Raw genomic sequence first — 216,246 nt, 5'->3', positions numbered from 1 at the left:
GCGGGCTCACAGTCTATTCATTAATAATAATAATGTTGGAGTGCTTTGCACATAGTAAGCACTTAACAAATACCAACATTATTATTAATAATAATAATAATGGCATTTATTAAGCACTTACTAGGTGCAAAGCACTGCTAAGCTCTTGGGAAGTCCAAGTTGGCAACAGCGGGCTCACAGTCTATTCATTAATAATAATAATGATGATGGCATTTCTTAAGCGCTAACTATGTGCAAAGCTCTGCTAAGCACTTGGGAAGTACAAGCTAGCAACAGATAGAGACGGTCCCTACCCAACAGCGGGCTCACAGTCTATTCATTAATAATAATAATAATAATAATAATGATGGCATTTATTAACCGTTTACTATGCGCAAAGCACCGTTCTAAGCGCTGGGGAGGTTACAAGGTGATCAGGTTGTCCCACGGGGGGCTCACAGTCTTCATCCCCATTTGACAAATGAGGGAACTAAGCAAATCGGGTTGGACGCCGTCCCTGTCCCATGTGGGGCTCACGGTCTCAATCTCCATTTATGTCACACTGCTTCTTTAGGATGGAGGATGGAGGGATGAAGAAGCCTGGAACCTGAGGTAAGAGGACTGTGGACGCTTGGAGACCTAAGGGGACGTGGATACCAGAGGCAAGATAATAATAATAATAATAATAATAGTAATAATAGTAATAATAATGATGATGATGATGCAAGTAGTATTGGTTAAGCGCTTACTATGTGCCAAGGTAAGCAGATCACATTCCTCTCCTGGAATGACATATTCACGGTGACTTGCTCTCCTCCCTCGTGCCATCAACCCCTTGCTCAGACCCTCCCTCCTGCCTGGAATTCCCCTCCCCTTTCATATATATAACAGACCACACCTCTCCCCATCTTCAGAGCCCTACTAAAATGATATCTCAATCAATCAGTCAATCAATCGTATTTATTGAGCACTTACTATGTGCAGAGCACTGGACTAAGCGCTTGGGAAGTACAAATTGGCAACATATAGAGACAGTCCCTACCCAACAGTGGCCTCACAGTCTAAAAGGGGGAGACAGAGAACAAAACCAAACATACTAACAAAATAAAATAAATAGGATAGATATGCACAAGTAAAATAAATAAATAGAGTAATAAATATGTACAAATATATATACATATATACAGGTGCTGTGGGGAAGGGAAGGAGGTAAGATGGGGGGATGGAGAGGGAGACGAGGGGGAGAGGAAGGAAGGGGCTCAGTCTGGGAAGGCCTCCTGGAGGAGGTGAGCTCTCAGCAGGGCCTTGAAGGGAGGAAGAGAGCTAGCTTGGCGGATCTCCTCCAGGAAGCCTTCCTGGACCAGCTTCTCATCTCCCCATCCTACTTTCCCTTCCTTCTGCGTCGCCTCTGCCTGTACCTGCCTTCGTCCTCGTTTACTTCCCCTACCTGTAATTTATTATTATAATTAATAATAACAATAATAATATTATAATTGTGGTATTTGATGAGCACAGACTAGGTGCCAAGCATTGTACTAAGCATTGGGGTAGATACAAAGCCCTACTGAGAGCTCACCTCCTCCAGGAGGCCTTCCCAGACTGAGCCCCCTCCTTCAATCAATCAATCAATCAATCGTATTTATTGAGCCCTTACTGTGTGCAAAGCACTGTACTAAGCGCTTGAGAAGTACAAGTTGGCAACATATAGACACGGTCCCTACCCAACAGATTTCTAAGAGTAACAACAAAAAATTGTTCTCTACATACAACTAGAGTGTGAGCCCTGGGTGAGGACGGGTCCCCCCCACCTTACCTCCTTCCCTTCCCCACAGCACCTGTATATATGTATATATGTTTGTACTATTTATTACTCTATTTATTTATTTTATTTGTACATATTTATTCTATTTATTTTATTTTGTTAATATGTTTTGTTTTGTTGTCTGCCTCCTCCTTCTAGACTGTGAGCCCGCTGTTGGGTAGGTACCGTCTCTATATGTTGCTAACTTGGACTTCCCAAGCGCTTAGTACAGTGCTCTGCAGACAGTAAGCGCTCAATAAATACGATTGAATGAATGAATGAAAGAAGACAATCCGGCCAAACACAGACCTTATCCCACCCCGGGCGGGGCTGGGGTGTCAGTCTCTAAGGGGGAGGGAGAATAGGTATTAAATCCTCATTTTTCAGATGAGGAAACTGGGGCATCGAGAAATTAAATGACTTACCCAAGACCACACAGCAAGCAAGTGGTGGAATTAGGATTAGAACCCAGGTCTCTTGACTCAATAAATACGATTGAATGAATGAATGAATACAGATATTTTACTCTATTCTACTTGTACATATTTATTATTCTATTTGTTTTATTTAATATGTTTTGTTTTGTTGTCTGTCTCCCCCTTCTAGACTGTGAGCTTGCAGTTGGGTAGGGACCATCTATATGTTGCCAACTTGTACTTCCCAAGCACTTAGTACAGTGCTCTGCACGCAGTAAGTGCTCAATAAATACGATTGAATGAATGAATACAGATATTTTACTCTATTCTCCTTGTACATATTTACTATTCTATTTATTTTATTTAATGTGTTTTGTTTTGTTGTCTGTCTCCCCCTTCTAGACTGTGAACTTGCTGTTGGATAGGGACCGTCTCTATATGTTGCCAACTTGTACTTCCCAAGCGCTTAGTACAGAGCTCCGCACACAGTAAGCGCTCAATAAATACGATTGAATGAATAAATACAGATATTTTACCCTATTCTACTTGTACATATTTACTATTCTATTTATTTTATTTAATATGTTTTGTTGTCTGTCTCCCCCTTCTAGACTGTGAGCCCGCTGTTGGGTGGGGACCGTCTCTATATGTTGCCAACTTGGACTTCCCAAGCGCTTAGTATAGTGCTCTGCACACAGTAAGCGCTCAATAAATACGATTGAATGAATGAATGACTCCCAAACCCGTGCTCTTTCCTCTGGGCCATGCTGCTCCACTTTATTTTACTATCTGTCTCCCTGGCTGGGTTGTACACTTGAGGGCCGGAAATGTGCCTATTTATTGTCCTCTCCCAAGCGCTTAGTACAGTGCTCCACATGCAGTAAGCACTCGCTTAGAACAGTGCTTTGCACATAGTAAGCGCTTAATAAGTGCCATCATCATCATCATCATCACTCAATAAATGGATCAGACACAGAAGGGGCATCTGCCTCAACCAAAACTTCTCTGTCAGCTGCCCTTCCTCTTCTTTCCACGCTCCCCCCACCCCCCACGCAATGTTAGTACCTTAGAACCTCATATCTGTGGATCGGAGCCCAATCCGGAGGAACTGATCCAATTTCAGGGATTTACACACCCACGCAGAGATCCAAGTACTGGGCAGAGGCAAAAAAATAAGCAACCAGCTCATCACTCACCCATAATAGTGCCCTGGACAGGGACTGGTGTTGGGAGAGGGCTCATTTGCCAGAGCAGCTTCCCAGGGCCCTAGAGATCTGGGGACATTCCCCCTCACTCCAAAAAAAAAGGGAGGGAAGTCCATCCCCATCAAGGGAAGTTCCAGGGATTTGAGCCACTTCTCCTAGACCCTCAGCCGTTCTCCGAGTTGGCATAGGCAGAGGAAGGTGCTGGGTCAAAAGGGGCAAGTCTTGGCACAAATTAGTCCACATCTTTTAGACTGTGAGCCCACTGTTGGGTAGGGACTGTCTCTATATGTTGCCAACTTGTACTTCCCAAGCGCTTAGTACAGTGCTCTGCACACAGTAAGCACTCGATAAATAGGTAAGTGTCTGATTTGATGAAATGTCTTGCTCAGAAAGGTCAGTTGGTGATTTCAGGTGATTCCCGAGATTTTAGGTTTTTGTGACTTGATTCTTCAGTGATTAGTCTCCCCCTCCTCCCCGTCTCCATCCCCCCCGCCTTACCTCCTTCCCTTCCCCACAGCACCTGTATATATGTATATGTACGTATTTATTACTCTATTTATTTTACTTGTACATATTTATTCTATTTATTTTATTCTGTTAATATGTTTTGTACTCTGTCTCTGTCTCTGTCTCCCCCTTCTAGACTGTGCGCCCACTGTTGGATAGGGACCGTCTCTATATGTTGCCAACTTGGACTTCCCAAGCGCTTAGTACAGTGCTCAGCACACAGTAAGTGCTCAATAAATACGATTGATTGTACTTCCCAAGCACTTAGTACAGTGCTCTGCACACAGTAAGCGCTCAGTAAATACGATTGAATGACTGAATGAATGAATACGATTGATTGATTGATTGATCCCACTGCCCGAGAGCTCCGGAGATCCAGAAGTTGCATTATCCCTCCCTCCACTCCACCTGTACCCCTTAATAATAATAACAGTGGTGGTATTTGTTAATCACGCTCAATAAATCCGACTGATTGATTAGACCTGCCCTCAATCAATCAATTGTATTTATTGAGCGCTTACTGTGTGCAGAGCACTGTACTAAGCGCTTGGGAAGTCCAAGTTGGCAACATCTAGAGACGGTCCCTATCCAACAGTGGGCTCACAGTCTAGAAGGGGGAGTCGGAGAACAAAACAGAACATATTAGTACAGTGCCCTGCATGCAGTAAGCGCTCAAGAAATACGATTGAATGAATGAATGAATGAATATTAACAAAATAAAATAAATAAATAAAGGACCTTCCGTCTACCCAAGGAGCTTTCAGAATACAGAGCCTGCTCCCTATGTTTCCGCCCCAACACCTTGGCTTAGAGACGGGTCAGAGGTTAAGAACCTCGGTAAAAACTCAGAAGCGAGAAGAGGCAGGGGACCAGTTGGCCAGCTCCCTCTGCCCATCCGCCAAGCTCGCTCTCTTCCTCCCTTCAAGGCCCTACTGAGAGCTCACCTCCTCCAGGAGGCCTTCCCACACTGAGCCCCTTCCTTCCTCTCCCCTTCATCCCCCTCTCCCTCCCCCCATCTTACCTCCTTCCCTTCCCCACAGCACCTGTATAGATGTATATATGTTTGTACATATTTGTTACTCTATTTATTTATGTATTTATTTATTTTACTTGTACATATCTATTCTATTTATTTTATTTTGTTAGCATGTTTGGTTTTGTCTCCTCCTTTTAGACTGTGAGCCCACTGTTGGGTAGGGACTGTATATGTTGGCAATTTGTACTTCCCAAGCACTTAGTACAGTGCTCTGCACACAGTAAGCGCTCAATAAATACGATTGATGATGATGATCTTGGCCTGGGGTCTTCCCAGGAAGAAAGAGCTGGGTTTCTCCCCCTTCCAGTCCCCTGGGCTGCTCCGAGGGAAAATATTTCCGGAACAGGCTTCAAGTTTATGTCTTCCCGCCCCTGTCTCCCACTCCCCAATAAATTATCCAGCACTCTCTCCCTCTTAGGAGTCCGGTGACAGCCTGGGACAATAGCTCCAGGAATTCCATCTGTTCCTTGCTGCTGCCCCACCCCGGCACTCATCAAACTTTCAGAGGTGTCTCATTTCTCCCTCCTGGCTGACAACATTCCCCCTCCTCCCATTCCCCAGCCCATTCCCCCTGCTTTCCCAGCCCCTCACCCCCTGGGCTCTCTGACTATCAATCAATCAATCAATCGTATTTATTGAGCGCTTACTGTGTGCAGAGCACTGTACTAAGCGCTTGGGAAGTCCAAGTTGGCAACATATAGAGACGGTCCCTACCCAACAGTGGGCTCACAGTCTAGAAGGCGGGGGCAGAGAACAAAACAAAACACATTAACAAAATAAAATAGAATAGATATGCACAAGTAAAATAAATATGTACAATCAATCAATTGTATTTATTGAGCGCTTACTGTGTGCAGAGCACTGTACTAAGCGCTTGGGAAGTCCAAGTTGGCAACATATATAGACGGTCCCTACCCAACAGTGGGCTCACAGTCTAGAAGGGGGAGGCAGAGAACAAAACAAAACACATTAACAAAATAAAATAGAATAGATATGCACGAGTAAAATAAATATGTACAATCAATCAATCGTATTTATTGAGCGCTTACTGTGTGCAGAGCACTGTACTAAGCGCTTGGGAAGTCCAAGTTGGCAACATATATAGACGGTCCCTACCCAACAGTGGGCTCACAGTCTAGAAGGGGGAGGCAGAGAACAAAACAAAACACATTAACAAAATAAAATAGAATAGATATGCACGAGTAAAATAAATATGTACAATCAATCAATCGTATTTATTGAGCGCTTACTGTGTGCAGAGCACTGTACTAAGCGCTTGGGAAGTACACGTTGGCAACATATAGAGACGGTCCCTACCCAACAGTGGGCTCACAGTCTAGAAGGGGGAGGCAGAGAACAAAACAAAACATATTAACAAAATAGAATAGATATGCACAAGTAAAATAAATATGTACAATCAATCGATCGTATTTATTGAGCGCTTACTGTGTGCAGAGCACTGTACTAAGCGCTTGGGAAGTCCAAGTTGGCAACATATAGAGACGGTCCCTACCCAACAGCGGGCTCAGCTTCAGTGGGTCTGGATCAACAGGAATTGCTGTAGTATAAGGGTGTCTGTGTGTGTCTGGGTGTGTGTGTGTACACCCTCTGGAAGGCTTGGGACCTGAGCATCCACCTGAAGCCCTGGGGCAAAGTGACTCTTCACCCAGACACAAAATAGCAACAACAATAATAGCAATAATAATGACGGTAATAGGACCGGTTACCCGTTGTGAACGCACAGATCCCGGACACGCGTGTTCGGATATTCCAGACAGCCAGCGCAGAAGCAGGCGGGAAGTGAGAAGCAGCGTGGTTCAGTGGAAAGAGCCCGGGCTTCGGAGTCAGAGGTCATGGGTTCGCTTGTCAGCTGGGTGATTTTGGACTAGTCGCTTAACTTCTCTGTGCCTCATTTACCTCATCTGTAAAATGGGGATTAAGACTGTAAAATGGGGATTAAGCTAGCTCTCTTCCTCCCTTCAAGGCCCTGCTGAGAGCTCACCTCCTCCAGGAGGCCTTCCCAGACTGAGCCCCTTCCTTCCTCTCCATCCCCCCATCTTACCTCCTTCCCTTCCCCACAGCACCTGTATATATGTGTATATGGTTGTACATATTTATTACTCTATTTATTTATTTATTCTACTTGTACATTTCTATCCTATTTATTTTATTTTGTTGGTATGTTTGGTTCTGTTCTCTGTCTCCCCCTTTTAGACTGTGAGCCCACTGTTGGGTAGGGACTGTCTCTATGTGTTGCCAATTTGTACTTCCCAAGCGCTTAGTACAGTGCTCTGCACATAGTAAGTGCTCAATAAATATGATTGATTGATTGATTGATTGATTGACTGTGAGCCCCATGTGGGACAACCTGATTACCTTGTGTCCCCCAGTGCGTAGAAAAGTGCTTTGCACATAGTAAGCACTTAACAAATACCATCATCATTATTATTATTAATAATATTATTATTATCATTATTATAATGCCCAAGGGCATTGGAGAAGCAGCGTGGCTCGGTGGAAATAATAATAATAATAATAATAATAATAATAATGACATTTGTTAAGTGCTTACTATGTGCAAAGCACTGTTCTAAGGGCTGGGGTAGTTACAAGATGATCAGATATACAAGATGATCAGATTGACCCCCCGTAGGGCTCACAGTCTTAACCCCCATTTTACAGATGAGGTAACCGAGACCCAGAGAAGTTGTGACTTGCCCAAATAATAATAATAATGATGATGGCATTTGTTAAGAGCCCGGGCTTTGGAGTCCGAGGTCATGGGTTCAAATCCCGGCTCCACCGCTTATCAGCTGTGTGACTTTGGGCAAGCCACTTCACTTCTCTGGGCCTCAGTTACCTCATCTGTAAAATGGGGATGAAGACTGTGAGCCCCCCACGGAACAACCTGATCACCTTGTTAACCTCCCCAGCGCTTAGAACAGTGCTTTGCACGTAGTAAGTGCTTAATAAATGCTATCATTATTATTATTAATTCTCTACCCCTTTGCACGTTAAGGCTCGGTAGGTCACCCGCTCACGGGCAGGCCCAGGAGAGTTACGGGCGCACGCCAGGTCTTTCTCCGGCGCTTAGAACAGTGCTTTGCACATAGTAAGCGCTTAACAAATGCCATCATTATTATTATTATTATTTTTGAGGCGTCCAAAGAGGGTTCGTTAGGCACACGTACAAGCAGCCCAGGGCAATACACATGCCCAGTTCTGCTAGAATATCCCGCCTCGATGACTACATCAATCAATCATCAATCAATCGATCGTATTTGCTGAGCGCTTACTGTGTGCAGAGCACTGTACTAAGCGCTTGGGAAGTCCAAGTTGGCAACATCTAGAGACGGTCCCTACCCAACAGTGGGCTCACGGTCTAGAAGGGGGAAATATCCGCTGACCTCCCTGCCTCCCGTCTCTCCCCGCTCCAGTCCGGGTCATTTTCCCCCCAAATCTTCCAGGCCGTGTTCCCCCATTCCTCAGGAAACTCTAATGGTTGCATCTGGGAAGAACGACGCATCTTCAGCAGCCTGCATCCCTTCAAGGCCCTGCTGAGAGCTCACCTCCTCCAGGAGGCCTTCCCAGACTGAGCCCCTTCCTTCCTCTCCCCCCGTCCCCTCTCCATCCCCCATCTTACCTCCTTCCCTTCCCCACAGCACCTGTATATATGTTTGTACATATTTATTACTCTATTTATTTGACTTGTCCATATCTATTCTATTTATTTGATTTTGTTAGTATGTTTGGTTTTGTTCTCCGTCTCCCCCTTCTAGACTGTGAGCCCACTGTCGGGTAGGGACCGTCTCTAGATGTTGCCAACTTGGACTTCCCAAGCGCTTAGTCCAGTGCTCTGCACATAGTAAGCGCTCAATAAATACGATTGATGATGATGACGATGATGATGCATCAGGCACTGATTGCTCTTCGCCGGGTTTTTCGCTCATTCTACCGCCTCGCTCGCTCTCTGTCATCATCTTTCAGAAGGTCTCGCATTCCCCCCTGCCTCCCTTCGGCCCAATCTGCCTTTTTAGCGTCTCCCAACGGGTCCGGCCGGGTTGTGTTTCATGGGGGGTCTTCAAATGAGGTGTAGGCGTGTTTCATGGGGGTCTTTAAATGAGGTGTAGGCGAGGGAGGGTGAGAGGAAGGGGACGGAGAGGTCTTTCTCCCTGCCGGGGACTCCTCCTCCTTTCCCCTCCCCGCTCCTGAGGAGGTGTCAAATGATTTCCAGGCTACATGCAGGAGAAGAACCGTACTGCTGGCTATCTTAAGAGGCAGATTTATGTAAGTACTTTGATTCCTAGAGGAGCAGGAGGCTGTCTCTTTGCTCCCCCCGGCCCCCCACACCTCCAAGTCCATGGCCGTGAGATGGGTGGGTGGGTCCGAGGGGGGTGGGACCCAGGTGCCACCCGAATCCCCCTCCCCCCGAAAGGCCGGACGAAGCATCCCCGGCCTCAAACGGCTGGCTACCGAGGTTAGGGCCCAGCAGTCGTCTTGGCAACCGAAAATCCGGTGACTTGGGATGCTAGATGGAGGCGAGGGGAGAAATGGATTTATTTGGTGAGGGGGGGGGGGGAGTGGGGGGGGTGGGGATGAGGGGATGGGGGGGGATGCGGGGGAGGGCCACTAGGGAAAGTAGCTGTGGGGAGAGGTGGGGAGAGGGGGGCAGGAGGGAGAGCTGTTTTTTGGGGGGTGAACACTGTAGGGGGGTAGGGGGCCTGAGGAAGGGCATCTGGCAGTGGGCAGTGATGAGGGAGGGGCGGTGAAGCGTTTGGGGAGGGGGGCAGCGGCCGGGGGGAGCCGAGGTGGGAGGGGGGGCACTTGGGAAGAAAAGGGGGCGACGCTCGTGGTGGAAGGGGGAGACTGGGCTGCGGGGTACGGCCGACGGGGGGCGCCCTGCCGGGTTGGGGGGGCCGGCAGGGGGCGCGCCGCCGAGGTGCGGGGGGAGGGAGGGTCCGCCAGGGGGCGCGCTGACGGGATTGGGCGGGGGGGGTCCGGCAGGGGGCGCAATGCCGGGAGGGGGCCGAAAGGGGGCGCGCTGCAGAGGTGTGGTGGGGGGATCCGGCAGGGGGCGCAATGCCGGAGTGGGGGGGTCCGGCAGGGGGGGCAGTGCCGGGGTTGGGTGGGGGGGTCCGGCAGGGGGCGCTGCCGAGGTGGGGGGGGGGTCCGGCAGGGAGAGCCCTGACGAGGTTGGGGGGATCCGAAAGGGGGCGCGCTGCCGGGGGGGGGCGGGAGGGGGCGCGCCGCCGAGGTGGGAGGGGATCCGGCAGGGGGCGCGCTGCTGGGAGGGGTCCGAAAGGGGGCGCGCTGCCGAGGTTGGGGGGGGGTCCGAAAGGGGGCGCGCTGCCGAGGTTGGGGGGGGTCCGAAAGGGGGCGCGCTGCCGGGAGGGGTCCGAAACGGGGCGCGCTGCCGGGGTGGTGTGTGTGGGGGGGGGGTCCGGCAGGGGGCGCTGCCGAGGTGGGGGGGCGGGTCCGGCAGGAGGCGCGCTACCGGGAGGGATCCGAAAGGGGGCGCGCTGCCGGGGTGGTGGGGGGGTCCGAAAGGGGGCGCGCTGCCGAGGTGGGGGGGGGGGTCCGGCAGGGGGCGCGCTGCCGAGGTGGGGGGGGGGGGTCCTGCGGCAGGGGGCGAGGCGGGGGTGTCGGTGCGGGGTCCGTCCGGAAGGGGGCGCTGCGGACCTCCCCGCCCCCCGTCCGTCCGGCCCGTCCCGTCCCGTCCCGTCGGGGCTCAGGTGAAGGCGGGGTGCCGGAGGAGGGGTTGGGGGGATGGGGGAGACCCCCCCCCTGTCCGGCCTTCCGTCGGTCCTTCCGTCCGTCCGTCGGTCCGTCCGTCCTTCCGTCCTTCCTTCCTTCCGTCCCGCAGGTGCCGTCGGGTGCCGGGCGGTGGGCGCCGGCGCTGACCGACGATGTCCGCAGCCCCCCCCCGCCGCCGCCGCCGCCGCCGCCTCCCCGTCCTGGCCCTGCTCTGGATCCTGGCGGCCCAGGGACAGCCCGAACGAGGTCAGTCATCATCATCATCATCATCATCATCATAATGACATTCGTTAAGCACTTACTATGTGCCAAGCACCGTTCTAAGCGCTGGGGAGGTGATCAGGTTGTCCCACGGCGGGCTAGCGGTTTTCATCCCCATTTTCCAGACGAGGGAACTGAGGCCCAGAGAAGTGAAGTGACTTGCCCAAAGTCGCCCAGCTGACAGTTGGCGGAGCCGGGGTTTGAACCCATGACCTCTGACTCCAAAGCCCGGGCTCTTTCCACTGAGCCACGCTGCCTCTCCGCCCTCCCCGACACACAGACAGACTCCCCCCGGCAGACTACAGACCCCCGACAGACGGATGAATTTGAACCCATGACCTCTGACTCCAAAGCCCGAGCTCTTTCCACTGAGCCACGCTGCCTCTCCGCCCTCCCCGACACACAGACAGACTCCCCCCGGCAGACTACAGACCCCCAACAGACGGATGAATTTGAACCCATGACTTCTGACTCCAAAGCCCGAGCTCTTTCCACTGAGCCACACTGCCTCTCCGCCCTCCCCGACACACAGACATACTCCCCCCGACAGACGACAGACCCCCGACAGACAGATGACAGAACCCCCTCGACAGACGACAGACCCCCGACAGACGGGCACACCCCCGACAGACCCCAACGGACGACAGACCGCGACAGACGACATGCGGCGACAGGCGTCACCGTCTAGAGGGCACCGAGTCATCCTTTCAATCCTATTTGTTGAGCACTAGCTGTGTGCAGGGCGCTGTGCTAAGCGCTTGGGAGAGGGCAATATCACAATAAACGGACACGTTCCCTTCCCACGACGGGAGTCTGGCGCAGCCAGGGGTGGGCCAGGGGTTGGACGTCCCCCCCATCCCATCAAGGGGTCCTGGGAAGGGGCGAGCCCTCCGTTTGGCCCCGGGCATCCTTGACCTTGCCCACTTGTCTCACAGCAGATGACTGCAGCGCCCACTGTGACCTGGCCCACGGCTGCTGCGGGCCCGACGGCCAGTGCAAGTAAGTCCGGCCCGGCCCCCCACCCGATTCCAAATCTTATTTTGGGTTGGAAAACCCACTCGGCCCCCACCGGCTCCCCAAGCCCTAGCCCTTCCACCCCGAATTACCACAGTACACCTCCTCCTCGCTCCCTGCCCGACGTCCCGCCGCCTTGCGCTGTTTAGAGAGAAACCTCTTTCCCCTAGGTCTTCCCGAGAAGACTCCGGGAAAGGGAGAGGGCTGGAGAAGCAGATCAGTCAGGAAGAGGAAAAGGATCACTGGGAAGCAGCACGGCCTAGTGGACCTGGGTTCGAATCCCCGACTCTGCCACTCGCCTGCTGCGTGACTTGGGGCAGAGCACTGAACTTCCCCAAGCCTCAGGCTCCTCGATCGCAAAATGGGGATCAAATGCCTGTTCTCCCTCCTGCTTTGACTGTGAGTCCCACGTGGGATAAGGACTGTGTAACTGTGGGATAGTTCAAACTTGAACTATCAGATGGGTTCAAATTTGAACCCAACTATCAAATTTGAACTGTGGGATAAGGACTGTGTAAGGCCTGAGTAACTTCACATCAGACACAGTCCCCGTCCCACACGGGGCTCACAGATTAAGTTGGGAGAGAGAACAGGTTGCTGGAAGAGTCTTTCAGCTCCCTGGGATAATAATAATAATAATAATGGCATTTATTAAGCGCTTACTATGTGCAAAGCACTGTTCTAAACTCTGGGGAGGTTACAAGGTGATCAGGTTGTCCCACGGGGGCTCACAGTCTTCATCCCTATTTTACAGATGAGGGAACTGAGGCTCAGAGAAGTTGTCACTTGCCCAAGGTTACACAGCAGACATGGGATTTGAACCCATGACCTCTGACTCCAAAGCCCGGGCTCTTTCTACTGAGATGTGTTATGTCAGTGCAGTTTGGAGGCAGAGGAACGGATAAGATGACCTCTCATCGTTACTCTCTCGAGATTGGGAGAAATAAGCCAGAACCGGGTCTGCGAAGATAATAATAATAATTTTGGTATTTGTTAAGCGCTTACTATGTGCAAAGCACTGTTCTAAGCACTGGGGAGGATACAAGGTGATCAGGTTGTCCCATGTGGGGCTCACAATCTCACCTCCTCCAGGAGGCCTTCCCAGACCGAGCCCCCTCCTTTCTCTCCCCCTCCTCATCCCCCCAACCTTACCTCCTTCCCCTCCCCACAGCACCTATATATATGTATATATGTTTGCACGTATTTATTACTCTATTTATTTGTACATATTTATTCCGTTTATTTTATCTTGTTAATATGTTTTGCTTTGTTGTCTGTCTCCCCCTTCTAGACTGTGAGCCCGCTGTTGGGTAGGGACCGTCCCTATATGTTGCCAACTTGGACTTCCCAAGCGTTCAGTACAGTGCTCTGCACAGAGTAAGCGCTCAGTAAATGTGAATGAATGAATGAACCCCCATTTTACAGATGAGATAACTGAGGTCCAGAGAATCAATCAATCGTATTTATTGAGCACTTACTGTGTGCAGAGCACTGTACTAAGCGCAGAGAAGTTAAGTGACTTGCCCAAAGTCACCCAGCTGACAAGCGGCGGAGCGGGGATTTGAACCCACGACCTCTGACTCCCAAGCCCGGGCTCTTTCCACTGAACCACGCTGCTTCTCGGAAGATGCGAGGGGTTGTGGTATTTGTTAAGCACTTACTATGTGCCAAGCACTTGGGTAGATCCAGGGTGATCAGACACAGTCCCCGCCCCACATGGGGCTCGCAGATTAAGGGGGAGGGGAGGGAGGATAGGTAGTGAGTCCCCATTTTACAGATGAGGATGGCGAGGCCCGGAGAAATGGAGTGACTTGCCCAAGGTCACCCAGCAGGCAAGTGACAGAGCTGGGATGAGAATCAATCAATCAATCAATCAATCATATTTATTGAGCACTTACTATGTGCAGAGCACTGTACTAAGCGCTTGGGAAGTACAAATTGGCAACATATAGAGACAGTCCCTATCTGAAGATGGTTGAAGATGAGAACCCGGGTCTCCCCCCGCCCCGTCCGGTGCTCTTTCCGCCGGGCCCCGCTACTTCTCAGCACATCCACCGATAGCCCGTGGGGCTCAGCGGGAAGAGCCCGGGCTTTGGCGTCAGAGGTCATGGGTTCAAATCCCGGCTCCTCCCATTGTCAGCTGGGTGACCTTGGGCAAGTCACTTCACTTCTCTGGGCCTTCAGGTACTTCATCTGTAAAATGGGGACTGAGACTGTCCGCCGTGGGACAACCTGATCACCTTGTAACCTTCCCAGCGCTTGGCACGTAGTAAGCGCTTAATAAATGCCATTATTATTATTGTTATTATTATTAATCCGGTCCCCTCCGCAGGTGCGACCCCGGCTGGGAGGGGCAGCATTGCGAACGCTGCGTCCGGATGCCCGGCTGCTTGCACGGCACTTGCCACCAGCCCTGGCAGTGCATCTGTCGCAGCGGGTGGGCTGGCAAGTTCTGCGACAAAGGTGAGGGGCCCCGGGGGCCGGGCAACTGTCGGATGAGGGTGGAGCCAGGGGGAAGCGGGACCCCCGAAAGATGGGGTCGGGGAGGAGGGAGGGCCGCACGGGGATCCCGCGCTGAGCCCGGGCCCTCCCTCCCGCCCCCAAGACGAGCACGTCTGCGCAGAGCGGCCCCCGTGCCAAAACGGAGCCCAGTGCGTGTACCAAGGGGACGGAGGGTACCGATGCCTCTGCCCACCCGGCTTCCACGGCCACGACTGCGAGCTCAAGGCGGGGCCCTGTGAACGTGCCAGGTGAGGGGGAGCCGGGCAGCTCGGGCCTAAGGTGAGGCGGGAGAGGGACCAGACTTCGTTCATTCGTTCAGTCAGTCGTATTTATTGAGCGCTTACTGTGTGCAGAGCACTGGACTACTCAGACTGTGAGCCCACTGGTGGGTAGGGACTGTCTCTATATGTTGCCAATTTGTACTTCCCAAGCGCTTCGTACAGTGCTCAATAAATACGATTGATGACGATGATGGACGAAACGCTTGGGAAATCCAAGTTGGCAACACATAGAGCCGGTCCCTACCCAACAGCGGGCTCACAGGCTAGGAGGGGGAGACAGACAACAAAACAAAACAGATTAACAAAATAAAATTCATTCACTCATTCAGTCATATTTATTGAGCGCTTACTGCGTGCAGAGCAGTGGACTAAGCGCTTAGGAAGTCCAAGTTGGCAACATATAGAGACGGTCCCTACCCAACAGCGGGCTCACAGTCTAGGAGGGGGAGACAGACAACAAAACAAAACATTAACAAAATAAGAGTAATAAATATGTACAAACATATATACATATTCATTCATTCAATCGTATTTATTGAGCGCTTACTGTGTGCAGAGCACTGGACTAAGCGCTTGGGAAGTCCAAGTTGGCAACAGATAGAGACGGTCCGTACCCAACAGCGGGCTCACAGTGTAGAATGGGGAGGCAGACAACAAAACAAAACATATTAACAAAATAAAATAAATAAATGGAGTAATAACTATGTACAAACATATATGCAAATTCATTCATTCAGTCGTATTTATTGAGCACTTACTGTGTGCAGAGCACTGGACTAAGCGCTTGGGAAGTCCAAGTTGGCAACAGATAGAGACGGTCCCTACCCAACAGCGGGCTCACAGTCTAGGAGGGGGAGACGGACAACAAAACAAAACATATTAACAAAAGATAAATAGAATAAATATGTACAAATAAAATAGAGTAATAAATACGTACAAACATATATACATATATACAGGTGCTGTGGGGAGGGGAAGGAGGTAAGGCGGCGGGGATGGGGAAGGGGAGAGGGAGAGAGAAGACTTGAGAAGAAGGCAGAGGCAGTGAAGAAGCAGTGAAGCTAGGGGAGAGGGACATTCATTCATTCATTCATTCAATCGTATTTATTGAGCGCTTACTGTGTGCAGAGCACTGGACTAAGCGCTTGGGAAGTCCAAGTTGGCAACATCTAGAGACGGTCCCTACCCAACAGTGGGCTCACAGTCTAGAAGGGGGAGAAAACATATTAGGGACAGTGAGAAACAGACCAGCGGGAGGAGGAAAGAGGGGAAATGGAGGGCGTCGGGGGCCAAAGTGGAGGGACGTGGAGGTCCGGGGAGGGGAACCTGGCTCAGAACGTCCCCCCGAATCCATCCGCCCATCCATCGGTCGATCCTCCCCGTCCTGGCAGAGCTCCCTGTCGGAACGGAGGCCGGTGCCAGGACGACCGCGGCTACGCCCGGAACTTCACTTGCCGTTGCCTGGCGGGCTTCGTGGGCCCACGCTGCGAGGTGGACGTGGACGACTGCCTGATGCGCCCGTGCGCCAATGGGGCCACCTGCCGGGATGGCATCAACCGCTTCTCCTGCCTCTGCCCCACGGGCTTCGCGGGCCGCTTCTGCACCGTCAACCTGGACGACTGCGCCAGCCACCCCTGCCAAAACGGGGCCCGCTGCCGGGACCGCGTGCGGGACTTCGACTGCGTCTGCCCCGACGGCTTCGGGGGCAAAACGTGCCAGCTGCCCGTGCGGGCGGCGGTGCCCCCGGCCCCGTCCCACCCCCCTCCGGGTCCTCCCCGCCCTTCTCCGGCCCTCCGGCCCCCGCCGCCCGCCCCGGCCACGGCCTCGGCCCCCCAGAGCGTGGGAGCGGGGCTGCTGCGCATCTCCGTGAAGGAGGTGGTGAGGCGGCGGGAAGGCCCGGGCCTGAGGGAACCCCGCTTGGTGGCCGTCCTGGTCTTCGGGGCGCTCACGGCCGCGCTGGTGCTGGCTACCGCGCTGCTGACCCGGCGGGCCTGGCGCCGGGGCCCCCGTGCCCACCGCCCCCCGGGCTCCTGCTGCTGCCCGCCCCGGCCTCCCGGCCCCGAGCGCCACGACCGGGAGTGCCAGGTCAGCATGCTGCCCGCCGAGCCCCCCCGGTCCCCTCCCGGGCCCGCTGAGCCGGGCAAGACCACGGCGCTGTGACCGGCGGGAGGGAGGACGACGGCGACCGGGGCTCCGCCCTCGCCCGCACCAGAGACCGATGGGGCCCTGAGCCGGGCTCCCGCCCACTGAGACGGACGTGGCCTCATCAGAAATATTATTTTTTTATTAACGTGGACCGTGCGACAGGAGTTCCCTCCAATAAAGTTCGAAAATGGCAGAAGCCGGCTGTAGTGTCTGGACCCAGAGACCGCCGGTCGGTCAGGTCAGGCCTGGAGCTCCTTTGCCAGGCAGCAGCCCAACGATCTCATTGGGGTGCCGGTGATGTCAGTTTTGGGGGGAGGACTGGGGCCTGGGGTAGCATTTTGGGGTTTTTTTTGTTGTTTTCAGATGGTATTTGTTAAGCATTTACTCTGTGCCTGACAGCGTAACTGGGAGACAGTCCATGTTCCACGTGCCGACGATGGTATTTGTGAAGCGCTTTCTACGTGCCAAGCACTGGAGCAGATACAAGATAATCGGGTTATCCCACGTGGGGCTCACCGTCTTAATCCTCATTTTACAGATGCGGTAACTGAGGCCCGGAGAAGTTCGGTGACCTGTCCAAAGTCACACGGCTGCTAAGCGGCGGAGCCGGGATTAGAGCCCACAACCTCCGACTCCCGAGCCCAGGCCCACAGTCTTAAATCCCCGTTTTACAGATGAGGAAACTGAGGCCCAGAGGAGTGAATGACTCACCCAAGGTCTCTCACAGCAGGCAGCGGCCGAGCCGGGATCGGGACGCGGGTCCTCTTGAGTCCCAGGCTCTGTCCACTAGGCCTCACTGCTTCTCCACCCTCGGGGAGAGAGAGAAGGCTGCCCCGACCCTAGGGAGGGAGGAAGGGGGTAGCTGCCCCTTGAAAGCAGAAAGGAGCGTGGCCTAGTGGAAAGAGCAGGGGCCCAGGGATGAGAGTCCCCGGGCTATATTCCCAGCTCCACCACTTGCTGCTGCGAGACCCCGGGCGAGTCATTTCACTTCTCCGGGCCTCAGTTTTCTCATCTGAAAAAGGAGAATGACATACCGGTTCCGCCTCACCCTGAGACCCAGAGCCCCATGTACCACGGGGACCGTGTTCAACCGGATTATCTTGCATCTCCTCCAGCGCTTGATCCACAGCAGGTGCTGAACAAATACCACAGTTGTTGTTGTTACGAGGAAGGTTCGGTGGCGGCGAGGCCGGTCCCAGGGCCTAGCTGTACGGGGGCCCCGAGCTACGTCCGTGTCCGTCTGCCCTGTGCGGTCGGGGGCTGGCCCGTCACCTTTGGCTGTTCTGGAGCAGCTGGTAGAAGATGGAGTCGGGGCGGCTGCACAGGGCGGCGGGCGTGTCCATTTCCGCCACCTTGCCCGCCTGCAGCACGAGCACCCGGTCCGAGTCCAGGATGGTGTTGAGCCTGTGGAGAGACGGCCGGGAGACAGAGAACGGGGGTCACGGGGGCCCACAAACCCACGGAGGGCAGCGTCCTCGACCCCCGTGCCACCGGTAGAGCCGACTGGGCCCGGCTGCCCGCCGACCGGCAGGGCGTCCCGTCTCGAGGACCGGAGAGCCTTGGAATGGGCAAAAAGATTTCTCCACGACTGGGTCGTGGCGGCGTGCCCGCCGGAGAGGGCTTTAACCCAGCAACTTCGGCAGGGTGGGTTGCGTGCATCGGCTCCCGCTGGCTTCCCTCCCCCTCAGGGAGGAGGGCGCCTCGGCCTGGCCCACCTGTGGGCGATGGTCAGCACGGTCTTGTCAGCAAAGCGCTGACGGATGGTCTGCTGGATCAGCCGGTCCGTCTGTTGGTCCACGCTGGCCGTGGCCTCGTCGATGCAGAGGATCTAGGGGAGAGAGATGTGTGTGAGCCCCGAAGGAGGCCGCCGGCAGCCCAGCCTGCCTCTGGCCCGCTGCCCTGCTTCTCCCGCCCAAGAAGCCCCTCCTCCCGCGGGCCACCCGGGGTTCACCTTGGCGTCGGTGAGAAGGGCTCTCGCCAGGCACAGCAGCTGCCTCTGGCCCAGGGACAGGAGGCGGCCCCCTTCCCCGAGCTCCGCATCCAGGCCACCTGAGGGAGCAGGGCCGAGTCAGTCGGCTCGGGGGCCCGGCCTCTCCTCCTGCCACCTCCCCCAGGGCCCCCGGCCCGCCCGCCCTGCCCTCACCCAGGGACGCGATGACTTGGAGCAGGTGACACTGGCCCAGGGCTTCGCAAAGGGTGGCGTCCTCGTGCCGGCCCCGGGGGTCCAGGTTGTCCCGCACCGTCCCGCTGAACAGGAAGGGCTCCTGAGGGATGATGGCCAGGCTGGTCCTTTGGGGAGAAGACGGAGGGGACCGGAAGAGCTGGGGCGCCCCTTCTCCCTGCCCTGCCGCCGATCCCACTCCTCTTCCCTCTAGACTGCGAGCCCACTGTTGGGTAGGGACCGTCTCTATATGTTGCCAACTTGGACTTCCCAAGCGCTTGGTACAGTGCTCTGCATACAGTAAGCGCTCGATAAATACAATCGATTGATCCCCACGGGGAGCAGGGCGGCCTGACCCCTCCCACCTGAGCTGCCGCAGGTCCAGCCGAGCAGTGTCGGTGCCATCCAGCAGCACGCGGCCGGCGCTGGGTTCCAGCAGGCGGAAGAGCACTAGCAGGAGGGAGGACTTGCCGGAGCCGGTGCGGCCCACGATGCCCAGCTTCTCTCCGGGAAACACCGTGAAGCTGACGCCGGCCAGAGCCGGGGGCAGCCCCGCTCGGTACCGCAGGGACACGTCCTGGAATTCCACCCGGCCCCGGGTCAGCCAGTCGGGGAATCCCTGGTGGGCATGGAGAGGGTGACGGATGGGAAGAGAGGGAGGAGACGAAGCACTGTAGCCCAGTGGATAGAACATGGGCTTGGGAGCCTGGGTTCCCACTTCCCCACTGTGTGACTCGAGGCAAGTCGCTTCACTTCTCTGAACCTCAGTTTCCTCAACTGCACAATGGGGATTCAATACCCGTTCTCCCTCCTACTTAGACTGCGAGCCCCAGGGGGGACAGGGGTTGTATCAGGCCCGATTAACTAGTATCTATCCCAGCGCTTAGAATGGCGCTTGGCACGTAGTAAGCACTTAAATTCCCCCCAAAATAATAATAATTAAAAAGAGGGAAATGTGGGGTGGTTTGGGAGAGGAGGAGGGAGAGTTGCCCAGAGCCCCTCCGGCCCGTGGATTCTGGACCACCCAAGCTGAGGGGACCGATGGGGGCTGGGCTCCGACAGCCCCTGCTCAAGGCCGGACTGTTCGGACGCTCTCTGCCCGAAGGGGAGGGAGGAAGGGGCGAGATCCAGATGGAAATTTGTTTTGTTTTTTGGATTGAAGAGAAACTGGGATGGACCTCCCCCTTGCTGCTGGGATCCCTGGGCTGCAGGGAGAGGCGGAACCTGGAGCAGCCGTTGAAAGGCAACGGTCGGAGGGGAGTGGAAGAAGCGGGTGCGAGGGCCCCGAGGCCCTTACCTTGAGCGACTGGCCCTGAGGTTCACTAGGCAGGGTGCTGGCGTACTCCTCCACCCTCTCCACGCTCACCATCATGGTTTCGGTCTGCGTCATGGTGCTCACCAACCCCGAGAGCAGGCCCGTCAGGGACAGGGCGTAGGACAGGGCCAGTCCCACGAGCCCTGGGTGGGGAGGAAGGAGAGACCTTGGCGAGGGAGGGGGCATGCCCATGGGCGCTTGTGTGCAGGGGGGTGCTCGTAGGCAGGGGGCATGCCCACGAAACGTCAGTCTGTGTGAGGGGAGGGCTACAGCTGGTGGGGGCAGCCTGAGAGCCGGAGGAAACTCAGAGACCGGGGTGGGGATTAGAACAATGCTTGGCACATAGTAAGCGCTTAACAAATACCATTAAAAAAAAAGAAAAGATTGGGGATGACTAGGTCCAAGCCTACTGAGGAGGCGCACTGAGTAGGAAGGACAGCAGGCTGGCGGAGGAGAGAGCGGGACGGGGCTGGAGGGTGAGGGAGAGAGGTGAACAGGGAAAGTAACCTCCTTCTGGGCAGGGAATGTGCCTGTTTATTGTTACATTGTACTTTCCCAAGCGCCTAATAGGGTTCTTTGCACACGGTAAGTGCTCAATAAATACAACTGAATGAGTGAATGAGAAAGGGAAAGGAGGGGAAGGGATTAGGATGGGGAGAAGGGAAAGAAGGGGAAGGGATTAGGATGGGGAGTTGGGAGGGAAGAGAGTTAAGAGGAGTTGTGGGGGAGGGATCTGGGGTGTTGGTTGGGGGAGGAAAGATGGGGAAGGGGCTGCAGTGCAGAGGAAGAGGAGAAGGGTGGCCAGAGAAGGGGAAAGAAAGAGGGAAGGGATCAGGAGGAGTTACGGGGGTGGAGGAGGGCAAAGCAGTTGGGAAAGGGATGTGGGATGTTGGCTGGGCATCTTGGGAAGAGGAGAGACGGGAGGGAGGGGGACAGAGTGACAGGTGTGGGTGCAGGAGGAGGGATCGGAGCCGAAGAGGGGGCAAGTGGGGGGGGGGAGAAACAAAAGAGCTAGGGACCAGGCGGGCCGAGACAAGGCACGTGGAGGGTGTGAGGAGGCTGACTGAGCCTGCCCGGGTCATACCTGGGTTGGCGAGTCGCTGGCTGTGTTGGGCCAGGGCTATGCCCGCAATGGCGCTGACCACAGCAGCGCCCATCAGCTGCAGGCGGATATCCAGCCACTGCAGGGTGGCCTTGGCGGCAAACTGGCAGCGCTGACTGTCCTCCAGCAGCCGCTCAAAGTCATCCGTGAACCTGAGCCAGGAGGGGAGAGGCGTGAGGCGGGCCCTGCCTCCCTGCCCCTCCGCTTCTTCCCCGCCAAGGCCACCCATGCCGCCCTCCTGGAACACGGGCGCCAACATCCGCCAAAACGCTGCTGAGAAGCGGCGGAGCCTAATGGGTAGAGCACGGGCCTGGGATTCGGAAGGACCGGGGTTGGTTCTAATCCCGGCTCTGCCACTTGTCTGCTGTCTGGTCTTGGGCAAATCGCTTCACTTCTCTGGGCCTCGGTTCCCTCATCTCGAAAATGGGGATGAAGACTGGGAGCCCCCGAGGGACGTGGACCGATCGCTTTATACCTCTCCCAGCGTTTCTAACGGTGCGCGGCACATAACAAGCGCTTAACGAATACCGTAAAAGAACAACAAACACGACAAGCACCCCATCTCGCACCGGGGCGGAGAGGGGATGGGATGGGGAGACGGCTCCAGGACGGGCGCTCACCGGGGGATGGCCCGGGTGGCCCGGAGGACCCCGAGTCCAGCCAGGCTCTCGGCCAGGTGGGTGTAGAGGGGGGACAGGGTGAGGCTGCAGAGACGCCGCAGCTCGCGGGCCGAGGCCCGGTAGCGCCGTTGCACGGAGAGGTAGAGGACCCCCAGGGCCGGCAGCAGCAGCAGCAGCCAGGGCAGCCCGGCCGCCAGGACCGTCACGAGGCCCAGCAGCCCGAACGCGTTGGCCAGCAGGATGTTCAAGATGAAGGGGAGGCTGTCGTCCACGCAGGCGACGTCCGACGAGAAGCGGTTCACGATGCGGCCCGCTGGCGTGGCCTGGAAGAACGCGACCGGCGCCTGGCGCGGGGAGTGAAGAGAGGGGATGGGAGACCGAAGGGCTGAGGGCACGGGGGGCAGGGGGATTCCAAGGCTGGGGTGGGCGTGGGCTGGAGGGGAAATTATCACCATCATCATCAATCGTATTTATCGAGCGCTTACTGGGTGCAGAGCACTGGACTAAGCGCTTGGGAAGTCCAAGTTGGCAACATAGAGAGACGGTCCCTACCCGACAGTGGGCTCCCAGTCTAAAAGGGGCAGACGGAGAACAAAACCAAACATACTAACAAAATAAAATAAATAGAATAGATATGCACAAGTTAAATAGAGTAACAAATATGTACAAACATGTATACATATATACAGGTGCTGTGGGGAAGGGAAGGAGGTCTGATGGGGGGTGGAGAGGGGGACGAGGGGGAGAGGAAGGAAGGGGCTCAGTCTCGGAAGGCCTCCTTGGAGGAGGTGAGCTCTCAGTAGGGCCTTGAAGGGAAGGGAAGGGAAATTCATTCAGTCGTATTTATTGAGCGCTTACTGGGTGCAGAGCACTGTACTAAGCGCTTGGGAAGTACAAGAGTACAAGTTGGCAACATACAGAGACGGTCCCTACCCAACAACGACCACCTAATCCCGGCTCCGCCAATTGTCAGCTGTGTGACTTTGGGCAAGTCACTTCATTTCTCTGGGCCTCAGTTCCCTCATCTGTAAAATGGGGATTAAGACTGTGAGCCCCCCGTGGGACAACCTCATCACCTTGTAGCCTCCCCAGCGCTTAGAACAGTGCTTTGCACATAGTAAGCGCTTAATAAATGCCATCATTATTATTATTATTAACAACGGACTCACAGTCTAGAACAATGAGCCCCTCTACATCGTGAGCTCGTTGTGGGCAGGGAATATGTCTGATGTTATACAGTATTCTCCCAAGCGCGTAGTACAGTGCTCTGTACACAGTAAGCGCTCAATAAATACGGTTGAATGAATGAATGAAAGAATGAATACAGTGCTCTGTACACAGTAAGCGCTCAATAAATAATAATAATAATAATAATAATGATGGCATTTATTAAGCGCTTACTATGTGCAAAGCACTGTTCTAAGCGCTGGGGAATTTATATATATATATATATATAAAAATATATAAATACGATTGAATGAATGAATACAGTGCTCTGTACACAGTAAGCGCTCAATAAATAATAATAATAATAATAATAATGATGATGGCATTTATTAAGCGCTTACTATGTGCAAAGCACTGTTCTAAGCGCTGGGGAATTTATATAAATATGTATATAAATATATAAATACGATTGAATGAACGAATGCAGTGCTCTGTACACAGTAAGCGCTCAATAAAGAATAATAATAATAATGATGGCATTTATTAAGCGCTTACTATGTGCAAAGCACTGTTCTAAGCGCTGGGGAATTTATATAAATATATATATATGAATATATAAATACGATTGAATGAATGCAGTGCTCTGCACATAGTAAGCGCTCGGTAAATACGAATGAAGGACTGAGTCCCCACCCCCCGGCCCTCCAACACCCAGACCCACCCATTCCCTAGCCTGTGCCCTCGCTGGGAACCGGGAGACCCGACTGGGGCTGGCGCGGTGTCGGGATGCCCGGAAGACAGGCTCTTCATCATCATCATCAATCGTATTTATTGAGCGCTTACTATCATCATCATCAATCGTATTTATTGAGCGCTTACTATGTGCAGAGCGCTGTACTAAGCGCTTGGGAAGTACAAATTGGCAACATATAGAGACAGTCCCTACCCAACAGTGGGCTCACAGTCTAAAAGGGGGAGACAGAGAACAAAACCAAACATACTAACAAAATAAAATAAATAGAATAGATAGGTACAAGTAAAATAAATAAATAGAATAATAAATATGTACAAACATATATACAGGTGCTGTGGAGAAGGGAAGGAGGTAAGAAGGGGGGGATGGAGGGGGGCGAGGGGGAGAGGAAGGAAGGGGCTCAGTCTGGGAAGGCCTCCTGGAGGAGGTGAGCTCTCAATAGGGCCTTGAAGGGAGGAAGAGAGCTAGCTACTATGTGCAGAGCACTGTACTAAGCACTTGGGAAGTACAAATTGGCAACATCTAGAGACGGTCCCGACCCAACAGTGGGCTCACAGTCTAAAAGGGGAAGACAGAGAACAAAACCAAACATACTAACAAAATCAAATAGAATAGATATGTACAAGTAAAATAAATAGAGCAATAAATATGTGCAAACATATATACATATATACAGGTGCTGTGGAGAAGGGAAGGAGGTAAGAAGGGGGGATGGAGGAGAGGAAGGAAGGGGCTCAGTCTGGGAAGGCCTCCTGGAGGAGGTGAGCTCTCAATAGGGCCTTGAAGGGAGGAAGAGAGGTAGCTACTATGTGCAGAGCACTGTACTAAGCGCTTGGGAAGTACAAATTGGCAACATATAGAGATAGTCCCGACCCAACAGTGGGCTCACAGTCTAAAAGGGGAAGACAGAGAACAAAACCAAACATACTAACAAAATAAAATAAATAGAATAGATATGTACAAGTAAAATAGAGTAATAAATATGTACAAACATATATACATATATACAGGTGCTGTGGAGAAGGGAAGGAGGTAAGAAGGGGGGATGGAGGAGAGGAAGGAAGGGGCTCAGTCTGGGAAGGCCTCCTGGAGGAGGTGAGCTCTCAATAGGGCCTTGAAGGGAGGAAGAGAGCTAGCTACTATGTGCAGAGCACTGTACTAAGCGCTTGGGAAGTACGAATTGGCAACATCTAGAGACAGTCCCGACCCAACAGTGGGCTCACAGTCTAAAAGGGGAAGACAGAGAACAAAACCAAACATACTAACAAAATCAAATAAATAGAATAGATATGTACAAGTAAAATAGCTCACTCTCCCCTCACCATGAGCACACGGCGCAGCAGGCGGCGGTGGAGGGTGGCGGCCGCCCTCAGGGTGCCCGCCGCGAACAGCAGGGCACGCAGGAGGGTGCAGAGGGAGTTGGCCCCGGCGATGGAGCCGTACACCGTCAGGTAGAAGCGCACGTCCAGGGAGCTGTTCGTGGAGGAGCTGCTGCCCATCGGGGGCACCGGGAGGCTGGGGGGCGGGGGCAAGATCGTCAACCCGCCTCTCCTCTGGGCCGCCCAGACGACCATTCAGTGCCGCTGCTTCCATGTCCCTCTTCCTCCCGCCCCGTCGCCCTGCCCGGGCTCACTCACGAGAGGTCTCCGGCGGAGAAGAGGAGCAGCCGAGGGGAGAGGAGCGTGGCGGCGGCGGCCTCTTGGGTGCCGTTCTCACTGGCCTTCAGCCGGGAGATCCAGTGAGAGAGCCACCAGTCGGCTGCGTTCCGGGTGCCTGGCGGGAGAAGAGGAGGAGCCGGGCTACTGCCTGCCGGCTTCGAGGACTTCATTCGTTCACTCCGATTTATCAATCAATCGTATTTACTGAGCGCTTACTGTGTGCAGAGCACTGTACTAAGCGCTTGGGAAGTCCAAGTTGGCAACATATAGCGACGGTCCCTACCCAACAGTGGGCTCACAGCTCTTACTGCCTGCAGGGCACTGAAGTACGATACAACACTAAACATGTTTGTACGGATTGCTCTATTTATTTGACTTGTCCATATTTACTATTCTATTTATTTTGTTAATGATCAATCAATCAATCGTATTTATTGAGCGCTTACTGTGTGCAGGGCACTGTATTAAGCGCTTGGGAAGTACAAGCTGGCAACATATAGCGACGGTCCCTACCCAACAGTGGGCTCACAGCTCTTACTGCCTGCAGGGCACTGAAGTACGATACAATACTAAACATGTTTGTACGGATTGCACTATTTATTTGACTTGCCCATATTTACTATTCTATTTATTTTGTTAATGATCAATCAATCAATCGTATTTATTGAGCGCTTACTGTGTGCAGAGCACTGTACTAAGCGTTTGGGAAGTCCAAGTTGGCAACATATAGCGACGGTCCCTACCCAACAGTGGGCTCACAGCTCTTACTGACTGCAGGGCACTGTACTAAGCGCTTGGGGAAGTACAATACAACACTAAACGTGTTTGTACGGATTACACTATTTACTTGTACATATTTACTATTCTCTTTATTTTGTTAATGATGTGCATCTAGCTTTATTTCTATTTATTCTGATGACTTGACACCTGTCCACATGTTTTGTTTTGTCATCTGTCTCCCCCTTCTAGACTGTGAGCCTGTTGCTGGTTAGGGACCGCCTCTATATGCTGCCAACTTGGACTTCCCAAGCGCTTGGTACAGTGCTCTGCACACCGTAAGCGCTCAATAAATACGATTGAGTGAGAGTGAACAGACACATTCCCGGCCCACAACGAGCTTACAGTCTAGCGGGCCCAGGTTCCCAACCCCTGCCTCAAAGCCCCCCTGCATCCTCACCCCCACACCTCTTCCAGATTCCCAGTTGTTCCCAAGGCCTCTTACCTTGCATGAGGAGCAGGGAGAGGAGGATGGCCAAGGCCATCCCTCCGCCCACGGCCGCCCAGTAAGCTTGATACACCTGGAAGGCCACCGCGCCCTCCTTCTTCTCCTCCTCTTGCAGGAGGCAGCTGGGGGCTTCGGTCCCTTCTCCTGGTCCCGGCCCGGCCTCCCGGGGGCTCGGGGCTGCCGGACTGGCTGCTGCAGTGGGGAAGAGACACGGAGGCTGGGGAGGAGCCACCGGCGGGCCAAGGGAATCCCGCTTCCTCCTCGGTCTCCTCCCCACCCACGACCGGGGCATTCAAAACCAGCCTAGCCACCAGCCCTGGCCAGAGCTTAGGTGCTCTCCCCGCCCTCCGCCCCCTAAATGCCCAGCCTCAGCCAGCAGCCTCCCTCCGCCTGATTTGGGAAAAGCGAAAGAACCGAGAGCAGCATCCGGAAGGCTCAGCTTTTCCCAGAGGAGTTTTCCAGGGAGGCTTGGGGAGCCGAAGGTTTGGACGGGAAGTGGACAGTGGGGGAAGGGGTGAGGAGCAGGAGAGTGTGGGCACACCTGGCTCTGGCTCCTGTCCATTCTCAGTCCGGGCCAGAGGGGTGACCTGTACCAGGGGGAGTATCTCCGCAGGGGGTCCTGGGAGACAGAAGAAGGGAGGAGGAAGAAGCAGCAGTCCCCGGATTCCCTCCTTGTCCTCTCCACAGGCCTCTTGGCCCCAGACCTCCAAATACTCAACATCCTAGATACCTTATCAGAGCTCCCCAAAGGTCATCTGGTCCATCCCCCACCTCTAACCTAGACCAGCCTGAAAACAGTGTATTCTATGTCTTCGTGTCCACGAAGGAGATTCCACAACCTTCGCTGCCGACCTGTTTCAGCGGCTCCTACCCATCTCCATCCGATTTCAACTCACTTCCTGAGCTCGCTGTGGGTAGGAATGTGTCTGTTTGCTGTTATATTGCACTCTCCCAAGTGCTTAGAACAGTGCCTTGCACCCAGTAACTGCTCAATAAATGCAATTAAATGAATGAACTTCCTCTTGCCTTCTTCCTAGTAGAGCTGGAGAACTGCCAGGCCCCCACCTCTAAAAAAATGAATTGCTTTCCAGGAAGTTAATATTCTCAACTATTGAAGATCCATGGCCCCAGCAGTCCTTCCCTTTAACCTTCCCCTCTCTGTGGGTCCGAAGTCCACAATGGCCCCGGGCCTGATTTTCCCTTCAGGGTCTCTCTCTCTCTCTCCGGTATCGGAAGAGACAGAGGGAAGAGCTTGAAGTCTCACATGCTCCTAGGACTCTGAGACTCAGAGATAACCTACCTGGTTCTAGGGTGTCTCAGAATCTGAGCCTGTGGGTCTGAATCAGACCACAGCTAAACTCTGGTGGGTTTGAATAGATCGGCCTCTTCCCCCCCACCCGACTCCTGCTGTCTGTCCATCCAATTCGGACCAGGGACTGCGGACGAGGGGTGGTAAAGCTTACGTGTTTTTTATTCTCTCCTGAGCTCCCTAAACAGCCTCTTCCCTAGGAGCCCAGACCTCAACACTGCTCAGGGAGCAGGAGCCCGAAAGGGATCACTGACAGTAGCTGTGTCCTCTTTAACATGGTGGCCCTCTGCCCAGGGATAATGTCTGAGCTGGCCAAACTCGGATTGCCCCACAGCCGGGCGGACTTACGCTCGTGGGCCTGGTCCGGGAAAGGTCAAGGGTTGGATCGGGTCCTGCAAACCTGGCCCATCCAGGGACTCACTGGGAGGGACCCAAGTTCTCACTGTCCCTGCTCCAAAGCCCAGACCTCGCCCTGCTTGAATTCTCAGGGTCACCCTAGTCATATCCTCCATGGGAGAGGGCTCATCTTCCGGCCTTCAGAGACATGGACCTGTAAAAGGTCCCTCCGCTTGCCCAAGGTCACACGGCAGACAAGTGGCAGAGCGGGATTAGAACCCAGCTCCTTCCAACTCTCAGGCCCATGCTCTAGCCTCTAGGCCACGCTGCTTCTCCTTGTGGGAAGGGATCATGTATACCAACTCCATTGCACTGTACTTTCCCAAGCGCTTAGTACAGTGCTCTGAACACAGTTAACTGCTCAATAAACACCACTGATTGATTGATTACTAATTCACAACTTCCTGTGGAAAAAAACTCCATATATTTACTCTCTGCTGGATGAAAAAAATTGTTTCCTTTTGTCCTGAACCTAGCAACTATAACCTTCAAAAAGGACACCCCCACCCCCCGCCCAGCCAATCCTGATGATATAAAGTTTAGCCAACTGACTCCCTATGCCATCCAAACAGGGCTTGCATCACTGCCTCTATCCCCCCTGCTTTCATTCACAGCTCTAGATGCCCTAGGTGCCAACCCTATTTTGTGTCATTTGGAGTTTGGCAGAATCGACACCACTTCTCCCCTAAGTGGGGGAAAAAAACAGGATGGAATGGACTCTTAATTCCTTCAAATTCCCCTCCAAGGTCCGATTTTCCAGCTCTTTCACAGCCTCAGGTGCTCCCTTTTCCTATCCTCCCCCCTGCCGCTCCTGGTCCGCCCCTCCTGCTACCGACGGCTACCTGCCTGCACCAGGCGTCCTCCTTCCAGTAAAAGCACCAGGCTGGCTTGCTCCAAGAACTCGGTGCGGTGGGTGCACAGGAGCCGGGTGGTATGGCCCAGGATTCCCAGGATACATTTGTGCAGAAGGTGATTGGCCACATTCGCATCCACGGCGGCTAACGGGTCATCTAGCAGGTAGAGCTCCTTCTCCTGTAAGGGGCCGAGGCGGGTAAAGGAAGAGAAGGTGGCATGGGGGGCCTACAGCTCTGGGAACCCACGGATCAGGGGGTGGGCGACCACTGGCTCCTCTCCCACTCTCCGGCTGGGAGATTCCAACCCCTACCCCCTGCTCACCTGGTAGACAGCTCTGGCAAGGGCGATGCGGGCCCGCTGTCCTCCGCTGAGGGTGACGCCCTTCTCCCCCACCTCCGTTTGGTCCCCGGCAGGTAGAATCTGACAGAACATGCCGCCCGACACTGATGGGAACCAAGATTCCACCTAATGCTTCCCCAAGGCGGGTAGGGAGGCTCCCTGCAAAGTCCTCAAACGCAACAGGGATCCTCCTGGCTCCTGAGGGGAACTGGAGCCCTGCCGAGGAGAGGGGTGCGACCCTGGGGAGGAACACAGGTGGTCCACGGAGACAGAGGCGGCTCTGTGACTGAGCATCTGACCCTACTCAACTGAACCTAACGGGGACTGAGGAAGAGGGCCCCGGAGTGAGCTACGACTGTGGAAAAGGGAGGTGAGAATCGGGGCCCGGGGAAGTTAAGCCGGGGGTCTGGGCACTCACCTTCAGGTCATCCCAGAGGGCACAGGCGTCCAAGACCTCCTGGTAGAGGCGAGTATCCATGGCCTTCCCAAAGAGGATGTTGTCCCGCACGGTGGCAAACTGGATCCAGGGCTCCTGGGTGGCCAGGCCGAAGCCCCGGGATAGGTCTCGCACTGCCACCCGTCCGCCCAGCCTAGGGTTGGGGGAAACAGAAGGAAGGAGGAGAAGCAGCGTGGCTCAGTGGAAAGAGCACGGGCTTTGGAGTCAGAGGTCATGGGTTCAAATCCCGGCTCTGCCGATTGCCAGCGGTGTGACTTTGGGCAAGTCACTTAACTTCTCTGGGCCTCAGTTGCCTCTTCTGTAAAATGGGGATTAAGACTGTGAGCCCCCCCATGGGACAACCTGATCACCTTGTAACCTCCCCAGTGCTTAGAAGAGTGCTTTGCACATAGTAAGTGTTTAATAAATGCTATCATTATTATTAAGGAGGAGCCCAAGGTAGAGCCTCTGGCTTCCCCACTCACCCTCCCTTAAGTGTACCTCAGAGCAAACCTCTTTCCAAAGCCTTCCTGTCCTCTCACTAGGCTTCCCCTGCCTGCAAACGCCTGCACTGATCATCTTGTTTCTAGCTGTCACAGTGGATGGTCCGAAGGACCCGGGTTCTAATCCTAGCTCCGCCGCTTTTCTGCTGTGTGACCTTGGGCAACTCAACTCTATGCCTCCGTTACCTCATCTGTAAAATGGGGAGTAAGATACGTAGGACAGAGACTGGGTCCAACCTGATCAGCCTGTACCAACCCCAGAGCTTCGAACAGCGCTCGACACATAGTAAGTAGACACATAGTAAGTCCTTAACAAATACTATCATTATTATTATTATTATCATTACATAACTATCGCCTGCTAACTGCCTGTTCTTCCTGCTCCAACTAGGACCAGAGCCCAGAGTTGGCCAAGATTGGCCAGCGTGTCAGTGAAAGGGAGGGTGACCAAGAGTTACCTGTTGAGTTCCCCAGTGATGGCAGCCAGCAGAGAGCTCTTTCCACAGCCTACTTTGCCCACGATGCCCACCAATGTCCCCTGTTGGGGACACAAAACCCACCTTTGTCAACTCTGCCCTCCCTCCCAAATGACCTCCCTCTGGCCCTTCCGCCGCCCCCCGGCCCGTCCACCAGTCCCTACGTTCCCTGTTCCACAGAGGACAGGCCCCCAGGATGGATGGTCCATTTTCACAGTGGAAAGGCTCCGGTCATCTCACCCATCCCCCTGCCTTCAGGTAGAGCCACCTAACCTAGCTGAGATGAAACTTTTCCTTAAAAGCTCTCTGAGGAAAGAGATTCACGGTGTCCCTCTCCCACTAGATTCAATCTCTGGCAGATCCTGCCAGACTCTGCCTGGAATCCTGGTCCTTGCCCTCGACTCTGCAACTGAGAGGAGTAGGTGGGCCTTGGGAAAGACACGGAGATGAGGAAAGGGCTGGGGGATCCGGGAGGACAAGAGGAACCATCCCCACTGGAGAAGCAGCATGACGTAGTGGGTCCGGGAATCGGAAGGTCGTGGGTTCTAATCCTGGCTCTGCTATTTGTCTGCTGTGTGACCTTGGGCAAGCCACTTCACTTCTCTGTGCCTCAGTTACCTCATCGGTAAAATGGGGATTGAGACTGTGAGCCCCGGGTGGGATAGGGACTGTGGATTTGCTCGCATCCATCCCAGCATTTAGTACAGTACTTGGCACATAGTAAGCACTTTAACAATTACAATTGCTATTATTATTATCATTGTTAGTATTCCTAGTATTCATCATCATTATTAGAAACAGAAAAATAGAAAATGGGCTGAAATTCCAACAGGAGGGATTTAAGTGCCCTGGTAGGAAGGGCCTTCAAACACCAGAAAAGACAGCCAAGAGATGAAGGGAAGTCCCTTTCCCTGGAGGTGTTTAAATGCAGCAGAGCTGGCTGAGGTAGATTACATGCCCTGCAGCCTGGAGGCAGAGGGACTGGGGCCTCCTTCCATCCCCGAGTTTTCCTGCTGACCTTGGGCACCTTGAGGTGGGGAATGAAGATGTCCAGGCCATTCCCAGCCAAGGCCCAGGAGACTGAGGCTTCATGCAACTCCAGCTCAACTGATGGATCAGAGGGAGGCTCTGCGGACACAGGATAGGAAGGGTGGGTGGACCTCACAGCCCCAGGCCGGCCACACCAGCAGCCTCGCCTGGACCTCAGAGGACGGTTGACGGAGGAGGAAGTGGCACGGGCAGAGAAGCAGCGTGACTTAGGGGCTACAGTACAGTCCTGGGAGTCATAAGGACCTGGGTTCTAATTCCGGCTCTGCCACATGTCTGCGGTGTGACCTTGGGCTAGTCACTTCACTTATCTGGGCCTCAGTTGCCCCATTTGTAAAATGGGGATTAAGAGCGTGAGCCCCATGTGAGGCAGGGATTGTGTCCAATCTGATTAACTTGTATCTACCCCAGTGCTCAGAACAGTGCTTGGCACATAGTAAGCTTTTAACAAGTCCTAACATTAACATTGTTATTATTATTACTATTGGACTCTGAGATGGTTTGGGGGAATTTTGGTTGGGTCAGGCCTAGCCTGCGGGTGATGAGCGCCCAGGCCAGGCTGGCCAAGTCCAAAGCTGGCCCTCTCCCTGAAATCCTTGAGCCTAGGGGTCTGTGGCTGGGAGTACCGGGGGCCTCCAGCATTATAGACCCAAATCTCCAGGGCGGCCTAGAACCAATCCAGGCCTGAGGCCGCACGGAGCTCCCTGCACAATAAATCCCTGTGTGGTCCATTTCCTGGGGGTCAGCTTCCTGCCCCATGGATGCCCTCCAGGCCAAGGGCTCCGCCTTCCTCCCCAGGCAGCTCCTCCTCTGGGCCCTCTCCCCGGGCCCCTCGCTCCCCATCGTACCTGGGTGGTAGTAGGACTTTGAGTCGTGCTCTGGAAGATCGAGGAAACACTGGATCCGGCCCAGAGACACCTTGGCCTCCAGGAGGGCATTGAGGACCCAAGGGAAGCTGTTGAGCGGCATAATCAGCATGCCCACGAGGGCCAAAGCTGTGAACACCTTGGGGAGGGCAAGGTTGGGTGAAATCAGGGGAGTTTGGAGAAGTCGAGGGGGACCTGCACAGGGGGAGAGGGGTAAGGGGTAGCACTGGGACAAGATTATACGGCTGGGGTGGGGAGGAGCAGTTGGGTAGAGGAGGGAGAGGGGAAGGTGTGGTGGGAGGAGAGGATTGGGATGGGCTGACTGGAGAGTGGGGACTGAAGGGACACGGTGGGATAGGTGAAGTTTAAACCGACTGAACGGGGTTTGGGAACTGTGTTTGAGGTGGTGGGTAGTGGGGAACCCCCAGGTGAACCGGAGGGCCTGGGAGATCAATCAATCAATCGTATTTATTGAGCACTGATGGTGTGCAGAGCACTGTACTAAGTGCTTCAACACAACAATATAACAGACACATCCCCTGCCCACTGCAAGCTGGAAGATCGGAGGAGCAAGACCCAGGGAACCTCCCCTGAGGGGGCAGGGATACCCAGGGGGGTGTCAGATGAGTGGGCGGCTCTGGGGAGAACAGGTCCAACATGCCGGACCCTCCCCCATTCTGCCTCAAGTATATGCCACTCCCTGCACCTAAAGGGCCTCTTCTATTCTCTTGGCCAAATCGTAACCCACCCCTCCTTCCACGCTCTCCCAGGAGCCCCCGACTTTTAGGAAGCCTGCCCGGACTGGGTTTACCTGTCTTCGATCACCCGAGCCACATCCCCCAGCATTTAGGCGTCTCTTTGCAATTTCGTGCAGGTGTCTCTCTCATTTCGGGATTTCTGACTCTCTTAGCTGTCCACGTGTTTGGGTACTCTAGACTACAAGCTCTAGAATGTATCTGCTAACTCTGCTGCGCTGTACTCTCCCAAGCGCTTAGTAGCAGCGTGGCCTTGTGGATAGAGCATGGGCCCGGGAGTCGAAAGGATGTGGGTTCTAATCCAGGCTCCGCCGCTTGCCTGCTGGGTGACTCTGGGGAAGTCAAGTCACTTCTCTGTGCCTCATCTGTAAAATGGGGATTAGGACTGTGAGCCCCATGTGGGACAGGGACTGCGTCTAACCCAATTTGCTTGTATCCAACCCAGTGCTCAGTACAGTGCCTGGCACATAGTAAGTGCTTAACAAATCTTACAATTATTATTAGTATAGTGCTCTGCGCATAGTAAGCACTCAATAAATCCGACTGATTGCTACCTGCCGGCTACTTCAACGGGGTTGTGTCTCTGGGTCCGCCTGTCCGGCCTCTCGGCCGTCTGTTCCTTCAAACACGAGACTCGACGTCTCGGTCTTCGTGTCGCGACTCCCTCCACCCCATTTGGGGCTCTGCCTCCCAGAGACTGACCTTGGTGGCGGTGAGCTGGTTGCCCGTGAGGACGTAGGTGACGAAGATGAGGATGGAGATGACCACGGGCAGGGCTGCCCACAGGTACACGCAGGCGGCATCCAGGAACTTGGTGGCCCGGAGGCTCTGCAGCTCCCGGGCTCGGCAGTCCTCCACGCGGGCCCCCAGGGCTTGCTCCCAAGCGCAGAACTTGATGACCCGCATGCCTCCGAGCAGCTCTGTCATCAGCTGGGGAACACAAGTGGAGGTTGACTGGATCCCGCCGGAGAGAGCCAGCTCAGTGCCAAATGGGCTGGGAGGGGATCCAGTCCCAACTGACTCCCCTGGCGTCACGACTGAGCTGGTCCAGCCCGAGATAATAACAATAATAATGACATTTATTAAGCGCTTACTATGTGCAAAGCACCGTTCGAAGCGCTGGGGAGGTTACAAGGTGATCAGGTAGCCCCACGTGGGGCTCACCGTCTTAATCCCCATTTTGCAGATGAGGCCCAGAGAAGTGAAGTGACTTGCTCAAAGTCACAAAGCTGACAACTGGCGGAGCTGGGATTTGAACCCATGACCTCCGACTCCAAAGCCCGGGCTCTTTCCACTGAGACACGCTGCTTCTCCGCAAGATGCCACCGTGGTCAGCAAGGTGGATGTTCAGAGCCTGCGCCGTGACTGAGGTTTGGCCCATCCCTGCCGGGGAGCCCGGCACAACGGGGCCAGACCGAGCCGCCCCAGGGGAGGTGGGGTCTCCGTTCTACAGGCCAGAGGGGCCTGGGCTGAATTCCAGAAATCCGGGCTCCCGGGCCTAGTGGATAGAGCACGGGCCTGGCTGTCAGAAGGACCTGGGTTCTAATCCCGGCTCTGCCGCATGCCTGCTGTGTGACTTTGGGTAAGCCACTTCACTTCTCTGAGCCTCGGTTACCTCATCTGTAAAACGGGGATTAAGAGCCGTGAGCCCATGTGGGACAGCGAAAGGGTCCAACCTGCTTAACTTGGATCCACCCCAGAGCTTAGTCCAGTGCCTGGCACATAGTAAGCGCTTAACAAATGCCATAAAAATAAAAAAATAGTGGACCAAGTTCCCGGGCACGCGCTGGGGCATTCCCTCCCGGGAACAGATCGTCCAGTGGGGGCTTCAATCAATCAATCAATCGTATTTATTGAGCGCTTACTGTGTGCAGAGCACTGTACTAAGTGCTTGGGAAGTACCAGTTGGCAACGTTGGCAAGTTGGCAACATCAACTGCTCAGCCCGATCCCAGTCCAAGCCCAAAGGTCCTTGGGGGAGGGAAAGAGCGGGCCGGCACTTCTGGAGTGACCCAAAGGGGCTCGGGGAGCAAAACCGTTCAGAAATGCCCACCCCACCCCTGGCTCCTCACCTTGACTCGGGCATCTTTATGCCGCAGCATCTCCTGGTTGTTGACCATGATGCGGGTGGCCAGCACCTTGTTGACGGGCACCAGCAACAGCGCCAGGCCCAGCCCCCCGAGGAAGGCCAGGCCCACTTGCTGGTAGAGGAGGTAGAGGGTGACGGCCAGCTGCAGGGGCAGGCCCCAGGCCTCGTGGAAGCTCGGGGCCAGGTTGAGCAGCCGCTCGGCGTCGGTGCCCAGGAGGTTGAGCACCTCGCCGGTGGAGGGCCTGGTGGGCCCCAAGCGCAAGGCCTTCCGGTAAAGGGCCCCAAGCACGGCCGCCCGCGCCCGCAGAGCCACTTTCTGCACCCGGTAGCCGTACTGGTTCCGCAGGAGGGCCCCGGCCGTGGCCCCCGCCGCCAGCCCCAGGGCGTACAGCAGCCCCCAGCTGAGCTCTTGGTGGCCCTGCTCCAAGAAGCCCACCAGGAGGGACAGAAGCAGGGGCCCGGAGAACCCCAGCGCCGTCCCCGCCAGTTTCAGCAGCCCCAGGGCCAGATAACGGCGCCCGAAGGCAGAGAGCAGCACCTGCCACAGACGCGGGGGCCCCGCCCCGGCCCGCTCCCGCCAGCGCGCCCTGAAGAGGCGGCCCACGGGGGCCGTGCGCAGCCCCGCGGGCAAAACGCAGGTGTCCCGGGGCTGGCGGAGCTGCCCTCGGCTTCCCCGGTCCAACAGGGGGGCCAGCCAGGCGTAGGACAGGCACGACAGCCAGCTCTCTCCGTCCTCGGTGCCCTCGGGCTCCTCCGGCAGGAGTGGCTCGTGGTCCCCGGATGCCGGGCGGCGCCCCCCGGGCAGTGCCCAGCCCAACCCGTAGGCCAGGAGGGTGGCCAGCTGCAGGGCGAGGAGGCAGAAGCGGGCCAGGGGTCCCAGGCGCGGCGGGGGCAGGAGCGTGCCTTGATGGCAGTGCCAGAATAGGGTCAGCACCAGGGCGGGGGCGGACAGGAGGGCAATCAGAGCCAGGGCCGGAGGCCCGCGGGAGCGGCCGTGCGGTGACCGGGCCAGTGCCCATAGCGTCAGGCCATGCGTGAGCCAGGCCACCGCTGCCGTGCCCCCCGACAAAACCTCCAGCCCCAGGGGCCCGGGACCCGCCCGCGGGGGCCCGGCTGCGGGAAGCAGGTCCAGCAGAGGGAGGGCTGAGAGGAGGAAGGAGGCGGTGACCCTCAGCCTCCAGCCAGGGCTGCTGTGGGCGATGGAGCCCAGACACCTGTGTGGAGGGGAAAGGAAGACGTGGAGGGAAGGAGGAAAGTCACGGAAGTGTCTGTTGACCTCACCACCCTGCCAAACATCCCTCTTTCCTTCCTGCCTGGGGTCTCTTCTCCCCTCAGATCACCTCCATTTCCTCACTGCCTTTATCGTCATTCGTTCATTCCATCGTATTTATTGAACAATTAATGTGTGCAAAGCACTGCACTAAGCTCTTGGGAGAGTACAATACAATGATAAACTGACACATTCCCTGCCCACAGTGAGTTTACAGTCTAGAGGGCTGTAACCAAGTTGTGACACATTACCTCAGGCACTAAGCCAGACTCAACCCCCTTCACCCCATCTCCTTTTCTCCTTATTGGACCTCATCATCATAACAACAATGGTACCTGTTAAATGCTTACTATACGCCAAGCACTGTTCTAAGCACTGGGGTAGGTCCAAATCAGTCAGGCTGGACACAGTCCGAGTCCCACATGGGGCTTACGGTCTGAATCCCCATTTTACAGATGAGGTAGCTGAGGCCCAGAGAAGTGAAGTGACTTGTCCACGGTCACACAGCAGACATATGATGGAGCTGAGATTAGAACCCAGGTCCTCCTGGCTCTACGCCCATGCTCTATCCACTAAACTTTTCCCCTACATCTCCCGCCTTCTGTCCAACCCCAGACACGTCTCCTTCCCACCCCAAATTTCTAACCACCCCCTACACCTTTCTCCTCTCTGTCAAATTCCTATGACCTCCCCACCCCCCCCACCCGGCCCCGAGGAAAAGCCTTTCCGGAAAGCCAGAAAGGAGCAAGGCCATCCCCGTCCTAACCCCCTGAAGTCAGGACCCAGTGGTTTAGTCCAGGACTAGACGCAGAGCTACCAAACCAGAAAGGTCCAGGAACTTGCTTTCACGTAAAAATCAAGGCAGATTCATGGGAGCCTGGGGGTGCACCCCCATTGCCTCCTGTAAGGTGGGGTTGTAAGAGGTGGGAAGGAGGTTCTGAAATGGAGGGTCATAAGAGGCAGAGGGGAGCTTGCCAATCTGGGCTGGGTTCAGCATCGTGGGACCACTAGGCTTTCCCGAGTCTGGAAAGGGGCAACCCTCCAGACTCCTGCCCAGATCCCTCCTAAACTAGATCCTTCTTTCTCCCACCCCCTTTCTCCTCCCTCTTTCTCTCTAGACACCTGAATTGTGAATCCTCACACACCAGGCTGGAGCAGCACAAGTTCTGGCCCTCCCCCAACATCTCCCTCCTCTCCTTCTCCAGCCCACCCTGTACCCTCCGCTCCTCTGCCGCTAATCTCCTCACCGTGCCTCGTTCTCACCCGTCCCGCCATCGACTCCCAGCCCACATCATCCCCCGGGCCTGGAATGCCCTCCCTCTGCCCATCCGCCAAGTTCGCTCTCTTCCTCCCTTCAAGGCCCTACTGAGAGCTCACCTCTTCCAGGTGGCCTTCCCAGACTGAGCCCCTTCCTTCCTCTCCCCCTCGTCCCCCTCCCCATCCCCCCATCTTACCTCCTTCCCTTCCCCACAGCACCTGTTTATATGTATATATGTTTGTACATATTTATTACTCTATTTATTTATTTTACTTGTATTCTATTCTATTCTATATATTAGATATAGATATTAGATTAGATAATAGATATATTCTATATCTATTCTATTTATTTTATTTTGTTAGTATGTTTGGTCTTGTTCTCTGTCTCCCCCTTTTAGACTGTGAGCCCACTGTTGGATAGGGACTGCCTCTATATGTTGCCAACTTGTGCTTCCCAAGCGCTTAGTACAGTGCTCTGCACACAGTAAGTGCTCAATAAATACGATTGATTGACTGATTAATAATCAAGATAGGGCTGCTGCTGCCCTGTTAGCAGGTGGGGAGGCCAGTTTGCCATCCACCTAGGATTATTTTGAGCAGAGCAGCAGGCTAAGAGTAGAGGAGAAGAGGAGGGTGTACTAATCAGTGATCCACTGCACTACACAAAAACGATATGGGTATATTTTGCTGCCCTACGCTTGGGGAGAAGATGAGAGTGCGTTCAGGGACAGCCCCATGCGGGACAGGGACTATGTCCAACCTGATAACCTTGTATCTACCCCAGTGCTTGGCACATTGGAAGCGCTTAACCAATACCGTTATTATTTATTTATTCGCTACCCACCTTGGAGTGCCCAGATAGCAGGCGCTGAGCAGAGCAAGGAGCGCATGGGGAAGGGTATTCAAGATCAGCTGGGTGAAGCAGTGCCCTGTGGTGCCTTCCACCCAGAGTGGGAGCGGTTGGGCTGGGCTAGTGCCACACAGTTTTGCCAGGAACTCCTCCATCGTGATGGCATCTGCAGGGAAACAGGGGGTCAGGAAAGTGCATGGACAGTTGGGCCTTAGACATGGGGTGGGGAAGAGGAAATCAATGATTGGTATTTATTCAGCATCAATTGGGCACAGAGCACTGTGAGCGTGTCTACCAACTCTGTTATATTGTACTCCCCCAGGCGCTTAGTACAGTGTCCTGGCCCCAGTAAGCGCTCAATAAATACGACTGACTGATGGGGAGAGTACAATAGAACAGAATTAGTAGACACGCTCCCTGCCCACGGCGAGCTTGCACTGAGCCGGGCTGTGGGAACCTGAGTCAGGCAGGTTTTAGGCAGAGAAGCCGCGTGACTCAGTGGAAAGAGCTCGGGCTTGGGAGTCAGAGGTCATGGGTTCTAATCCCGGCTCCGCCAAAGCTGTGTGACTTTGGGCAAGTCACTTCACTTCTCTGGGCCTCAGTTCCCTCATCTATAAAATGGGGATGAAGACTGTGAGCCCCCCGTGGGACAACCTGATCGTCTTGTAACCTCCCCAGCGCTTAGAACAGTGCTTTGCACAGAGTAAGCACTTAATAAATCCCGTTATAAAAAAACCCAAATATCACCATTATTATTATTCTCTGGGCCTCATTTATTCATTCATTCAATCAATCGTAGTTATTGAGTGCTTACTGTGTGCAGAGCACTGTACTAAGCGCTTGGGAAGGCTTCAGTTACCTCATCTGTAAAATGGGATCCTGGCTCTGCCACTTGTCAGCTGTGTGACTTTGGGCAAATCACTTAACTTCTCTGGGCCTCAGCTACCTCATCTGTAAAATGGGGATGAAGACTGTGAGCCCCCTGTGGGACAACCTGATCATCTTGTATACCCCCAGCGCTTAGAACAGTGCCTTGCACATAGTAAGCGCTTAATAAATGCCATTATAAAAAAAAAAGCACCACCATTATTATTATTCTCTGGGCCTCATTCATTCATTCATTCACATTTATTGAGCGCTTACTGTGTGCAGAGCACTGTACTAAGCGCTTGGGAAGGCCTCAATCAATCAATCATGTTTACTGAGAGCTTAGAGCACTGTGCTAAGTGCTTGGGAAGTACAAGTTGGCAACATATAGAGATGGTCCCTACCCAACAGTGGGCTCAGTTACCTGTATATATGTATATATGTTTGTACATATTTATTACTCTATTTATTTATTATTTATTTTCCTTGTACATATCTATTTATTTTATTAGTATGTTTGGTTTTGTTTTCTGTCTCCCCCTTTTAGACCGTGAGCTCACTGTTGGGTAGGGACTGTCTCTATATGTTGCCAACTTGTACTTCCCAAGCGCTTAGTACAGTGCTCTGCACACAGTAAGCGCTCAATAAATATGATCGATCATCTGTAAAAGGGGATTAAGACGTGGGATAACCTGATTATCACCCCCCCCCCCAGCGCTTAGAACAGTGCTTGGCTCATAGAAAGCGCTTAACAGATCATCGTCAATCGTATTTATTGAGCGCTTACTGTGTGCAGAGCACTGTACTAAGCGCTTGGGAAGTACAAATTGGCAACATCCAGAGACGGTCCCTACTCAACAGTGGGCTCACAGTCTAAAAGGGGGAGACAAAACCAAATATACTAACAAAATAAAATAAATATGTACAAACATATATACATATAGATCCCATCATCATTATTACTATGATTTAGGGGGTCCGAAAGTTAGGCCCAATTCCAGCCCTCCCGGAAGTGAGCTCTTCCCTGGCTTCCCCAAACCGGAAGTGGGGCCATCCCGGGGTTGTGTTGGTCAAGCCGTCGACAGAACCCCCCCCCCCGAGGGGCAGAAGAGCCAAATCCCGCTCCTAACCGCCTCTCCCCTCCGGGTCCCCCCATCTTTTCCAGAGCCCGACCCCCCAAAAGGCCGCGCCTTCACCTGCGGAACTCCTGATCTGAGGCGGCTGCTTCCGGCCGGACCCAATGCGTGCAGCACCGGAAGGCCGCGCCCCCTTTCTGGCGCCGCCGCGCGCCAGACCACACCCACTTCCGGTTATCGGCGGCCACGCCCCTTCTATAGGACGCCCCGCGCACCAGACCACGCCCATTTCAGGCTATTGGAGGCCACGCCCCCTTATGACGTTATCGCACGCCCGGCCACGCCCCCTCTACGGGCCCTCTAGGGAACCCGACCAAAATCAATCGTATTTATTGAGCGCTTCCTGTGTGCAGAGCACTGTACTAAGCGCTTGGGAAGTACAAGTGGGCAACATATAGAGACAGTCCCTACCCAACAGTGGGCTCGCAGTCTCTATATGTTGCCAATTTGTACTTCCCAAGCGCTTAGTACAGTGCTCTGCACATAGAATCATCATCATCAATCGTATTTATTGAGCGCTTACTATGTGCAGAGCACTGTACTAAGCGTTTGGGAAGTCCAAGTTGGCAACATATAGAGACAGTCCCTACCCAACAGTGGGCTCACAGTCTACAAGGGGGAGACAGAGAACAAAACCAAACATACTAACAAAATAAAATAAATAGGATAGATAGGTAAGCGCTCAATAAATACGATTGATGATGATGATGATAGAGAAGCAGTGTGGCTCAGTGGAAAGAGCCCGGGCTTTGGAGTCAGAGGCCGTGGGTTCAAATCCCGGCTCCGCCGACTGTCAGCTGTGCGGCTTTGGGCCAGTCACTTCACTTCTCTGGGCCTCAGTTCCCTCATCTGGAAAATGAGGAAGAAGACTATGAGCCCCCCCCGTGGGACAACCTCATCACCTTGTAACCTCCCCGGCGCTTAGAACAGTGCTTTACTACTTTACTTTACTATTTGCAAAGCACTGTTCTAAGCGCTGGGGCGGTTATTTATTTATTTTACTTGTACATATCTATTCTATTTATTTTATTTTGTTAATATGTTTTGTTTTGTTGTCTGTCTCCCCCTTCTAGACTGTGAGCCCACTGTTGGGTAGGGACCGTCTCTATATGTTGCCAACTTGGACTTCCCAAGCGCTTAGTACAGTGCTCTGCACACAGGAAGTGCTCAATAAATACGATTGATTGATTACAAGGGGATCAGGTTGTCCCACGGGGGGGCTCACAGTCTTAATCCCCATTTTACAGGTGAGGGAACTGAAGACCAGAGAAGTGAAGTGACTTGCCCAAAGTCACCCAGCTGACAATTGGCGGGAGCCGGGATTTGAATCCATGACCTCTGACTCCGGAGCCCGTGCTCTTTCCACTGAGCCACGCTGCTGTACTAAACGCTTGGAAAGTACAATTCAGCAACAGAGAGACAATCCCCGTTCTAATCCCGGCTCCCGCCGCTTGTCAGCTGTGTGACTTGACTTCTCAGTGCCTCAGTTTCCTCATCTGTAAAATGGGGATGAAGACTGTGAGTCCCACGTGGGAGAACCTGATCATCAATCATTCCCAAAACTAGCAGTCACATTCCCATCCTCCCTCTTCTCCATTGCACCATAATAATAATACTAATAATGGCATTTATTAAGCGCTTACCATGTGCAAAGCCCTGTTCTAAGCGCTGGGGAGGTTACAAGGTGATCAGTTTGTCCCATGGGGGGCTCACAGTCTTAATCCCCATTTTACAGATGAGGCACAGAGAAGTGAAGCGACTTGCCCAAAGTCACACAGCTGACAAGGGGTGGAGCGGGGATTTGAACCCATGACCTCTGACTCTAAAGCCCATGCTCTTTCCACTCTCATAAAGCCTGTGTGCTTTGTTCCTCTCAAGCCAACCTACTTACTGTACCTCATTCGCTGCTATCCTCTGCCATCTCTGCCAGCGCTTAGAACAGTGCTTTGCACAGAGTAAGCGCTTAATAAATGCCATTATTATTATTATTATCCTCTTGCCCTCCCTTCTGTCTATCTCCTGCTTCATATCTTGCAGTTCACTGCTCTCTCCATCTTTAAAACCCTTCTGAAATCATCTCCTCCCTAAGGCCTTCCCCAGCTAATCCTCCATCTCACCACCTTATATATCCCCCAAATTGCCACTTTCATCAATCAATCAATCAATCAATCGTATTTATTGAGCGCTTCCTATGTGCAGAGCACTGTACTAAGCGCTTGGGAAGTACAAATTGGCAACACACAGAGACAGTCCCTACCCAACAGTGGGCTCACAGTCTAAAAGGGGGAGACAGAGAACAGAACCAAACATACCAACAAAATAAAATAAATAGGATAGAAATGTACAAGTAAAATAAATAAATAAATAAATAAATAAATAAATAAATAAATAAATAAATAAATAAATAGAGTAATAAATATGGCACCCAAACCCACCCCCAATATTCACGTGCATCTCTCGATAGGCCATTTCTTCCTCCTAATTGTGATTTATTTTAGGGCTGTCGCTCTGCTGAATGGCCAATTCTTTGGGGCGAGGATCACGCCCATCTCAAGAGCTGCGTACTTGTCCTCTGTATATAGTAGGTTCTCAAAAAAATGCAACTGATTTGCCTATCGGGGTGGATGGAAGGGACAAAAGGCTTGAGGTAGCCCAAAGTGGTTTGGTATAGGCCTGTGAAACTGAGAGTGGTTTTGAAGGTTCAAGATTGTACCAACTTAACCAGATTTATGGCTAATTGAAATAAAATTGGACTTTTGAACTGACTCACTGAGATATTTACCTCAGTTCTTCTTTTGATGTCGCGGAAAGTTCATCGGTGCTCGGCGGGGAGATTGGCAAAATTGAGGCAGGTCTTGAGGAGTTATCTTTCGTTCATTCAATCGTACTTACTGAGCGCTTACCGTGAGCAGAGCACTGTGCTCTGCACAGTGAAGCAGCGTGGCTTAGAGGCACAGAGAAGCATAGAGAAGCAGCGTGGCTCGGTGGAAAGAGCCCGGGCTTTGGAGTCAGAGGTCATGGGTTCGAATCCCAGCCCCGCCACATGTCTGCTGTGTGACCTTGGGCAAGTCACTTAACTTCTCTGAGCCTCAGTTACCTCATCTGTAAAATGGGGATTGACTGTAGCCCCCGGTGGGACAAGTTGATCACCTTGTATCCCCCCCAGAGCTTAGAACGGTGCTTTGCACATAGTAAGTGCTTAACAAATGCCATTATTATTATTATTATTGGGAAGTACAAATCGGCAACATATAGAGATGGTCCCTACCCAACAACAGGCTCATAGTCTAGAAGCAGACTGCTGGTGTGATGAGCAATGAACTTAGCTTTATATAGTAAAGGCTTTACATAGTACGTTCAGGACATGTCACCCCCTCCTCCTCTAAAAACTGCAGAGGTTACCCATCCACCTCCACATTCATTCATTCATTCAATCATATTTATTGAGCGCTTACTGTGTGCAGAGCACTGTACTAAGCGCTTAGGAACTACAAAAACTTCTCACCATTGGCTTCAAAGCCTTCCATCACCTTGCCGGCTTCTACCTCACCGCCCTATTCTACTACAACCCAGCCTGGGTTGCCAAACTTTTCACTGTGCCTCAATAATAATACTAATACTAATACTAATAATAATAATAATAATAATAATAATAATAATAATGTTGGTATTTGTTAAGCACTTACTATGGGCAAAGCACTGTTCTAAGCGCTGGGGGGATACAAGGTGATCAGGTTGTCCCACGTGAGACTCACAATCTTAATCCCCATTTTACAGATGAGGAAACTGAGGCACAGAGAAGTTAGGCGACTTGCCCATAGTCACACAGCTGACAAGTGGCAGAGCCAGGATAATCTCATCTAGCTCGCCGCCGACTCTTTGGCCACATTCTGTCTCTCACCTGGAATGCCCTTTCCTCCTCAAATGTGGCGGACAGTTACTCCCCCCGTCTTTCAAAGGCACATCTCCTCCAAGAAGCCTTAGTAAGCACATAGTAAGCGCCTAATAAATGCCATCATTATTATCGTTATACAGAAGCAGCGTGGCTCAGTGGAAAGAGCCCGGGCTTTGGAGTCAGAGGTCACGGGTTCAAATCCCGGCTCCGGCAATTGTCATCATCAATCGTATTTATTGAGCGCTTACTGTGTGCAGAGCACTGTACTAAGCGCTTGGGAAGTACAAGTTGGCAACATATAGAGACAGTCCCTACCCAACAGTGGGCTCACAGTCTAAATTGTCAGCTGGGTGACTTTGGGCAAGTCACTTCACTTCTCTGGGCCTCAGTTCCCTCATCTGTAAAATGGGGATGAAGACTGTGAGCGCCCCGTGGGACAACCTGATCACCTTGTAACCTCCCCAGCGCTTAGAACAGCGCTTTGCACAGAGTAAGCGCTTAATAAATGCCATCATCATTATGATTATTATTCTCTGTGCCTCAGTTACCTCACCTGTAAAATGGGGATGAAGACTGTGAGCCCCCCGGGGGACAACCTGATCACCTTGTAACCTCCCCAGCGCTTAGAATGGTGCTTTGCACATAGTAAGCGCTTAATAAATGCCATCATCATTATCATTATTATTTTCTGTGCCTCAGTTACCTCACCTGTAAAATGGGGATGAAGACTGTGAGGCCCCCGTGGTACAACCTGATCACCTTGTAACCTCCCCAGCGCTTAGAACGGCGCTTTGCACAGAGTAGGCGCTTAATAAATGCCATCATCATTATCATTATTATTCTCTGTGCCTCAGTGACCTCACCTATAAAATGGGAATGAAGACTTTGAGCCCCCTGGGGGGCAACCTGATCAACTTGTAACCTCCCCTGCGCTTAGAACGGCGCTTGGCACAGAGTGAGCGTTTAATAAACGCCAACATTATTAGTATGATGATGAATGAGTGACTGAGGCCCCGGGTCACGTGGGCATCGCGCGAGCCTCGCACTTGGGTGGTGGGGAGGGTCACGTGGGCGCCGCGCGAGCCTCGAAGGGGGGGTCACGTGGGCGCCGCGCGAGCCTCTAATTTGGGTGGGGGGCGGGTCACGTGGGCGCCGCGCTAGCCTCCAACTTGGGTGGGGGCGGGTCACGTGGGCGCCGCTTGGGCCTCGAAGCGGGGGAGGTCGGGTCACGTGGGAGCCGCGCAAAGCCGCGAAGGAGGGGCGGGTCACGTGGGCGCCGCGCGAGCCTCGAAAGGGGGAGTCACGTGGGCGTCGCGCGAAGCCTCGAAGGGGGGTCACGTGGGCGCCGCGCGAAGCCTCGAAGCGGGTAGGGGGTCACGTGGGCGCCGCGCGAGCCTCGAAAAGTGGGGGCCGGCGCGAGCCTCGAAGCGGGGGGATCACGTGGGCGCCAAGCGAGCCTCTAAGGGGGCGGGTCACGTGGGCGTCATGCGAGCCTCGAACGGGGGGGGCTGCCAGAGCCTCGAAGGGGGGGTCACGTGGGCAACGCGAGCCTCGAATTTGGGTGGGCGGCGGGTCACGCGGGCGCCGCGCGAGCCTCGAAATTGGGGCGGGGCGGGTCATGCGGGCGCTGCGCGAGCCTCGAATTGGGGGTCACGTGGGCGCCAAGCGAGCCTCGACCCGGGGTGGGGGGTCGGGGCGAGCCTCGAAGGGGGGGTCACGTGGGCGCCGCGCGACGCCGCGAAGGAGGGGCGGGTCACGCGGGCGCCGCGCGAGCCTCGAATTGGGGGTCACGCGGGCGCCGCGCGAGCCTCGAGTTTGGGTGGGGGGCGGGTCACGTGGGCGCCGCGCGAGCCTCGAATTGGGGGTCACGCGGGCGCCGCGCGAGCCTCGAGTTTGGGTGGGGGGCGGGTCACGTGGGCGCCGCGCGAAGCCGCGAAGGAGGGGCGGGTCACGCGGGCGCCGCGCGAAGCCTCGAAATTGGGGGGGGGGGGTCGGGTCACGTGGGCGCCAAGCGAGCCAAGAATTGGGGGTCACGCGGGCGCCGCGCGAGCCTCGAGTTTGGGTGGGGGGCGGGTCACGTGGGCGCCGCGCGACGCCGCGAAGGAGGGGCGGGTCACGCGGGCGCCGCGCGAGCCTCGAATTGGGGGTCACGCGGGCGCCGCGCGAGCCTCGAATTGGGGATCACGTGGGCACCGCGCGAGCCTCGAGTTTGGGTGGGGGCGGGTCACGTGGGCGCCGCGCGAAGCCGCGAAGGAGGGGCGGGTCACGCGGGCGCCGCGCGAAGCCTCGAAATCGGGGGGGGGGGTCGGGTCACGTGGGCGCCGCGCGAGGCGGCCAACGGCCGTCTCCCGGGGGGCCGAAGTGCGGCTGCGCGGCGCCTTCTCCGCGCGTGCGCGGGGGAGCGCGCGCCCGCGTCCCCCCCCCCCCCCCGCCGGCGCTCCCGTCAGGTTCTCCTCAGGTTCTCCTCAGACTCCCGCGAGCGGCGGCGGCGCCGGCGCCATGTACCGCAGCCGCGGCCGCTCTCCCGGCTCGACGCACCGGGCCAAGGAGGGCGGGGGCGGCTCCCGCAGCAGCAGCGGCGGCCGGCCCTCCTCCTCCTCGTCGTCGTCCTCCTCCGGCCTCGGACGTCGTTTCCCCGCCGGCGCCGCCGTCTCCCCGCCGCCGCCACCCCGGCACCGGTCCCGCCGGGGCTCCCCCGGGCCGGCCCGCGCACGGCCCCGGCACGGCCCCGGCCCCGGCCCCGGCCCGCCCCCGGCCCCGCGGCCACGCGCCGACTACGGCCGACAGGACCACCGCGACGGGGACGGCCTCAGCGCCAGGGTAAGACGGACGGACGGACACACACACACACACACACAGACAGACAGACCTCTGTCCAGCCCGGGAGCAACACTGTACTAACCGCTGGGGACAGTCAGTCAGTCAGTCAGTCCTGTTTAGGGAGCACTTCCTGTGTGAAGAGCTTTGCACTAAGCGCTGGGGACACCCATCCATCCAGCCATTCAGTCAGTCAGTCCTACTTATGGAGCACTTCCTGTGTGAAGAGCTTTGCGCTAAGCGCTGGGGACACCCATCCGTCCAGCCATTCAGTCAGTCAGTCTTATTTATGGAGCACTTCCTGTGCACAGAGCTTTGCACTAAGCGCTGGGGACACCCATCCATCCAGCCAGTCCTATTTATGGAGCACTTCCTGTGTGGAGAGCTTTGCACTAAGCGCTGGAGACATTCATTCATCCAGCCATTCTGTCAGTTAGTCGTATTTCTGGAGCACTTCCTGTGTGAAGAGCTTTTAACTAAGCGCTGGAGACATTTATTCACCCAGCCATTCAGTCAGTCAGTCGTATTTACGGAGCACTTCCTGTGTGAAGAGCTTTGCGCTAAGCGCTGGAGACATTCATTCGTCCAGCCATTCAGTCAGTCAGTCCTTTTTATGGAGCACTTACTGTGTGAAGAGCTTTGCGCTAAAAGCAGGAGACATTCATTCGTCCAGCCATTCAGTCAGTCAGTCCTTTTTATGGAGCACTTCCAGTGTGAAGAGCTTTGCGCTAAGCGCTGGAGACATTCATCCATCCAGCCATTCAGTCAGTCAGTCCTATTTCTGGAGCCCTTCCTGTGCGTACAGCACCGCACTAAGCGCTGGAGACGTTCATCCAGTCAGTCAGTCGTATTTCTGGAGCACTTCCTGTGTGAAGAGCTTTGCGCTAAGCGCTGGAGACATTTATTCATCCAGCCATTCAGTCAGTCAGTCCTATTTATGGAGCACTTCTTGTGTGAACAGCTTTGCACTAAGTGCTGAAGACATTTATTCATCCAGCCATTCAGTCAGTCAGACCTATTTATGGAGCACTTCCTGTGTGAAGAGCTTTGCGCTAAACGCTGGAGACATTCATTCATCCAGCCATTCAGTCAGTCAGTCCTATTTATGGAGCAATTCCTGTGCGCAGAGCACCGCACTAAGCGCTGGGGACACCCATCCATCCAGCCAGTCCTATTTCTGGAGCACTTCCTGTGTGAAGAGCTTTGCACTAAGCGCTGGGGCCACCCATCCATCCAGCCATTCTGTCAGTTAGTCGTATTTATGGAGCACTTCCTGTGTGGAGAGCTTTGCACTAAGCGCTGGAGACATTCATTCACCCAGCCATTCAGTCAGTCAGTCGTATTTATGGAGCACTTCCTGTGCGAAGAGCTTTGCACTAAGCGCTGGGGACACCCATCCAGCCAGCCATTCAGTCAGTCAGTCCTACTTATGGAGCACTTCCTGTGCGAAGAGCACTGCACTAAGCGCTGGGGACATTCGTTCGTCCAGCCATTCAGTCAGTCAGTCGTATTTCTGGAGCACTTCCTGTGCGCAGAGCACCGCACTAAGCGCTGGTGACACCCATCCAGCCAGCCAGCCAGTCAGTCGTATTTCTGGAGCGCTTCCTGTGCGCAGAGCACTGCACTAAGCGCTGGGGACACCCATCCAGCCAGCCAGTCAGTCGTATTTATGGAGCACTTCCTGTGTGCAGAGCACTGCACTAAGCGCTGGGGACACCCAGCCAGCCAGCCAGTCAGTCAGTCGTATTTCTGGAGCGCTTCCTGTGTGCAGAGCACTGCACTAAGCGCTGGGGACACCCAGTCAGTCAGTCGTATTTCTGGAGCACTTCCTGTGCGCAGAGCACCGCACTAAGCGCTGGTGACACCCATCCAGCCAGCCAGCCAGTCAGTCGTATTTCTGGAGCACTTCCTGTGCGCAGAGCACTGCACTAAGCGCTGGGGACACCCAGCCAGCCAGTCAGTCAGTCGTATTTATGGAGCACTTCCTGTGTGCAGAGCACTGCACTAAGCACTGGGGACATTCATTCGTCCAGCCATTCAGTCAGTCAGTCCTATTTATGGAGCCCTTCCTGTGCGTACAGCACCGCACTAAGCGCTGGAGACGTTCATCCAGTCAGTCAGTCGTATTTCTGGAGCACTTCCTGTGTGAAGAGCACTGCGCTAAGCGCTGGAGACATTCATTCATCCAGCCATTCAGTCAGTCAGTCCTATTTATGGAGCACTTCCTGTGCGCAGAGCTTTGCACTAAGCGCTGGGGACACCCATCCAGCCAGCCATTCTGTCAGTCAGTCCTATTTCTGGAGCACTTCCTGTGTGAAGAGCTTTGCGCTAAGCGCTGGAGACATTCATTCATCCAGCCATTCAGTCAGTCAGTCCTATTTATGGAGCCCTTCCTGTGCGTACAGCACTGCACTAAGCGCTGGAGACGTTCATCCAGTCAGTCGTATTTCTGGAGCACTTCCTGTGTGAAGAGCTTTGCGCTAAGCGCTGGAGACATTCATTCATCCAGCCATTCAGTCAGTCAGTCCTATTTATGGAGCACTTCCTGTGCGCAGAGCACCGCACTAAGCGCTGGGGACACCCATCCACCCATCCAGCCAGCCATTCAGTCAGTCAGTCCTATTTCTGGAGCACTTCCTGTGTGAAGAGCTTTGCGCTAAGCGCTGGAGACATTCATTCATCCAGCCATTCAGTCAGTCAGTCCTATTTATGGAGCCCTTCCTGTGCGTACAGCACTGCACTAAGCGCTGGAGACGTTCATCCAGTCAGTCAGTCGTATTTCTGGAGCACTTCCTGTGTGAAGAGCTTTGCGCTAAGCGCTGGAGACATTCATTCATCCAGCCATTCAGTCAGTCAGTCCTATTTATGGAGCACTTCCTGTGCATAGAGCACTGCACTAAGCGCTGGAGACATTCATTCATTCATCCAGTCAGTCAGTCATATTTATGGAGCACTTCCTGTGTGAAGAGCTTTGCACTAAGCACTGGGGACACCCATCCAGCCAGCCATACTGTCAGTCAGTCCTATTTATGGAGCACTTCCTGTGTGAAGAGCACTGCACTAAGTGCTGGGGACACCCATCCATCCAGCCATTCAGTCAGTCAGTCCTATTTATGGAGCACTTCCTGTGCGCAGAGCACTGCACTAAGCGCTGGGGACATTCATTCATCCAGCCATTCTGTCAGTCAGTCATATTCATGGAGCACTTCCTGTGCGCAGAGCTTTGCGCTAAGCGCTGGAGACATTTATTCATCCAGCCATTCTGTCAGTCAGTCATATTCATGGAGCACTTCCTGTGCGCAGAGCTTTGCACTAAACGCTGGAGACATTCATTCATTCAGTCATATTTATGGAGCACTTACTGTGTGCAGAGCACTGCACTAAGCGCTGGAGACATTCATCCAGCCATTCAGTCAGTCGTATCTATGGAGCACTTCCTGTGTGCAGAGCATTGCACTAAGTGCTGGAGACATTCGTTTATTCAATCGTATTTACTGAGCGCTTACTGTGTGCAGAGCACTGTACTAAGCACTGGAGACACCCATCCATCCAGCCATTCAGTCAGTCAGTCATATTTATGGAGCACTTCCCGTGCGCAGAGCACTGCACTAAGCGCTGGAGACATTCATTCATTCATTCAATCGTATTTATTGAGCGCTGACTGTTTGCAGAGCACTGCACTAAGCGCTTGGGAGTAGACAAGTGGGCACCTGATAGAGATGGTCCCTACCCAACCACGGGCTCAAGCTAGAAGGGGGAGTCATTCATTCATATTTAGTGCTTCCTTTCATTCATTCATTCAGTCGTGTTTGTTGAGCGCCTACTGTGTGCAGAGCACTGTACTAAGCGCTTGGGAAGTACAGTTGTATTTATACAGTGCTCTGCACACAGTAGGCGCTCAATAACATATTTATTACTCTATTTTATTTATACGTATTTACTACTCTATTTATTTTATCCATGACGTGTATATAGCTATAATTCCATTTATTCTGATGGAATTGACACCTGTCTACTTGTTTGGTTGTCTATCCCCCCCCCCTCTAGCCTGTGAGCCCGTTGGTGGGTAGGGACCGTCTCTACCTGTTGCCGATTTGTACTCTCCCAAGCGCTTAGTACAGTGCTCTGCACACAGTATGTGTTCAGTAACATATCTGTTACTCTAACATATTTATTGCTCTATTTTATTTGTACATATTTACTACTCTATTCATGATGTGTTTATAGCTATAATTCTCTTTATTCCGATGGAATTGACACCTGTTTGCTTGTTTTGTTGTCTGTCTCCTCCCTTCTAAGAATAATAATGGCATTTGTTAAGCACTTACTATATGCAAAGCACTGTTCAAAGCGCCGGGGAAGATACAAGGTGATCAGATTGTCCCACTTGGGGCTCACAGTCTTCATCCCCATTGTACAGATGAGGTAACTGAGGCTCAGAGAAGTGAAGTGACTTGCCCAGGGTCACACAGCAGACATGTGGCGGAGTCGGGATTAGAACCCAGGACTTCTGACTCCCAAGCCCAGGCTCTTGCCATTGAGCCACGCTGCTTCTAGACAGTGAGCCCGTTGTTGGGTAGGGACCGTCTCTATCTGTTGCCGATTTGTACTTCCCAAGCGCTTAGTACAGTGCTCTGCACACAGTATGCACTCAGTAACATATTCATTACTCTAGTTCATTTGTATATATTTATTATTCTATTAATAATATGTATGCAGCTATATATCTATTTGTTCTGACGGAATTGACACCTGTCTACTTGTTTTGTTTTCTTATCTGTCTCCCCCTTCCAAACTCTGAGACGGTTGTTGGGTAGGGACCGTCTCTATTTGTTGCCCGTTGGTACTTTCCAAGCGCTTCGTCCAGTGCTCTGCACCACAGTCAGCGCTCAATAAATATGATTGATTAAATGAGTGAATGAATGACCACCCGGCCTGCCCCCTGCCTAGGAAGGCACCCCCCCAGGACTGCTCCTTGGCCCACTCATTCAGGGGCATTGCCCTCTCCCAACCATTTAGACTCATAATGATGATATTCCTTATTAATAAGAAGAATGATGGTGTTTAAGCATTAATTATGTGCCAAGCACCGTTCTAAGTACTGAGGTAATAATAATAATGATGGCATTTGTTAAGTGCTTACTATGTGCCAAGCACCATTCTAAGCGTTGGAATAATAATAATAATAATAACAATAATAATAATGGCATTTAAGTGCTTACTGTATGCCAAGCACCATTCTAAATGCTGGGGTAATAATAATAATGACGATAAGTGCTTACTGTGTGCCAAGTACCGCTCTAAGCTTTGGTGTAATAATAATAATAATGAAGGTGTTTGTTAAGCACTTACTTTGTGCCAAGCACTGTTCTAAGCCCTGGGCGGGATACAAGGGAATCAGGTTGTCCCACTTGGGGCTCACAATCTTCATCCCCATTTTACAGTTGAGGGAACTGAGGCCCAGAGAAGTGAAGTGACTTGCCAAAGTCACAAAGCTGACAAGTGGCAGAGCTGGGATACGGCGCTTAGAACAGTGCTTGGCACATAGTAAGCGCTTAACAAATACAATCATTATTATTAGAACTCACGACCTCTGACTCCCATGCCTGGGCTCTTTCCAGTAAGCGCTTAACTCTGTGCCAGGCACTGTACTAAGCGCTGAACAATGCCAGGCTCATAATAAGCACTTAACAAATATCGTTGTCATTATTATTATTAGCACGGCACTCTGCACATAGCACAGGGTTAGGAGTCAGAATGTCACAGGTTCTTATCACGGCTCCACCGCTTGTCTGCCGTGGGACCTTGGACAAATCACTTCTCTGGGTCTCAGTTCCCTCATCTGTAAAATGGGGATTGAGACCATGAGCCCCATGGGGGACAGGGACTGTGTCCACCCCAATGCTTAGAACAGTGCCTGGCACGTAGTAAGCGCTTAACAAATGCCATAATTGTTATTATAGAAAGCGCTCAATGTGGTGACTGATTGCTACCCCAGTGGCTTCACAACCTCCGTGACCCTGTTATTCTGTGGTGCCCCTTTTTAGGTTATATGTATATTTAATGTTATATTTATTTTGAGGAGCTGCCTGGACCCATGGTAAAGGGGACGAGGCTGGAAGGCAGCAGACCCGGCTACTAGTCCCAGCTCTGACCCTCCTCTGCTGGGTGATCTTGGGCAAGTCACTTAACTTCTCGGTGCCTCAGTTTCCCCAACAGTAAAACGTAGGTTCCACCGGTGGTGTTTATAAAATAATAATAATTGTGATATTAAGTGCTTACTATGTGCCAAGCACTGTTCTAAGCACTGGGGTAGTTACAAGGTCATCAGGTTGCCCCACGTGGAGCTCACAGTCTTAATCCCCGTTTTAGAGATGAGGTAACAGGCACAGAGAAGTTTAAGTGGCTTGCCCAAGGTCACACAGCAGTCAGGTGGCGGAGCCAGGATTAGAACCCACGTCCTCCGACTCCCAAGCCCGGGTTCTTGAGTGTTTACGGGCAAGGCACTGAACCGAACAGTTGGGAGACACGTTCCCTACCCACATGAACCCGGTTTCCCTTCTACGTAGGCTGTGACTCTCCTGTCTAGGAAAAGGGTGTGTGTCCCACATGATTATCTCGCATCTGCCCCAGGGTTTAGTACAATGTTTGGCACGTAGGAGGTGCTTAACCCGTATCTGTATTGTTGTTATGTTTATGATGATTATCGTTTTCAGTTTTATCCGAGGGAGGGCATAATTCTAGGCACAGAGGGGAATTGGGAAGAAAAAATAAATGGCCCTGGCTCCGTCAGGAATTTACCATTCAATCAGTTAGCGATATATATGTGTCACGTGGTGTGCAGAGCACTGTGCTAAGTGCTTGGGAGAGGCAAATACGATAGTTGGTAGTCCCAATCAAGCCCGTAAGGAGCTTACAGTCTGAAGAGGGATTCAGACACTAAAATACATTACAGATAGGGGGAATGGCCGGGTATAAGGATATGTCTGAAAGTGCTGAGGGTGGGTGGACAAAAAGGGCTTAAAGGCTACGGCTCCAAGCGCATGGGTGATGAAGAAGGGAGAGTAAGAAGGGGAAAAGTGGGTTTAGTCGGGGAAGGCCTTTTGAAGGAGATGTGATTTTTAGCAAGGCTCTGAAGGTGGGCAAAGTCTGTCGAATACCCCTACTACCGTTTTGTGGTCAAGGGATTGGCGGGACAGTGTAGGTTGGGTTGGATTAGGAGATCAGCGAGATAAAGTAGGAGAGGGAGACCTGTTTGAGTGCTTTAAAGCCCCTGGTAAGAAGTTTATGTTTGATACGGAGGTGGACGGGCCACCACTGGAGGATCTTGAGTGAGGAGACATGGGTTGAACGTTCTTTTAGAAAAATGATCCAGGCAGCAGAGTGAAGTGTGGCCTGGAGAGGAACGAGAAGGGAGGCAGGGAGGTCAACAAGGAAGCTGGTGCAGTGGTCAAGGCGGGATATAAGTGCCTGGATCTGCGCTGTGGCTGTTTGGCTGGTTTGAGAGGAAAGGGCTGATTCCAGCAATGTCTTAAAAAAAGAGGACCACACTGCTGCTGAGAAGGGACGAGATCATTTGCCCTGCAGACTTTCTCCAGCTCCAGTCCTAGATAGGGCTTGCCTGGTTTGGGTTCATCCTGCTGCCTTATTACTACGTGCATCGGTCTCTGCTTGAACTTTGACCATTGACTGACCAGGGTGACGCGGACATTCGTGTTGCAGGAGGGGTGGGGGAGAATTGGAGCAGAAGACTCCCTTTCAGTCTTTTCCAGTTCTTGAATTGTTTGCTTCTACTGTACACCAACTTAACCACTTTAAACAGAACACATAAGAGGGTTTCAAAAACCAAACCTCTGAAATGTTTAAGATTCTATCATGTGAGCAAGTCTTGCGAGGTAGGGTATTTAATTGGGCGGGTTTGCTATTGCCATGAATAACCTTCAGGCCAGTTGTATTCAGATTGTAGAAATCAAGAAGCAAGGTAGGTTTGTTTTGGGGTTTTTTTGGTGTGGTTTTGTTATTTAATGGTACTTGTTAAGTGCTTACTATGTGCCTGGCACTGTACTAAGCGCTGAGGAAAGGAAGCGAAGTCAAAGAGAGAATAAGGCACTTCATCCTGATTTTGAAGGGGCTTCCCGAGCAGTTGAAGTTGCAGGCTGCTACTTCTCACTTTTAGGATGGAGATGAATAGACTGTGTTGAGATAAATTTGTGTCTCGGGTCACATCTGGTTCTCATTTTCAAGCTCCACTTTATCCCTGGCAGAAAGCACAGCTTCTTCATCTCCTTAGGAGTCTCTCTTCTCCCCACCCTATATCTTCAGCCCTCTTGCACCCAAGCGCTTTGAAACTCACAAACCCCTGTAGTATTTCCCTACTTATATTTGCACTCTAATGCTTCCTCCTACCTGTAATTTATTTTGGAGTCCGATCCCCGTCCCCCACCCCCAGGGATTGCAAACTTCTTGAGGGCGGCACACCTGTCTCCTAATTCTGTTGTCCTCTGCCAAGTGCTTAGTCCAGTGCTCTGCATACGGTGAGCATTGTCGGTCTCGATAGGTTGATTCGACTCTCCTCACTTTGCAGAGACGCTCTCCGGGACTCCACTCCAACTCTCCGTTGGACCAGAGCCTGCGAATCACTGTCGGCAATGAACGGTTCAGTGCCAGCACATCCAAGCGTCGGCGGCTGAATGATTTGGAGAACCTGGGGGATCTGGACAGGTAGGTCCCCTCTATCGGAGTCCCTCGGGAAGAGGTTTCGGGTTCGGAACAAGCCGGAACCTCTCCCCCGGTCACGAGCACTCAGTCGGAAAGCGAGCTGGGGAAAATTGCACCCCGGCCCCGTGTTGAGGACAGAGTGTGGCTTGGAGGAGGTCGTCGTGACAATGAAGCCATCAGAGGGAAAGGGTTCTGACGAGGTCCCCTTTTGGCTAGTGGTCTGCATCCTCTAGACCGTAAGCTCGTTATGGGCAGGGAATCTGTCTGCTAACTCAGTCGTATTACACTCTCCCAAGCATTTGGTAAAATGCTCTGCACATAAGGTAGCGCTCAAAATATACCATTGAGGTTGATGATCCACCCTTGGAGGTTGTCAAGGAGGAAAAAAAACCCTTCAAAATCTAGGCGGTTGATTCCCAAGTTAAAAGGACTTGGGAGAGGAACATGCATTCGGAGCTCTTAACCTGTCCAAAAATGTATCAAATTCTGCCAGCTGGGATAACATCCAGCCGGACGCCGTCTTTTAACAAAATGACCAGTTACCCGAACCAACACTAGCTCCGCTGACTAGAGCTACGAAAGTCTGTACTGGCCGAGCAAAACCGGGCACCCGGTCGGGTTCAGTGGTCTGAATTTTTAACCTTGATTCCTCCTGGTGCGAATAGTCAGCTTTTCTACCTGGCCAGGTTTGGCCCTCACGCTCCAGAAGCCGGGCTCTGCCTCCTCCCATCCGTCTAGAGCGTCCTCCGCCTGCCACCGGTCAGGCTCCGGATGGATCCCAAACCCTCTGAGGACCGAGATGAGGCGTGTTATGTACCCAGTGGGGGGCGGGGGGGGCGGGGGGGGGGTCTCTGCAAATGTTTGACCACAGCGAGCAGCCTGAGAGGATGTGCTCGCTGACTGAGCCCATGCCTGTGCAGTGGAGCCCGGAACGTGGGTGGGTGGGTGGGCAGGTGGGGAAGATGGGCAGGAAACCTGCAAAGTGCCAAAGCAAGCTTAAAGGGGTAGGGGGAGGCAGCCGGTAACCGGGTCCCATTAAGGTCTTCGGCAAGTTTGACACGGCTGAGTTCACCCACTCTCACTGGCCACCCACGGTGGGGGGGCCCCGCTGGTTCTGGGTGTGACTCTTTGCCTTCCTTCCCTCCCCGCCGGACCAAGACAAAAGCACCCCAGAACTTCCTCCTGCTTTCCAGAGCGTGAAAAGCCCTACTGTAGTTGTCTGTCCTTATATGCCATGTTAGCCCCTATGCCTATTTTTAACGGAAAAGTGAAAAGACCTCTGAAGTTGGTAACTCAGCCACCTGCGCCTCCAGAAACAATCTGCTCTGGGCTGAGATGAGAATTAAGCCCAAGATATGACTCATGGCTCCCGGGAACCTCTCCTCATTCGTAGCAAGGTGGATTTTTTTTTTTTAATTTTTTATTTTACTTTAGACGGTACTTAAGGCGCTTACTGTGTGCCACCGGAGTAGATACGAGACATTCAGGTTAGATATAGGCAATGTCCCACAAGGGACTCACAGTCTAAGTAGAAGGGAGAACGGGTGTTGGATTCCCATTTTCCCGATGAGGTGATGAGGCACAGAGAAGTGAAGTGATTTTCCCAGGGTCATACAGCAGACAGGCGGCGGAGCCGGAATCAGTACCCAGATCTTCTGATTCCCAGGCCCGGGCTCTTTCTACTAGGCCACGCTGCTTCTCAGCTGTTAGTTTTGGTCTTGGTTGTCACTTTCTCCTGAGTTCAGGCAGCTGGGCCAGCAGTGATTGGGGAACGATGTTCAGCCAGTGACACAAACTGCCACTGGCCTGGGGGTGTAGGCGGCTCCTAATTTCTGCTAGGACTTGCCAGTAGCCATCTGATATTTCTTTCCCTCATGGCAAGCCTGTTGGCTCTCTCCCAGGCCAGAATGGGCAGTGGCTGTCAAGGTGGTTCCTATGGTGTGTGTCAGCCTTGGCCATCAGATTGGCTGAGGAGGAAAGTGTGTGAAATTCTTTATTTATGAAGCCTGGGAATGTAGGGGTGAAAGGGTAACTGGGAGTTAATTCGTAATGATCCATCGTCTCAAACTTGCGTGGGGCATTTTGCCTCCAAAATGTTTTTGGCATTTTCTAAGTTCAGTCCCACCAGCCTTTCATTCTGACTTGGGTTGAAGGTGAAAAACTCATATTTGTGTGTGTGTGTATTTGGTTGTGTTTTTTTTTTATTGCTTTGTGTTTTTCTGGAAAAAAGGAAGCATTTAGGGGACAGGGCTTGTCAGAGTCTCACAGTCCTCTGGGCCATTTTGAATTCAAACTGAATTGGTGATGCAGATTTACAGAGCCTTGAGGTTTGGTGCTTCAGTTGCAGTAATCATCAAAGTCAGGAGATTCCTGTGGGGAGATGCCAAAAGACTCGTCTGAGAGGCAGATCCCTGCTTCCAAGAACCCATAGGCCCAGGCAGTCCCCAGAGCCAGTGTCCAGCACAATGTACGTCTCTCATCTTCCTCATGTTGTTGGGGATCGAACTCGGTTATCTGGACTGTCCGGGCATTTAAACTGGATTTTCTCGTGTAGTCCATTAATTAAGCTTTTACAGTTAACGGCCCCAGTCCTGGGTCAGAGAGCAGGAGCTGGGGGACCGTTAGGATTTGTGTGACTACTATACTCCAACTCTGCTCCATCAGAGCACCTGACCGCTCATCCCCTGGAGCCCCCCCCCCCCCCCCCCCCCCAACCATTGCTGGGGAAGCGGGATCGTTGAGCCTTTGAGAAATGGGATTCATTCCAATATTTCTTCACATCACTCCTCTGTAGTGAGTGGAAACAACTGTCCGGCTGATTTGGCCCTGGTGAAAGCCAAGCGCCACCCCCCCCCCCCGGTATGGTCCCTTAGCAGTCAGTGCCAACAGCGGTTTCTTCAATCGAGGTGGTGAGTTGAAGTGATGGGTCTCCTGAGGACTCTCTAGTTGGAACTTGTTACTGCTGCTCATCGCTCAGCTGGAAATCAATCAATCAATCAGTCGTATTTATTGAGCGCTTACTTTGTGCAGAGCACTGTTCTAAGCACTTGGGAAGTACAAGTCGGCAACATAATCCCACACAGGAGCTCCTGGGAGGAGGTAGAGTTTGGAGCAGTATGGCCTACTGGAAAGTCAGAATTCCTGGGACCTAATCCCGGCTCTACCACTTGTCTTCTGTGTGACCCTGGGCAAGTCACTTTACTTCTCCGGGCCTCAGTTACCCCATCTGTAAAATGAGGATTAAAGCTTTGAGCCCCATGTGGGGCACGGACTGTGTCCAACCTGATGATCCTCTACCTCAGCGCTTTATCACAGTGCCTGGCACATACGGAGCGCTTGACAAATACCATTTTTTTAAAAAAAGTCCAGTTTTATTGTACTGGTTGGAATGCAACTGGGGCTAGAGTTCCTCAGTCAAATTCTCCAAACTTGGTGGCTTATGGATTGTACGAATGTTGGCTTTACGAATCGAGGCTAGCTTGAAAAGATAAACAGCTTGGCTAATGGAACAGAATTGGCCCCACACTTGTCAGAGGTAATCGAAATGCATTTGCTCCATGATTGCACGTTCTGATTATTTGCTGCAGCTTTGCCACTGATTCATTGGGATCACCGTAACCCCAAGTGCCAACATTTGTCCAGCGTCAGTGACCTTCCGTTTTATTTTTATCGTGCTTAGCTTCTACCTCCACCTGACCCATCTCTGCTCCCTGACGGTGTGCTCCCCGACCAAGCAAGGTTTAGAGATTGTTATTTTCATTACTGTTGTGATTATTTGATGATGGAGTCGCCTGTCGAGAAGGGTCGGGTGAGGCTCGGTCCAGAGAGATTTCAGAACCGGGAACCTGCGCCGAGGAGTTGATTATGGCGAGCGCGGTTTTGCCCAGAGTCACTCCCGTTCTCTCGTCCCAGCCAGTGGTGCTCTTGCTGGGGCCCAGTGGGCAGTAAGTGGGTTGGTGGACAGGGGTGCAGCCCGTCACGCAGGGCACGCACGGGTTTACGGAGCCCATTTACAAAAGTGACCACAGCCTAGCGCCGACACTGGATTGGCTTGGTGGCTACCTGTGCTCTTCTTCCCCACTCAAGCGGATTCCCGCTGGAGTCATCCTTCTCGCAGAATGCCCCGATGATTCTTCAGCCAGAAACCTTTCCCGCTGATGGCCCAGCCCCCAGAGGCATCCACCCTCTTGCAGAGCTGGGATTAGAACCCAGGCCTCACAATTCCTAGAGCAGCGCTCTCTCCCCTAGACCCACAGCAGGGCCGGCCAGTGCTAGGTTTGCACAAAGCACGGGAAGAGGTGTTCAAGGATGATCATCGAAGCGCTGTTCCCTGTCCACGGTGGGGGCAAGAAGGGGAAAGGATGAAAGTCCAACTGTCATAAAGAAGAATATCTCGATTAAAAAAAAAACCCTGCTAAATAAATGAAACAGTAATAAAAGTTGTGGTACATTAGTTAAAGGAAGTCTTCAGGGGCCTCTCCATTCTAGTAGGGCCACCCCTAGATCAGCAGCCCCAACCTCCCCAGCGCGATCCCGGGTAGGAAAGTAGCTTTAGCTCCGGCTTCTTCCTAGTTGTTCCGCTGCTTCCAGAAGGCAGGCCTCCCCCTAACCTTGGGACTGTGGTGATGGTGGAGGAGCCCGGGGCAGTGGAGGGGCTGGCTGCTCCAGCTTCTCCCTCAAAAGGTGAGATGTGGTTTACATACACCAAGTAGTGTTCACTCCTAGGTCACAATGTATCTTTTAGCTCTGATTTTGAATAATGTGATTTGTGTGTGTGTATATATACAGAGAGAGAGTTGCTTATAAATATGTAGATGTGTCACTCACATTCACCCACTCACTCGCACTTTATATAGCCCATCTCTAGGGCTGCCCTGATTCCTCCTTTCCACCCAGATTGTAGTACAAGGCTCCGTGACAGCAAGTAACGGGTTTGTCCAGAACATCCCCGGGGTGTTTTCAGGCACTTGCTGAGCTCTTCCACTGACTCGAGTCAAGGATTTTCCTGTCCAGCCGTGATATGACTGTTTCCCACCCTCCCCACCCGCTCAGAGTTTTTCCCCAGAGACCCCCAGCCGAACTGTAATGGCAGTCTGTTGGGCACTTGAGAGTGGACTCTTCCGTAAAAGGCCCTGTTGCTTTTGGGAGGTGTTTTTACTGTTTCCTTCCCAGACTCAGTTCCTCTCTACAGAGAGAAGGATACATTTTCTCCTTGAAGTTCATTCTCTCTAGAGTGGTCTGGAACTGGGAACTAATCTGCTTGGGTTGAACTAGTTGAAGAGAGGTGGAATAAATGACTAATCAAAAACCTAAGCTCCACTAATTATGTCCTTCCTCCCTGGGATTTGAGGGAGAACTAAGCATTTTTGTGAGCCGAGACTTTGAAATACATGGGTGGGGAGGGTCCCTAAAGGTTCCTACCCCACTCTCCCACCTCTCCTGCAGGAGGACACGGTAGAGCTCTGCATGGGCCTGAATTTGGGAGCCCTGTTTGTCTGTCGGTTTCCCCGACGGCGCTGCTGTATGACCGGACTCTCGGCCCTATTGAGGCTGTACTGCCAGGGGAATAGTCGTCGGTGAACCATTGTGCCCTGCGGGTGGGCAAAGATCCAGTGCCGAGCTCCCAGGAGGGCATCTGAGATGGGAGCAGAGCACAGGCCACCTCCCGGGCTGTGGCCTGGGCGGCCTTTCCTTTCTGGCCCGCAGGTAGCGGCCCAGTCCCCAGACACCGTCCAGCCCGGGCTCTGCCTGACCCTTGCCGTTGGGCCGCTTTTAGAACCCCGTGGAACTGTTAGTCCTCCTCCCTGCGCTCCGCAGAGCCTCCTGGGATAATACTGACCATCCGAGGAATGATCCCGGGTGTGGAATTAAGGCTTCGGATCTGTGCCATCGCCTCACGGGGGATTTCCACCCAGGCCCCGATGGTCACCTGGTGTCAGCGGGGTAGCAGGGGCAAAGCAGAAGGCTCCGGGTTCCAGTTTCAGCCAGAAGGTGAGAGGCTGCAGGCTCCGTAGTTTACGGTCAACTCAACAGGGAGGGTGCAGGTGTATGTGGATGTACCCCCTCTTTTCACCCCATCCTCAGCCCCGCAGCACTTACATCCATATCCATAATATATGAATTTATATTAATATCCGTCTCTCCCTCTAGACCGTAAGCTTGTTGTGGGCAGGGAACAATGTCTACCAACTCGTTTATATCGAACTCTCCCAAGCACCTGGTACAGTGCTCTGCACACAGTAAGCGCTTAATAAATACCCTTGATTCATTGGTTGATTGGTGAAAGTGGTAGTACCCGGCACTCTCTGGGACTGGTGTCTCCGTCAGATGTGCACTCTTGGGGGGTGCCAAAACTTGGAGACCCGGCTGCCGTCTCGTCGACGTTCCTTTCCGCATTCTCTCTCTCTCCCCCGACCCCAGAGGGGTTGACCAATCTGGCGTGTCCCGGGGATTGGTTCCGCTTCTGCAGCCAAAGTGCGGCCGAGCGCCTGTGGTCCAAAATGCCGATTTGCATACCCTCCCCGCAAACCCCAGGGGCAGCTTCCCAGCTCTCTCGTCTCGGCAGAGGGGGAAAAGCCGGCACCAAAACCGAGGCCGTAGAGATGCTGGCCGTGCTCCGCTGGGCACCGGGAGGGGCTGAGGCTGCCTGCCGGGGTCCCTGGGGGAGGGAGGAAGGAGCGTAGATGTCCACGGGCCCACGGTCTGCCGGCGATTTACCAGCGGGACTCCCGCCGTGCTCTTTCTACGCTACCTTCTGTCCCCAACGCTCCTCCCCGGCCCCGGGTCCCAGGAGCTTCCGGCGACAGCCAGTTCCGGCCCCGTCACCGCGGAGTCCGACGTGGCCGGTGACACCCGTATCTCTTTCCTCAGGGATGTCCTGACCGATGGCCCCATCTACACCCGGGGCCTTGAGCGCTACCCCTCCCGCGAGGAGCGGCCCCTCAGTCCCTACCCGGGGCGGCACAATGAGGACTACCGCGTGGCGGATCCCTACCCGCCCCGGTCCGACTATTTCGGCCGCAGCGAGGAGTTGTCCCGGGGCTCCGATCGGGACGGGGACAAGTTCAAAAAAGGCTCCTATCCTCCGCGGGCCGAGGACCGGGGCCGGGAGGTCAAACGGCCCCGTTACGACGATGGCGAGAAGCTCCCCGGCCTCGGGGGGGACCTCCCCGGCTTCGGCTCGGGCACACGGAACTATCGGCGCCGCAGCCGCAGCCCCAGCCCCCGCTTCCTGGACCCCGAGTTCCGGGAGCTCGACCTCGCCAGGAGAAAGCGGGAGGAAGAAGAGCGGACCCGGAACCTGGGCCCCCCCGAGCTGGTGGGGGTGGACAGCAGCGGCAGCAGCTGTGCCATCCCGGGGCTGACGGGGGTGCCGCCGGGCTCGGAGGCAGGCTACCCGCTGCATCGGCCCGATGAGGCCCCCGCGATGCCCAAGAAGTCGATCCTGAAGAAGAGGTTGGAGGTGGACGCGGAGCCGCCCCTGCAGGTCTGAGCCAAATTTCTCTTCCCCCTTCTTCTCGGGCCCTGCCGTCCCCCGGGCTCTGAGGGCCCCTCTCTGAGGCCGGTACCCCAGGGCGTAGGCCCCTAGGAGCCGAAGCCGTGCCTGGCTAGTCTCCTCCACTCCCACGGGACTCCAGCCGGAGAGAGCTCCTCCCCAGTCCGCTGGGGACCCACGCGGTCCGTGGAGCCGGGAGGCCCACCTAACGAAGGGCTGGACCCCGGGGCTCGGTAGGTCTTCAGGGCCCCTGACCACTTAGTACATCGCTGTGGGAATGGTAGCCACGGGTAAAAGCTCAAAAGATCCTGCTGCCTTCACCGACCTTGCCGGATTTTTAAAAAATCAAAAAACAACTCATTAAAAATTTAATTCTTGATAAATTTTTTTAGGTACTTAGTAACCACAATACCTTGAGCTTAAGCCCATTCATCAGGATTAGCCTTATCGTGGTAAACGGTATTTCCATAGAGATGGGATGATAGAGAAGCAGCGTGGCTCAGTGGAAGGAGCACGGGCTTTGGAGTCAGAGGTCATGGGTTCGAATCCTGGCCCCGCCACATGTCTGCTGTGTAACCTTGGGCAAGTCACTTAACTTCTCTGGGCCTCAGTTACCTCATCTGTAAAATGGGGATTAAGACTGTGAGCCCCACGTGGGACAACCTGATCACTTTGTATCCCCCAAGCGCTTAGAACAGTGCTTTGCACATAGTAAGCGCTTAACAAATGCCAACATTATTATTATTATGTCCCCAAAAGAGACCACTTAGGTTAAATCTGTGAACCCCAGCAGCCAAAGGCTCAGAGCTGACTCAGACTATATTTGCCGGATAGCAAATACAACAGCTGTTATTTTAAAGCGCTTACTGCATGCTAAGAACCGTGCCAAGCACTTGGGTAATGGCAGTCCAGTGAGGTAGAACGCAGTCCCTGTCCCATACGGGGCTCCCGGGCTAAGGGGGAGGGAGAATGGGTATTGAGTCCCCATTTTCTGAGGAGGAAGCAGACCCAGAGAAGTAAAGTGATGTACCCAAGGCCACCCAACAGGCAGGTGGCGGGGCCGGGATTAGAGCCCGGGTCTCCAGGCCGGTCGCTCGCTCCCCTAGTCCATTCTGCTCCACTAACCTCGAAAAGGCGCTGCCCCCAAAATGTGGCGGCGTCCCCAGTAGTGACGGCTTAGTGAAACCTCAGAACTTCAACGGACAGAACTGTCTCGGACCAGGAAGTGAAGCTGAAGGGTCATTATTTAGGAGTAATCGACCAACCTCCCACTTGGTTCAGAGCCTTATTAGGTGCCATAAGGGAGGCCACGAGTTGCCGAGGGCCCAAGGCTTGCTGCTCTCAGAGGCCCTTCTCAGGACGGTCCACCCATCTTCCCATGGGCTGGAAGCTGAAAGGGAACTCTGTGAGGAGCCCCAGGTAACCCAATCAAGGTGGACCCCTTAGCAGAGACTCAGTCCAGACCTCGCCCGAGAACGGCCTTTGACCTGTCGGTGAGGACAGGTGCAGGTCTGGAAGCTGAGAGGGCGACCCCCCCACCCACCCATCAGCAGTCAGTCAGTACTGAGCGCCTACTGTACCGGAGGTGGGAGGCGAGGCAAGAGGGGCCACAGCAGGCACCACGGTGGTCAGTGGGGTCCGAGCCCCGGCGTGGTGAGGTCAGGGGACGGCTGGGACCGTAAGCCCCATGTAGGCGGGGATTGAGTCCGCCCTGGTTCCCTTCTCAGTACGGTGCTTGGCACATAGTGAGGGCTTCAGAAGTACCCCCGTCACCCTTCTTCTGGGTTGGGGAGAAGGCGCGGAGGGGTGAAGAGGAGTCGGGCGGGTGGCCCAAGGCTCAACGGCGTGGTGTCTGTTTTGCAGCTCGAGAGCTTTCGGGGCGGCAGCACCGCTTCCTCCAGCCAGGACCTCCCTCTCCTCTCGGGCCACTCGTCCCTGCCCCCGAGCAGCGCTAGGACCTTCACCACCCCTTTCACCGCGGAGGTGGAGAACTTCCTGAAACGATTCAACAAGGGGGCCCTGGCCGAGACCGCGCCCAAGGAGCCCCCCGCCAGCCTCTACAAGCGGGGCCCCTTCCCGGGGCTGCCGAAGGACGGCGGCCCCCTCGATGGGAAGTCGGAGAGCTTCCTGACTCCCAAGGAGAAGGCCGAAGTGAAGTCGGAGCCGGCCGAGCGAGGCACGGACTTCCTGTTGCCTCACGAGCGGGCCAGCCAGGATGGCAGCGGCTTCTCCCGCATCCTGGGCATGTTGGCGGACTCGGCCGGCGCCCAGGAAAAGAGGCGCCGCAGCTTTCCCAACATCGAGGACGAGGAGAAGTTCCTCTACGGGGACGAGGAGGAAGACGACCCGAAGCTGGAATCCGCTCCGGGCTCCAAGGCCTCGGGGGACCCCGGGGGTGAAGCCCTCCGGAGGAAAGCCACTCCCCCTCCCCCGTCGACCCCGGCGGCAAAGGTCGAGACCCCGGACGAGACCACCATGGAGTACGCCAAGATCCACGATCTGCTCAAGACCATCGGGCTGGACATCGGGGTGGCGGAGATCGGCAAGCTGGCGGTGCGCACCCAGGAGCGGCTGCATGGCAAGAAACCGTTATCCCGCTCCCCGGACAGGCGCTCCTCCACAGACTCCCGCGGGCTCGAGAGCAGGGAGGCGCGCCGGGCCGACCCCCGCTCCCCCGAGGCCGTCCACCCACGCCCCACCTCCCCCGCCGACCCGTTCCTGCTGGCCCAGGACAGTCCCCCGTACCTCCAGCCTGACCGCTGCAAGAGCCAGGGGCTCGGGCCGGACGTGGCCGGCAGCGGCGCCCACCAGCCTGCCGGAGCCCCGTGCCTGGTGCCCACGGTCCCCACTGCCCCTGTGAGGCTGCCCCCTGCCACCTCGGCAGTCGCCCAGTTCCAGCTTCCCGCCTACTCCCAATTCTCCACGGGGCAGATCGCCCCCGCTTACCAGGCCCCGGCCATAGTCCCCTCCACCTTCGACGCCTACAGACACTACATGGCCTACGCCACGACGGGCTGGTCCGTCTACCCCTCTGCTCAGCAGCCGAGCCACAGCCTGCCCAACCCCCACCGGCTCCTCCCCATCGCCATGCCGGGCACCTCCAGCCGCCCCAACCTTCGAATGATCCCCACCGTGGCCTCCAGTGAGCCCAAGCGGGACGAGTCCCTGCTGATGCCAATCCCCACGCTTCCGGCCGTACCCAAGGTGCCCATCCCTCCGCTCATGAAGTTCAACCAACCTTCAGGGAAGTTCAGCACAGAGAAGCTCTCCGAAGAGAAGAACCGGGCCGCTCAGAAGCAAAAGGTGAGTGGCCACCTGGCTCCGGCCACCACCGGGCCGGGGACCAAGAGGTTCTCCTTCTGGGCTCGTCTTTCAGGGGACGGGGAAAAGCGCGGAGGGGACAGGGGGTGGGGACTGCGGTCCCTCCACAGGAGGGCTGCTGACCCCGGACCACCTGTCACTTCTCCTCCCCCGCCTCCTGATGCCCTGGGTTCAACTTGCCCCCTCTCCTCTCCCCTATTCTATCTGTCCTTCAGGGCAGGGCCCCCGAATGAGTCACTTCTCCCAGCTATAGGGCCTTCAGACAGACTGACTTTTTGTTCCCAAGGAAGTCTTTTTGGAGAACAGAGGGAGAGAGACAGAAAAAGAAACACAGACACATTGTGTGTGTATGTGTGTGTGTCGGGGGGGAGACAGACAGACATGTGGGGACGTGTGATGTTCCCTGAGCAGCTGGAACACCTGAAGTGAGGCCCAGGCCTTTCTGCTGCTCCCTGGGGAGTAACCGGCCTTGGACAATTTGCGCCAAACAGGAAAGGGACCCTGCCCTTTGGGTATCCTTGCCCAGAGCACTGGGCCAGAAATAGCTCAGAAGTGGGACCAGTGGGTCAGCCATCTCCTCCAGGGCCCCAGAGCACCTCCCAAGGTAGCAGTAGCTGAGAGGCTTGTCTGGAGGCCCAGGATGGCCAGAAGGCAGGAACAGTGGCAACGTGAGCCCGTCTTGCCGAGCACTCCCCTCAGATGAAAAAAACCAAGCTGGAGGCCCCGTAAGGCGGGCTCGGCCGTCTCTGCCCTCAGAGCATACCGGACCAGGGCAGGCAGGGACACATTGTCCAAGGGCCTGGGGCTGATCGCTGAAGAGAGCATCATGCTCTTCTCGGCCTTTCAGGTCATAGAAGAGCGGGAGAAGCTGAAGACTGAGCGGGAAGCCAGGCAGAAGAAGATGCACTATCTTAGAACGGAACTGGACCGACTTCGGAAGCAGCAAGGTATGTCGCGCTCCCCCCCCCCCGCCTTTTTTTTGTACGGTATTTGTTAGGCGCTTACTGTGGGCCAGGTACTGTTCTAAATGCTGGGGTAGTTACAAGCTGGTTGGATGCAGTCCAGGTCCCACAAGGGGCTTGCAGTCTTAATCCCCATTTTATAGATGAGGTAACCGAGGCATGGAGAAGTGAAGTAACTTGCCCAGGGTCACACGGCAGACAAGTGGCGGAGTCAGGATTAGAACCCAGGTCTTTCTGACTTTCAGTCCCGTGCACAATCCACTAGGCCACGCTGCTTCCCTGCATGCCTTTCCTGCACTCTCCCTCCCCGTTATTCCTTGGGAGAGATCTAGCAAGCGGACCCTTTTCTGCCCATCTGCGAGCCAGTTTCGTGCTTAGCCCCACTCCCTCCCATGATGGGAAAGAGGGCAGTGCCCCAAAGACTGTAGCTGAGGCGGGAGGCCACAGCCCGCCACTACCCTGGCCGAGACCTGACCCTATGTTGGGACGTCTGAAGGCTGGCCTTGCCAGTATCTCTAATAATAATAGTAGTAATAATTATGGTACTTGTTAAGCACTTACTATATGCCTAGCACTGGGGTAGATACAAGTCGGTCAGGTTGGACACAGTCTGAGTCCAACATGGGGCTTAAAGTCTTAATCCGCATTTTACAGATGAGGTAGCTGAGGCCCAGAGAAGTTAAGTGTCTTGCCCAAGGTTACACAGCAGATGTGTGGCAGAGCCTGGATTAGAGCCCAGGTCCTTCTGACTCTCAGGACCGGGCTCTACCCGCTAAGCCAGGCTGCTGCGGGCAAGCAGCTGGAGCGCATAAAGAGCGGTGGGTTCGGAGTAGACAGGCGAGGGTGTGGGTGGAGGAGAGCGAGGATCCGGGGAGAGCATTAGCCTCTCAGACCTCCCCCGCCTCCAGGCCAGTTGGTCGTTGCTCGGGAGGACCTCCCGAAGACCCCACTGGGCCATCGGGCAGATGTATGTTCACTTGGCTCCAACAGCCTACCACGGTCTTGACTTTCCTCCTTCCTCCCCGCTCCCCCTCCGCCCCGTCCTTCGCCGCCGGCCGGCCCTTCAGGCGAGATGCTTCGCAAGAAACGCCGCGAGAAGGACGGCCATAAAGACCCTCTGCTGGTGGAGGTGAACCGGCTGCAGGACAACATCCAGAAGGACATCTCGGAGCTGCGGCGCGAGGCCGAGGCGGCGGAGAAGAAGCAGTCGGAGCTGGACAAAGTGGCCCAGATCCTGGGCATCAATATCTTCGACAAACCCCGCAGGGCCTCCTCGGACAGCAAAGAGGCAGCCGAGAAATCCGGCAAAGTGAAGAATCCCGAACCCCTGCCCTCTGCCAACAAGGTAAAGTCCGGGCCTCGGCCGCCGCCCGGGAGCGAAAGGCCTGGCCGGGGTTCGGCCCGGCGTACCCTCCTCGGGGCCGGCTGGACAAGGCTGGCCCGCTCCCCTGTCTGTTTCCAGAAGCCGGGAGCTACCTCTGAGCCGTCCGCGGAGAGAGGGGCGGCCACGCTGAAACGAGGTCCCGCCTGTTAGGGAAAATTGCTGTCCTGCCCTGTGATGGTCTTCCGTGCCTGAGTTGTAATTTCCTGAGATGTGGTCCTGGGGGGGATATGAGGAGCTGTTGAACCAATGTGCTTGGCTGTGGGGGCTGGGGGAGGGGTGGTGGAGAGTTCGAGTTCTGCCCCGGTTAGGGGTGGGGTGCTAAGTGTTCCCGGTGGACCCCAGGGGCCAACTGGTCTTCTAGAGTTGGGCTTCCTCCTCTCCCAAGTTGTCTTCAAGGTTGTTGTCTTCACCCCGGAGTGGGGGCTGCTCTTGAAGGTCAAGGTGGAGTTGGGCAGCCCAGGCCAGTTGCTGGCCCAGAGTCGTCTGGCCCGGGCGTGGAAGCCCCGGCCACCTCCTGGGGGCCGTTCTGGAGTTGCTGGCTATCCCCGGTTCTTGGGTCAGGGTGAGAGAGAAACCACGGTGCTTTGTAGCGGCGGTCTTAACCAGACTGGCCTGCTGCCAGCTTGTTTGGGACTGGTACCTTAGAGACACCTCTGGCCACTGGAGGTGGGAGGGCCAGAGCCACCCTTGGCACGGCCACCTCTCTACCCCAGAAGAAGGAGATTCTCCAAGCGCTGTGGCCTCCTCCACCTGACCTCTGTCGCTCTTCTTTGTCCACCCAACTTCCTTCTCCAGATGAACATTCACCCTCAAGCTCTCACTCCATCTGTCGGATGCCCTTCAGGCTCTTCCGATTCCTCAGTTTCTCCAGTTAGTAGGTTGATCTTAAATAGAATACAGCCGTGGCTTGGGTCTTAGGTCTGATTTTAATCCACACCAGCTGCTGCATATTGGGTACTTCATTTGATTTCTACCAGTTGCTGGCACTGTGCCATTCTCCTCCACCCCTTAAGAGCCCCTTCATGTTCCTCTCTCGGCCGTATTCACCACAGGCATTCAGTGCCCAAGGGGAGAGGATGCGATATCAATAGTAGCATCAAGCTCCTGCTTCTTTGGAGAGTGCTGTACTGAGCTCTTCAGGAAAATTAAGAAATAAAAGATGCCCTCTTAACCCTCATTTCCCCTACTCTCTCTCCCTCCTCCGTCACCCTCGCGTTTGGATGTGTACTTTTTATTCACCCCATTCTCCGCCCTTCAGCTTTTACATACATATCCTTAATTTACGTCCGTCTCCCTCTCTAGATTGTAAGCTCCTTGTGGTCAGGGAACATGTCGACCAACTCTGTTGTCCTCTCCCATACATTTATACAGTGCTCCGCACACGGTGAGCGCTCAGTAAATACGATTGACTGATGTATCGATCAAGGAGCCGACAGGCTAATGGATTCTATGGGATCTCGTTCCCGGGATAGGGACGGTGTCCCTGGATTCTCTGGGCTTTCCAGGTGTCCGGTGAGGAGGCGTGACCCCCTCCCCCTTCTGTTCTCCTGTAGGAGCCAAAGGCCAATAATGAAAAGCCCCGGCCGAAGAGCCCCAAGCCCCCGGAGCCTCCCGCCCAGCCCAGCCCCAAGCCTCCTGTTCAGTCAGCCACCATCTACGAGTATTATGATGCTGGGAATCACTGGTGTAAAGATTGCAACACCATCTGTGGCACCATGTTTGACTTCTTCACTCACATGCACAACAAAAAGCACAGACAGGTAGGTGTCCCAGCCTCCCCTCTCCAGCTTCCCCGGCTCCCACAGCCCCCTTCCGGGGCACAGAAACCATCTCGAAAGCGAGCAAAGTGTTCTCCTGGGGGCAGGAGCCCCCGAGAGCCTCAAGCTGAAGAACCAAGCCATTCCATCCGAGGAGAGGCCGGATCCCCGTGACCAGTGTAAGTGGGGCTTTTGTCTTTTTTGTTGTTGTTGTCTTTCTTTTTTAACATCAAGAACCGGTTTTGAGTTGAATTCTGTTGCCCTGCTTGTCACCTTTACTAATGTAATGTTTTACCTTTTTCACAGGTGGTTTCCATTTAAACATTTGGCGGGGGAGGCAGGGGGGACGGGGTGGGAGGGTTGGTGGGTGCCCTGGCCTCACGTCTGAACATGCGGGGGAGACAGAGACAGAGAGAGGAAAGAGGAGCGATGTGTCCTTGAGTTGTCAGTGTGTGAGCGCCTCTGCCTCTTGCAAATAGACCCTGGACCCCTACAGCAGACCTTGGGCTTCGAAGATGCAAAACGAGGCCAAACAAGACCCCGAAAAACGGGCCGATAAGATAACCGTCCCTGCCAAAGGTAAGGGCCCTCTCGGCCGCCTGCTGTAATGCGTCCCCTTGGGGTGGGGAGGCCTCGCTTAGACTCCAGCAGGTTGGGTGAGCACTCTTTCCTGAAAAATTTACAGCCGCCTGAGGGAGGTTGGGAGGAGGAGGAAGACCTAGCCTTGAGACCCCAGGAAAGCAGGGCCCGGGCATCTGGGTAGTTGCCATCTGAAGTTAGACCAGCTAGTGGAAAATCCTAGGGTTTTGCCACTCAGGGCATGTTGTTTTGCTCTCCAGAGCTCCTCTCTGGGCGCAGCGGCCCCCAACCACCCACAGCTAGCCGAGGGGGGCCGGGTGAGCACCTGTTCCACAGTCAGGAAGACTGTAGGGGTGCCCCAAGAGGCTGGCATTAGGGACAGGCTTAGAAGATGTGCTCCAGCAACCTCAGGTGCTTTTCTGTCTAACCTCCCTTAGTCCTCCAGGGGAATGGGTGGTTTCCGCCCTCTCTCCTCACCCCCAACCGGAGTTCCCCACTGGGTCGTGAAGAGCCCAAACTGGCTAAAGTCAGTCCCTCCCCTAATGTTGACCTGAACCTACCCGAGGCATTTCTAAACTCTCCCGTGTCCTTAGGGAATAGGCTTGATCTGGGTGGACAGCAGGGTCCCGGACCCAGAGACCTGTTGGGATTTGTGGGGTGAAGAGCGGAGGTGGACTAATTCCCCTTCTAGCATTTCCTAACACCAAGGGCTGGCTGCTCCTTGGAGGTCCGATGGATGTGGGATCCTAGAGAAAAGCCCTGCAGGCTCCGTGGCCTGGTGGAAAAAGCAGGGAATACTTAGTTGCTAGAGCCACCTTTGACCCTACTCCTGAGCCGGAGGACCTCAGCCTGGCCCATCCTTCCAGGCCTCATTTTCTGTAATTCAAATGGGATTGGGTTACACCTGCTCTTCTCTGCCCTCCCCCTTTCTCCCCCCCCACAAGAGTGTTCGAAGAATAAACGAGATCACTGATGTGAAACTGCTCTGAATTCTTCAGGGAGGGCTGGAGATGATTGTCATGTGCTGACCTTTGAGCCGAAGGGCTTGTCCAGGGTGAATGATCTGATGTTGTCCAGTAGAAGTTTTGTTGCATTTAGCTCAGGGACACCTGTGCCTGCTGCTTAGTCTGTGTTTTGTGTGAGAAGAGATTGTGGAGAAAGTGGCAGCAGAAAACATGGGTGTAGCCCAGGCCAAATACAGCTAATTTCTGAGAACTTGGGAGGAGCCACATAGCTGAGCAAATAACATTTGAGCCAGTTGTCACAGAAGCAACTGCTAGAGGGAAGGCGTTTGGGGCCGGGGTGAGGTGGTCGGGGGGAGGCGCTTAGAAAGGCGTGGGAATGGGCAGGATAGGCAGAGTTTGGGCAAGAGATTCAGCAAGGAATAGAGTTGCTTTGCCGGCCACTCTCTAGCGAAGCCTAGGCTTGAAGGCAACAATCTCTTCCATTGCTGTGGGCCCAGAGACGCTACAAGGTAGCCTTTGCCGTACTTTGACAGGTCGAGACCGAGGAGAGGTCGTGGTCTGTGGTCTTCTGGCGATTGGAAAGTAGGCAAGAGGGTTAACCGTTGGGCTGGTGTTCCAGAGAACCGGGATAGGACAGAGCAGAAGGGTGAGGTGCCAACTTTGTGGTGAAGGAAGGGAGGAATGGACCATTGAGGAAAACTGCGTCCCCAGCACAATTAGTCCATCACTTGGTGGCATTTATTGAGTGCTTACTGTGTGCAGAGCACCGTTCTTAACACTTGGGAGAGTAGAAAACTTGGTAGACCCGGTCCCTGCCCTTAAGGACCTGATAAAGGGGCGTTTTAGTGACTGCTGCTCGTGGGCACGTGGGCTTGTCTTTCTGACCTTGGTCTTCTGGCCATTTCAGGCTCGGAGTTTCTGGTTCCCATCACTGGATATTACTGTCAGCTCTGTGAGGAGTTTTTTGGGGATCAGATTTCAGGAGAGCAACATGTCAAGTGCCACCAGCACAATGAGAAGTACAAGGTGGGTTCACGCAGTAACTTGTTGTGGTGCCCTCTCCTCAGCTCTGCCCCGTGTTACGGGACGTTTCCAGGGACAGCCGACCTCTTCCCTCAATCATTTTATCCTACCCACAGTTCCTGCAGAGTGAAGAGGGCTGCCAACCCTCCTCCATCCAAATCCTTCTTCTAGGATTCTAAGGCCGCTTGGATTTATTTTAGTGGAAAAAATAAGGTCCTTGGGAGGGTCTCCTCAACTCTAGAGAGGCTGGATGTAGTTTATGCTTTCCCTGGGGAAGATCTTTAATTTCTGCTTATTTCCAACTCTGCCCTCTCCTGCCCCACCAAGAAAATAATAATGATGATCATCTGCCTAGTTACAGGGCCAGGTTTTTTTTAAAAAATTTTTGTTGCCCCCCCCAATTGAATTTTTAACCCCAAGCCCGTGCCGCTTCTCTCCCCAGAAATACGTGGATGAAAACCCGCTGTATGAAGCGCGGCGAAACCTAGATCGCCAGGCGGGGCTGGCCGTGGTCTTGGAGACGGAGCGCCGGAGGCAGAACGAGCTGAAGCGCAAACTGAGCGAGAAGCCGCAGCAGCAGGAAGAGAGGAAGGAAGAGAAGGAGCCAAATGAAGCTAACGCCCCGCACGAGATGGAGACGAAGGAGACCACTGAAGCCAAGGAGGACCTAAAGGGCCTCGAGGAGCTGGGAGAGCAGGCCTTCGAACCCAAGAGCTCGCCAGAGAAGGTGGAGATCCGGAGGAAGATGGGCCTCAAACTCCGGGATGGGAAAAAGGAGCTATCTTCCATCTTTGGGAAGTTCACGTGGAAGAAGCAGCAGGAGAGGGGGGAGGAGGAGAAGGCCCCGGGAGCCGCCCCGAGCCCCACCAAGGAGGAGGTAGGTGACGGCGGCAAGGATAAGGAGGATGGCAAAATCCAGGCTGGGAAGGTCAAGCCCATTGAGATCAAGTTGTCCGGGAAAACCGTCATCCCTCACACCAGTCCGTGGACGCCCGTCACGGCCTCCTCCACCCAGGCCAAGATCCGCCCCAACCTGCCCATCCCCACCATGGTGCTGCGCAAATCCGGCTTGGCGACCGTCAGCAAGCCGGCCCCGCTCAACACCTTCCTCTCGATCAAGTCCTCTGGGACCACGGCCAAGCCCCTGCCGGTGGTGAAAGAGTCCACTGCCGACGTCCTCCTGCCTCCAGACATCATCTCCAAAGCGTTTGGAGGCGAAGAGGTGATCCTGAAGGGGTCCCCTGAGGAGGCCAAGAAGGCCGAGAAGAGCGAGCCCACCCCTTTCTCGGAACAGCTGCCGCCGCCTCCACCCCCACCTCCCCCGCCCCTGCCCTTCGGCACTGCTCAGCCGGTCGCCATCCAGTCCCCTCCACGGCCAACCTCCACCTTGGTGCTCAGCAAGCCCACTCCTTGCCTGCCCCCCACGCCCAGCGCCCAGGGACCTGATGCGACACCCCCACAGAGCTTGCCAGCTACCGTTCTGCCTCCTTTGCAGCCGGCCCCCATCCCGTCCGACGACGTGGCCCCAGGGGTGAGCGAGAGTGACCGGGACCAGTCCCTATTGTCGTTACTGGTGCGGCCTCCGCCGCCCCTCTCGAGGGTGTTCGGCGACCAGGCTAAGAAGGTGGAAAAACGGAACTCGTGCTTGGCCGCCGCCAACGCCAAGGATCTCTATGATATCTTCTATAGCAGCAGTGGGAAAGGGGCTCCCGAGAGCAAGCTGGGCCCCGTGACCCTGGCCAACGGGGACGGTGCCTTCCCCGGCAAAGCGGAGAGCCCTGAGGCGCTCCCAAGTTCCACTCCAAGTGGTGGCTTCCTGGCCCAGGGGTCCCCCTCAGCTACCCCGTCCTCAGAGAGCGACCCCGACTTTAAGCCAGAGTCTGGCACGGCGATTGGCGGGCCTCTGAGAAAGGGGATAGGCTTCGGGCACCGGCCTGGGCGGAGGAAGATGGGTGGGGACAGTGGCTGCCCGTCGGCCCACACCGGGACCGACTTCCTGGCCGCTTCCGCCTTGGCGGAGACGATAGCCCCGGAGGCAGCCGCTTGGGCCTTGGGGCCTCTTGAGTGGGAAGCCCACCAAGAGGGAGGTCCCAAGGAGGATACGGGCCTCAGCTCAGGGGAGCCTCGCCTTCCTGGCACAGAGGGGCCAGGTCCTCAGCCGGCGGCCGCCCCCAGCCCGACCCCCGAGCACCAGGGACGGGGAGAACCGCCGGTGCTCGCCTTAGACGAGGGCCGGGCCGGGGGGAGCCAAGGACCTCAGTTAGCCGAGAGGCAGGGCCAGAGGAAGGAAGGGGCGACCTCTGAACTGCTGCCCGGGGGAGAAGGCGAGATCCAGGAGGGAATGGAGGTGGAGGCTCCCGGAACTCCATTATCCCTAGCCCGGAACGGCCTCCCTAGGGTGGAGGGATCTAACTGGAGCCATAGGGACATTCAGGCAGGGGAGGGAACCGTGGATCCAAGGGAGCTGCGCACAGAAGACCCAGCCAGGGAGCAGACCGAGCCATCGGCCAACCCCGGCCCCAAGAAGGAAGCTCCAGGGAAGGTCGAGACCGAGGCCCATTCTGTGGGCGCGTGCATCCCCGAGGAAAGAACAGACAACCCACCTCCTTCAGCAGCCGGCCGGGGGCCTCAGCGTCCTCAAGGAGCTGGTGGCCAGGCCAGAGCCCCGGAGTCAGCTGTCCAGCGCCTGCTGGGCCCAGGCACAGGCCCGGCATCCAACGGCCCTAAGGAGCAGGCCGTGTCAGAGGGGAGAGAGTTTTTATCTCTTGAACCGGGCCTGCCGAGAGTCCCTAAGCGAAGAGGCCCCAAGCCTAAGAGAGGAAGGGGCAGGTGGGGTAGGACTGCAGGGGCCCGTAGGTCAGAGGCCCCGGGGAACTCCAGCAGGGAGCAGGAGGACTGGGAGGTCTCAGAAAGACGAGAGCCAGAAGCCTCGGGGTTGTCCGATCACCCGAGGTTAGAGTCCCCTCCTGGTGTGAAAGTGGAGCCCTCAGAGGGGCTGCTGGGGATGGGTCCGAAGCTCCCTAATGCAAATTTGGGAGCCCCCAACAAGCGCCCGACCGGGCTGCCGGGTGAGACGGGGCAGCCTCCCACGGGATGGGATCCTCCCACGGCGGATGATACGGACACTCCCGCTGCCTCTTTGGACTTTGCATTTGAATCGCCTCACACCCTGACGCCGGATTTAGGGCCAGCGGCCGGCCAGGGCTCCCCAAAGCTCAAAGCCGGGCAGACGACCACCCCCGGGGTCTTGAAGACCAAGCTGGAGTTGGAACGCGTGCACTTAGGTCTAGGGGACTTGGAGCCGGGGCGTAAAGACTTAGGCCTCCCGGCAGGAGGAATACCAGCTACGGCAACAAAAGGCACCGCCAGATCGGGGACTGTGGAGTTGCGGGGAGTGGAGTCCAGCGCGCCAAGCTCCCCAGCACTGGCACCATCCGTCAGCCAGCCTGAGCCCATCAGCTCGGTCCAGCGGACCTCCAAGGTCCAAGAAGAGAAGCCGCGTCCCTTCCTGGCTCAGCCAGAGAACTCACCCGAAGGCGGCCGGCTGGAGCCCAGAGCTCCGTCCTCCTTCGGAGAGGCCGCCCTGCGCCTGGACGAGGTCAAAGAAAGCACAGCGAGCCCTGCCAGCCTCCCGACGGCGAGCCTCCCGGGAGAGGAGAGGAGGAAGGGAGATGAAGCTGGCCAGGGCTCTGGGGAAATGTCGGGGCAGGCGGGGTGCCCAGGCGACACCACCCGAAGCCAAATAAAGCTCAGTGATCGTGATTGAAGGGAAATGGGGCCCGGGGCTATTTATAGATGAGTCATATTGGCTTCTGCAGCCCTGGGCCACAGAGGTTCCCCCAGCTTGGGGCTGTCCTTCGGGGTGCGCTGGGCATCCGACTGTGAATACCGGCCAAGTCCCACAAACCCCCACCCCCACCCCTTGTGTGTGTGCGCCTGTTGTAAGCAAGTTGTTTCCCCTCCTCCCTCCCGTGAACTTTTTTTTTTTTTTTTTTTGCCAATTTCTTTTCTCAAACTTTGCCATTAAAATCAGATATCTCTCTGGTTCATCCCCGGCGTGTCTGGTTGTATTTTGGTTTGGACTCCCAGGCTCGGGGGACAGAGGCCGGATGGAGACGAGGGTCGGGCTTCTCGGCCCTCCCCCGGTCACGTCGGAGGCCACGGTGGTCTGGTCAGTGGCCCCGGCTGCATCACTGGGGTTAGCTTCCACGTGGGGTCATCTCCCACAGACAAATCGAAGCGGTTGTTGATTGAACACTCTGCATGAACGAAAGGGACTTTTACCGTGTTGGCATTGTTTTGAAATGCATTGTGATTCTTTGCCGTTCCCCGTCTTGATTTGTAATGTCCCTCCTCCTTCCCTGCCTTTCCCCCCCGCCCCTCCGCAACAATCCCCTCGTGTGAACTGGCCTGTGTGGTGCGGCGAGGCGGACAGACGGATGGGTGGAAGGAAACCCAGCCAGATCCCTTTTGGAAGAGACAAGCAATCGGTAAGGCTGAGGCCCCGCACCCGGCCCAGACACTTTTGAGGTCACTTACATGATTTTAAACGGCCTTTCGGTTCATCGTATTGCGATCCAGTAACTCTCTGTGTTAAATCGTTTAGCAGCTGCCCCCCGCACCGAAGGAGCCGAAGAACTGAACCTGGTCTTCAGAGAGGACCCGGGCACGGTTCCACGGACCCCTCCCTCTTCCGCCCCCCACCCCCCGACTCCCTGTCCCCCTAACTGGCCCCACCTCTCCCCCTCCCCCCTGCCTGCAAGTAACCACTGCCGGGGCCCTCGGATGCCCCCACTGTAGTGTGCTGTTTTCGGTTGTTCATTTTGTTCAGAAATTAAAGCATTCTTGTCTTGCTTGAATGAGTCCCCCTTTTTTTTAAAAAAAATGTAACATCGCATCAAATAAAGATGTTGATTTCGTGTTTCCTTCCGGACTGTTGCTGCTTTGAACCCAACTCATTTCTGAGCCCAAAGGAAGGGAAACGCCGTGGGACCCCAGAGGTGCCAAGTGCGTCATCCCTCCCTTTGCCCTCCCTGGGGAATGGGTGCAGCCCCGGTCTCGTGCCAAGCTTCCGGCTGCCCGGCTACTGCTGCGGGGACGGTCTGAGGGGTTATACTCCAGATGTCAGGTTTTAGCAGCTGTACTGCCCCTGGATCCCTGCCCACCTGACTCCAGGGGAACTGTGCCAACTCTGAGCTCAGGGAAAAGGTCAGGGGCCCTCCTGGAGCCGTGAAGCAGTGCACTAGGATGGGCAGAGGAAGGGTTCTTCACGGGATCTTCATCTTTCCCCTGCTCTGCGCGGGGCAGTAGTTCCACCTCCCTGTTCCCTGAGGGGCTGGAGCGGGGCCAGAAATCTGGCTGAGGTCTGGAATTGAACCCAGGTCCCCAGGGGGGGGACCTTTGTTCTTCCCAAAGCCGGTATCCCTTACCTTGGCCAAATATCGCCAACAGACTGTCTTGCTGCAGAGCGTTGGAATATGGTTTAGGCCCCAGAGCCTTCCATAGCCCACCTCTGCTGCAAAATAAATAGCCTTGTCTCCGATGGCTAGTATGACTTCTGCAGAAAACCGAGATGAGTCTTTGCCACCAGCCGGAGAGTGCCACCGCTAAGCTCGGTCCTGTGCCTTTTGGGTTAGAAACAGTCCCCGCGAACTGAATTCCCCACACTGTCCCAAAGTAGTAGTAGCGGAGTGTCGATACTGTTCACGAACCTCGGAGTTGAGCAGGAATAGGGGTCCCTGTTTTCTCAGATGTAGCCCTTTTTCCTCTCCCACCGAGGCCCCTGTCGGGAAAGCTGAATTCAGGATCCTCAGATCGGATCGGAGCCTGATTTGGAAGGGAAAGACTGACTTAGGGCCTGCCTTCCTGTGAGCCCCAAGCAGCCCAGGGCTGTATCTCCCTGATCCCGGGGACTCGGTCACTGTTCTGTGGGAAGCCCAGAAATTCCCAAGGAGGATCTTTCCCACCGAACAGGCTGGCCTTGGGAAGGCTCTGCCCTTCTGTCCTCACGCCCCGGGGGGACAGCGACTGCCCAGGGTGAGTCCTGGATATGTTTCGGGTAAAGCGGGCCTTCCGGCTTCCCATTTTCTTTCCTGCAGGGATCTCAGGACTGTGGGGAAGCAGGCCGTGGGGTTGGAAGGCAGGGAAGGAAGGAGGGGGTGCCCTGGGGTGGGCTGCTCGCCAGTCACCAAGGCTGAGCTCTCCATTTAGCATGGGGCTACGGGGGAACCCCAACTCCAGACCCGCCCGTTCTCCCTGTACCTCTCCTGCCTCCCCGCCAGTTGAAATGGCTTTTTGGTTCCCTGTCTTGCTATCCAACAGTGGCAGGGCTGAGTTCAAGCGCACAGTACAGTGCTGTGCACGCAGCAAGTGCTCAGTAAGTACCGTCGATCGATCGATGGGGGCAAGTCTCTTGCTGCAGAGTGACGGAGACACAGTGGCCGGGGCTGGAGAGCTCGTGTTACCGTGTCCTCTCTGAGCTGTTATTCTTTAACAGATGTGAGCAAGGGCCGAGGACAGTGACTGTTGGGGCACTGCACGCAGGCAGTGTCAACAAAGAGGAAGTACTAGGGTGGGGTTGGGGCCTTTGGGGCCGGGGGAGGCTGTTATCCAGGAAGTAGCGAACGCTTGCTTATCCCCCTGGGCAGCAACCACATTAGTTCTGTGTCTGAGTAGCCTCTCGTGGTGGTAAACAACTAATAACTTCCCTTGAACACTGCCTTGCAAGTAATATTTTTTTCCAAACTTTTCCCAGCTCATACTGTTTCACCAGTCCTGCATCTCTGAAGAGCAAAGAGCAGACCCATTGGGTGCCTTTTGGATACAGGTGCCCCAAATCCGCCGACATCCGTTCTGTGAGGTCGTATTTATATAGTACAAATCGTTTATATTAATGCCCGTCTTCCCTTCTAGGCTGTGAACTCATGGGCAGGGATCGTGTCTACGACTCTGTTGTGTCTTCCGAAGTGTTTAGTGCTCAGCACCTAGAAAGCGCTCAGTAAATACCATTGCCGATGGTCCTCAGGGGCGGGTCACACCTCTGTAACTGCTAAACCTGAAGTATAACAGGACCTGAACCTCCTTGTAAACGTGCGGCGGTACTTGGCGGTGGTAAAATAAAATGTTTTCATTGCCCAGCATTGGCTGCCTTTTTAGTAATCTGGTGGCTAGTCTTTGTGGCCGAGAAGGGACTCACAGGTGGGGGTTGTGCTGTTTTGGTTGTCTGGGATTGTGGAGAGACAGGGAGGGAGAGGAGGGGCCCCGGAAGTTCAAGAGGAAATAGGCTTCATCCGTAGAGGTGACGGCAGAATAAGGATTGGAAAGTGGGACACTGAAGGAAAAGGCTGAGTGGCAGGGGAAGGATCAGGCCATGAAGTAAAACAGCTTTTGAACTAAAAGTTTGGTGGGTTCTTGGGATGGGAAAAATCAAAGATGGAAAGGCCCTGGATGACTTGCACTGAGGAGTGAGGGGTGATCCAGGATGGGAATGGTAGGGTACCCACCGGGACCCATTTGCTCTGGATGGAAGGTACCCAGTGCAAGTTGGGGAAACGGAGTGGACTAGCGGAAAGAGCGTGGGCTTCGGAGTCAGAGGGCTTGGGTTCTAATCCTGCATCCACCACTTGTCTGTTCTGTGCCCCTGGGCAAGTCATTTTATTTCATATTGTGTCTCAGTTACCTCATTTGTAAAACGGGGATTAAGTCCTCCCTCTGATTTAGACTGTGAGCCCCATGTGGGACAGGAACTGTGTCCAACCTTATATCTAGCCCAGTGCTTAGTACAATGTCTGGCACATAGTAAGCATTTGAGGTACCATTTTTTTAAAGCATCTCAAGTGCTCAATAAATACGACTCATTGATTGATTAATTGAACAAGGTCACTCCCGCTCCCTCCTGCATCACCCTTGCACTTGGATTTGCCCCCTTTACTCACCCCTCCCTCAGCCCCACAGCACTTATGTACATAACCATAATTTATGTATTTATATTAATGTCTGCCTCCCCCTCTAGATTGTAAGCTTATCGTGGGCAGAGAACATGCCTACCGCTCTGTTATATTGTACTCTCCCAAGCGCTTAGTATAATGCCCTGCACATAATAAGCACTCGATAAATGCAGTTGATTGGCAAGGGCAGCCTGGATGTCAGTGCTGTCGTGTGTGTGCGGAAGAGAGGGTGAGCTCGCGGTTCCAGGGGCTGGCTGTCATTTGGGAGCCCCAATCATGATCATTTCCCGCTAAATTTACTCCAGTCAAGGAGCCCTTCTGGACCTCAGAGGGTGAGAATTTTACTGAGGTGAACTCCAAAGGAATTTTTTCTCTCAGTAGGCCTGGTAGGAGTGGAGGGAAGGAAGCACCAGTTGCTGACCGGCTCAGATGCTGGTTGGATTTGCCAGGGGGGCCAATAGGCAGGGCCTTCCCCTAGGAATCGATTAGCACTGTAGGAAACCCCGGACATGATCTCAAATCCTGTTTATTTCTCTCCAGGGACGAGGCCATCAGGGAGACCCCCCCCCTCCGCAGAATCCAGGATGCCCTGTGGTGAGCTGACCCTCTCCTTTCTTTCTGCCAGCGTTAGGTGAGTGAGGCTGGTGGGTCGCGACGCCTTCCCCTCCGCTCTGGGGTTCTCCTGGGTCAGTCCGGAGGTAAGTAGATCTGTGGGCTATGTTCATGTTGGCGCATGTTGGCATGTTGGAAGGAGAGGCCGGGAACAGGGCTGAGGGCCGTTTGGGTGCGTTTCACAGCTTCTCAGTTGACGGAGAGGGAAAGCGCTACCCCGGGGCCTTGTCTCCTGCAAAATAAAAAAGCTCTTCTCATCCAAGCCTGTGTCCTCGCTTCCTTGTTCGCTGGGGTCCACGGGGCAGCCAGCCCAGATGATATTTCAGCAGCAGAGAAGCAGCGTGGCTCAGTGGAAAGAGCCCGGGCTTTGGAGTCAGAGTTCTGCCAATTGTCAGCTGTGTGACTTTGGGCAAGTCACTTCACTTCTCTGTACCTTAGATACCTCATCTGTAAAATGGGGATTAAGACTGTGAGCTCCCGTGGGACAACCTGATCACCTCGTAACCTCCCCAGCGCTCAGAACAGTGCTTTGCACATAGTAAGCACTTAATAAATGCTATTATTATTAATATTATTTCAGGCCTTGCAGTTTGTGCCACTTTTTTTTTTTCAATGGCATTTGTTAAGTGCTTACTATGTCCCGGGCACTGTGCTAAACTTTGGGGTACATACAAGCTAATCAGGTAGGACACCTGTACATATGTTTGTTCATATTTATTACTCTATTTTACTTGTACACATTTATTCAATTTATTTGATTTTGTTAATATGTTTTGTTTTGTTGTCTGTCTCCCCCTTCTAGACTGTGAGCCCGCTGTTGGGTAGGGACCGTCTCTATATGCTGCCAACTTGGACTTCCCAAGCGCTTAGTCCAGTGCTCTGCACACAGTAAGCGCTCAATAAGTACGATTGAATGAATGAATGACAGACGCAGTTGACAGTCTTAATCCGTATTTTACAGATGAGGTAATTGAGGCACAGAGAAGTGACTTCTCCAGGGCCACACAGCAGACCAGTGGCAGTGGCAGGATTAGAACCCAGGTCCTTTTGATTCCTACACCAGTGCTTTATCCGCTAAATCACATACCTGTCAGCCCATTCTGCCCGTCCTTGCAGGGGTCTGGTCTGCTTTCCTGGAGCCCCATTCCTAGCAGAGGATGTTGTCCTTGGGGGTTGGGAATGGGAGAAGAGCCAGGAGTTTGGGTCAGCTAGGAGAGTGGGAGAACCATCATCTTGCCTCCCTGCCCTGCCCACTGTTGGGTAGGGACTGTCTCTATATGTTGCCAATTTGTACTTCCCAAGCGCTTAGCACAGTGCTCTGCACACAGTAAGCGCTCACTAAATACAATTGATGATGATGATCTCCCTGCCAAATCCAAATCCCTGTACCAATACCCAAAATCCCAATCCTCTCCATCTTCACCTGTGAGCCCCCATGGGACAACCTGATCACCTTATAACCCCCCTCCCCAGCGCTTAGAAGAGTGCTTTGCACGTCGTAAGAGCTTAATAAACGCCATTATCATTATTATTAGTATTATTTGGACGACAGACCAGAAGGGGAGGGGGCCAGACGGACGTGTCAGGCGACCAATAGGAAGCGAGGGGGAGCGGCTTCTGGCCAATGGGGAGGGGGAGCGCCGAAGGGGCGGGGCCTGCAGAGCCCAGACCTGGAGCGCCAGTCGAGGGTCCGGGAGCTGGGAACCGGGAATCGGGAACCGGGAGCTGGGAATCGGGAACCGAGCCATGAGCTGGACCTGTCCACGCTGCCAGCAGCCCGTCTACTTCGGTGCGGACCGGGATTGGGATGGGAGGGACCCGGGAAATGGGGAGAGGAATCAATCAATCAGTCAATCAATTAATCGTATTTATTGAGCGCTTACTGTGTGCAGAGCACTGGACTGGAAGGAGCAGCCCCATCGCTCCCCGGGAGCTCTGAGGGTGATCCTAATCAGGATGGTATTTGGTAAGCGCCTCCTAGAGAAGCAGCGTGGCTCAGTGGAAAGAGCCCGGGTTTTGGAGTCAGAGGTCGTGGGTTCAAGTCCCGGCTCTGCCAATTGTCAGCTGGGTGACTTTGGGCAAGTCACTTCTCTGGGCCTCAGTTCCCTCATCTGTAAAATGAGGACTGAGCCCCACGTGGGACAACCTGATCACCTTGTATCTCCCCAGTGCTTAGAACAGTGCTATTTATTTTATTTTGTTAGTATGTTTGGTTTTGTTCTCTGTCTCCCCCTTTTAGACTGTGAGCCCACTGTTGGGTAGGGACTGTCTCTATGTGTTGCCAACTTGGACTTCCCAAGCGCTTAGTACAGTGCTCTGCACACAGCGCTCAATAAATACGATTGATGATGATGATGACTGTGCACCCCTCCGTGGGACAACCTGATCACCTTGGAACCTCCCCAGCGCTTAGAACAGTGCTTTGCACATAGTAAGCGCTTAATAAATGCCATTATTATTATTACTAGAGAAGCAGCGTGGCTCAGTGGACGGAGCACGGGCTTTGGAGTCAGAGGTCGTGGGTTCGAATTCTGCCTCCGCCACATAATAATAATGATGATGGTATTTGTTAAGCGCTTACTATGTGCAAAGCTCTGTTCTAAGCGCTGGGTCTGCTGTGTGACCTTAGGCAAGTCACTTAACTTCTTGGAGTCTCAGTGACCTCGTCTGTAAAATGGGGACGATGACTGTGAGCCCCACGCGGGACAACCTGATCACCTTGTATCCCCCCAGCGCTTAGAACACCATTATTAACAAATACCATTGTTTTATTTTTATTTGTTTTTTTTACTATGTGATGATGGTGATGGCATTTGTTAAGCGCTTCCTAGGTGCAAAGCACTGTTTTAAGCGCTGGGGTAGAGACAAGGTAATCAAGTTGCCCCACGGGGGCTCACAGATTTAATCCCCATTTTCCAGATGAGGGAACTGAGGCGCAGAGAACTGAAGTGACTCGCCCAAAGTCGCCCGGCTGACAAGTGGCGGAGCCGGGATTAGAACCCACGACCTCTGACTCCCAAGCCCCGACTCTTTCCACTAATGGTATTTGTTAAACGCTTAATATGGGCCAGCCAAGCACTGTTCTCAGCGCTGGGCACTAGCCCCAGGGTGAGGAAGAAGAGGGGGACCCTGGAGTCTTCGGTCCGGGATGGATTGGGAAGTGTGGGGTGGACCCCCTCACTAATAATAATAATAGTAATATTATTACTATTATTAGTAATAATAGCAGTAATTGTCAGCTGTGTGACTTTGGGCAAGTCGCTTAACTTCTCTGTGCCTCAGTTCCCTGTTTCCCATGTGGGACAACCCGATTACCTTGTAACCTCCCCAGCGCTTAGAACAGAGCCCCACGTGGGACAACTTGATCACCTTGATCACCTTGAACAGTGCTCTGCACATAGTAAGCACTTAACAAATGCCATCATTATTATTATTAACAACTTCATCACCTTGTATCCCCCCAGCGCTTAGAACAGTGCTGTGCACATAGTAAGCGCTTAACAAATGCCATCATTATTATTATCAACAGTGCTCTGCACATAGTAAGAGCTTAATAAATGCCATTATTAGTAGTAATAGTAGTAGTATTTGTTAAGCATTTACTATGTGCCAAGCACTGTTCTAAGCACTGGGGTAGATGCAAGTTAATCCGGTTGAACACAGTCCTTATCCGACATGGGTTTCGCACTCTTAAATCCCCATTTTACAGGGATTGCAGGTGTTGGACCCCAGGGTGGCTACTGGCTCCCCAAGCTATTAGCCCTGGGCAGGTGGCCACTCTCTGCTTTCGCCCAGGGGCCCTTTCCACCAAGCCTGTTCTGATTCCCAAAGCCCAGGCTCTTCCCTCCTTCCCCTCTTCCCTCCAACCCCTTCAAAGGATTGAGTCATTCCCTTATTGGGTGGGTGGATGGGGGGGTCTCCTGGGAAGAGGAGAAGCAGCGTGGTCTAGTGGCTAGAGCACGGGCCCGGGAATCGGAAAGACCTGGATTCGAATCCCGGCTCCGCCGCTGGTCTGCTGTGGGGAGCTGAGCAAGTCATTTAACTTCTCAGGGCCTCAGTGACCTCATCTGTAAAATGGGGGTTACCACTGTGAGCCCCGGGTGGGACACGGACTGTGTCCAACCTGATTGGCTTGTAACTACCCCATCGTTTAGAACAGTGCCCAGCACGTTGAAAGCGTTTAACAACTATCATTAAGAACTTTCAAAAAAATAAAAAATACAATTGATTGATTGATTGGCCAGTCCTCAGAGAGAAAGGAGGTGGTGGTTCAGTGTGGACCACCGGAGTTGTAGGGGAGGGGAGGATCCCCATGTCCCAGCTATGCCCAGGGCCTGAGGCGTGAGATTGGGGAGCAAGGGATGGAGTGACCTTCTTCGGTGAGGCAGGAGGGAGTTGGGGGTGGGATGGGGGACCTGAGCCTGGGGAGTGAGGTGCTTTGCAAATTCAGCCTTTTTGCACTTCCCTGCCAAGCCCCCGGTCTCTTCCCTCACAGCTGAGAAGGTGAGTTCCCTGGGCAAGAACTGGCATCGTTTCTGCCTGAAATGTGAGCACTGCCACAGTGTGTTGTCGGCTGGGGGCCATGCCGAGGTGAGGGGGCCGTGCCTGGCGGGGATGGGGGCGGGGGGGCAGTGGCCCGGGGAGGGGGCCCGCTCGGGCCACTGAACTCTTGCTAAAATTTTTCCTCTCACCGATCCCTGAACACACGTTGGTGTGTTCCTTGTTGGTTACCTGTGCCCATTATAACACAATAATAATAATAATAATATTTGTTAAGCATTTACTATGTGCCAAGCACTGTTCTAAGCACTGGGGTAGATACGAGTTAGGTTGAACACAGTCCTTGTCCGACATGGGTTTCACGGTCTTAATCCCCGTTTTACAGATGAGGAAACTGAGGCCCAGGGGAGTTAAGGGGCTTGCCTAATGTCACACAGCAGATATGTGGCAGAGCCAGGATTAGAACCCAGGGCCTTCTGATTCCCTGGCCCACGCTATATCCACTCAGCCACACTGCTTCTCCCAAATTCAGACTCCCACACGTCTCCTGAAGCCACCTCTCACTTGTGCTGTCGAGTCATCCCCGACCCATAACAACACCATGGCCACGTCTCTCCTTCCCCTCCCCACAGCACCTGTATATATGTATATATGTTTGTACATATTTATTACTCTATTTATGTATTTATTTTACTTGTACATATTTATTCTATTTATTTTATTTTGTTAATACGTTTTGTTTTGTTGTCTGCCTCCCCCTTCTAGACTGTGAGCCCGCTGTTGGGTAGGGACCGTCTCTATATGTTGCCAACCTGGACTTCCCAAGCACTCAGTACAGTGCTCGGCACACAGTGAGCGCTCAATAAAGACGATTGAATGAAAGAATGAATGAATCTCTCCCAGAATGCCCCACCTCCACCTGCCATCCTTCCAGTAGTGTATCTATAGAGTTTTCGTGGTAAAAATACAGAAGTGGTTTACCGTCGTCTCTTTCCCTGCAGTTAACTTGAGTCTCCTCCCTCAATCAATCATATTTATTGAGCGCTTACTGTGTGCAGAGCACTGTACTAAGCGCTTGGGAAGTACAAGCTGGCAACATATAGAGACAGTCCCTACCCAACAGTGGGCTCCCTAGACTCTCCCATGCCGCTGCTGCCCAGCACAGGGGAGTTTTGAATTTTAACAGCTTGTCTTCCACTTTAGCCACTGCCCAAGCTAGAAACGGAATGGGTAATGCCTCTGCTTGACTCTTCCTCCTGTAAGTTGAGACTGTTAAAGTACCGGAAACTTTCCAGGTGCAACCCTGAGAGGATCATCACCTCTCACTACTACCCTTTTCTTACCCACCCTCCCCTCCCATGGTCTCAGGACACCCAGTGGGAATGTGGTAGGGGGATTTCTGGAAGCCCCTAGTCGGGGGATGCCCCCCTGGAGATACCTGAATCTCTCTGTGTCATGCTGGCTCCGCTCCAGTTCCCCCCAAGGCCTTTTCACGTTGATTGGAGCTTTGGAAGTAGGTCTCTGGTCTAGGGAGAGGGAGAGAACAGTCCCAAGAGCAGCGTGGCATAGTAGATAGAGCTCGGGCCTGGGAATCAGAAGGTCATGGGTTCTCATTCCGGATCTGCCACTTGTCTGCTGTGTGACCCTGGGCTAGTCACTTCGCTGGGTCTCAGTTACCTCGTCTGTAAAATGGGGATTGTGACACATCATTTGTGCATATAGCTATAATTCTATTTATGTACACTGATGCCTGTTGCCTTCTAGACTGTGAGCCCGTTGTTGGGTAGGGACCGTCTCTATATGTTGCCAACTCGGACTTCCCAAGCGCTTAGTACAGTGCTCTGCACACAGTAAGCGCTCAATAAATACGATTGAATGAATGAATGAATGATTGTGAGCCCCATTTGGGACAGGGACTGTGTCCAACCTGATTACCTTGTATCTACCCCAGCTCTTAGAACAGTGCCTGGCACAAAGTGCTTAACAAATACCATTATTATTATTATTATTATCAGGGGCTACTCCCCACCCCAGGTCCCCAGGCTGTGAGATGCCAGCCACGGCCCATGGCGGTGTCCAGTCTGCCCTCCCCGGAGTGCTTCCTGTGTCTTTGGGCCTGGGCCCCTGTTGTAATGATGCCCCCAGGGCTATCCGTAAGCAGCTCTTAGCTTTTAGTGCCAGGGGCAAAGAGTGGTAGGCCTCCTCAGGGGTTCCCTTCTCGGTGGGAAGGGATTTTGGGGTGCCAAGGTAGAGCGGGGGAAGTTGGGTTGTCGTTATGCCCGACTCTTTCCGATGCTCTGTGGTGATGCCTGCCCCTTCTGTCCAGCACGACGGGAAGCCGTACTGCCACAAGCCCTGCTACGCCGCTCTGTTTGGGCCTCGAGGTGAGTCCTCAGCCTTCCCAAGAGAGAACAGGGGAGACCCAGGGCTGGGGATCTGGCTGGACAGGAGCCTGCCCCCATGGTGATGATGTTGCTGTCTGTTAAGCGCTTATTGTGTGCCAAGCACTGTACTAAGCACTGGGGTAGATCCAAGAGGATCAGGTCGGACACAGTCCCGTCCCACGTGAGGCTCAATCTAACTCCTCTCCTCTCCACAGGGGTGAACTGCGGTGGCATTGGCTCTTACCCCTATGATGCCCCCGCCCCAAGCCCCATCAGCACAACCCCCCCGAGTTCTGGCAGTTTCAGGCCCCCTGGCGTCAGGGCCTGGTCCCCTCTGGGCAAGATGGCACCAAGAAGTAAGTGACGTTGGGTAGGTCTAACCCTCTTCCTGTACCCTACCCCCTCTCGCAATCTAGCTCTAATCTCCCCCAGGACCCTCTCCTCTTGAGTCACTGGCAGGTCTTAGTTGGGGCTGCCCTCTGACCTTCCTCAGCTCCCCGTCACCCATTCCCTCTAAATCCTTCCTCCTTGCCCACCTTCTCCTTCCTGGCTCCACCCCCACCCATATCCCTATACCTCCCTAACTCTCCATCTCCAGCTTGCTCCACTCCTCTCCCTTCCCCCCTTCCTTTTAGATCCCCCCTCTCTACCCTCTTGGTCCTTCTTCCTTCCTTCACTAGATCCCTTCCCTGATTCTCCGTAACCTCTTTTCCAGGCACTCCCTCTTCCCAACCCCTTCTCTCCTTCCGTTCCCACAAACTGCCTTTGGCTCTTTTCCCCCTCCACTCCCAGCTCCTTGCCTTCTTTCCCAAAGCTTTCCTGGACCCTCAGGTTTCCCTTGCCAGACAGGTTGTGGATTATGTACCTCAGGTTACCCAGCCCTCACAGCCCTTCCTCTGCCCTGCCCCAGCCGGTTCCCTGGGCATGAGGGGGATACCAAGAGGGGCCCAGCCAGCTCTGGGCCACAGCCTCCTATAGGCTAGGCAGGAAGGACAGACGCTCTTGTCCTCAGCTAGCCTAGGGGATGGCATTGAGGCTCTGGGGGCAGATGGGCTAGAGGGAGCCTTAGGTTGGCACGGGGAAGGGGACAGGGGACCGAGCTTGGGCCCACCCAGAGATTCCCCTGCTATGGACTACTTGCCCAGTGAGGGCTACCCCCTGGAAGCTGGCATTCAGTGCCCCTCACCCCCAGCCCCACAGGCGCTGACCCAGAACTGGAATATCTGACACCACCTGCTCCACCCTTTATGCGGCGCCACAGCCAGCTAGGATTTCCTAGGGATTGAATTGCCTGGCAGGAGGCTGGGGGCAGGGAGGGTACCATCTTGGCACCGAGGCGGTCTTGCACTACCGTGGGAGAGGCAGCGAGGGCCCTCCTGAGACCTGGTGAATAGAGCGGAGGGTGGACTATGGAGAGGATCTCCAGATAACCTTGGGAGTGGCGGGGGGCACCTACCCCCAGGAAAACTAGGTCAGCCAGGGCACAGACTGGGAATGCTGTAGAAAGGGGGTCAGGGGCTGGGGACCACAGGAGGAAAGGGTCTAGGAGGTGCATAAGAGAGTCTGGGGTGAGTTAGGGCTTGGCCCTGGGATCCTGGCACTAGCCATGCCCTGAGCAGCCTCATGCTTCTGGCCTCAGACAACACCCTACCCTGGCCATGGCTGGGCCTTCTCCAGCCCCAGGTTCCCCGTGACCGTGCCCTGTGCATCCCAAAGCCGCCTTCCCTTGGCCTCTCCCTGCTCCCAGCCAACCCCTGGGCTCACTTTCCCCAGACCTGGCCTACGTGAAGACGTTCGCTGGGGAGACTTCCATGTGCCCGGGCTGTGGGAAACCCGTCTACTTTGGTGAGTGAGCGTGGAGGGGAAGGTGGGCGTCAAATGGAGCAGGGCATGGAGCCCTGGGCTAGGGTGGCTCCGTCTCTTGAGGCCCCAACCACCTGTGGACAACCTCCTGTCTAAGGGCTTGGGCGTTTAGGGTGAGGGGTGTGGTGGGGGTCTGTCCTTCTGGCCCGGCTGGTTCAGGATCTGTCAACGGGCCCCTGGAGCCAGCTGTTGAGACCCCAAGGTGGCACTGGGGACATTTGGCTAAGGGGCAGTGCGGGGCTGGGAGGGGTGGGGGGGCGGTGCGTGTCTGCCATGACCTCCCCTGTGGCTTTCCCTCCTTCCACCCCAGCCGAAAAGGTGATGTCCCTAGGCCAAAACTGGCATCGGCCCTGTCTGCGCTGCCAGCGCTGTCGCAAGACGTTGACGGTCGGAGGCCACGCGGAGGTGAGTCGGAAAGACGGGCGGGCAGGGGGCTGGGCCTCTGCTGCGTGGTCAGTGGGCAAGAGGCCTTCCTAGGCCTGTGAGAGGTGAGGGGGCGCGGGAACCAAGCACCAAGCCGAGGGAAGCTTGAGGACTGGGAGATGCCAGGGCGGGGAAGGTGGCAGCCTGGGAGAGGATCCCAGCCTGGATTCTCTGCCCCTCCAGCATGATGGAATGCCCTATTGCCACATTCCCTGCTACGGATACCTGTTCGGGCCCAAAGGTGAGTGTCCATGGGGCAATGGGCGAATCCTCTCTCCCAGCCCCCAAGCCAATCAAAATTTGACTCTCATTTCAGTATCCTGGGCCCGCAATTCCTTTTCTCTCAAAATGCCCAGAAATGACTCGTGGTGTCCCCCTCCCACCTGATATGGTCGGACTCTGAGCAGGCCCCCTGGTTGGACTGTACTAAAACCACCCTCTGGTCGGGCTGGGCTGAGTCCCTGGGGGAGGGTTTTCTCACCCTGGCTCTTCTCAACCACGCAGGTGTAAACATCGGCGAGGTGGGGTGCTACATCTATGATTTGGCAGAGGTGAAGACGGAGTGAAAGCTGAGAGAGCCCCCCAGCCACCACCTCCCCCCAACCCCTACCCCTCAGAACCACTCCAGACCCTCAGCTTGCCCCGGGCTTTGAGCAACACAGAGCCTCTCCTCCCCAAACGATTCCCAGGGCCTCAGTTGCCCACACTGCCCACCAGCAGCAATGGCTTGGAGTGCCAGGCCCCCAGCTGCACTCATCCAGCCCAAATTGAGGGCAGAAGGGTCCGGGGAGCAGGTGGAAGTCCGGGCTCCCACCCTTCCTCCCGGGCACCATCCCCACCAAGTTCGACTGACTCAGTAATGGGTTTGGGTTGAGGTCAGCAGTCACATGGGGTGTCGTCCCTCTCACTCTAACTGGCCAATCTGTAGATTGCTTGCTGTCCCCCGTCTGCCCCCGATCCCCCCAAACATTGCATTCTGACCACCTGCTCGCATGCAGCACTGTGGGGAGAGGAAAGGAGCGTTGGTGCTGGAGACAGGTAAACCAAGGACTCAAGCTGGTATTGTTACCCCCGGTGCCCCCAGCCGCTCCCCAAGCTCCTCCTCCTGCCACCGCCCCACCCAGTGCCCTGACCCGTGTTTCTGCTTCTCTGGTCCAAATAAATGCTCCTCCAGCCTCAGCTGTCCAGCTTTCCTGGGGGCGCTGGCTGGGAGGGAGCTGGGAAAGGGTTGGGATCTCGGGGTCAGGAAGTGGTGGATTGAGGAAGCCAGGAGGCATCGGACGTGGGCTGGGTTTGGAGCAAAGAATGGGGTTGGGAGGGGGAAGGAGGACAGGTCCAGAGGGACAGGGGAAAAGGGTCTGCCTGCAAAGAAGGGGAGGAAAGGTCACCTCTTCTGGTCCAACCGAGGGATTCCAGGTCTTGGAAGTCCAAGGTCCCCTCTATGTGTCTCTGGTGGCAGTTGGCTCTAGGCAGATGGGGCAAGACCCTCCCCCCCAGCCCATTCCCCTCCTGTACCGGAGGGCCTGGATCTGGAGTCAGAGAGGGGGCAAGGCAGACACCCACATCTCCTGAGAACCCCCTTCCCCCAGCCCCCTGACCCGTGGGCACACATCCCACACACTGAGGACCTGAGGTCTCCTTTATTCCCGGGAGGTGGTCGGCAAGGGTAGGGAGGACAGCCAGGGCCCAGCTCGGTGACCCTATCTGGGGGCCGGGGGAGGGATGCTGTGGTCCGGGGGGAGGGCGGTACCGCCTCCCTTCCCTCAGTCTTGAAGTGGCTTCATCTGCACCATCTCCTCCTGGGAAGTAGGGGCTGGCCTGGGGAGAGGGAAGGAGTCAGGCTGGGAGCTAGGGGCTAAGGCAGGGTCCTAGGCGTTTAGGGCCTCGCTTGGGGCTGTAGGAGGGCCAAACTCTGGGGGTGAGGGAACTAAGACCAGGGGGCAATGGAGGGGATGGGGGCACTGGTGCCAAGGAGGCCAGTGACAACTGCGATCAGGAAACTCATTGCCCGGGGCTATCCCTCCTGCCCCAGGCAGCCATACTCACCCCTTCCTCTCTATGTCCTGGATGGTCTCGGGCAGTGGGGCCTGACGCGTCTCTGGCAGCAGCAGGGCCATGCCAGTGCCCAGCAGGGCAGCCAAGCCGTAGGCCACCTTGGGCAGTGGAGCCCACACCTCGGCTAGCAGCATGGCCAGCGGGGCCAGTGAGCCCCCCAGCCGGCCAACCAGGGACACCAGCCCCATCCCCATCTGCCTGGGCAGAGGGAGCAGGGGAGAGGGGGGGTCAGGGGGCGAGGAACCAAGGACACACCCTCCCTCAACAGAAGGATAGACGACCACCCCGTCACACATATGGGCCCCCCTGGCAGCCGAGGCTCTATACCTGGGGGCTCCTTAGCAGGGCAGTGTGGGGCAAGGAGCCTCACCTTAGCACGGTGGGGTAGAGTTCAGAGGTGAATAAGAAGGCGGTGGTGAACGCAGCTTCTGAAAACCCCTTCCCCACCACGGCCACCGCCGAGCGCCAAGTCCCTTTCCCTGTGGGTGGGGGCAGAGGGGAAAGGGGGTTGGGGGAGCCACGGGGCCTAGGGCTCCACTGTGTGTTTGAGGCCAGAGGGAGGTTGGGGACCACCCCGTGGGAGGAGAGGAGGGGCTGACCAGGGGGTAGCAGCAGGCTGGTGCCCAAGCTGATGGCTGTGCCCAACAGGGCTCCAGCCTGGGTGGGGCGGCGTCCGGCGTGCCGCACTGCCAGGTAGACCAGCAGCTTGGATGGCAGCTCCACGGCCCCAAACAACAGTTGGACCTGGTAGATATCCAGCCCCAGGCCGTCCACGTCCAAGCTCAGCCCGTAGTAGGAAAAGTTCACCCCGAACCTGCAGGGAGGGGGCTCAGGGACCCAGGTCAGACAAAGACCACCCCCCAAAAAAACCCTTAGGACTCAGGGCCTGCTGGCCCCTGCCCCCAGCAGCTAGGGAAACCCAACCTGTAAGGCCAGAGTCTACGGAAATGAGAGAAAGAAGCGTCCCTGGGAACACGGGGGATAGTGGCTCATTGTGGGCAGGGAATGCATCTGTTTATTGCTCTATTATAGTCTCCCAAGAGCTTGGTACAGTGCTCTGCACACAGTAAGTGCTGAATAAATACTATTGAATGAATGAATGAATGAATGAATGGTAGATCGGGGAAATGAGTCTAGACAGAGGGATGGGGATTTGCAGGTGTGTGGAATCAGGGCAAATTACACCTCTGGTTTGAATAATAATAATAATAATGGCACTTGTTAAGCGCTTACAATGTGCCAAGCACTGTTCTAAGCTTCAGGGGGGATACAAGGTAATCAGGTTGTCTCAACTGGGGCTCACAGTCTTAATCCCCATTTTACAGATGAGGTAACTGAGGCCCAGTGAAGTGACTTACCCAAAGTCACCCACCTGACAAGCGGCGGAGCCGGGATTAGAACCCATGACCTCTGACTCCCAAGCCCGGGCTCTTTCCACTGAGCCATGCTGCTTCTCAGGTTTAGACATTAGGTACCATCAACTGGCCACTCTCTTGCCCTCCCTACAATCCTAATAATCACTGGGGTATTTATTAAGTGCTTACTATGTGCCAAGCACTGGAGTAGCTACAAGATAATCGGATTAGACCCCATCCCTGTCCCACATGGGGCTGAGTCTAAGTGGGGAGGGAGAACAGACATTTTATTCCTATCTGTACAGATGAAGAAACTGCGGCCCAGAGAAGTTAAGGGAGTTGTCCAAGGTGGCACAGCAGCTAAGTGACAGAGCCGGGATTAGAAGCCAGGTCTCCTGAGTCCCTGTCCTGTGCTCTTTCCTCTAAGCCACTCTGCTTTCCTGCTGCCCTGAGAAACCCGGTCCCCCGCCCCCGCCACGCTTTCTCCCTCCCTCACATCTTCCCTTTGGGTTCTGACTTGGCCACCTCTAGGCCGCCCAGCCCGCCCCAAGCCTGGTCCCCTTCTCCGGTTTCAGCCGGGGGCCCCCGCTCCCCCTCACCACACCACCATGCAGAGCAGGGAGATGGTCCTGAGGCGCGGAGTGCGGAACAAGTCCAGGTAGGATGGTCGGTGCCTCGACTTCTCTGCCACTGCGATCCTGTCCAGGGCCTGTGGGGAGATGAGGGGGACCCTGTCCCCTCTGGTTCCTTTCCAGGGGACGGTTACCCCGCCGTGACCCTGGGAGAGACCGAGGTTTCCTGGGATGGAGAAGGGGGACAGACTGGGCCCCTTCTAGACTGTGAGCCCACTGTTGGGTAGGGACTGTCTCTATGTGTTGCCAATTTGTACTTCCCAAGCGCTTAGTACAGTGCTCTGCACAGAGTAAGCGCTCAATAAATACGATTGATGATGATGATGATGATGGGCAGCAGAGAAGAAGGTGGAGGGGGCCTTCAAGGAATCCTATTTCCCCCCACGCCCCCGTCCTGCGGGGAGGGCTCCTTAGGCCGGTGAGTTCCATCTCCGCCCAGGGTGGGGACCCCCTCGGAACCAAGCCTGGGCTCAGGGCCAGGGCTACCCCTCCCCGATCCTCTGGGCTCCCGCAGCTCTTCTCACCTCCATGCTGAGGGCCTGGGCAGCTCCGTCTCTGTGGTTCAGAGCAGCACAGCGGAGCAGGTAGTGCCGGGCCTCCCGCACCCGGCCTTGGGTCAACAGCCACCGGGATGACTCGGGCACCCACCTGGGGAGGGGCCCCGGCACCCCAGAACTTGAAGCATCTAGTCTGGACCCCCCTGCCAGCTCCCTACAGGCCTGGCATCCCCTCCTCACGTTCTAGTTCCCCTTCCCCACCCCAGTCAGGCATCCCACCGCACCCCACTTGGCAGCCTGGGCCCATTTGGGGATAGGCTGGCAGGGAGCAGGGGGGTTGCCGCTTCCGCCCAGGGCACAGGGAGGTGCAGTTTGACTCTCCACAGAGGGGGGAAGGAAACCGAGGCCCAGAGAAATTGGGTGAATCGTGCCAGGTGAGAAGCAGCGTGGCTCAGTGGAAAGAGCACTGGCTTTGGAGTCACAGGTCAGGGGTTCAAACCCCGGCTCCGCCAATTGTCAGCCGTGTGACTTTGGGCAAGTCACTTCACTTCTCTGAGCCTCAGTTACCTCATCTGGAAAATGGGGATGAAGACTGTGAGCCCCCCGTGGGACAACCTGATCACCTTGCAACCTCCCCAGCGCTTAGAACAGTGCTTGGCACATGGTAAGCGCTTAATAAATGCCATTATTATTATTGTTACTATAGGTCTTGAGCCCTTCCCAGGCTCTGTAGATGCTGTTGCTTTCTAAGCCCAGAAATCTTTTCCTGGGAGTTGGGGCGTTTCTTTCCCTCCCACCCTTCATCCCTGCTCCCACCCTTGCCCAGGGGCCCCAAGGCCCTCAGACTCCAAGGCTCTCTGTCTCTGCGCCCACCCTTCCCGTGAGACTCCCCACTCACCAGAGGCTGACGATGCCCGGGGCACAGGGCAGGGTGACTGCCAGCAGCAGCCAGCGCCAGTCTCGGATCAGGTACCCGACCAGAGCCAGCAGGGTCACCCCCAAGCTCCAGAAGGTGCTGCTGATTCCCCCGGCCACAATCCGGTGCTGCACGCCTAGCCACTCGAGCTCTGTGCCGCCCCGGCCGGGGAGACCAGAGGGCAGGGCCCGTGCGAGGGAGAGGGTGCCCGCGGAGACGAGAGAAGACAGAGGGAGAGCAGGAGGAGACCGATAATGATCATAATGACCGTAGTATTGGTTGCGAGCTTACTATGTGCCGAGCATTGAACTAAGCCCTGGAGTAGATACAAGAGAAACAGGTCCAGTACCGTCCCACTGGACTCGTGGACTAGGTAGGAGAGGGCAGGGATATTACACCCCTATTTTACAGAGAAGGAAACTGAGGCACAGAGGAGTGAAGCGACCTCTCTTGCCTCAGTTCCTTCATCTGTAAAATGAGGGTTAAGACTGTGAGCACCAAGTGGGACAACCTAATTAACCTGTATCTACCCCAGCACTTAGAACTGCGCTTAAAAATACCACTATTACTATTATTATTACTTGCCCAAAGTCACAAAGCAGGCAAGTGGCAGGGGCAGGATTAGAACCCAGGTCTCAGTGAGTTCCCAGCCCACGCTCTTTCCACTGCTTCTCTTTCAGCATGAGAAAGCCCCTGCCTTACCTCCTTCCCCTCCCCACAGCACCTGCATATATGTATATATGTTTGTATGTATTTATTACTCTATTTATTTATTTTACTTGTACATATGTATTCTATTTATTTTATTTTGTTAATATGTTTTGTTTTGTTGTCTGTCTCCCCCTTCTAGTCTGCAAGCCCGCTATTGGGTAGGGACCATCTCTATGTGTTGCCAACTTGGACTTCCCAAGTGCTTAGTACGGTGCTCTGCATACAGTAAGCGCTCAATAAATCAATCAATCATATCAGTATATCGTATCAATATATCATATCAGTAAATCAATAAATACAATTGAATGAATGAATGAATGAATAAGGAAAATGGGGACCCAGGCTGGACTCTCTGTTCATCCAACTAGACCCCCAAGGGACTTCTGGCTGCCCTCCCAAATTCACACCTGTGCCCAGGCGGGGTCTGGCTGAGTGTCCGCGAGCTGGCCCAATTCCCAGAAATGCCCTTACCCAGAGGCAGGACGATAATGGTGAAGCCAGCCAGGGCGGTCCCAGTTAGGGTGCGGGTGACAACAAACATGGCAAAGGAGCTAGAGGCGGCAGAGGTCAGGCCCAGGACCAGAGTGCCCACGTAGGCCACCAGGAGCAGGGGCCTGCGGCCGAACCTGTGAAGAGCCCAGAAGATCATGCCTGGCGGGAGGTGGGCTGGATGGGGCCCTCCCTGTGGCTGGGGGCTGGGGAGGGATGGTAAGGAAACCCACCCTTTGCTGATTCAGTCATTGCCTGTGATCATCCAGCATAAAGGCAGCCCGAGAGGGAGAGACCGGCGCAAAGATAGACCAGGACCCAGAAACTGACCAGTCCAGAGACCCCCAGCACTCAGGGACTGACCAGCACAGAAATCTTAATTTAGGCACTGAGAAACTGACAGACACACTCAGACCCATACTGGCGCTGAGAGATATCTCAGGCCCAATTAGTACATCCAGGCCTGGACAGGCCCAGGGGCACAATTCAAACTTTGCCTGGCAGAGACTCCCACCTGCATCCAGACTCACACAGAAGCATTTTTCTTATCTCCCATAGGTCATCCTTCCCTCTCTAAGATCGGAATCCCACTGAGAGCCAGGGACCTTTCCGGAATCAACCTGTAAGTGTTCAGGCTTTGCCCGCCGTCAACCCTCAGCAAAAGTCAGTGGGGTTATTTTTATTGTGACTGCAGCCCAGACTGGGCCTGATCCTTTAGATACATGGGCAGCTAAATCAGGGGGCGAGGTGGGACTGAGGGGTGGCTTTCTGGGTGGGCCCATTTCCCCTCTCCCTTCTCCCTCCATGGCACCTCCCTCCCATCCCTCCATCCCCGGGGAGGGTACCTGTCTGCCAGGTACCCAAAAAGCACAGCGCCCACCAGCACGCCGACGAAGAACAAGGTCACCGTGATCTGGTTCAACCCCTTCCGATCGCACACCAAGTCCCACTGAGGGCCGGAGAAGGGCGTGGAGGGAGAGGAGAGGGATGAGTGATGAAGAAGGAGATGGGCCAGTTGTCCGGGGCACGGCACCCTGCTGGCACCTTCCCCTCCCCATTGTCACGTTCAGGCTGATGGAGTGGGCTTAGCTCAACTACAGACCCCACAACCCCGGGCATGCCCGTGTCTAGGCTGGCATGCGGGCCACTTGCGGGGGTTATTTCAACTCTCCATTTGCTTCCAGGAGGTCTGTGGACCCCCTTCCTCTCCACCCAGGGTGGGAGGGGAACAGCCAGAAAGGGTGGAGGGTCTCACCTGGGTGGTGATGGTGGAGGAGAACTGAGAGCGATCGTAGACCCAGCCATCCAGGCAGGGCTCCACGCTGGCATCTGGCCCGGCCCCCACCTCCTCACCCGTTCCATTTCCCACAGAGGAGTTGGAGGACAGCGGTGGGGAGAGAGAGTGGGCGAAGCGTTGGCAGGAGCTGAGGGTCCCTTCAGGATCGCGGGGCAAGTGAATCTGCAGCCAAGCCTCCTGGGAGAAGTTGGCCAAGAGGCGGGGGCTCGGCAAGGCACAGCGATGGGGCGGCACGGCTGCCAGGAAGATGGGCAGCAGAAAGTGGAGTGGCAGGAGCAGGCGGGGCAGGGCCAGCAGCAGCAGATTTCGGATCTGGAAGGGGCCGAAGCTGCCCGCCTGGGCCAGGACCTCCTCAAAGCCACTGGCTTGGGGAGACGGGGAAGCGTGCAGGGCCATGGGCTCTGCCTGCTTGTCCTTTGCCCGGACCCTTGGACTTTGGAGTCCTGGAAAGATAGTAAGGGATAGTAAGGGCCCGCCTCCAGGAGAGTGGCCAGCCCCAAATACAAGCCCCTCCCTGCCCCAGGCACAACCCCTGGTTCCCCAAGTGACGGCCACTGGAAAGATGGGGTTAAAGGGGGAGGCTGAGACAGAGGCTGATGCTTCAGGCTCTCCTGCCCGGAGGCAGAAGGTTCTCTATGTACCCCCTCAGCTCCTGCTCCTCTTTCCCAAGAGCTCTTACCTGCCTGAGTCCCGTCCCCTCAAGGTCAGGTGGGGCTGGCTTAGCTTGAAAAGTTCCTGGGTTCGAATCCTGGCTCTGCTACTTGTCTGCTGTGTGACTTTGGGCAAGGCACTTAACTTCTCTGTGCCTTCTGTAAAATGGGGATTACGACTGTGAACCCCAAATGGGACACGGACTGTGTTCGAATTAATTAGTTTGCGTCTAACCCGGCACCTTAATACGGTGACTGGCTCATAGAGAAGCAGCGTGGCTCAGTGGAAAGAGCACGGGTTTGAGAGTCGGAGGTCATAGGTTCTAATCCCGGCTCTGCCACTTATTGGCTGTGTGACTTTGGGCGAGTCACTTAACTTCTCTGTGCCTCAGTTACCTCATCTGTAAAATGGGGATTAAGATTGTGAACCCCACGTGGGACAACCTGACCACCCATGGGGGTGGGCAGGTGAAACAGGAGATGGGGACAGGCATTCGGAACCCCAGCCCCCTAGGGAAGGAGAGGCAAGACAGGTGGAAAGGTCAGCAGGCTTCTTTAATGGCGTGAGCTGTAGGTCCCTTGAGTACCCAATCTAACCGTGACAGCGGCTTAGGTACGGATGAGAAGGCGGGGGGCGGCATCCGAGTTCCAAGACACGCAATCTGGAGGTAACGAAGGAGGGCTGGGGCTGGGCCCGGGCTGGAGAGTCTGGCTTGGGGACTTGGAAGGAGCGGCAGGGCCTGGTGTGGGCAGTAGCCAGAGCCGGACAGAGTGGACAGTGCCATGCGGAGATTGTAGATGGGTAGCTTCACTTCAGGGAGGGGAGGTGTAGAAGTTACATCCTGTTTGGTGATGGCCTGTAAAAATGTAAGGATGGCTGGGAGGGGCAGGAAGGAGCCTAGGGTATCCCTACCCCTGCTCTTACTACTCTGATCATATTCCCATCACCCCGGCTCCCACCCCAAGGCGTTCTCTTTGCTCCCTGGACATGCTTTCTGCTTCCTCCTTTTCCCCCTTGGGCCTCCCAGAGAGCACGGTAGAGGCAGGAGCTGAGAGGGAGGCCTCTTTCCTAGGGCCTCCATCTGAGGGTTCAGGGCCCCAGGGCTCCCCAGGCTGACCTATTCTTTCCCCACCTGTGCTTGGTGTCTGTGGATGTCCATGCATGCGTGTGCACGGGTGTTCAGGCATGTATGGATGTGATTGTGAGTGCATGTGTGCCAGTGTGTGTGTGCACGTGTGAGAAAGAGGGAGGGAGAGGCTCTTTAACTAGGGAGAGATCCTGGATACGCCTCCAGGAGCAGCCTAGGGAGTCCCAGAGGTCTAAAAGAGAATGGGGAAGGAGGGGAAGAGGTGTGTGCGGTGGAGTGGGGGATGGAAATGGGGTTGGCCTTTGAGAGATGTGAACAGGGGCAAGAGAATGACAAGCCAGGAGGAAAGGGGCTTTCTGGAGGGGCATAAACTGGTGGGCAATGGGCTTCGAGGCATACAGCACCAATCGGGTAGGGCTAGCTACCTTGCAGGTTTCAAAACCGTCTGGTGGAATGGAGGGTGACTAGATTGTACGTATTTATTACTCTATTTAATTTATTTGTACATACTTATTCTATTTATTTTATTTTGTTCATATGTTTTGTTTTGTTCTCTGTCTCCCCCTTCTAGACTGTGAGCCCACTGTTGGGTTGGGACCATATCTATATGCTGCCAACTTGGACTTCCCAAGCGCTTAGTACAGTGCTCTGCACACAGTAAGCGCTCAATAAATACGACTGAATGAATGAATTGAAGGGGAAGACTGGGTTCAGGGTCTTGGGCCCTGGAAGAGGAAGGGGATGGGGGGACAGTAGGGCTGGGGGGGAGGGGTCAGAGCCGAGGAAGAGGAAGCCAGGCCGGGGGGGTTGAGGAGGAAGTGGGGCTGAAGCCAGAAGGAGGAGAGGAGGGACTGGGGAAGGAAGCAAAGAAGAAGCCCTGGGCTGGGAAGTGATGGACCCCTGCTGGGAGCCTTTTGAGCACCCTGGCTCCCTATCAGCTGCCTCCAATCTCCCATCCAGTCATGCCCCCACCATTTTTGGTTTGCTAGGCTCCTTGGTTGTATGTACATTCACGGTGTGTTTTGGCCAGGGGCGGGATGTACTCCTGGATGCTCTAGACCAGCCACCCCAGGCCCCGGACCCTCACCAGGCTGCTCTCTAGATGTTACCCCCACCCCCTAACCTGCCATCTGATTGTCAGGTAGGTCTCAGGATGCAATGGTTGCCCGCCCTCCTGTGGCTTTACCCTCCCCAGACCATCCCTGCCCCGTCCTCTGGGCCCACTGTGGGGTTGAGAAAACTGGATACATGGTGGGGTGGCAGCGGGGGTGGTCGGGGGAAGCGGCCCCGGAGGGCCCTGACTCAGAACCCAGAAGGAGAGATGGAGACTGATACCCAGGAAGTGGGGGTGGGCCACCTTCATGTTCAGGCTGGGGCCAGGGATGACAGACAGTGAGCTTAGACCGGGGGCCCGGGGTGGGGATGTCCCTGAGTATTTGGGGTCTGCAGCCTCAGGTCTAATGGCCAGATTACTTGCTGGGGGGCACGTCCTCTGGGCACCCTGTCAGGGGGAGGAGGAACGGTGACAGGGAATGGGCATTCCTGAGACATCTGGGCCTTCCGGCTGCTCCCAGCTTCCCCACCCTCCCCATCCTCCCAGAGGGGATCCTGACTGAGAAGGCCTCCCCCTCCCCCCCCAGGTCATGCCTGCCCGCTGTCCACCACTGTGAGATCTCTGTCTTTGTGGCACTCGGTGAAGTCTCTGGGAGGTGCACTCCAGTCGGGTACCTGGCCAAATTCCGATTTGTTTGGAGCCTTTTTCAAGCAATTAGTCCATGGATGGTATGCACTGAGCATGGAGGCAGTAGACACGGTGCCTTTTCTGGGCTCAGAGCCTGGCCACCGGGTCCCAGGCAGGTTGCCCCGGCCCTCGGGTTCAACTCCCCGGCTCCTTCTCAACCTCGCCACCCACTGTCCCGTGCCAGTGGCCCCGGGGCCTCTGACAGGCTCTGCTCACCCCTCCCCTGCCCTTCCCGGTGCTGATGGCTTCTGGGGTCAGAGGCTGATCTGGGCAACGCTGCTGTAAGTCTAGAAGGTCTCTCTGAAGCGGGAGCGGGAGCGGGGTCAGTCTTGGGGACAGACCCTGTGGTCGGCCAGCGAGGGATCCGACCTTTGAGAGGCAGATGGTGGGGGGGACAGCTGCTGAGCTGTGGGAGAAAGCGACAGGACAGGGCTGAAAGCTTTTTGATTAAAGCCCGCATTCTCCGCCCCCCGACCCTTATCCAAGGGAGTGGCCGCGGGATAGAGGTCCGGGGTGGAGGTTTGTGTGACGAGGGTCTGGAGTGTCAGGGAGGGTGCCTTGGGGCAGGTCGAGGGGGAGTCAGGCCGGGAGCTGAGTTGGCCTCCGCCTAGAGACTCAGACTGGAATGGGATGTATCGCTGTGGCCCCGAGAGACTGTCCACTGAGCTGGGTTATCCACTCAGGTAGGCCGTGCAGAGATGTGGAGGGCCCAGAGGTACCCACCACCATCGCGCTTCCTCCGAGCCTGCGTGGGACAACCCACCTGGCTCTGGAGCAAGGCTGGAGGTGTCCCCCGCTCGGAACCTGCCCTGTCCCCTCTGCAGGCAGAGCCCCGGCCTCCCAGGGGAGCAGAGCGGGCTTTCCAACGGCCCGCTCCTGCTGCCAACCCAGATGCAGCCCACTTTGGGGGCTGGGCTACCGGACGGTGCAGGCGGCAACTGAAATTTGCCTGTCTCTTGGATGGTTCCTGACACTAAGGATTGGCCCACCTCCCCAGAGCCCCTGGGGGCAAGTGCCAGGCAGGGCAGGAAGGGGCAGGCACAGTGGGGAGGCAGGCCCCTCGTAGCTCAAGAACCTGCCAACACGAAAGGAGACAGTGGTTAGGAAGCCAGAGAAATCTACCTCTCCAACTCTGACCTCTCTCCTCCGCAGTCTCTCATTTCCTCCTGCCTTCAGGACATCCCCACTTGGCTGTGGCACTGACTCTTCAAAGCAAACCTGTCCAAAACAGAACTCATCTTTGCACTCAAACCTTATCCTCCCCGTGTCTTTCCCATTACTATAGACAACACCACTATCCCCCCTTCTTCACGAGCTCTTAACCTTAGCATTATCCTTTCATTCAACCCACATATTCCATCTATTACCAAATTCTGTCTGTTCTACCTTCACAACACCGCTAAAATCCGCCCTTTCCTCTCCACCCAAACTGTTACTATGTTGAGCCAAGCATTTATCATATCCCGCTTTGATTTCAGCATCAGTCTGCTCGCTGACCTTCCTGCCTCCTGTCTCTCCCCACTCCAATAATTACTTCCCTGCTGCCCAGAACATTTTTCTAAAGGAAATTCAGTCCACATCCCTCCACTCCTCAAGAGCCTGTAACAGTTGCCCATCCACCTCTACATCAAACAGAAACTCCTTACCGTCAGCTTTAAAGCACTGAGTAGTCGGCTTGCCCCTGCCTCACTTTGCTCCTCTAACTCCGACTTACTATAACCTTGTCCATCTCGCCACCGACCCCTTTGTCCACATCCTCCCTCTGGCATTCCAGGTAATTTATTTAATTATATTCGAGTCTGTCTGCCCCCTCTAGACAGTAAGCTCATTAAGGACAGGGAATGTGTCTATCGTTATATTGTACTCTCCCAAGCACTCAGTACAGTGCTCTGCACCCGGTAAGTGCTCAATAAATATGATTGAATGAATTCCCCCTTCCAGTTATGACAAAACACCAAACTCCCAACTTTCAAAGCCCTCCTACAATCACATCTCCCCCGAGAGGCCTTCCCCAACTAAGCCCTTTTATCCCCTACGCCCTGTACATTGGCACTTGGATCCGTACGCTTGGACACTTGATAGCCAGTCACCCCACCCGCAGCCCCACAGCACTTCCATACATGTCTGTAATTTATTTATTTATTTATTTTAATGTCGGTCTCCCCTTCTAGACTGTAAACTCCTTGTGGGCAGGGAACATGTCTACCAACTCTGTTGTACTGCAATAATAATGATAATAATAATTATGGTACTTGTTGAGCGCTTACTGTGTGCTGAGCACCGTTCTAAGCACTGGGGTAGATACAAGTTCATCGGGTTGGACCCGGTCCCTGTCCCACATGGGGCTCACAGTCTTAATCCCCATTTTACAGATGAGGTAACTGAGGCACAGAGATGTTAAGTGACTCGCCCAAGGTCACCCAGTAGACATGCGGCAGAGCAGGGATTAGAACCCAGGTCCTCCTGCTCCCAGGCCCATGCTCTTCCTAAAAACTCACGCTGCTTCCCTTCCAATCGCGTAGTCCAGGGCCCCGCACACGGTAAGCGCTCAACAAATATCATTGATTGGTTGATGGATTGGAGAGCCCCTGACCCCCACGGATAGCTTTGCCAGCCCCATCTGGCGCCAGCCTCAGTCCTTAGGGTGCCCTGGGAAGGGGGTTATGGCCATGGCTTCTGTGCCTAAGGGAGCCAGTCCTGGTGCTTGTCCTGGGGGAGAGAAGGCCAAGGGGGCCCTGAGGAGTGAACTGTCTGACAGTCTCTGTGGGGTCAAAGCCAGAGGAGGGGACAGGCTGATTTCCATCTCCATGCAGGGTAGAACAAGAGCAAATGGGCTGGCTGAGGATAGATGTGCGGGGCGGGATATTCTCAGACAGGCAAACTAATGAGGCCGAGGCCTTTCGGTCACTGGCTGAGCCGGAAGAAGGGTCATATTCTCTAGACTGTAAGCTCCTTGTGGGCGGGGGACGTGCCTGCCAATTCTATTGCACTGAACTCTCCCAAGTGCTTAGTACAGTGCTCTGCATATAATAAGAGCCCAATAATTGATTGATTGATTCTGCCGGAGGTAAGGGAACGGAGGTGGTGAACTCGGGTTAGCCCTACCAGACCTGGGAGTCTTGGATTCTGGTCCGCTAGTCCCGTGCGGAGTTTGAAAGGAGCGGGATGGAGGCCTTCTCTTTCCTCTGATCCCTTCCTGTCCTTCCACCCCCCGTCCCGGAAGCTTAGGATGGGACGGAGCCGCCCCCACCCGAACACTCCCCCCCGCAGTCAGCCCCCACCGTGGACCTGGAGTGTGTGTTGGGGGCGTCCCTTGGCTTCCTCTGTTGGCCGGGTGGTGCTGCCTTGGGGGACAGAGGCAGAGAGGGTGACTACTGGGTGTAGCTGGGCCTGGCCTTGCCTCCGCCCCCTCGCCTCAGAGAGGAACCGAGGGTCCGATGGGTCCGGGGAAGGTATCTGACGTCCCCCGCTCCCATGCCCCAGATGGGAAGAGCTGGTCTGCTGCACCCCAGAGAGAGTGGGGAGCAGGAGGCCTCAGGTACCGTTCCCAGAGGCGGTGGATGGTGGCCAGCTAGAGGTCCAGGGACAGTCCCCAAGGGAAGAAGGAAGACCCCTGTGCCAGAGCCTGTGGGATGGGCAGGGGCCGGGCAGGGGGCATGGAGTTGGGGATGGAGAGGACCAGTTGGAAGTTGGCCGCTGCTGCCTTTGGGTTTGATCCCTCTCCAAATTCCTCTCCTCAGGACAGCGCTCCCACCCCCGACCCTCTCGGGAGCCCTGGCCACAACTTTTCACTGGGGCCTGGGGGAGCCAGGGTTGTGCCTCTCCCCCACCCACTCCCGCCCGAGGGACCCCAGGTGCCAAAGCCGCTCCCCAATCTCTTCTTCCTGTGGACGGGAGCCCAGAGCAGCCGGAGAGACCCTCCCCTGCCGCCGTCCCTCCGGCCTCCACCGTTTCCGCTAGACAGTGGAGGGGAGAGCCTGGTATTGCTGAGAAAGGAACGCGTTCAGCACCAACGAAGGGGTCAAGGGTGAGATGGGGGAGTGAGAAGACTGGGCCTGTGCCACCACGCTCCCACCCTGCCTGGCCGGCGGCGGGTTTCAGGGTGGGCGTGGGTGGCATTGGGTGGGGAGAAAGCAGGAGGGGACAGCTGGCGGCTTGCTAGTGGGTCTGGAGTGTGACGTTGTGCTGGGGCCGGCTATTTGGGTGTCGAGGCGCCACGGGGAGGGAACCCCTGCCCGATGGAGATCCAAAGCCACAGATCATTATCTGGCCATGGCTTTGCCCTCTGCCACTGCTGCTCTGCCTTTGGTTGCTGGGCTCTGAGTCTGGAGTTTCCCTTTCAGTCCTTTCTTGGGGCCCCCAGGAGAGGCGGAACCCTCGGGCTGGGCCCGGGCCGGAGGGGCCCCCCGCAGCTGGGGGGGACCCGCCGGCCTGGCCGGATGGGATGGGGAGAAGCTCTCTCTCCGGCACAGCGACTGGCTCCGGGAGGAAGCGCTGAGGTGGCGGGCGGGGAGGCCGGGGGGCCTGAGGCCGGCTCCACGGGGCGCGGGGCTCGAGGACGAGGGCGGCCGGCTCGGGGGCTGCTTGGCGCGCAAGCCAGCGTGGACAGGAGTGGCGGCCGGCCCCGAGGGTCTCTGCAGCTGGAGCCTGTGGGGAGAGATAGAAAGAGGAAGACGAGAAGGGTGGGAGATAGTAATGGGAGGGGGAGTCCCTGGGTGTGGTGGTCAATGCACCCCACTCAGCTCTGAGTTTCCAAAGTAGCAACCAACCTGGCTTTCTCCTTCCATCCCAGCCCCTCCTGCTCCTCCCCGGGCTCACTCAACGCAGCCCCCACCTGTCTCAGCCTGGTTGGCCCGACGGCTAGGGGAGCGCTGAACTCGAGACCGGGGGCAGGTGGACCCTCCGAAGACTCCTGACCTCCAGGGCCAGTCCAGCCGTGGCCCACTCCGTGGTTTTGCTAGCTTGCGCGCGACTTGTTGAGAATGGGAACCTCTCTGGGGTACTCCTGGGGGCTCTGGTAGCTACTTCCCAGGCCTGGAGTGATGCTTGGAGGGTTCTGGGAGGGCTTTGGAGGTCTCCCAGGCCATAAGCGAGTCAGGGTTTGGATCCCCTGGGGAGGCCCAGAATCACCAGCCTCCCAGAATCCTCAGGATACGCAGGTCTCCAAGGGGCTGCCACCCAGATCGGTCTGAAGGGCCCATAAACCGCCAAGGGCCTTGGGAGGGAATGGACCCCCAGGTTAGTTGAGGGGTTCTGGCAGTGGTGGGGGGTTTTCTCTGGAGGGGCTCTGAGGGAGGGGGCTCAGGCGTGTCTGAGCGCTCACCTGCTGCGGACGGATGTGTCAGGCGAGGTGCCGCCATTGGAGAGGCCCGGGCCCTGTGGAGGTGGGCTTCCCCCCTGGCGCTCAGCCGCAGGGGCCCTGGCCATGGTGGCGATGGGGCGGGGGATGCGACTCCTGGTGCTCGGGGCCACTCGGTCTTCCCTGGGCTCCGGGGCCGCCCCTCGCGGTCCCCTCCTGGACCCGGTGTCATCCGAGCCATGGGTGTCCTCCTCCGAGCCCGTGGCGGACAGGGTCTCAGACGGCCGGCGGCACTCGTCCCCAGACGAGGTGGAGGACGAGGCGCCCGAGGCCAGGCGCAGGAGCCGGCTCTGCCGCTTCTCCATGATCAGCCGGGCCAGGTCGGGCTGCCGGACACGCTTGGACCGCCTCTCCTTGGCAGACGAGGAGGCGGAGGCGGACAGATCAGAGCCGGTGTCCTCCTCTGAGAGCAGGATGGGGATCCGGCTCCGGGAGCTGGGGCCCGGGGGTGTCCGACGGCCAGGTGGTGGCTGGGGGCCGGGGGCGCCCCTCGGGGGCTCCAGGCCCAGCCCACCCTGGTCCGGCCTCTGCTCCTCTGGCTCCAGCATCTGCAGCTTGGGAGGGGGCTGTCCATCCAGGCCGGTGGATGGCAACTGCCCATCTGGGCCGGCGAGTGGCCGAAGGGGCAGGCCGTTGGGCACCAGGCCACCAGCCAGGAGGACGGACAGGGTGCTACTCTCCGGCTCGGCCCCGTCAGCCCCAGACAGGGCGCTCACGTTTTCCCAGGGCACTGGGCCTCCCTCCAGCTCGGCCTCCTCCTCCAGGCCCAGCCCCTCACATGGCCCAGTCTCCTCAGGCCGCAGCAGAGGCTGCCCGTTGGAAGACATGACGTTCAGGTGGGTTTTCTCGGCAATGTGCACGAAGGTCCGCTCGACTTTGGTGAAGGGCGAGGAGGTGGCGGCGGCCGCGGCGGTGGGCGAGGGGGGCTTTGGCTCAGATTTGAGCACCGAGGACCACGTCCCCGGCTCCGAGACATCCAGCTGGCTGCCCAGGGGCTGGGGCCGCTCACCGTGAGGGCTCAGGGCAGCCAGGGTGCCCAGATCAGGGTCAGGTGCCAGGTCGGGGGTCGCCGGGGAAGACTTCTTCATGTCACCCGGGGAGAATAAAACCAGGGTCTTGGACCCCTCCTCCAACTCCAGATCCCCCTCAGCCACAGACGCCCGGCCCCTGGACTCTCTCTGGTCCTCCGCCAGCAGGGTGGACGGGGCCCCCTCCTGACTGCGCTCTGTGCTCTTCTGACTGACATCGCTGCTGGAAGCACTCTGCGGTTCCAGCTTCTCTCCCAGGAGGCCTCCGTCTTCCTCCTCTTCATCCTCCTCCTCGTCCTCCTCTTCCTCGTCCTCCTCCTCCTCTTCCTCTTCCTCTTCCTTCTCCTCCTCTTCCTCCTCCTCTTTGCCTTCTCCCTCCTCCTCTTCTTCCTCCTCCTCGTCTTCCTCCTCCTCCTCCTCCTCCTCTTCCTCCTCTTCCCTGTTACCCTTGCCGTTGACCTCCAGCTGCGGGGGAGGAGCGGGAGGGCAGGGGGCTGTGAAGACCACATGGGAGAACTCAACTCGCTTAATGCGTTGGAGGAGGCGGGCTCTTTCCCGGTAGTCTGACAGGTCCCGCTTGAAGTCTTGGTAAGGCAAACTTAAAGGCACTGCCTTGGGGAGTCCATTCATTTCAAAGGGCTTCAGGGAAAACATCTGAAATGAGACCCAGGGAGAGAGCGATCGCAAGTCAGGGACATAGAAAGTGGCAGAGAGAGAGAGAGAAAGAGAAAAAATGAAATCTGGAGCCGGACTGCCTAAATCCTCTGAGGTTGCCTTTACTGCCCACCTCCAGCTTCATGACCTCTTCCAGCCCATTTGCTAAATCTCCATAAATCACACATTAGTCCTCACACTTGTACATTTAACAGCATGAAACTTGGCCCTTTTTAAAGCCATTGATGCTTTTTTCTTGCTTTCTCGATTCTGACCGCCCTCAACCCAAGTACTCTTCCTACCAAGGGTCTTTGGGTCTGCCCTGCCCCAGCCCGGCAGACAGTCCCAGGATGGTGGTGAGCAAACATCTGGGCTGAGAGGGCTCAGAACCTGGCTTTCGCAGCGGCCCGGCTGGTAATGGGTCCCATCAGGAAGATTCTGCAAAGTAAAGCCAAGAAAAGGCCATGCGTTTTCTTGCCCCGTGGATGCTAAGCTTTTGGAATGCCTTCCCAAAGAGACAATCAGCAGGTTCAAGAGGGGTTTGGATCCATTTCCGAGTGAAATGTCCAGTGTGAGTTACCAGAGGGGATAGAGAGGGGGAATGCCAGCTAAATGAGAAGGCCCCAGAAGAGTTTAGTCCCCAATAAGCCCTCCTTAAATACCATCGATTGATTGATTGACTGGATCCATGATAAGTAATCCCAGGGCACGGTAGGGGTTTTAGAAGGCACATCTACAACTATCAAGGGCTATCAAGGACAGTATCACACTGTTCCTCTATGTGTCTTTTGGTGTCTCTGCTGGAAACCGAACACTGACTAGCTCACTGGTAGTCACAGGTCACTGGTCTTTCTCTAGCAGGTAGAGCATGTGCTCTTAGCATATTTTCCCCAGCTTTGACTTTCTGCTCCATCCAGTTGGCTTTCTGGTACCCCCACCTTCTGAGCCTCCCCTCTCACTCCTCCAAGCCTCTTCACACACCATCCTTTCTACTCCAAACAGCTGTCCTGCCATCCTGCATCCTGGCCAGTTGGCCACCCTGTTCAAGGCCCTTCCTCCAGGAAGCATTCCCCGAGTCACCCCACCCGCTCTCCACACTCTCCGACCCTCCTCTAATCTCACCTGTCAAACAGGTGCCTCTATGGACAGAGGAATAGGGATAAATCCAGTTTCCCTAACAGACTGGGAACTCTTGGAGGCAGGAACCATGACGGTCCCCAGATGCAACCAAAATCGCCGGTTCAGGACTTGAGGTCCCTGTGAGTCCCTCCCGTGAGCCTGCACAGCTGGGCAGTGGGGGAGAGGAGTTTAAGACAGGCAAGATGGGAAAGTAGACTGGAACCTATGTAAGGAAGATATTCCACCCAGGTTGTGCCCTCCAACTGTTCAGCTCATCAGTGCCTCCCAGTCTTGGGGTTGCATGCCCCATTTGGGGGCAGGAGGGGAAGGAGAGAATGCTATTAGGGTGCTCCTTGAAAACAGTAGTCCCCTAGAGCACAGATAATAATAATAATAATAATAATAATAATAATAATAATAATGGCATTTATTAAGCACTTACTATGTGCAAAGCACTGTTCTAAGCGCTGGGGATGTTACATGGTGATCAGGTTATCCCACGTGGGGCTCACAGTCTCAATCCCCATTTTACAGATGAGGTAACTGAGGCACAGAGAAGTTAAGTGACTTGCCCAAAGTCACACAGCTGACAATTGGCAGAGCCGGGGTTTGAACCCATGACCTCTGACTCCAAAGCCCGTGCTCTAAAAGTCTGGGGCCTCATCTGAGCCGAACCCCAACATTTGGCCAGGCCCAGCCTCACTTCTAAGGGAGTCATACGTGCATGGTGGTGGGAACATGCAGGTATGAGTGCATCCACACACCAGACCCTGTGGACTGCTTGATTGGATGTAGACCCTCTGGACCCTTGGGGGCAACTGCACATGTGGGCTGCCTCGGGGTCCTGATGGCCATGCTGTCACAAAGAAGGTCTGGCTGGACCCAGACCCAGGATCTTGCAGGGGCTTTGTGTCTCCTCCCTATCTTTGATTCACTAGCCTCCTCCCCAGGCCTCTGATTTCTCCGCAGAGACCAGACCGGAGCCTCCTGCAGGGCCTTCTTTCTGGTAACCAAGGCCCAGTAGAAAGAGCATGGGCTTGGAAGTTAGAGGACATGGTTTCTAATCCCAGCTCCGCCACATGTCTGCTGTGGCACCTTTACTTCACTTCTCTGGGCCTCAGTTACCTCGTCTGTAAAATGGGGATTAAGAACGTGAGCCCCACCTGAGACAACCTTGATTACCTTGTAAACCCCCCCCCCCCCAGTGCTTAGAACAGTGCTTGGCACATAATAAGTGCTTAACAGCACTTGGAGAAGCAGTGTGGCTCAGTGGAAAGAGCCCGGGATTTGGAGTCAGAGGTCATGGGTTTGAATTCCGGCTCTGCCACTTGTCAGTTGTGGGACCTTGGGCAAGCCACTTAACTGCTCTGTGCCTCAGCTACCTCATCTGCAAAATGGGGATTAAGACTGTGAGCCCCATGTGGGACAACCTGATCACCTTGTATCCCCCCCCACCCCGTGCTTAGAACAGTACTTTGCACATAGTAAGTGCTTAACAAATGCCATTATTATTATTATTTTAATTATTATTATTGTATCCCCCAGTGCTTAGAACAGTGCTTTGCACATAGTAAGTGCTTAACAAATGCCATTATTATTATTATTATTATTGTATCCCCCAGCGCTTAGAACAGTGTTTGCACATAGGAAGCGCTTAACAAATACCATAATCATCATCGACAAGTACCTTAATTATTACTACAACCTCTCCATCCCCTCACCAAGCTCTCTTTGAGATCCTCCCCAGCCCCTCTCACCCTACATCACCCCTCTGTTTTGAGCAACCCAGCGAATTTCCCAGGTCGTGGGAGAGAAATGCAGGCAGGGGAGGGCCAAGAGGTGGAGAGGAGAGCTCCTCCCTGTTATACAGCTCTCACTGTCCGCCACACCCAGTACTTTCACCTTCAGTTCTGTGACCCTCCTGGGATAATAATAATAATAGTGCTATTTGTTAAGCACTGAGTTGGATACAAACACATCAGGTTGGACAAAGTCCCCGTCCCACATGGGGCTTACAGTCACAATCCCCATTTTACAGATGAGGTAACTGAGGCACAGAGAAGTAAAGTGACTTGCCCAAGGTCACACAGCAGACAAGTGGTAGAGCTAGGATTAGAACCTTCTGATTCTCAGGCCCATGCTCTATCCACTGCACCACAGCCTAGTCTGGGATTAGGCCTAGCCAGGCTTCAGGATTCTCTCCAGACTCCAGCCTGATCCCCTGCCCATTCCAAGCTGGGACCGGGCGTCCTCCCTTTCCATCATGGAAAAGGGGCTTTGTAGCTTGGGCTCCTGGGGGCCAGGGGAGGAAGAGTAGACCCAGGGTTGGGAGAGCAGTCTCTGGGAATGGCGACAGAGCAGAACTCATGGTAAGGGGAAGCCCCCAGAGAAACTGGATCACAGCCGGTCCTGCTCAGGAAGAGACCCGAATCTCCCAAGTGTTGCCAAAAGAAAGGGCAGCCTGTAACCTGCTTAGTGCCAGGGAATCCTGGCTTGCCTCCCTTGACTTCCCTCTCACTTCTTCCAGTTCCCTATCTTGGGTTCTGCCATCTACCTTGCCAGAATAAATCCACATCATCACCCCTCCACATCCCGCACCTAATCTAAAGAGTCACTTGCCTCGGTCTCTCAGCTGTTTGTCTTTCAGTACAGCAGGGGAAGCCATGGGGACTAGTGGAGCAGGACCAAGGGGAAGGGGGGCTTAGGCTGCATTAGGAAGGCCCTGGGACTGGGGACAGGAAGAATACAAATTGCATGCCCGAGGCAGGAGGCCATCTGATCCAGGTACTGTGGATATCCAATTATCACACCTCCACAGACTGTGAAGTTCCACATGCTGCCCCAGTGTTTATTTATCCTGACAGTCCAGAAATTCTTCCTTAAGTCTAACCCAACATCCTTAAGCTGCCCATTTCCTGTTCTGTCTTCCGTGAAGTGAGAGCCGTGAGTCGACCAACTTCATAGGCTTGAAGGCTCCAGGCTTAACAACGCCACTTCCTTTCAGGTTTCCTCACAGGTTCTATTTCCTCGCCTTTCATCATTTTGCTGCTTCTCTCTGGCCCCTCTCCGGTTGTCTCCATAACCTTCTTAATTGCAAGGGGTCAGACCCTCTGGTGTAGGCCCCGGGCAATGCCAAGTGGACCAAAGAGGATTAATAAAGATTGTCTCTTGGGGATTCTTCCTCCATTCACCCCAGCCTTACATCACTGACTCCTGTGCAGGGCTGGGCTGAACTTCCAAGCTTCTCTCTGCCACCCATATATTACAGTCAGTCTTCCCTACCCAGGATTTGAGCTCAAGTATACTTCCTGCTGTTGCCCCCACTGAATTTTGCCCCAGATGGGACAGACCCACGTTTGCTTGCAATGCTTTTCCTACCAGCTCAGGGTTAGCGATTTCCCACCCTTCCCACTCCACTCCCCCTTTCCGGCTCAGCGCCACCTGCACCTGGGGCAGCGGGGGCAGCAGGGGGCAAGGGGGCATTCTCTCAGATAGAGGGGGGTGTCCTAAGTGAGAGTCAGGCCCTGGACCGCGTCAATGGGGTGGGGGTCGGGGGTCAAGAGGTTACCTACCTCAGTTCCTCCCCCAATTCTTCCCTGATCCTCGGTCGCTGTCCGGGGCAGTGCCCAGCGGGGGCTACTAGGGCGCCTGTTGCAGAGACCCTGCCAGGGTCAGAAACCAAGAAAAGGGCATCAAAGAAGGAAAAGTGGCTCTTCCGCCTCCTATCCTGGCTCGACTGAGTCACTGCTCGGGCCTCCCTGGCATCCTGTTGCCCACCCTTTGATCATGGCTTCTCCCCCTTTCAGACTGTGAGCCCACTGTTGGGTAGGGACTGTCTCTATATGTTGCCAACTTGTACTTCCCAAGCACTTAGTACAGTGCTCTGCATACAGTAAGCGCTCAATAAATACGATTGATGATGATGATGATGATGATGATGATGATGATGGCTTCCCTCTGCTCGCTCGGCCTGGTACTGACTATGCTCCCCGCCACCCCCCAGCTCCTCCCCCAAGCTCCTTGTGGGCAGGGAATGTGTCTACCAACTCCGTTGTACGCTGCCAAGCACTTAGTACAGTGCTCTGCACACAGTAAGTGCTCAATAAATACCACCGACAGTGATAATGATAATAATAATAAAATAATAATGGCATTTGTTAAGCGCTTACTATGTGCAAAGCACTGTTCTAAGCGCTGGGGGGATACATGGTGATCAGGTTGTCCCGCGTGGGGCTCACAGTCATCATCCCCATTTTACAGATGAGGTAACTGAGACTCTGAGAAGTTAAGTGACTTGCACAAGGTCACACAGCAGACATGTGGCGGAGTTGGAATTCGAACCCACGACCTCTGACTCCAAAGCCCGGGCTCTGTCCACTGAGCCACACTGAGAGGGGGCAACTTGAGAGCAGAAAGCTTTCTCCACTGGAGGTTTGGAAACCCCCTGAGGATAGGGACTGTGTCTAGTCCCTGCTTTGTCACTCTGAACTCCAACCAAATTTCATCCCTTGGACAGGGAAGGCACTCAGTATTCAGGAATTGAGTTCTGCCTGAAGCCAGGGGGATGTAGTAGCTGACTCTTAGCAACCCTAAGATTCTGCAAAGAGGAGGTGCCCAGGTCCCCACGGGCAAAGCAGAGATAATTGCAATCGATTGTCTGGGTAATTCAAATATTTAAAAACTGACCCCAGGTGAAATGGTAAGAGAGTTTGGCCCTAAATTCATGAGATTGTGCTTTAATTCTCTGCCTTGTTTGGGCCATAAAGACCTGCATTCTCACACCCCAAATTTGTTCATTCTCTCTTTTCCCGTCCTTTATCCTTCCTTGTCATGCCCCTCTTTCCCACTTCCTCCTCCTCTACCCCCCCAACTACTCTCCACACCCTTCATCTCTTTCCCTTCTCTCCCACCTCTTCTTCCTTCTTCGTGCCCTTCCTCTCTGCCCCAGCCCTCCTTTCCTTCTCTCTGCAGGAAAAATTCCTTTGAGCTGGGCCAGCCAGGCTCTGGAGCTCTGGGGGCTGCCAGTGAGCTTGACCTTGGGACAAAGGAACATCCTTGCCCAGGGAGGGGACTGACACTTTCTGGGCTCCCAGGCTACTTCTGGAGCCCAGGGTAGAGCAGGCAGAGGCCTCCCTCCCTCTCTGCAGTGCCTTGCCGGGACCAGCCCTTTCCCACAGCTTACCCCTGCCGCAGCTGGGCCTAGGTCACCAGTGTACCTCCTCCCTCCTCTCCTTCCTCCTCTTTTCCCTTCTCCTCTTCTCCTCCAGCATCCTTCCTCCTCCTCCTCTCTCATTCTTTCCCCTCTAGCTCTTCCCCGGCCTCCACTCCAAGGCAGGAGCCTGCCTCCTCTGTTATGCCCGTTGCAGCTAAGGAAGTCTAGGTAAAAACAGGAGGCTGGGGCCTACTGGGGGAAGGGGAGGTGCTCTGGGTTTCTGCTCTGTCCCTGCTGCAAGGACTGGTTAGTTGGCATGACAAACAGAGAAGTGGCTGCTACAGCATGGCTCAGTGGAAAGAGCACGGACTTTGGAGTCAGAGGTCATGGGTTCAAATCCTGGCTCTGCCAGTTGTCAGCTGTGTGACTTTGGGCAAGTCACTTCACTTCTCTGGGCCTCAGTTACCTCATCTGTAAAATGGAGATGAAGACTGTGAGCCCCCTGTAGGACAACCTGATCACCTCCCCAGTGCTTTGCACATAGTAAGCGCTTAATAAATGCCATCATTATTATTATTATTACTGCAGCCATGGCACCTTTGGGTGGGTGCCAACTGAGACTCCCTCCAGGACCCAGGGGCCAGCAAGGAACCCCTCCACCATCCCCATCATGAGGGAGGATTTCCAAGTTCCTATTCTTCTATTCCTTCCAAAGCCCCTTTCTCTGCCCCTCTCTTTTTCCTATTCCCAAAGATAGCCCGGAGCTCCAGTTCTGGGAATTCCTGACCCTGGGGCTGGTCACCTGGGAGGTGGTCTCCGCAGTGGGTAGAACAGGGTCCCCCTGATTGAAACAGGAGAGACTCAGGCTAGACATTAGGAAGAACTTCCTGACAGGAATGGGAGGGCAAGGGAGGCCCCGGGAGTGGCTTCCCGGTCAGATGCAGGAGTAGGGACAACCCTTGGGAAGTTCTTTAGCCAGGTCCCACTAGCGGGAAAAGTGATTCTAAGCCAGAGAGGAGTCTGCTGAGTCAGAGAACAGCCCTGGGCCCTGGGTCCAGCCCTCCTGACCCCAGGACATTCCCAGGAAATCCCAGCACAGTGGAGAATCTCTGGAGCCCAGGCTCTGGCACCCCCGGGCTTTCAGGGAACAAATGACCCGGGACCCATTTTCCTCCTTTGATTCTTTAATAAGGTTTTGGTAAGTCATACAGGCTTGTCCCGATTGTCTGGATTAACATACATGGATTTAAAAAAGGCACAAAATCCATTGCACAGCTTGTGTGTGTGTGTGTGTGTGTGCGTGTGTGTGTGGGTGTCTGCTTGTGTGCGGCGGCTTCAAGTGTTGGATTTTACAGTACTCGGCAGCATTTACAGCTTTTCTACACAGCGTCAGTGCATGCTCTATACAAGAGATAGACTCAAACTCTCTCTCTCACTCTCTCTCTCTCTCTCTCTCTCTCTCTCTCTCTCACGCTCTCTCTGCACCGCTATTTACAATAATACAGGGCTCCCATTAGGAAGAAGCAAGGAGAAAAGAAAAGCTTCTGGGTGGTTCTTGCATGCTGGGTGGGCCCGGGGTAGTGCAAGCATATATAATACAGGATTATTGCAGTACAAAAAGGGGGAGGGGCTTGGAGCAGCAGGAAAATGGATGAGGTTCAGGAAAATGGGCTCCAGCTCAGGGTCTCCCCGCCCAGACCCTGGGCCCTCCTCAACCAGCACATCGCTCCCCGCCACCCCCTCTAACTCTCTCTCTTCTCCCCTCAAGCCCAATTCCTTAGGGGGAAGGGTCATGGTTGGGGGAGAGGGCGCAGAGGGGAGGCCCTGGCCAAGGAGCATTTTCTCTGGTCTAGGCTCAGGGGACTGAGACATCTCCAGTCAGCGGAGAGCCCCCTCTATCCAGAGTACCCCAGGGGCAAGGCTGCCTTTCTCAGCCAAACACTATCTGACCTGAGGAGACTTTAGGCCCTACGAGCCCACCTGGGCCCTCCCCATCCCCAGCACCTCCCCACCTCCAGGAGTCCCACTCCAGCCACGGGAGGGGAAGAGGGGGAGACAGGCAAAGGGCACTGGGTGGGGAGCACGTGCAAAGGAAGCAGATGTTGGTCCCTGAGTTCATTTTCGTGGGGAGCCGGGTGATCGGGGAACAGAAGCCGGAGGGGCCAGGTGTCAGTGGCTAAGGGAGATCCGGAGAGGGGGGCTGGCGGCCCGGGCTTTTAGGGAAGCCGTACCCAAAGCTTCCCTCCCTCATTCCAGGGGTCAGAGCCTGCCGAGGCCCAACTCTTTGGCAGGAGCGATTTCAAGGCCGAAGGGAGGTGGGAGGGGCTGGCCCGGCCAGGGAGGGCAGCGGAGGAGGGGAGGTCAGTCCAGGGAGCCTGGATTTGCTCTTCCACTCTGTGGAGTTTCATGCTTCCCTCTGTTCTCCCCACCTGCACGTCCTGGAGACCCAGGAGCCCTGACAGGACCTCCCCTGGGCTCCTGACTTCCCCCGCCCCCGCCACCCCTGGAAGCGTGAGTGCCTGCCAGAGGGAGCTTTCCCCAAGGAAAGCAGCCCGGCCTGGCCCTGGGAGGGAATCCTGGGGCTCCGGCCCCTGGGGATAGATCCCGGAGAGCTGGGGAAACCAATGTATGTACAGTAGCAGCAGTTTGAGACAGGCTGTTGCGGGGCTTCCGCTCAGGACCATCCCCGGACCCTAGCTGGCCCCCATCATGGTCTCCCGGCAGCAGCGGGGGCCTTAGAGGTTCAACGGGGGCAACCAGATGGCCACAGGGCTGGGGGTCAGGGGATCAGGGCAAGGTCTGCCCCCGGGCGAGGGTCTCAGCACCAAACAGGCAGATGCACAAAGAGTCTGCCCCCTCCGAACTCTTTCCCATGCCACGTTCCTTAGCAGCTTGATTAAATGTCACTGTGTACAACCTCATGAGGTCTAGAGGAGGGACATTACCAGTGGGTTCGAGAATAAAGAGGGCGAACCCCTCCAGACAGGGTCCAGGAAAGGAAGGGGTTAGGGCCCTAGGGTGCAGGGAGAGGAAGAAAGTGCACACTGCAATAGAACAAAATTACAGCTGCAGGGGGTGGCAGAAGAGTAGCTGGCAGAGCAACTCCCTAAGAGGACGGGAGGGAGAAGAGAGCAAAGCAGCCCATTCTCAGCTGAGCATGGTCTTGAAAATGCAGAGAAAACAGGTGTGCTGGGGTAGAGGGCTCACTTTCCCTAGAAATCCCACCAACTTCCCCACAAGGTCAAGGCCAGGGAATCATGGGGGAGGGAAACTCCCAAATCCCTTCTTCCCACAGCCTTTTGGGTTTTTGCTCCTGCTCAAAATCCCCTTCCTGGAGCAGACACTAGCCACTCTCCAGGTCTGGAATCAGAGTTCTGGTGTTTTGGGGCTGACAGTACCCACCAGGCTCCTGGGTGGCCCTGGCAAGGAAAGGGGAGGAGGAGGAGATTACACTGAACTCGGGGCAGCTGTGGCACAGGCTAATACTTTGGCAGAAAGAGAAAAGCTCCAGCCTCAGTCCCTGTCCTGGACCCCAGGGCTATGAAGTCTAGGGGAGGCTGGCTGGGGGATCCTGAACAATCCCACCTGGGTCCCTAAACTCCAGTCCCTTAGCAAGGGAAGGGGTTGAGCTCACAGAGGCTCCTGCCCTTCTGCAGACTGAGGTGATGGCGTGGGATTTTCTCTTGGGTTGCCTGGGTGGCCAGAGAAATAGGCCCTTGAGGAGGAGGACCAAGGAGAGATTATTAGAAAGACTAGGAGCCTGGCCCTCAGTGGGTGGGGAGAGTAAATGTGAGAGGATGGAGAAGCTGAAGGACCTGGGTTCTAATTCCAGCTCTGACAGTTGCCTGCTGGGTGACCTTGGGCACATCACTTAGTTTCCCTGTGCCTCAGTTACCTCATCTGGAAAATGGGTTTTAAGACTGTGAGTCCCATATGAGACATGGACTTTGTCCAACCTATCTTGTAGATACCCCAGTACTTACTACAGTGCCTGGCATGTAGTAAGCACTTAACAAATTCCACCAAAAAAAAAAAAAGCTGGTTGTCTCTACCAATCACAAAGGCCCTGGGGCAGATTTGGTGTAGTCCTGGGCATCAATTGAGCTGTTGCCCTGAGGTTCTGCAAGGGTACCAACCAGCCACTCACCTCCCCATCCCGGGTTCTGGGGCTCATTACCTGGCACAGCCCACAAGCAGCAAGACTCTGCATGCAGGACGGAGGAGAGCAAGGAGGGGGAAGAAACCTTTGTCCACTACATAATGCAAGTCTTCCCATCCTGACCAGTACTAACCCCATCTCCCAGTGCCATAGAGAGAAGAGTCTCTTAACTGAGGAGGCTAACACAGCCTGCTCTTCCTATCCAGGTGCCTGGGAGGCTTGGTAAGAGTTCACAGGTTACTGTAGGAACAGGAGGAAGGAGTAGAGAAAAGGCCCGGTCTCTAATCTCACCTCCAGGCCTGGGGTGGCAACCCCTGGGGGAGAAGCCTCATTCCCCCACCCCTTGAGAAGCCCCGGGGGAGGTGCCTCCTCCACTAACTAGAAGAAAAAGCAAGATGAAGTGTCAGGTCCCCTGACTGGATGAGGGAGTTTTGCACTGGCCAGCCCCGGCCCAGGAGCCAGGCTTCTTTGACCCAAGTCCACCAAAATCAGGCCTGCTCAACCCTTGAATATTTCCTTGTGGGAAGGTGGTCACTTAAATGAGATGTGGCCCCTTTTAAATGCAAGCAGTTGGCCTTTCAGCCTCCTTCCTTCTCTACTTTGTGCCTGAGTCCGGGGGAGACAGAGGCAGTGGGGAGCGAGCCCAAACTCAATTGGGTCCTGCAAGCTGGGAGCAGTCCATGCATAGCTCGAGAGCAGAGGGGCCACAGAGAGGGAGGGGAAAAAAGGGAAGAAGGAGAATTGGGGGCCAGAAGCAACTCTTCAGGGAGATCTGGACTGATGCCCGGTCAGAAACAGCAGAAATCCAAGAAACCTGAGGGACTACGGAGCCTGGACTCCCAGCATGGGGTAAGTAGTACTGGCCTGTTGGCAGCCTTGGATAGAAATCTTCTGGGACCCCCTGGTGCTCTTCAACACTGTGGAGCTCTTCTGCCCTGACTGCCAGAGATGGGGCCCTTGACTAGATCTCTGGCCCTTGGGGGAACCCAGGAGACTGGGTTGGAGGTGGAAGGATTGGTGAGTCCTTTAGGAGGAGTCCCAACTCAGTCTAGGCCAAGGGGTGTAGAACACCCTCAGAGACTTGAAACTCCCTGTGGGCAGGGATGGTGTCTGTCAACTCCAATGAACTCTCCCAAGTGCTCAGAACAGGGCTCTACACACAAAGTGCTCAAATACCATTGATTGATTGAGGAGTGGAAGGGAGCTGTCTCGGGAGTGGAAGAGACCACACAGAAGGTGGGAAGCTTATTGCTATTTCTAGTGAATCCTGGGGCAGCCTCCTTAAAGTTTCAGGATTGGTGAAGAGGGACTTTCTGCTTGGCCAGATGCCTGGGCCCACTGGGAGAGCAGATGGGCAGGCCTTCTGCAACCCTGGGCTTCCTGAGCCTTCCTGCAACCCCCACGCTTTCCCCTGGACCTTTAGAAAAAGCCCCCAAGATTCTGCTGTACAAAATACACACACACACACACACACCCCCAGGTAACGCTAAAAATACTAAGAGCCGCCTCCTCCATGAAGCCCACCCAGATTTGTGGATCGAGAGAGGTAGGGTCATTTCCTCTGAATGCCATAATCTAGGTCTCAGCCTAGCGCCAGAGCAGTCTGGAATCAATCAACTCTCAGCAGGGAAGGGAAGAGCCCCTTGCTGTCCTTCTTAAGTCTGCTTCCTCCTTTAGGAAAGTAAGCTCTTAGTGGGTCACACGCATGCTGTACTTTCTCAAGCGCTTCACACAGTGCCCTTCACACAGTAAACACATGTACTACTCTTAGGCAGCAGGGACCGTCTATATGCTGTGAATGGCACCAGGCAGCTCGGGACACAGAATGAGCACCAAGTGGTCAACAACCTCTCCGGCTGGTAAAATCCATCTCCATCTCACTGTTCAACAGAGGGCAGGGGGAGGATCTGTCAGTGTAAACTGGTGGTGTCTGCTAATAGGTCTCGGCCGGGACTCCCTCTAACCTTTTCTCGCCTCTTGGAGCCAGTTACTTGGGGTGCAACCGTCCAGCTCCTCCTGGCTCCTTGAGACAGCCCAGGCAGAGGGTCAGCAGCCCTGGCTCCCATTGGCCCATCCTCCCCTGAGCCTGTGTGGATCAAAGAGGGAGAGGCTGTGGAACCCTTCCGTCGGAACGCTTTACTCCTCACCTGCGGACTCAGGTACCGGAGGCCGACGAGAGAAAAAGGGAATCTTCCCAGTGGGGCTATTGTCTTGCCACCCGGTGGACCTGCCCCTGCTGAGGACAATGCTGGGAGGCAGGGGGCTGGCTGCAAAGACCCTCCCGATGGAGGACAGGAAGAAGCCAGAGGGAACCCCGGACCAGTTTCCTGAGCTTGGGAGGATGGGGAAGGCAGGGACTGGGGCCTGAGCACCCGGAAGGAACGATAAATAAATAAATAGTAATAAATAGCAATAAATAGAATAATATAGTCTTAAACCATCATGGTGCTCTCCTGTCCCAGCCCCCTGGGTACTGAGAACCCAGGGGCTCTGGGGAGGTGGGGAAAGGAGGCACATGAGAGGCTTGTCTGATGGTGAGGGAGGGGAAGAGAAAGAAGTTGAAGAGAAGGAGGAGGCTGGACGGGCTCAGGGGAAGGGAAACCCTGATGCGGGGGCTGACTGGGAGGTAGTTGGGAGGACTGGGGAGAAGGCTAAGGCTCTCAGGGACCTACTGTCACATTGCCCCATTTGGAGTTTTGGCATCCATAATCCCCATCCTTCCTTTTCCAAGGAATCTTTGTGCTTATTCCCTGCTGCCTTTTCCCCAGGTTGTGGTGCGGGGTTAGTAGGGGGTGTTGGAAAGTCGGCTCAATCAGGCCCGAGCTGATGAAGGTGGGGGCTGACCAAACCCCGTCCCCTTCCCTGGGGCAGGTCTGGGAGGTGGGAGCAGGGGACGGTGGCGGAGTCAGAGCTGGGGGGCAAGGCTGCTGAGAGAAGAGATGGGGAACTGGTCTATCCACGGGGAGGCTGCAGGACTGTGCTGGGGTAGATGGGTCCAGGTTGCTAGGAGCAGAGATGGAGCTGGCCTAGCCCTTGGGAGGTGGAGGGGCTGCAGCAGGGGGTGGATCTAGAAGCTACTACTTTGGAGCCACACCCTGTGCATCACTAGGACGGTCCCACCCCCGGGGACAGAGGCCAGAACCGGCCACATCCTCAGAGTGTGCAGATCTGGGGACCCACCCCGGACAAACTTGTCCTAACCCGAACCCCGAAAGCCTCCCCCTGCACCTCCTGAATGGCACCCAGAGTGTTTCCTGCTTGCGCTGGAAATCTGGATTCCTGCCCACATCCTCTCAGCCCTGTCCTGTCCCCTGCCGGTGCTAGTCCGGCTTGGACTGAGCTGAGAATGTGGGCAGGAGTCCAGATTCCTGGCCTAAACAGAGGGATCGGAGTCGGGGGTGGGTGGCACATAAGGAGGGCAGAGTGAAGTGGTGGCTCCCAAGAGGTCTCTGTTCTATTCAAGGGATGGAGGGCCACAAAGAGCAGAGGGAGAGGGGACCAGGGCAGAAAATGGAGGGCAGAAAATGAGCAACTGGTTCTGCTCTTTTTGAAGGTGGGGAGCTGTGGGGTTCCCCGGGGACCCCAGGCTTTACTTTGGGGCAGAAGGCAGAGCGCCAGCCTCCCGGCATTGAGGCCAGGGGTGGAGGTGGAAGTGGGGCACGGCAGGACCCTGTCCCCAGCTCCTTCCCCAGGTCACCCTCAGGCTGGCTCCAAGCCCCAAGCCTTTCTTTGATCCCTGACCCAGACAAGAGGCTGGCATAGGGTGCAAGGCTGTGCTTGGCAGAGCTGGCAGGGAGAAGGAGGAGAAGAACTGCCTAGCCTAGCGACTCAGCACTGAACGTGTTTTGGATCCACAAACCAGGGCTCCCTTGCCTCTATGTGGGTCCAGGGACATCTCTCTACTCGGTTTCTCCCTGAGCAGTGTGGGCACCGGGGGGTACCCAGAAGGGGGCTTTTTGGGGAATGGATGGAAGCCCATTGTGCAGAAGTTTAGGGAGCCTGCCCGTGCTCTGGAGATCCTGTGGTCACCAGGGGAACCTGTCCCAAGCTGAATGCCCTTAGTACCAGGGCCTCAGAGGAGCAGAGGGGAAGCTGGGGGCTTTGCCCTTCATCTTGGCCTGCTCTGGAATCCAGAGATGGGGATAATACTTCCAAACTGGCTCTCTGGAGCTCCTGGGACCCAGGGCTGCTGGTCAGGAAGGAGAGGAGGCAGAGCCATGGCCCTTGCTCTCCCCAGGACAGTTCTCTATTACACTACCTCTGGCTCCTCCAGGGTGCTCTGCTAGCTCTTTCTTTCTTTCTCTCTCTCCCCTCCCTCTCTCTCTTCATCACAGCTGCTCAGTCTCTCCACCCAAAAATCCGGACCCTGCCCCAGGAAAGCAGAAGAGGAGGAGGAGGGGGAGAAGCCCTGAGCCTCCCTCCCCTGATGTCTCTGAGCCCTCACGCACAGTCCTTTCAGAGTTCCTGGGCTGGCCAGAATCCAAGCCCAACCACAGCCTTCTAGGGGTGAGGGGGAGCCTTCTCTCCTTTCCAACACAGTGGTCCCCGAAGGCCAGCTCTACCCCACAACGTCACATCCCAGTTCAGTCCATCGGGTCACCTGTCCTCTCACGCCTGGTTGGCCGCCTCCTCCAGGGTTTCCAGTGTCCCCTTTGTCCCTCCAAGGTCCGGAGGCCCAGGAAGCAGGAGAGAAGGGGATGTGAGGGGAGTTCTCAGCTCCACCTCTCCTGCCCCGCACTCTCAGACGCAGTGGCAGAATTCCCAGCCACTTGTCCTGCATCCTCGGGCCTGCTATCTGTCAAGGCAGTGTGCTCAGAGACATTGGGAGCTTGGAGATCCAATGCTAGAGAGTGACCCAATCTCCCCTGACCCACTGGCCTCCATCCTCCCCCGACCCAAGGCGTCAGCCAAAGGACTCGGGCCTGCTGCCAGGGAAGGCTAATCTCACAACACCTTCATTTCCACCAAACCCTCCTCTGAGCTTTGTGTCAGCAACTCCCGGTGGGTACCTGTGGTCTCTCCACCCTCCTTGCTCCCTCTGCCCGCTCTGCCTGGTCTGGCACGAGGGTGGCCAGAGTGGGAGGTGGGGACGACGAGCGTCGTCCTTCCCAGCCTCGGGAGCCCCGGGAGCAGGGGCCGGAGGGAGCTACGGTACCTTAAGCCAGCGCCTGGGGACGGGGAGGGCGTGGGGGGATATATTGCATGATGGGGTTGGGGCAGGGCAGATAAGAGCCGGTACTTTTGCGTGGGCGTGGGCTGCCGCTGCCCCCCGGGATGCCCCACTCCCCGCCCCGGCCCGGGTCTAGGTTTTGTGAGTGAAGCGGGCCCACACCTGCTGTAGCTGGGACCTGGAAACGCGCAGCACCGACGGCATGAGTCTGTGGTTGCCGGGAGTAAGGGGCATATGCCGGCGATGGGGCGCGCGCACGGGGCTGCTCTCGGCGGACCGGCTGCGCTGTATCAGGCCGCCGCCGCCCGGCTGTGGGTAGTGCTCGGTCTCCAGGGTGGAGGAGGAGAAAACGGAGGAAGCCAGTCGTCTCAGGGGGCTGTACCTCGGGAGAGACGGTTCTGAGAGCCTGTCCTCCTCCAACTGAAAAAGACCAAAAGAGCGGAGGGAAAAGAGGCGTCAGGCACAGACTCAACAGCTCCGTCTCGGGCCGGGAAGTGGGCAGGGACGAGCGGGGCGGCCCGGCCTGCTGCGGCCCCTTGGGCCGGCAACTGGCCGGGGGTGACTAGGCGGATCAGGGCAGAGACGCTGGCAGAGTGGGTGGAAAGGAGGGAGGGGAGGGAGACGTTTTGGCATGGGGGCGGTCAGCCTAGGACCCCCCACACCGGGGTCACGGCCCCGGCTTCTCCTCGTCCCCCAATGTCGTGGTCATTGCCACCGCAGAGGATGGAACGGCCCTGCTCCTGACCGACTCCGGAGTCCAACCGAGCCCTTGGAAACCCTCCCACCGCTGAGCCCCGTTCAAGTAGCTTTCCCTGATCGGCTCCCCTGGCCCTCACTGACCAGACGCTTGGCCTGCCCTTGGGATGGGTACCTGCGGATTTCTCAGGCAGCCGGCTGTGGCTTCATATGTTATTTATTTGTGTCTGTCCCAGCTATCAGACTGCCAGCTCCTCGGGGGACAGAGACCACACCTTCTCCATCCCACAGGATCGGTCAATAGTATTTATTGAGCACTCTATTCTGTGCACAGTGCTGCACTAAATGCTTGGGTATAGTCTAGCGTAGCGGCCATGCAGGCCATACTGGCTGGGGATGACCTACTAACTGCTAGAGAGCAAGCTCTTGGCATGTCTCTCAGCCCTCGATCCCCGAGGTCCCGGTTAAGGAGATTCCCGGCCTAGTGGAAAGAGCACGGGCCTAAGAGCCAGAGGATCTGGGTTCTAATCGTCTGCTGTGTGTCCTTGAGCAAGTCACTTAACTTCTCTGGGCCTCAACTACCTCATCTGTAAAATGGGGATTAAGACTGTGTGTCCCATGTAGAACAGGGACTGTGTCCAACCTGATTATCTTGTACCTATCCCAGCGCTTAGTACATTGCCTGGCACATTGTAAACGCCTGACATATACCATTACACACCGGGTCTTGCCTTTCCCTCCTCCGCAGCTTCTCCTTTCTTCTCTCTCTCCCTCCCTTGCGACCTTTTCCTTTCCCTCCTGCCAGGACTATACACTGGTTCCTGGGAAAATGGATTGGTTTAGAGTCTCCTGGGAGTTTGGGGAACACGGTTTCCTTGAGGATGCAGTTCGGTCTGGAATCTTCTCCACAGCCCCAAGCAAAGAGATTGGTTTGGGACCAGTCTGATCCAAGATTCCCTGAAGGTATCTATAGTAGTTGTCAGGGACCCAGGGGATTTGGACAGGTGAGCCACCCCTGCTCAAAGAGTCTGGAGAGATGGATTAATTCCCTGAGTGGAGGGCATTCGGATCATGGTCCAGAGAGCCCAAGATGCCCTGGGGGACACCAGGGGAACAGTATAGAGAATCCCTGGAATTCATGCAGCTGAGTCCAGCCCAAGATGGGGTTTGGGTCACAAGCAAGAGAAGACGGTATCATGTATTTGCCTTTGAATCTGGGCATGTGCGGAAGCTTCTGGGGCTTGTAGTTCCAATGACCACAGGGACAACTGTGCATGTGTGAACACACGGCGTATGTGCGGAAGCATTTCAGCATGGAATCAGCCCGTACGGCCCAAATCTGACCCAGACCAGACCCGGGGGGAGGTGGGGGAGGAGTCCATGGTGGCACCGGGAAGAGACTGAGCCAGCCTGAACGTGGTCCGATTTGGGGGATGCCCGGTCTGAGTTAGTCCACTGGCCATGATGCCAGACCTGAGTCCCACAGGCTGAGCCTGGTCCATATGGCAGAGCTGGGGTGGTCAAACCCCTGGCATCTTCTGGTGAGAACTGGGCCCTCAGAGGAACCTCAGGCCAAGTCAATCCTCATCTGAGCCCAGAACCAGCTTGGCAGGGAAGGACAGAGAAGTCAACAGCCAATATGGTTTGTTACCTCCAATTCTTGTCTAAGCACTGCTCAAGCCTTGGCCTCCTTCCTCTAGGTGACTGACTCCGAGGTGAGGCACTCCAGACTAACTGTTGGGAAGTTCTTCAAAATGTCTAACTTCAATACCTCTTCCTGCAGGGGAGGTTCAAAGGCCATCACCCCCAGCCCCCAGCCCCCAGATCTGTACCCCTCGAGTCACTATTCCATAAGAACCTAAGCAATGCTATTTCAGAGTCAGATCAATTGGCCACCCAGCCCAGCTTTTGGGTTTCCAGCAGGGATAAAAGATACTTGGAAAAACAAGGTAATAATAATAATTGTGGTATTAATTGTGGCTTACTAAGTGCCAGGCACTGTACTAAGCACTGGGGTGGATACAAGCAAATTGGGTTGGTCACAGTCCCTGTCCCACGTGGAGCTCACAGTCTTAATCCCTGCTTTACAGATGAGGTAACTGAGGCACAGGGAAGTTAAGTGACTTGCCCAAGGTCACACGGCAGACAAGTGGGAGAGCCAGGATTAGAACCCAGGTCCTTCTGTCTCCCAGGCCTGTGCTCTATCCACTAGGCCAAGCTGTCCTCCTGGACACTGATCCTAATGTTTAGGAATGGACCATCCTTAATTTTCCCTCCAGTACCTGTGATGCACCATTTGCTTGTAATAATAATAATGATAATATGGTATTTGTTAAGCGCTTACTACGTGCCAAGCACTGTTCTAAACACTGGAATAGATACAAGGTAATCAGGATGTCCCATGTGGGGCTCACAATCTTAATCCCATTTTACAGATGAGGTAACTGAGGCATAGAGACATGAAGTGACTGGCCCAAAGTCACACAGCTGACAAGTGGCGGAGCCAGGATTAGAACCCATGACCTCTGACTTCCAAGTCCGAGCTCTTTCCACTGAGCCACGCTGCTTCTCTTGTATTGAACTACCCAAGCCCCTCTTGCCCGACCTCCTGTTGCCCTATGCCCTATGCCCCTTGCCCTACGTTGATAGGACACCAGGTGCCACAGATTCAATTCTCCCCTCCCTGCAACTGCATCCACAGTTTTTTCTTTCGCTCTAAACACTTTGAGGATTGGGCTGGCTCCATTTCTCAGCCTGGAAAATGAGACTCAGAGAGGGAAGGAATTGGGCATGAAGTCACTCAGCACCCTGGGGTCAGAACACAGGTGGTTTGGAGTCCTGCCCGCTCCCTAGGCTCAGGCTCTAAGAGGGAGGAAGCAGCATGTTCAATACCACAAGAACAGGAGCCCGGAGGAAGGAGCAGAGCAAGACCAGAGCTACAGCGGGTCCTTTAGAAGTCAGGGACCAGAAGGGACCTCAAGAATCTGGATAATGTCCCCTGCCTCCAAGCGAGATCTTCCATTTTCCCTGCCCTTCCCCTAGCAGAGACCCAGCCCATTCCAATCCCAGCTCTGGTCCTGGTCCCCAAACAGGGGGAGAGGCCCCCATCCAGGGCACTGGGGGCCACAAATAGCCTGACGCCTCCATGCCCCGGAGACCTGCTCTTCTATCACGGCCGTGCCCTTCCCGAGAAAATAGCCACACTGAAAACACTCATAATGGGCAGCCCCTTCCTGCCCCCCAGGACAATTTAACCTGACTCCCCCTCCACCCTGGACGTCCACAAGACCTTAGAGACACACACGGAGAAACACCCACTCACACACATTAGACACATTCAATATCCTCGTATACACAATCTAATGTGCACACATAAACCCACATACCCCTGTATAACCCAATACACGCATCTCCATCCTACTCCAGTAGCCTGGCCAAGACCTTAGCTCTGTTGGGGGAGGGAGGGTACCTGCCTCTAAGGGTGGCATCCAGCACCCGGCATCCCTACTTGCCAGCAGCCTGCATCATTGCTTTAAAGAGCTCTCGGTCCTTGCCCTTATGACAGTTCCTGGTTGGCCATCGCTGGGCTGTCTTCTGCCCGTTGACCATCGGTTTCACCGACCACCTGCCCACTGGACTTCAAATGCAGCTTGCCCAGGACCCTGCCCACCCAGACACAACTGTTGGTTCTGACTCTAGGCTTCTGCCCAAGCTAAATGGCACCTGGCTTCCAGCAGCACCTCACCATCCTCTCCAGGGAGATGGATTTGGATGGCTTCAGGCCCCGAGGCCAAAGTGTTCTGAATGGCTCAGGTGGGTTTTGGGGAGAAAACTGAGTTTACCGGGCGCTGATGCTTGTGGGTCAGCAGGGAGGTAACTGGAATCAATCAATCAGTGGTATTTATTGAGCGCTTACTGTTTGCAGAGCACTGTTCTAAGTGCTTGGGGAGGTACAATATAATACAGTTGGTAGATACGATCCCTTCCCACAAGGAGCTAACATTAAAATAAATTACAGTTAGGGGAAACAGTAGAGTATAAAATGTGTACATAAGCGTGGTGGGGCTGGGGTGAGGATCGAAGTGCTGAAATGGTACACCAAGGGGAAATGACTGGGGTGAGGATCGAAGTGCTGAAATGGTACACCAAGGGGAAATGAGGGCTTAATCAGGGAGGGCCTCTTGGAGGAGATGTGACTTTAGAAGGGTGGGTAAGAGTGGTGGAGAGGCCTGCGGGAGGGCACGGGAGAGGGACTGGCTGCGAGATAGATGGGGTTGAGGTACAGGGAGTAAGTTGGTAAGAGAGGAGCGGAGTGTGCGGTTTGGGTTGTAGTAAGAGATCAGCATAAGGTAGGAGTGAGAGAGCTGATTGAGTGCTTTAATGCCGGTGGTAAGGAGTTTCTGTTTGATGTGGAGGCAGATGGGCAACCACTGGAGGAAGAGGGAAATGCTTATACCAAGGAGCCTGGGGAGAGTTGCCAGGCTGATTCCTGGTGGCCAATGGCAGGTAGGAGAATCTGGTGGGGGCAGAGATGGGAGAGGGTAGGGAGGGAGGGACGGCTGGGCGGGGAACAGCACTATCTGCTTTCCCTTTTTTTGGGCTGGGGATCAGAGTGGCTTCCTGGAGGAGGAGGGGGACCTGACCATCTGTACTAGACTGGTGGAGTCCTAGCTGCCTTGGGAGCTCGGGGGGCCCCCTCCCCTCTCCCATCACACTGGCTGAGAGCCTGGGGGGAGATAGACTTCTTGATTCCACACAAAGGCACGTACTCCCTAACCCTAGAGAAACAGGCTGCCACTCATCAAAACAACATCCAAGGGTCCCAGCGGGGAGAGGGGGAGGAGAGGGAGGGACAGGCTTTCCTTGGAGAGGGCTGGGTGGGCGCTGACACACCGAGCTGCCCAGCCCCAAGCCACCAGCTCTGACTTACTCCCGGCCCCACTGCAGCATTCCTTGCCCAGCGACTCACGCTTCCCAGTCCGGCCCTCCGAGCCGGACCCCAGTCCCCAGCCCCCAGGCCCCAAGGACTCCACCGGCACGATTCCCGCGCTCCTGATGGAGGGCGTTAGGGTGTGGAGGGTCGAGGAAATGGGCAGCTGGCACCACGCCCGACAACTCATCATGGGCACAGAGAGACGAAGCCCGTCTGCCTGCCCTGCCCGGCTTCGGCCCAGGCCCGCCCCAACCCTCTCCTCTCACGAATCCGCGCCGCGAGCACGCTCCCGCTCCGACGGGCCCTCACCTGTCTCTGGGGGCCCGTGGGGTCCGACTCCCTCCGGCGCTGACGTGTGGGGTGGATAGGGTGCAGGGGAGAATGGGCCGGAACACCCAGGAGGGCAGACTCCTGGCCCTCCGGCCGCTGCTGGCTCACGTCCTCTTCCGCCACGGTCTGCATGACCCTCCCCCGTCCGTCGGGGACCTTGGGCCGGACGGCAGCCTCGGCCAGCAGCCGCCTGCGCTCTTCGCCCTCCTCCAGCGGCCGCAGCTCCTCCGGCTCCTCGTCTGTGGTCCCCGAGGTGCTGGGCTCGGCTCCGGGGTGGAAGTCCTTGAGCTCCGTCTCCTTGTCGATGATGACCCACTCCTTGCTGTCAAAGTCCTCCTCCTCGGCGAGGGGCACCGAGCGGAAGGCGTTGCTCAGGGCCTCGTGCTCCACCGAGGCCGACGCGTCCACGCGCCCGCTGGCCTGTCGGTCGGCCTGGCCCGTGTCGATGGACAGCATCTGGGCTGGCTGGGAGGAGCAGGCCTGGCGGGACGGGGAGCCCGGCAGGTCCATGCGCGACCTGCAAGTGGTGGGACACCAGAGTCAGGGACTCCACTCTGAGGACCCCTGGGACCCCCGGGACCTGGGCAGGGAGGTATCCGGGGGAGCTGAGATCCTGTGCCCCAACCCCCAAGTTGCATGCCTTCCTCCCGGGCCCCCTTGGACTGAGAAGAGGCAGACGCTTTCTGACCCCACGGAATGAGCAGCATCTGGGGTAAGAGTGGGTAGGAGGGATCGAGATTAGGCGATCGGAAGAATTTCCCACCCTAACAGTTGCCGAGACGGGCAGCAGGGTCTCCTTTGGAGATGTTTCAAGAAAGGGCCGACAACTGCATGCCTGACTGGGGTAAGTACGGGCAGGGGCAGAGTCGGCGACGGATGAGAAGACCTCGCCAAAGCCTTTCTGGGGCCAAGGGTCTGATTCGAAGCCACTGGCCCAGTTTTCTTTCCAAGCAAGAGCCGTGTCCCGACTCCTCCTGCCCGGACTGCCCCAACCCCGGGGCCACCAACCCCACTGCATGCCCTCGCCTTCCCAATCCCGCTAACCACTCTGGCAGCAGCTTATCTTTGGGTTATTTGAGCAGCAAATGTGTCCGCCAACTGTTGTGCCTTCCCAAGTGCTTAGTTCAGTGTTCTGCGCACAGTAAACACTCAACAGGTACCACTGATGGACTGTTAAATGATTTCTCAACTTGCTGGTCCTCCTTTATTCCTGCCACCTATTCAGCTCCTTTTCCTGTGAAAGCCAGAAGCCTCAGCTTCCCATCCCCATTCCAGTTCTCACTCCTGTCTCCTCAGCACCCCAGCTTTCGGTCTCCCTATGCCCTCTAGCAGTCTTTTCCAGATTCCAGACTCTCTTCTGGCCCTTCCCCCAGTACCCAGACTCCCACACCACTACTCAGGGCCCGGCTTGTTTCTCCCAGCCCAAGCCAGAGACCCCTTTCTGACTGCCTCCTCCTTTGATTCCCCCCTTTCCTCTTTCCCCTGGCCCTCTGCTATGCCAGGCACCTAACTAGCTGCACCCTAACTTGGGTCCCGGGGGCCTGGGGGCCACAGCTCTGCCCCCGAGCCCTCAGGACTCGCTCCAGTTGGTCAGTGCCCAGCTTCACTGTCTTTCTTCTCCTACCTTAAATGTCCCCAGTCTGAAACTCTCTCTTCACCTGTCCCGCAATCACTTCTTCTTTTCCGGCCCTTCCAGGAATCCTTTGCTCCCTGGATAGCTTATCTCCCCCTCCTTTACTGTCAGCCTGCAGGTCACAGGCCAGGGTTGCTTCCCCCCTGCCCCTTTCTCCCTTTGTCTCTCTTTCCTTTGGTATGAAGCGTTTGCTATATTCCAAGCATTGCACTCCCTCAAACACTTAGTACAATGCTCTGCATGCAGTAAGTGCGCAATAAATGCCATTCATTAATTGATACTAAGCACTGGGGTAGATATACGATAATCAGGTTGGACACAGTCCCTGTCCCACAAGGGACTCACAGTCTAAGGGGGAGGGAGAACAGGTGTTATGTCCCCATTTTACAGAAGATGAAACTGAGGCACAGAGAAGTTAAGTGACTTGCCCAAGGTGACATAGGTGGCAGAGCCGGGATTCAAACCCAGGTCCTTTTACTCCTAGGCCCCTGCTCTATTTACCGGACCACGCTGTTTCTCTCTGGCTGAAATCCCAGCTCAATTCTTCCACCCACTTCCTTCAAGAAGGGTCCTGGGGCTCCGTCTTCATAGCCGGGAACGGAATCCTTCCTTGGACTAGAACCCCCAGAATAAGCCTCTGCGCTGCTGCCCCGCCTCGCATTGATTCCCCCTCCCAGAGTGCTCCCCATTCCTGGATCTGGTCGACGCCCAGGGTCCCCTCCCAGGATAGGGCGGCTGTGGTCCTGGCCGCAGCCCCTTCTTCCTTCGCCCCCCCAGGGGTCCCCCGGCCCAGCCGCTCCCCAGCCCCACCTCCTCTCGTGCAGGTCAGCCCGCCCGTCGGCGGTGGACAGGCGCTCCGACTCGGGGCTGTTGACGCGCCGGTAGCGCAGCGAGCGGACGGGAGTGGTGGGCGAGTCCGGTGGGGCCCGCACCGGGGAGCTGGGGCCCAGGCCGCGGCTCGGCTCCTCCTCCACCACACACTGCGTCTGCACGGGCACAAGATTGGCGAGAGGGGGGTTGGGGATGGCAGGAGTGACCGGGGCACCCTAGGGAGGGATCTGCTCTGCCAAGGTGTGCCTGGTCCTGGGAGCCCTTGCTCTTTTCTCTCTTCCCAGCCCTCTTCCTGAAACGACCTTCACTACCTCTTCCCCCAGTGGCCTCTCTCCTTTCTCAGCTCTTCTACAAACCCATCTGCCCCAGGAAGCCCAAGAGAGACTTTTTCTGGAGGCCCTGAAGGAGACAGATGAATCTGGGACCCTATCCAGGGATCCAAGCCTTTGTTGTTCCCTGAAACATGGGGTAGTCCCAGCCAGTCTGGGAATGAACCAGATCTTGGGACTCGGCAGGCCCAAAACTCACTTGTCTCCAAGGGCCCTCTCACCTGGACCTACCTGTGGCCTCCCCCCAACTGTGGGCACAGAACCCTGGGGCCCATGGACCAGTGCTGAGGCTGCCTGGGGGGAAATCAGTCCAACGGCACAGGGTTCCCCATTCTCCGCAAGCAGAATGTAAATAAAATGCCCATTTCCCCGCAGGATTTGGCTAGGGTCAACTGCTTGGGCACTTTTTGTGATTAGGTTGCAGCTCTGCCTGCTCAAAGGTAGAAGAAGAGGAAGTGGGGAGCTCCTTTCAGGCTTGGGAAAAGGCGGAGATGGGCATGGTGGCAGAGGGGGTGGCGCACTGGGCCAAGGGGCACCGCGGTGGTCCTCCTGGAGCTGGTTACTTTGCTGATGTTGATCCTGAGCTTGTTGCGATTGACGTCGGTTTCCTCCCAGACCTCAGCCTCGGGACCCGAGGGGTGGGGGGTGGGGCCCAGCCCCTCGACCGGCCGCCCGGGCAGAATGGGAGGCGCGTTCTCCTGGTCGCTTAGGTGCTCTCCCTGCAGCACGTCCTCCGTGTTCTCCCGCAGCAGGTCGCCTGGCATGGGAGTCACATTCACCACCCTGGCACAGCAGTGGGGAGGACACAGAGAGGGCTCATTAGCACGGGAGCTCACTGTCCAGCCCCTCCTTCCCCTCTGCTCTCCCCTTCTGCCTTCCCACCAAGAAGCTCCATCACTTCTGGAATCCCCCCATGACGAGGGGAAGGGGAAGAGCAGAGAAAGAAATGTGAGCATATAAAACCCAGACTTGACATTGCGGTTTCCATTTTCAATTACCCGCACTGATGAAGGGGAGGCACTGGAGCCGTTAGCCAAGGGGTGGGAGAACCTGGCCAAGTGAGAGATGTGTTGGGGGGAAGCCCCCTTCGTGGGCTGTGGGTTTAGCCTGGGAGAAGGCTGAAGAGAAAACTGGTTTGTGGCCAATGAGCAGTGATTAGTACAATGCCTGGCACATAGTAAGCACCTAATAATAATTATAACAATTCTGGTATTTGTTATTACACTCTGCTGTAGGTAGTGTGTTCACTGGTGAGAATTGGCACTGGTGAGAACCGGTGAGAATTGGCAACGGCATCTCTGGGGAAGCTGTGTGCTCCTGGAGAAAGTGCAGCAAGAAAGATTTAGGCTAGAGATTAAGTGGAACTTCCCAGAGTGCGAATCACTTGCAATGCGTAGCCAAGGAGGCATGGCAATCTCCTTCCTATTCCGTTTTTTAGAAGAGAAGGGATCTTTCTGCCTGGACTGGGGGAAGGGTTGCGTCGCTTGGACCCAGTGGTGGGTATAGATATTTACTTATGCAATTTGTTAAGCACTTACTACGTGTCAAGCACTGTTCTAAGCACTGGGATGGATACAAATTAATCGAGTCAGACACAATCCCTGTCCCATGAAGGGGCAGCCAGTATAAGTAAGAGGGAGGATGGGTATTGCATTCACATTTCTTAGAACAGTGCTTTGCACATAGTAAGCGTTTAACAAATACCATCATTATTATTATTATTATTTTCCAGTTGAGGAAACTGATGCACAGAGAAGTTTAGTGACTTGCCCAGGGTCACACAGCAGGCAACCGGCAGAACTGGGATTAGGACCCTGTTCCTCTGGCACCCGGGCCTGTGCTCTTTCCACTAGGCTATGCAGCTTCCCATAAATAATCAAAGTCCCTCCCATCTGGAGAGGTGTGTGATTTTGGGTAGTTGGAAGTCCAATCCTCTTCCCCTACCCTACCCCTGGGCAGACAGCCTAGATTAAATTGCCAAGTCATTAGAAATGGATAGAAAGGATTTAAAGCATTAAAAACACTAAGTGTAAATAGCATTAGCTTAATCTGTATAAAAACAGCAGATTGGCTTATGTCCGTTTGTGGAAACTAAGGCGTGTATCGGAACAAGGCACTAGAGCTCATTGAATACCAAGAAAGGCGATGCCATCTCCATCTCTGAAGATCTTTAAAATTAGGGAAAGTAATCATCTGCCTGGAGGTAGGAGGCTGACTCAGATGATTCCATGGAGAGCCTTCCAGTTTCCATGATTCTGTGATTGTTCGCAAGCAATTGCTTAGTTTCCTCTGTGGATCGAGTTTGCAAATTCCCATAGATCAATCAATCAATCAATGGTGTTTACTGACTGCTTACTATGCGCAGAGCACTGTGCTAAGCACTTGGGAGAGTACAACACAACAGAATTTGCGGACACGTTCCCTGCCCGTAACGAGCTTAGGGTCTAGAGGGATGCAGGGCAAAGGGAAACTGACGACTAACTGAAAATCAGAAAGTAAATGGCTTAAGCACACTTCCTTAGTAAAGACCCGGCATTCGCTTCGACCAAGAAATAAACAGACCAGAATTAAATTCCTGCTAATTGGCCACACGACCAGTGGGAAGGTGGTGTGTGTGGCTAAACAAAGTGCTAACAAACCACAGTCTTTTCAATTCATACTTTTGGGAGGGAAGGTGGATTTCAGTCCTTTTTAAATGAGAGGCTTGATCTTCCCTTCACTCCAATCACTCAATCGATTGATCCATCAGTGGTATTTATTGAGGGCTTACTGTGTGCAGAGCATTGTACTAAGCGCTTGGGAGAGTATGGCAGAGTTGGCAGACATGTCCCTGCCCACAGTGAGCTCACATCCCAGCCCGCCAGCCAGTTGCAAAAGAAGCAGATCTCTGCAGCCTACCCCCTCTGCCCCTTTCAGAGACCCCCAAGCTCTGGTCCTGCCATAACCTCAATGGTTCCACCCCTCAGACTCACCCAAACATGGCGGCGGTCTGGCGGGTATTCTGCTGCGGGGGGGTGGAGGTACTGGTGGAGAGCAAGATCTCAGAGCCCGCCTTCTCCCAGTCAAAAGCTTCATTCTCCGTGATGCCCCGCTCCTTCATGCTGTTCTCAAACACGGTCATGATCAGCTGCAAGAGGGGACATCCTGGTCATTCCGGGGCCGGGACCAAAGAGGCCCCCCAAGCTGGAGAGGTGCCCTATGATTCCTTGGTTCTGCTCAGATGCCTGCTTCCGGCACCTCCTGTTCCTCTGACGTCCTCTCAGGAAGCAGAGTGTAGGAAACCATGAGATGCCCCTGTCTCTGACAGCCCGAGGAAGCGCCGGACCTGGTCCAGCTTCTGGCGGTGGGCCTTCGGGTCCAGACTGCCCCTGGAATTCTTCTGGCCTCCACAACTCAAGAGGAGAGTGAGTCCTCTAGGGCTCAGGTTGTGGGTCCAAGATGCGGGGCCTTTTCCTTGGAGTCGAATTGGACTCCCCGGGCTCGACAAACAGCAGACTGAGCCCCTGGGGCCGTTGTCCTGGGATTCTGCCAGTCCTGGTCAGAACCGGGCACAGCTCACCAAAGAGAGCCTTGGGAAGGACTGGTCTTGACTGGAACTCGGCGGGTCACGTGGACAGAGAGCCCCGGATGCAGAGGTTCAGAAGGGTCTGTCCTACCTCTAGTGGTCCTGCTGCCCTCCCTTGGGATGCTCAGCCTGTGCGGGACCCTGCTTTGTGCACGCCCAGCCCGCTGACCCCAGGATCCTGAGGCCCAGCTAACAGCCTAGTCCCAGCATGGGGTGGGACAGGGCCAGAGCCTAGGGGACCGAGGGAGCGGGCGGGGGAAGGGGTCAGCCAGCACCTACCTGGTAGTCGGGCTTGGTGAAGTAATCCAGGTTGGCGATATGGTCCAGGAAGAGGTGGAACTCGGACGGCATGTGCTTCAGCAGCATCCGGTGTTCATACTTCTCCTTGATCATCCCCACCTGCTCCTGTAAGGGACAGAACAGGAGAGAGTGGCTCCATCGGCACTCCCTCCCACCCACCACCCCCTCCGCTCAACTCCATCTTCCCTGTAGGGTCCGCCCCACCTCCTCTCGGATCCCCAACCCCCGCCTCTATACCCTCCTGCCCTACGGCACCCCGGCATCCCAGCCCCCTCCTCCGAGGAGTCCCCCCCTCCCAGCCTCCCAAGCAGCCTCTCGAAATACCTGGGCGGGTGGGCCCCGGCGGGCTCTCACCTTGTCCTTGATTTTGCGCCATGGCAACTGTCCCACAGCGAACTCCACCAGCATATAGAAGAGTGACCACAGGTCATCGTGTCGGCCCATCTCCTGAGGGACAGAGACAAGGTCGCTAGGGCCCTTCCGCCCACATCTGCTTGTCTTCGAGGGGCACCTGGGCAAGCCCGAGGGGCCTAGAGGGACTTGGGAGACCAGTAGGCCAATTTGGGATTGTTCCGGCCACAGCAGGAATCCCCGGGCACAGCACTGTGTTGGCAGAAGAGTCCGGTGGGGTCTAGTGGGAGCCCAGAAGGGGAAAGCAGCATTTTGGAGGTGCGGGGTGGGTCGATCCTCCATGGGAAAATAGCACAGTTGGTAGTACAGTGCTTTGCACAAGTAAGCGCTCAATAAATATGACTGACTGACTGAATGAATGGTTCCACAAGCAGGGTTCAGAGCGGGCAGGCTAGGGCTACGAAGGAGCTGAGCTCCTCAGGGAGGGTGGAAGAGGACTGGCTGAGATCCTGGGAGTCCAGGAAGTGCAGGTGGTGGGGATGGGGAGAAAGGGTGGGCAATACCCAAAGTGGGACAACCAAATCCACAAACAAGAGACTGCTTGGCTCTGGTTTCTTTCTCTGCCCCCCAACCCCAGCTTTTTTTAAATTTGTAATGGTATCTGCTGCGCCAAGCACTATACTAAGCGCTGGGGTAGATACAAGCTGAACATGTTGGACACAGTCCGTGTCCCGCATGGGGGTCACAGGCTTAACCCGCATTTTACAAATGCGGTAACTCAGAGAAGTTAGGTGATTTGTCCAAGGTCACACAGCAGATGAGTGGCAGAGCCGGGATCAGAACCCAGGTCCTTCTGACTCTCAGGTCTGTGCTCTAGCCACTAGGCCGTGCTGCTTCTCCTTCCTTCCCCCTTCTCCTCAGCTGCCCAGACCAGAAGCCCCTTCCCCATACCCCAGGTAGCACTGCCACTCCCTCCCCGCACTCCGGCTACTCACCCGGTTCTTGTGTGCGTTCACTGAGGCATAGCGCACTGTCCCACGGAACCCAGCCACGTTGCGGGGCTGGAGAGATGGACAGCTGGTCAGCAAAAATCCTCAACCCCGCCTCCCCCATCCCAAAGGACTCCTGACCTCCCTGAGGGCTCCCGATAAACCGACCCCATAACTGTGGGCTTCTATCTCTGTGCTGGGCCCCAGGCTGCTTGCCCACTCTGACCTCAACTGTTCCATCCCCATTCCCTCCCCCAGCCCCTACACAGACCCCTTTCCCCTCTGGCCCTGTCACCTCCGACCCTCCCTACTCTCTCACACCGATCAACCATCCAATCCCCACCCACCCAGCCATAGGGGGTGAGGCCTTGGTACTCACAGGCCGGACTTCCCCGGTCGTGTTGGTGTACTGCCGGGCCAAGCCAAAGTCCAGCATGTAACACTTCCTGTAGGTGGAGGGCAGGCGGCCCATGGCGAAGTTGGACTGGAGGTGGAGGAAAGGGTATAATAAGGCTGTCAGTCAGTACTGCCTTGCCTCCTCACACCTCTTAGAGACAATGCCCATCATTAGTTAGAGGACATTCCCCAGTGACCATTCTCTCTCTCCGGGAAGAGTCTAGCTTGTCCTGCAAGCTGGATCGGATGGACAGGAGTGTAGCAAAAAGGGTTGGTCTTTCTCAGCCTGGACCCAAACCTGCACACTGGATCCTTTAATGGGCCAGCACAAATCCCGCCTGAGCTAGGTTGTGACTTGACTTTTGAATCCAACTGGCTCACAGGCTGAGTCCCTCCCCAGATCTGGTGGGTTTAAACAAGCTCAGACACCCCTGAGACCCCCACACCACCCCCTCGATCCACTTCATGCTGGATGTTTGGGGGGGGGGGGGATGCAGAAAAAGGACAAAGAGGCTGGAGCAGTGGATATACTGCTTCCTGGAGGGATGACACTCATGGCCCTGAAGAATCCTGGATCCCCCTATTGCTGACCTGGAAGTAGCAGACCTACATTACGATATGTAAATTAGGCAACATAACGTAATAGCGGAAATCCGCAGAACCTAGAGCATATAGTACAGACCTCCTTTGCTCTGTAACCACTGAGTCTCCCTCCCAGAGTCCTTCCCGGCTATGGTGCTCGGTGGGTAGGAGCCGAGGTGGAGAGAAATTGGGAGTTCAAAATGAAAATACCAAGCTTAAAGATTTCTGGAGCCATAGAAATATTCAGCAAGAGACAGACCAGCTGAAAAGTGGACTGTCCAATATGAAAATCGGACAAATGACCACCCTTGAGTTCACACACCCATGACAGAGGGCCCACAGGGGACCCTGGCACTGCAAAAACTCTCCGCTCCTGGGTGGTGGCCTCTAGCGTGACCGAGACCTGGATAGAACTAGATTCCAAGTCCCTTGCAGGGGCCCAGGACCGAGCTGTCTGCTCAGGGTTTTAGCCCATGTTGGACCCTCAACTCTTTGCTCCCAGGCCCTCTCCCTCTCAGACGCCCAAGTTATGCCTGAGATGGAGTGGGGATGGGAAAGATGGGGTAGAGCCAGTCCTTACCGGCTTGATGTCGCGGTGCAGAAAACCCACGGAGTGGATGGCCTCGATGGACTCCAGGATCTGTTTGCCCAGCCGCAGCGTGGTACTCAGCGTGAAAGTGCCCCGGGGCTGGCTACGGCGCAGGTCTGCCAGATTCCGGCCCTGCATTGGCACCAGAATATCAGCCCCAGCCTCGCGGCTCTGGGTTCAGCAGCTGCCATTGTGTCACCCAGACCACAACACCCCTCACTCCAAGAGCCCCTACTGCAGCTCCGAGAGCCCTGGGCTCACCCTACCATGCAGCCCACTCCAGCTGAGGTGGCTGAGGCTCAGGGGGAGGGGAGGAGGAAAACCCTAAATTCCAGTGGGGGTCTGGGTCAGAATCCCTCACTCTATATAGTGTCCTCCAGAAGTACAACTTAATCAAGTGAAGCTTGATGATGATGGTATTTGTTAAGTGCTTACTATGTGCAAGCACTGTTCTAAGAGCTGGGGTAGATACAAGGTAATCAGGTTGTCCCACTGTGGGGCTCACAGTCTCAATCCCCATTTTACAGATGAGGAAACTGAGGCCCAGAGAAGTTAAGTGGCTTGCCCAAAGTCACACAGCTGAGAAGCGGCGGAGCCGGGATTAGAGCCCACGACCTCTGCCTCCCAAGCCCGTGGTCTGTCCACTGAGCCACGCTGCTTCTCGTGAAGGGGTAAAGAAGAAGAGGGGCATGGGTCCCCTTTTAGACTGTGAGCCCACTGTTGGGTAGGGACTGTCTCTATATGTTGCCAATTTGTACTTCCCAAGCGCTTAGTACAGTGCTCTGCACATAGTATGCGCTCAATAAATACGATTGATGATGATGATGGGAGGTGACGTAGGAAATAAGGATGAAGCATACGGGGTAGATGTGGGACACTTGGAGAGGGGAGGGACAGAGGAGAAGGTTGGTGTGGAGGAATGAGAGGAGCGGCCTGGGGGACTCACCTGTAGCTGCATCACCACATAGTTAAACTTCTCGTTCCGCCCACAGCCAATGAACCGGCACACATGGTCCTTCCCTGCAGGGCACAGCCAGGGCCACCGTCACCCCCTCTTCCACGCATCATGGTGCCCCCACCCTCCGCTCAACTCCACTGGCAACCCTCTACCTCTCCACCCATCAGTTCTCTCCCCTCGCCCCCCGATCAGGCCTGCCACCTCCCCTCTCTTCTTCTCCCCTTCCCTCCCTTTCAGGGCAGGCTATCTGCCTCTTAAAGAGGGCCTTCTTTCTCCCATCCTCCCTAGAGACCGCAAGCCTCAGGCCAGAAAGTGGACCTCCTGTGGCTCTGTCAGTGAGGGGGAGGTTGGAGGATGACCCTGAAGTCCAAGCAGAATCTTAACAGTTGGGCCAAGGGTCAGCTGCCCTTCCAGGGAGATGCCTTGAAGCTACCTGAATGTCTCCCCACTTCTTCCCTCATCCCTCACAGCTACTGTTTCAGGGTAAAATAGTCAAGCAGTGTCAAACGGGAAAACCCATGCCTCTGGGAGCGGGCGGGGGAAGGCATCTGGTGGCTAGGGGAGGGCAGAAAACTTTGGAGGCCACTCTACCCTGCACCCACCTTAACCTGGCTCTGGGCCCAAGCCCGGTGGGGAAAGGGTTTGGAGTCCAGAATGTGAGGGGAGCCTAGGATCAGGAGGAAGACGAGGAAGACGACTAGAGGCAGGGAGCGACCCACCTTGTAGCTTCTTTAGCACGGCCACCTCCATCTTAAGCACCTGCTTGGGTTGCTGGGCGGACTCCACTTTGAGAGCCACGTTCTCCCGCGTCAGCAGGTCCATTGCCTCGTAGATCTCACCGAAGCCACCCCCGCCGATCTTCTTCAGCTGCACAGCCAGGGTGAGGGGAGGGTCCTCAGCCCGGGCACCCCACCCTGGGGTGCTCGCCCACCTGCCCCCCATCCATCCCCCTGCCAGGTTTGAGATACCTAGGGAACCACCCTCCCTGAGGATGGACGGAAAGAGCCGCAATTCTTTTTTCCAGGCTGTGTTGGATCTGCCCTCCTAACTGGGACCCCCGCTTGGGCCTAAATCATTCCTGGCTTCAGGGAACCAACCTCCAAGGGGAAAGGGGAGACTGAGACAAAGCAGGCGGGTTGTTTCTGTGACGTTTGAAGGAACTACATAGAGCAGAAAAGGGCCCGCGTGAGGAGCTTTCCCAGCCCTGCTCCTTCAATGAGCGCCCGGCCCCCACCCATGGGCTTCGCAGGAGACAGGCATCCTCTGTCACCGGGCTGGGCCTCCAGGCACTGGGGCTCTTCAGCGGTTTCCATGGAGACCGTACAGGGACCGGGTCCGCGCCCTCCGCCGGGTCCAGAGCTGCTACCCTTTCACAAAGCAGCAGCGCCCCATTCCATGCCACTTCAGCCCCGATAAGTCTTGCCCCAAGCCTAGATCCTTGACTAGCAGTCACCAGTCACCAACCAGTTTGCCCCCTCCAGCTCCCAGCCGAGTCCCACCGTGATCTTTTTTCCAGTTCCTCAGAGGTCCTGCAGCAGAGGAGGCCCAGTGAGCCCCCGGATACAAGTAGCCAAACTTGTCTCTCCCCCAGTTACATCCTTCCCTGATAATCTGGGGCAGCAGTGACGGGAGCACAGGATGGGGTGACCACAGAGGTCCAGGCTGCATTCTCCCCAGTCCCCCAAGAGCAGAGCGTCCAGAACTGCTTCCCCATTTCCCCGGTAGGTGAAGCAGCCCTGCCCCCTGAAGCTAACCCCCTCTAGGCTTTAAACTCATCATGGGCAGGGAATGTGACCGTTAATTGTTGTAATGAACTCTCCCAAGTACTTACTACAGTGCTCTGCACACAGCAAGCGCTCAATAAATACGATTGAACGAATGAATGAATGAACAAAGACCCGGCACTGGTGACAGGCTGGCCTGGCCTGGAGGGTTCCCGAAGCGGCCCCTTTTCCCAGGCCAGTTTTCCTGGGATTCCCACTGCCCTGATGTGGGTGGAAGTGGGGATGGGGAAGGAGTGGGGGTTCGCAGAGCGAACTTGGGGTGGGGGCTTCCTGGTCAGCAGTTGGAGAAGCGAGGTCAGAATTCACTGCCCTACTAAGCTCCCTCCCTGACAGCTGCCAACAAAGGAGGAGCCAGGCCGAGGCCTACCCAGGCGGCATCCAGAACTCCCTCTCTCTCCCGAGAGCCACCCCGGCCTCATCCTTCTTTCGCCACAGCCAGTTCAGCTCCAAAACCTCCTCAAAGGGCTGCCGAGACAATATCTCCCGCCTCGCCAAGCAGCAGAGCAACCTAAATCAGGCTGCGGATGCGCATGCTGGGAGCTGTAGTCTCCACTCGCTGCACCTCAGCATCCAGCCGCAGAAGGCAGAGAGGCGGGGGAGGAGGAGGAGGAGGAGGAGATGGGGGGAAGGGCCTGCCGACCTCCCTCTCTGCCCCTCCCCGCCATTCCAGGGGTTGTCTCCTCCCTTCTCCAACCCCAAGACCAGGGCAGGCTCCTGTCCACTCACTGTCCATTTCACAGGCACCTCCCTCTCCCCCTCCCCTCCCCTTCTCCTGTTCCCTCAGCACTGCAGCTCAGGCCGGGGACAGGCAGGTGATGCCAACCAGGAGTCCTTCCAGGCAGGACCGGTCAAGCCTCGGAGGCCCAGGGAAGAAAGAAGCAGGAGCACTGTGGGGGCGGGCAATGGAGCTGGTGGGGAGGAGGGGCTGGGAGCACTGGCACTGAGGAGAAATGGTAGGATCATCCTGGGGAGAGAGGCAGGGTCCGCTGAGGAATGAGGCGCAGGCCTGGGGGAACCAGAGGGAGAAAAGGATAGAAGGCCTGTGGAGAAAGGAGCAGGGCCTCAGGGGAGTTCAATGCATTTTGACATTAACTGACCCACATACAAATAAGATGCAAAATCACGGGCAAATTGGAGTCAGGGGCACCGCCATTTCTTAGGATTAGTCCGCAGCCCAGGCCGACCCCCTGAGCAGGCCGAGCTGCTCCATCCTGTGTCCGCGGGCTCCTGGGGGACCCCCGTTCCCTCCCCCTCCTTGGCCACTCACCACTTTCCAGCGCTCCTTGACCACGTAGTTGGCCGGGAGGATGTCAGCCTGCTCCCCTCCCCCACTCATGTTGGCCTCGTCCCTGAGCGCTGCTGCTAGGCACTGCATCTGCCAGCCAGAGGGGGTGTCCGCAATGCCCGGCTGGGGTGAGCCATCTACCTGTGGTGTGGACGCACGACGGGGCCCGTCAGTGCCGGGGAAGGGTGCTGGTTTTGGGGGGTCGGGGTAGGAGTGGGAGGGGGTGGGAGCATCCTGCAGGGGGGAATAGTAAGCTTCAGAAGTGGGGATGAAGCAATGTGTCCTCAGGGATGGGTCAGAGAATGGAGAACACCTTCACACCAGCCTGGCAGATAAGCCCGGAGCCAGGGGAAAGCCCAATCTCCAATCCTACCCCTCTCATTCCGGGAGTCAGAAGGAGATTGACATTCTATTCTCCCAAGCGCTTAGGACAGCGCTCTGCACACGGTAAGGACTCAATAAATACCACTGATTGTTTCTGCGCCTCTTGCCTAGCACCCTCGGTGTCTAGCACACACCCAACCCGGGGCGAAAGGGAAGCCCTTGTGGGTGGCTGGGGACGGGGACAGAGACATCGGAGATACACAATGGTGGGGAAAAGTGAACCTGCTGAGGACAGATACGCTAACCAGGGGGAAGAGATTCAGTCACTGGTGAGAGACCCATGAAGAGGAGACCCCTTGCTAACAGAGACAGGAAAAACTGCTAACTGGGGAGAGACATTCTGGCAGAATTGTGGAAAGGGAAGAGGAGGCTAATGGGCGCAGGTGGCAGGACAGAGCAGGGGGCTCTGCCCAGGGGATTAGTGCCAAGACATAAAGAGAGGGACAGGTCCGGAGCAAACAGCGGGTCCAGCAGGGTCCGGGAAGAGGGCAACCTTGTCCGTCCAGGTGTAGGCCTGACCTGGCATCTTCCACTCATGGCCACACCTGCCGGGCACAAGTGTGGTAAACCTCACTCCAACCTCTCTTCCCCGAGTCAGATCTGGTGGGTGGACCAGTCTAGGGGATTCTGGGGGGAAGAGAAGGTGGAGAATTCAGCAGCATTTAGCTCCGAATGGATCCACACTCTGTTCCCTAGGATAGTCCCTGAACTCCAGAGGGTGGGGGTATTGTGACCCAGAACGCTTGGTGCTCTGCCATACTCTTCCTCCAAGCAGGAACCCACATACTGATGGGGCTGCGGAGGCACAGGGAAGGTACCAGCCGCAGCCCCTCCCTCAGCCCCGGGCACTATGCTGGCCGTCCAGTTCCCCATTAATTCCCCAGTGGACAGATGGAAATACCCATCTGGTCAGATGGAAAGGCCCGGAGGGGTCAAGCCTCTTTCCCAAGGTCACACAACATGTCAGCGCAGGAACCTGAATTGGAAACTGGGTCTTCTGACCCCTGGGCACTTGGCGTTCAGACTCAATGGGTTTGCCAGTTCTCATTTTGTTTTCTGGTTTTATTTGGGAAGGGAAGAAAGGGGATATGGGGCTAGAGAGAAGGCGCCTGGGGAGAGGAGGAGGCCCCCAGGAGAGAAATGAGGAAAACTCTGACTGGTGGAACAAAGCAGAGGAGGACAGAGGGATTGACGAGGAGGCTGACGGCGAGTCCACTAAGCCCTGGAGGAGTGAGGTAAGGAGTCAGCAGAGGCCCCGGATAAGGAAGGAGACTGAGCCAGCAATGAACTGGTGAGTGGGGCAGGGAGGTTCGTGTGAAAGCGAAGGGTTGAGAGGAGTGTGGAGAGGGAAGAGAGGAGTGAAAATAGGAAGGAGAATCGGCTGTAGCCTGGGTTGCTTTGTCTCAGGGTCCAAGGAGTCTCTGGTCAGAGAAACGGCTGATGAGGGCCAGGGATGGGGAGGAGAGTGACAAGAAGGCACTTTGCTTGAGGGGTGGGATACGAGAGCAGCAGTTTTGCTTTGGCTGAAAACAGGACAAAAGGGAAGCCTGGGAGTAGGCATTAAGGAGAACTTTTTGCAAGGCTGGGTTTGAAATATTAGGCAGGGGAGTGAAGGAAGGCATGAAGTTTCTCTGCTTAGAAAGAAGAAAGATGGCAGCTCTCTGCAGGCTTGTCCAAAGGTGGTGGTGGTTAGGGGCGAGGGGGCAAGGTCACCTTTTGAGGTCACTGGCAGCCCTATCATTCAGTGAACTCAACACAGGGGCCCTTCTGCACCACCTTGAAAAGAAAGGGCTGAGTTGAGAGTAAGAAGAAGGAAACCTGGGAACTTGGGGAAAGAGAAGCCAGTTGTGATGAATGGGGTGAGGGCTAAGGCCAGGTGGACCCCAGGCTGGGGTCTCTCTTCAACCCCAGTAGAGGAACGAGGAAATCAGGAGACCACCATAGAAAGAAGGGAAAAAACCCAACTGATTTAATAAAACCATGCAGGCTAGCAAAGGCCCAGAGACCTTCAAGTCTTTCAAGCGGCAGAACTGAAGGAAATCAAAACAGGAGGGTTGGACATGTTGAAATCAGACCAGTAGTGAGCAGGAATGAAGGAAATCGAGTAGTGGGCCTACTGGAAACTAGGAAGCAGGGCTAAGGCAAACTGAATAGGGGCAGGAAAGGGGCAATGTGCGGATCATCTACAGAGACATCCTTGTCCCCTAACCTCTGACCAGTCCTACCCAGGAAAGTGGCACAGATAGGACTCCGGGGGGGCCCTGGAAGAGGGAGGGGGAACAAGCTCAGATTCTCCACCCCCAACTCCTCAACTCTTGGCCACTGGTTGGTCGCGATGCCCAGTGACCCAAATATTCCCCCTGCTAACCTTCTGGGTGTCCCCCCTTCCCCACCCTGTGTCCTTCCCAGGAACAGTGTGAGAGAAGGGACCAAGAAGAATGAAGGGCAAAGTGGGGGAAGGAAAGGAAGAACAGCAGGGGGTCAGGGAAACCGGGCTGATTGGAAGAAGGGTGAGAGGGTTGGAGTCTTTGTGAAATATGGGAGGTAGTGAGAGGCTAGGGACAGAAGCTGCGGGGAAGATTTTAGGGTCCTGACAATCCAGAAGTGGGACTGAGGATGGCAGAGGTGCAGGAGAGGTGCAGGAGAGCTAGTGGCTCAGAGCAGAGGAGGAGCAGAAGTGTGCCACTTGCCTTTCCTCTGCTGAGGACTGCTCCTCCTCTGAAGGTGGGGGAAATTGACCCCCCGCCCCCTCCAGCCCCCTCCATCCACCCCCCCCCCCACACACACATTCCTCTCAGGAACTGAGGACACCCTTCTAAACTCCCTCCCTAGCCTTAGCTCAACTCTAAGACTACAGCTCTTATGGGAGAGATAGAGAGATAGAGAGAGTGTGTGTTTGTGTATGCGTGTGTGTGTTCCTGGGAATGTATATGCATGAGACAACATACATATGTGGGGACCTGTTTGTGTGTGCACGCGTGCATGTAAGGGGAGAGGGGATCCGGGGGCAGGAAGGGAGGGTGCACTTTCCAAGAAGGGATGGGAGCTCAGGTACATTGTGTAAAGTGCAATGGTTATTGGAGGGCAGGTGTCAGGGGGTGTAGGATGGGCACAGAGAGATGGGGGACAGGTGAGAGGGTGATGTGGGATAAATGTGAGGACAATGAGGCTCGGTGGGGGAATGGGGAGAAGTGAAGAGGATGAAGAGCAGGTGAGGGGCTGAGGAGATGGGTAAGTGGGGAATGGCCCGGTGGGTGGGGGACAGCCGCAGCACCGGGTCGGGGTTGGAGGGCGCAGTGTGTGAGGGGGAGGGCGAGGGCCGTGGACGTGTGTGAGCCTGGTCCAGAGGAGAAAGGAGCGAGGGAAGGGATGGAGGGGAGGAAGGGAGAGGGGCCGCCGCTGCGGGGTGGTGATGGATGGGAGGGGCCGCCCAGGGGAGCTGATGGAGGCCCCGGCGGCGGGGATCCTAACCCCCTCTTCCCCCCGCAAACAGCCAGGCATCCCTCCGCCCGCATGGGCCGGTCCTGTGGGTCCGGGCCCGGTCCGGTCCTGCCGGGCGGGCCCCGCCCTCACCTGCTCTGGGGCCGCTGCGGCGGCGGGGGCGGGCGGCGCATCCCCGGGAGGCCGGCCGGGCGGCCGGGGCGGGGGCGGCTCAGGGCCAAGGCCAAGGCGGCGACGGCAGCCTTCGGACTCCCATCATCCCGGCCCGGCCCGGCCCCGGTCCTCCTCCTCCTCCTCCTCCTCCTCCTCCGGCGGCGGCGGCGGCGCTGGGAGCTGCCCACAATGCACCGCGCCGCCAGCATCAGCACCAGCCGTGACATCACGGCCCCACCGCCCGGGCTCTGACATCACCGGTCCCCCCTCCGCCTCCCACCTTCTCTGACCCTACCCTCGACCCCCACATCTTCCCCCTCCCTCTCACCCCACCCTGACCATCCTCCCTGTCCCCCGAGCCCGCCCATCCCCTTCTCTCACTTCTGGCTTTCCTCCGGCGGGGGGGTCCCCGATATTCGAAATTGCGGTTAGAAGCTCTAAAGAGGGTCAATCAATCAATCGTATTTATTGAGCGCTTACTGTGTGCAGGGCACTGGACTAAGCGCTTGGGAAGTCCAAGTCGGCAACACATAGAGACAGTCCCTACCCAACAGCGGGCTCACAGTCTAGAAGGGGGAGACAGAGAACAAAACCAAACATACTAACAAAATAAAATAAATAGAATAGATATGTACAAGTAAGATAAATAAATAAATAAATAGAGTAATAAATACGTACAAACATATATACATATAAACAGGTGCTGTGGGGAAGGGAAGGAGGTAAGATGGGGGGGATGGAGAGGGGGACGAGGGGGAGAGGAAAGAAGGGGCTCAGTCTGGGAAGGCCTCCTGGAGGAGGTGAGCTCTCAGTAGGGTCGACATTCATTCATTCAATCGTATTTATTGAGCGCTTACTGTGTGCAGAGCACTGTACTAAGCGCTTGGGAAGTCCAAGTTGGAAACATGTAGAGACGGTCCCTACCCAACAGTGGGCTCACAGTCTAGAAGGGAACAGGGGACGCTGTCGACAGCGTAAGACAGGACAAGGGGCTGGAAAGAAATAGGGGCTCAGGGGCTTTAGTCTTAGCTCCTCAAACCTACTGTGGCTTTGGTGGAAACTTTCGGAGCCTCAGTTTCCTTTGTCAATCAATAAATCAATCAGTTGCATTTATTGAGCACGTACTGCGTTGCTCAGTGGAAAGAGCACGGGCTTGAGAGTCAGAGATCATGGGTTCTAATCCCGGTTCCGCCACTTGTCAGCTGTGTGACTTTGGGCAAGTCACTTCACTTCTCTGGGCCTCAATTCCCTCGTCTGTAAAATGGGGATTAAGACTGTGAGCCCCATGTAGGACAACTTGATGACCTTGTATCCTCCCAGCGCTTAGAACAGTGCTTGGCACATAGTAAGTGCTTAACAAATGCCATTATTATTATTATTATTATTATTATTATTATTACTGCATGCAGCTCACGGTACTAAGATCTCGGGAGAGTACAATACAACAGAGTTGGTAGACATATTCCCTGCTCACAACGAGCTCACAGTCTAGAGGGGGAGGTAGACATTAATATAAATAAATAAATAGAAAGGCAACATGGCTTAGTGAATAGCGCACAGGCCTGAGAGTCAGAAGGACCTGGGTTCTAATCCGGCTGTGCCACTTGTCTGTTGTGAGACCTTGGGCAAGTCACATAACTTCTCTGTGCCTCAGTCCCCTCATCTGTAAATTGAGGATTAAGACCGTGAGCTCCATGTGGGACAGGGACTATGTCCAACCTGCTTGCCTTGTATCTATCCCGGTGAGTAGAACAGTGCCTGGCACATAGTAAGTGCTTCACAAATTCAATTAAAAATCAATAAATACACACATTATGGCTACATACATAAGTGCCGTGGGGCTGAGGGAGAGGTGAATAAATGGAGCAAATCAGGGTGACGCAGAAGGGAGTGAGGATTTAGGGAAGGAGATGAAGATGTGCCTTCAATAAGTCTTTGAAGTTGGAGAGAGCTTATCTTCAGTATAGCGATAAATAAGGAGAAATGGGGAAGAATAAGTGAGACAAAGCCTCTGGGAGAAAAAGACTGCATCTCTCTTAGATGGAGTTACATTTCTTGCTTTCGCAGGGGGGACACTGAGGCCCAGTACAGGTCATAGAAGGAGGAGCAGGGGCCTGGGAATTATAAGCCTCTGACAGCTAGAGCACAGCGACATTACTCTCTCTCTCTCACCTCTTGTGTGTGTTTGTGTGTGTGTGTGTGTGTGTAGAGGGGAGGAGAGCCCGTAGAGATCCTGCTCTGCTCTGCCTGTTCTACTTAGTATCCCTTAGTCCTGCTGTCACTTAGTGACGCTCTATCTCTTTTGTTTATGTCTACTGTTTTGCCAATCCCTATTTGGGTGTAGCTGTCCTCGTCTGAGACCTTGCCTGTGTGTCTGTCCCTTTTGTGATTGTGTTTGTGATTCCTGGAGGGATGTGTGGTGAGTGTGTTTTCACTGATCCCTACACGACGGCCGAATTAGAGAACACTCCTCTGCAACTACATCCCTGTCTGGGTCCAGCAGGACAATGCTGGAAGAAAAAGGTTCTGTGCATACATGCAGTATGGAACACAGGGTGCTTACAATGCAAAGTTAGTTTACTGCAGGATTCTGCGAGAATGCAGTCCATGAGTTATGGGATAATTAGGCATGTACATCTGTGCAGTTAAAGATGTGTAATACATGTCCGTGCTGCTTGGGTGTGAATTTTTTATGGCATTTGTTAAGCCCTTACTATGTGAGAAGCAGCGTGGCTCAGTGGAAAGAGCTCGGGCTTTGGAGTCAGAGGTCACGGGTTGAAATCCCGACTCTGCCAATTGTCAGCTGTGTGACTTCGGGTAAGTCACTTCACTTCTCTGTGCCTCAGTTCCCTCACCTGTAAAATGGGGATTAAGACTCTGAGCCCCCCGTGGGACAACCTGATCACCCTGTAACCTCCCCAGCGCTTAGAAAAGTGCTTTGCACATAGTAAGCGCTTAATAATAAATGCTATCATTACGGGCCAGGCACTGTACTGCACTGTACCAAATAGAGTCTGTCCATTTGGGTCCTTGTTTGTGTATCTCTGTGGCTATCTGTTCCTGGGTGTGTTTGTATATCTGTCTCTGGGAGTGTTTGTGTGTACAAGGCACTCACTCTATATAAGGAGTTTCATTTTCAAAGGGGCTGGTGCTTTTGGAGGGAGAACAAAAACGGGAAGGGACAGGGGAATAGCGGGCAGGTTTCAAAACTTGAGGGTTGGATTCAATCTGGAATACTTTCAGCCCTTTTTGAATGCCCTCATATTTTATTAGGGACGTGGGGTGAACGAAGCCTGGGCATTTAGTCCAAAAAGCTGTGGGGAAAAAATCAATGCCTTTGCCTATTTAGCCGGGAATCCAAGAGGTCAATAGCACTCATCTTTCCTTGGGCGTGGGCACCTGTTTTCTGTCTACGTGTGTCGCTGCCTGTTTCAATGTGCGGGTGTGTTGGTGGGTTGTGAAAAAGCTTTTTGGTGCCAGGTATCCAGCGCTTAGAACAGTGCTTTGCACATAGTAGGCGCTTAACAAATGCCATCATTTATTTATTTTATTTTAGCAGAGCTCCTGGGCGTGTATCGCTCGTGGTTTAGTGGAAAGGTGAGAGGACGCGGGTTCTAATCCCACCCCTGCCGCATCTGGTGTGTGACCTTGAGGAAATCACTTAACTTCTCTGTGCCTCAGTTACCTCATCTGTAAAACGGGGATTAAAAGTGTGAGCCCCACGTGGGACAACCTGATTACCCTGTGTCTACCCCAGCGCTGAGAACGGTGCTTGGCACATTGTAAGCGCTTAACAAATACCATAATTATTCTTATTATCGCTTTGATTTCTGCTGCTGCCCTCCTACCCCCCCAATCTACAAACCCGGCTTTGAAAAGGGAGCAAGGCAGAGGAGAAGGTGCAAAGTGAGGGTGGGTTCAGGGGGGAGGACAGAGGGTGTAATCAATCAATCAATCGTATTTATTGAGCACTTACTGTGTGCAGAGCACTGTACTAAGCGCTTGGCACTGTACTAAGGTGTAAGTTGTGGGGAGAAGAGGGGGAAAAACGTATAGAAGCCAGGACAGAGGGAGACGAGAGCCGGATCGTGCCCCGCTGCTGGGGCGGGATAATAATAATAATAATAATGGCATTTGTTAAGCGCTTACTATTTGCAAGGCATTCATTCATTCATTCAATCGTATTTATTGAGCGCTTACTGTGTGCAGAGCACTGTACTAAGCGCTTGGGAAGTCCAAGTTAGCAACATATAGAGACGGTCCCTACCCAACAGCGGGCTCACGGTCTAGAAGGGGGAGGCAGACAACAAAACAAAACATGTGGACAGGTGTCAAGTCATCAGAACAAATAGAAATAAAGCTAGATGCACCGCATTAACAAAATAAATAGAATAGTAAATATGTACAAGTAAAATAAATAGAGTAATAAATCTGAACAAACAAGCACTGTTCTAAGCGCTGGAGGGGATACAGGGTGATCAAGTTGTCCCACGTGAGGCTCACATTCTTATTCACACATTCTTAGGGAAGCAGCGTGGCTCGGTGGAAAGAGCCCGGGCTTTGAAGTCAGAGGTCATGGGTTCAAATCCCGGCTCCGCCAATTGTCAGCTGGGTGTCTTTGGGCAAGTCATTTCACTTCTCTGTGCCTCAGTGACCTCATCTGTCAAATTCCCCAGCCTTACCTCCTTCCCCTTCCCACAGCACATGTATATATGTTTGTACGTATTTATTACTCTATTTATTTTATTTGTACATATTTATTCTATTTATTTTCTTTTGTTAATATGTTTTGTTTGTTCTCTGTCGCCCCCTTCTAGACTGTGAGCCCACTGTTGGGTAGGGACCGTCTCTATATGTTGCCAACTTGTACTTCCCAAGCGCTTAGTACAGTGCTCTGCACACAGTAAGCGTTCAATAAATACGATTGACTGAATGAATGAATAAGGATGAAGACTGCGAGGCCCCTGTGGGACAACCTGATCACCCTGTAACCTCCCCAGCTCTTAGAACAGTGCTTTACACATAGTAAGCGCTTAATAAATTTTATTTATTTAATAATAATAAATATTTATTTTATTTGTACATATTTATTCTATTGATTTTATTTTGTTAATATGTTTCGTTCTGTTGTCTGTCTCCCCCTTCTAGACTGTGAGTTGAGTAGGGACTGTCTCTATATGTTGCCAACTTGTACTTCCCAAGAGTTTAGTCCAGTGCTCTGCACACAGTAAGCGCTCAATAAATACGATTGAATAAATGAATGAATAATAAATGCCATCATTATTATTATTATTATTAATCCATTTTACAGATGAGGTAACTGACACCCAGAGAATAATAATGCTGGTATTTGTTAAGTGCTTACTGTGTGCCAAGCACTGGGGAGGATACAAGGTAATCAAGGTTGTCCCACGTGGGGCTCACAGTCTTAATCCCCATTTTCCAGATGAGGAAACTGAGGCCCAGGGAAGTGAAGTGACTGGCCCCAAGTCACCCAGCTGACAAGTGGTGGAGGCGGGATTAGAACCCAGGACCTCTGAGGGCTCTTGCCACTGAGTCCAGGCTGCTTCTCTGAGTTTGGAGGAGTTGGGGGGCTGTCCGGGGTCACGGGCAGGGATGGAGGGGGAGGCGGGGGCTGCGGGCTGCCCCTTTTAGACTGTGAGCCCACTGTTGGGTAGGGACCGTCTCTATCTGTTGCCAACTTGTATTTCCCAAGCGCTTAGCACAGTGCTCTGCACACAGTAAGCGCTCAATAAATACGATTGATGATGATGATGATGCAGGCTTCTGCGGGAGACTCCAATCGCCGACCACGCGGCCGCCATATGTATACATGTATATACATAACCTCCCCAGAGCTTAGAACAGTGCTTTGCACATAGTAAGCGCTTAACAAATGCCATAATCGTTATTATTATAGAGAAGCAGCGTGGCTCAGTGGAAAGAGCCCGGGCTTTGGAGTCAGAGGTCGTGGGTTCAAATGCCGGCTCCGTCAGTTGTCGGCTGTGTGACTTTGCGCAAGTCACTTCCCTGGGCCTCAGTTCCCTCATCTGTAAAACGGGGATGAAGACTGTGAGCCCCCCGTGGGACAACCTGATCACCTTGTATCCTCCCCAGCGCTTAGAACGGTGCTTTGCACATAGTAAGCGCTTAACAAATGCCATCATTATTATTATTCTTATTATTCTCAGGGCCTCAGTTCCCTCAAGTGTAAAATGGGGATGAGGACTGTGAGGCCCCCGTGGGACAACCTGATCACCTTGTAACCTCCCCAGCTCTCAGAACAATGTTTTGCACATAGTAAGCGCTTAACAAATGCTATTATTATTATTATTATTCTCAGGGCCTCAGTTCCCTCAACTGTCAAATGGGGATGAAGACTGTGAGCCCCCCGTGGGTCAACCTGATCACCTTGTAACCTCCCCAGCGCTTAGAACAGTGCTTTGCACATAGCAAGCGCTTAATAAATGCTGTTGTTATTATTATTATTATTATTATTATTATTATTATTATTATTATGGCCTCAGTTCCCTCAACTGTCAAATGGGGATGAAGACTGTGAGCCCCCCGTGGGACACCCTGATTACCTTGTTAGGTCCCCAGCGCTTAGAACAGTGCTTTGCACATAGCAACGCTTAATAAATGCTGTCATTATTATTATTATTATTATTAGGGCCTCAGTTCCCTCAACTGTCAAATGGGGATGAAGACTGTGAGCCTCCCGTGGGTCAACCTGATTACCTTGTTAGCTCCCCAGCGCTTAGAACAGTGCTTTGCACATAGCAAGCACTTAATGAATGCTGTCATCATTATTATTATTATTATTCTTAGGGCCTCAGTTCCCTCAACTGTCAAATGGGGATGAAGACTGTGAGCCCCCCGTGGGACACCCTGATTACCTTGTTAGCTCCCCAGCGCTTAGAACAGTGCTTTGCACATAGCAAGCGCTTAATAAACGTTGTCATTATTATTATTATTATCATTATTATTATAAGCAGCTCCCGGAAGTGGGAGGGGGCGTGGCCAGGCCGCATCTGGCGGCGGGGTGGGGGGCGTGGCCAGGTTCCGGCTGGAGGGGGAGGGGGGCGTGTCGGGGGCGCGCGGAGGGCGGGGCTGAGGGCGGCGCGGGAGCGCGCGGAGGGCGGGGCGGAGGGCGGCGGGGGCGCGCGGAGGGCGGGGCTGAGGGCGGCGCGGGAGCGCGCGCGGAGGGCGGGGCGGAGGGCGGCACGAGGTGGTCGCGGGGGCGCGCGGGGGGCGGGGCTGAGCCCGGCGCCCGACGGAGGCCACGGGGAGGTCGGTGAGCGGCCCGGGAGGGCGGGAGACGGGGAGAGAGAGCGAGAGCGAGTGTGAGTGAGTGTGTGTGTGTTTTGGGGGGGGGGGTTGTCAGTCTTCTTCCCCTCCTCCCCGCCCGGTTTTCCCTCACAACAATCATGGAGCTTGTTAAGACTGTACTCTATGCCAAGCACTGGTTTTCCCTCGTCTTGTCCCCTTCCTCCCCGCCCGGTTTTCCCTCACCTTGTCCCCCCTCACTCCCTCCCGGTTTTCCCTCACCTTGTCCTCCCTCTCCTGCCGGGTTTTCCCTCACCTTGTCCCCCTCATTCTCTCCCTGTTTTCCCTCACCTTGTCCCCCCTCTCCTGCACGGTTTTCCCTCACCTTGTCCCCCTTATTTCCTCTCGATTTTCCCTCACCTTGTCCCCCCCCCCCCTTGCACGGTTTTCCCTCACCTTGTCCCCCCTCTCCCTCCCGGTTTTCCCTCACCTTGTCCCCCTCATTTCCTCTCGGTTTTCGCTCACCTTGTCCCCCATCTCCTGCCCTGTTTTCCCTCACCTTGTCCCCCTCATTCCCACCCTGTTTTCCCTCACCTTGTCCCCCATCTCCTGCCCTGTTTTTCCTCACCTTGGCCCCCCTCCCTCCCTCCTTGTTTTCCCTCACCTTGTCCCCCCGTCCCGCCCAGTTTTCCCTCACCTTGTCCCCCTCATTTCCTCTCGGTTTTCCCTCACCTTGTCCCCCTCATTCCCTCCCGGTTTTCCCTCATCTTATCCCGCCTCTCCTGCCTGGATTTCCCTCACTTTGTCCCCCCTCTCCTGCCCTGTTTTCCCTCACGTTGCCCCCCTCATTCCCTCCCTGTTTTCCCTCACGTTGCCCCCCTCATTTCCACTCGGTTTTCCCTCACCTTGTCCCCCTCATTCCCTCCCTGTTTTCCCTAACCTTGTCCCCTCCTCCCCTGCCCTGTTTTCCCTCACCTTGTCCCCCCTCTCCTGCCGGGTTTTCCCTCACCTTGTCCCCCTCATTCTCTCCCTGTTTTCCCTCAGCTAGTCTCCCCTCTCCTACACGGTTTTCCCTCACCTTGTCCCCCTCATTTCTACTCGGTTTTCCCTCACCTTGTCCCCCTCATTCCCTCCCTGTTTTCCATCACCTTGTCCCGCCTCCTCTACACGGTTTTTCCTCACCTTGTCCCCCCTCCTCTGCCCTGTTTTCTCTCACCTTGTCCCCCCTCTCCTGCCCCATTTTCCCTCACGTTGTCCCCATCATTCCCTCCCGGTTTTCCCTCACCTTGTCCCCCTCATTCCCTCCCTGTTTTCCCTCACCTTGCCCGCCCTCTCCTACCCTGTTTTTCCTCACCTTGTCCCCCTCATTCCTACCCGGTTTTCCCTCATCTTGTCCCCCTCTTTTCCTCCCTTTTTTCCCTCACCTTGTCCCCCTCATTCCCTCCCTGTTTTCCCTCTTGTCCCCCCTCTCCTGCCCTGTTTTCCCTCACCCTGTCCCCCTCATTCCTGCCCGGTTTTCTCTCACCTTGCCCCCCTCATTCCCTTCCTGTTTTCCTTCACCTTGTCCCCCCTCTCCAGCACGGTTTTCCCTCACCTTGTCCCCCCTCTTCTGCATGGTTTTCCCTCACCTTGTCCCCCCTCTTCTGCACGGTTTTCCCCTCACCTTGTCCCCCTCATTTCCTCTCGGTTTTCTCTCACCTTGTCTCCCTCATTCCCTCCCTGTTTTCCTTCACCTTGTCCCCCCTCTCCAGCACGGTTTTCCCTAACCTTGTCTCCCCTCTCCCACCCGGTTTTCCCTCACGTTGTCCCCCTCATTTCCTTTCAGTTTTTCCTCACCTTGTCCCCCTCATTCTCTCCCTGTTTTCCCTCACCTTGCCCCCCGTTTCCTGCACGGTTGTCCCCCTCATTTCCTTTCAGTTTTCCCTCACCTTGTCCCCCTCATTCTCTCCCTGTTTTCCCTCACCTTGTCCCCCTTTTCCTGTACGGTTTTCCCTCACCTTGTCCCCTTCATTTCCTCTCGGTTTTCCCTCACCTTGTCCCCCTCATTTCCTCTCGGTTTTCCCTCACCGTGTCCCCCTCATTCTCTCCCTGTTTTCCCTCACCTTGTCCCCCCTCTACTGCACGGTTATCCCTCAACTTGTCCCCCTCGTTTCCTCTCGGTTTTTCCTCACCTTGTCCCCCTCGTTCTCTCCCTGTTATCCCTCACCTTGTCCCCCCTCTCCTGCACGGTTTTCCCTCACCTTGTCCCCCTTCTCACCTTGTCCCCCCTCTCCCTCCCGGTTTTCCCTCACCTTGTCCCCCTCATTTCCTCTCGGTTTTCCCTCACCTTGTCCCCCCTTTCCTGCCCTGATTTCCCTCACTTTGTCCCCCCTCTCCCACCCGGCTTTCCCTCACCTTGTGCCCTTCATTTCCTCTCGGTTTTCCCTCACCTTGTCCCCCTCATTCTCTCCCTGTTTTCCCTCACCTTGTCCCCCCTCTGCTGCACGGTTATCCCTCAACTTGTCCCCCTCATTTCCTCTCGGTTTTCCCTCACCTTGTCCCCCTCATTCTCTCCCTGTTTTCCCTCACCTTGTCCCCCCCTCCTGCACGGTCTTCCCTCACCTTGTCTCACCTCTACTGCACGGTTTTCCCTCACCTTGTCCCCCTCATTTCCTCTCGGTTTTCCCTCACTTTGTGCCCCTCATTTCCTCCCTGTTTTCCCTCACCTTGTCCCCCCCTTTCCTGCCCGGATTTCCCTCACTTTGTCCCCCCTCCCCCACCCGGTTTTCCCTCACCTTGTGCCCCTGATTTCCTCTCGGTTTTCCCTCACCTTGTCCCCCTCATTCCCTCCCTGTTTTCCCTCACCTTGTCCCCCCTCTCTTGAACGGTTTTCTCTCACCTTGTACCCACTCTCCCACCCGGTTTTCCCTCACCTTGTCTCCCTTATTTCCTCTCGGTTTTCCCTCACCTTGTCCCCCTCATTTCCTCTCCGTTTTCCCTCACCTTGTCCCCCTCATTTCCTCTCCGTTTTCCCTCACCTTGTCCCCCTCATTCCCTCCCTGTTTTCCCTCACCTTGCCCCCACTCCTGCCCTGTTTTCTTTCACCTTGCCCCCCTCATTCCTGCCCGGTTTTCCCTCATCTTGTCCCCCTCAGTCCCTCCTGTTTTTCCCTCACCATGTCCCCCTCATTCCCTCCCTGTTTTCCCTCACCTTGTCCCCCCCTCCTGCCCTGTTTTCCCTCACCTTGTCCCCCTCATTCCTACCCTGTTTTCCCTCTCCTTGTCCCCCTCATTTCCTCTCGGGTTTCCCTCACCTTGTCCCCCTCATTCCCTCCCGGTTTTCCCTCACCTTGTCCCCTCTCTCCTGCCCTGTTTTCCCTCACCTTGCCCCCCCCCGCCCTGTTTTCTCTCACCTTGTCCCCCTCATTCCTGCCCGGTTTTCCCTCACCTTGTCCCTCTCATTCCCGCCGGGTTTTCCCTCACCTCTCCCCCTCATTCCCTCCCGGTTTTCCCTCACCTTGTCCCCCTTCTCTTGCCCTGTTTTCCCTCACCTTGTCCCCCTCATTCCCACCTGGTTTTCCCTCATCTTGTCCCCCTCATTCCCACCCGGCTTTCCCTCACCTGTCCCCCCCTCCTGCCCGGTTTTCCCTCATCTTGTCCTCCCCATCCCTTCTGGTTTTCCCTTATTTTGTCCGTCCTCTCCCACCCGGTTTTCCCTTATTTTGTCCCCCTACGGTTTACCCTCACCTTGTTCATTCATTCATTCAGCCGTATTTATTGAGCACTTACTGTGTGCAGAGCACCGTAGTAAGCACTTGGAAAGTACAAATCGGCAACGTTTGACCCCAGCTCCGTTTCCCAGTTGCGCCCCCTTCATCCCACGGGGGTTCTCCATCCCCTCCATCCCGGTGCCCAGGCTGGGACCTGCAGAACCCACAGCCTCCGCCACCCTGCCCTCTCTCCACAGTGGTGGTGGCGGTTGAGGTGACCCAGCCCTCGCTCGGGGTGGGCTATGAGCTGGCCCAGGCCGTGGCCCTCAGCAAACCCGTCCTCCGCCTGTTCTGTCCACAGTCCGGCCGAGACAAGGGCTATCCTGGGACTCGGGCCAGTGGGGCGGGCGGGCAAATGGGGCTGGCCACGGGGAGAAGAACCAGGCCCTGCTGCTGCCAAACTGGACCTGGGTCGTCTTTCCCCCCACCACCTGTCAAAGGTGCCCCAGAAGTGCCCATCTCTCTCAGACCACTGCTCCTGCCCCCCTTTCCCCTCCCGTGTCCAGACCCCAAGCACGCTGTTGTCCCTTTCTCGGCCTCTAATAGCCTGGGGGCCGAGTGTGGTGGGGGGGGGACCGAGGACCCCGATATAATGAGCTTTTCCATCCTCTTTCCCTTTCCTCAGTGCTGTCGGCCATGATCCGGGGCGCAGTAGATGGGGAGCGATTCCAGGTGTGGGACTATGAAGAGGCTGACGTGGAGATGCTCTTGGACTGCTACTTTGCTACCGACCCACCTGGAGCCTGCCAGTAGTCTCTTGGACCCTCTGAGCCCTGGGGACTCAAGTGCCTCTTCTCCCTCCCTTCCCCCTAAACTGTGAGCCCCTTATGGGATAGGGACTGAGTCTGATCTGATTTATCTTGTAACTACCCGAGCTATTAGTACAGTGCTTGGCACGTAGTAAATGTTTCACCTTATTATTAATAATTCTGAGACGATTACCTCCTTCAAGAGCCATGTTGGGGCTTTAATGTCTAAGGGGCTGGGAACTGGGGTGGGAGCCCTTGAGCTGTGTAAAAGTGAAAACCTCTTAAATAATGTTTCTCTGACCATCCCCAAGTGCCCCCCAGTTTGGCCTAAGGATCCCGGATAAAAAGACTTTGCCTTCCTCCTTGCGTCCCACCACCAGCGGAATCTAGGTAGGGAAAAGAGAGGAGAAGGACTGCTTCAGAGACAGCACGGTCACCGTTGGCAGAGTTAGAATGCAGATGGCACCCTGGGTGAAACTGGATGGGCATGAGACACCCCTCCCACTCAACCAGTCCTCTTTACCACCAGATCTGAGAACAAAGCTTTGTCTCTTTTATCGTGTTTTTGTGTTTTCATCTCTTCTTCTGTATCTGTTGCCAAACCCCTCCCCACTAGGTTCTTAGATTGTGAGTCTCTGGAGGAACAGAGGATGTGCCTAATTCTCTTCTGTGTATTATTTCCCCAGCACTTGGTACAGTGCTTTGCACACAGGTTCTTAATAAAGTTATACTCCATTGCTAAAAAGGGATGGGTGTATGTGAATATACAAGCATTCATTGGCAAGACTGTTGGCTGTGAAGGTGGTTGTGGTGGTCACAGTTCGCAGTTTGTGTTTGCTGCGTATCCCTGTGTAAGGTAGAAAGTTCCATTATATATAGGATTTGGCAGGATTTCAAAAGGTGCAATTCTGGGAATTATGTCAGATTATAATTGGAGTAAGCATCGGGTTTGAATTTGGCATTTATTTTGTTTTTCATTTTAATGCTTCACATAACATCTGAGAGCAAGAATTTCTTCGGCAGTATTAATCCTTTCCAGCAATGGCTGATTGATGTACTTCGTCATGTTAATGCATCTTCATTTAATTTAGGGTATCAGACTCAAGCCAGCCATCCTAAACTGAACAGCATTGTAATTTGGGTTTTGAGGAAGGGCTGTATATTGGAATACAGAACACTGACGAGAGAAGCGGAAATTGACGGTCGGTGCCAGTTATCCAAGGAAACTGCAGAGTTCACAGAGGGAAGAGAAGGGAAATCAACCGTATTTACTGAAGGCCCGCTGACTCCATGGTTCTGTGGGAATGGAGTCTCCTGTCAAAGGACGGATTCTCCTCAGCCCTGGTCCCTTCTGGTTCGTGCAGAGGCCGAGGGGGCGGAGGGCGAAGGTACCTGGTGAGCGGCAGGCCACACTGGTGAAGGTGAGTGTTTGGTTTTGTAGTGGTTAAAATCTGCCTTTCTTAACACATTTCTCCTTTGCTCAGTAGCCCGGGTATCTTCGAGAGACTGAAAGCCGACGGGCAGATCCGACACACAAACAGTTTCGCCAGTTACCTGGACCGCCCAGCCCAAACTGGTTCCAGCTGTCGGAAGAATGCTCCTGAATTCCGTAATCGCACTCCAGCTGAAGCACGGGGAAAACACGCGTTGATGGTACGAGTGAGTGAGCTGACATCCCATCACTGAACAATGCTCTGAGTTGACTTAAATTGACCTGGCAGAAATAGGGAGTATTTGTCGTTGCCAAAAAGTCCTGTGAGTTTACAGTGTTGGGAAAAATTGGGAGGAATTTAGTCCTGTTTTATTTTTTTGTGTGTGATAGGACTAAATTGGATAAAACCCACATAGATGACTGAAGGATTAGTCTGTGACAGGGAAGGGGGAGAAGGAGGGGTTTGCCCTTTTGTACATCATTTTACCTTTTCTTCTGTATAATAATAATATTTAAGTGCCTACTCTGTGCTCAAAACTGTACTAAGCACTGGGGTAGCTACAGATAATGAGGTCGGACACTGACCCCGTTATACAACAGGGCACGCAGTTTAAGGGGGAGGGAAAGCAGGTATTGAATCCTCGCTTTTCAGTTGCGGAAATCGAGGCCCAGAGAAGTTAATTTGCCCATGGTCACAGCAGGCAAGTTCCAGGCCTGTGCTCTTTCCTTAGGCCACGCTGCTTCTGAGCACTTCTTTCTCGTATCTCTTTCCCCTCATGGATGGGTATTGTAATTCTATTGTACTTAGAACAGTGGTCTGCTTACAGTTGGCACTCAGTAAATGCTACTGACAGGTGTCAATCAGTGGTATTTATTGAACACGTAGCGTGCTGAGCACTGTACCGTACAAGCACTCGGGAGAGTTCAGTACAGTTGAGTTGGTAGATATGATCCCTTGCCCCAAGGAACTTATCTAGTGGGGGAGGTGAACCTTCAAATAAATTACAGATAGGGGAAGGGACAGGGTATAGGGATATTCAGTCGTATTTATTAAGCGCTCACTGTATACAGAACACTGTACTGAGTGCTTGGGAAAGTACAATATTCTAAACAGTGACAGTCCCTGCCCACAACGAGCTCACAGTCTAGAGGGATATGTGTGTAAGTGCTGTGGGGGGTGGGGGGGGATGTGTGCTTTAAGGGAACAGATCTAAAGGAATAGGTGCCAAAAAGGGGGTGGTGTTTAGAGTGGGGAAGAGAGAGGTTTGTCAGAGAAGGCACCGGTTCCTGCTTGGCCCCGCCTGCCCCTTTCCCAGCCGTGAGAAGGTCTGGATTTCACCCGGTCCCAATCTCAGCCAAAGAGTGGATTCCCACTGAGCCCTGGGCATTTCACCTGGGTGTCTTGTGTATTTCTACACATAGACCTTAGCCCCCTGTGTGTAAGGTTGCATGCCAATTTCCCTGGCTCTGTGTTGGTGATGGGGGGCCTTCCAGGCCCCCAGAGTGAAGGGATGGGTAACTATGCCTCGTATTTTTTCCCAAACTGCCCAAAGTTCACCCCGACACTAGAAATGAAACGCTGGCATCCTTGTCAGCCTGTCTTCCTTTCTGGGTTCCTCTAGGGCACAGTCATCCACAGTTAACAACTCTTGAGTGACTGTTGATGATGTTCCTACGGCTTGTTGAGTTGGAGTAGTTTCCTGGAGGATGAGAAGCGTATTCTAATGCCAACATCTGGGTCCCTTATTGCTGCCTCCTCCAGCAGGGCCTCACGGAGTCGGATTGGACCTACAACCCAGTCCCACTTTACGCCGTTGGTGTTGCCAACTTGCACTTCCCAAGCGCTTAGTACAGTGCTCTGCACACAGTAAGTGCTCAATAAATACGATTGATTGATTGATTAATTGGATGGGACAGGGCACCCCAACTCTGACACTACCAGTCAGATGTCAGCAAAAACCTCTTGGTATCCAAGTGTACTGATCAACAAGTCATATCAGGTGCTTCTGTAAGGCCTCTGAAAATGGAAGTAGCGTGGCCTAATTGGAAAGAGCACAAGCTGGATTCCAATCCCCGCTCTGCCTCTTGACTGCTGTGTGACCCTGGGCAAGTCTTGATTATCTTAACTACCCGGGTGCCTGGCATATGGAAGTGTTCATAAATATCAGTAAAAAACCCGCATAGGGGTTTTCGTGCTGCTCCCTTCACTTTGCCAGTCTGGGTTGTGCCGCAGAGGTCAGAATGCAGTGCCCTGCCATTGCAAGCCTGAGAAGTGGTAGTCAGCGATGGTTTTAGTCAGCAATAGTCACGTTAACAGTGGAGAGTAGCAAGATGCCCCAAAGGTTTGACTTTTCCTCTCCGTCAGTGGTGCTTATTTGAGATGCTGTGGCATTTCCTCGGGGCCCCATAAACTAAGGGAAAACTGGTGCGAGTATTTAAGTGGGTAATTGTGTGCCTGCCAGTCTGGGCAGGTGTGCCGCTGTGCCCGGACACCCTACCACCCCCGGCTTTTCACGGCCGACTTCAACAGTGACTCCCTGGGGAGCCGGACAAGGGCCATGTTGTTTCCTTTCACTTTCGATAGGTGAGCATGTTGAATTGTTACTGCTCTCTGTATTCCCTATGTGGGATGACACTGGAACCATCTTCACCCTTTGGAGGTGCTGGGGTTGGGTAGAGGAGACCATGTAGTGTTTTTAATGCTGTATAAGAGTCCTTGGGTTGCCTGCGGAATACATAGGCTTGACTTCCCTCCCTTTATGCTACACACCACAAGGTGTGTGACTTGTCACAATGTGGGGTCTAAGCTGGCCGCAAGATTTTGGGAGGTGTTACTGATATTCCTCATTCTGCTACAAGTAATCTTTTTGATGTTGTTGTTAAACTTTGGAGTCCCCTTCACCGAATAAGCCTGGCCACGCCTAATGTCTTGATGGCTGTTTAGACAATAGTGGGGAGAAGGGCATATTTTCTGTTTCTATTGGAGGTTGTATCTGTGGTTTTTTTGTCCTGGTAAGAATGCTGTAAGGTGCCTGCAGAGCCCTTTGCTGGTAGGTTGTATGTATGTGTTCTCTGGGAAGAGGTGTGATTTCGGAAGGGCTCTGGAAAGGAGGAGAGCAGCGGTCTGTCGGGTGTGAAGGGGGAGGGAGAGCGTGAGCAAGGAGTTGGTGGGAGTGGTGAGAACGAAGTCCAAAGAGTAGGTTGGCTTGAAGAACCGAGGGTGCCAGCGGGGCTGTAATAATAGAAGAGTGAAGAAGTAGGAGAAAGAGAGCTGATTGCCTTAAAAGCCAGTTGTCAGAAGTCTGGGCTTGATAAGAATAATAATGATAGTATCTGTTAAGCGCTTACTATGTGCCAAGCACTGTTCTAAGCGCTGGGGTGGATATAAGGTAATCAGGTTGTCCCACACGGGGCTCCCCATCTTAATCTCCATTTTACCGATGAGGTAACCGAGGCACAGAGAAGTTGTGACTTACCCAAAGCCACACGGCCGACGAGTGGCGGAGCCTGGATTAGAACCCATGACCTCTGACTCCCCAGACCATGCTCTTTCCACTAAGCCACGCTGCTTCTCGTGCAGCGAGGAATGGGCAACCATTAAGATATTTTCGAGAGGTGTGCAAAGTGATATTTCAGAGAAATGATCCGGGTAACAGAAAGAAGATATGAAAGCTCAGGCTCAGTCATGGCAGATAGGTCAATTCCCTCGCCTCCTCCTTGTATATCCTTTGTGCTGACCCGAGCTACAGGGCAGCATTCAGTCTTTTCGTTCTTAGTTTTGACTTGAGCGACAGCTAGAGCCGTGCTTCTTCTCCATCTTCCGTATTCCATTTTTTTAATGGTATTAAGCGCTTACTATGTGCAAAGCACTGTTCTAAGCGCATTTGCTAGCAGCCACCCTGCTTACCTCCCTGGCAGGGCCATGGGGAAAAAGACAGCGAGGGCTTGTTGGGCCTGGATTGGGCCAGAGAGGGGGAGGCAAGGGGAGCAGCAGACGCTGGAATTGCCTCTAATCATAGGAGTAAGCAGGACAGAATTAAAAACTGCCCTCCAGAGCAAAGAAGGGGGCCCAGGACAACTGCCATCATCCCTGCCTTATCCCAAGGGGCAGACGGATGAGGCTGGGGGTCCGGAGGGTCCGCCCTGGAGTCCAGTTAAGATGGCTAGTGCCCGTGGCCCCAGCCTGGCAGCAGGGAGGTAAGGGAGTGTATAAGACTATGAACCTGATTACCTTGTATCTACCCCAACGCTTAGAACAGTGCTTGGCACATAGAAAGCGCGTATCCTCTTGGGGGGCAAGCCTGTGGGACTTGGGGCAGGAACTTATGCAGGCACAAAGTGCCAGTAGACTCGGCAAGGGTGTGGATAAATAAATGGACAGTGATAACTGTGGTATTTAAGCGCTTGCTGTGTGCCAAGCACTGGACTAAGCGCTGGGATGGATACAAGCAAATTGTGGCAGAGTCCCGGGCTCACGTGGGGTCTTAATCCCCAGTTTACAGATGAGGCAACTGAGGCACAGAGAAGTGAAGTGACTTGCTCAAGATTACCCGGCTTGAATTAGAACCCAGGTCCTTCTGTCTCTATATGTTGCCAACTTGTACTTCCCAAGCGCTTAGTACAGTGCTCTGCACACAGTAAGCGCTCAATAAATACGATTGTTTGATTGATTGATTCTGATTCCCAGGCCTCTGCTGTCTCCACTAGGCCATGCTGCTTCTCTACGGGGCATCTAGTGCAGAAAATGAGAAGAGAAACTACTGCCACGGCCACCTGCATCACCCCAAAGTACAAGTGGCCCCACAGTCCTGAAGGATGAACCCTGGGGAGCCAGGAGCAGCACCAGGAGCTGTGGCTGGGGTGAGTATTCTCGGGTGTGTTGTGGCAAGGGAGGTATAATAATAGTAATAATAATAATCATGGTATTAGGTGTTATGTGCAAAGTACTGTTATAAATGCTGGGGTAATCAGGTTGTCCCACATGGGACTCACAGTCTTAATCCCCATTTTACCGATGAGGTAGCTGAGGCCCGGAGAAGTGAAGTGACTTGCCAAAGGTCACACAGCAGACAAGTGGCAGAGCAGGGATTACAACTCCCGTCCTCTGACTCCCGAGCCCATGCTCTTTCCACTAAGCTACTTCTCCGTAATAATATGTGCTTACTATGTGCCAAGCACTGTTCTAAGCATTGGGGTAGATACAAGGTAATCAGGTTCATAGTCTTATACGCATTCGTAGACGTGGGGCTCGTAGTCTTACTCCCCATTTTACAGATAAGGTAACTGAGGCACAGAGAAGTGAAGTGACTTGCCCAACGTCATACAGCAGACAAGTGGCAGAGCTGGGATTAGAACCTCTGACTGCCAGGGCAGCATGGCTCACTGGAAAGAGCCTGGGCTTTGGAGTCAGGGTTCATGGGTTCGAATCCCAGCTCCGCCAGTTGTCACCTGTGTGACTTTGGGAAAGTCACGTAACTTCTCTGTGCCTCAGTTACCGCCTCTGTAAAATGGGGATTAAGACTGTGAGCCCCCCGTGGGACAACCTGATCACCTTGTAACCTCCCCAGCGCTTAGAACAGTGCTTTGCACATAGTAAGCTTTTAATAAATGCTATTATTATTACGCCAGAGTAGAAGTCAAACTGTGCAACCAGCCAAGAGCATATATAAAAGGAGGGCAAGAGCTCCTCTCGCTCCTGCTCCTCAGGCTGGTTGCTTCATTTCTCACGGCCTAGATGTCGAGCTATAGTGACCAGTGGCTGCCTGCTAGGGGCAAATGCTAGCAACTGAACAGTCCTAGCCCCTTTAGGCTATTGCCCAGTGCTTTCCAGCCATCTCATGGCCCTGGATGCCAGGCTGCAATGGGAAAGCAATTGGGAAAAGAGCGGAGATCTATCTTTCAGGTGTATGTGTTTGGAATGATTAAAAGGGAGGCAGAGTGACCTCTTGCACGCCCTACCTCCTCCGCCATCCCGTCCCTAAGACCGGGGCCTAGTCAGAGTACAAGAAAAAAAGTGTTTATTTAATAAACATGACAAGCTGTCTTCCCTAGGGCTGTTTCCTCAGAAAGATACAAGGCCAGTCCACGGGATCTGTGATAAAAAGGGGTGAAGCTCGGGCCAACGCGTGCCCCGTGACCCCAGACAGCCTAGTCGTAGTCCTCGTCATCAAAGAAGAAAGCGTGGGGTTCCAAATTGTCAGACTCATCGTCCTCATCGTCATCGTAGAAATTATCTTCATCCAGCTCCTCCTCATCATACTGGTGCCAGTGGGGTACATACTCCTCCTCTTCCTCCTCCTCCTCCTCTTGCATTGGTGTGGGAGACTCCTGAGAACTGGGAGGGGAGGACAAGCAGTGGGCTGAGGCTGCAGCAGACGCCCTCCGGCCTCAAATCCGCGTGGCCTAATCAGGGTGAAGTTAACTCTGCCCTCCCCCTCACTCACCCGCCAGGAGGGACGTTGGACCGCTTGAGCTCCTGCAGGTCTGAGCTGGGGGAACTCTGCAGACCAACTCGGAAATCCTGCTGGCGAGAAGGAAGTGGGAAGATGGCCAGAGGCGGGCCCGGAACTAAGGTATCTCGTGCTTGGATGGGGTGAGCGGGGAATATGTTGTTATACTGTACTCTCCCAAGTACTTAATACAGTGCTCTGCACACAGTAAGCGCTCAATAGATGACTGAACAGGGTGCCGACCCTAGGGGCTGTGGGAGAGGAAACTGAGGGGCGGGTTACCTGAGTGGAGTGCTGCAGGATGGCCAAAAGGCGCTCCTGAATGCGCCACAGCAGCTCCAGCCCCGTGTTCAGGTGCTCCGTCTTGAAGAGCTGCAGGGAGGAAGCCAGGTCCTGGCCCGGCAGCAGCGTTTCCTCTGGGGGCCACGGACAGGAAGGGAACAATCAGAAGGGGTGGCAGTCCTGGGCGAGGGGTCGGGGGGCGTGGAGGAAGACCCCCGGGGCCGGGGGCAGCGGGCCTCACCGAGCAGGATCTGCAGAGAGTCCGTGTGCCGCTCCAGGCTCTCCGTCTGCTGCTCCACCACATCCATGCGCTCGGTGTCCTGATTGTAGTAGCTGTACACGCAGGCGTAGGCCAAGACCTGCGGGGCAAAGGGGAGCTCACACCCGTCCTCAGTCTTCCCAGCTTCCTGCCTTCCCCCAGCCCCTCCGTCCTTTCCCTAAGTTCAGTGGGACCCCCCCCCCACAAGCCCCGCTTCCTCCCTGTGGCGGACGGAGCAGGCTCTGGGCCTGGGCTGCCGTCCCCACCGCCCCCCGCCCTCACCTTGCGGGCCTGCTCCAGGCTCTTGCAGGCGTCCGTGAGGAAGGCGAGGGAGCGGTGAGGGGGCTGCTTGGAGAGGGCGGCCACCTGTCTCTGCAGGGTCAGGGTGAACTCCTGGGCAGCGAGACCCACCCAGGCGAAAGGGTCAGTTGGGAAAGACGGACAGGGCATCAGCCCGCATTCTAGCCCGGCAGGCCGGGCTCGGTTCTGCCCCACCCCCAGCTCGTTCCCATTTGGATGCTAGCACCTCACCCGGGCCTGGTGATGGAAAGTGCATTTTTCGTTGTAATCCTGGAATCGCTTCTCCTGGCGAGCAGCCTTGCACACCTGTGGGGAACAGATGTGCTGTGAAGCCAGCCGCGGGGACACGGATGACATACTGCTCTCTGCCCACAGTCCCTCAGCTCACCCCTCCGGCTTCCCCCGTTCACAGGCGGCCCGGCCCTGACTCAGCTCTAAGCCGCTCACTCACCTTGGCAGAGCAATTGTAATAGTCTTTGTGCGTGGGTTTCCAGGGCTTGAGGCAACGCCAGCAGAAACCGTGGTTACACTTGGCACATGTCATGCTGTGGGCGGGGGGGGGGGACAATCATCAATCAATCAATCGTCAGGCCCCATCCCTCACCGCTCCCCAGTCCCAGCCTACATGCAGCCCCAGACCCCCTTCCCCGCATCCCTCCGCCCCGGAAGCCCCCGGGGGTCCTTCCCCCTTCTCCAGCCTGCTCTCCCTCCTCCTCCTCCACTGTCCACCTTTTCCCCGCCCACCAGGCAGACCCACCCTGGGTCTTCGCTGCGGATAGCCATCATGCCCCCCGTGGCCCGGACTCACTGCAGACAGCCTTCGTTCTTCTCAATGGGTGAATGGCAGCTAGGGCAACGCTTGGAGATGAGCTTGGCGAGGTGTTTGCTCTGGGCCTCCAAACTCATGCCCTCGTAATAGCCACCGTCATCCACCCACTGGGACATGTGGCTACAGCTGGCGGGGTAGTGAGCCTGGACGGAGCAGAAAGGGGCCAGTGAGAGCTGGGCCAGGGAAGGGGGGCAAGAAGGGAAGAACAGACTCTCCTCGGGGCCCGATGGGGTGGGGGGCCATGGCGAGCAGACTCCCCTCGTAGGGTAGAAACGGTCGGGGGAGGAGGCCGGAAAAGAGGGTCTCACCTCGGGAAAGTTGCAGTTGAAACAGGAGGCCCAGCCGCACTTGGCACAAGCAGCCCCGCAGCCCAGGCCTTGCTGGCACAGGATCCGGTCACAGCCCTGGGGGTTGGTGCACCAGGTAAGATTGGAGCAGCTGTCCACGTAGTCACGTAACAGCGCCTTCTCGTACTGTGGGGAGAACGAGGGCAGGGATGCAGGGATCAGCCCGGGCCGGTCCAGACAGGCGAGGCTCACCCGGGGCTCCCGGCCGCCGCCTCGGGATCCTTGTCTCCTGTTTCCCAGGAGTGCGTCCGGTTAGGAAGGAGCAAGGGAGTGGGGCGGGGGGGGGGGGGGGGGTGCACGCACCTTGGCAATGGCTTCAGGAGAGGAGACGATGGCCCGCACAAAAGCACTGGTTGGCTGGGCAGGGCAGGCGGCGATGGGGCAGGTGCAGCTCAGGGCCAGATTCTGCTCGATGCGGGTTGTGAGGTATTCGTTCCAGCAGGACTTGAGAGAGAGAGAGATAAGGGGAGGGAGGCAGTCGGTCAGAGCGGGCCTACAGGCCCCTCACTCACTGCGAGGGCTGCAGCTGAGGGCTCAGGTCGGGTGGATTTCTGTCCTTACAGATGCAGTGTTTTTGCGTTAACTCACTGGCAGCCCAGGCAGGGAACCCCCATCCTGGATGGGGCAGCGGGGCCAGCTGAGCTCGGCTCTGCCCGGCCCATTCAGAGCCCAACCGGCCCCTAGGACGGTGGCTGTAGGTGGGGGGGTGTCCCACCGCCCCCTCAGGCTCCACACGTCCCAAACTGAAATCCTCCTGCCCCTAGCCCAAATCCTCCGCTACTTCCTTTCTCATCACCATCGAAGAAACCAAAATCTCGTAAGCCTATAATCTTGGCACTCGTTATCCACGACCCCCCCTTCCCCTCAGCCTGCCTCCAAATCCCAACATTTCCTCAAAAGGTCACCAACGATCCTGGTCCGTGCACTCATCACATCCCGCCTTGACTCCTGCTTCGGCCTCCTCACCCATCTCCCCACCTCCGGTCCCCGCCTCACGCAGCCGCCCAGATCGTTTTTCTGAAACATCACTCTGTCCACGTCTTCCCACTCCTCCCAAACCCCCCGTGGCGGCCCAATCCCGTCTCTGGCAAGCAGAAATTCCGGCCCTTAGGCTTTAAGGCACTCGATGGGCTTCTCTCCCCTACTACTTAGCTCGCTCTCCTTGTTCCTTTCAAGCTAATCTACGCTGGAATGGACCCAGAGGAAAGAGAGCCGGGTCGTATGGAAGGGGAAGGAAGCGGATGGGAAGAGGGAGGGCCTGGGCGAGAAGGGGCTCGGCCAGTTTGACGAGGCGGGAGGGGCAGAGCCCCTCCCTTCCTTCTCACCTGGCAGCAGTAATGGAGGCAGCAGAGGGTAGGCGGGTGGTCGTCGGGCGGGTCCAGGGGGCCGACGCAGACCGGGCAATGCGTGGGCGGCGGCGGGGGGGCTCTGGGGCGGAGGCACCCGCAGGCCGGCGGCCCGCAGCAGGGGCTCGGGGTCCTCGCTGTAGCACTGCAGCAGAGCGTCGGCCCCCCAACGGCAGTGGGCCAGCAGGTGCAGGGCCACGTCCGGCTCCAAGCTAAGGGTCTCTTGCACCTGGAGAACCGTCTGCCGCATCAGCCCCTCCACCTCCCCGGAGCTCATGGTGCGGCCCGCGGGGAGCCTCAGGGACGACAGCACGGCTGCCTCCTCGGGCCTGAGGGGACGACAGGGCCGAAGGGATGGGGAGGCGGGGAGTGAGACGCCCACAGCTCCGCCCCGGCCTTTCCGCTGGCCCCACCGGGCCCGGCTCCCAGTCTCTCCGGCCACCGTTACCGGGGTGGCCGAGCGTGGCTCGGTGGCTAGCTACCTCCTGGGGGCCGGTTCTGAGCGACTCCTCAAGACCGGACGCTCGTTCCGGGCAGTGAACGTGCCTGATAATTCCGTGGTATTGGACTCTCCCAAGCGCTCAGCACAGTGCTCCGCACACAGCAGGCACTCGATACATACAGTCGATCGATCCCCCGGGGTTTGGGCCGGGATCGATCTCCCTGAGACTCCAGTCTGTTGTGAACCACTCCCCGACCCCAGAACTTGGAGAGCCTGGGCCGCCGTTCCTCAGGTCTCGACGCCTGAGAGGGGAAAGCGGCCCCGGGACAGCAGGCCTCCCGAGAAGCCTGCCCTGTTTATTCTGCCCCAAACTTAAGAGTTACCTAGAACCCCGCCGGGCCCGGAATCACAAAGGTGGAACCGGCAGCTCTCTGGGGAAAACAAATCTTTTCAGCCCCGTGGATGGCCCTGATGGGAAGGGAGAGAGGAGGGAGAAGAGAGGGAAGGAACACGGTCCGCTGGAAAAAGCACGGGACCGCACAAATCGGGAGACCCAGGTTCTAGTGCTGGCTCGGCCACTTGTTGGCTGCCGGGCCCCGAGCAGATCACTTTTCTTAAGGGGGAAGGGAAGAGCGAGGCAGAGCGAGACTCGTGTCCCCTCTGCTCGCCCCTGGGCCCTACCTGAGCGGATCAGTCCTGGCTGCAGATCCCTGGCCGCCTCCGCAGAAGGGGATGTGTGCCAGGCCCTGGGAGGGCCCAGAGGGCTCGGGGGCCGCACAGACCAGGACCTGGGGCTGTTCCTCCCGCCGCCGCATGTAACCCTGGCCCAGGAGGTGGAGGATGCAGGACAGAACATCTGCGTTGCTGCAGAAGCCGCCCCCCGCCGGTGCCGTCTCCTTCCAGGCCTCCAGTACCTGAGAGGAAATCGGGAAAAGGTATCATTCCCGGCTGCCCCGGCCCCCTTGCCCCCTCTGCCCCTCCTCACCAGGGACACAAGACAGTCTACATAGTAATGATAATAATAATAGCATTTGTTAAGCGCTCTGTGTGAAGCACCGTTCTAAGCGCCGGCGGGGATACAAGGTGATCAGGTTGTCCCACGCCGGGCTCACAGTCTTAATCCCCATATGACAGATGAGGGAACTGAGGCCCAATGAAGTGAAGTGACTTCCCCCAAGTCACACAGCTGACAAGCGGCGGAGCCGGGATTAGAACCCGTGACCTCTGGCTCCCAAGCCCGGGCTCTTTCCACCCCCAGACCCTCCCCCGGCCTCCTCGTCCTCCCTCCTCCTGCCCCTCCTCACCAGACACACAAGATGGTCGACGTGCAGCCCACCCTCGCCACGGGCCTTGAGGATGCGGACGAGGAGGCAGCTCAACAGGTTCCTCTTCCTCTCCAGGGCTCGGCCCTGGTCCTCCTTCACGCTCAGGGACGCCTTGGGGGGCAGCAGAAGCAGAGGGGGGCCCCCAGGCCTCACACCCTCTGCTGCCTCCTCCCGCAGCCTCAACACACCTACGACAGATACACACCGAGCTCGCTCGCTCGCTCTCGCCCCACGCTAGTCGGGGACAGCCTCTCTCTTTTCACACCCGGGTCACGCATCTATGGGTCCCCCCGTCCGCCCCAGTTCCTTACCCCCAGAGGGGAGGCCTTGGGCCTCGTGAAGCGTCAGGGGGCCGGGGCTGCCGGTGAGGGGGCCCAGGGCCTGGTTCAGCAGCTCCACGGCCAGGCCCGAGCTCCGCAGCAAGGTCTCCACCGTCACCTCCTGGGGGGCCGGAGGAGCGGGAGTTAGGGGAGGGGAGGAGGAAGGGACGGGGTGGGGGGAAGGAGCGAGGGTGGGGGCGGTCACCTGGGCCTGATTGAAGTGCAGCAGGATCCACATCTGCAGGGTGGACACCAACAGCCTCTGCTGGGCCCCGGACACCAGCTCGGCCCAGCCCAGCCACGTCCACTGCAGCCGTCGCCGGGGCCCTGACTCCGGGCCCGGCTGACCCTGACCTGAGACGCGTGGATGTGAGAGATAAAAAAAATCAGAAAAGGGGGAAAGTAAGAGACACAGACCCGCACGCGCTCGGGCAAATGAACATGCACCCTCAGAGAGACACACACACTTCTCAGAGGACCTGTTCGGTCTGGGGCCAAGCAACGGCCCCCAGCAGGCGGGGCTTCTAGTAACCGCAGCGGCCAGGGGCCGCCTCTCCTACAAACACCACCGGCTGCCCAGAGTTCCCACTGTGGCTAATTGGTGTGGAACCTGGGTTGGACAGGCTATCTGGGTGACCCTGGCTCCCTGGAATACTTGCCATCTCGGCCATGCCCAAAGTGAGCCGTCTGATGGGTCCATTGGCTTTCTGCCTGGTGGATTCCCCTCCTCCCTCCAAGACCCACGGTCCCCCTCCTAATATATTTCCGTCCCGCTGGCGAGCCCCGATCCTCCCGCCCGCCCAGGCCCTCACCGTGGCTGTAGAAGTCCGAGAAGCGGCCCAGGTAGCCGCTCAGGGCTCGGGGAAGGAACTTGCTGGGCTCGTGCATGTAGCAGAGGGGGGAGACGGGCCAGCAGCGGGGTGACAGGACCAGCACTCGCATCTCTGGGGACGGCTGCTCCTCCTCCGCCGCCTCCTCCTCCTCCTCCTCAGGTTGCTCCTGGATGGGCTGCAAGGACCCAGCGAAACAGTGACTTTAGAGCCCTTGATCCCTTGGGCCTTGAGGAAGCCAGCCCCATATCCTTTCTTGCCCCGTCCCCCAAGCCTCATCTTCCCCAGTGGTCCTCTCTCCCTTACTGGGCCCCCACTCGGCCTCCTGCCATATCTAAGCCCCTTCACCACCCGCCTTGGTAGCTCCTTTCCTGGCCCCCATCCAGCTGTCCGGTGTCACTATCGGACAACAGTTCCAGGCTGCGATCCCCACCCCTTCCGCAGGCCCCCGGCCCGCTCACCTTCCCCGGGGGCTCGGCCTCCGGCCCCCAGTCCTCCCCGTCACGGTCGTCGTCGTCCCCCCCGTCCTCGTGGCCCCGCTCCAGGAGACGCCGGTCAAGCTGCTGCAGCCGGAAGAGGCGGAAGTGGCGCTGCAGGTCGGTGGCGGCCTTCAAGCAGCTCAGCATCTGCTGGGGGAGGCGGTTGGGGAAGCAGAGCCCGATCTGCTCCAGCACGGCCTCTTCCAGCCAGCAGGGCCCGGGGCCCAGGAGGCGCTCCCCCAGGTAGTACCTGCAACACACGGCGGACGCCCTGGCCCCTCAGTCCGGCCCACCTCGGCCCCGGCCTCCTCCCCACTTGTGACACACGGCGCCCTAGCCCCTCACTCCAGCCTGCTCCAATTCTGGCCCCACTTCCCGCAACGCCCGGCGTCCCGGCCCCTCAGTGCTCGTCCAGCTCCGGTTTCCCTCCCTCCGGCACCGGGGTAGTTGAATCCTCTGCTTGGCCTGGCCTAATCCAGTCCACCCCCTTCCTGCAACCCAGCCCGGTTCCAGGCCTTGGACGAATCCCACCCTAGGAGCCCTTCCCGCCACTCTCCTCCGTCCAGGCCCCGACCCCTCCACACGGGCCCCTAGCCTCCCCGCGTTTCCACGGCCCGACTCGTCCCCGCCGTTCTCCTCCCTCGCCCTCATCCCTCACCGGTAGAAATGCTCGAAGGAGGTGGCCAGCTCCAGGCCGGACAGGACCAGGAAGGGCTCCAGGCTCAGCTGCAGCTGCTCCGGCGACTCGGCCGAGCCCACCCGGCCAGCCTGGATCAGCTCGTCAATGTAGTGGGCAAACCGCTCACTCACCTGCAGGCCAAGGGGACACGACACGGGGTAGACAGGGTAAGCAGCAAAATAAACAAACCCACAGAGGAGGTCAAGGGGCAGGAGAGAACATAGGCACTGCGGTTTCTGGGAGCAGGGCAGGGGACAGTTGAGATCCCGGGAAGAGGAGAGGGCGGAGGCTGGGTGTGCGGAAGGGACCGCATGAGCGCTGAGAGTCCTCTGCACAGATGCTACTTGGAACCTCCTGAGCAAGTAAGCATCCCAAGTGGGGGCAAAGTTCCCAGTGAAAAGACTCTAGACCGTGTCCGCCAGCAATGTTGTACTCTCCCGGGCGGTTAGTACAGTGCTCTGCACTCAATAAATACCAGGGGTTGATTGAAGAGAGTCAAGGTCCCAGTCCAGAACCTTGTGGGACACCCGCAGTTCTAGGGTGACGAGGGACCTAAGTGAACAGAGCCCAGCGCTGGGAGTCAGAAGACCCGGGTTCTAGTACTAGGTCGTCCACAAGGCTGCTGGGCGACCTTGGGCAGAGCTTCCTTCCTCATCTGTAAAATGGGGATCATCATCATCACCAATCGTATTTATTGAGCGCTTACTGTGTGCAGAGCACTGTACTAAGCGCTTGGGAAGTACAAGTTGGCAAGTTGGGGATAAAACACTTGTTCTTCCTCCCTCTGAGACTTAACGGGAACCCTTTGTGGGCCAGGGACTGTGTCCGATCTCACGACCTTGTGACTACAACAGTGCTTGACACATGGTAAGGACTTCGTAAATATTATTACTTTTAATAATGACAATGATCGCAATAACAACAGCAACTAGCAAAGGAAGCTGAGAAGGGGCAGGCCGAGAGGTCGGCTGAAAACCAGGGGAGCGTCGAGTCGGTGAAACCAAGAGCAAATAGAGTTTCTGAGGAGGAGAGGGAGGCCAACGCGGGGAGAGGATGGAGCGGGAGAGAGGAAGGAAGTCTAGAAAGGGGAGACTCACGTGGGAGGCGGTGAGGAAGGGGAGCTGCTGCAGGGCGGCGGCGAAGCCCTGGCGCAGGGCCAGCACGAAGCCCGCCTGGCAGGCCCCGAACAGCTCCGTCCCGGCCGTCTGCAGACGTTGAAAGACGCTGCAGAAACGAGGCACGAAGTCTGGGGCTTTCCAGGTCGCAGCCAGGAACCGACTCACCTGAGGGAGGGGGAGGTGGGGGAGATGATGAGGGTGGGTTGGGAGTGGAAGGTGCTGTGTACACTGGAGCTCCCGGACTCTGCTCCCCTCCCTCGCTCAACCCCCCTCCCTTCCAGGCCCCTTAGACCCCTTCCCTCCCAGCCACTTCACCTCCACGCCTCCCGGACGCCCAAACCCCTTCCTCCTCCTCTCTGGCGCGATCCCCTTCCCCACGCTCCTCCTCCCGCTCACGCGCACCCCACCTGCTCCTGGACCACTCCCATCCAGCAGCGGGTGAGATCCCGCAGGCTGTCGCCCTGCGGCTCTGGCCTCAGGCCGGGTCCCGGTTGCCGGCTCTGGCGGAGATTGATATCTACGGGAGCCAAGAGAAGGGCGCGCTGGTCCGGCCCTCGGGGGCCCAGTCCGCCTCGCCTGGCCGGGCCCCCACGGTGCCGGAGGGGCACTACCGGGCCGAAGTCGTCTCGGAGGGGCTCGGAGTGGCCGAGGCCGAGCCCCACCCCGCCTCCCTGGACATCATCTCGCCACCGCCCCCCGGGTCCCCGGGCGGCGGGACTCACTAGGCTGGTCGGGCAGGGCCGGGGGAGGAGACGGGGGCGGAGGCGGGGGGGCCTCCACGTGTACCAACAGGTGGCTGAGGCGCCGCACACGCGAGGCCAGGGCGGCGCTTCTACTTCGGGCTCGCCGGGCGTCCTCCCGGTGGGCCAAGTACTGGTCAAGCAGCCAGGCCAGGGGGCTCAGCCCATCCGGACCTGGAGGTGGGGAGGAAAGGGGAGGGGAGGGGAGGAGGCGCTCCCACTCCCTCCCAACCCAGAGTCTTCCTATGGGAAGCTCCAGAGGGGAAACCGGAGGGGTGGAGGCAGTGCGGGATGGAGAGGCCGGGGAGAGGGTAGGAAATGTGGCCGGGGGGCAAGGAGCAGTCACTAGGGGGTTTGGAGGAGAGCGAGACCGGTACCGGGGCTGGTGATGCTGTGCACCAAGGGAGTGATCAGCGCCTCCCGGCAGGTCCTGCCCAGCGCCAGGCCAGCCTCCTCGTCGGGGAGGAAGCGGTCGGCAAAGGCCTGCTCGTGGCCCAGAGCCTTGTTCAGCCTGAGGAGAGGGGAACAAGGAACCCGACTGAGACTCCTCAGCCTCAGTCTGGCTCCTCCGTTGCTCTCCCAGCCTTCCAGTCTTCCCCTAAGTCACATCCCTGGACCTCAGGGCCACAGTCCCGTGGTCCCAGAATCCCTCAGGCCACAGCCAGACGCGGACTCGAGCACCACACCCAGACGCCGGCCCCCGGATCCGCCCAGGGTCCAGTCGAGTCACCCGGTTCCCCTCTTCCCACCTCCTCGACTCCTGCCTCACGGTTCCCCGCCGCCCCCTCACCTCCCCGGTGCCACCCCCGCCCCGGACCTGGGGAAGAGCCGCAGCAGGCAGGTGCGGTCCTGGGCGATGTCGCGGCTCCAGGCCTGAGCCCGCACCGCGTAGAAGAGCCGCGAGCGGCGGCAGAGCTGCTCCCGGAACAACGGCCACAGCGTCGGCTTGGGGCCCAGCACCTCCAGGCCCCGCACGCGGGTGTCGATGCCGCCCTGCGAAGGGGAGGTGGGAGAGAGGACACCCCATCGCCTCTGCTGCCTGCACACACGGGTCACTGCCACCCCGCAAAGGCCACTGCGGCTACTCTGGTAGGAATCAGGAAGGGACCCACAGTCCAACACAGGCTCCGGGAGTAGGAGGAAGCCAGAGAGCCGCTACAGGACAGGGAAGTGGAAGCGAACGAGGTTAGCCGAGCCAACCGTGGGACAGGCTCTTCCGGGCCATCTCCGGCTCCTCCGAGCCCGCTGGGGTGTCTCTGCTCTCCCTGCTCCCTTGGGTTCCCCCTCCCTCCTCACCTGCTGGCATCGCTTGATCCGGATCTGGATCACAGGCCAGAAGTGGGTGAGATTTTCTAACAAGGGCACCCGACTGGCTGAGGGCAGCACGTTCACCTGGACAGAGGGAGAATGGGAGAGATGGGGTTGGACAGAGAGAGAGAGAGAGAGATCAGCCGCGCGTGCCCTCAGGCCCCTGAAACACAGGGTCCGTTTCCCTCTGCATCCCATCCCCCCTACCACCCCGATGCCCTCAGTTCCTCCAGCGACCACTCCCCAATTAAAGCCCAAAGCTTAATTCAGAAGGGAGCTTGGTAGCCACCCAGGGCAAGCAGACATAGGAGGGAGGGTCTGGGAGGGCTGGGCACGGACCAGGGCTCGGGTGGTTCAGGGGAAGAGGAGACTGAGGGCTGGGCACGGGCGAGGAAGCCCACCGTGTTGAGCTCGGTGCTGAGGGAGGCTGCGCTGTCTCCGCCCAGCACCACCACCCGGGCTGGCATGTAGCTTGAGTCCTCACTGGCCACCAGCATGGTCAGCTGCCTGGGGGCGGAGAGAGAGGACGTAGGAAAGCGGGGGAGGGAGAGTGGCTGCGGGAAGAGGAAGAGCTGAAGCACCGTCCTTCGGGGGTAGGAACCACCACCAGAACGGCCCCCTTCCTCCCCTCCAACCCCGTCCCAGGACCCGCCCCGGCAGACTCCCGCGTCCCCTCGCCCGGCCCCCGCCCACACCTGATGAGGACGCCGCGGCGCACGTGGAGGGTGATGTGGTGGGAACCGGTGCTGCCGTTGGACTCCCAGTAGGTCTTGGGGTTGCGGTCGGTCAGCTTGCTGGCCCGGTGCGGGTTGGAGGACACCTCCACCTTCTTCCAGCATCTGTCCTCCCGCACTTCCTCGCTGGAGCCTGGGGAGCCCGCGGGGGTGGACGGGGAGGGGCGGAAGAGCCCGAGAAAGAGGGGCCGGTGACCACCGGACCAGGGCCGTGGGGAGGACGGAGGGGCACGGGAGGGGACGGGGACACAAAGGGAGTCGGGCGGGGAGGGGGGGAGAAATGGGCTTTGGCCCCCGGGCAGCGGGGAGCCGGGGAGGGCACTGACCCTGGCAGAGGTGCCTGAGGAAGACATCCAGGAAGGGGATGTTGATGGGCTGCTGAGTCCGTCTGTGCTCCTCTATCTGGCCCAGCACCAGCTGTGGGAAACGGGGACAGAGAAGGTTCAAGGAGCCCGAGGGGATGGAAGATTGGACGGAGAAGGGCCGGGGTGGGAGCGGTGGGAGTGACGGCGGGGACCCCAGAGGGAGAGGAGGACGGCACTGACTAGAAACGGGGGAGGCACAGTGGGTCCCAGGCCCGCACACGGTTGCTGGGGAAGGGTCTCCGCCCCCTGGACCTCTGGCTGTTACAGGACCGGGCCGGGAAAGGGGACGGGGAAGGCGGGCGGGAGCGCGAAGCTGTGGTCGTCCTAGAGTCTTTGGTTCTCAGGGCCGGCAGAATGCACCCAGATTCCTCCCCCTCTCTCCCACTCGTTATGGGTGTGTTAATTCTGTTGTACTGTACTCTGTGCACACGTTAAGCGCTCACTAGATATGACTGATTTTTGGGCGCCACCCTGCTTCCTGGGCCCGGCCCCCAACTCCCGATTCCGTCCCCGGCCCCCGGTGCCGCCAACCCCGCCTCCCACCTGGATGCAGCCGGCCAGGATGCTGGTGGTCAGGTTGCCGTAGAGACCGGCCTGCTTCTGGCAGTGGTCCAGCAGCTCCCGCAGCTCGGGGCCCAGCGGCAGTTGGGCGCCGGGCTGGGCCAGGGCCTTGGTCAGAGCCTCGCGGGCCCCCAGGCGGCACAGCACCACGGCACAGTCCTTGTCGCACGAAGCCAGGCGGTGCAGGAAGCGAACCGCCTCCTGGACCACCTGCGCAGGGCCGGAGCCGTGGCCGCGGGGCACGGGGGCACGGTGCGGCAGAGGGCCGAACCAGGATGAGCAGCAGCCCGACAGGAATGGGGGGCACAGAGTCACGCGTAGTGGGACGTGACAAGGCCAAGGGAATGACAGAGATGGGGGTGGGCGGGAGGGGTGGAGATGGGACCAGTAGAGACAAGAAGAACAAAAAGAATGATGCTCCATTATTCTAGAGTCACTTCTGTCGTGCAGGAGACCCCAGGCCTTGAGGCCCCGAGCGTGTGAATATGTAAGTACACGCGGCCGTGAGTGGGACCTTTGCGTTTTGGGGCCCTGGCCCACCCTCACCCACATCCATTCTGCCCCACCAGCCTGCCTTGGTCTCTCTAGTGCAACCCACCGGAAACTGCCTCCCCGGGATTTTCTCCTCCTCTCCACTTCTTCCCTTCCCCCCGGGCATCCTGGGCCTCCCCACACCTCACGGTCGGTGTTGGAGGCGCTCATACAGGCCAGGCACGGCTCCACCACTTCATGCCAGGGGAGGTCATCGGCCCTGGACGCGTCCAGGAGCCAGGTCAGAACCCTGGGGAGGGAAACGACATTCGGTGGGAGGCTCTAGGCGGGAACGAGACGGGGAATTGGAGGAGAAGGGGAGGGGAAAGGGAGGGGAAATGGGGGGAGTGGAAGAGAGAAAGCGGGAGTACAGAGAGAATGGGGAAAATTGAGGGGGATGACGAGATGGAAAGAATGGGAGAGGAAGGAGATACGGGAGGAGAATGGGGAGAGGGAAGATGGTGAGAAAGAAGGGTTTCAGGGGGCCCGTCTAATGTCTCCCATTCTGCTCCATCCCTTCCCCATGTCTCAATTTCTTCCTCTATGACCCTCCATCCCCACCAGTAACCCACCCCCAGCCCGCAGTGTCCTGGCTTAACTCAGCCGGCCCCCAGCCCGTGCCCGCCTCGAGCCTCCCTCGAGCCTCCCTCCTTCCTCTCAGCCCTCACCGGAGACACTCGAGCTGGGTGTAACTGGGGCCCGATGAGTCCAGGCCGTGCAGCAGCAGCAGAAAGGGCTCCGGCTCCGCCTCGGGCCGGTGCCGCAGTCGCTGCAGGAGGCCCTTCAGGTCGTCTTCCTCCTCCCCGAGGCCCGGGCGGGCCGGGCGGGGCTGCGGCTCCCGGGACGGAGCCGCCGCGGGCGCCGGGCCCTGCGGCCGAGGCTCGGGCGAGCCAGCCCGGGGCTCGCCGGTCGACTCTGGCCCTGCGGCCCACAGATAGAGTCCGGCCGTCACGAGCCTGGGAGCCTCCCCGGGGGCGGGCCCCGTCTCCCGCGGTCAGGGGGACCCTGAGAGGTCGACTCATCCGTTCTCCCGGCTCCAGGCGGGACCGCCTCTAGCCCAGCCCAGCCCATCCCAGAAAGACAGTCACGTCTCCCACCTCGACAGATACCCGAGGTAGGAGAGTCCAAAGTCCTTCAGTGAACTGTTCCAGGGTTCTCCCACGCCACCCTCTCCTTCCCGGCGTCCAACCTGATGCCCACGCACCCCTCCCTGCACCGGGCTGCCGTCTAAGACTCCGGCAATCCCCCAAAACCCGTCCCCGAGAGTCCAGGGCGGAGGAGTCCGCCCGACGGGACTGGCCCCCCAGCTGCCACCTCCCTCCTCAGGCCAGCCTCCTCCGCGCTCTGCCCGGGGGTGCTACCTGGGTCCTGAAGCCTCCCGGGCGGCGGCTGCTCAGGGAAGTGTCCCAGCAGGGTCCGGATGAGGGAGAAGGTGGAGGGCACCTGCCCCGCCCCCTCACCAGAGTGGCGGCACAGCTCCTCCCGCAGCTCCTCCGTGGCCAGTTGCTCCCGCAAGGCCCGGTGGTTGCTCATGAGCGAGTTGAGGAGGAGAAGCCCGTTCCACACGGCCGAGGAGCACCTAGGGAGTTGACGGGGCGGCCAGGGACGGCCAGGAGGGACGACGGTCAGGGCAGACGACCGGAAGGGAAGGAGGGAGCCCCAGATCGAAAATCCTGCGACCTCAGGGCCCCCTGGACGGTCCGGGACGGACGGAAGGGAGGGAGGCTGAAGGGGGCGGGGGGCAACTTGGCCTTACCCGTTTGTGCGCAGCATGAGGATGAGGCCCGAGGGGATGGCCTCCAGGAGACTCTCGGAGCCGGGCCGGGCGGCGGAGCCGATGCTGGCGAAGATCTCTCGGATCACCTGGGCGTCCGACGGGGGCAGGAGCGAGGGGCTGCCGCCGTCCCCCGGGGGTGGCTCGCAGGGCCCCACCGCCCCGGTGAGCGTCTTCAGGGCCTGGGAGAGAACCGGCGTTGTCGCGGGGGCCCCGCCGCTCCCCGGCCGGGCGGACCCCGGGCGCCCGGCGGGCACTCACCGCCAGCCCCGCCTGCTGCACCAGGGGCGAGGCGCTGTACTCCCGCATGCAGGCCAGCACGGCGTACACCCCGCCTTCCGTGGCGAACGGCAGGCGCCACTCGGGCCTGGCCACGAGCGTGCAGAGCAGGCGGAGCGCCAGAGCCATCAACAGCTTCTCCCCCACCTGGTTGGTCAGCAGGTCCACCAAAACCTTCACCAGCTTCTCTCTGACGGGGGACGGGACGGGAGAGAAGAGCGTCTACGGCCCCGGTCCCAGCTGGGTCCCCGCCCGCCCCGACCCCCGCGGAGCCCACGGTCCGACCTGAGATTCCGGTCGGGCCGGCGCAGCGGGTGGTCCCGCCCGGCGGCGGCGGTGGCGGCGTCCTGCACGGCCCGCGACAGGACGTGCAGCCCCGCCAGCTGCAGCTTGACGTCCGAGCTCGACCTCTGCACTAAGGACACGGCCTCCGTCACCTTCTGCTCCAGGGTGCTCTGGCGGCAGGGCTCCCACAGGGCCCTGCACACTTCTGCCAGGGAGATTGCCCGAGGTCACCGGGGCCGGGCCGGCCCGACGACGCCCCGACCCGCCAGCCCACCGCCCCCCACCCCCACGATGAAGAAAGAACTTGCCGTTTGGGAAAGGCGGGAGAAGACGCGGCTGTGCCACCCGGGGACGTTACGGGGAGGGGATCCGGCCGACCGTCTGGGATGGGGGCAGGTGTCGTCCCACCCCGGAGGGGGAGAGCCCAGCCGGGGTCCCTTCATCCTCACCCCACTCCCCAGACGGCACCGTCTCGCCCCATTCACGGACAGTCGCCTCCTCCCTCCCGGGCACCCTTCCCCCTGCCCCACCCCCAACTCACCCTTGGCCGTCTCCTCCAGGCCCAAGGGAAACACGAGTCCCTCGGCTTCCAGGAGCTCGGTGAAGAGCTGGAAATCGCTCCTCGCTGCCGGAAGCGGGGCTTCTGGCTTGGGCTCGTTGGAGAAGTGGACTCTGGGGCCGGGAGCCGCCCGGGAGGCGTCTGGGGACCCCAGGCTGGCTTTCTCCCTCTCCCCCGCGCCGGGCTGGGGCCCGTACTTGTTGTAGATATAAGAGCTGAGCAGGACCCTGCGGGTGGCACCCCGGCACCGCTCGCTCAGTTCCAGCACCAGTTTCCGTGCCAACTCCACGGGCACCGAGAGCTCTGCTCGGGCCTCCTCCTCCAGGACCTGGGGTGGCAAGCAGGGTGTCCGTCGGGAACGGTGGAGGGAAAGGGGTGGGGACCGCAGGGCCCGGGACTGGAAGTCCGGCGGTCGGGGGTACGGGGGGTAAGATTTCAGGGATGAAGGGAGGACGATGAGGGCTGAGGGCTCCGGGGATGGGGTGGCCCACTGGCACTATCTCCTCCCTCCCGCTTTACCCTCCACTCTGATCGCGCCCGGTCTCCACCGGGTTTCTCGTCTCTGGCCCGATTGATGATGATGATGATGATGGCCCAGGAGCAGCCCCGGGGCCTCTCATCCCCAGGACCTCCTGTCTCCTCATCCTCCCTCTCCCTCAGCCCACCGAGCCCTCTCCTCACTCCTCTCCCGGCCCCCGACCTGGGCTGCCTCCTCCGGGCGCTCCTCCGCCCGACCTCTCCCTCCATTCTGCCTCGCCCCCGGTCCGCCCCCGCCTGCTCCCCGCCTGGGGCCTCCCTGCAGGACAGGGGTAGCCAGGGTAACCGCTCACACCTCCTTGCCCTGTGTCTCCTGGACGAGTTGGAGAAGACGCTGCTGCTCGGGCCCGGCCAGCTTCTTGATGAAGAACAGGATCTCCCACCACTCGGCCCGGCTTAGGAAGCGGGGGTCTGTGGGGCCCGGGGCCTGGGGCCGCAGGTAGGGCACACAGCACGGGTTCTCCTGGTGCCTCCAGGGCCAGGGCAGGGGTGCTGTGGGGACAGGACGCCCAGTTAGGGACCCGCCATGGGGCTCTGGTTCCTCTGGACCCCAGGCCCCCCAACTTTCTCTGCCACGCCCAAGACCCGATCCTCCCTGCATCCCTCACCTGAGTCTAGGGCCCAGCCCCCGCGGCCCCCTAGTCCCTTCTCGGGGGCAGCCCCGGCCTTTTCCTCCGCCGCCTCTCCCGGGCCCAGAATCTCCAGCATGTGCCAGTGCACCGAGTACGTGCGGCCCGTCTCCAGCCACAGCACCTAGAGGAGAGGGGTAGGGGGTCAGCCCCTCATTCCTCGGGGCGGGGAGGGGGGTGGAGAGGAAAGAAGGCAAGAGGGAGAGGAGGAAGAGAGAGAGAGCGTTGTAGGGAAAGACGGGGGGACTGTGGGCACGGGGCTGCAGAAACCGGGCACTGGCACCATCGCCGGGCCCGGGAGCTGGAGCCCAGCCCATTAAGCCTCTCTCCGGGACCCTAGCCACTAGCCAAGCTCAGAAGGCATCCTACGGCAGGGAACCGTGGGGGTACGGGACAGACAGCAGACAGACAGATGGTCAGAGAGAGAGAGGAACCGGGTCTTCCCCACACAGTTTTGGCTAACCCCGATCCCTCTGGAGTTTTTTGAGTGTTTGGGCACCCCTCTTTCTTCCCATCCCTGTCTCATTCCTCCTTGGAAGGGCTCTTCCGCCCCATAGCTGTTTCCTTGGACCCTGGATGCGTCCGACCCGGTGGTCTTGTATCTCCCCCAGCGCTTAGTACGGCGCTTGGCACGGAGAAGCGCTCAGCAAATAAGCCCAATTATTATTAAGCCCTACATCTCAGTCTCTCTGAACCTCCTGGTGCTGACTCTCTTTCTCTGAACTCCATCTTGTTGCTCTCTCCCTCCCCGGGGTCTTTCTCTGCCTCCCGCTCTGAGGACCCAACTTTTCCAAAGATGCTTGGGGGGGTCTCCCTGTTGGTCCCCGCACCCATCACCCCCTCAGCATCTCATGACCGTGTGTGCCTCCGTCTGTCTGTCTCACGCTGATCCCCAGGCCTTCCCAGTGCTGTCTCTCTCGCCCTCCATTCGCCCGCACAGAGCCACCTGGTCCTCCCAAGGCCATGCGGCCGTTGGGAGTCTTTCCCCCCCGCCCCAGACCCTCCTCCCACCCGCCTCGCGCCATCCTGGGGTTGTAGCCCTTCTTCCTTGGCCTACCTGCGCGGGAGGTATGCTGTCGCTGCTCTGCTGGAACTCGCCCTCGTCCCCGGCTCTGACCACCACGTAATTCTCCATCATCCGCACCCGCATGCCGGGCTGCAGGGTCTCCTGCACGTACACCCCGTAGCCGCTGCAGTCCGAAAAGTCGGACGGCGCCCGGAAGGTCCGACCTGGTCTCCCGTGGGGGACCGGGGCCGGGGCGGGCGGGACGAGGTCCGGGCCAAAGGCCACGGGGGGCTGGAAGCCGTGGAGGGGGGCGTCCGGCCGGCCCGGCCTCAGGTCCCAGCCCATGCCCCGCACCAGCTCGGAGATGAGGCTGCCCATAGCCATGCTGAACTCGAGTTCTCGCCGCCGCCGGCCGCGCTCGCCGCCGGGGGCCTCGCTGGCGACAGCCTGGGCTCCCTGCTCCCCGCTCCCTGGATCCGCGTTGCTGCTCAGCTGGTCCAGGAGGGACGTGGCGCACAGGTAGCGCTTCACCAGGGAGAAAAGCACCTTCCCTGGGATCTAAGACACAGGCACCCACATCCGCACACACAAAGAGATTGGGTCGGCACTTCTGCCCCGTTTAAGTCCCCGCTCGCGGGCCAAGTCAGTCCCCCCAAACTCGAGTCAGTCCCAAGCCCGGTCCTCACGTCAGGAACTGGGCCGGATCCATTTTCCGGCCTCCATCCCGCCGACTCAGACCCCAACACCTCCCTCCGACGGTCCCACCGGGTACCTGGGGCAGGCCGATGCCCTCGAAGGCCATGCAGTGCTCCTCGAAGGACTTGGTCTCGGCGAACAACTCGAGCAGGGTAGAGCGGCTGTCGAAGTCCATGTGCTGCTCGATGCCGTCCTGCTGACTCAGCGACAGGAGCACGTGGGCCCGGCTCCCTGCAAGCCACGCCGCTCGCTCACCGCCCATTCCCCCACGGACCTCACGCCCTTACCCGGCCCCCTCGCCCCCGGAATTACGGTCCCCGGAGCTCGCTGATCCCCCGCCTAACTGGCCTCTCACTTGTCGCCCGCTGACTCCACCTCTCCTACCCCGAGGTGTCTCTCTCTCTCTCTCTCCCAGCTCACCATCCCCAGTCCTCTCGCCGATCACCCCACGAGCGTCGGTCCCCCTCGACCGTCAGCGCCCACATCCCCGTTCCGTCCGTTTGGTCTCCCCAGCCTCGGCTACTCGGCCCTCCCCTCTCGCCCGAGCGTCCCCGGGCCGTCGGCCGGCCCGGTCCCCCTCGGGGTCTCCTGCCCCTCACCGGCGTCGTGGGCGGCCAGGGCCCGCAGCATCTTGCCGGCGCTGCGGCGGATCTGGGGCTCGGGCCCCCCCAGCATGGTCATGAGCAGGTCCAGGGCCCCGGTCTCCCGGAAGACGCCGGCCAGGGGCCCGATGCTGGCGTAGGCGCTGAGCACGTGGACGGTGTGCAGCAGCGAGGCGGCGGGGCTGGCCTCGCCCCGGCCCAGCTGCCGGGCCGCCCTGTGCACCAGCTCCCGCACGTCCTCCCCCAGCTCCCGCAGCGACGCCTCGTCCACTCCCGCCTCCCGGGGGAAGATGCCCGCGCCTCCCGCGGGCTCCCTCGGCAGCCCCTCGGCCTCCGCTCGCTCGCCCAGCAGCGAGGGGCAGCTGGCCCGGACCTCGGAGGCCGACAGCCACATGAGGATGTGCTCGGCCCTGCCCTCGGCGGGGCCCTGGCGGTCCTTGGCGGGCTCCCGCTCCTCGTCCCTGTGGCACAGCACGCTCCAGCGGATCAGGTACTCCGGGTGGCCGTCGGGCCCGGGCCGCTGGCGCAGCAGCTCCTCGGGCCGGGCCTGCAGCCGGGGGCCCAGGGGGACCAGCAGCAGGTCCCCGCCACGCCGCTCCCCCACCATCCTGGCCGCCTGAAACAGTCGGGAGGACAGCGGGGGCCGGTAAATGGACGGATGGGGCCGGGGGAGGGTGGTTCGGGGGAAGGGGGCGGCTGAGGCAGGGACAGAGGTAGGGGCGGGGTTTGGGGAAGGGGCAGGGGAAGAGGTACGGGCAGGGACTGGGAAAGGGGCAAGAGCAGAGGTAGGGGCAGGGGTTGGAGAAGGGGCAGGAGCTGGGGCAGGGACTGGGGAAGGGGCAAGGGCAGAGGTCGGGGCAGGGGTTGGGGAAGGGGAAGGAGCTGGGGCAGGGGAAGAGGTAGCGGCAGGGACTGGGGAAGGGGCGAGGGCAGAGGTCGGGGCAGGGGTTGGGGAAGGGGCAGGAGCTGGGGCAGGGGAAGGGGCAGAGGCTGGGGAAGGGAAGGGGCAGGGGCTGGGGAAGGGAAGGGGCAGGGGCTGGGGAAGGGGCAGGGGAAGAGGTATGGGCAGGGACTGGGGAAAGGGCAGGGGAAGAGGTAGGGGCAGGGACTGGGGAAGGGGCGAGGGCAGAGGTAGGGGCAGGGGTTGGGGAAGGGGCAGGAGCTGGGGCAGGGGCTGGGGAAGGGGCAGGGGTTGGGGCAGGGGCAGGGCAGGGAGATGGGAGTGAGCAGAAAAGCACTGTGATGGAGTTGAGCCCGGACAGACAGACAAGCAGGCAGGCAGAGACAGTCAGGCAGACAGGCCGGCTGGCAGAAAGGCAGGTTGGCAGGCAGGCAGGCAGAGGCAGACAGGCAGGCAGAAAGGCAGACAGGCAGGCAGAAAGGCAGACAGACAAAGACTTGCAGGCAGGCAGGCAGGCAGGCAGACAGACAAAGACAGGCAGGCAGGCAGGCAGGCAGAAAGGCAGACAGACGGATGGACAGGCAGGCAGTTAGACAGAGGCAGGCAGGCAGACAGATGGACAGACAGGTAGGCAGTTAGAGAGAGCCGGACAGGCAGGCAGAAAGGCAGCCAGAAAGACAAACAGGCAGACAGACGGGCAGGCAGGCAGTTTTAGACAGACAGGCAGGCAGACAGGCAGGCAGACGGACAGATGGGCAGGCAGTTAGAGAGAGCCAGACAGACGGAAAGGCAGGCAGAAAGGTAGACAGACAGACAAACAGGCAGACAGACGGACAGATAGACAGGCAGGCAGTTAGACGGAAGCAGGCAGACAGACGGGCAGGCAGGCAGGCAGCTTTGGACAGACAGGCAGGCAGGCAGGGAAAGACAGACAGACGGACAGGCAGGCAGACGGATAGATGGACAGGCAGGCAGGCAGTTAGAGACAGACAGACAGGCAGGCAGGCAGGAAAGCAGACAGGCAAGCAGGCAGGCAGACAGACAGACAGAGACAGGCAGGCAGACAATCAGGCAGGCAGGCAGGCAGGCAGAAAGACAAAGACAGACAGGCAGGCAGGCAGTTAGACAGAGACAGGCAGGCAGTTTTAGACAGACAGGCAGGCAGGCAGGCAGGCAGGCAGACGGACAGACAGGCAGTTAGATAGAGACAGACAAGCAGGCAGACAGTTAGGCAGGCAGTTAGAGACAGACAGACGGACAGGCAGGCAGGCAGGCAGACTGGGAGGGAGGGAGGGAGGGGAAGCGACGACTGGAGGTGGGGAGGGGGTCGCCCGAGGGGCGGGAGCCGTTGGGAAGGGAAAGGGGGGGTAGGGGAAGGGGAGGGGAAGGGGAAGGGGAAGGGGAAGGGAAAGGAAGGGGAAGGGGAAGGGGAAGGGAAGGGAAAGGGCGGCCCAACGGAACGGGACACCGGGGCGGAGGAGGAGGAGGAGGCCGGCGGGCGGGGAGGGGCGGGGAGGGGCGCTGACGCGGCGGGCACGGGGGGAGCCGCGGGGCGGGGCCGGGGGGACACACGGGACACACACACACACACACACAAATACACAAACACACAAACAAACACACAAACACGCACCGAGGGCCCGCCCCCCCCCGGCGGGCTGACCGACAGGGCTGACAGAGGGGCGGGCGCCTCCCCGCAGCCCCTCTCACCTCCCGCCGCGACGCGCGCGCACGCGCGAGGCCGAGGCCCCTCCCGCCCCGTCCGGCCCGGGCGGCGCCTGCGCGGAGAGGGCCCTACGGATCGCCGCCGGGGCCCGCCCCGGCCGCGGGACCGCAACGCGCGCGCGGCCCCGCCCGACACGTCCGGCCCGGGCGGCGCCTGCGCGGAGGAGGCCCTACGGAGCGCCGGCAGGGCCCGTCCCGGCCGCGGGACCACAACGCGCTCCGCGGGAAGCAAGGAAGGAAGGAAAGAAGAGCCCGGGCGGGCGGGGGACTCACAGCAACGGCAACTCCCTCATTCATTCATTCATTCATTCATTCATTCAGTCGTATTTATTGAGCGCCCCCTGTGGGCCCGGCACCGGACTAGGCGCTTGGGAAGGACGGCAAATACGGCTGAATGAATGAATGCACATAGTAAGCGCTTAATCAATGCCATCCTTATTGCTCGGTGACCTCATCTCTAAAATGGGGATTAAGACTGTGAACCCCACGTGGGATGAGCTGATACTTCCCTGTATCAGATATTACTCTATTTATTTATTTATTTATTTTACTTGTACATATTCTATTTATTTTACTTTGTTAAGATGTTTTGTTTTGCTTGTACATACCTGTACATATTCTATTTATTTTATTTTGTTAAGATGTTTTGTTTTGCTTGTACATGCCTGTACATATTCTATTTATTTTATTTTGTTAAGATGTTTTGCTTTGTACATGCTTGTACATATTCTATTTTGTTAATATGTTTTGTTTGTACATGCGCATATTCTATTTTATTTTGTTAATACGTTTTGTTTTGTTTGTACATGCTTGTACATATTCTATTTATTTTATTTTGTTAAAATGTTTTGTTTTGTTTGTACGTCCTTGTACATGTTCTATTTTATTTTGTTAATATGTTTTGTTTTATTTGTACATGCTTGTACATATTCTATTTTATTTGGTAATACGTTTTGTTTTGTTTGTACATACTTGTACATATTCTATTTTATTTTGTTATGATGTTTTGTTTTGTTTGTACATATTTGTACATATGCTATTTATTTTATTTTGTTAAGATGTTTTGTTTTGTACATGCTTGTACATATTCTATTTTGTTAATATGTTTTGTTTGTACACGCGCATATTCTATTTTATTTTGTTAATACGTTTTGTTTTGTTTGTACATGCTTGTACATATTCTATTTATTTTGTTTTGTTAAAATGTTTTGTTTTGTTTGTACGTGCTTGTACATGTTCCATTTTATTTTGTTAATATGTTTTGTTTTATTTGTACATGCTTGTACATATTCTATTTTATTTGGTAATACGTTTTGTTTTGTTTGTACATGCTTGTACATATTCTATTTTGTTATGATGTTTTGTTTTGTTTGTACATATTTGTACATATGCTATTTATTTTATTTTGTTAAGATGTTTTGTTTTGTACATGCTTGTACATATTCTATTTATTTTATTTTGTTAAGATGCTTTGTTTGTACATGCTTGTACGTGTTCTATTTTGTTAATATGTTTTGTTTTGTTTGTACATACCTGTACGTATTCTATTTATTTTATTTTAAGATGTTTTGTTTGTACATACCTGTGCATATTCTATTTATTTTATTTTGTTACAATGTTTTGTTTTGTGCATACTTGTACATATTCTATTTATTTTATTTTGTTAAGATGTTTTGTTTGTACATACTGGTACATATTCTATTTATTTTATTTTGTTAAGATGTTTTGCTTTGTTTGTACATACTTGTACATATTCTATTTATTTTATTTTGTTAATATGTTTTGTTTTGTTGTCTGTCTCCCCCTTCTAGACTGTGAGCCCACTGTTGGGTAGGGACCGTCTCTATGTGTTGCCAACTTGGACTTCCCAAGCGCTTAGTACAGTGCTCTGCACACAGTAAGCGCTCGATCAATGCGATTGAATGTATGAATGAATGCTTTGCACACAGTAAGTGCTTAATAAATGCCATCGTTGTTATTCAGCGCTTAGAACAGCGCTTTGCGCATACTAAGCGCTTAATAAACGCCATCGTTATTATTCAGCGCTTAGAACAGTGCTTTGCGCATAGTAAGCGCTTATAAACGCCATCATTATTTTTCAGCGCTTTAGAACAGTGCACATAGTAAGCGCTTAATAAACGCCATCGTTATTATTCAGCACTTAGAACAGTGTTTTCGCTTAATAAACGCCATCGTTATTATTCAGCACTTAGAACAGTGCTTTGCCCATAGTAAGTGCTTAATAAATGCCATCGTTATTTTTCAGCGCTTTAGAACAGTGCTTTGCACATAGTAAGCGCTTAATAAACGCCATCGTTATTATTCAGTGCTTAGAACAGTGCTTCGCACATAGTAAGAGCTTAGTAAATGCTATTATTATTCAGTGCTTAGAACGGTGCTTTGCACATAGTAAGCGCTTAATAAATGCCATCGTTATTATTATTATTATTGTTGGGAAGGACAAGTCGGCAACAGAGAGAGACGGTCGCTACCCAACAACGGGCTCACAAGCTGTCAGCTGTGTGACTTTGGGTAAGTCACTTCACTTCTCTGTGCCTCAGTTACCTCATCTGTAAAATGGGGATTAAGACTGTGAGCCCCCTGTGGGCCAACCTGATCACCTTGTAACCTCCCCAGCGCTTAGAACAGTGCTTTGCACATAATAAGCGCTTAATAAATGCCATTATTATTATTCTCTGGGCCTCAGTTCCCTCATCTGTAAAATGGGGATGAAGCCTGTGAGCCCCCCGTGGGACAACCTGATCACCTTGAAACTTCCCCAAGTGCTTAGTACAGTGCTCTGCACACAGTAAGAGCTCAATAAATACGATTGAATGAACTAATCCCCATTTTACAGGTGAGGTAACTGAGGCACAGAGAATAATTATAATAATGATGGCATTTGTTAAGCGCTTACTATGTGCAAAGCACTGCTTTAAGCACTGGGGAGGTTACAAGGTGATCAAGTTGTCCCACCAGGGGCTCACAGTCTTCATCCCCCGTTTAATAATAATAATGGCACTTATTAAGCGCTTACTATGTGCAAAGCACTGTTCTAAGCACTGGGGAGATTACAAGGTGATCAGATTGTCCCTCGGGGGGGGGGGGGGGGGGCTCCCAGTCTTCATCCCCATTTTACAGGTGAGGGAACTGAGGCCCAGAGAATAATTATAATAATGACGGCATTTGTTAAGCGCTTACTATGTGCGCTGTTCTAAGCGCCGGGTGACTTGCCCAAAGTCACATAGCCGACAAGTGGGAGAGTCGGGATTTGAACCCATGACCTCTGACTCCAAAGCCCGGGCTCTGTCCACTGAGGCCCAGAGAAGTGAAGTGACTGGCCCAAAGTCACACAGCTTTTTTTTGTTTTGTTTTGTTGTCTGTCTCCCCCCTTCTAGACTGTGAGTCCATTGTTGGGTAGGGACCGTCTCTAGATGTTCCCAAGCGCTCAGTACAGTGCTCTGCACACAGGAAGCGCTCAATAAATACGATTGAATGAATGAATGAATGAATGCCTGTCCCGGCCGCTAGGGGGCGAGCGCCTTGCGGGCCTCAGTCGTGTCCTCCCCGCAGCGCTTAGCACAGCGCCCTGCACGCAGCCGGCGCTCACTAAATAGCTCTCACTGAGGGGCGGGGGAGGAGGAGAGCGGCAACCGTGGCTCTGCTGACAGGGAGGGACCATCTCTATCTGGTGCCCATTTGTCCCTCCCGAGCGCTTAGCACAGTGCTCTGCACACAGGAAGCGCTCAATAAGTACGACGGAATGAATGAAGGAATGTCCGTCTTCCCCTTCTAGACTGGGAGCCCGTTGGTGGGGAGGGACCGTCTCTATCTGGTGCCCATTTGTCCTTCCTGAGCGCTTAGCACAGTCCTGTGCACACAGGAAGCGCTCAATAAGTACGACGGAATGAATGAAGGAATGTCCGTCTTCCCCTTCTAGACTGGGAGTCCGTTGGTCGGGAGGGACCGTCTCTATCTGATGCCCATTTGTCCTTCCCGAGCGCTTAGCACAGTGCTCTGCACACAGGAAGCGCTCAATAAGTACGACGGAATGAATGAAGGAATGTCCGTCTTCCCCTTCTAGACTGGGAGCCCGTTGGTGGGGAGGGACCGTCTCTATCTGGTGCCCATTTGCCCTTGCCAAGCGCTTAGTACAGTGCTCTGCACACAGTATCCATTCATTCAATCGTATTTATTGAGCGCTTCCTGTGTGCACAGCACTGTAGTGCTCAATAACATATTTATTACTCTATTGACATATTTGTTAATGCTATCTATTTTTAGAACAGTGCTTTGCACATAGTAAGTGCTTAATAAATGCCATTATTATTATTATTATTATTATCATCAGAGAGGCAGTGTGACTCAATGGAGAGAACCCGGGCTTTGGGGTCAGAGGTCATGGGTTCGAATCCCGACTCCGTCGCTTGTCAACTGTGTGACTTTGGGCCAGTCACTTCACTTCTCTGGGCCTCAGTTCCCTCATCAGTCAAATGGGGGTGAATCAATCAATCAATCAAATTTATTGAGCGCTTACTGTGTGCAGAGCACTGGACTAAGCGCTTGGGAAGTCCAAGTTGGCAACATCTAGAGACAGTCCCTACCCAACAGTGGGCTCACAGTCTAAAAGAAGACTGTGAGCCCCCCGTGGGACAACCTGATCACCTTGTACCCTCCCTGGCGCTTAGAACAGTGCTTGGCACAGAGTAAGCGCTTAATGCCATCATCATCATTATTATTATAGAGCTATAATTCCATTTATTCCGATGGTATCGACACCCGTCTACTGGTTCTGTTTTGTCGTCCGTCTCCCCCTTCTAGACTGTGAGCCCATTGTTGGGTAGAGACCGTCTCTATCCGTTTCCCAAGCGCTCAGTACAGCGCTCTGCACACAGGAAGCGCTCAATAAATACGACTGAACGAATAAATGGACCCGGAAAACGTCGGGGAGCGGGCCGAGGGGTGGCATCGGTGATTTTATTTTGTTAGTATGTTTGGTTTTGTTCTCCATCTCCCCCTTTTAGACTGGGAGCCCACTGTTGGGTAGGGACTGTCTCTAGATGTTGCCAATTTGGACTTCCCAAGCGCTTAGTCCAGTGCTCTGCACATAGTAAGCGCTCAATAAATACGATTGATGATGATGATGATGATGTCAAACAGCCCAGTCCTCCCCTTCCCCCCACCCCCACCGGACGCCCCCAAATCCTGGCTCTCCCGACCCCACCCCCACCCCCGCCACTGCATGCACCCACCTTCGGGTGGGAGATTTCCCTTGATCTTCTTCCCGAAAACCAGGCTCTGCAGAGATCTCCCCCGCCCCGCCTCACCCCCAAGCAGGGTCCGGGAGGCCAGAGTCTGTGCACAAAATGATACATTTATTGAAAGAGTATTTTTCCTTATTTTTTTTTTTTTTAATACAAAAGAAAGCTCTGTACATAGGACTGGGATCACATCCACAACTCCCTGGCCGGCAGCCAGAGATGTAGGAACCACGGACACCCGACACGCGCCCCCCCCCCCCAACACGCACACGCACGCACACACGCAGGCACATGCTCGCACAGACACGCACACACACGCGTACACACGCGCCCAGAGCCACCGGGGAGGGGCTCCGCTACACCCGGCGACCCTTCCTCCGCTTGGCGGGTGGGGAAGGCGAGGGGGCACCTGCCGCTCGCCCGAGGGCAGGACACTTCGCTAACCTGAGTCCCCAACTTCTTCCAGCCCCGGGAAGGTGGTAAAGGGGAGGGGGGCAGCCACAGATTGACCGGATTTCACCCTTCGTCTAACGCTCTGCCCCCGAAAATCCGGGAGAGGCGGCGGGGGAGCGGGTGCGGGGCCGACGTGGCAGGGATGAGCCGTGCCCGCCGGGCCGCGGGTGTGAAATGCCCGGGCGCACGCTCTCCCTGTCCTTCCCAAGTCCTGATCTCCTCCCCACCACCCTCGTCTCCCAGGAAGCGCCTCCGGCACGACAGCTCGAAGGTCAATAGTCGGGAAGACACCCCAGTCGCCCGCCCGTCTGCCCGTCCCCTACCCGGCAAGGGGGTAGGGGTTGGGGGGCGGGGGGGGGGGGGGGATTTTGGGGGTCGGTGGGGGCACGGCCCCTGTAAGAATTACATAAATACTGAGTTACACTTAGAAAAATAAAGTCATTTTCTTCAAGGCTTTTTGTCTTTTAATTTAAAAAAGTTACAGTAGCTGCTCACTCCCTGGAGAGCTGCCCCTCTCTCTGGCTCCCTGTCGCCTAACCGCGTCACCCTACGGGGGGCTGCCCCCCGCTGCCACGGACCCCCTTCCCGTCGCCCGACACACACCGCCACCACCACCACCACCACCCCCCGCCCCCCGCACTCACTGCAACTTCAGTCCCGGGCAGCCGAGGGTCCGGCACGGATGGATGCGGATGCCCGCTCCCCCGGCCCCCCGTAGCCGGGGCATCCTCTTCCGTCCGGAAACAGTCTCGCTAGCACGAAAGGGCAAAAACGGGCCCCGGGTCGGTGGCGACCCGGCCTCCCCCGCGCCGAGGACCCGGGCTTACGGGGCCCCGGGTTCCCGGCAGGCCGGTGGGGGAGCGGGGCCGGTCGGGTCGGGCCCCGCCGGTACCGGAGAGCCCGGCCTCGGCTCTGGGAGGGGAAGTGGGGGGTGGAAACGAGGAAAAAACACCGTTTTTAAAAAAAAAAAAGTTAAATATTTTAAAAATATATATTTATAGATTTGTTTTCACTTCGTCTCCTCAAAAGGTTCCAAAAAAAAAAAAAAAAATCAACCCTAAGTCAAGCAGCGGGGAGCGGGGAAGGAGGGCGGGCGCCCCTCTCTCCCCGTCCGGGAGCCCCGGCCGGCGCCGGGGCACGGCGGCCCGGGCCCGTCCGCCGGCCGCGGGCGGCGGGACGGGACGCGGGGAAGGGCGGACGGCTTTCCGGCGGCAACCTGAGGGGCGTTTCTCGTCCAGCCTGCGGCAGAGACGGCTCCGGCCCGCGGACGGCGGGAGGCCGGGGCCCGGGAGGGGCGGGGGGGACGGCGGCGGGGGCACCCGAGGGACCACGGGGCCCGTCGGGGGAGGTAATACTCGTGGCAAACAGCGAGCCAAGCCGGAGGGGGAGGGAGGGGAGGGGAAAGAGGGGAAGGAGACGCGGAGTCGGGGTCAGGCCGGGCCCGTTTCTTTGGCTGGAGCGGGAGGGCTCAGTCCCGGGGGCCGCCGGCCTTCCCCTGCCTCCCTCCCGCGGCCCGTCGACGTGTGTGTGAAGAAAACGTGAAAAAGGCAACAATAAATAAGTGACGCCGTCCGCCTGTCCATCGTCCCGTCGGTCCAGGGCCGCTCACTCGCTCTTGGTGCTGTGTGTGGCGTCCAGGTTCACCACCTGTAGCTCCGTCAGGTTGCTGCTGCTTCCCGCCTGCTGCCCGATCACGGCCATCTGGGGGGGGGCGGGCGGGGAGGAGCGGAGGTGAGGGGGGGAAGGGCCGAGGTGGAGGGCCGGGGGAGCCCCGGACCCCCAAAGGGAGGCGCGGGGTGACCGCAACTACCCACCTGGTGAAGCTGGACGGCGGAGACGGGGATCTGCACGGTCCCGGACGGAGCCGTCAGGAACACCTGAGGGACGCCGCCTGTGCCGCCGGAGAAACGGGGGGTGGGGGGGGTCAGGGTTTGGGGGTGGGGGGTCTCCTCTCCCGCCTCCCCTCCCGGCATCCCCCTCACCTTGCTCCTGGACCTGCCCGTGAGAGACCTGCATGGCAGAAGGCGCCTGCGAGAAGGCGTTGAGCACGGCGAGGCTGCCGTCGGCCAGCCCCGAGGTGGGCGCGTACATCAACGTGTGGGAGCTGGGATACATCATGTGGCCGCCCACCGTCGTGGGCACCGACGACGTCATGATGGTGGCCGGCAGCGTCACTGGCAAACACGATCGGTCACGTTCATTGAGCGCTTACCGCGTGCGGGGCACCGCGCTGAGCGCTCGGGAGAATCCGCTACGACAGAGCGGGCGGACACGTTCCCTGCCCACGAGGAGCTCAGACGGGCAGCCGTCACGGCGAGGGTTGGGGCCTCTGTCTCCTCACGCTGCCCATCGCTCCCGATGGGCACCTCGCCTAGCTGGGGGTGGGCTTCCTCTCCCACCCCCCCACGACATCTCCACAGACCGTGCCCGTTACCCCCAACCGTCTGCCGGTTGCGGTGATGGCACCCAGAAGCCCGGTCGCCAAAGAACCGCTCGACCGGCGCCCCGAATTCCAGCCGTCCAAACTGACCCGTTTTCCGGTCCTTCCGCAGAACGGGTAGGCGCTCCCGTCGGAGCACCAGACTCCATCCCGTTTGGTTCTCTAAACATTGGTTTTATCTGCTCGGGACGGGCAGGGAAGGTGTTTGCTAAACCCCCGTCCGTCCGGTTCTCTAAACGTTGGTTTTATCTGCTTGGGATGGGCAGCGAAGGTGTCCGCTAAACCCCCGTCCGGTTCTCTAAACATTGGTTTTATCTGCTCGGGACAGGCAGGGAAGGTGTCCGCTAAATCCCCGTCTGGTTCTCTAAACGTTGGTTTTATTCATTCATTCACTCAATCGTATTTATTGAGCGCTTACTGTGTGCAGAGCACCATACTAAGCGCTTGGGACGTACAAGCTGGATCTGCTCAGGTAGGACAGGGAAGGTGTCTGCTAAATCCCTGTTCGGTTCTCTAAACTTTATCTTAGAACAGTGCTTTGCACACAGGAAGCGCTTAATGAATGCCATCATTATTATAATTATTCTCCGGGCCTCAGTTCCCTCACCTGTAAAATGGGGATGAAGGTGTCTGCTAAATCCCCATCTGGTTCTCTAAACTTTATCTTAGAACAGTGCTTTGCGCATAGTAAGCGCTTAATGAATTCTATCATTATTATAATTATTCTCTGGGCCTCAGTTCCCTCACCTGTAAAATGGGGATGAAGACTGGGAGCCCCCCGAGGGACAACCTGATCACCTTGTAATCTCCCCAGCGCTTAGAACAGTGCTTTGCATGCTTGCGACGGGCAGGGAAGGGGTCTGCTGAATCCGCTGCGCTGCGCTCCCCCCAACCGCGTAGTACGGAGCTCTGCGCGGAGCAAGCGCTCAGTGACTCCGATCCGTCTGGACCGGACTCGCCGACGGGGGCCCTCAGAGGAGCGGCTTTGGGCAGAGGGCGCGTTCCGGAACGACGGGAAGTTGGGGGGGGCGGGGATTGGGAGATGCCCGGGGTCTTACCCGCGCCGCTGGAGGAGGTCTGGGTGAGGTCTGAGCTGCTGTCGCTGGAGGGGGAAGCCTGCTGAGGGGCCTGGTGCACCTGGATGGCCTGAACCGGGACGTGCTGGGCCACCGCTCCACCTGCTAGGAGAAGGAGCCGTCCTGCCACTCCGGTCCCGGGCAATCCCTCCGTCCTCTCCGACTCACAGGGCCTCGCCGGTCCCTTCTGGCCTCTGCCCGCCCCGGGCCCCGTCTCTCGGGCTCCCATCCCCGCCCGGCCCGGCGCTGACCCGTCAGGGACACTATCTGGCCTCCGGCCGAGGCGGGGAAGCAGAAGACTGTCTGCTGTCCCTGCTGCAGCGGGGGCGAGGGGCTCGGCTGGCTAGACAGGGCCGGGGGGTGTGGTTGTAACTGACCGAGCGGGATGGCGGGGGTCCCGGCGGGGAGGGGCGTGCCCGCCGACGGGACACGAACTCTGCATCAGGCCCGGCCCCGCCCCCGGGACTGGCGCCGGTGCGCGGGTGAGGGAGCGGGCGGCGGACGCACCGGGCATCAGGGTGAAGCTGGTGGGCAGCTGCATGAGGCCTCCGGAGGAGACGGGGCCGCTGGCCGCGTTCTTCAGCACGGTCCCGTTGGCGCTGCTGACGGCACTGGGGCTGACGCTGGCGGACACGGGGGCCAGGTAGTTGGTGATGGGGAACGAAGGCCCGCCGCTGACCTGCATGGTGGTGGAAGTGCTGGGCGCCGTCTGGATGGTCGAGGTGGTGCCCGGCAGGTTGGTGATGGTGAAGGCGGGCTTCAGGGTGTCCTGCGGAGCGGGGCGAAGGAGTGAGGCGGCGGCGGCGGCGGCGGCGGGGGGATCCCGCCCCTCCAAAACGGGAGGCCAGTTTCGGTGGTCGGTCCGGCCGGCGCTCACCGCGGGCAGGGCACCGGGCTAAGCGCTCGGGACAGCACGAGCTAACCACGAAACGGCCGAGCTCCCCGCCCACAGCGAGCTCGGAGTCTACGGTCCTCTCCCCCCCCGCATCCCCGGCTAGGTCTGGGCCCGGAGGTGGAGGCCGAGTGCCAACCGTGGCTCGGTGGAAAGAGCCCGGGCTCGGCAGTCGGCGGTCGTGGGTTCTAATCCCCGCTCCGCCCCTTGTCCGCTGGGTGACCTCGGGCAAGTCACGTCACTTCTCCGGGCCTCAGTCCCCTCATCTGTAAAATGGGGATGGAGACTGTGAGCCCCACGGGGGACAACCTGACGACACTGTATCTACCCCGGCGCTCGGCACATAGTAGGCGCTTGGCAGATACCAACGTTATTATTACTAACACCCCTCATTCGTTCATTCATTCAATCGAACTGATCTAGCGCTTACCGTAACAGACACCAACGTTATTATCACTAACACCCCTCATTCGTTCATTCATTCAATCGAACTGATCGAGCGCTTACCGTAACAGACACCAACGTTATTATCACTATTATTAACACCCCTCATTCGTTCGTTCATTCAGTCGTACTGATCGAGCGCTTACCGTGCTGAGCGCTTGGGGAGTACGAGTCGGCAACAGAGGGAGAGGCTCTGGTCCCTAGCCAGTAACGGGAACCCTGTCCAAGTGCTGGCCTCAATTTAGAGTTAATCCTCCCTCCCCCAACTGGGTAGAGAACGGGGCTGGCGGGATAGAGGCTGTCGGCTCTCCCCATCACCCGCCCCCCTCCCCCAACCTCACTAAACCGGGAAGCGGGGGAAGAGCCGGGGCCCGGACGGACCCCGGGAGGGGAGGGAAGGGGGAAGGGGTTTGCCAACCCTCCTGGCCCGCGGCCACCGACCGCCTGAAGCGTTGCCACGGCAAGTCGCGGTGCCCCTTCCGAATGGAGGGCTTCGCCGGGGGGGTGGGCCGGCCTCATTGGCCTCGTCTGGCCCCTCCGACCCCGGAGAGGGCCGGCGGGGCGGAGGGGAAGGGGGCTGGGCCGAGGCGACCGAGCGGCGGCCCGGGGAGCCGGGCGACAGCTGGAGGGAGGAATGCGGAGGGCCTGCCAGGCCGGCGGCTGCCCGGCGGGAGGAGCTGGCCTTATATGGACACGGAGGCCGCACGCTTATCAATGGGCCGAGGACGGCGGGCACCTGTCCCCCCCGGGAGCCGGGGGGGGACTCTTCCTCAGCTGCCCGCCCCCCGGGGAGGAGAGGCGGGCGGGGGCCGCGGGGCCGGGCCGGGAGGCAGGGCGGGCCTACCTTGGTCTCCCCGCTGCTGTCAGACTCGGACACCTGGTAGGTGAGGTCGGTCTCCTCGAAGCCCGTGGCGCTCATGCGCTGGTCGGTGGTGGGGTCGGAGCGGGGCGGCGAGTCGGGGGAGTTGAGGCAGGTCTGGATGAGGGCCTTGCCCGTCTCGCTCGTGATCATGGGCTGCAGCTTGCGGGTGGCGAACGTGTACACGTGGCCCGTCTCGCTGGCCACCAGGAGTAGCACCTGCGTTCCCGTCAGGGTGGACAGCTCGTAGGCCTGGAGGCGGGAACGGGGCAAGGGGTGAGGGCGGGGGGGGGGGGATCAGCGGGGAGCCGCGCTCCAGAAACAGCATCGACTGATTGTGAGGGGTGCGGGGCCGGGGACAGAAGGACCCAATCTGACTCCGGGCACCGTCCCGCCACATCCCTGCCGGCAAAACGCAATCAAGCTCCTCTCTGTAATAATAATAATAAACGGCACTTATTAAGCGCTTACTATGTGCAAAGCGCCGTTCTAAATGCTGGGGAAGTTACAAGGTGATCAGGTTGTCCCACAGAGGGCTCACAGTCTTCATCCCCATTCTCCAGATGAGGGAACTGAGGCCCAGAGAAGTGAAGCGACTTGCCCAAAGTCACACAGCTGACAATTGGCGGAGCCGGGATTTGAACCCATGACCTCTGACTCCAAAGCCCGGGCTCTTTCCTTCTGTCTCTCTCTGTTTCTCCCCTCTCTTCTGCAGAGCCTAGAGAAGGGGGTTGCGGCACCTCCACTCCCACCTGCCCTTCATTCACTCATTCAATCGTGTTTATTGAGCGCTTACTGTGTGCAGAGCGCTGTACTAAGCGCTTGGGAAGTCCAAGTTGGCAACATATAGAAACGGTCCCTACCCAACAGTGGGCTCACAGTCTAGAAGTCACAGGCCATCTCCCACCCCCGCACCCTCCACGTGTCCCACCTGCAACCGACCTTCAGGGCCCAGTGGCCCCGGGGCTCTGATCGTGTTGCCAGGGTTGTGTGGTTGTATGTTGCCAATTTGTACTTCCCAAGCACTTAGTACAGTGCTCTGCACATAGTAAGCGCTCAATAAATACGATTGATGATGATGATGGAAACAGCCCTGGGCAGACAGCCGTGCCCATCCTCAGGAGCAAGCCCACCCCCTCCCCAGGTACTGCTCTTGGCCTCAATAATAATGATAATAATAATAATTGGCATTTGTTAAGCACTTACTATGAGCAAAGCACTGTTCTAAGCGCTGGGGAGGATACAGGGTGATCAGGTTGTCCCACGGGGGGCTCACAGTCTTAATCCCCATTTTACAGATGAGGGAACTGAGGCCCAGAGAAGTGAAGTGACTTGCCCAAGATCACACAGCAGACATATGGCGGAGTCGGGTATCAAACCCATGACCTCTGACTCCAAAGCCCGCGCTCTTTCCACTGAGCCACGCTGCTTCAAGTCCCCGGCACTGTAGTTGACCCCACCACCAAGTTGAGGGAAGGAAGGGACTGGGCCCAGCTGCCTTGGCGCACTGGATAATAATAATAATAATGATGGCACTTATTAAGCGCTTACTATGTGCAAAGCGCCGTTCTAAGCGCTGGGGAGGTTACAAGGTGATCAGGTTGTCCCACGAGGGGCTCACAATCTTAATCCCCATTTTACAGTTGAGGTAACTGAGGCCCAGAGAAGTGAAATGACTCGCCCAAGGTCACACAGCTGACAACTGGCGGAGCCGGGATTCGAACCCATGAACTCTGACTCCAAAGCCCGGGCTCTTTCCGCTGAGCCCTGGACGCTGCCTACCCAGAACCACGGCGGCTTGACGTCGGAGGCCCCGCGGCTCACCCCTTCTCTCCCCTACCGCCCGCCGTTCCCCGGGTGGGGCTGGGGGTGTGGGACCCGGGTACCCTTCATACCACCTCGAACCCGCCGCCCTCCCGGGGCCACCTAGTCGGTCGATGCTATTTACTGAGCGCTGACCGTGTGCAGAGCTCGGGAGAGGACAACGGGATACTTGGGAGACATTCCCTGCCCACACCGGGCTTCCAGTCCATCATCATCATCAATCGTATTTATTGAGCGCTTACTGTGTGCAGAGCACTGTACTAAGCGCTTGGGAAGTACAAATTGGCAACATCTAGAGACGGTCCCGACCCAACAGTGGGCTCACAGTCTAAAAGTCCAGAGAAGTCCAGAGAAGGGGACTCCACGGTAGCCGGCGCTGACCCCCGGCCAGGGGAGGGAATCCTACTCCGACCCTTCTCACCCCCAAGGCCTCGAGCTTCTTTCCCAACCCGGATGCCGGGGGATCCAAGCAGCCTTTCTTGGCACGGCTCCCCGCCCCCGACTCCCACCGTCCCACCATCATCATCATCATCAATCGTATTTATTGAGCGCTTACTATGTGCAGAGCACTGTACTAAGCGCTTGGGAAGTACAAATTAGCAACATATAGAGACAGTCCCTACCCAACAGTGGGCTCACAGTCACCACTACTACGCTCCCCACTGGACCACCAAACTTTGGGAGAGACTCCCCCCCCGTTGTCCCCCACCCTCGCCTGCTCAGCTCCGTGTGGGGAGCCCCAGACCCCTCAAACTGAAAGCCCCTACCTCCGTGCAGTCACATGGACCCCCAAATCCTCTTCCCTCCAACCCCTGACAACCAGGAAGGCTCTTCCCTTTCCCACCTCCGGGTCCCTCGCTCCCTTCGAACGGGAATCCGGCTCTTCCTGGGGGATGCCGAGGGGAGGGTCCTTTCCTAATCTCCAATCTGCAGACCTCGAACTCAAATCCCTCACAACTCCAGGGACCGACTCAGGGCGATGGGCGGCTTCGTGGGCCGTGCAAGGGATTCGTACTTACTGAGCGCTTACTGTGCGCAAGCGCCGCACTAAGCGCTTGGGAAGTGCAAACCGGCAACACATACAGACTCTCCCTACCCCACAGTAATAGTAATAATGGTATTTGTTAAGTGCTTACTATCATCATCATCAATCGTATTTGTTGAGCGCTTACTGTGTGCAGAGCACTGTACTAAGCGCTTGGGAAGTACAAATGTGCCCAGCGCTCTTCTAAGCGCTTGGGAAGTACAAATGTGCCCAGCGCTCTTCTAAGCGCTTAGCAAGGTCATGGGGCTGTCCCACGTGGGGCTCACAGTCTTCACCCCCATTTTCCGGGTGAGGGAACTGAGGCCCAGAGAAGTTAAGTGGCTTGCCTAAAGTCACACAGCTGATAAGCGGAGGGGCCGGGATTAGAACCCACGACCTCCGACCCCCAAGCCAGGGCTCTTGCCACGGAGCCACGCTGCTTCTCGACCAGCCCGATTCATTCGATCGCATTTACTGAGCGCTGCCTGCATGCAGAGCGCTGGACTAAGCGCATGGGAAGGACAAATGGGCGACGGATAGGGACGGTCCCTACCCCACCACGGGCTCCCAGGCTAGAGGGGGGAGACCAACATTCATTCAACTGTACTTACTGAGCGCTTCCTGTGTGCAGAGCACTGTGCTAAACGCTTGGGAAGGACCAATGGGAAATAGATAGAGGCGGTCCCGACCCACCAACGGGCTCCCAATCTAGAAGGGGGGCCCGAAACTCATTCACTCATTCAATCGTACTTATTGAGCGCTTCCTGGGTGCAGAGCACTGGACTAAGCGCTTGCGAAGGGCCCATGGGCACCAGATAGAGATGGTCCCGACCTACCAACGGGCTTCCAGTCTAGAAGGGGGGGGGGGAGGGACGGACCAACACTCATTCACTCGTACTTACTGAGCGCTTCCTGTGTGCAGAGCACTGGACTAAGCGCTTGGAAAGGCCCAATGGGCACCAGATAGAGACGGTCCCTCCCCACCCACGGATTCCCAGTCTAGAGGAGGTAAACAGACACTCATTCGTTCATTCAGTCGTACTTATTGGGCGCTTCCTGTGTGCACAGCACTGGACTAAGCGCTTGGGAAGGCCCAATGGGCACCAGAGACGGTCCCTCCCCACCCACGGGCTCCCAGTCTAGAGGAGGAAGACGGACACTCATTCATTCATACTTATTGGGCGCTTCCTGTGTGCAAAGCACTGCGCTAAGCGCTCGGGAAGGCCCAGTGGGCACCAGATAAGAGACGGTCCCTCCCTACCCACGGACTCCCAGTCTAGAGGAGGAAGAGGGACACTCGTTCACTTATTGGGTGATTCCAGTGTGCAAAGCACTGCGCTAAGCGCTCGGGAAGGCCCAATGAGCAGCAGATAGAGCCGGCCTGACCCACCGACGGGCTCCCAGTCTAGAGGAGGGAGACGGCCACTCTTTCACTCCCACTTATTGGGCGCTTCCTGTGTGCAAAACACTGCACTAAGCGCTCGGGAAGGCCCAATGGGCACCAGATAAGAGACGGTCTCTCCCCACCCACGGGCTCCCAGTCTAGAGGAGGAAGAGGGTCACTCTTTCACTTACTGGGCGCTTTCTGTGTGCAAAGCACTGCGCTAAGCGCTCCAATGGGCACCAGATAAAAGACGGTCCCTCCCCACCCACGGGCTCCTAGTCTAGAGGAGGATGAGGGTCACTCATTCACTTACTGGGCGCTTCCTGTGTGCAAAGCACTGCGCTAAGCGCTCGGGAAGGCCCAGTGGGCAGCAGATGTAGCCGGTCCTGACCCAGCGACGGGCTCCCAGTCTAGAGGGGGGAGACAGTCACTCACATACTTATTGGGCGCTTCCTGTGTGCAGAGCACTGCGCTAAGCGCTTAGGAAGGCCCGATGGGCAGAAGATGATAGATAGAGCCGGTCCTGACCCACCGACGGGCTCCCAGTCTAGAGGAGGGAAACGGACACTCACATACTTACTGGGCGCTTCCTGTGTGCTAAGCGCTCGGGAAGGCCCGATGGGCAGCAAATAGAGCCAGTCCTGACCCACCGACGGGCTCCCAGTCTAGGGGAGGGAGACGGCCACTCATTCACTTATTGGGCGCTTCCTGTGTGCAAGGCACTGCGCTAAGCGCTCGGGAAGGCCCAACGGGCAGCAAATAGAGCCGGTCCTGACCCACCGATGGGCTCCCAGTCTAGAGGAGGGAGACAGACACTCACATACTTATTGGGCGCTTCCTGTGTGCTAAGCGCTCGGGAAGGCCCAACGGGCAGCAGACAGAGCCGGTCCTGACCCACCGACGGGCTCCCAGCCTAGAGGAGGGAGACGGGCTCTCACTGACATCGACTCCTACTTATTGGGCGCTTCCTGTGTGCAAAGCGCTCGGGAAGGCCCAACGGGCAGCAGACAGAGCCGGTCCTGACCCACCGACGGGCTCCCAATCTAGAGGAGGGAGACGGACACTCATTCACTTATTGGGCGCTTCCTGTGTGCAGAGCGCTGCGCTAAGCGCCCGGGAAGGCCCAACGGGCAGCAAATAGAGCCGGTCCTGACCCACCCACTGGCTCCCAGTCTAGGGGAGGGAGACGGACACTCATCCACTCCTACTTATTGGGCAATTCCTGTGTGCAAAGCGCTCGGGAAGGCCCAACGGGCAGCAGATAGAGCCGGTCCTGACCCACCGACGGGCTCCCGGTCTAGAAGAGGGAGACGGACACTCACATACTTATTGGGCGCTTCCTGTGTGCTAAGCGCTCGGGAAGGCCCGATGGGCAGCAAATAGAGCCAGTCCTGACCCACCGACGGGCTCCCAGTCTAGAGGAGGGAGACAGACCCTCAGTCACTTATTGGGTGCTTCCTGTGTGTAAGTAAAGCCCTGCGCTAAGCGCTCGGGAAGGCCCAAGGGGCAGCAGATAGAGCCGGTCCTGACCCACCGACGGGCTCCCAGTCTAGAGAAGGGAGACGGACACTCATTCACTTATTGGGCGCTTCCTATGTGAAGAGCGCTGCGCTAAGCGCTCGGGAAGGCCCAATGGGTACCAGATGTAGCCGGTCCTGACCCACCCACGGGCTTCCAGTCTAGAGGAGGGAGACGGGCCCTCACTGACATCGACTCCTACTTATTGGGCGCTTCCTGTGTGCAAAGCGCTCGGGAAGGCCCAACGGGCAGCAAATATGTAGCCGGTCCCGACCCACCGACGGGCTCCCGGTCTAGAGGAGGGAGACGGACACTCACATACTTATTGGGCGCTTCCTGCGTGCTAAGCGCTCGGGAAGGCCCAACGGGCAGCAAATATGTAGCCGGTCCTGACCCACCGACGGGCTCCCGGTCTAGAGGAGGGAGACGGACACTCGTTCACTTATTGGGCGCTTCCTGCGTGCAAGGCACTGCGCTAAGCGCTCGGGAAGGCCCAACGGGCAGCAAATAGAGCCGGTCCTGACCCACCCACGGGCTCCCAGTCTAGAGGAGGGAGACGGACACTCATTCACTTATTGGGCACTTCCTATGTGAAGAGCGCTGCGCTAAGCACTCGGGAAGGCCCAATGGGTACCAGATGTAGCCGATCCTGACCCACCCACGGGCTTCCAGTCTAGAGGAGGGAGACGGGCTCTCACTGACATCGACTCCTACTTATTGGGCGCTTCCTGTGTGCAAAGCGCTCGGGAAGGCCCAACGGGCAGCAAATATGTAGCCGGTCCCGACCCACCGACGGGCTCCCGGTCTAGAGGAGGGAGACGGACACTCATTGACTCCTACTTATTGAGCGCTTCCTGGGTGCAAAGCGCTCGGGAAGGCCCAGCGGGCAGCAAATATGTAGCCGGTCCTGACCCACCGACGGGCTCCCAGTCTAGGGGAGGGAGAAGGACACTCACATACTTATTGGGCGCTTCCTGCGTGCTAAGCGCTCGGGAAGGCCCAACGGGCAGCAAATATGTAGCCGGTCCCGACCCACCGACGGGCTCCCAGCCTAGAGGAGGGAGACGGGCCCTCACTGACATCGACTCCTACTTATTGGGCGCTTCCTGTGTGCAAAGCGCTCGGGAAGGCCCAACGGGCAGCAAATATGTAGCCGGTCCCGACCCACCGACGGGCTCCCGGTCTAGAGGAGGGAGACGGACACTCACATACTTATTGGGCGCTTCCTGCGTGCTAAGCGCTCGGGAAGGCCCGACGGGCAGCAAATGTGTAGCCGGTCCCGACCCACCGACGGGGTCCCGGGCCCTCCTTGAGTCCTACTTCTTGGGCGGTCCCCGTGCGCGGCCGAGGCCCTCCGTCCCCCCACCCCGGCCCTCCCGGGGCCCCCCACCGGGCACCTTCTTCATGATGCCGGTCTTTCTCTTGCTGAAGGTGGTGTAGCGGCGCAGCTTGTTGTCGATGAACTCCATCTTGATCTTCACCCGCCCGCGGGTCTTCTTCCCGGGCTTGGCGCCGCTGACGGCTCCGCCTCCGCCGCCGGTTCCTCCTGCTCCTCCTCCGGGGCCGAAGGCGGCGGCGTTGGCGGCGTTGGCGGCGTTGGGCTCGGGTCCGCCGGCCCCGGGTCCCTCCATGTCGGCCAGGCCTCGCTTGGGGCCCCGGCGGTCGGGCCCCGGCCCCGGTCCCGGCGCGGGCCCGGGCTCCTCGTCGTCGCCCGAGTCGGAGTCGCCCTCGCTGCCGCTGTAGGGGGGCCCCGCTCCCGGGGGCCCCACCGGGGCCGCCTCCCGTTCCAGGCGGGCCGGGCCGCCCGAGGCGCGGGGCAGGCCGGCCCCCGGGGCCGCCGGCCCCCGGGCCTGGCTGGGCAGCATGGAGGGGGGAGGACGAGGGGGAGGAGGAGGAGGAGGGCGAGGGCCCCACCGGGGCTCAGCGCGGGGCTCCCGCCGCCATGACCGGGGCCGCCCCGGGACCCCCGAGCAGTCCTGGCCCCGGGCCCGGCCCCGCCCCTCCCCACGCCCCACGCACGCCCCGCGCACCACGCACGCACGCACGCACGCACGCGCACGCACGGAATCCCCCCTCCCGCCCTCCCGCCCGCCCATATAAAGCCCGGCAACCTCGCCTTCTACGGCGCGGCCGCTCCTTATATGGCGAGCGCCGGCGCTCCCCCCCGATTGGCCGGCGGAGGGACCCTCATCTGCATACATTCCGAACCCGCCGCTGTCACCCCCGGCGCCTCGCGGACTCTTAAAGGGCCAGCTCCCCCCCCCCCCCCCCCCGCCACCGCGCGAGCCATTCCTCCCTTTATTCGATCGCATTCATTCAATCGGATTTAGTCACTCATTCATTCACTCGTATTACTCATTCATTCAGTCGGATTTATTCACTCATTCAATCTGGTTTACTCATCCATTCATTCAATCGGATTTAGGCACTCGTTCAATCGGATTTATTCATTCATTCAATCGGATTTAGTCACTCGTTCAATCGGAATTGTTCATTCATTCAATTGTATTTAGTCGTTCGTTCAATCGGATTTATTCATTCATTCATTCAATCAATCGGATTCATTCGTTCAATCATATTTATTCATTCCTCCAATCGGATTTATTCACTCGTTCAATCTGATTTATTCACTCATTCATTCAATCGGATTCATTCGTTCGTTCAACCATATTCATCCATTCATTCAACCGGATTTATTCACTCGTTCAGCGGATTTATTCATTTGCTCAATCGGAATTATTCATTCGTTCAATCGGATTTATTCACTCGTTCAATCGGATTTATTCATTCATTCATTCAATCGGATTTATTCACTCGTTCAATCGGATTTATTCATTCATTCATTCAATCGGATTTATTCACTCGTTCAATCGGATTTATTCATTCGTTCAATCGGATTTATTCATTCGTTCAATCGGATTTACTCATTCATTCATTCAACCGGATTTATTCACTCAATCATATTTATTCATTCGTTCAATCGGATTTATTCATTCATTCAATCGGATTTATCCGTTCATTCAATCGGATTTATTCACTCATTCAAGCGGATTTATTCACTCGTTCAATTGGATTTATTCATTCGTTCAATCGGATTTATTCAGTCATTTAATCGGATTTATTCACTCGTTCAATCGGATTTATTCATTCATTCAATCCGATTTATTCATTCATTCTTCAATCAGATTTATTCATTCATTCAATCCGATTTATTCATTCATTCTTCAATCAGATTTATTCATTCATTCAATCGGATTTATTCATTCAATCAATCAGTCGTATATATTGAGCGCTTACTGTGTGCAGAACACTGTACTAAGCGCTTGGGAAGTCCAAGTTGGCAACATATAGAGACGGTCCCTACCCACCAGTGGGCTCACAGTCTAAAAGGGGGAGACAGAGAGCAAAACCAAACATACTAACAAAATAAAATAAAATAAAATTCATTCATTCTTCAGATTTATTCATTCATTCAATCGGATTCATTCATTCAATCGGATTCATTCATTCAATCGTATTTATTGAGCGTTTACTGTGTGCAGAGCACTGTACTAAGCGCTTGGGAAGTACAAGTCGGCGACATATAGAGACGGTCCCACAGTCTAGAGGGATGAGGGGAGGAGAATGGGGGTGTGACAAAGGGGTGGGAGGAAGCGGTAAAGAAGGTCTGGGAGAGGAGAAAGGGGTGTGTGAAAGAATAATGGGGTGTAAAAAAACTGAGGAGAAGGTGTGAAAAGGAGCTGGGGGAGAGGGGAATGGGGGCGTGAAAAGGGGCTGAGGAGAGGGGAATAGGGGTGTGGAAAGGATCTGGGGGAGAGGCGAATGGGGGGTGAAAAGGTGCTGGGGAAAGAGGGGAATGGGGGGGGTGATAAGGGGCTGGGGAAAGAGGGGACTGGGGGGGTGAAAAGGGGCTGGGGAAAGAGGGGAATGGGGGGGTGAAAAGGGGATGGGGAAAGAAGGGAATGGGGGTGTGAAAAGGGGTTGGGGAAAGAGGGGAATGGGGTTGTGAAAAGGGGTTGGGGAAAGAGGGGAATGGGGGTGTGAAACAGGGCCTGGAGGGTGAAAAAGGGGCTGGGGGAGAGGGGAATGGGGGGGTGAAAAGGGGCTGGGGGAGAGGGGAATGGAGGGGTGAAAAGGGGCTGGGGGAGAGGGGACTTGGGGGGTGAAAAGGGGCTGGGGAAAGAGGGGAATAGGGGTGTGAAAAGGGGCTGGGGGAGAGGGGACTGGGGGTGTGAAAGGGGGCTGGGGGAGAGGGGAATGGGGGGGTGAAAAGGGGCCTGGAGGGTGAAAAGGGGCTGGGGGAGAGGGGAATGGGGGGGTGAAAAGGGGCTGGGGGAGAAGGGAATGGGGGGTGGAAAGGGGCTGGGGAAAGAGGGGAATGGGGGGTGAAAAGGGGCTGGGGAAAGAGGGGAATGGTGGGGTGAAAAGGGGCTGGGGGAGAGGGGACTTGGGGGGTGAAAAGGGGCTGGGGAAAGAGGGGAATGGGGGTGAAAAGGGGTGAAAAGGGGTCTGGAGGGTGAAAAGGGGCTGGGGGAGAGGGGACTGGGGGGTGAAAAGGGGCTGGGGAAAGAGGGGAATAGGGGTGTGAAAAGGGGCTGGGAGAGAGGGGACTTGGGGGGTGAAAAGGGGCTGAGGAGGAAGAAGGCTGGGGGGGGGGGGTGTCTAGGTGTTTGGGTCCGCTCCCCGGGCCCTCATTCAATCGGATTTATTCATTCATTCATTCAATCGGTTTTATTCATTCATTCAATCGGATTTATTCATTCAACCGGTTTTATTCATTCATTCAATCGGATTTATTCATTCAACCGGTTTTATTCATTCATTCAATCGGATTTATTCATTCAATCGGATTTATTGAGCGCTTACTGTGGGCAGGGCACTGTACTCGATTGTATTCAAATATGACAATGGATGTACTAAGCGCTTGGACAGTACAATTCAGCAACAGAGACAATCCCTACCTAGAATCATTCATTCATCCATCCATTCATAGCCCCCCAGTGCTTAGAACAGTGCTTTGCACATAGTAAGCGCCTAACAAATACCATTATAACAATAATAATGGCATTTATTAAGTGCTTACTATGTGCAAAACACTGTTCTCCATTCATTCATTCAATCGTATTTATTTATTTAGTTAGTTAGTTTATTTATTTATTTATTTAGAGAAGCAGCGTGGCTCAGTGGAATGAGCCCGGGCTTCGAATCCCGGCTCCACTAATTAATCAATCAATCGTATTTATTGAGCGTTTACTGTGGGCAGAGCACTGTACTAAGCGCTTGAAAAGTACAAGTCAGCAACAGACAATCCCAACCCAGAATCATTCATTCATCCGTCCATTCATATAATAATAATAATAATAATAATAATAATAATGGTATTTGTTAAGCTCTTACTATGTGCGAAGCACTGTCCTAAGCGCTGGGGGGATACAAGGTCATCAGGTTGTCCCACGGGGAGGCTCACAGTCTTAATCCCCATTTTACAGATGAGGGAACTGAGGCCCAGGGAAGTGAAATGACTTGCCCAAAGTCGCACAACTGACAAGTGGCAGAGCCGGGATTTGAACCCATAGCCTCTGACTCCAAAACCCAGCCTTTTTCCACTGAGCCACGCTGCTTCTCATCCATCCATTCATTCATCCATCCATCCATATCCCCTAGAGCTTAGAACAGTGCTTTGCACATAGTGCTTAACATTTATTATTTCAATCGCATTTATTGAGCACTTACTGGGTGCAGAGCATTTTTTGAGCACTTACTGTGGGCAGAGCACTGTACTAAGCGCTTGGAAAGTACAATTCAGCAACAGGGACAATCCCTACCCAGAATCATTCATCCATCCGTCCATTCATCCATCCATTCATAACCCCCCAGCGCTTGGAACAGTGCTTTGGGAATAGTAAGCGCTTAACAAATACCATCATTATAATAATAATAATGGCATTTATTAAGCGCTTACTATGTGCAAAGCATTGTTCTCCATTCATTCATTCAATCGTATTTATTAGAGAAGCAGCATGACTCAGTGGAAAGAGCACTGTGTTGGGAGTCAGAGGTCATGGGTTCAAATACCATACCGGCTCTGCCAATTGTCACCTGTGTGACTTTGGGCAAGTCACTTCACTTCTCTGGGCCTCCGTTCCCTCATCTGTAAAATGGGGATGAAGACTGTGAGCCCCCAGTGGGACAACCTGATCACCTTGTAAACTCCCCAGCGCTTAGAACAGTGCTTTGCACACAGTAAGCACTTAATAGATGCCATCTTTATTATTATTAATACCTTCCCACAAGGATCAAACAGTGTACGTGAGTAACGTCCCATTTTCCCCTGCCCCTCGGTCATTCTTTAGAATGAACCTGGGAAGTGTGAGGCAAACACTAGGAAGTACAGAAACGAGCCCTGGATTAAGTTTGTACTCTCCCAAGTGCTTAGTACAGCGCTCTGCACACAGTAAGCACTCCACAAATACTTCCGAACGAAAGAATAAGTGGCTGGGTTCTACTCCCTCCAGATACTGATTCTAAGCTACATTATTTGGGCAGTTAAATTTCTAATTGTTTCGGGTTCACCATTTCCCTGCTGAGAGCTCACCTCCTCCAGGAGGCCTTCCCAGACTGAGCCCCTTCCTTCCTCTCCCCCTCCTCCCCCTCTCCATCCCCCCATCTTACCTCCTTCCCTTCCCCACAGCACCTGTATATATGGATATATGTTTGTACATATTTATTACTCTATTTATTTTACTTGTACATATCTATTCTATTTATTTTATTTTATTAGTATGTTTGGTTTTTTTTTCTCCGTCTCCCCCTTTTAGACTGCGAGCCCAATGTTGGGTAGGGACTGTCTCTATATGTTGCCAATTTGTACTTCCCAAGCGCTTAGTCCAGTGCTCTGCACATAGTAAGCGCTCAATAAATATGATTGATTGATTGACTGTTCCGGGGAAGGGTCTTTCCCCACATAGATTGTCGGTCCTTTGTGAAACAGGGATCGTTCAGGCATTCCTGCTACGACAGCGGTGCTTTAGAACCTCCGGTTATGGGAAAACCACGTTCTAGTAACAATAACGTCGGTGTTTGTTAAGCCCAACTCGAACCCATGACCTCTGATTCCCAAGCCCGGGTTCTTTCCACTGAGTCACGCTGCTTCCCCGTAAGGCACACCGAATCTACCGGTGCAACACGGGATAAGCGGAACGGACCGAAGTTGGCCGGGGGGAAAGAACGCTCCCCTGATACTTCCTACACGTTCTATCGAAATCATCTAACGACAGCACACGTTATAACAGAAATGACTATAACTCACCTCAGCGCTTGGGCCACAAGCGAGATACTTGGCAATCCCAGCCTTTTCACCTCCCTGCTAGACCGCGCGCCCCTCGGGGGGCACGGATCACGTCTATTTCTTCTACCGTACGCTCCCCGACGCTTAGTACGGAGCCTCGCACGCAGTGGGCGTTCAACAGTATCGATCGGACACACGGGTGTGTTAGCGACAAAGGCCCCGGAGATCTGACTGATCCCTGCCCAGTTCACTCATTCGATCGCATTGATTGAGCGCTGACTGCGTGCAGAGCGCTTGGGAAGTATGTTGCCAGCTTGTACTTCCCAAGCGCTTAGTACAGTGCTCTGCACAGTCAGCGCGCAATAAATACGATTGATTGATTGATTGATTGAAGTACAAGTCGGCAACGTATAGAGACGGTCCCTACCCGAGGCAGACGAAAGTCCAGGGAAAGAGGGAATGGGCAAGGACGGGGAGGAGGAAGAAGGGAGAGGGGGGAAAAACGAGCCTCGGAAGCATGCTACAAAAAGGGCTTCTTTATTGAGGGCAGCGAATAAAAACCCCCTCCCTGCCGTGAGTGCGGGGTAGGGGCTGGCCCGCCCCCCCCCACTCCCGCTCTTCCCGGCTTTCCCGCCCGCCCCCCTCCCCCCCCCCCAACCCCACACTGCAGCTACGTACAAAACCCACCCGTGGCGCGTACAAAAGGGGCAGGAAATAGTCAAAAGCTCCTGAAAAACTCCTTCATCT

The 216,246-nt window shown here is 56.1% G+C and overlaps 10 protein-coding genes across 16 annotated transcripts in view; 4 read left to right on the top strand and 6 right to left on the bottom strand.

The window, feature by feature from the left end:
* Nucleotides 1–8,955: 8,955 nt before the first annotated feature.
* Nucleotides 8,956–17,091, top strand: DLK2 (delta like non-canonical Notch ligand 2). 4 transcript variants are annotated; one of them, XM_038761210.1, is made up of 6 exons: nucleotides 8,956–9,231; nucleotides 10,808–10,944; nucleotides 11,898–11,958; nucleotides 14,306–14,436; nucleotides 14,579–14,723; nucleotides 16,148–17,091. In XM_038761210.1, the coding sequence occupies exons 2-6, from the start codon at nucleotides 10,851–10,853 to the stop codon at nucleotides 16,914–16,916; spliced, it is 1,200 nt and encodes a 399-aa protein (XP_038617138.1). In that variant the 5' UTR covers nucleotides 8,956–9,231; nucleotides 10,808–10,850; the 3' UTR covers nucleotides 16,917–17,091. The 4 variants fall into 4 exon arrangements, with proteins under 4 accessions (XP_038617138.1, XP_038617136.1, XP_038617137.1 ...); XM_038761208.1 differs by having other exon boundaries at nucleotides 11,895–11,958; XM_038761209.1 differs by lacking the exon at nucleotides 8,956–9,231 and having other exon boundaries at nucleotides 10,796–10,944; nucleotides 11,895–11,958.
* Nucleotides 17,092–17,750: 659 nt separating this feature from the next.
* Nucleotides 17,751–39,617, bottom strand: ABCC10 (ATP binding cassette subfamily C member 10). Its single transcript, XM_038761426.1, has 21 exons — nucleotides 39,348–39,617; nucleotides 35,957–37,187; nucleotides 34,588–34,815; nucleotides 33,113–33,269; nucleotides 32,236–32,345; nucleotides 31,200–31,279; nucleotides 30,221–30,392; nucleotides 29,785–29,883; nucleotides 29,451–29,640; nucleotides 27,445–27,522; nucleotides 26,901–27,095; nucleotides 25,658–25,793; nucleotides 25,343–25,535; nucleotides 22,100–22,443; nucleotides 21,462–21,631; nucleotides 20,370–20,520; nucleotides 19,428–19,733; nucleotides 19,045–19,190; nucleotides 18,853–18,950; nucleotides 18,617–18,729; nucleotides 17,751–18,305 (listed from the first exon to the last, which is right to left on the bottom strand). Exons 1-21 carry the CDS (start codon nucleotides 39,506–39,508, stop codon nucleotides 18,170–18,172), a joined length of 4,494 nt encoding a protein of 1,497 aa, XP_038617354.1. The 5' UTR covers nucleotides 39,509–39,617; the 3' UTR covers nucleotides 17,751–18,169.
* A 7,252-nt stretch (nucleotides 39,618–46,869) lies between these two features.
* ZNF318 (zinc finger protein 318) lies at nucleotides 46,870–78,973 on the top strand. The gene is made up of 12 exons (XM_038760859.1): nucleotides 46,870–46,933; nucleotides 47,710–47,832; nucleotides 47,977–48,071; nucleotides 56,653–56,789; nucleotides 63,657–64,272; nucleotides 66,145–67,584; nucleotides 68,450–68,549; nucleotides 69,632–69,909; nucleotides 71,502–71,708; nucleotides 72,185–72,284; nucleotides 74,157–74,275; nucleotides 74,715–78,973. The coding sequence occupies exons 1-12, from the start codon at nucleotides 46,870–46,872 to the stop codon at nucleotides 78,036–78,038; spliced, it is 6,603 nt and encodes a 2,200-aa protein (XP_038616787.1). The 3' UTR covers nucleotides 78,039–78,973.
* Nucleotides 78,974–84,544: 5,571 nt separating this feature from the next.
* CRIP3 (cysteine rich protein 3) lies at nucleotides 84,545–93,173 on the top strand. 2 transcript variants are annotated; one of them, XM_038761218.1, is made up of 8 exons: nucleotides 84,545–84,619; nucleotides 87,326–87,420; nucleotides 89,657–89,714; nucleotides 89,930–90,070; nucleotides 91,488–91,559; nucleotides 91,888–91,982; nucleotides 92,184–92,241; nucleotides 92,505–93,173. In XM_038761218.1, the coding sequence occupies exons 1-8, from the start codon at nucleotides 84,577–84,579 to the stop codon at nucleotides 92,564–92,566; spliced, it is 624 nt and encodes a 207-aa protein (XP_038617146.1). In that variant the 5' UTR covers nucleotides 84,545–84,576; the 3' UTR covers nucleotides 92,567–93,173. The 2 variants fall into 2 exon arrangements, with proteins under 2 accessions (XP_038617146.1, XP_038617147.1); XM_038761219.1 differs by lacking the exon at nucleotides 89,930–90,070.
* Nucleotides 93,174–93,625: 452 nt separating this feature from the next.
* On the bottom strand, nucleotides 93,626–100,356 carry SLC22A7 (solute carrier family 22 member 7). Of its 3 annotated transcripts, none has more exons than XM_038761471.1 (10): nucleotides 99,911–100,356; nucleotides 99,501–99,604; nucleotides 98,638–98,792; nucleotides 97,438–97,606; nucleotides 96,567–96,690; nucleotides 96,010–96,119; nucleotides 94,655–94,869; nucleotides 94,426–94,534; nucleotides 94,047–94,253; nucleotides 93,626–93,818 (listed from the first exon to the last, which is right to left on the bottom strand). In XM_038761471.1, exons 1-10 carry the CDS (start codon nucleotides 100,346–100,348, stop codon nucleotides 93,764–93,766), a joined length of 1,686 nt encoding a protein of 561 aa, XP_038617399.1. In that variant the 5' UTR covers nucleotides 100,349–100,356; the 3' UTR covers nucleotides 93,626–93,763. The 3 variants fall into 3 exon arrangements, with proteins under 3 accessions (XP_038617399.1, XP_038617400.1, XP_038617401.1); XM_038761472.1 differs by having other exon boundaries at nucleotides 99,501–99,580; XM_038761473.1 differs by lacking the exon at nucleotides 93,626–93,818 and having other exon boundaries at nucleotides 94,087–94,249.
* A 5,587-nt stretch (nucleotides 100,357–105,943) lies between these two features.
* Nucleotides 105,944–149,634, bottom strand: TTBK1 (tau tubulin kinase 1). Its single transcript, XM_038761073.1, has 15 exons — nucleotides 149,581–149,634; nucleotides 145,606–145,764; nucleotides 143,274–143,421; nucleotides 142,543–142,616; nucleotides 141,588–141,728; nucleotides 140,409–140,513; nucleotides 140,036–140,101; nucleotides 139,044–139,136; nucleotides 138,669–138,794; nucleotides 137,797–137,951; nucleotides 135,388–135,607; nucleotides 134,475–134,650; nucleotides 132,011–132,548; nucleotides 108,755–110,472; nucleotides 105,944–108,078 (listed from the first exon to the last, which is right to left on the bottom strand). The coding sequence occupies exons 2-15, from the start codon at nucleotides 145,711–145,713 to the stop codon at nucleotides 107,694–107,696; spliced, it is 4,053 nt and encodes a 1,350-aa protein (XP_038617001.1). The 5' UTR covers nucleotides 145,714–145,764; nucleotides 149,581–149,634; the 3' UTR covers nucleotides 105,944–107,693.
* A 156-nt stretch (nucleotides 149,635–149,790) lies between these two features.
* On the top strand, nucleotides 149,791–162,309 carry DNPH1 (2'-deoxynucleoside 5'-phosphate N-hydrolase 1). The gene is made up of 3 exons (XM_038760858.1): nucleotides 149,791–149,821; nucleotides 160,816–160,935; nucleotides 161,244–162,309. Exons 1-3 carry the CDS (start codon nucleotides 149,791–149,793, stop codon nucleotides 161,369–161,371), a joined length of 279 nt encoding a protein of 92 aa, XP_038616786.1. The 3' UTR covers nucleotides 161,372–162,309.
* A 6,490-nt stretch (nucleotides 162,310–168,799) lies between these two features.
* CUL9 (cullin 9) lies at nucleotides 168,800–189,067 on the bottom strand. The gene is given in 41 exon segments (XM_038760818.1): nucleotides 168,800–169,133; nucleotides 169,243–169,319; nucleotides 169,531–169,664; nucleotides 169,772–169,889; nucleotides 170,072–170,182; nucleotides 170,321–170,395; nucleotides 170,541–170,634; nucleotides 170,898–171,061; nucleotides 171,227–171,391; nucleotides 171,569–171,709; nucleotides 172,591–172,689; nucleotides 172,691–172,940; nucleotides 173,735–173,967; nucleotides 174,358–174,566; nucleotides 174,690–174,819; nucleotides 174,904–175,052; nucleotides 175,511–175,706; nucleotides 175,990–176,257; nucleotides 176,666–176,817; nucleotides 177,784–177,969; nucleotides 178,212–178,321; nucleotides 178,527–178,718; nucleotides 178,922–179,055; nucleotides 179,362–179,537; nucleotides 179,841–179,936; nucleotides 180,254–180,359; nucleotides 180,548–180,719; nucleotides 180,913–181,003; nucleotides 181,495–181,722; nucleotides 182,188–182,293; nucleotides 182,712–182,964; nucleotides 183,405–183,622; nucleotides 183,800–183,999; nucleotides 184,079–184,286; nucleotides 184,382–184,586; nucleotides 184,923–185,268; nucleotides 185,773–185,969; nucleotides 186,086–186,230; nucleotides 187,164–187,670; nucleotides 187,885–188,039; nucleotides 188,408–189,067. Coding segments are annotated over 41 exon segments (7,593 nt in total). The 5' UTR covers nucleotides 189,018–189,067; the 3' UTR covers nucleotides 168,800–168,946.
* An 8,866-nt stretch (nucleotides 189,068–197,933) lies between these two features.
* Nucleotides 197,934–210,076, bottom strand: SRF (serum response factor). The gene is made up of 7 exons (XM_038760857.1): nucleotides 209,609–210,076; nucleotides 202,447–202,713; nucleotides 200,774–201,035; nucleotides 200,249–200,368; nucleotides 198,733–198,924; nucleotides 198,565–198,641; nucleotides 197,934–198,451 (listed from the first exon to the last, which is right to left on the bottom strand). Exons 1-7 carry the CDS (start codon nucleotides 210,074–210,076, stop codon nucleotides 198,356–198,358), a joined length of 1,482 nt encoding a protein of 493 aa, XP_038616785.1. The 3' UTR covers nucleotides 197,934–198,355.
* Nucleotides 210,077–216,163: 6,087 nt separating this feature from the next.
* The window catches only part of PTK7 (protein tyrosine kinase 7 (inactive)), a 23,053-nt gene continuing 22,970 nt past the window's right edge, over nucleotides 216,164–216,246 (bottom strand). The window contains exon 20 of the mRNA XM_038760854.1: nucleotides 216,164–216,246. This exon is cut by the window's right edge and continues 765 nt beyond it. The gene's annotated coding sequence lies outside the window, so the exon portion shown is untranslated.

This window comes from Tachyglossus aculeatus, chromosome 19 (assembly GCF_015852505.1).
Source record: "Tachyglossus aculeatus isolate mTacAcu1 chromosome 19, mTacAcu1.pri, whole genome shotgun sequence".
In the NCBI taxonomy this organism is placed as follows: Eukaryota; Metazoa; Chordata; class Mammalia; order Monotremata; family Tachyglossidae; genus Tachyglossus; species Tachyglossus aculeatus.
Note: the sequence above shows the minus strand (reverse complement) of the source record. Positions and strands in the feature narration are given on the sequence as shown.

Bases quoted from the DNA above. Each gene is read 5' to 3' on its own strand.
- DLK2 (XM_038761208.1), top strand. From the start codon at position 10,851: ATGTCCGCAGCCCCCCCCCGCCGCCGCCGCCGCCGCCGCCTCCCCGTC. The intron at 11,959-14,305 runs GTAAGTCCGGCC...TCCCCTCCGCAG, and splicing joins GGGCCCGACGGCCAGTGCAA to GTGCGACCCCGGCTGGGAGG. The intron at 14,437-14,578 runs GTGAGGGGCCCC...CCCGCCCCCAAG, and splicing joins TGGCAAGTTCTGCGACAAAG to ACGAGCACGTCTGCGCAGAG.
- ABCC10 (XM_038761426.1), bottom strand. From the start codon at position 39,508: ATGGAGGAGTTCCTGGCAAAACTGTGTGGCACTAGCCCAGCCCAACCG. The intron at 33,270-34,587 runs GTCAGTCTCTGG...GCCCTCCCCAAG, and splicing joins ACCAGCTCACCGCCACCAAG to GTGTTCACAGCTTTGGCCCT. The intron at 19,191-19,427 runs GTGGGAGGGGTC...TTCTCCCCAAAG, and splicing joins CTGGACCTGCGGCAGCTCAG to GACCAGCCTGGCCATCATCC.
- ZNF318 (XM_038760859.1), top strand. From the start codon at position 46,870: ATGCGGGCGCTGCGCGAGCCTCGAATTGGGGGTCACGTGGGCGCCAAG. The intron at 64,273-66,144 runs GTCTGAGCCAAA...TCTGTTTTGCAG, and splicing joins ACGCGGAGCCGCCCCTGCAG to CTCGAGAGCTTTCGGGGCGG. The intron at 67,585-68,449 runs GTGAGTGGCCAC...TCGGCCTTTCAG, and splicing joins GGGCCGCTCAGAAGCAAAAG to GTCATAGAAGAGCGGGAGAA.
- CRIP3 (XM_038761218.1), top strand. From the start codon at position 84,577: ATGAGCTGGACCTGTCCACGCTGCCAGCAGCCCGTCTACTTCG. The intron at 84,620-87,325 runs GTGCGGACCGGG...CTTCCCTCACAG, and splicing joins CCAGCAGCCCGTCTACTTCG to CTGAGAAGGTGAGTTCCCTG. The intron at 91,560-91,887 runs GTGAGTGAGCGT...CTTCCACCCCAG, and splicing joins TGGGAAACCCGTCTACTTTG to CCGAAAAGGTGATGTCCCTA.
- SLC22A7 (XM_038761471.1), bottom strand. From the start codon at position 100,348: ATGGCCCTGCACGCTTCCCCGTCTCCCCAAGCCAGTGGCTTTGAGGAG. The intron at 96,691-97,437 runs GTGAGTGGGGAG...GCCCCTCCCCAG, and splicing joins CCGGGCATCGTCAGCCTCTG to GTGGGTGCCCGAGTCATCCC. The intron at 94,254-94,425 runs GTGAGGCTCCTT...CCCTCTGCCCAG, and splicing joins CTCTACCCCACCGTGCTAAG to GCAGATGGGGATGGGGCTGG.
- TTBK1 (XM_038761073.1), bottom strand. From the start codon at position 145,713: ATGCAGTGCCTAGCAGCAGCGCTCAGGGACGAGGCCAACATGAGTGGG. The intron at 141,729-142,542 runs GTGAGTCCCCCA...GTGCCAATGCAG, and splicing joins ATGTGGTGATGCAGCTACAG to GGCCGGAATCTGGCAGACCT. The intron at 139,137-140,035 runs GTGAGTAGCCGG...TCTGTCCCTCAG, and splicing joins TGAACGCACACAAGAACCGG to GAGATGGGCCGACACGATGA.
- DNPH1 (XM_038760858.1), top strand. From the start codon at position 149,791: ATGCACCGCGCCGCCAGCATCAGCACCAGCC. The intron at 149,822-160,815 runs GTGACATCACGG...CTCTCTCCACAG, and splicing joins CGCCAGCATCAGCACCAGCC to TGGTGGTGGCGGTTGAGGTG. The intron at 160,936-161,243 runs GCTATCCTGGGA...CCCTTTCCTCAG, and splicing joins ACAGTCCGGCCGAGACAAGG to TGCTGTCGGCCATGATCCGG.
- SRF (XM_038760857.1), bottom strand. From the start codon at position 210,076: ATGCTGCCCAGCCAGGCCCGGGGGCCGGCGGCCCCGGGGGCCGGCCTG. The intron at 201,036-202,446 runs GTAGGCCCGCCC...CCCGCTCCGCAG, and splicing joins ACAGCAGCGGGGAGACCAAG to GACACCCTGAAGCCCGCCTT. The intron at 198,925-200,248 runs GTAAGACCCCGG...CGTGTTTGCCAG, and splicing joins GACCTCCTCCAGCGGCGCGG to TGACGCTGCCGGCCACCATC.